The sequence below is a fragment of the Xenopus tropicalis genome, chromosome 8, assembly GCF_000004195.4.
Source record: "Xenopus tropicalis strain Nigerian chromosome 8, UCB_Xtro_10.0, whole genome shotgun sequence".
NCBI lineage: Eukaryota > Metazoa > Chordata > Amphibia > Anura > Pipidae > Xenopus > Xenopus tropicalis.
This window is the reverse complement of record NC_030684.2, coordinates 3857776-4142299: the sequence shown is the minus strand read 5'-3', so window position 1 is coordinate 4142299 and position 284524 is coordinate 3857776. Positions and strand designations below refer to the sequence as shown.

The 284524-nt window shown below is 39.8% G+C and overlaps 22 protein-coding genes and 1 pseudogene across 37 annotated transcripts; 19 read left to right on the top strand and 4 right to left on the bottom strand.

Moving 5' to 3' along the window:
- Positions 1–1065: 1065 nt before the first annotated feature.
- nelfb (negative elongation factor complex member B) lies at positions 1066–18525 on the bottom strand. The gene is given in 13 exon segments (NM_001011448.1): positions 1066–1630; positions 2964–3072; positions 3821–3962; positions 6058–6164; positions 6274–6416; positions 7085–7180; positions 7979–8081; positions 8165–8277; positions 9288–9473; positions 9565–9795; positions 10111–10210; positions 11353–11516; positions 18382–18525. Coding segments are annotated over 13 exon segments (1731 nt in total). The 5' UTR covers positions 18484–18525; the 3' UTR covers positions 1066–1495.
- A 3072-nt stretch (positions 18526–21597) lies between these two features.
- fcn2l (ficolin 2-like) lies at positions 21598–29118 on the bottom strand. 2 transcript variants are annotated; one of them, XM_004917549.4, is made up of 8 exons: positions 28946–29118; positions 27888–28001; positions 27715–27759; positions 27084–27122; positions 26056–26183; positions 24564–24693; positions 23063–23197; positions 21598–22073 (listed from the first exon to the last, which is right to left on the bottom strand). In XM_004917549.4, the coding sequence occupies exons 1-8, from the start codon at positions 29010–29012 to the stop codon at positions 21826–21828; spliced, it is 906 nt and encodes a 301-aa protein (XP_004917606.2). In that variant the 5' UTR covers positions 29013–29118; the 3' UTR covers positions 21598–21825. The 2 variants fall into 2 exon arrangements, with proteins under 2 accessions (XP_004917606.2, XP_004917605.2); XM_004917548.4 differs by having other exon boundaries at positions 27724–27759.
- Positions 29119–42764: 13646 nt separating this feature from the next.
- On the top strand, positions 42765–50818 carry LOC101735031 (nicotinamide N-methyltransferase). Its single transcript, XM_012969786.3, has 4 exons — positions 42765–42862; positions 45609–45796; positions 48250–48457; positions 49510–50818. Exons 2-4 carry the CDS (start codon positions 45658–45660, stop codon positions 49937–49939), a joined length of 777 nt encoding a protein of 258 aa, XP_012825240.1. The 5' UTR covers positions 42765–42862; positions 45609–45657; the 3' UTR covers positions 49940–50818.
- Positions 50819–55118: 4300 nt separating this feature from the next.
- Positions 55119–62613, top strand: LOC101731924 (nicotinamide N-methyltransferase). 2 transcript variants are annotated; one of them, XM_031892073.1, is made up of 4 exons: positions 55119–55139; positions 61107–61304; positions 61545–61752; positions 61925–62613. In XM_031892073.1, exons 2-4 carry the CDS (start codon positions 61157–61159, stop codon positions 62370–62372), a joined length of 804 nt encoding a protein of 267 aa, XP_031747933.1. In that variant the 5' UTR covers positions 55119–55139; positions 61107–61156; the 3' UTR covers positions 62373–62613. The 2 variants fall into 2 exon arrangements, with proteins under 2 accessions (XP_031747933.1, XP_004917618.1); XM_004917561.2 differs by lacking the exon at positions 55119–55139 and adding an exon at positions 60877–60965.
- Positions 55380–56980, top strand: LOC100497944 (nicotinamide N-methyltransferase-like). Its single transcript, XM_031891025.1, has 3 exons — positions 55380–55527; positions 55743–55941; positions 56249–56980. Exons 1-3 carry the CDS (start codon positions 55380–55382, stop codon positions 56676–56678), a joined length of 777 nt encoding a protein of 258 aa, XP_031746885.1. The 3' UTR covers positions 56679–56980.
- A 6268-nt stretch (positions 62614–68881) lies between the features above and the next one.
- Positions 68882–90818, top strand: mett (methyltransferase). 2 transcript variants are annotated; one of them, XR_004219891.1, is made up of 5 exons: positions 68882–68948; positions 69139–69327; positions 69550–69757; positions 70055–70589; positions 90647–90818. XR_004219891.1 is itself a non-coding variant. In XM_012969785.3 (4 exons), exons 2-4 carry the CDS (start codon positions 69180–69182, stop codon positions 70482–70484), a joined length of 786 nt encoding a protein of 261 aa, XP_012825239.2. In that variant the 5' UTR covers positions 68882–68948; positions 69139–69179; the 3' UTR covers positions 70485–70776. The 2 variants fall into 2 exon arrangements, 1 of the variants encoding a protein (XP_012825239.2); XM_012969785.3 differs by lacking the exon at positions 90647–90818 and having other exon boundaries at positions 70055–70776.
- LOC100491548 (indolethylamine N-methyltransferase) lies at positions 77997–79935 on the top strand. Its single transcript, XM_002935060.5, has 4 exons — positions 77997–78100; positions 78302–78494; positions 78728–78935; positions 79237–79935. The coding sequence occupies exons 2-4, from the start codon at positions 78347–78349 to the stop codon at positions 79664–79666; spliced, it is 786 nt and encodes a 261-aa protein (XP_002935106.1). The 5' UTR covers positions 77997–78100; positions 78302–78346; the 3' UTR covers positions 79667–79935.
- LOC100491384 (nicotinamide N-methyltransferase) lies at positions 83990–90640 on the top strand. Of its 3 annotated transcripts, none has more exons than XM_031892074.1 (4): positions 83990–84072; positions 84227–84430; positions 84672–84879; positions 90140–90637. In XM_031892074.1, the coding sequence occupies exons 2-4, from the start codon at positions 84283–84285 to the stop codon at positions 90567–90569; spliced, it is 786 nt and encodes a 261-aa protein (XP_031747934.1). In that variant the 5' UTR covers positions 83990–84072; positions 84227–84282; the 3' UTR covers positions 90570–90637. The 3 variants fall into 3 exon arrangements, with proteins under 3 accessions (XP_031747934.1, XP_012825233.1, XP_004917603.1); XM_012969779.3 differs by lacking the exon at positions 90140–90637 and adding an exon at positions 85181–85907; XM_004917546.4 differs by lacking the exons at positions 83990–84072; positions 84227–84430; positions 84672–84879 and adding exons at positions 89151–89393; positions 89633–89840 and having other exon boundaries at positions 90140–90640.
- A 4389-nt stretch (positions 90819–95207) lies between the features above and the next one.
- Positions 95208–96964, top strand: LOC100493051 (nicotinamide N-methyltransferase). Its single transcript, XM_002935068.5, has 4 exons — positions 95208–95289; positions 95444–95647; positions 95887–96094; positions 96265–96964. The coding sequence occupies exons 2-4, from the start codon at positions 95500–95502 to the stop codon at positions 96692–96694; spliced, it is 786 nt and encodes a 261-aa protein (XP_002935114.1). The 5' UTR covers positions 95208–95289; positions 95444–95499; the 3' UTR covers positions 96695–96964.
- A 4978-nt stretch (positions 96965–101942) lies between these two features.
- Positions 101943–103751, top strand: LOC100492889 (nicotinamide N-methyltransferase). Its single transcript, XM_002935067.5, has 4 exons — positions 101943–102067; positions 102250–102453; positions 102693–102900; positions 103202–103751. The coding sequence occupies exons 2-4, from the start codon at positions 102306–102308 to the stop codon at positions 103629–103631; spliced, it is 786 nt and encodes a 261-aa protein (XP_002935113.1). The 5' UTR covers positions 101943–102067; positions 102250–102305; the 3' UTR covers positions 103632–103751.
- A 3708-nt stretch (positions 103752–107459) lies between these two features.
- On the bottom strand, positions 107460–140061 carry LOC100497639 (nicotinamide N-methyltransferase). Of its 3 annotated transcripts, XM_031890743.1 has the most exons (5): positions 139973–140061; positions 136484–136609; positions 116333–116492; positions 111450–111657; positions 107464–110004 (listed from the first exon to the last, which is right to left on the bottom strand). In XM_031890743.1, the coding sequence occupies exons 2-5, from the start codon at positions 136598–136600 to the stop codon at positions 109575–109577; spliced, it is 915 nt and encodes a 304-aa protein (XP_031746603.1). In that variant the 5' UTR covers positions 136601–136609; positions 139973–140061; the 3' UTR covers positions 107464–109574. The 3 variants fall into 3 exon arrangements, with proteins under 3 accessions (XP_031746604.1, XP_012825238.1, XP_031746603.1); XM_031890744.1 differs by lacking the exons at positions 136484–136609; positions 139973–140061 and adding an exon at positions 116780–116899 and having other exon boundaries at positions 107460–110004; XM_012969784.3 differs by lacking the exons at positions 116333–116492; positions 136484–136609; positions 139973–140061 and adding exons at positions 114240–114416; positions 114538–114703 and having other exon boundaries at positions 107460–110004.
- LOC100492724 (nicotinamide N-methyltransferase) lies at positions 125973–129656 on the bottom strand. The gene is made up of 4 exons (XM_012969778.3): positions 129555–129656; positions 129257–129433; positions 128088–128295; positions 125973–126834 (listed from the first exon to the last, which is right to left on the bottom strand). Exons 2-4 carry the CDS (start codon positions 129402–129404, stop codon positions 126411–126413), a joined length of 780 nt encoding a protein of 259 aa, XP_012825232.1. The 5' UTR covers positions 129405–129433; positions 129555–129656; the 3' UTR covers positions 125973–126410.
- Positions 140062–149335: 9274 nt separating the features above from the next.
- MGC88898 (protein) lies at positions 149336–155175 on the top strand. Of its 2 annotated transcripts, none has more exons than XM_031890386.1 (4): positions 149336–149412; positions 150507–150688; positions 150772–150979; positions 153313–153986. In XM_031890386.1, exons 2-4 carry the CDS (start codon positions 150541–150543, stop codon positions 153740–153742), a joined length of 786 nt encoding a protein of 261 aa, XP_031746246.1. In that variant the 5' UTR covers positions 149336–149412; positions 150507–150540; the 3' UTR covers positions 153743–153986.
- Positions 155176–162461: 7286 nt separating this feature from the next.
- LOC100492062 (nicotinamide N-methyltransferase) lies at positions 162462–197072 on the top strand. 5 transcript variants are annotated; one of them, XM_031890749.1, is made up of 5 exons: positions 191459–191524; positions 193279–193343; positions 193451–193624; positions 194498–194705; positions 196238–197072. In XM_031890749.1, the coding sequence occupies exons 3-5, from the start codon at positions 193480–193482 to the stop codon at positions 196665–196667; spliced, it is 783 nt and encodes a 260-aa protein (XP_031746609.1). In that variant the 5' UTR covers positions 191459–191524; positions 193279–193343; positions 193451–193479; the 3' UTR covers positions 196668–197072. The 5 variants fall into 5 exon arrangements, with proteins under 5 accessions (XP_031746611.1, XP_031746609.1, XP_031746610.1 ...); XM_031890750.1 differs by having other exon boundaries at positions 193279–193347; XM_004917545.4 differs by having other exon boundaries at positions 191475–191554.
- On the top strand, positions 179050–185243 carry LOC100492223 (nicotinamide N-methyltransferase). 2 transcript variants are annotated; one of them, XM_031890747.1, is made up of 4 exons: positions 179050–179146; positions 180787–180971; positions 181063–181270; positions 184043–185243. In XM_031890747.1, the coding sequence occupies exons 2-4, from the start codon at positions 180824–180826 to the stop codon at positions 184470–184472; spliced, it is 786 nt and encodes a 261-aa protein (XP_031746607.1). In that variant the 5' UTR covers positions 179050–179146; positions 180787–180823; the 3' UTR covers positions 184473–185243. The 2 variants fall into 2 exon arrangements, with proteins under 2 accessions (XP_031746607.1, XP_012825241.1); XM_012969787.2 differs by having other exon boundaries at positions 179072–179146; positions 180790–180971.
- A 6839-nt stretch (positions 197073–203911) lies between the features above and the next one.
- LOC100127826 (uncharacterized loc100127826) lies at positions 203912–212985 on the top strand. 2 transcript variants are annotated; one of them, XM_031906876.1, is made up of 5 exons: positions 203912–203992; positions 207717–207906; positions 208028–208204; positions 210270–210477; positions 211940–212985. In XM_031906876.1, exons 3-5 carry the CDS (start codon positions 208057–208059, stop codon positions 212367–212369), a joined length of 786 nt encoding a protein of 261 aa, XP_031762736.1. In that variant the 5' UTR covers positions 203912–203992; positions 207717–207906; positions 208028–208056; the 3' UTR covers positions 212370–212985.
- Positions 212986–227359: 14374 nt separating this feature from the next.
- Positions 227360–230647, top strand: LOC100491890 (nicotinamide N-methyltransferase). Its single transcript, XM_002935061.3, has 3 exons — positions 227360–227581; positions 227690–227897; positions 229896–230647. The coding sequence occupies exons 1-3, from the start codon at positions 227434–227436 to the stop codon at positions 230323–230325; spliced, it is 786 nt and encodes a 261-aa protein (XP_002935107.3). The 5' UTR covers positions 227360–227433; the 3' UTR covers positions 230326–230647.
- A 9382-nt stretch (positions 230648–240029) lies between these two features.
- Positions 240030–241728, top strand: LOC100491721 (annotated as a pseudogene).
- A 5435-nt stretch (positions 241729–247163) lies between these two features.
- Positions 247164–250669, top strand: LOC100497323 (nicotinamide N-methyltransferase). Its single transcript, XM_002935091.3, has 4 exons — positions 247164–247216; positions 247507–247666; positions 248277–248484; positions 249271–250669. Exons 2-4 carry the CDS (start codon positions 247519–247521, stop codon positions 249698–249700), a joined length of 786 nt encoding a protein of 261 aa, XP_002935137.2. The 5' UTR covers positions 247164–247216; positions 247507–247518; the 3' UTR covers positions 249701–250669.
- Positions 250670–251576: 907 nt separating this feature from the next.
- On the top strand, positions 251577–256100 carry LOC100497161 (nicotinamide N-methyltransferase). 2 transcript variants are annotated; one of them, XM_031890742.1, is made up of 4 exons: positions 251577–251708; positions 252004–252163; positions 254148–254271; positions 255483–256100. In XM_031890742.1, exons 1-4 carry the CDS (start codon positions 251592–251594, stop codon positions 255910–255912), a joined length of 831 nt encoding a protein of 276 aa, XP_031746602.1. In that variant the 5' UTR covers positions 251577–251591; the 3' UTR covers positions 255913–256100. The 2 variants fall into 2 exon arrangements, with proteins under 2 accessions (XP_031746602.1, XP_012825231.2); XM_012969777.3 differs by having other exon boundaries at positions 254064–254271.
- A 1985-nt stretch (positions 256101–258085) lies between these two features.
- LOC100491215 (indolethylamine N-methyltransferase) lies at positions 258086–261479 on the top strand. The gene is given in 4 exon segments (XM_031890745.1): positions 258086–258678; positions 258968–259127; positions 259752–259959; positions 260860–261479. Coding segments are annotated over 4 exon segments (915 nt in total). The 5' UTR covers positions 258086–258561; the 3' UTR covers positions 261290–261479.
- Positions 261480–263829: 2350 nt separating this feature from the next.
- Positions 263830–267477, top strand: LOC100491049 (nicotinamide N-methyltransferase). Its single transcript, XM_031890752.1, is given in 5 exon segments — positions 263830–264010; positions 264132–264308; positions 265222–265429; positions 266740–266874; positions 266876–267477. Coding segments are annotated over 4 exon segments (774 nt in total). The 5' UTR covers positions 263830–264010; positions 264132–264160; the 3' UTR covers positions 267159–267477.
- An 8829-nt stretch (positions 267478–276306) lies between these two features.
- LOC101733847 (nicotinamide N-methyltransferase) lies at positions 276307–280656 on the top strand. Its single transcript, XM_012969789.2, has 3 exons — positions 276307–276531; positions 279169–279376; positions 280162–280656. Exons 1-3 carry the CDS (start codon positions 276384–276386, stop codon positions 280589–280591), a joined length of 786 nt encoding a protein of 261 aa, XP_012825243.1. The 5' UTR covers positions 276307–276383; the 3' UTR covers positions 280592–280656.
- The last annotated feature ends 3868 nt before the right edge of the window (positions 280657–284524 follow it).

The window sequence follows — 284524 nt, the reverse complement described above, 5'->3', positions numbered from 1 at the left end:
CTATTTATTGGGCTGGGGGGGCTGTTTGTGCCTCTGGGTACTGGGAATGCCAGGGGGGCTGTAAGGTGCCACAGACAGTCACTATTTATTGGGCTGGGGGGGGCTGTTTGTGCCTCTGGGTACTGGGAATGCCAGGGGGGCTGTAAGGTGCCACAGACAGTCACTATTTATTGGGCTGGGGGGGCTGTTTGTGCCTCTGGGTACTGGGAATGCCAGGGGGGCTGTAAGGTGCCACAGACAGTCACTATTTATTGGGCTGGGGGGGGGGGGCTGTTTGTGCCTCTGGGTACTGGGAATGCCAGGGGGGCTGTAAGGTGCCACAGACAGTCACTATTTATTGGGCTGGGGGGGGCTGTTTGTGCCTCTGGGTACTGGGAATGCCAGGGGGGCTGTAAGGTGCCACAGACAGTCACTATTTATTGGGCTGGGGGGGCTGTTTGTGCCTCTGGGTACTGGGAATGCCAGGGGGCTGTAAGGTGCCACAGACAGTCACTATTTATTGGGCTGGGGGGGGGCTGTTTGTGCCTCTGGGTACTGGGAATGCCAGGGGGGCTGTAAGGTGCCACAGACAGTCACTATTTATTGGGCTGGGGGGGCTGTTTGTGCCTCTGGGTACTGGGAATGCCAGGGGGGCTGTAAGGTGCCACAGACAGTCACTATTTATTGGGCTGGGGGGGCTGTTTGTGCCTCTGGGTACTGGGAATGCCAGGGGGGCTGTAAGGTGCCACAGACAGTCACTATTTATTGGGCTGGGGGGGGGGGCTGTTTGTGCCTCTGGGTACTGGGAATGCCAGGGGGGCTGTAAGGTGCCACAGACAGTCACTATTTATTGGGCTGGGGGGGGCTGTTTGTGCCTCTGGGTACTGGGAATGCCAGGGGGGCTGTAAGGTGCCACAGACAGTCACTATTTATTGGGCTGGGGGGGGGCTGTTTGTGCCTCTGGGCCCCCATAGTTACACTGCATTATATCTATAGGCCTACACTGGCAGCTATCCGGGCCCATAAGGCAGAGATCTACTTCCGGGGGGAAAAATAAAATACAAAAAAAAAATAAAAACCCCAACGACCCGTTAGAACTTTATTTAAAAAACGAATTATCAAAAGAACAGACAACAGACAATATCAGTACGAGCCCCGCAGACTCGGCTCAGCGTCACCGTCCCTTTAAAGTGCCGGAATCAGACAAATGGGCCGAAACAGCAAAACAACAATGAACGTCGGACCCCGCACTCACCTTAGGGACCTTCTAGCCCCCGCCGGGGTCTCTCTATGGGGAAAGGCCAGTGGGGGATGCTGGGAATTGCAGTGTAACAGAAGGGGGGGTATTCGGAGGCTCCCTGATAGGTGCAACTATAAACAGCAGAACTGGTTTGGGTCAAAGCGGATGGGAGTTACCGTGGATACCCCCCCCCCCAATCTGAAACACAAGGGGGATACCCCCCCACCCCAACAGGCCTCTATAATGGAACTAACTCTCCGCCTGGGTTTCCAGCCCCTACACAGGGGTAGTTGGGACCGCGTGGAGTGGGAGGTCCATAGCTGGCGGTTCCGGTTCTGGCGCCGGCGGGCTCTTTCGCTGCTGGATTTTGTCGCTCAGTGTGTTGTGCAGTTCCTTCAGTGCATCCCCGCTCTGGGGAAGAGATACAAACTGTCAGCTTTCTGTTACTGTCGGTGGCGGAAGGGCCTTACGGCTCTACTGTAGCCCCCACTGTTATTTTAAAGGGGCGGTACACCTTTAAGTTAACTTCTAGTATGTTATAAAATGGCCAATTCGAAGCAACTTTGCAATTGGTCTTCATTATTTATTTATTATAGTTTTTGAATTATTTGCCTTCTTCTTCTTCTTCTTCTAACTCTGCAGCTTTAAAATGGGGGTCACTGACCCCGGCAGCCAAAACCTATTGCTCTGTGAGGCTCCAGTTTTATTATTATTGTTACTTTTTATTCCTTATCTTTCTGTTCAGCCCCTCCCCTATTCATATACCAGCCTCTCAATCAAACCACTCCCTGGTTGCTAAGGTCATTGGAGCCCTAGCAACAGGATAACTGACCCCGGCAGCCAAACCCTATTGCTCTGTGAGGCTCCAGTTTTATTGTTATTGTTACTTTTTATTCCTTATCTTTCTATTCAGCCCCTCCCCTATTCATATACCCGCCTCTCATTCAAACCACTCCGTGGTTGCTAAGGTAATTTGAGCCCTAGCAACAGGATAACTGACCCCGGCAGCCAAAACCTATTGCTCTGTGAGGCTCCAGTTTTATTGTTATTGTTACTTTTTATTCCTTATCTTTCTATTCAGCCCCTCCCTTATTCATATATCAGCCTCTGAATTAAACCACTCCCTGGTTGCTAAGGTAATTTGGACCCTAGCAACCAGCTAGCAGCTAAAACTCCAAGTTGGAGAGCTGCCGAACAAAAACTACAATCATTAAAAAACTACACATAGTAAAAAATAAAGACCAATTGCAATTATTTTTTACATTTTTTTCAGTTACTTAGCTTTCCCTTCAGCAGCTCTCCAGTTTGGAATTTCAGCAGCTATCTGGTTGCCAGGGTATTGTTTACCTTAGCAACCGGCAGCGAAATATAAATAGAAAGATAAGGAATAGCCCCTCCCCTATTCATATACCTGTCTCTCATCCAAACCACTCCCTGGTTGCTAAGGTACTTGGACCCTAGCAACCAGATAAGAGATGAAACTCCATACTGGAGAGCTGCAGACCAAAAACTGAAATAATTAAAAAACTACAAATAAAAAACGAAGACCAACTGGAAACTGTCTCAGAATATCACTCTTTACATCATACTAAAGGTTAAGTCAAAGGTGAACGACCCCTTTAATGTCACTCATTTGCGACTGGCGCGCGGGGGGGGGGGTCCAGACTTCTTAGTTACGCCGCTGGTTGCTAGGTCACACTACGGGGCACAGAACGTAGATAGATAGATCACAAGTGCCACTTACTGTTTTGGGCGGTTCCAGGGCTTTCTGCAGGGCTTCCAGTTTGGCCGGCGCCACCTTGTGGTGAAGGTGGAGCAGTAACCGGAGCACGTGCCTGTGTACATTCTCTTTCCTGCAAAACATCATCATCGTCACATATATACACATATCTTCGGTAACAGGGGTTAACGAATCAAAACAGAATTAGCCCTTCATTTAAAAGCTGCAATGAAATGGGCAACTTCCCCTTTAAATCTTAAAATATGCCACAATCTCTAATCCTCCAATCAGGTTCTGACAGGCGCCTGTGTTACCCTGGCTAACAAAACAGCAATTGTTCCTTGGGCAGAATTAAACCCCCCCCCCCCGCCCCCGTCCGTAATCGGCCTGCGTATATCGTTTGTTCTGTAATGGCGGCCAAGGACGCGGGGATAATGCACAATGGGCTGGCACCGCTCCCTGCCGTACAGACGCCATGTACAAAACTGACAGATTGAGGTCACGGTAGTGGCTGAAGGAGAAAGGTGACACGGCCGCTCTGATTGGTCTGAGAGTACTTAGATTAAAGGTATACGATCTGACCAATGACAGCCCTAAAGCAAATGTGAATGACCTTTATAGCTCTGCAGGTCACGAGCCATTCCGGATACCAGGTCCTATACCTGTGGCAAGAAGTGTCTGCGGATGTTTCCCTGTTCAGTTTTCTCTCCTGTCACAATGATGCGTAGAACTGAGCAGGGCAGAGCCCAGAGATGCTTCCGGCTTCAGTAAATGAACATTTTAACAGCAGGGGGCACTCTGGTTTACATGGGGATGATACTAGCAGCATAAAACTGCGGCAGGGTATAGGGAGTCCATCGCACACGGGGGCCGAGACTTACTTTGGGCAAGACGTAAGGAAGAAGCCATCGAAGACGCTAGAGCAGAAGTCCTCCGAGCCGAACTCGTCGCCCAGCAGGGTCAGGTTACTGGTGAACAGATGCAGGAAGATGTCTGTGAAGGCGGTGTCCCCGGTCATCTCTTCTGTAAGGGCAAAACCAACACAGGTGGGTGGGGGGAGCAGGGTTACTGTACCTTTAAGGGCACATGGGGGGGAGCAGGGATACTGTACCTTTATGGGTACATGGGAGGGCAGGGTTACTGTCCCTATATGGGTACATGGGGGGGGGGAGCAGGGATACTGTACCTTTATGGGTACATGGGAGGGCAGGGTTACTGTACCTTTATGGGTACATGGGGGGGGGGAGCAGGGATACTGTACCATTATGGGTACATGGGGGAGCAGGGTTACTGTACCTTTATGGGTACATGGGGGGGAGCAGGGTTACTGTACCTTTATGGGTACATGGGGGGAGCAGGGTTACTGTACCTTTATGGGTACATGGGGGGAGCAGGGTTACTGTACCTTTATGGGTACATGGGGGGGAGCAGGGTTACTGTACCTTTATGGGTACATGGGGGGGGGGAGCAGGGTTACTGTACCTCTATGGGTACATGGGGGGGGAAGCAGGGTTACTGTACCTCTATGGGTACATGGGGGGGGAAGCAGGGTTACTGTACCTTTATGGGTACATGGGGGGGGGGGGGAGCAGGGTTACTGTGCCTCTATGGGTACATGGGGAGGGGGAGCAGGGTTACTGTAGCATTATGGGTACATGGGGGGGGTTACTGTACCATTATGGGTACATGGGGGGGTTACTGTACCATTATGGGTACATGGGGGGTTACTGTACCATTATGGGTACATGGGGGGTTACTGTACCATTATGGGTACATGGGGGGGTTACTGTACCATTATGGGTACATGGGGGGGTACTGTACCATTATGGGTACATGGGGGGGTTACTGTACCATTATGGGTACATGGGGGGGTTACTGTACCATTATGGGTACATGGGGGGGTTACTGTACCATTATGGGTACATGGGGGGGTTACTGTACCATTATGGGTACATGGGGGGTTACTGTACCTTTATGGGTACATGGGGGGGGGGGAGCAGGGTTACTGTACCTCTATGGGTACATGGGGGGGGGAAGCAGGGTTACTGTACCTCTATGGGTACATGGGGAGGGGGAGGCAGGGTTACTGTACCATTATGGGTACATGGGGGGTTACTGTACCATTATGGGTACATGGGGGGGTTACTGTACCATTATGGGTACATGGGGGGGGTTACTGTACCATTATGGGTACATGGGGGGTTACTGTACCATTATGGGTACATGGGGGGTTACTGTACCATTATGGGTACATGGGGGGGTTACTGTACCATTATGGGTACATGGGGGGGTTACTGTACCATTATGGGTACATGGGGGGGGTTACTGTACCATTATGGGTACATGGGGGGGTTACTTGTACCATTACATGGGTGTACATTGGGGGGGGTTACTGTACCATTATGGGTACATGGGGGGGTTACTGTACCATTATAGGTACATGGGGGGGTTACTGTACCATTATTGGTACATGGGGGGATTACTGTACCATTATGGGTACATGGGGGGTTACTGTACCATTATGGGTACATGGGGGGTTACTGTACCATTATGGGTACATGGGGGGTTACTGTACCATTATGGGTACATGGGGGGGGTTACTGTACCATTATGGGTACATGGGGGGGTTACTGTACCATTATGGGTACATGGGGGGGGTTACTGTACCATTATGGTACATGGGGGGGTTACTGTACCATTAGGGTACATGGGGGGTGTTACTGTACCATTATGGGTACATGGGGGGGTTACTGTACCATTATGGGTACATGGGGGGGGGTTACTGTACCATTATGGGTACATGGGGGGTTACTGTACCATTATGGGTACATGGGGGGGTTACTGTACCATTATGGTACATGGGGGGTTACTGTACCATTATGGGTACATGGGGGGGGTTACTGTACCATTATGGGTACATGGGGGGGGGTTACTGTACCATTATGGGTACATGGGGGGGGGGTTACTGTACCATTATGGGTTACATGGGGGGGTTACTGTACCATTGGTACTGGGGGCTGTACCATTATGGGTACATGGGGGGGGTTACTGTACCATTATGGGTACATGGGGGGGTTACTGTACCATTATGGGTACATGGGGGGGGGGGTGCACTTACTGAGCGCAGGGAGCAGACGGAGCAGGAAGTTCTTGTTCCTTTGCTTGGTGATGTGCAACGTGTAATACAGCCCCACCTCACACGCGATTCTGTTCTCCTGCAGAAACCTGACTTAGGGATACAAAGCAATATTACACTGGGATACCCCCCACCCCATATATGGTATAGAGCCCTCCACCCTTACAGCTCCCCATCTTCTCCCCCTCACCCACGCACTTTGTAAAGACATCGGGCAGGGTGTTGGGGTACGTGACCGGCACCTTCTCTTCGGTGGGCAACTTGCTCTCCACGTTGTACGTGTAATCGTCCACCACTAGGCCAATCAGCAGGGGCAGGAACTTGGTGATCAGCTCCGTATCCTGCACAGAGGGAGGAGCCAAAGGTTAAAGGGAAACTACCATTTTACCCAATCGCATGGCTGAAATCCAGCTGCAAAACAGTTCTTCTCTTTCTGCATCATTTGAAATCCTGGCAGGGGAGGAGGGACTAAAACACTGATGTTACAAAGTGTAACAACTTCCCCACAGCTTACAGACAGCCTGCAGGAACTACATAACCCACAATGCATTGCACTGGGATGTTCCTGTCCTTATTGACATCACAAGTGCTGCAGGGAATTGTGGGATTGGGAGGAGGCAGACTGAAGGCAGGCTGGGGGGAGGTGACTACTGTTACATTTTATTTGAGTCTCAAAGTAGTCAGCCCAATCAGCAGGGGAACAGGGGGCGGGGCTTAGGGAACTGTCCCAAACCATGTGACACACATAGGCTGAAAACCACGCTGAGGCAGACAGGTAGTGGCCAGGGGGCGTAGTTTGAGGGCTCTCTATAGTCCAGCCCCACCAACAGTCTGAGAGACCGTGAACTGGCACCCTGTTTAAAAAGTTTGAGGACCCCTGCAGTAACCCATAGCAACCAATCAGCTGGTAGAATTTACTGGTCACCTGTTTAAAAGCAAACATGTTATTGGTTGCTATGGGTTACAGCTCCTGGGCAAATTACATGGGGGGGGGTGGTAACCCACTTACCAGTTTGGGCTCTTTAAACACTTGGCTGTCGATCATATCCCACGCCCCGTGCCCGAGCGAGAGCATCCGCAGCAGCAGGAGCAGCTCCTGGTTGTCCTGTAGAACGCACGGAACGTTACAGTAGCCCGGAAATTGTGTGTATTGGGTGGGGGTGAGAGTTATAGTTCAACATCTAAAGCCCTCCCCTTTTTACTAGCACTGGTAGTGATGCCAGTACCTTAGTTAAAGAGGTTGGTTCACCTTAGAGTTCACTTTTACTATGTTATAGAATGGCCAATTCAAAGCATCTTTTCAGTTGGTCTTCGTTTATTTTATAAAGGAAAAACAAAGACCAATTGAAAAGTTGCTTAGAATGAGCCATTCTATGACGTACCCAGTTCTTAGTGACTTTTAAATTGGTCTTCATTTTTTACTTTATTTCGTTTTTGAATTATTTCTTTTCCTCTTCTGACTCTTTGCAGATTTCAAATGGGGGTCGCTGACCCCGGCAACCAGAAAACTATTGCTCTGTGAGGCTCCAGTTTTATTATATAACTTATTTTTCTACTCAAATCCCTCTCCTATTCATATATCAGTCTCTCATTCAATCCCCTCCCTGGTTGCTAAGGTAATTTGGGCCCTAGCAACCAGATAGCTGCTCAAAATCCAAACTGAAAAGCTGCTGAACAAAAAGTGAAAAAAAAAAAAAACTACAAAATAATAAAAAATGAAGACCAACTGCAAATATCTCTCTCTACATCATACTAAAAGTTAACTCAAAGGTGAACAACCCCTTTAGCATAAAGTGTAAGTTTCCCAGGTCTCCCGAGCAACCAATCAGCCTTTAGCGCTCTGCATGAGAGCAGGCAAGTGATTGGCGACATCATTCTCCGCCCCTTTTCAAACCACACCCACCCTGGGCAGGGACTCCTGGCTGATCAGCTCTTGCAGATTGCGGATGGTGCTTACGGCCAGGGTGTTGATGGCAAAGGGGTCGCACAGAATCATGGACAGGTCCCTGTGTCAAACCAAATACAGAGTTAGTGTAACGCAAGGAGGGGCCACAGCGTGTCCGTAATACTGCGCCCCTATTGGTCTCACCCAAGGACCTGCTCCTGCCCCTTCTTCACCCCATCCAGAAAGCCCTGCAGCTCCCGCGCTCGCTTGGCATCCACAAACTTCTCACGGATACAGGCGTCCAGGCACCAGGTGAACTGCAATAGCGAAACAAGTATTTACTATACAGAGAGGGAATGTTCTGGGCACACAATAAGCTGTACCCCCATACTGTACTGTCTAAGGGAAACACTATGGCACCCCCTACCCATATGTATAAATACAAATATACAGAGAGGGAATGTTCTGGGCACACAATAAGCTGTACCCCCATACTGTACTGTCTAAGGGAAACACTATGGCACCCCCTACCCATATGTATAAATACAAATATACAGAGAGGGAATGTTCTGGGCACACAATAAGCTGTACCCCCATACTGTACTGTCTAAGGGAAACACTATGGCACCCCCTACCCATATGTATAAATACAAATATACAGAGAAGGAATGTTCTGGGCACACAATAAGCTGTACCCCCATACTGTACTGTCTAAGGGAAACACTATGGCACCCCCTACCCATATGTATAAATACAAATATACAGAGAGGGAATGTTCTGGGCACACAATAAGCTGTACCCCCATACTGTACTGTCTAAGGGAAACACTATGGCACCCCCTACCCATATGTATAAATACAAATATACAGAGAAGGAATGTTCTGGGCACACAATAAGCTGTACCCCCATACTGTACTGTCTAAGGGAAACACTATGGCACCCCCTACCCATATGTATAAATACAAATATACAGAGAGGGAATGTTCTGGGCACACAATAAGCTGTACCCCCATACTGTACTGTCTAAGGGAAACACTATGGCACCCCCTACCCATATGTATAAATACAAATATACAGAGAGGGAATGTTCTGGGCACACAATAAGCTGTACCCCCATACTGTACTGTCTAAGGGAAACACTATGGCACCCCCTACCCATATGTATAAATACAAATATACAGAGAGGGAATGTTCTGGGCACACAATAAGCTGTACCCCCATACTGTACTGTCTAAGGGAAACACTATGGCACCTCCTACCCATATGTATAAATACAAATATACAGAGAAGGAATGTTCAACCATTCCAGCTGGAAAGGACTTGTTACCTTATGACAAGGATCCACGGTACAGATCTCGCTGATATCCAAGTCATGGAGAGACATGAGAAGCTCCGCCCTCAGGGTACAGTAATGCACATTGCGAGTCCGCAAGAACAGAGTCCGCAGGAACTGCAGAACCATGTCATAGAGCTTCACGTTCTTCCCGATCATCTGGGTCAGTTTCTGCACCACCTGACACGGCACATGAATGGCAGGACAATAGGCACTGGGATATCAAATCCGCACTCATCCCCCACAATGCCCTGCAGGACCCGGCCCTTACCTCGCCCTGCCTTCTGGTCTTGGGGGACTGGCTGAAGAAGTTGTGCAGGACAGAGAGGTCGCTGCTGAGCAACACATTCTCCTTCTCCAGGATGTACTGCTTGAGCAGGGGGGACACCTCGTCCCCAAACAGCGCCTGATTGTCCTGCCAGATCTGCCTCTTCACCTCCACCGCACAGGCTTTGTATAGATCTTTGTCGGCCATCACCAGCTTCAGCTTCTTCTCGGGCACCTGTGGGTCACAGATCCGCTTAGCAGTGATAAAATATATATAGAAATGTGCCCTAATAATCACCCAATATCTGCACGATTCTGCATTCAGAAATACAAGAAAGCGTCCTTCCGTAATGTGGCCACTAGAGGCCACTGTTAGATCGAATGAGAAGTAACCGGTTGCTATAGTGAGTTCTGAAGATACTCCCCCCAACCTGTATTTCTTTCCATTATAGACAATGATTGCCCCCCTCCAGCAGTGCCTATTCCCCTATTGTGTGTGAATCAGAACCATAAAAAGGGTGTTAACGATCCGTTTGGGACCAGGCGGTACCTTGGGGAGGTGCTTCATGACACACATGACCACCGGCTGGATGGACGGCATCTTCACCAGCGCAAAGCACTTCTCCAGCAGCTCCTCCAGCTTGCCGTACCTGAAATGGAACCGCAACAATGCTTATTGACTGGGGGGGGTATCCTCCAGATTGCCGTACCTGAAAGGAAACCATATAATGCTTATCGATTGGGGTTTTCCTCTAGCTTGCCCTACCTGAAAGGAAACCACACAATGTTTATCGTTTGTGGATTTCCTCCAGCCTGCCCTACCTGAAAGGAAACCACACAATGCTTATTGATTGGGGGTTTCCCTCCAGCTTGCCGTACTTAAAGGGGAACCCACACAATGCTTATTGATTAGGGTTTTTTCTCCAGCTTGCCCTACCTGAAAGGGAACTGCACAATGTTTATCGTTTGTGGATTTCCTCCAGCCTGCCCTACCTGAAAGGAAACCATATAATGCTTATCGATTGGGGTTTTCCTCTAGCTTGCCCTACCTGAAAGGAAACCACACAATGTTTATCGTTTGTGGATTTCCTCCAGCTTGCCCTACCTGAAAGGAAACCATATAATGCTTATCGATTGGGGTTTTCCTCTAGGTTCCCGTACCTGAAAGGAAACTATACAATGCTCATCATTTGGGGTTTCCCTCCAGATTTCCCTACCTGAAAGGAAACCATTTAATGCTAATTGATTGGAGGTTTCCCTCCAGCTTGCCCTACCTGAAAGGAAACCATTTAATGCTTATTGATTGGGGGTTTCCCTCCAGCTTGCCCTACCTAAAAGGAAACCATTTAATGCTAATTGATTGGGGGTTTCCCTCCAGCTTGCCCTACCTGAAAGGAAACCATTTAATGCTTATTGATTGGGGGTTTCCCTCCAAGCTTGCTGTACCTGAAAGGAAACCATTTAATGCTTATTGATTGGGGGTTTCCCTCCAGCTTGCCCTACCTGAAAGGAAACCATTTAATGCTTATTGATTGGGGGTTTCCCTCCAGCTTGCCCTACCTGAAAGGAAACCATTTAATGCTTATTGATTGGGGGTTTCCCTCCAGCTTGCCCTACCTGAAAGGAAACCATTTAATGCTTATTGATTGGGGTTTCCCTCCAGCTTGCCATACCTGAAAGGAAACCGCACAATATTTATCGATTGGGGGTTTCCCTCCAGCTTGCCGTACCTGAAAGGAAACCGCCCAATGCTTATGAGCAGCGCTAATGCCCCCGCCGGCCCCTCACCCACCTGCCCCCATCCTTCCCCTCGGCGGCGATGGCGGTGACCCTCTCCAGCAGCTTCTCCCTCAGCTCCTCTAGCACCGTCTGGTGGAACTCGAGGCGCGGGATGCTGTGCAGGTCCAGGAAGGGCAGGGCCGACTGCAGGGAGGGCAGCAGCACCCCATTCTCAATCTACAGAGGGGGACAAACACAAGCGTCACTTAGCCCCGCCCACTCACTTCTGGCGGCCACCTGCAGAGGGCCCCAGCCCAGAATTCCCCTCACCCATACACCAACCATGTGACAGTGTTTGGGGTGCTGGGAGTTGCAGGGCCATTCTCAATCTATAGAGGGGCGGGGCACAAACACAACTGTCACTTAGCCCCGCCCACTCACTTCTGGCTGTCACTGAGCTTCTGGGGGCCACAGGCAGAGGGCCCCATCCCAGAATTCCCCTCACCCATACACCAACCATGTGGCCCTGCAACTCCCAGCACCCTGAAGGCTCCTAAACTCAAAGGCTCCTCCCTATGTCTGGGGTAAACTACAACTCCCAGCACCCCTTGCAGCCTGAAGCTCCTAAACTCAAAGGCTCCCCCCTATGTCTGGGGCAAACTACAACTCCCAGCACCCCTTGCAGCCTGAAAGCTCCTAAACTCAAAGGCTCCCCCCTATGTCTGGGGTAAACTACAACTCCCAGCACCCCTTGCAGCCTGAAGGCTCCTAAACTCAAAGGCTCCTCCCTATGTCTGGGGTAAACTACAACTCCCAGCACCCCTTGCAGCCTGAAGGCTCCTAAACTCAAAGGCTCCTCCCTATGTCTGGGGTAAACTACAACTCCCAGCACCCCTTGCAGCCTGAAGGCTCCTAAACTCAAAGGCTCCCCCCTGTGTCTGGGGCAAACTACAACTCCCAGCACCCCTTGCAGCCTGAAGCTCCTAAACTCAAAGGCTCCTCCCTATGTCTGGGGTAAACTACAACTCCCAGCACCCCTTGCAGCCTGAAGCTCCTAAACTCAAAGGCTCCTCCCTATGTCTGGGGTAAACTACAACTCCCAGCACCCCTTGCAGCCTGAAGCTCCTAAACTCAAAGGCTCCTCCCTATGTCTGGGGTAAACTACAACACCCAGCACCCCTTGCAGCCTGAAGCTCCTAAACTCAAAGGCTCCCCCCTATGTCTGGGGTAAACTACAACTCCCAGCACCCCTTGCAGCCTGAAGGCTCCTAAACTCAAAGGCTCCCCCCTATGTCTGGGGCAAACTACAACTCCCAGCATCCCTTGCAGCCTGAAGGCTCCTAAACTCAAAGGCTCCCCCCTATGTCTGGGGCAAACTACAACTCTCAGCACCCCTTGCAGCCTGGAAGCTCCTAAACTCAAAGGCTCCTCCCTATGTCTGGGGCAAACTACAACTCCCAGCACCCCTTGCAGCCTGGAAGCGCCTAAACTCAAAGGCTCCTCCCTATGTCTGGGGTAAACTACAACTCCCAGCACCCCTTGCAGCCTGAAGACTCCTAAACTCAAAGGCTCCTCCCTATGTCTGGGGTAAACTACAACTCCCAGCACCCCTTGCAGCCTGAAGCGCCTAAACTCAAAGGCTCCTCCCTATGTCTGGGGTAAACTACAACTCCCAGCACCCCTTGCAGCCTGAAGCTCCTAAACTCAAAGGCTCCTCCCTATGTCTGGGGTAAACTACAACTCCCAGCACCCCTTGCAGCCTGAAGCGCCTAAACTCAAAGGCTCCTCCCTATGTCTGGGGTAAACTACAACTCCCAGCACCCCTTGCAGCCTGAAGCTCCTAAACTCAAAGGCTCCCCCCTATGTCTGGGGCAAACTACAACTCCCAGCACCCCTTGCAGCCTGAAAGCTCCTAAACTCAAAGGCTCCCCCCTATGTCTGGGGTAAACTACAACTCCCAGCACCCCTTGCAGCCTGAAGGCTCCTAAACTCAAAGGCTCCTCCCTATGTCTGGGGTAAACTACAACTCCCAGCACCCCTTGCAGCCTGAAGGCTCCTAAACTCAAAGGCTCCTCCCTATGTCTGGGGTAAACTACAACTCCCAGCACCCCTTGCAGCCTGAAGCGCCTAAACTCAAAGGCTCCTCCCTATGTCTGGGGTAAACTACAACTCCCAGCACCCCTTGCAGCCTGAAGCTCCTAAACTCAAAGGCTCCTCCCTATGTCTGGGGTAAACTACAACTCCCAGCACCCCTTGCAGCCTGAAGGCTCCTAAACTCAAAGGCTCCTCCCTATGTCTGGGGTAAACTACAACTCCCAGCACCCCTTGCAGCCTGAAGCTCCTAAACTCAAAGGCTCCTCCCTATGTCTGGGGTAAACTACAACTCCCAGCACCCCTTGCAGCCTGGAAGCTCCTAAACTCAAAGGCTCCTCCCTATGTCTGGGGTAACCTACAACTCCCAGCACCCCTTGCAGCCTGAAGGCTCCTAAACTCAAAGGCTCCTCCCTATGTCTGGGGTAAACTACAACTCCCAGCACCCCTTGCAGCCTGAAGGCTCCTAAACTCAAAGGCTCCTCCCTATGTCTGGGGTAAACTACAACTCCCAGCACCCCTTGCAGCCTGAAGGCTCCTAAACTCAAAGGCTCCCCCCTATGTCTGGGGTAAACTACAACTCCCAGCACCCCTTGCAGCCTGAAGGCTCCTAAACTCAAAGGCTCCTCCCTATGTCTGGGGTAAACTACAACTCCCAGCACCCCTTGCAGCCTGAAGGCTCCGAAACTCAAAGGCTCCTCCCTATGTCTGGGGCAAACTACAACTCCCAGCACCCCTTGCAGCCTGAAGGCTCCTAAACTCAAAGGCTCCTCCCTATGTCTGGGGTAAACTACAACTCCCAGCACCCCTTGCAGCCTGAAGCGCCTAAACTCAAAGGCTCCTCCCTATGTCTGGGGTAAACTACAACTCCCAGCACCCCTTGCAGCCTGAAGCTCCTAAACTCAAAGGCTCCTCCCTATGTCTGGGGTAAACTACAACTCCCAGCACCCCTTGCAGCCTGAAGGCTCCTAAACTCAAAGGCTCCTCCCTATGTCTGGGGTAAACTACAACTCCCAGCACCCCTTGCAGCCTGAAGCTCCTAAACTCAAAGGCTCCTCCCTATGTCTGGGGTAAACTACAACTCCCAGCACCCCTTGCAGCCTGGAAGCTCCTAAACTCAAAGGCTCCTCCCTATGTCTGGGGTAACCTACAACTCCCAGCACCCCTTGCAGCCTGAAGGCTCCTAAACTCAAAGGCTCCTCCCTATGTCTGGGGTAAACTACAACTCCCAGCACCCCTTGCAGCCTGAAGGCTCCTAAACTCAAAGGCTCCTCCCTATGTCTGGGGTAAACTACAACTCCCAGCACCCCTTGCAGCCTGAAGGCTCCTAAACTCAAAGGCTCCCCCCTATGTCTGGGGTAAACTACAACTCCCAGCACCCCTTGCAGCCTGAAGGCTCCTAAACTCAAAGGCTCCTCCCTATGTCTGGGGTAAACTACAACTCCCAGCACCCCTTGCAGCCTGAAGGCTCCGAAACTCAAAGGCTCCTCCCTATGTCTGGGGCAAACTACAACTCCCAGCACCCCTTGCAGCCTGAAGGCTCCTAAACTCAAAGGCTCCTCCCTATGTCTGGGGCAAACTACAACTCCCAGCACCCCTTGCAGCCTGAAGGCTCCTAAACTCAAAGGCTCCTCCCTATGTCTGGGGCAAACTACAACTCCCAGCACCCCTTGCAGCCTGAAGGCTCCTAAACTCAAAGGCTCCTCCCTATGTCTGGGGTAAACTACAACTCCCAGCACCCCTTGCAGCCTGAAGGCTCCGAAACTCAAAGGCTCCTCCCTATGTCTGGGGCAAACTACAACTCCCAGCACCCCTTGCAGCCTGAAGCTCCTAAACTCAAAGGCTCCTCTCTATGTCTGGGGTAAACTACAACTCCCAGCACCCCTTGCAGCCTGAAGGCTCCGAAACTCAAAGGCTCCTCCCTATGTCTGGGGCAAACTACAACTCCCAGCACCCCTTGCAGCCTGAAGGCTCCTAAACTCAAAGGCTCCTCCCTATGTCTGGGGCAAACTACAACTCCCAGCACCCCTTGCAGCCTGAAGCTCCTAAACTCAAAGGCTCCTCCCTATGTCTGGGGTAAACTACAACTCCCAGCACCCCTTGCAGCCTGAAGGCTCCTAAACTCAAAGGCTCCTCCCTATGTCTGGGGCAAACTACAACTCCCAGCACCCCTTGCAGCCTGAAGCTCCTAAACTCAAAGGCTCCTCCCTATGTCTGGGGTAAACTACAACTCCCAGCACCCCTTGCAGCCTGAAGGCTCCGAAACTCAAAGGCTCCTCCCTATGTCTGGGGCAAACTACAACTCCCAGCACCCCTTGCAGCCTGAAGGCTCCTAAACTCAAAGGCTCCTCCCTATGTCTGGGGTAAACTACAACTCCCAGCACCCCTTGCAGCCTGAAGGCTCCTAAACTCAAAGGCTCCTCCCTATGTCTGGGGTAAACTACAACTCCCAGCACCCCTTGCAGCCTGAAGCTCCTAAACTCAAAGGCTCCTCCCTATGTCTGGGGTAAACTACAACTCCCAGCACCCCTTGCAGCCTGAAGGCTCCTAAACTCAAAGGCTCCTCCCTATGTCTGGGGTAAACTACAACTCCCAACATCCCTTGAGCCTGAAGGCTCCTAAACTCAAAGGCTCCTCCCTATGTCTGGGGTAAACTACAACTCCCAGCACCCCTTGCAGCCTGAAGGCTCCTAAACTCAAAGGCTCCTCCCTATGTCTGGGGTAAACTACAACTCCCAGCACCCCTTGCAGCCTGAAGGCTCCTAAACTCAAAGGCTCCTCCCTATATCTGGGGTAAACTACAACTCCCAGCACCCCTTGCAGCCTGAAGCTCCTAAACTCAAAGGCTCCTCCCTATGTCTGGGGTAAACTACAACTCCCAGCACCCCTTGCAGCCTGAAGCTCCTAAACTCAAAGGCTCCTCCCTATGTCTGGGGTAAACTACAACTCCCACCACCCCTTGCAGCCTGAAGGCTCCTAAACTCAAAGGCTCCTCCCTATGTCTGGGGCAAACTACAACTCCCAGCACCCCTTGCAGCCTGAAGGCTCCTAAACTCAAAGGCTCCTCCCTATGTCTGGGGCAAACTACAACTCCCAGCACCCCTTGCAGCCTGAAGGCTCCTAAACTCAAAGGCTCCTCCCTATGTCTGGGGTAAACTACAACTCCCAGCACCCCTTGCAGCCTGAAGGCTCCTAAACTCAAAGGCTCCTCCCTATGTCTGGGGTAAACTACAACTCCCAGCACCCCTTGCAGCCTGAAGGCTCCGAAACTCAAAGGCTCCTCCCTATGTCTGGGGCAAACTACAACTCCCAGCACCCCTTGCAGCCTGAAGCTCCTAAACTCAAAGGCTCCTCTCTATGTCTGGGGTAAACTACAACTCCCAGCACCCCTTGCAGCCTGAAGGCTCCTAAACTCAAAGGCTCCTCCCTATGTCTGGGGCAAACTACAACTCCCAGCACCCCTTGCAGCCTGAAGGCTCCTAAACTCAAAGGCTCCTCCCTATGTCTGGGGCAAACTACAACTCCCAGCACCCCTTGCAGCCTGAAGCTCCTAAACTCAAAGGCTCCTCCCTATGTCTGGGGTAAACTACAACTCCCAGCACCCCTTGCAGCCTGAAGCTCCTAAACTCAAAGGCTCCTCCCTATGTCTGGGGTAAACTACAACTCCCAGCACCCCTTGCAGCCTGAAGGCTCCGAAACTCAAAGGCTCCTCCCTATGTCTGGGGCAAACTACAACTCCCAGCACCCCTTGCAGCCTGAAGGCTCCTAAACTCAAAGGCTCCTCCCTATGTCTGGGGTAAACTACAACTCCCAGCACCCCTTGCAGCCTGAAGGCTCCTAAACTCAAAGGCTCCTCCCTATGTCTGGGGTAAACTACAACTCCCAGCACCCCTTGCAGCCTGAAGCTCCTAAACTCAAAGGCTCCTCCCTATGTCTGGGGTAAACTACAACTCCCAGCACCCCTTGCAGCCTGAAGGCTCCTAAACTCAAAGGCTCCTCCCTATGTCTGGGGTAAACTACAACTCCCAACATCCCTTGAGCCTGAAGGCTCCTAAACTCAAAGGCTCCTCCCTATGTCTGGGGTAAACTACAACTCCCAGCACCCCTTGCAGCCTGAAGGCTCCTAAACTCAAAGGCTCCTCCCTATGTCTGGGGTAAACTACAACTCCCAGCACCCCTTGCAGCCTGAAGGCTCCTAAACTCAAAGGCTCCTCCCTATGTCTGGGGTAAACTACAACTCCCAGCACCCCTTGCAGCCTGAAGGCTCCTAAACTCAAAGGCTCCTCCCTATATCTGGGGCAAACTACAACTCCCAGCACCCCTTGCAGCCTGAAGCTCCTAAACTCAAAGGCTCCTCCCTATGTCTGGGGTAAACTACAACTCCCAGCACCCCTTGCAGCCTGAAGCTCCTAAACTCAAAGGCTCCTCCCTATGTCTGGGGCAAACTACAACTCCCAGCACCCCTTGCAGCCTGAAGGCTCCGAAACTCAAAGGCTCCTCCCTATGTCTGGGGCAAACTACAACTCCCAGCACCCCTTGCAGCCTGAAGCTCCTAAACTCAAAGGCTCCTCCCTATGTCTGGGGTAAACTACAACTCCCAGCACCCCTTGCAGCCTGAAGCTCCTAAACTCAAAGGCTCCTCCCTATGTCTGGGGTAAACTACAACTCCCACCACCCCTTGCAGCCTGAAGGCTCCTAAACTCAAAGGCTCCTCCCTATGTCTGGGGTAAACTACAACTCCCAGCACCCCTTGCAGCCTGAAGGCTCCTAAACTCAAAGGCTCCTCCCTATGTCTGGGGCAAACTACAACTCCCAGCACCCCTTGCAGCCTGAAGGCTCCTAAACTCAAAGGCTCCTCCCTATGTCTGGGGCAAACTACAACTCCCAGCACCCCTTGCAGCCTGAAGGCTCCTCCCTATGTCTGGGGTAAACTACAATTCCCAGCATGCCCTGTAGGCATCATTAGCACCAAGGGCCCCTCCTACTACCCCACTGCGGGGCAGTTTCGCACCTGAAACTGCTCAATAGCCTTCAGGGGCTCAGTACAATTGGTCAGGGTCTCCTTCAGCTCCTCCCCATTGGCGACCCCCAGTTCGGACAGGCCGGCGAACATTGTCCCACAAACAGGCGGCTGTTTCCTGTCAGTACCGGAACCGTCGGAGCCCAGAGGCATCGCCCCGCCCCCTGAGCGCTATTTAAAACTCCCGCAGTGCCGCTACTGTGTCGGTCCCGGCCGGACAGCCAATCCAAGTCTCTTCTCGCGAGATTTCGGCGTTACGTAGCACGTATGAGGGCACGTAGGCAGCGCGTAGCCGACGGGGGGCGGGTCCGTACGGAGTAGGATTACGTCATACGCATAGCGGTTGCTAGTAAAGCGCGGGAATGTGCCATACCAGCTTGGCGCTTTTTTCCGCCAAATTGGGCTACTAATTTAAACCCCGGGCGGGTTTCCCAAGTACAAACCCGCCAAGGTACAGATTTGGGCTATTTTTTGTTTGTAGTTTGGAAACTAGCCACTAGTAAACCTGACATGCCTGACCATTGCATGCTGGGTAATGTAGTTTTTATTAAACATTTAGACTACAGCTGGGATTGATTTAAAACTACAATACCCAGCATGCCATCGGACAGTATAGACAGAGGCTCCCATTTCTGTTCTATTCAGGCTCAAGCTGTCTGCATGGATGTGCTATAACTTTCTAATGGGATGTGGTTGGGGGGTGGCTGCCATTTGTTACTTTCTGCAGTTGATCCCTAAGCTATAAATTTCAGGATTGGGGCTGCTGGGAGTTGTAGTTCAACGCACTCATATGTATATCATGTCTGGGGTTAATGCAGCATCCTGATTTCTGTAGTTACTTCCCGGCTGGACTGGGCCCAGAGGGAATTACCAGCCATCCCAGTAACTGGGCACAGAGGGAATTATCAGCCATCCCAGTAACTGGGCCCAGAGGGAATTATCAGCCATCCCAGTAACTGGGCCCAGAGGGAATTACCAGCCATCCCAGTAACTGGGCACAGAGGGAATTACCAGCCATCCCAGTAACTGGGCCCAGAGGGAATTATCAGCCATCCCAGTAACTGGGCCCAGAGGGAATTATCAGCCATCCCAGTAACTGGGCACAGAGGGAATTACCAGCCATCCCAGTAACTGGGCACAGAGGGAATTATCAGCCATCCCAGTAACTGGGCCCAGAGGGAATTATCAGCCATCCCAGTAACTGGGCACAGAGGGAATTACCAGCCATCCCAGTAACTGGGCACAGAGGGAATTATCAGCCATCCCAGTAACTGGGCACAGAGGGAATTATCAGCCATCCCAGTAACTGGGCACAGAGGGAATTACCAGCCATCCCAGTAACTGGGCCCAGAGGGAATTACCGGCCATCCCAGTAACTGGGCACAGAGGGAATTACCAGCCATCCCAGTAACTGGGCACAGAGGGAATTACCAGCCATCCCAGTAACTGGGCCCAGAGGGAATTATCAGCCATCCCAGTAACTGGGCCCAGAGGGAATTATCAGCCATCCCAGTAACTGGGCACAGAGGGAATTACCAGCCATCCCAGTAACTGGGCACAGAGGGAATTATCAGCCATCCCAGTAACTGGGCACAGAGGGAATTATCAGCCATCCCAGTAACTGGGCCCAGAGGGAATTATCAGCCATCCCAGTAACTGGGCACAGAGGGAATTATCAGCCATCCCAGTAACTGGGCACAGAGGGAATTATCAGCCATCCCAGTAACTGGGCACAGAGGGACTTATCAGCCATCCCAGTAACTGGGCACAGAGGGAATTATCAGCCATCCCAGTAACTGGGCCCAGAGGGAATTATCAGCCATCCCAGTAACTGGGCACAGAGGGAATTATCAGCCATCCCAGTAACTGGGCCCAGAGGGAATTATCAGCCATCCCAGTAACTGGGCCCAGAGGGAATTATCAGCCATCCCAGTAACTGGGCACAGAGGGAATTATCAGCCATCCCAGTAACTGGAGACGGGGAGCAGGGCTTGGGTAGGGATTATATGATTTAAAAAGGCAGGTTTTCCCATATATACTTTTAATTTTTTTAGAATTTTTGGTGGAACATACTGATATTAATGTTTTATGGGGGTATTTTTTGTCAGGGTCCCAGTGAGAGAGCAGGGGCTAATTCAGGAGAAGGTAATGTGTGAAAATGACCGAGTTATATGGGGATTTAGGTTCTTTTTATATTTCATTTTGAAATGTTACATGGGGCTAGTCATATTTTTTATTTCCCTGGGTACCACAGCCATGTGACCTGTGTTCTGATAAACTTCAAGCACACTTTACTGCTGCGCTGCAAGTTAGAGTGATATCCCCCCCCCCCTCACCCCCAGCAGCCGATCAGCAGAACAATGGGAAGGGAGCAAGATAGCAGCTCCCAGTAGGTATCAGAATAGCACTCAATAGTAAGAAATCCAAGTCCGGCTTGGGACTCCTCCAGTTACATGGGAGTAGGAGAAACAATAGGTTAGCTGAAAGCAGTTCTAATGTGTAGCACCGGCTCCTTCTGAAAGCCATGGGAAGGGAGCAAGATAGCAGCTCCCAGTAGGTCATTTAACCATTAAATAAACCCAATAGGGCTGTTCTGCCCCCAATAAGGGGTAATTATATCTTAGTTGGGATCAAGTACAGGTACTGTTTTATTATTACAGAGAAAAGGGAATCATTTAACCATTAAATAAACCCAATAGGGCTGTTCTGCCCCGATAAGGGGTAATTATATCTTAGTTGGGATCAAGTACAGGTACTGTTTTATTATTACAGAGAAAAGGGAATCATTTAACCATTAAATAAACCCAATAGGGCTGTTCTGCCCCAATAAGGGGTAATTATATCTTAGTTGGGATCAAGTACAGGTACTGTTTTATTATTACAGAGAAAAGGGAATCATTTAACCATGAAATAAACCCAATAGGGCTGTTCTGCCCCAATAAGGGGTAATTATATCTTAGTTGGGATCAAGTACAGGTACTGTTTTATTATTACAGAGAAAAGGAATCATTTTTAAAAATTAGAATTATTTCTTATAATGGAGTCTATGGGAGATGACCTTCCCATAATTCGGAACTTTCTTGATAACGGGTTTCCGGATAAGAGATCCGATACCTGTATTTGAATTTTTAAGTTTTTTTTTTATTTGAAGACACAGAAGTTTAAAAATATACTTATTTGAAAGACAAAAAACAAACAAACTTGCACTGAAGTCACATTCTAGCCTTTATTTTCAACAAGCCAAGTGTCCAAATGAATTTTGAAAATACAATTCTCATCGACTTCTACATGGATTGGCAGGGTTTTTAATAATCCCTAATTTCAGAAACTTGAATTTGTGATTTTTGCCGCAAAAACGTGAAAAACGTTACATGGTGATGAATCCGCCCCTTGATTTTAGGCCCCGTAGGGTTTTAAAATGTAATTACTGAGAGTTTACGAAGGCCTAATTTTCATTTCGGAACGTTTGTAGGAATAGTTGTGCCCTCTGCCTCCGTACCAGTTGATCCCCTCGGCCGTATTGCTGTGACTTCCTAACAAGTACAACCCATTCAGGTTTGAATGATGGCAGCCGTTGTACCACCATCCTCCCTTATATCTATCGGCACAGTGTTCCGGCAGTATGTCGTTGTCTTGGTCCTTGGTGGAAAATGGCATGGTGTTGTGAACCTTCATAGCATCCTCTGAAAATAAGAGAAACATGACGTTACACACAAGCTCGAACGTAATTCCTCTCCATCTGATTATTAATGATATTTTTGTAAAGGGGTGGGTTACCCTAAAGTTAACTTTTAGGGGCAGACTTATCAAAACACGAGTTCGAATCCCGAATGGGAAAAATTCGGATTGGAAACGAAAATTTCTGAAGATCGTAAATATCCCGAAAATGCTTACGAAAAAAATCGTATTAGTCACGATAATATCGTATTGGCGATCCGAAAATCACTAAATTTTCGTACCGAACGATTGTAAACAGCTGCAAAACCGATCCGATTTATTCGTGCTAAAAATACAGAAAAGTCGCGTATGCGTCGATATAGTCGCACAAGGTACGAAAAAGTCACGTAAAATACGATTGGACCGATCGAACAATTGGAGCGTTCATGGATAAGTAAATATGCCCCTTAGTATGTTATAGAATGGCCAATATTAGGGGGGGGGGCATTTATCAGTACGATTGCCTCCGAATACAAAAAATACGTTTTCGTACCTTGCTAATTTTCTCAACTTTTTCGTACTGTGTGGCAAAAATTTCGCAACAAAATTGGATTTTTTCCACAACGAGTACGAAAGTTTCGGATTGAGTCCAAATAAAATATGAATTTTTGTATCTAATTTATAGAACGGTGCGTATTTTCTGAGATTTTCAAGCTAATCTGCGCAGCTTTTCTGTACTGTGCGGAAAACATTACGTGACAAAATCGTATTGTAGCAACGAGTACGAAAGTTTCAGGTTGAGTCCGAATACAAAAAGTTTGTATTTTATCTAATTTATAGAACTGTGCGCATTTCCTGAGATTTTTTTGCGCTAATTTGCGCAGCTTTTTCGTACTGTGCGTCAAAAATTACGCGATAAAATCGGATTGCCGCAACGAGTACGAAAGTTTCGGATTGAGTCCGAATACAAAAAATTTGTATATTGCAACAAAGAGAATTAATACTGTTCACTTACCTATATTACCCCCCTTCATGGCTCCAATTAATAACTTAAATTTCTCTGACTCCCCCAGAATCCGGAAGGATTCGTATTTAGCGAAGTGCTTTGCGTTCTCAAAGTCTTGTAGATCAACCCTCAGTTCCCATGTACCTTTAAAGAAACAAAAAGAAGCAAAAAGTGACTTTGTTTCAATGGAATTAATAGAGAGAAAGTTTATTCAAAAACAAAAATTCTAAAACCTGTAACATATTTGAAAGTCACTTTGCAGTAACCGTTTCTTTGATTTCTGAACCAGGCATGAAAAAAATATAAGGTACGGAGGGGGCACCTGCAGGACCCCTGGGGTGGGAGCCTCGGTGGGCCCTGCACCCCCCCAGTCCGACCCTGGTGACCGGGACCGTTTCAATTGTTCTGGGTTTTGGGTTACTGATCGCGACACACGTAACTTTTGTTTACGTGAAAATTTTTTAAGCATGTGCTTCTATTTAACCCTTCCATAGCCCGATTTCTACAAGCAAATTAGGATTTGGATTTGGTCCGTTATTCGCCCGAATCTTTCACGAAGCGTTCCGGCTTTGGCCAAGTCCAAAAATAACAGATTTGGTGCATCCCTACAATGCTAGAAAAATAGATCTGAGTAATAGTTTTGAATAAATACACCGCTATATGGTATAGCGTGGTACCAAGTCACGTGTAAGATTCTTGGGGTGTTTGGCCAAATTTTGACAATGAAGGCAAACTACATGTAAAAACAACTGCGTGTCTGGAACCCAGAAATGACTACTGACACTAGCCTAACTCCTCATTGAGATGGGAGTAACCTTGCAAGGACTGGTCTTTAATGAAACCCTTAAGAACTCTAGAACTTTCTGCTGTGATGCCCACAGGGACCAATGTACTCTTTAGAGAAAAGGCAAAAACAAGGAGTAGCAAAAAGGTCAGGACATGTGGCAGACGATTGTGGTCACGGACAATCAAGAGTCAAATACCAGAAAGGTCAGCTAAAGCAGGGGTCCCCAACCGCCGGGCCGTGGACTGCTTGGCACTGGGCCGCCAATGTTCCCCCGGAGCACACAGAGAGGCGGACATGTCGTAAGCAAGAATGTGCGAACGAACGCGATGCGCGCATAAAGGTGCAAATAAACGTGAGACCGCTCCTGCCCACCCCGGTCCGTGGAAAATTTTTTCTCCTTGCAACTGGTCCTTGGAAAAATAAAGGTTGGGGACCCCTGAGCTAAAGTATTAACGCTTGAGCAGGATCTGAAAACAAGAAGCCAACTTGGGCAACGGGACAAACAAGAAAAGGTCCCAAATACATGTACTGTGTGTACCCCCAGATACACAGGAATGCACTGCTAAAAAGTAGAAAGAAGGGAGCGTTGGTGATGAGGAGCATCTGAACCCATGCAAAGTGGTCTTGGAGACACCTGCTCTTGGTGCACATCAACCAAGTTGTGATTTTGAAATGAAAAACCTGCATCTCCTTAATACGTATTTGAAATGAGATAGACATTACCTGATGAGGTTAATTTGTGAAGATTATCATTCCCCAGCCAAAACTCATTCAGCCTGCTGCCAAACCCTGACTTGTAGGACTTCCAGTCACGAAAGAAATCCACGGAGCCATCCCAACGTCTTTGGAAAACCTACAGTAACGCAAGATGAATCCAAGAAAAATGGTTTATTGAGTTGATACAATGGTTTTTATCAAGATAGCTAGTGTGTTTGTCTGGTAGGTAATTATTTACGTAAACATCCCCAAATCAAATACAATTTATCCTACTTCTAAAGGTGCCCATACACCTTCAGATCCACCAAGCGAGCGGATCTTCAGGCTAATTCAGGCTAATTCGATCTTTTGGACCTGGGGCCAAACGATCAAATTATAACGACGAGTATAGGCAAAGTCAGTCCGGGGACCGCATCAACGAGCCGATGCGGTCCCCGATCCGACCAGATTTTTTTAACCTGCCCAATCGATATCGATAATGGCCCGATTAGCTGCCAAATATTGGCAGCTAGAATCGCCCCGTGTATGGGGACCTTAACATTTAAAAAGGGACTGCATTGTGTGTGACTAACAACTGTGAGCAGATATCCGTGTATGTATAGATATGACATTAATAACAGCTAATATATTAAGGTGGCCATACATGGGCCGATTCTAGCTGCCGATATGGGTCTCTTAGACCGATTCGGCTGCTTATCGGCCCGTGTAGGGGCCTGCAATTGGCCAGATATCGATTGGGCAGGTTAAAAAATTTAGTCAGATTGGGGACTGCATTGGCTCGTTAATGTGGTCCCCGAACCGACTGTGCCCATTACTGGGGCCAAACGACCGAATTAGCCTATATTCCCCCGATATAGCCCACCCGTAGGTGGGGATATCGGGAGATCTGCTCGCTTGGTGACCTCACCCTCGCCATATGTATGGCCACCTTTAGACTACGTGTGGCTGCTGATCGGGGACCGGGGGACTGCATCGGCTCGTTGATGTGGTCCCCGAACCGACTGTGCCCATTACTGGGGCCAAATGACCGAATTAGCCTAAATTCCCCTGATATCACCCACCCGTAGGTGTGGATATCGGAAGAAGATCCGCATGCTGGTGACCTCGCCAAGCGAGCGGATCTTGATGTGTATGGCCACCTTTAGACTACATGTGGCTGCTGATCGGGGACTGGGGGACAGCATCGGCTCGTTGATGTGGTCCACGAACCGACCACACCAACTGTGCCCATTACTGGGGCCAAACGACCGACTTAGCCTAAATTCCCCCGATATCACCCACCCATAGGTGGGGATATCGGAAGAACATCTGCACGCTGGTGACCTCGCCAAGTGAGCGGATCTTGATGTGTATGGCCACCATTAGACTACATGTGGCTGTTGCTACAAGTATAAAACTGGCAGTAACATCCTGTTGAACCCAATAAGATGGAGCTAAGAGAACAAAAGCTAAAGCGCTGATGAACCTAGGGAAAAAGAAGAGTAGAGTGCTGACTTACTATCCAGCCTCCTCCGTCGGTATGCATATCACACAGCACCTTCATGGGTTGGACACCATCTGGGTATATTATGTACCAGTCGCTGAGGACTTCTCCTTGGTCTAGTAGTTCCTTGCAGTTTCTGGCAGCTGAAATGGATTTTACAGATATCAGAACAAACAATGTGGGTCCTGAGTTCAATTTCAGCCAGTGCACCATCTATGAAGAGCCTGTATGTTCTCTCTGGAACTTTCTGGACAATTTCAGCTAGGGCACTATCTATGAAGAGCCTGTATGTTCTCTCTGGAACTTTCTGGATAATTTCAGCTAGGGCACTATCTATGAAGAGCCTGTATGTTCTCTCTGGAACTTTCTGGACAATTTCAGCCAGGGCACTATCTATGAAGAGCCTGTATGTTCTCTCTGGAACTTTCTGGATAATTTCAGCTAGGGCACTATCTATGAAGAGCCTGTATGTTCTCTCTGGAACTTTCTGGACAATTTCAGCCAGGGCACTATCTATGAAGAGCCTTTATGTTCTCTCTGGAACTTTCTGGATAATTTCAGCCAGGGCACCATCTATGAAGAGCCTGTATGTTCTCTCTGGAACTTTCTGGACAATTTCAGCCAGGGCACTATCTATGAAGAGCCTGTATGTTCTCTCTGGAACTTTCTGGATAATTTCAGCCAGGGCACTATCTATGAAGAGCCTGTATGTTCTCTCTGGAACTTTGTGGATAATTTCAGCCAGGGTACCATCTATGGAGAGCCTGTATGTTCTCTCTGGAACTTTCTGGATAATTTCGGCCAGGGCACTGTCTATGAAGAGCCTGTATGTTCTCTCTGGCTCTGCATGGATTACCTCTGGGTACTCCAGTTTCCTCCCACACTTCAAAAGCGTACAGCCTGGTTAACTGGCTCCTGATAAAATTGGCCCTATTGGGGTAGGGACTTTAGATTGTAAGCTCTGGAGCCCTGGGGAAAAGTGTTGTTGCAATATAAATACCAGGAAATAAAATAATACTAGAAACACAAGCCAAATCACTCACCATAGAATGAGAGTGCGTCCTGATTGTCTCCCTTTTCACCTAGGTGTCAAATAGTACAACAGAGTCAGCGAGCACTTAGTATTATAGAGATCTTTTCTCAGCAGATAATACAAATATGAAACACGTGCATATATATATTTAGTGCTCTAAACAGAGACGAAAAGCTGAATAGATCTACTCATTTTTGAATATAGGTCTAGTGCAGACCTGTTGGGCAAGGCCTGTATCTAAAGGTGCCCATACATGTGAAGATCCACCCGCTTGGAGAGGTCGCCAAAAGAGCGGATCTTCTCCCGATATCCCCACCTATGGGTGGGCGATACCGGGGAACATGTAGGCTAATTCGATCATTTGGCCCTGGGGCCAAATGATCAAATTATAATGGCGGCAATGGGGCAGTTGGTTTGGGGACCGCATCAACGAGCCAATGAGGTCCCTGATCCAACTAAATCTTTTAACCTGCCCGATCGATATCTGGCCAATTTCAGGCCAGTCGTTGCTGCCCCTACACGGGCCGATAAGCTGCCAAATCGGTCCAAGGGACCAATATCGGAGGCCCGTGTATGGCCACCTTTATTCTCATTAACCAAATCAATCAAATTTACGTGTAGCTTGTAGGTTTATCGCCAACCTTTCTGACCTGGAGGTCCATGTTTCCCCGGGTCTCCGCGGGCTCCTTTTTATCAGAACGTAGCATGTTGGAGACATAATTAGAATATATATATTTATAGGTTATAGTTAATAGTCTTTCAGTTTAGTAAAAAATTAGAAATTAATTACAAGAATTTTTATATTATACTATACCTTTTTCTCCTTTTGACCCCAGTTCTCCTTTTGGAGCTGGAGATCCTGGTAATCCGGGACAGCCTCGGAGAATGGTCAGCTTGTCCGAATCACCAACACCCACAACTTTCACTTCTGTTGGCATAATGTAAAAAAAATATAAAGTTAAGTATGGGTGAAAATAACTTGAACATTTCAAAAGGTTATACAGGTATGGGATCCCTTATCCGAAAACCCGTTATCCAGAAAGCTCCGAATTACGGAAAGCCCATCTCCCATAGACTCCATTTTAATCAAATAATTTTGAATTTTGAAATGGATTTCCTTTTTCTCTGTAATAATAAAACAGTACCTGTACTTGATCCCAACTAAGATATAATTACCCCTTATTGGGGGCAGAACAGCCCTATTGGGTTTATTTAATGGTTAAATGATTCCCTTTTCTCTGTAATAATAAAACAGTACCTGTACTTGATCCCAACTAAGATATAATTACCCCTTATTGGGGCAGAACAGCCCTATTGGGTTTATTTCATGGTTAAATGATTCCCTTTTCTCTGTAATAATAAAACAGTACCTGTACTTGATCCCAACTAAGATATAATTACCCCTTATTGGGGGCAGAACAGCCCTATTGGGTTTATTTAATGGTTAAATGATTCCCTTTTCTCTGTAATAATAAAACAGTACCTGTACTTGATCCCAACTAAGATATAATTACCCCTTATTGGGGCAGAACAGTCCTATTGGGTTTATTTAATGGTTAAATGATTCCCTTTTCTCTGTAATAATAAAACAGTACCTGTACTTGATCCCAACTAAGATATAATTACCCCTTATTGGGGCAGAACAGCCCTATTGGGTTTATTTAATGGTTAAATGATTCCCTTTTCTCTGTAATAATAAAACAGTACCTGTACTTGATCCCAACTAAGATATAATTACCCCTTATTGGGGGCAGAACAGCCCTATACCCCATACCCCCATATTTTATCTGTATGTCTTTCATGCGTAGCAAGAGTTACTACTGTAAAATTGCCTGTGCAGTGGTCCAAGTTACCCCATATTTCATAAATTACCTGGACATGTATCATGGGCTTTATGGAAGGGAGCCAACAGGCAGAATGTGATAGCCATCGTCCACATGATAGATGCTGATACTAATATTCCTGGTTTCCCAGTAGTAATGCTATTTAAGCTGGAACAGTGTTTAGATCCAGTCCAAACGCCTCCGATATCCCTTGATGGCTGAACATGTCATAGTCCAAAGAAAGGGCAAAATAATTAACAGCTGGTAAATAAATCACCAAGTGGTTCCCACATTGCAAAATGAATGGGATAAAGGGCAGAAGAGATTCGTTGACCAGTTACTAAATTCTGTCGTTTATATAGAGGCGGTACAACCCGTAAAGCTTCAGAGGTCCAAAACAAAAGCATTAAGTTGCTTGAATGCTGAAGATACACTTTGGGGCACATTCATTAAAGTACGACAGGTCAACAACTTTTGCGTATTTTCTGTGACTTTTTCGTTAATTTGCACAACTTTTTTGTAGTTTGGAACAATTTGCGCGACAAAATCGTATTTGTCGCAACGAGTAGGAAAGTTTCGGATTCATTCAAGCTTCGTTATCGTGACGTTCCTTGGGCCGGGTTGGAGCTGCAGGGTGCCATTGAGCCCTATGGGAGACTTTCCTTGGGCCGGGTTGGAGCTGCAGAGTGCCATTGAGCCCTATGGGAGACTTTCCTTGGGCCGGGTTGGAGCTGCAGAGTGCCATTGAGCCCTATGGGAGACTTTCCTTGGGCCGGGTTGGAGCTGCAGAGTGCCATTGAGCCCTATGGGAGGCTTTCCTTGGGCCGGGTTGGAGCTGCAGAGTGCCATTGAGCCCTATGGGAGACTTTCCTTGGGCCAGGTTGGAGCTGCAGAGTGCCATTGAGCCCTATGGGAGACTTTCCTTGGGCCGGGTTGGAGCTGCAGAGTGCCATTGAGCCCTATGGGAGACTTTCCTTGGGCCGGGTTGGAGCTGCAGAGTGCCATTGAGCCCTATGGGAGACTTTCCTTGGGCCGGGTTGGAGCCTCAGAGTGCCATTGAGCCCTATGGGAGACTTTCCTTGGGCCGGGTTGGAGCCTCAGAGTGCCATTGAGCCCTATGGGAGACTTTCCTTGGGCCGGGTTGGAGCCGCAGAGTGCCATTGAGCCCTATGGGAGACTTTCCTTGGGCCGGGTTGGAGCTGCAGAGTGCCATTGAGCCCTATGGGAGACTTTCCTTGGGCCGGGTTGGAGCTGCAGAGTGCCATTGAGCCCTATGGGAGACTTTCCTTGGGCCGGAGCTGCAGAGTGCCATTGAGCCCTATGGGAGACTTTCCTTGGGCCGGGTTGGAGCTGCAGAGTGCCATTGAGCCCTATGGGAGGCTTTCCTTGGGCCAGGTTGGAGCTGCAGAGTGCCATTGAGCCCTATGGGAGACTTTCCTTGGGCCAGGTTGGAGCTGCAGAGTGCCATTGAGCCCTCTGGGAGACTTTCCTTGGGCCGGGTTGGAGCTGCAGAGTGCCATTGAGCCCTATGGGAGACTTTCCTTGGGCCGGGTTGGAGCTGCAGAGTGCCATTGAGCCCTATGGGAGACTTTCCTTGGGCCGGGTTGGAGCTGCAGAGTGCCATTGAGCCCTATGGGAGACTTTCCTTGGGCCAGGTTGGAGCTGCAGAGTGCCATTGAGCCCTCTGGGAGACTTTCCTTGGGTCGGGTTGGAGCTGCAGAGTGCCATTGAGCCCTATGGGAGACTTTCCTTGGGCCAGGTTGGAGCTGCAGAGTGCCATTGAGCCCTCTGGGAGACTTTCCTTGGGTCGGGTTGGAGCTGCAGAGTGCCATTGAGCCCTATGGGAGGCTTTCCTTGGGCCGGGTTGGAGCTGCAGAGTGCCATTGAGCCCTCTGGGAGACTTTCCTTGGGCCGGGTTGGAGCTGCAGAGTGCCATTGAGCCCTATGGGAGACTTTCCTTGGGCCGGGTTGGAGCTGCAGAGTGCCATTGAGCCCTATGGGAGACTTTCCTTGGGTCAGGTTGGAGCTGCAGAGTGTCATTGAGCCCTATGGGAGACTTTCCTTGGGCCGGGTTGGAGCTGCAGAGTGCCATTGAGCCCTATGGGAGGCTTCCAAAATCATGCACTGAAGGTTCAAAGTCGGAAAGGTTTTCCCGCTGTTTACGATCATTCTGTAAAGGGTTGCTGGGGTTTCATCCCAGGACCTCCTGGTTGTTGGCTGCTCTCCATAACCATTGAGCCAGGAGAGCAGCCGGTAAGAGGTGATTGCCTTGTGTTCCCTTTCACCTGTGTCCTGGGCTTGGTAACATCACCCCAGCAGACTTATTGGCTAGGTGGGGTCAGCCAATCAGGGCTGACTCTGTCCTATATAAGCCCAGCCCTCCTCACACTCATTGCCTGAACATTGGTTACCATTAAGCACTGTGGCCTGTCCCTAGTTTGTGTTTCCTGTTCTGGCTTCTTGTCTTGTTTCCTCGCTTCTTTTGCTCCTTTGTCTTGTTCCTGTTCTTGCTCCTCACTCCTGATCTTTGCCTTGCCCGCTCTATCCTGTCCTGTCTATGCCTGCTCCATCCTGTCTAGTCCCGTTTGGTCTACGCCCACTCCATCCTGTCTAGTCCCGCCTGGTCTACGCCCGCTCTGTCCTGTCTAGTCCCGCCTGGTCTACGCCCGCTCCGTCCTGTCTAGTCCCGCCTGGTCTACGCCCGCTCCGTCCTGTCTAGTCCCGCCTGGTCTACGCCTGCTCCGTCCAGTCTAGTCCCGCCTGGTCTACACCCACTCCGTCCTGTCCAGTCTAGTCCCGCCTGGTCTACGCCTGCTCTGTCCAGACTAGTCCCGCTTGGTCTACGCCCGGATCGTACTTACGATCCGTCCTGTCTAGTCCTGTTTGGTCTACGTCCCGCCTGGTCTATGCCAGCTCCGTCCTTTCCAGTCTAGTCCCGCCTGGTCTACGCTCGCTCCGTCCTGTCCATTCCAGTCCCGCCTGGTCTACACCCGCTCCGTCCTGTCCTGTCTGGTCTACGCCCGCGCCTTCCTGCCTGTCTAGTCCCACCTGGTCTACGCCCGCTCCATCCTGTCTAGTCCTGCCTGGTATACGCCCGCTCCATCCTGTCCAGTCTAGTCCCGCCTGGTCTACACGGATCCGTCCTGTCCTGTCTGGTCTACGCCCACTCCCTCTTGTCCTGTCTGGTCTACGCCCGCTCCGTTCTATCCTGTCTAGTCCCGTCTGGTCTACGCCCGCTCCGTCCTGTCTAGTCCTGTCTGGTCTAGTCCCGTCTAGTCTACGCCCGCTCCCTCTTGTCCTGTCTGGTCTACACCCGCTCCGTTCTATCTTGTCTAGTCCCGTCTGGTCTACACCCGCTCCGTCCTGTCCTGTCTAGTCCCGTCTGGTCTACGCCCGCTCTGTCCTGTCCTGTCTAGTCCCGTCTGGTTTACGCCCGCTCCGTCCTGTCCTGTCTAGTCCCGTCTGGTCTACGCCCGCTCCGTCCTGTCCTGTCTAGTCCTGTCCTGTCTAGTCCTGTCTGGTCTACGCCCGCTCCGTCCTGTCCTGTCTAGTCCTGTCTGGACTACGCCCGCTCCGTCCTGTCCTGTCTAGTCCCGTCAGGTCTACGCCCGCTCCGTCCTGACCTGTCTAGTCCCGTCTGGTCTACGCCCGCTCCCTCTTGTCCTGTCTGGTCTACGCCCGCTCTGTTCTATCCTGTCTAGTCCCGTCTGGTCTACGCCCGCTCCGTCCTGTCCTGTCTAGTCCCGTCTGGTCTACGCCCGCTCTGTCCTGTCCTGTCTAGTCCCGTCTGGTTTACACCCGCTCCGTCCTGTCCTGTATAGTCCCGTCTGGTCTACGCCCGCTCCGTCCTGTCCTGTCTAGTCCTGTCCTGTCTAGTCCTGTCTGGTCTACGACCGCTCCGTCCTGTCCTGTCTAGTCCTGTCTGGACTACGCCCGCTCCGTCCTGTCCTGTCTAGTCCCGTCAGGTCTACGCCCGCTCCGTCCTGACCTGTCTAGTCCCGTCTGGTCTACGCCCGCTCCCTCTTGTCCTGTCTGGTCTACGCCCGCTCTGTTCTATCCTGTCTAGTCCCGTCTGGTCTACGCCCGCTCCGTCCTGTCCTGTCTAGTCCCGTCTGGTCTACGCCCGCTCTGTCCTGTCCTGTCTAGTCCCATCTGGTTTACGCCCGCTCCGTCCTGTCCTGTATAGTCCCGTCTGGTCTACGCCCGCTCCGTCCTGTCCTGTCTAGTCCTGTCCTGTCTAGTCCTGTCTGGTCTACGCCCGCTCCGTCCTGACCTGTCTAGTCCCGTCTGGTCTACGCCCGCTCCCTCTTGTCCTGTCCGGTCTACGCCCGCTCCGTTCTATCCTGTCTAGTCCCGTCTGGTCTACGCCCGCTCCGTCCTGTCCTGTCTAGTCCCGTCTGGTCTACGCCCGCTCCGTCCTGTCCTGTCTAGTCCCGTCTGGTCTACGCCCGCTCCGTCCTGTCCTGTCTAGTCCCGTCTGGTCTACGCCCGCTCCGTCCTGTCCTGTCTAGTCCCGTCTGGTCTACGCCCGCTCCGTCCTGTCCTGTCTAGTCCTGTCTGGACTACGCCCGCTCCGTCCTGTCCTGTCTAGTCCCGTCAGGTCTACGCCCGCTCCGTCCTGACCTGTCTAGTCCCGTCTGGTCTACGCCCGCTCCCTCTTGTCCTGTCTGGTCTACGCCCGCTCCGTTCTATCCTGTCTAGTCCCGTCTGGTCTACGCCCGCTCCGTCCTGTCCTGTCTAGTCCCGTCTGGTCTATGCCCGCTCCGTCCTGTCCTGTCCTGTCTAGTCCCGTCTGGTCTACGCCCGCTCCGTCCTGTCCTGTCTAGTCCCGTCTGGTCTACGCCCGCTCCGTCCTGTCTATGCCCACTCCATCTTGTAACAGCCCCTGCCTGAAGGACTCACCTTCCCATCTATTACTCGTAACACGTTCGGATACAAAAATTTTGTGACTATTGGATCGCCATTCACAAACTATCGTTTCAATACGAAAATTTCTGAACTTTCAGATCGTAAGTACGAAATCTTCGTATTCAAACGAACAGAATTTTTGTGACTTGCAATCATCAGAAACTATCGGATTTTGTGATTTGGATTCATACTTTAATGAATCTGGCCCTTTCTATTGACTTCTATAGAATCTTGACAGGTTTTAAGTATGTTTGGTTCAAAAAAAACCTGAGATCTGGTAAATATTTACCAATTCATGGGAAGCACAAGAATTCATTTTTACCCAGATGAATTTTGCCAGATTCAGGCTGACAAAATTCTGTTATAAAGACCTTAGTGGCTACTTTTGCGTCTTATTTATAATAATATTTATAATATCCCTCACGCAAATATACCACATATATTATTGCCTCATTGCAACTGTATGGGAAAAATTTGCTAGAGAATTTGCATCAGCAACATTCCAGTTAAATACACACAACAGCTTTGTTCATTTTTCAATTCTCTATTTCTTTTATGCTGCTGTCAGGTTTGATATTTTTCTTAGAATTTTTTATACATAGTTGTTTTGGAAGAGTTAACGAAGAATAACATACATGAATACATACAGGAATAATATACAGGTATCAGACCCCTTATCTGGAAACCCATTATGCAGAAAGTTCCGAATTACGGAAAGGCCATCTCCCATAGACTCCATTGTAATCAAATAATCAACATTTTTAAAAATGGTTTCCTTTTTCTCTGTAATAATAAAACAGTACCTGTACTTGATCCCAACTAAGATATAATTACCCCTTATTGGGGCAGAACAGCCCTATTGGGTTTATTTCATGGTTAAATGATTCCCTTTTCTCTGTAATAATAAAACAGTACCTGTACTTGATCCCAACTAAGATATAATTACCCCTTATTGGGGCAGAACAGCCCTATTGGGTTTATTTAATGGTAAAATGATTCCCTTTTCTCTGTAATAATAAAACAGTACCTGTACTTGATCCCAACTAAGATATAATTACCCCTTATTGGGGCAGAACAGCCCTATTGGGTTTATTTAATGGTAAAATGATTCCCTTTTCTCTGTAATAATAAAACAGTACCTGTACTTGATCCCAACTAAGATATAATTACCCCTTATTGGGGGCAGAACAGCCCTATTGGGTTTATTTAATGGTAAAATGATTCCCTTTTCTCTGTAATAATAAAACAGTACCTGTATTTGATCCCAACTAAGATATAATTACCCCTTATTGGGGCAGAACAGCCCTATTGGGTTTATTTAATGGTTAAATGATTCCCTTTTCTCTGTAATAATAAAACAGTACCTGTACTTGATCCCAACTAAGATATAATTACCCCTTATTGGAGGCAGAACAGCCCTATTGGGTTTATTTCATGGTTAAATTATTCCCTTTTCTCTGTAATAATAAAACAGTACCTGTACTTGATCCCAACTAAGATATAATTACCCCTTATTGGGGGCAGAACAGCCCTATTGGGTTTATTTAATGGTTAAATGATTCCCTTTTCTCTGTAATAATAAAACAGTACCTGTACTTGATCCCAACTAAGATATAATTACCCCTTATTGGGGCAGAACAGCCCTATTGGGTTTATTTCATAGTTAAATGATTCCCTTTTCTCTGTAATAATAAAACAGTACCTGTACTTGATCCCAACTAAGATATAATTACCCCTTATTGGGGCAGAACAGCCCTATTGGGTTTATTTCATGGTTAAATGATTCCCTTTTCTCTGTAATAATAAAACAGTACCTGTACTTGATCCCAACTAAGATATAATTACCCCTTATTGGGGCAGAACAGCCCTATTGGGTTTATTTCATGGTTAAATGATTCCCTTTTCTCTGTAATAATAAAACAGTACCTGTACTTGATCCCAACTAAGATATAATTACCCCTTATTGGGGCAGAACAGCCCTATTGGGTTTATTTCATGGTTAAATGATTCCCTTTTCTCTGTAATAATAAAACAGTACCTGTACTTGATCCCAACTAAGATATAATTACCCCTTATTGGGGGCAGAACAGCCCTATTGGGTTTATTTCATGGTTAAATGATTCCCTTTTCTCTGTAATAATAAAACAGTACCTGTACTTGATCCCAACTAAGATATAATTAACACTTATTGGAGGCAAAACAATCCTATTGGGTTAATTACTGTTTCAATAATTATTTTAGTAGATTAAGGTAGGAGATTCGAATTACTGAAAGACCCCTTACCCAGGTCCCCAGCATTCTGGATAACAGGTCCCATACCTGTACTTCAATATTTCAAATCACAATCCTTTGTTACCGTTTTAGTAGAAATAACAAATATGAGTGATACACTAAATGGGAATGAGTTGGGGAATTCCTTAATAAGAAGGCTCTAGGGGGTTTTGTGGATAAAACAATGTGTAACGCTAGGCAGTGTCTTCAGTGGCTACTAAACCAAATAAAGTGCTGTTTTGGATTTAAAAAAACATAATTAATAGTGATAGACTTTGGTATGGGTTGACTTCTACTGCTCCGACTGTGGAAACCATACGGACAAAGATTGTTGTGCTCACAACAAGTTCTAATTTCTTAGTGTGTACACAAAGCTCAGCAGCTTAGAGATTACATTGGCAGCAAACAGTGGCAGTTTAGCTACTAATTCTCAAAACAGAAATCAGCTGAATGTCAGGGAGATCATGGGAAATATGTTCACAAACACTTCACATTCCCCCCGTCGGGTGTTTGCAGTCGCTCCCGTGTTTTCATTCCTTTACTTACATAAGCCGAAACCTATTTTTCAAATATAACGAGTAAATAGATTGTTTGTTGATTATTAAGTTCTTTTTTAATCATCTGACAGTCACATTTCAAGCAGAAATATTAAATTAAGGAATTGAATATATTTTTATGTGAAATCCAAAATTCGGTAATATTTTACAAATAGTTTCAAACTCAATTTTTTTTTAGTTTTACCAATAAAAAAAAAAATCATGAAAATTTGAAAAAGAAAATTCAACAACTGAAACCCAATATTCTTCTGTAGAAGTCAACGGGGGGAGGGGTGTGTTAGGCAGTAAAAAAAATAGTAAATTTTGTAGAAAGGTGTGAAAAGTAATTTTTGTGGCAATGTAGGTTTTTTCATGGGGGGAATGAACATGATTGAGTTTTTCTGATTTTATTTCTGATTTATTTGTAAATATCGGATCAGTTCAGAAAAGAATTTCAATATCGAAAAAATGTATTGACATTAATTAAAGATGTATTCACAATCAAGTTTAAGGGGCACATTTATCAAAGTACGAATCCGAAACACGAAATGGGAAAAATTCGGATTAAATACGATCATTTCTGATGATCGTTAATGTCACGAAAATGGGTACGAAAAGATCGTTTTAGCGTTAGGAAAGTCACGATAATATCGTAATGGCGGTCCGACAGTCACAATATTTTTCATACCGTAAACGTCGTATACGCCACGATAATATCGTACTACTCTGCACGAAAATCACGAAAAAGTCGTAGTATTGTAACGAAATGATTGTCGGAATTATGAATTTTTCACAAGGATAGAAAAAATACGATTTTTTTGTATTCGGACTCAACTGTACTTTGATAAATGTTCCCTTAAAAAGTAGCATTTGAATTAAAATTCTAGTACAGGTATCGGACCCCTTATCCGGAAACCCATTATCCAGAAAGCTCCAAATTACGGAAAGCCCGTCTCCCATAGACTCCATTATAATCAAATAATTCAGAATTGTAAAACTGATTTCCTTTTTCTTTGTAGAAATGAAACAGTACCTTGGAATTGATCCCAACTAAGATATAAATAATCCTTATTGGATGCAAAACAATCCTATTGGGTTTAATTAATGTTTTATTGATTTTTTAGTAGACTTAAGGTGTTGAGATCCAAATTACGGAAAGACCCCTATACCTGTATTTAGTAGTGATGGGCGAAATGTTTCGCCAGGCATGAATTTCTGCGTTTCACCATTGGTGGATTGTTTCGCAAAACGGATGAAAAAATTTGCCATGGAAAAATTCAACGCACGTCCAAAAATTGTCGCAGGCGTCAAAAAAGAATAGCCGCGCGACAAAATAATAGCCGTGCGATTAAATAATAGCCGTGGGCGACGAAACAATAGCCGCGGGCGACGAAACAATAGCCGCGCAACAAAATAATAGCCACGGGCGACGAAACAATATCCGTGTGACAAAATAATAGTTGCGGGCGACAAAACAATAGCCGTGTGACAAAATAATAGTTGCGGGCGACAAAACAATAGCCGTGTGACAAAATAATAGTTGCGGGCGACGAAACAATAGCCGTGTGACAAAATAATAGTTGCGGGCGACGAAACAATAGCCGTGTGACAAAATAATAGTTGCGGGCGACAAAACAATAGCCGTGTGACAAAATAATAGTTGCGGGCGACAAAACAATAGCCGTGTGACAAAATAATAGTTGCGGGCGACAAAACAATAGCCGTGTGACAAAATAATAGTTGCGGGCGACAAAACAATAGCCGTGTGACAAAATAATAGTTGCGGGCGACAAAACAATAGCCGTGTGACAAAATAATAGTTGCGGGCGACAAAACAATAGCCGTGTGACAAAATAATAGTTGCGGGCGACAAAACAATAGCCGTGTGACAAAATAATAGTTGCGGGCGACAAAACAATAGCCGTGTGACAAAATAATAGTTGCGGGCGACAAAACAATAGCCGTGGGCGACGAAACAACATTTTCGCCATTTCGCGAATTTTTCGCCATTTCGCAGAACAGATTCACTCATCACTAGTATTTAGGCCTCTCACATCGTGGTCTGTTTGACTTCTAAACTTGTACCATGTGATGCAGCATTTATAGGGCTGGGCTGCTGTTTTTGTGTAATTTTATACAAAAACTAATAAATATTCTATACAAATAAACTCATATAAACTCATAACTGGGCTTCTTATCACAAGCAAATATTTTTTTTTCAGAAGAAAGCATGGTTAGAATTATTTTCCTCAGTTGTTCTCGAGATGTCACAGTATATAAAAAAAAAATATAACAAAACTTGAAATAAATGTAATTAATTTCTGGCAAATGTGTTACAGATGGGGGCAGATTTATCAAAGTCCGAATTTCGGATAGTTATGACATTTTTGTATCCGAACGATTCTAAGCGGCGCAAAAACCTTTCTGACTTTGAACCTTCAGTTCAGTTGAGCGAATTCTGAAACTTCCGTAGTCGATGCAACAAATACGATTTTGTCACACAAATTGGCCCAAAGCACAAAAAAGTTGCGGAAATTAACGAAAATTTTGTGGAAAATATGCAAAGTTATAAATTAGAAAATATTAAAAAATTTCCAATTCGGACCCAGTCGTACATTGATGAGTGATGAGCAAAAAAAGTTACGAGACAAATGCGTTTTCCATTTCGGTAATATTCCTGCCATTTTGCAAATTTTTCGATGAAGCGAAACAGGACAGATTCGATCATCGCTAATTACAGGACTAATAACCAAAATGAATGCACACTATGGGGCAGATCCATCGTTCAAGTACGAGTTTGAATCCCGTAATGGGTAAAATTCGGATTAGATACGATAATTTCTGATGATCGGAAATGTTACGGAAAAATCGGATTAGTCACAATAATATCGTATTGGTGATCCGAAAGTCATGAAATGTTCGTATCCGAACGATCGTAAGCGGTGGGAAAACCTTTCCTGATCCTTCTGTGCATGATTTTGGAAGCCTCCCATAAGGCTCAATGGCACTCTGCAGCTCCAACCCGGCCCAAGGAAATCCTCCCATAGGGCTCAATGGCACTCTGCAGCTCCAACCCGGCCCAAGGAAATCCTCCCATAGGGCTCAATGGCACTCTGCAGCTCCAACCCGGCCCAAGGAAAGTCTCCCATAGGGCTCAATGGCACTCTGCAGCTCCAACCCGGCCCAAGGGAAGCCTCCCATAGGGCTCAATGGCACTCTGCAGCTCCAACCCGGCCCAAGGAAAGTCTCCCATAGGGCTCAATGGCACTCTGCAGCTCCAACCCGGCCCAAGGAAAGTCTCCCATAGGGCTCAATGGCACTCTGCAGCTCCAACCCGGCCCAAGGAAAGTCTCCCATAGGGCTCAATGGCACTCTGCAGCTCCAACCCGGCCCAAGGAAAGTCTCCCATAGGGCTCAATGGCACTCTGCAGCTCCAACCTGGCCCAAGGAAAGTCTCCCATAGGGCTCAATGGCACTCTGCAGCTCCAACCCGGCCCAAGGGAAGCCTCCCATAGGGCTCAATGGCACTCTGCAGCTCCAACCCGGCCCAAGGAAAGTCTCCCATAGGGCTCAATGGCACTCTGCAGCTCCAACCCGGCCCAAGGAAAGTCTCCCATAGGGCTCAATGGCACTCTGCAGCTCCAACCCGGCCCAAGGAAAGTCTCCCATAGGGCTCAATGGCACTCTGCAGCTCCAACCCGGCCCAAGGAAAGTCTCCCATAGGGCTCAATGGCACTCTGCAGCTCCAACCCGGCCCAAGGAAAGTCTCCCATAGGGCTCAATGGCACTCTGCAGCTCCAACCCGGCCCAAGGAAAGTCTCCCATAGGGCTCAATGGCACTCTGCAGCTCCAACCCGACCCAAGGAAAGTCTCCCATAGGGCTCAATGGCACTCTGCAGCTCCAACCCGGCCCAAGGAAAGTCTCCCATAGGGCTCAATGGCACTCTGCAGCTCCAACCCGGCCCAAGGAAAGTCTCCCATAGGGCTCAATGGCACTCTGCAGCTCCAACCTGGCCCAAGGAAAGTCTCCCATAGGGCTCAATGGCACTCTGCAGCTCCAACCCGGCCCAAGGAAAGCCTCCCATAGGGCTCAATGGCACTCTGCAGCTCCAACCCGGCCCAAGGAATGTCTCCCATAGGGCTCAATGGCACTCTGCAGCTCCAACCCGGCCCAAGGAAAGTCTCCCATAGGGCTCAATGGCACTCTGCAGCTCCAACCCGGCCCAAGGAAAGTCTCCCATAGGGCTCAATGGCACTCTGCAGCTCCAACCCGGCCCAAGGAAAGTCTCCCATAGGGCTCAATGGCACTCTGCAGCTCCAACCCGGCCCAAGGAAAGTCTCCCATAGGGCTCAATGGCACTCTGCAGCTCCAACCCGGCCCAAGGAAAGTCTCCCATAGGGCTCAATGGCACTCTGCAGCTCCAACCCGGCCCAAGGAAAGTCTCCCATAGGGCTCAATGGCACTCTGCAGCTCCAACCCGGTCCAAGGAAAGTCTCCCATAGGGCTCAATGGCACTCTGCAGCTCCAACCCGGCCCAAGGAAAGTCTCCCATAGGGCTCAATGGCACTCTGCAGCTCCAACCCGGCCCAAGGAAAGTCTCCCATAGGGCTCAATGGCACTCTGCAGCTCCAACCCGGCCCAAGGAAAGCCTCCCATAGGGCTCAATGGCACTCTGCAGCTCCAACCTGGCCCAAGGAAAGTCTCCCATAGGGCTCAATGGCACTCTGCAGCTCCAACCCGGCCCAAGGAAAGCCTCCCATAGGGCTCAATGGCACTCTGCAGCTCCAACCTGGCCCAAGGAAAGTCTCCCATAGGGCTCAATGGCACTCTGCAGCTCCAACCCGGCCCAAGGAAAGCCTCCCATAGGGCTCAATGGCACTCTGCAGCTCCAACCCGGCCCAAGGAAAGTCTCCCATAGGGCTCAATGGCACTCTGCAGCTCCAACCCGGCCCAAGGAAAGTCTCCCATAGGGCTCAATGGCACTCTGCAGCTCCAACCCGGCCCAAGGAAAGTCTCCCATAGGGCTCAATGGCACTCTGCAGCTCCAACCCGGCCCAAGGAAAGTCTCCCATAGGGCTCAATGGCACTCTGCAGCTCCAACCCGGCCCAAGGAAAGTCTCCCATAGGGCTCAATGGCACTCTGCAGCTCCAACCCGGCCCAAGAAAAGTCTCCCATAGGGCTCAATGGCACTCTGCAGCTCCAACCCGGCCCAAGGAAAGTCTCCCATAGGGCTCAATGGCACTCTGCAGCTCCAACCCGGCCCAAGGAAAGTCTCCCATAGGGCTCAATGGCACTCTGCAGCTCCAACCCGGCCCAAGGAAAGTCTCCCATAGGGCTCAATGGCACTCTGCAGCTCCAACCCGGCCCAAGGAAAGTCTCCCATAGGGCTCAATGGCACTCTGCAGCTCCAACCCGGCCCAAGGAAAGCCTCCCATAGGGCTCAATGGCACTCTGCAGCTCCAACCTGGCCCAAGGAAAGTCTCCCATAGGGCTCAATGGCACTCTGCAGCTCCAACCCGGCCCAAGGAAAGCCTCCCATAGGGCTCAATGGCACTCTGCAGCTCCAACCCGGCCCAAGGGAAGTCTCCCATAGGGCTCAATGGCACTCTGCAGCTCCAACCTGGCCCAAGGAAAGTCTCCCATAGGGCTCAATGGCACTCTGCAGCTCCAACCCGGCCCAAGGAAAGTCTCCCATAGGGCTCAATGGCACTCTGCAGCTCCAACCCGGCCCAAGGAAAGTCTCCCATAGGGCTCAATGGCACTCTGCAGCTCCAACCCGGCCCAAGGAAAGTCTCCCATAGGGCTCAATGGCATTCTGCAGCTCCAACCCGGCCCAAGGAAAATCACAATACCGAAGCTTGAGTGAATCCGGAACTTTCGGACTAATACGATTTTGTTGTCTAAATTTTGATGCACAGTAGTTATAAGTTGCGGAAGCAATCGTGCTTTGATAAATGTGCCCCTATTTCATTTCCTTGTAATATTACATCATAATAGGTCCTTCTGAATCTTTCCTCTTTTTCACCCTTTTGCCTTAAAGCTATATTCCATAAAAAAAGCATAATAAATGACTTTGTCAAGTGAAATGTTCTAAAGTAAATTTACACTCTTTTGCATTAAGGCTGATGTTTGCCGTCGGCTGTTCTCAGTCACAATAAAATAGCCGTCCCGTTAACAGATTCTAGGGAATCGAACCAAGGAACCTCATCTTAGCAAGCCTTCCCTGCTCTCGTCTACGCAAAAGAAACGGTAAGTTACCAATTTTTTAGCATGAGCGGGTTTTTTTGGGGAAAAAAAACAACCAAAAAGTTATCCATTGGAGAAAACACAAGTGGATTTAGTGATTTCTGCAATGGATTCTACCAAATATGCTGCTAAGTTGCATCAAATGAAAATAACTAGTACCGTATATACTCTAGTATAAGCCGTTCCGAATATAAGCCGAGGTATGTATAAGCCGAAAACTGGAAAAATGTATTGACTCGAGTATAAGCCTAGGGGGGGAAATGCTGCAGCTACTGCCAAGTGTCAATAATCAAAATAAATACCAATAAAATTACATTAATTGAGGCATCAGTGGGGTATATGTTTTTAGATATTTAGCAAAACAGTAAACTAGTGGAGAAGAAGGTCAGCAAAAACAATATGGTATCAACAATGATGCCTTAAGGGTACTACCCCCTTATCTCAATCAGCAACCAAGGTAAAACACAAATCCTTCAAAACTATATATAGTTTATATAGAATATAAAGTGCAATGTCTAGTGCATGATGGGACAGGTGAGGTTGGTGGATGAACCAACTGGAGGGGAAAAAGATGCAGGCAGAGTCTACAGAAGGATGGCTGTGGGTAGAGCATAGAGAGAAGGGGACAGTTCAGGCATAAAGATTCAAAAATAAAATGTGGGACAGCAAACTAAAGGGGCAAACAGACTTTTAAGGTTTAAAAATAAAATTAAATTAAAGAAGCTGCCTGGTAAAGAAGGGGTGGGTGTTAGCCATTATGGCACCAGACTCGAGTATAAAGGTGGCCATACATGGGCCAATTGTAGCTGCTGATAACGGTCCCTTAGACCGATTCGGCAGCTTATTGGCCTGTGTAGGGGCAGAAACAATGGCCATACCTGACCGATATCTGGCCAGATATCGATTGGGCAGGTTAAAAGATTCAGCCGGATCGGGGACCGCATTGGCTCGTTGATACAGTCCCCAAACCGACCGTGCCATTGCTGCCGTATGGAATTCGATCGTTTGGCCCCAGGACCAAACGATCAAATCCCTTAGACCGATTCGGCAGCTTATCGGCCCGTGTAGGGGCATAAACAATTGCCATACCCGACCGATATCTGGCTTGAAATTGGCCAGATATCGATTGGGCAGGTTAAAAGATTCAGTCGGATCAGGGACCACATTGGCTCGTTGATACAGTCCCCAAACCGATTGTGCCATTGCTGCCGTAAGGAATTTGATCGTTTGGGCCCAGGACCAAACGATCAAATCCCTTTGACCAATTTGGCAGCTTATCGGCCCGTGTAGGGGCATAAACGATGGCCATACCCGACCGATATCTGGCTTGAAATTGGCCAGATATCGATTGGGCAGGTTAAAAGATTCAGTCGGATCAGGGACCACATTGGCTCGTTGATACAGTCCCCAAACCGATTGTGCCATTGCTGCCATAAGGAATTTGATCGTTTGGGCCCAGGACCAAACGATCAAATCCCTTTGACCAATTTGGCAGCTTATCGGCCCGTGTAGGGGCATAAACGATGGCCATACCCGACCGATATCTGGCTTGAAATTGGCCAGATATTGATTGGGCAAGTTAAAAGATTCAGTCGGATCGGGGACCGCATTGGCTCAATGATACGGTCCCCCAACCGACTGTGCCATTGCTGCCGTATGGAATTTGATCATTTGGCCCCAGGACCAAAGGATCAAATCCCTTAGACCGATTCGGCAGCTTATCGGCACGTGTAGGGGCAGAAACAACGGCCATACCCGACCGATATCTGGTCTGAGATTGGCCAGATATCGATTGGGCAGGTTGGAAGATTCAGTCAGATCGGGGACCGCATTGGCTCGATGATACGGTCCCCCAACCGACTGCCCCATTGCCGCCGTATGGAATCCGATCGTTTGGCCCCAGGACCAAACGATCAAATTAGCCTACATTTCCCGATATCGCCCACCCATAGGTGGGGATATCAGGAGAAGATCCACTTGCTTGCGATCTTGCCAAGCAAACGGATCTTAACGTGTAAGCTTATCGGCCCGTGTAGAGGGAGAAACGACGGCCATACCCGACCGATATCTGGCCAGATATCGATTGGGCAGGTTAAAAGATTCAGCCGGATCGGGGACCACATCGGCTTGTTGATGCGGTCCCCGAACCAACTGTGCCATTGCTGCTGTATGGAATTCGATCATTTGGCCCCAGGACCAAACGATCAAATCCCTTAGACCGATTCGGCAGCTTGTCGGCCCATGTAGGGGCAGAAACGACGGCCATACCCGACCGATATCTTGCTTGTAATTGGCCAGATACTGATTGGGCAGGTTAAAAGATTCAGTTGGATCGGGGACTGCATTGGGTCGTTGATATGGTCCCCGAACCGACTGTGCCATTGCTGCCATATGGAATTCGATCGTTTGACCCCAGGACCAAACGATCAAATTAGCCTACATTTTCCCGATATCGCCCACCCGTAGGTGGGGATATCGGGAGAAGATCCGCTCACTTGGCGACCTCGCCAAGCGAGCGGATCTTAATGTGTATGGGCACCTTAAGCCGAGGGTGACTGTTTCAACACATTTTGGTGCTGAAAAACTAGGCTTATACTCGATTATATACAGTAAATAAGGGTGCCATTAGGACAGGACATTAAACGGGGACAAGGGAAATGCCAAACGGAGATCTGTAAGGTGTTTTTGATGTTCAGAACAAATTTCGTTTCCAATATGAATTCAATAAAATGCCTCTCCTTTTGCACAGGAAAGTGCCACGTTGATTTGCCAATTTAGGGTTCAATTACCTGCTTATAATGGCTTCTACACAGTGTAAGCACTACCACGATGAAGAGTTTGACCCCTGCATTTTATTTGAAACCTACCTAAAGGATCCTTCCAAGGAGCAGGTGATAGACTATCCTGTTAAAGTTTTCCGTGATATACTCTCTTCAGGTATGAATTAGTGAGGGCAAATCTCGCCCAGATACAGGATCCTAAAAGTTTCTAAAGCTTGACTTTTTAATTTTTTTAGCTGTGTACGATCTGCGGGGCAATTCTTATACATAGTAACATAGTAACATAGTAAGTTAGGTTAAAAAAAAGACGTACGTCCATCACGTTCAACCATAATGCCTATATATAACCTACCTAACCTATATAAACTGCTAGTTGATCCAGAGGAAGGCGAAAACCCCATCTGAAGCCTCTCTAATTTGCCCCAGAGGGGAAACAATTCCTTCCTGTCTCCAAGATGGCAATCAGACCAGTCCCTGGGGCAACTTGTACTGAGAGCTATCCCCCATACCCCTGTATTCCCTCACTTGTACTGAGAGCTATCTCCCATACCCCTGTATTCCCTTGCTAAATACCCACCCAACTTCTTCCGAATATTTGAATGGAACCTCCCTTCTTCTAAACGGAGTGGGTGCCCTCGTGTCCGTTGGAAGGACCTACTGGTAAATAAAGCGTTAGAAAGGTTATTATATGATCCCTTTATATATTTATACATAGTTATCATGTCACCTCTTAAGCGCCTCTTCTCCAGTGTAAACAAACCCAACTGGGCCAGCCTTTCCCCATAACTGAGACTTTCCATACCCTTTACCAGCTTAGTTGCCCTTCTCTGGACCCTCTCTAACTCAATAATGTCCCGTTTGAGCACTGGAGACCAGAACTGAACAGCATATTCTAGATGGGGCCTTACCAGCGCTCTGTAAAGGGGAAGAATAACCCCCCCTCCCGTGAATCTATACCTCTTTTAATACAGCTCAATACCTTGTTTGCCCTTGCAGCTGCTGCCTGGCATTGCTTGCTACAGCCAAGTTTATTATCTACAAGGACTCCAAGGTCCTTCTCCATTAGGGATTTGCCTAGTGCAGTCCCATTAAGGGTATACGGGGCTTGCATATTTTTACATCCCAGGTGCATGACCTTACATTTATCCACATTAAATCTCATCTGCCACTTAGCTGCCCAGATTGCCAGTTGGCCAAGATCCTGCTGCAAGGTGCCCCACCCTGGGTAGAACTGACTGGGCTGCAGAGTTTTGTGTCATCTGCAAACACTGATACATTACTTATAATCCCCCCCAAGTCATTTATGAACAAATTAAACAAAAGTGGACCCAGTACAGAACCCTGAGGGACCCCATTGAGAACTTTATTCCAAGTAGAGAATGTGCCATTAACAACCCCCCTCTGTACCCGATCCTGTAGCCAGTTTCCTACCTACGTGCCAACAACTTCACTAAGACCAATAGACCTTAGCTTAGAAAGCAGTCGTTTGTGGGGAACGGTATCAAATGCTTTGGCAAAATCCAAATAGATGATATCTACTGCCCCCCACTGTCCAGCTTCTTACTTACCTCATCATAAAAAGCAATTAAATTGGTCTGACATGACCTGTCCTTCATAAAGCCATGCTGATTCCTACCCATAATGCCATTCTCCAGTACATAATCATGTATGTGATCCCTTAACAAGCCTTCAAATAACTTGCCCACCACGGATGTCAGACTTACAGGCCTATAATTGCCAGGCTGAGATCTTACTCCCTTTTTAAATATAGGAATGACATTCGCCTTCCTCCAATCCCTAGGTACCATACCTGATGAAAGCGACTCTGAGAATATCAGAAACAAGGGCCACTGCAATTCTGCCCCTAGCTCTCTCAGTACCCGAGGGTGTATTCCATCTGGCCCAGGTGCCTTGTTTACATTTATCGTGTGTAACCCTTTAAGCACTATATCCTGTGCCAACCACTGTGTAGTTGGAGCTGAGGCAACAGTGCAGCTATTGGGTCGGACTTGGCCCTCTGGCTCCTCCTACTGTATACACAGAAGAAAAGAACTGGATAAGCACATCTGCCTTTTCTGTATCCGCTGTAACCATATTGTTACTATAACTCAATGGGGCCACACCCTCAACCTGCATCTTTTTACTATTAATATACTTTTTGGGGTTAGTCTTGGCCTCTGCCGCAATGCGCTCCTCATTTTCTATCTTTGCCTTCCGGATTGCTGCTTTACACACTTGTTACAGTGTTTATATTCATTAAACGCAGCTACTCCTTTCCTTTTTTTCCTTATTAACTCCTTTACCCCAGAGTTAAGCCACATAGGGGGATTCTTAACACTTCTACTTTTTCTTATTAATGGCATAAACTGAGAACGGTAATGATTTAATCCAGTGTAAACGACGACCATTTCTGTGGTTTTTATCAGAAAACATAATGCCCCAATCTATGCCCTGAAGCGCTGCCCTTATGGGGGCAAAATTTGCTTTTCTAAACTTCAGTGTCTTTGTTGCCCCCATGTAAATTTGTTTCCTGCCCCAAACATCAAATGAAATAACATTATATCTTATATTATATCTTATATCTGTGTTATTTCCGATTCTTTGATGTAGGAATAGTCAAAGGAGACACTCTGATAGAACTGAGTGTTACTTCGGCGGCCGTATTTAGTTTGGTGGCTGCCGATTACTTCGACAACATCGTTTTGATTCAGTCCTGTGAATCTAATGAACAAGAGGCACGGAAATGGTTAAACAAGGAACATGGAGCCATGGACCACTCCCACCTTACGGACTTTGTCTGTGGCCTTAAAGGGGAATGGTGAGTAAAAAAGAAAGGGGGTCATCTTGATTTTATGTTTAAAAGGAATCTGTGTATGGGCACTAACGACGGGCCTGCCCGACTGATATCTGACCTCAATCGGGCAGGTTAAAAAATCTAGTCGGATCGGGGACTGCAACGGCTCGTTGATGTGGTCCCCGAACCGACTTTGCCTATACCTGTCGTTATAATTCGATCATTTGGCCCCAGGGCCAAATGACTGAATTAGCCGATCATTTTATTAATTGTCGTGCAATTTTTTTTGTCGCCCATGTCTTTTTTGGTCCTGCATCTTTTTTTTGTCACATGCACTTTTTTGACGCGACCACGCCCAATTTGATGTGACCACACCCTTTTTACATGGCCACACCCAAATTGACGCGGCTGTACCCCTTGTACTCAGCCACGGCCAATTTGCCGTGACCACACCCTTTTTACGTGACCACGGACAAATTTGACGCGACTGTACCCCTTTTACTCAACAATGCACAATTAGATGTGGCCACACCCCTGTTTACGTGACCATGCCCAATTTGACACGGCAACACCTCTTTCACACGACCACACCCAAATAGACACAACCACACCCTCTTTACGTGACCACGCCCACTTTGGTGTGACCACACCCCTTTTACACTACCACGTCCAAATTGGCGCAACTGCACCCCATTCACTCGGCCACGCACAATTAGACGCGACCACACCCCTTTTTACGGGACCACGCCTAATTTGTCATGAACACACAAATTTTACATGACCACGCCCAATTCTATGCAACCACACCCCTTTTAGCGTGACCACACCCAAATTGATGCGACCACACCCCTTTTTACGCGACCATGCCCAAATTCGACTTGACCACACCCTTTTTGACGCGACCGTGCCCAATTTGACGCGTGACAAAAACATTTTACGTGCAACAAATTTTCACCGAAGTTCTGCGAAACAATTTGCCAACGGTGAAATACGGAAATTCGCTGCAAATCCATGCCTGCTGAAAAAATTTTCTCATCACTAATGATAAATTATCTGACGAATGTCTTGTTTTGTAGCACAGGGTATGAGCAACATGAAGAAAAGACCAGAAGAGCCATCAAACAGATTGTAAGATGGGATATTACCAAAGATAACCCACTGGGTGATGTTGTGTTGCCCCAAGCAGACTGTGTGCTCAGTGTGGGCTATTTGGATGCTGCTAGTAAAGATCATGAGATGTATCTGAAACTCCTAAAACAAATGTCCTCCCTTGTGAAGATAGGAGGTCACCTGATCCTGTTTTCAGGCTTCAATATGACTTTCTTCATGATTGGCCAACACAAGTTTTCCACCCTGACATACGATGAACCGTTTGTACGAAAAGCTCTGGCCAGCAATGGGTTTATTATAGAGAGATCTGGGAAAGTAAAGAGCCAACGTACTAATAAGGGGATGGATTATGAATATGTGGCATATTTTGTATCCCGGAAGGACAGAGAGGTCTAAATGCCTGAATCACCAAAGATCAAGTGCTAATAATGATCACATTGCGGTTAGTTATTTAGGTTCGGTGATTATAGTGAGTAATAGTTATAGAGACCTTGATCCCCTATATCTGTGTTGCCGTAGCAGACTACGCAGTGTAAAAATAGTTGATTAAGTTTTTCTTCATGTAGAATGAAGAGTTTTTAGAAGAAGGATCTGACGAGAGACCTGAATTAGTCTTGCACCATTAGGGAAATATTTTTTACTTGGGCGACAAGGTACATGGTGGAAAAACAGGAGCAAAGAACCATGTTTTGGCCCCATGGGTTTTACCAAATAATATTTTTCAGATGAACCAAGGGACCATTCGAATTGCTTAGTATAGAGACTCACACCAGAGGGCGACATTGGTCAACCAGGGGTTCTCAACCTTCCTAATGCCTTGACCCTTTAATACAGTTCCTCATGTTGTGGTGACCCCCAACCATAGAGGAGCGGTGTCTCGATTCCCAAGACCATCGGAAATATTTGTTTTCCGATGGTCTTAGGCAACCCCTGTGAAAGGGTTGTTGGACCCACAAAGGGGTCCCGACCCACAGGCTGAGGAAAAAAAGGAATGTCTCTTCCAGAATTTTCTATGAGACAACAGATAAACAGAATAGCGGGGGCTGTGTTCACACTGAAAAGTACAGTCGTTAGAATGTATTAGTAAGCAATTGTGAAAAGGGGTGGATCTAGGAGTTAGCCCTGTGTTCTACTAATAGTAGCTTAGCCACTTTTTTTATTTCAAAAGAATGAATTTTAATTTGTTTGCATTTGTTGTGTGTAAAATTGAAAATGTCTGGCTTGTGAAAAACCTGCTTTGAATAAAACACTGGCCCATACCTCTTTGGCATTAAACTTTGTCTCTTCCTTTGACAAAAGTATAGCAGCATCTACATTTAAGTGAATTCCCGCAACACATTTACACTTTATTGTCAGTGCTTCCAAAAATTTCAAGGGTTCATTAAGCCAGGACCTGAACTTAAGAAAAACTCTGTTTATAAAACATTGTTTAACCTAGATTTTAACCTAGTGAGATTGGCAGCAGGTTGAATTTCCCAATTGGAAGTCAATAGTTCTAATCTAATAGGCTGTTGGTGGCTCCACCCTAGGGCCACACAATCAAATTAAACTGACAGACATAGTCGCCATCAAACCAAGGACAGGATCAATAAGCTGATGCAATCCCCGATCCAACAGAAAATCCAAGTTAAGAATGGATATTACCAAAGATCACTCACTCGGTGATGTTGCGTTGGCCCAAGCAGACTGTGTGCTCAGTGGGGGGTATTTGGACTTTGTTAGTAAAGATCATGAGATGTATCTGAAACTCCTAAAACATATCTGCTCCCTTGTGAAGATAGGAGGCCACCTGATCCTGAATGGAGTCCCCAATGTTGGCCTACATGATAGGCCAACACAAGTTTTCCGCCCTGACATATGATAAAGAGTTTGTACGAAAGGCTCTGGCAAGCAATGGGTTTATTGCAGAGGGATCTGGGGGGAAAACAACCCAGACATAATTCTGATGTGGTAGATTATAAATATTTGGCATATTTTGTGTCCTTGAAGGAAGGAGAGGTCTAAATGCCTTAATCTCCAAAGATGAAACTGTGCTCATAATGATCACCAAACGATCAAATTAAACTGATGGACATAGGTGGCGTCGGACCAAGGTCCACATCAACAAGCCAATGCGGTCCCCGATTCAACGGATTACAGATTGTAAGATATAACCAAAGATAACCCACTGGGTGATGTTGTGTTGGCCCAAGCAGACTGTGTGCTCAGTGCGGGGTATTTGGACTTGGTTAGTAAAGATCTTGAGATGTATCTGAAACTCCTAAAACAAATCTGCTCCCTTGTGAAAATAGGAGGTCACCTGATCCTGATTGGATTACTCAATATGACTTATTTAGATGCTGTTAGTAAAGATCTTGCTTGTTAAGATTGAAGATCACCTGATCTTGGTAGGAGGCCTCCGTGTTGGCCAACATGATAGACCAGGAAGAAGAGGAAGGAAGGAAGAAGAGGTCTAAATGCCAGAATCTCCAAAGATGAAGGCTTTGCTCATAATGATCACATTGCTGTGAGTTATTTATGTTCAGTGATTATGGTTTTATAGTTATAGAGACCTTGATCCCCTACATCTGTGTTGCTGTCTCAGGAGAATATGGAGTGATACTTTGGCTCTTCTCCTATATAACTCATATTAAAATTCAATATACGGTGAAATATAGAGTTGCTATTAATTTGCTGACAAAGCCGGTCATAAACATTTCAACACTTGTGATGATATTGTGCTCATAAAAACACAACAGAACTAAAGCTGATGTACGGCGTTCTTTTATTTATGAATTTGTACTCTCTGGGGCACAGGTACTAGTTTGAATGTCAAAGGGGCACATTTACTAATCCTCGAATCCGAATCCCGAATGGGAAAAAAACGGATTGGAAACGAAAATTTTGCAATTCTTTTCGTCGCCGTCGCGATTGTTTCATATTTTGCGCGACTTTTTCGTTGCCGTCATGACCTTATCATATTTTGCGCCATTTTCCCGTCGCCGTCGCAATTTTTCCGTATTGAGCAATTGTAAACGGCGGGAAAACCAATCCGAATTTTTTCGTGACGGCGACGAAAAAGTCGCGGAAAATATACAATAAAGTCGTAACGGCGATGAAAAAGTCATGCAAAATACGAAACACTCGCAATGGCGACGGAAAAATCGCGCAAAATAACGATCATTCCGAAAAACCCACTTTCGGACGTTCGTGGATTAGTAAATGTGCCCCAAATAGTCCAGGATGTGAATTGGTCAAATAATAGCAGGCGTAAGAGGCCAATTTACTTATATTTGAATTGAAGGGTTTTTTATAAACGTGATTGTGAAAAATTCTTGAACAAACTTTATTGTTTTGACATTCTTGGCTGTATTTTCAAACAAATTTCTATCAGGAAAGCTCAATTGTGTTTATTCCCCAAATAAACCTACATCTCCACAAATAATCACATTATTTTATTCATTTTTACTAAGGGGCAGATGCATCAAAGTCCGAGTTCGGATCCCGAAATGGGTAAAATTTGGATTAGATACGATAATTTCTGATGATCGCAAATATCATGAAAATGCTCACAAAAATCGTATTAGTCACGATAATATCGTATTTAGGCTCCAGTCCTTAAGAAGGATATTAGTGAGCTGGAGAGAGTACAGAGACGTGCAACTAAACTGGTTAAGGGGATGGAAGATTTAAACTATGAGGTGAGACTGTCGAGGTTGGGGTTGTTTTCTCTGGAAAAGAGGCGCTTGCGAGGGGACATGATTACTCTGTACAAGTACATTAGAGGGGATTATAGGCAGATGGGGGGGTTCTTTTTTCCCATAAAAACAATCAACGCACCAGAGGTCACCCCTTTAGATTAGAGGAACGGAGCTTCCATTTGAAGCAGCGTAGGTGGTTTTTCACGGTGAGGGCAGTGAGGGGGTTGGGGAATGCCCTGCCGGGGGATGTTGGGTAGGGGGTTCCTCACGGTGAGGGCAGTGAGGTTGGGGAATGCCCTTCCTAGTGATGGGGTAATGGCAGATTCTGTTAATGCCTATAAGAGGGGCCTGGATGAGTTCTTGAACAATCAGAATATCCAAGGCTATTGTGATACTAATATCTACAGTTAGTACTAGTGGTTGTATATATAGTTTATGTATGTGAGTGTATAGATTGGTAGGTGTGGGTTGTGTGTGCTGGGTTTACTTGGATGGGTTGAACTTGATGGACACTGGTCTTTTTTCAACCCTATGTAACTATGTAACTATGTAACTATGTAACTATGTATTGGCGATCCGAAAGTCATAAAATTTTTGTATCCGAACGAACATAAACGGTGGGAAAACCTTTTCTGACTTTGATCCTTCTGTGCATGTGTTTAGAAGACTCAATGGCAGCTCCAACCTGGCCCAAGGAAAGTGATGATACCTAAGTTTGAATGAATCTTAAACTTTCGTACTCGGCGCGACAAATACGATTTTGTCACACAAACTGTTGCGCTTTTTGTGGCAAAGTACGAAAAAGTCTTGCAAATTAACGAAAAAAGTCACAGTACGAAAACTTAAAAGAAATATGATTTTTTTGTATTTGGAAGTGATCGGACTTTGATTAATGAGCCCCTAAATATACTCATTTGAAAAACAACACAAAATAGTTTGAATGACTTCTATAGAATCTTGCCTGGTTTTAGTTGTTTCATTCTCTTTATTGGAATTCTCAACAGTTTATTATTTGTGAAACTTGAAAAATCAAGTACGGAGAAAAAAAAAATAGAAAATATTCAATGTTTTCTCAGTGGGAATAGCTTGAATTTATTAAATATTAATATAATTTCCCCTGAAAATGGCACAGTACTCACGAAATATAGTAAATAATAGTGATGGGTGAAAAGTTTCGCCAGGCATGGATTCCCGGCGAATTTCCGCGTTTCCCCATTGGCGGATTGTTTCGCGAACCGGATGAAAAAATTCACCGCGGAAAAATTCGCCACACATCCAAAAATTGTCGCCGGTGTCAAAAAAGAATAGTCACGGGCGACGAAACAATAGGCGCGCAACGAAATAATAGCCGCGGGCGACGAAACAATAGGCGCGCAACCAAAGTAATAGCCACGGCCGACTAAATAATCGCTGCGCGACAAAATAATAGCCGTGGGCAACAATTTTTTTTTGTCGCACGACATTTTCGCTGTTTTGCGAATTTTTCCCTGTTTCGCGGATCTGTTGAAAGATTCGTGAATTTTTCGGCAAAGCAAAACAGAATAGATTCGCCCACCACTAGTAAATAATATTAACGGAATAACTTGATGAATTCCTAATTCCAGGGCTAATGATAAATGAATGTTCATGGAACTCTGTAGGTTTTTGTTATTTCTTTCTTGTACTATCACAGTATAATATAGAACTTGTGAATCTTTTGCCTTCATCGTCATCATATTTCATTAAATAAAAGCAAAATTTACGACTTTGTCAAGTGATATGTTCCAAAGTAAATTTACACGGTTCTGCATAAAGAGCGTTGTTTGCTGTTCTCCGTCACAATAAACAGCCGCCCCTTTAACAGTATCAAGGGGAATAAAGCGAGGAAGCAAATCTTGTGTAAAGCATTCTCTGCTCTTTCCTACCCCAAAGTAAAGGTAAGTTACCGATATCTACTCCAAGGGGCTTTTTATAACTTTTGAGTTCTAAAACAAGGGAGTTCCTTGCTTGTTGTTGTTTTCAGACAGGGTATTAAATGAGGGGATGAGGGAAAAGGTAGGTTTTTCCCACATTTACAATAAACTTCATTTTTAAATTCAACAAAATTTATATATTTTTTTCCACAGGTACAGAGCCGCTTTGATATTTTGCCCAATTACATTACACATTTGCTTATAATGGCTTCCTTACAATGTAAGCACTACCACGATGAAGAGTACGATCCTTGCCTTTATTTTGCAACCTACATTGGGGCTGATAAGGATCCTTCCAAGGAGCAGCTGATAGAATATCCTATTAAAGTTCTCCGTGATATATTCTCTTCAGGTATGAATATCCTTTCATATAAACTACTATTTACATTGATCCGATCATGAAGCTCAGCCAAAAAACCCAAGGGGAATAATTGTTTGTCCTAAAATGATATAGGACCATTCCAACTCTATGAGCTTCTGAAACTTGACTTTTTTTGCTGTGTACGATCCACAGGGTCATTCTTATAGTTGTGTTATTCTCTATTCTTTATTTGATTCAGGTTTAGTGAAAGGAGACACTGATTGAACTTACTGCTAGTTCAGCACATATACTTATTCTGGCGGCTGCTGATTACTTTGACAACATCACTTTGTTACAACCCTGTGAATCTGATGAACAAGAGGCACAGAAATGGTTAAACAAGGAAGCAGGAGCCATAGACCACTCCCACCTTACTACGTTTGTCTGTGGTCTAAAAGGGGAATGGTGAGTAACAAAAAACGGGGGATCAGCTTGATTTCATGTTTACAAACTCTTAATTGTAAAGTATTAAAAACATTGTACAAATGGCTAAAAAAAACAAAAAAAGCTCTCAGTTGGAAGTTACAAACATTCAGACCCCCAAGCAACCTATAGTATATGTATATACAATTGTATCAATGTACTGTTGTGATGGAAAGCAACTGAATGATGCGTTTATTACATACCCTAATCTTTCTGTCCATTCAAACTAATGTTTCTGTAACTGAATGGAAAATCTGACTGATTATCTGAAGATTATCTTGTTTTGTAGCACAGAATGGGAGGAACATGAAGAAAAGACCAGAAGAGCCATCAAACAGATTGTAAGATGGGATATTACCAAAGATAACCCACTGGGTGATGTTGTGTTGCCCCAAGCAGACTGTGTGCTCAGTGGGGGGTATTTGGATTTGGTTAGTAAAGATCATGAGATGTATCTGAAACTCCTAAAACAAATCTGCTCCCTTGTGAAGATAGGAGGTCACCTGATCCTGATTGAATTACTCAATATGACCTACTACACTATAGGCCAACACAAGTTTTCTGCCCTGCCATGTGATGAAGAGTTTGTACGAAAATCTCTGGCAAGCTGTGGGTTTATTATAGAGAGATCTGGGAAAGAAAAGAACAGATATAATTCTGATTTGTTTGATTATGAATATCTGGCATATTTTGTATCCCGGAAGGAAAGAGAGGTCTAAATGCCTGAATCCCCATAGACAAAGCTGTGTTAAGTTTAATGATCACATTATCGTTAGTTATTTAGGTTTGGTGATTATAGTTTCAGTTCACACTGAAAAGTACAGGTATTAGAATTAATTAGTGATCAGTTGTGAAAAGGGGTGGATCTAGGAGTTAGTTCTATGTTCTACTAATAGTAGCTTAGCCACTTTCAAAAACTCTGTTTGATTTGTTTGCATTTGTTGTGTGTAAAATTAAAAATGTCTGTCTTGTGAAATCCTGCTTTGAATAAAACACTGGCACATACCTCTTTGGCATTAAACTGTGTTTCACTGTCTCTTCCTTTGACAAAAGTATTGCAACACCTACATTTGAGTGAATTCCCACAACACTTTTACACTTTATTGTGCTTCTGTAAATCTTACTGTTTTGGAAACAGATAATGAGAATATCTGTGGGTATGTGAGTTTTTTATTTCAATTTAAGATCCACATTTTAGATTTCAGATGGAAAGAAACCTTTAAAAAAAAAAAAAAAAACATTGCTCAAAACATTTTGAGAGAAAAAATGTGAAAACCAGGACACAAGTGATCCTCCTCTTCCCGCAGGTCTTTCTACAGCACTGGGGGCAACAAAGGGTGGATCAGAGGGGTAAAACCCCATACAACCCCATCAAAAGTGCAAAGTTATGCACTTTGGTAGAAATAGTTTACATGTGAATTATACACTAAATGGTAGTGTGCTGGGGGTATCCTTAACTGGGGTTTTTTGTAGATAACAAGTTGTGTAATTCCAGGCAGTGTCATTCTGTGGCTACTAAAGCAAATAAAGTGCTGTCTTGTATAAAAAAGGGCATTGACTCAAGGGATGAAAACATAATTTTGCCTCTTTATAGGTCCCTGGTAAGGCCTCACCTTGGGTATGGGGGGCAGTTATTTGCTCCAGTCCTAAAGAAGGATATTAAGTAGCTGGAGAGAGTGCAGAGACTGCAACTAAACTGGTAGAAAGGGATGGAAGGGTTAAATAAATGGTTCTCTATAGAGTTGCTATTAGCCCTTTAAGTGTCACAGAATGTAGATTCTACGTCCTGCAGCTCTTCCGAGTTTGGGATCAGAGGAGCGGCTTTTAAGGCCACTCCTTCGCTCCCCACTCGGTTCCCAGCCCCTAGACAACAAGCAGAGGTGGGGAACGAGTGGCCCCTGGGGTGCGATTGCCCAGGGGCTCCATAGGAAAAGCCAGACACGTAGATTCAGAAATGTCATAAAAACCGTTCTATTTAGCATACAGTAGCTTTGTAGTTTGCAGTAGAAAGTTGTATTTACCCGTTTTTGTTTTGTCAGAATTTGTACTTTCGGAAAATATATGGTTTTCTAGGGTCCATGGACTGTAAGGGGGTCTTATGGCACATAATACACATACTGGGTGCAATAATTACACGAGCCGGAACGTGACATGTGAAAATTCATATGCACTATTTTTATTTGGGTGCCCCTGTACGCCATATAGTTTGGTAAATATATGCATATAGGGCATCAAACTGTTCAGTAGACCCCTGGTGTTCATAATTAGAATGTCTTATGTTGATTCGTTACAAAATGTGAGGGTAGATAATTAGGTAAAATGCAAGCTTTGTGACGATTTTCAGAAATGTCATAAAAACTGTTCTGTTTAGCATAGCTTTGTAGTTTGGTAGTTTGCAGTAGAAAGTTGTATTTACCCATTTTAGTTTTTTCAGAATGTGTACTTTCGGAAAACATATAGTTTTCTATGGTGTCCATACTATTAGGGGGTCTTACGGCACATAATACACATATGGAGTGCAAAAATTACATGAGCCGGAGCGTCATATGCGAAAAATAATATGCACTATTGTTATTTGGGTGCCCCTGTACACCACATAGTTTTGTCAATATATGCATATAGGGCATCAAACTATTCAGTAGACCCCTGGCGTTCATATTTATAATGTTTTATGTTGATACGTTACAAAATGTGTGGGTACATAATGAGTTAAAATGCAAGCTTTATGAAGATTTTCGGAAATCTCTTAAAAACCGCTCTGTTTAGCATACAGTAGCTTTGTAGTTTCCTAATTTGCAGTAGAAAGTTGTATTTACCCGTTTTTGTTTTGTCAGAATGTGCACTTTCGGAAAATATATGTTTTTATAGGGTCTTCGTACTGTTAGGTGGTCTTATGGCACATAATACACATAGCGGTTTCAAAATTTGCAGAAGCCGGAGCGTCATATGTGAAAATTCATATGCACTATTTTTATTTGGGTGCCCCTGTACGCCACATAGTTTGGTAAATATATGCATATAAGGCATAAAACTGTTCAGTACACCCCTGGCGTTCATAATTAGAATGTCTTATGTTGATACGTTACAAAATGTGAGGGTAGATAATGAGGTAAAATGCAAGCTTTGTGACAATTTTCAGAAATGTCATAAAAACTGTTCTGTTTAGCATAGCTTTGTAGTTTGGTAGTTTGCAGTAGAAAGTGGTATTTACCCATTTTTGTTTTGTCAGAATGTGTACTTTCGGAAAATAAATGTTTTTCTAGGGTCTATGGACTGTAAGGGGGTCTTATGGCACATAATACACATACTGGGAGCAATAATTGCATGAGCTGGAGCATCATATGTGAAAATTAATATGCACTATTTTTATTTGGGTGCCCCTGTACACCACATAGTTTGGTAAATATATGCATATCGGGCATCAAACTGTTCAGTAGACCCCTGGCGTTCATATTTAGAATGTTTAATGTTTATACATTACAATATTATGAAGATTTTCAGAAATGTCATAAAAACCATTTAAAAAAATATATGTTTTTCTAGGGTCTTCATACTATTAAGGGGTCTTATGGCACATAATACACATGCCGATTGGTTATATTGCAGCGTATACACTTTGTATGCACTAACTTCTTTTTGGGGTCTCTTAATGCCAAATACATTGGTGAACCTATGCACAATGGGTATCAAAATGTTCAGTGGACCATTGGCTTTCATATGTATGATGTGTTTTCTTGGTACCTAATGTAATATGGGAGATACGATGCTCGAAAATGGAAGCTTTGACGTGATTTTTTAGAATTTTCATAATTTTTTTATAGAAACTGCTAAATTGAGGAAAGCATTGCTGTTTAGTGCTTAGGAGTTGGAAGACATAGTTACCCATTTTGGATTAGTCAGAATGTGTACTTTTCAAAAATATATGGTTTCCTTGGGTAAACCTAATGTTCCAGGATTTTTGGTTTTGGAATCTAAAGTATGCCGTATTCTGCTGTAATGCTTTGAAAATTTGGTAATTTACTGCTGGGAGTTTTTGATCTATAGAGGTCAGAAATCTCCATAAAACTATACATATCAGGTATTGGCACATTCAGGAGACATGAGGCTTTCCAAATCAGTTGAATTTTTGTCCATTAAATAAAACATGTTTCTGTTATAAATCCCTATATCATGAAAAATAGCATTTTTATTTTTTTATTTATTTCAAGCTCTAAATCTTTTTCCAGAAGTGGAACACAAAAACTCAGATTTGGAAAGCTCAGGTTCTCCTGAAGAAAACAGTAAATGCCCCTAAAATGAGAGAGCACGAAATGTTTAGAAAACGTCTGACACTGAGGGGAACCGAAATGTGAAATTCTGCTGGCACTTAAAGGTTTAATTTGCTGAGGAATTTGGTCACCTATTGTATGTATTGTTTTCACATTTTTGACTGTATATACTAATTCCTATCAGGAAAGCTCCATTATGCTCAACTTAGATCTCAACAAATAATCATTATTTTATTCATTTTTACTAAATGTACTAATTTAAAAAACAGCACAAAATTGCTTAAATGTAAAAAGAAAACACCTCCAGTGACTTTTATGGAATCTTGCCTGGTTTTAGTTGTTTCATTTCTTTATTGAAATTCTCAACATTTTACTATTTAAATTTGAAAAATTAAGTACGGAGAAATGAAATGATAAAATATTCAGTGATTTCTCAACCCACGGCAATAGCTGGAATTTAATTGTTAATACAATTTGCCCTGAAGATGGCACAGTGCTCCTTGTGAATCTTTACCCGTTTTCCTTCATCGTTATCATATTTCATAAAATAAAAGCAAAATGTATGACTTTGTCAAGTGATATGTTCTAAAGTAAATTTACACTGTTCTGCATAAAGAGCGATGTTTGTTGTTCTCAGTCACAATAAACAGCCGCCCCTTTATCAGTATCAAGGGGAATAAAGCGAGGGAGCAAATCTTGTGTAAAGCATTGTCTGCTCTTTCCTACCCCAAAGTAAAGGTAAGTTACCAATATACCGACTTTTGAGTATAATCATTTCTTCCTTGCTCAGTGTAGTTTTCAGACAGGGTATTAAATGGGGATAAGGATGATTGATTGTTTCCCATTTTTAAATGTAATAAATGTCCTTTTTCCCCACAGGAACAGCACCACATTTTGTCCAATTACATTACAAACAAATATTGCTTATAATGGCTTCCTTACAATATAAGCACTACCACGATGAAGAGTACGATCCTTGCCTTGCATTTGCAACCTACATTGGGGCTGATAAGGATCCTTCCAAGGAGCAGGTGATAGAATATCCTATTAAAGTTCTCCGTGATATATTCTCTTCAGGTATGAATTAGTGAGAGCAAATCCCTCCCAGACACAGGATCCTTTCATATAAACTATTATTTACATTCATTCGATCAAGAAGCTCAGCCAAAAAAAGCCAAGGGGGAATAATTGTTTATCCTAAAATGATATAGAAACATTCCAATTGTATGAGCTTCTGAAACTTGACTTTTTTAGCTGTGTACGATCCGTGGGGTCATTCTTATAGTTGTGTTATTCTCTATTCTTTATTTGATTTAGGTTTAGTGAAAGGAGACACTCTGATTGAACTTACAGCTACTTCAGCACATATACTTATTCTGGTGGCTGCTGATTACTTTGACGACATAATTTTGTTACAACCCTGTGAATCTGATGAACAAGAGGCACAGAAATGGTTAAACAAGGAAGCAGGAGCCATAGACCACTCCCACCTTACTACGTTTGTCTGTGGTCTTAAAGAAGAATGGTAAGTAAAAAATGAGGGGGGGGGATCAGCTTGATTTCATGTTTACAAACTCTAAAAGCATTAAATACATGTACAAATGGATAAAAAAAAAACCTCATTTAAACTAATGTTTCTTTAACTTAAATAGAGGGGAAAATGTGACTGATTATCTGAAGATTATCTTATTTTGTAGCACAGAATGGGAGGAACATGAAGAAAAGACCAGAAGAGCCATCAAACAGATTGTAAGATGGGATATTACCAAAGATAACCCACTGGGGGATGTTGTGTTGCCCCAAGCAGACTGTGTGCTCAGTGCGGGGTATTTGGACTTGGTTAGTAAAGATCATGAGATGTATCTGAAACTCCTAAAACAAATCTGCTCCCTTGTGAAGATAGGAGGTCACCTGATCCTGATTGGATTACTCAATATGACTTACTACATGGTAGGCCAACACAAGTTTTCCGCCCTGACATATAATGAAGAGTTTGTACGAAAATCTCTGACAAGCAACGGGTTTATTATAGAGAGATCTGGGAAAGAAAAAAACAGGCATAATTGTGATCTAATGGATTATGAATATGTGGCATATTTTGTATCCCGGAAGGAAAGAGAGGTCTATATGCCTGAATCCCCATAGACAAAGCTGTGTAAAGTTTAATGATCACATTATTGTTAGTTATTTAGGTTTGGTGATTATAGTTTCAGTTATGAAAAGGGGAGGATCTAGGAGTTGGCTCTATGTTCTACTAATAGCTTAGCCACTTTCAAAAATAGTCTGTTTGATTTGTTTGCATTTGTTGTGTTTAAAACTGAAAATGTCTGGCTTGTGAAATCCTGCTTTGAATAAAACACTGGCACATACCTCTTTGGCATTAAAGGAGAAGGAAAGGCTTATAAAGAGTTAATCTCAAGTGCAGGCATACCTTCAGTTGTCTCAATAGTGCCCTTAAGTCTCCCCATACTTCACCCGTTCAGAAGATCAGAAGCCAAACAGGAAAAAAAAACGCTGAGCTGGGTAGAGAAGATTCCCATAATGCATCGCTCCTTCAAGACTTGGTGACTTGTTACTGCAGGCGGCGCATGCGCACACAGCAGGAGCGTCTAGTTGCCATGGCGACGCAGCGTCGGCGAACTCTGTGACAAGCAGGTGGGGGGAGCAGGGGGGCCAGGTGCAGCGAGCGGCAAAGGGTTTGTGGCAGGAGCGGTTTGTGGAGCTTGGGGGGGGTTTGTGGCAGGAGCGGGGAGCGGCGGAGGCTTTGTGGCAGGAGCAGGGAGTGGAGGGGGGGGGCTGGCTTGTGCTTTTCAGCCCATACAGACATGCTGGACAAGATGGTGGTGCCGTTCACTGAAACAAGTATGTAGGTTCTAGTAAGTGTATCTCTGTAAATCTTTCATTAGCCCACATTTTCATGTTGCCTTGAGCAGGTCATGGATGAAATACGGTCAGTGTCTGGGAATTTATAACGTTTCACATCAAAAGAAATGACCTCTGTAACAAGATATAGGCTTCTTAATATCTGAAAAAAATGAAAAAATAATATAAACACACCCCAGAAACAAAAATGATTTTATGCATGAAAATACAACTGTTTTGGAAAGTCCCATGTCTCCTGAACGTGCCAATACCAAATATATATAGTTTTATGGAGATTTCTCACTTGTATAGGTCAAAAACTCCCAGCAGGACACTACCAAATTCCCAAAGCACTGCTCCAGAAAGCTGCATACTTTAGATTTCAAGGCCAAAAATTCCACTAACAGAAGGTTTATCACAGAAAATAAAACATTTTTAGAAAGAACAGATTCTGGAGAATCCAGAATAGGCAGAACTGTCTGTCTGCTCCAAACTACCAAGTCGCAATGCTTTCCTAAAGTTGTTGGTTTTTATCAAAATTTGTGAATTTTTTTAAAAAAATCACTTTTGCTCCCAGTCTATAGTATCTTATATCCTACAGGTCATAAAGTAACTAGATACCCTAAACACCCTAAATATGAACACCAGGGGTCCACTGAACAGTTTGATGCCCAATATGTATAGGTTGCCCTAAGTAAGTGGCATGTAGGGGCCCCAATAGGAACATACCCCCATATGACCCCAGAGGTCTACTGAACAGTTTGATGCCCACTGTACATAGGTTTAGCAAAGCACATGGCACTTAGAGAACCCCCAAATTTACCTTGTGCACACTAATTTCATGGCTTACCTTTACCTAATTCATAAACACATGGCAGTTTTATGTGGGGTAGAAGCTGCAGAAATGTAGGGTGACCCCTAAAAACCATATATTTTTTAAAAGTACACATTCTGACAAATCCAACATGGGTTAAGAAGACTTTCTGCACCAAAGTACCAATCTGGAAAGCTTTCCTAAAGTTAATGGTTTTTATGACTTTACTGAAAAAGGCCTAAAATTGTTGCAAGTTGCCATGTTTATCTTACAACATTTCTTACATATAATGACACATCACCCTAAATATGAATGCCGGAGGTCTACTGAACAGTGTGATGCCCAATATGCAAAGATTTACCAAAGTCTGTGGTGTACAGAGGCACCCAAATGAAAATAGCGCATAGGACTTTTCTCAGCTGCCAACTCAATTTCTGCAAAAAAAGCCCAATGACCGCGCATTATGTGCCGTAGACCCCCTAACTGTACAGAAAAACCCAGAAACCATATATTTTTGGAAAGTACACATTCTGACAAATCCAACATGGGTAAAGAGACCTTTCTACATCAAAGTACCAATCTGAAAATCGCAAAAAAATGTTGCAGTTTGCCGCATTTATCTCACACAATTTCTTGCGTACAAAGGCAAATCACCCCAAATAGGAACACCTAAGGTCTCCTGAACAGTTTGATACCCAATATGCATAGATATACCAAAGTCTGCGGTATGTACCGCATATGGATTTCTCGCCTGCCAACCCTGCTTTTGCACACAGAGCCCCCTGTCAGCATATTATGTGCAGTAACACCCCCTAACTATACAGAGACCCCCCAAAACCATATATTTTTGGAAAGTACACATTCTAATGAATTCAAAATAGGTAAAGTATTTTTTCTACACCAAAGTTACACATGGCAAAGCTATGCTAAAAACAGATCAGGAACACTAATACAGGGATAAAAATGCAATAAAACCACAAAAATTGTGTAAATTAGTGAAATGACAAAAAAGGCACACAACAGTGTAATTAGTGGTCAGAATATCTAAGCCAATAGTCACGCTGTCAAAATAAACAGTTTTTCGGGAAAAGAAACTAAAAAAAAAGGGGGGGGGGGGGGAAAGTGTTTGTGTATACATGTTTGTACATGTGTAAAAGATGTGTGACAGCGTGTAAGTGTGTATATAAGTGTATATAGGTGTAGATAAGTGTGCAAAATGAAAACAAAAAAAACCCTGCAAAATTGTGTGTTGTATGTGTGTGTAAATGTATGTAAGTGTGTATAAGTGTGTATGAATGCAAAATAAAACAGCCTTACCTGTCCTGAAGCTTACCTGGTCCTGGCACTGCAGTCAGAGCAGGAAATCCCGAAGGCCGACGCTGGGGGGAAAGCAGGAAGTGGGCCAAGCAGCAGACGCGATGCAATCGCTTGGGGGTCAGCCCTGCGACGATCGCTTCACAGGGCCGACATCGCTAAAACTTTCATTGCTAAAAACTCTCTGCCGAAGTGACACTTGCCGCTTCGGCAGAGAGCAACCTTATCTGACAAACGACGTACTGTGTACAGCATTGGCAGATATAGCCTTTTACTGCAACGCCGTAAGCCGTACATCGTTGGCAGTGAAAGGGTTAAACTGTGTTTCACTGTCTCTTCCTTTGACAAAAGTATTGCAACATCTACATTTGAGTGCATTCCCACAACACCTTTACACTTTATTGTGCTTCTGTAAATCTTACTGTTTTGGAAACAGATAATGAGAATATCTGTGGGTATGTGAGTTTTTTAATTCAATTTAAGATCTACATTTTAGATTTCAGATGGAAAGGAACCTTTAAAATAAAACATTGCTCAAAATATTTTGAGAGACAAAATGTGAAAAACAGGACACAAGTGATCCTCCTCTTTGAACACTTCTTCCTGCAGGTATTTCTACAGCACTGGGGGCAAAAAAAGGTGGATCAGAGGGGTAAAACCCCATGCAACCCCATGAAAAGTGCAAAGTTATGAACTTTGGTAGAAATAGTTTAAATGTGGATGACACACTAAATGGTAGTGTGTTGGGGGGATCCTTATTTGAGAAGGATTGACTCAAGGGATGAAAACATAATTTTGCACCTTTCAAGGTCCCTGGTAAGGCCTCACCCTGAGTATGGGGGGCAGTATTTGGCTCCAGTACTAAAGAAAGATATTAATGAATTGCAGAGACTGCAACTAAACTGGTAGAAAGGGATGGAAGGGTTAAATAAATGGTGCTTTATAGAGTTGCTATTAACTCTTTAAGTGCCACAGAATATAGATTGTCCTGTAGCACTTTTGGGTTTGGGAGCAGAGGAGCTCATTCCCCAGCCCCTACAAGACAAGCAGGGGTGGAGAACGAGTGGCTCATGAAGCTCGATCACCCAGGGGCCCCATAGGAAAAGCTAGACACATAGATTCTACGTGCCTGGCTTTTCCTGCTCTCCCCCCTCCTTTCTTGTGCCGCCCACTTACCGGACCCGACGGAGAAGACTGCAACTGCTTTCCCTGCGTCCCTCCTGCAATCTCCAGATTCTTGTCCCCAGGTTCGTGCCACATACACACAAAAACACACACATTTTACACTAATAAACATTTACACACACAGACACATACATTTTGGGGGGGTTTCACACATTCACAGCACTTACAGCATTCACACTTACTTGCACACAAGACACATTTTGCCTAGTGTACAAGCACACTTTCACACTTAGGCCATTTTTTGTGTATTTTTTTATCGCATCGTTTTTTTTCTTCCCTGAAAAAAATGTTCTATTGCCATTGTGGATAGCGTATTCGCAAACCACACTGCGCAATACCTTTTGCATTTTTAGTCATTTTATTGCATTTTCAATTATGCATAGTTGTTGTTCGCTTGGCTTTGTCTGTAAAACTTATTTACCCAAGCCAAAATACTCAAACTGTTATTCTGACTGCAGATATTACTCCCCATTGATTTTAGTGATTTTTTTTGGATTTTAGCAATTTTATTGCATTTCACATTGTTCTTTGTTAATTATCTTTGCACATGGACATTTTGTCTGCTGAATTTCAATTTGGCTTCCTCTGTACACCACATAGTTTGGTAAATCTATGCATATTGGGCATCAAACTGTTCATTAGACCCCTGGCGTTCATATTTAGAATGTTTTATGTTGGTACATTACTAAATGTGGTGTGTATAATGGGGCAAAATGCAAGATTTGTGACAATTTTCAGAAATGTCACAAAAACCGTTAGCTTTGTAGTTTGGTAGTTTGCAGTAGAAAGTTGTTTTTACCCATTTTTATTTTGTCAGAATGTGTACTTTCGGAAAATATATGGTTTTCTAGGGTGTCCATACTGTTAGGGGGTCTTATGGCACATAATACACATACTGGTTGCAAAAATTGAGCTAGCCGGAGCATCATATGTGAGCACTATTTTTATTCGGGTGCCCCTTTACGCCACATAGCTTGGTAAATATATGCATATAGGGCATCAAACTGTTCAGTAGACCCCTGGCATTCATATTTATAATGTTTTATGTTGATACATTACAAAATGTGGGGTACATAATGAGGTAAAATGCAAGCTTTGTGAAAATTTTCAGAAATGTCTTAAAAAATCGTTCTGTTTGGCATAGTTTTTTAGTTTGTACCCATTTTCGTTTTGTCAGAATGTGTACTTTAGTAAAATGTATGGTTTTCTAGCGTCTACTGTTAGGGGGTCTTATAGCACATAATACACATGCCGGTAGGTTATATTGCGCATATGTACTTTGTATGCACTTCCTTTTGGGGGTCTCTAAATTCCAGATACATCGGTGATCCTATGCACAATGGGCATCAAACTGTTCAGTGGACCCTTGGCTTTCATATTTGATGTGATTTTCAGGTATTTCATCAAAACCGGCTATTTTGGGAAAGCATTGCGACTAGTTTGGAGTAGAAAGACATGCATACCAATTTTTAATTCACCCGGATGTGTACTTTCCAAAAATATATGGTTTTGGGGGGCTCAATGTATTTTTTTTTGTTTTTACCCCTCAGAAAATGCAGTAAACGAGTTGAATTTTCAGTAGCTAAAGAGATCTCTGTCGCAATTTGTATGTACTAACTTCTTTTTGGGGTCTCTAAATTCCAGATACTTTAGTAATTCTATGCACAATGGGCATCAAACTGTTCAGTGGACCCTTGGCTTTCATATTTAGAATGTATTTTCTTGGTTCCTAATGTTATGTGGGAGATATGATGCTTAAAAAAGGAAGCTTTGAGGCAATTTTTTAGAATTTTCGTAATTTTTTTATAGAAACTGATAAATTCAGGAAAGAATTGCCTTTTGGTACTTGGATTTGGAAGACATAATTACCCATTTTGGATTCGTCAGAATGTGTACTTTTCAAAAATATATGGTATCCTTGGGTAAACCTAATGTTCCAGGATTTTTGGCTTTGGAACCTAAAGTATGCCGTATTCTGCTGTAATGCTTTGAAAATTTAGTAATTTACTGCTGGGAGTTTTTGATCTATAGATGTCAGAAATCGGCGCGAAAACTTTTCTGATTTTTTCTGAACCTTCAGTGCATGATTTTGGAAGCCTCCCATAGGACTCAATGGCACTCTGCAGCTCCAACCTGGCCCAAGGAAAGTCACCCATAGGGCTCAATAGCACTCTGCAGCTCCAACCTGGCCCAAGGAAAGTCTCCCATAGGGCTCAATGGCACTCTGCAGCTCCAACCCGGCCCAAGGAAAGTCTCCCATAGGGCTCAATGGCACTCTGCAGCTCAAACCTGGCCCAAGGTTATCACAGTATAATATAGAACTTTTGCACTTCTTTTGCCTTTTGCCTTCATCATCATCATATTTCATTAAATAAAAGGAAAATTTACGACTTTGTCAAGTGATAGGTTCCAAAGTAAATGACAGTGTTCTGCATAAAGAGCGATGTTTGCTGTTCTCAGTCACAATAAACAGTATCAAGGGAAATAAAGCAAGGAAGCAAATCTTGTGTAAAGCATTCTCTGCTCTTTCATACCCCAAAGTAAAGGTAAGTTACTGATATCTACTCCAAGGGGCTTTTTATAACTTTTGAGTATAATCGTTTCTAAAAGACGAAAGTGAGTTCCTTGCTCACTGGTGTTTTCAGACAGGGTATAAAATAAGGGAAAAATTAGGTTTTTCCCCACATTTCCAACAACTTCATTTTTAAATTCAATGAAAATTTTTTTCCCCCACAGGTACAGATCCATTGCTCAATTACATTACAAACTTGCTTATAATGGATTCCTTACAATATAAGCACTACTACGATAAAGAGTATGATCCTTGCCTTTTTTTTGCAACCTACATTGGGGCTGATAAGGATCCTTCCAAGGAGCAGCTGATAGAATATCCTATTAAAGTTCTCCGTGATATATTCTCTTCAGGTATGAATTAGTGAGAGCAAATCCCACCTATATAAACTACTAGTTACACTGATCCGATCGTGAAGCTCAGCCCAAAAAGCCAAGGGGGAATAATTGTTTATCCTAAAATGATATAGAAACATTCCAATTGTATGAGCTCCTGAAACTTGACTTTTTTAGCTGTGTACGATCCGCAGGGTGATTCTTATAGTTGTGTTATTCTCTATTCTTTATTTGATTCAGGTTCAGTGAAAGGAGACACTCTGATTGAACTTACTGCTAGTTCAGCACATATACTTATTTTGGCGGCTGCTGATTATTTTGACAACATCACTTTGTTACAACTTTGTGAATCTGATGAACGAGAGGCACAGAAATGGTTAAACAAGGAAGCAGGAGCCATAGACCACTCCCACCTTACTACTTTTATCTGTGGCCTTAAGGGGAAATGGTGAGTATAAATGAAAGGGGGGAATCAGCTTGAATTCATATTTACAAACTCTAAATTGTAAAGTATTAAATACATGTACAAATGGATAAAAAAAACTCTCAGTTGGTAGTTTAGACCCAAAAACATTCAGACCCCAAAGCAACCTATAGTATATGTATATACCATTGCATCAATGTACTACATGAATGATGGATCTATTACATCCCCTCATCTTTCTGTCCATTCAAACTAATGTTTCTGTAAGTTAAATAGAATGGAAAACGTAACTTATTATCTTAAGATTATCTTGTTTTGTAGCACAGAATGGGAGGAACATGAAGAAAAGACCAGAAGAGCCATCAAACAGATTGTAAGATGGGATATTACCAAAGATAACCCACTGGGGAATGTTGCGTTGGCCCAAGCAGACTGTGTGCTAAGTGGGGGGTATTTGGACTTGGTTAGTAAAGATCATGAGATGTATCTGAAACTCCTAAAACAAATGTGCTCCCTTGTGAAAATAGGAGGTCACCTGATCCTCATTGTAGTCCTTAATATGACTTACTACATGATAGGCCAACACAAGTTTTCCACCCTGACATATGATGAAGAGTTAGTACAAAAATCTCTGGCAAGCAATGGGTTTATTATAGTGAGATCTGGGAAAGAAAAAAACAGGCATAATTGTGATCTAATGGATTATGAATATTTGGCATATTTTGTATCCCGGAAGGAAAGAGAGGTCTAAATGCTTGAATCCCCATAGACAAAGCTGTGTTAAGTTTAATGATCACATTATAGTTAGTTATTTAGGTTTAGTGATTATAGTTTTAGTTCACACTAAAAAGTACAGGTATTAGAATTAATTAGTGATCAGTTGTGAAAAGGGGTGGATCTAGGAGTTAGCTCTATGTTCTACTAATAGTAGCTTAGCCACTTTCAAAAACTCTGTTTGATTTGTTGTGTGTAAAATTAAAAATGTCTGGCTTGTGAAATCCTGCTTTGAATAAAACACTGGCACATACCTCTTTGGCATTAAACTGTGTTTCACTGTCTCTTCCTTTGACAAAAGTATTGCAACATCTACATGAGTGACTTCCCACAACACCTTTACACTTTATTGTGCTTCTGTAAATCTTACTGTTTTGGAAACAGATAATGAGAAAATCTGTGGGTATAAATCTGAGTAAACTTTATTTATCTTTGTTTGCCTGTTGTTTTTTAATTCAATTTAAGATCTACATTTTAGATTTCAGATGTAAAGAAACCTTTTAAATAAAAACATTGCTCAAAACATTTTGAGAGAAAAAATGTGAAAAACAGGACACAGGTGATCCTCCTCTTCCCACAGGTCTTTCTACAGCACTGGGTGCAACAAAGGGTGGATCAGAGGGGTAAAACCCCATGCAACCCCATCAAAAGTGCAAAGTTATGCACTTTGGTAGAAATAGTTTACATGTGAATTATACACTAAATGGTAGTGTGTTGGGGGGATCCTTAATTGAGAAGGATTGACTCAAGGGATGAAAACATAATTTTGCATCACTCAAGGCCTCACCTCAAGTATGGGGGGCAGTTGTTGGCTCCAGTCCTAAAGAAGGATATTAATGAGCTGGAGAGAGTGCAGAGACTGCAACTAAACTGGTAGAAAGGGATGGAAGGGTTAAATAAATGGTGCTCTATAGAGTTGCTCTTAACTCTATATAACAAAAAAACCCATTGATTTTAGTTATTTTTTTGGATTTTAGCAATTTTATTGCATTTCACATTGTTCTTTGTTACTTATCTTTGCACATGGACATTTTGTCTGCTGTATTTCAATTTGACTTCCTCTGTACCCCACATAGTTTGGTAAATCTATGCATATTGGGCATCAAACTGTTCAGTAGACCCCTGGCATTCATATTTAGAATGTTTTATGTTGGTACATTACTAAATGTGGTGTACATAATGGGGCAAAATGCAAGCTTTGTGACGATTTTTATTAATGTCAGAAAACTGTTCTGTTTAGCATAGATTTGTAGATTGGTAGTTTGCAGTAGAAAGATGTATTTGCCCATTTTTGTTTTGTCAGAATGTTTTCTTTCAGAAAATGTATTCTTTTCTAGAGTCTCCATACTGTTAGGGGGCCTGATGGCACATAATACACATGCCGGCAGGTTATATTGCAGCATATACACTTTGTATGCACTGACTTCCTTATGGGGTCTCTAAATGCCAGATGTATTTACCCATTTTAGTTTTGTCAGCATGTGTACTTTCAGAAAATATATGGTTTTCTAGGGTCTCCATACTGTTAGGGGGTCTTATGGTACATTATACACATACTGGGTGCAAAAATTGAACGAGCTGGAGCATCATATGTGAGCAATATTTTTATTCAGGTGCCCCTGTATGCCACATAGTTTGGTAAATCTATGCATATAGGGCATCAAACTGTTCAGTAGACACCTGGCGTTCATATTAAAATGTTTTATGTTGATACATTACAAAATGTGGGGGTACATAATGAGATAAAATGCAAGCTTTGTGACAATTTTCATAAAAAATGTCATAAAAAACGTTCTGTTTAGCATAGCTTTGTAGTTTGGTAGTTTGCAATAGAAAGATGTATTTTCCCATTTTTGTTTTGTCAGAATGTTTTCTTTCAGAAAATGTATACTTTTCTAGGGTCTCCATACTGTTAGGGGGCCTTATGGCACATAATACACATGCCGGTAGGTTATATTGCAGCATATACACTTTGTATGCACTAACTTCCTTATGGGGTCTCTAAATGCCAGATACATTGGTGATCCTATGGACAATGGGCAATGAGCTTTCATATTTAGGGTGTGTTTTCTTGGTACCTAATGTTATGTGAGAGATAAGGATCTTGAAAGTGGAAGATTTGATGGAATGATTTTCAGGTATTTCATCAAAACTGGCTATTTTGGGAAAGCATTGCCACTCTGTAGTTTGGAGTAGAAAGACATAGGTATCAATTTTGAATTCACCCGAATGTGTACTTTCCAAAATTATATGGTTTTGAGGCATCAGTGTATTTTTTTGTTTTTACCCCTCAGAAAATGCAGTAAACGGTTGAATTTTCAGTAGCTAAAGAGATCACCGCGGCAATTTGTATGTACTAACTTTCTTTTGGGGTCTCTAAATTCCAGATACTTTAGTAATCCTATGCAAAATGGGCATCAAACTGTTCAGTGGACCCTTGGCTTTCATATTTAGAATGTATTTTCTTGGTACCTAATGTTATGTGGGAGATATGATGCTTAAGGTATCACATTCAAAATTATGTAGTGGAGAATGGCATTATGAGCAGTAATCAGCATGGCTTTATGAAGGACAGGTCATGTCAGACCAATTTAATTGCTTTTTATGATGAGGTAAGTAAGAAGCTGGACAGTGGGGATTCAGTAGATATAATCTATTTGGATTTTGCCAAAGCATTTGATACCGTTCCCCACAAACGACTGCTTTCTAAGCTAAGGTCTATTGGTCTTAGTGAAGTCGTTTGCACATGGATAGAAAACTGGCTACAGGATCGGGTACAGAGGGTGGTTGTTAATGGCACATTCTCTACTTGGAGTAAGGTTCTCAGTGGGGTCCCTCAGGGTTCTGTACTGGGTCCACTTTTGTTTAATTTGTTCATAAATGACTTAGGGGAGGGTATTATGAGTAATGTATCAGTGTTTGCAGATGACACAAAACTCTGCAGACCAGTCAATTCTATCCAGGATGTGACATCCCTGCAGCAGGATCTTGACCAACTGGCAATCTGGGCAGCTAAGTGGCAGATGAGATTTAATGTGGATAAATGTAAGGTCATGCACCTGGGATGTAAAAATATGCAAGCCCCGTATACCCTTAATGGGACTGCACTAGGCAAATCCATAATGGAGAAGGACCTTGGAGTCCTTGTAGATAATAAACTTGGCTGTAGCAAGCAATGCCAGGCAGCAGCTGCAAGGGCAAACAGGGTATTGAGCTGTATTAAAAGGGGTATAGATTCACGGGAGGAGGGGGTTATTCTTCCCCTTTACAGAGCACTGGTAAGGCCCCATCTAGAATATGCTGTTCAGTTTTGGTCTCCAGTGCTCAAACGGGACATTATTGAGTTAGAGAGGGTCCAGAGAAGGGCAACTAAGCTGGTAAAGGGTATGGGAAGTCTCAGTTATGGGGAAAGACTGGCCAAGTTGGGTCTGTTTACACTGGAGAAGAGGCGCTTAAGAGGTGACATGATAACTATGTATAAATATATAAGGGGATCATATAATAACCTTTCTAATGTTTTATTTACCAGTAGGTCCTTCCAACGGGCACGAGGGCACCCACTCCGTTTAGAAGAAGGGAGGTTCCATTTAAATATTCGGAAAGGATTTTTTACAGTGAGAGCTGTGAAGTTGTGGAATTCCCTCCCCGAATCAGTCGTACTGGCTGATACATTATATAGCTTTAAGAAGGGGCTGGATGGATTCTTAGCAAGTGAGGGAATACACGGTTATGGGTGATAGCTCTTAGTACAAGTTGCCCCAGGGACTGGTCCGATTGCCATCTTGGAGTCAGGAAGGAATTTTTTCCCCTCTGAGGCAAATTAGAGAGGTTTCAGATGGGGTTTTTTGCCTTCCTCTGGATCAACTTGTAGTTAGGCAGGTTAGGTATAGGCATTATGGTTGAACTTGATGGACGTATGTCTTTTTTCAACCCAACTTACTATGTTACTATGTTACTATGTTAAAAGTGGAAGCTTTCAGGTGATTTTTTAGAATTTTCATAATTTTTTATAGAAACTGATAAATTCAGGAAAGCATTGCCGTTTGGTACTTGGGAGTTGGAAGACATATTTACCCATTTTGGATTCGCCAGAATGTGTACTTTTCAAAAATAGATGGTTTCCCTGGGTAAACCTAATGTTCCAGGATTTTTGGCTTTGGAATCTAAAGTATGCTGTATTCTGCTGTAATGCTTTGAAAATTTACTGCTGGGAGTTTTTGATCTATAGATGTCAGAAATCTCCATAAAACTATACATATCAGGTATTGGCACGTTCATGAGGCTTTCCAAATTAGTTTAATTTTTGTCCATAAAATAAATTATGTTTCTTTTATAAATCCCTATATCATGAAAAATAGCATTTTTCTTTTTTTTTTTTTTGTATTTCAAGCTCTAAATCTTGTTCCAGAAGTGGAACACAAAAACTCGGCCAGATTTTGAAAGCTCGGATTCTCCTGAAGAAAACAATATATATAGTTTTCCTACCTAAACTTAACCACCCCCCCCCCCAGTTAATGCCCCTAAAATGAGAGTGCACAAAATGTTTAGAAAACATCTGACACTGAGGGGAACTGAAATGTTAAATTCTACTGGTACTTAAAGGGTTAATTTGCTGAGGAATTCGGTCACCTATATAAACATTTCATCACTTGTGATTATTTTGTGCTCATAAAAACACAAAAGCTGATGTGCGGCGTTCTTTTAAAAATGAATTTGTACTCTATGGGGCACAGGTACTAGTTCAAATGTCAAATAGTCCAGGATGTGAATTGGTCAAATAATGGCAGGCGTAAGAGGCCAATTTACTAATATTTGAATTGAAGTGTTTTTTTTATAAACTTGATAATAAAAAATATTGAACAAACTTTATTGTTTTTACATTTTTTACTGTATATACTAATTCCTATCAGGAAAGCTCAATTATGTTCATTCCCCAAATAAACTTAGATCTCAACAAATAATCACATTATTTTATTCATTATTACTAAATGTACTAATTTAAAAAACAAATGTAGTGTATCGTGTTATAGACACGAAAAAGACAGGACTGGCACACCTCTTATCATTAAAATATAACTTTTACTTATTACTAGTTAAAATTGTTAAGTTAAAATAGATAGAAAAGAAAGTAAGGAAAAGTGTTAAAAATGTTCTGGATCACACCTTGAAACCGTTTCGATTCTAGCTCTTATCCTCCTGAATATTGTTACTTTACATAATATCTTTATCTATTGTGAATGGTTTCATTTGTATCAATACTATCTGCGTGTTACAATTTCCAAAAGAAGTCATAGTCCTTCCATTCAGATACGTATTAACGGTCTTTATACAGAAAGGTTGGAAGTAAACACACCATCCATTCAATAAACTTTAATTAACCCTTCGTGTGTTGTGTAATTTGTTAATTGATTAACCCCTATTTTTCAAGGGGTCAGGTGAGTATTGCACTATGTTTATTTAATCGTTGGATTACTATACAAATTATCAGGTAAGTTTGATTATTATACTCAGGTAAGTGTCATTCTGGTGCTCTGCACGAGATAGATCCCTTAGTTATAGACTTGCTCTATTTGATTCTAGTACCTCACCGAGTGTTAGGTCACGGTTTATTGGTATTCTATTTCCAGGATCCTCCATCATATGTGGCTAATCCTGGTGCAGCTTGAAAGCATGTGCATCTTTATAGTAATTGTTCACCGTCCGATTAACATGGAATTGCTACAGCACAGTATTTACAAGTTCCTTATTCTTATGCTATAGCAGACCAGTTATAAGATAAAGCTTGCTGTTAAGCCCAGCAGGGTAATGATCACTAATTAACCCTTCTGGTATGCTTTTAACCGCAAATTGGTAGTAGTCCCTATGATTTATATCTCTGTTGCGAAAGGGCAGCGTCACTAATTACAATAGCACTGTTAACCCGTTCATTTAACAATTGCTTATTTTATCACCACTACTCCTAAAAATGCACATAGGGGCCACGTTCATGTTTACTACCTCAGTATACTTATAATCACTGTTGGCTTATTAATACACACTTTTTTTACACGGGAACGCTTGAGACTTACTTGCAAGTATGCGATATACTACTTATGGGAGTCACATTCGCAATTGCTGCTTCGATTTTACATAACCACTCGATATAACCCTAAGCGTGTATCAACTTTGCTTAGTTATATAATCGGTATACGGTACGCTAATACTAGTCATTACCTTATGCGGTATATAAATTACATTCGGCTTTGATAATTCGCCATATTGCCCATTAGTGCCAAAAAGAGGAACTGCATTGGAATCCCAGCTTATGTTCTCCCTATTGTTTCGGCGCCTAAATGGTTAGATATAATAGCTGACGATATTCTACGTTATGATTATTTCTGGTCAGTACAGATCAAACCAGCCCTTCTTTCCCGAAGGGACAAAGTCCTGGTGCCTACACCTCTATTTATTACCTCGGCACCCGGGATTTTACGCAGCAACTAAACCGTACAGTATTTATAGCTCAGTTCCGTTTCTGAACTGAAGTCCTGGTGCCTACAATTATATTCGTTACCTCGGCAACCAGAATCAACCACACCACCAAGCAAAATATGGCGAAATTCCTATGATTATGTTCCGTGTTACACCCAAATCCTGGTGCCTACCACTCTATTGTTACCTCGGCAAACAGGATTATGAGACAAAGTCGACGGTTACAAATATTAACGCTTCACATTAGACTCAGTTAGATCAATAGCCAGTCTACATTACTGGCTGAACATCACCTGAAAATCAGATGGTGTTCCTGTGTTTGCAGTCCCAGTTAAACACTCGGCGCAAGAATTGCTAAATCAAATCTATGAGACACCAATTCTTAGACCTAAAGCCTGGCGCCCACACATCCGCTTATTACCTCGGCAGGCAGGATTTAAAGTGACCAATAGATACCAATATTCCCAATTCGCTTTTAAACTAAAATGTAAGTAGTCAGCCTACATTACTGGCTGCACAAAAAACAGGAGGTCGGAAAATATTCCTGTGCCTACAACCCCAGTTGTAACCTCGGCACAGGATTTGCTAGATCAAGGATGTGAAACGCCGACGCGCGTTTCGCATAGAGCTTTCTCAAGGCTCAAATTTAAAAAACAACACAAAATGCTTAAATGTAAAAAACACCCCCAGTGACTTCTATAGAATCTTGCCTGGTTTTAGTTGTTTAATTTTTTAATTGAAATTCTCAACATTTTTTCATTTCTAAAACTTGAAAAATCAAGTACAGGAAAATAAAATTAGAAAATATTCAGTGTTTTCTCAACCCACGGCAATAGCTTGAATGTAACTGTTAATACAATTTACCCTGGAGATGGCACAGTCCTCCTTGGGAATCTTTACCCTTTTTTCCTTCATCGTTATCATATTTCATAAAATAAAAGCAAAATGTATGACCTTGTCAAGTGATATGTTCTAAAGTAAATTTACACGGTTCTGCATAAAGATCGATGTTTGCTGTTCTCAGTCACAATAAACAGCGTCTCTAACTGTATCAAGGGGAATAAAGCGAAGAAGCAAATCTTGTGTAAAGCATTCTCTGCTCTTTCGTACCCCAAAGCAACGGTAAGTTACCGATATCTACTCCAAGGGGCTTTTTATAACTTTTGAGTATAATTGTTTATTAAAGACGAAAGTGAGTTCCTTGCTCACTGGTATTTTCAGACAGGGTATAAAATGAGGGGATGAGGGAAAAGGTCGTTTTTTTTCCCCACATTTACAACAACTTCATTTTTAAATCCAATGAAATCTTTTTTTTCCCCACAGGTACAGAGCCACTTTTCACTCAATTACATTACAAATTTGCTTATAATGGCTTCCTTACAATATAAGCACTACTACGATAAAGAGTACGATCCTTGCCTTCTATTTGCAACCTATATTAGGGCTGATAAGGATCCTTCCAAGGAGCAGTTGATAGAATATCCTATTAAAGTTCTCCGTCATATATTCTCTTCAGGTATGAATTAGTGAGAGCAAATCCCACCCAGATACAGGATCCTTTCATATGAACTACTATTTAATTTGATCCGATCTTGAAGCTCAGCCCAAAAAACCCAAGGGGGAATAATTGTTTATCCTAAAATGATGTAGAAACATTCCAATTGTATGAGCTTCTGAAACTATTTTTTAGCTGTGTACGATCCGCAGGGTCTTATAGTTGTGTTATTCTCTATTCTTTATTTGATTCAGGTTTAGTGAAAGGAGACACTCTGATTGATCTCACTGCTAGTTCAGCATGTCAACTTATTCTGGCGGCTGCTGAATATTTTGACAACATCATTTTGTTAAAACTTTGTGAATCTGATGAACGAGAAGCACAAAAATGGTTACACAAAGAACCAGGAGCCATAGACCACTCCCACCTTACTACTTTTATCTGTGGTCTTAAAGGGAAAAGGTGAGTAAAAATGAAAGGGAGGATCAGCTTGATTTCATGTTTACAAACTCTAAATTGTAAAGTATTAAATACATGTACAAATGGATAAAAAATACTCCCGGTTGGTAGTTCAGACCCTCAAGCAACCTATAGTATATGTATATATATACTACATCAATGTTCTGCTTATGCTGGAAAGCAACTGAATGAAGCATCTATTACATCCCCTCATCTTTCTGTCCATATAAACTAATGTTTCTGTAACTTGAATTGAAAATGTAAATGATTATCTGAAGATTATCTTGTTTATCTTGTCTTGTAGCACAGAATGGGAGGAACATGAAGAAAAGACCAGGAAAGCCATCAAACAGATTGTAAGATGGGATATTACCAAAGATAACCCACTGGGGGATGTTGTGTTGGCCCAAGCAGACTGTGTGCTCAGTGTGGGGTATTTGGACTTTGTTAGTAAAGATCATGAGATGTATCTGAAACTCCTAAAAAAAATGTGCTCCCTTGTGAAAATAGGAGGTCACCTGATCCTTATTGCAGTCCTCAATATAACTTACTACATGATTGGCCAACACAAGTTTTCTGCCCTGACATACGATAAAGAGTTTGTACAAAAATCTCTGGCAAGCAATGGGTTTATTATAGTGAGATCTGGGAAAGAAATAAATAGGCATAATTCTGATCTAATAGATTATAAATATTTGGCATATTTTGTATCCCGGAAGGAAAGAGAGGTCTAAATGCCTGAATCCCCCTAGAGGAAGCTGTGTTAAGTTTAATGATCACGTTATCGTTAGTTATTTAGGATTGGTGATTATAGATATAAAAGTACAGGTATTAGAATTAATTAGTGATCACTTGTGGAACGGGGTGGATCTAGTAGTTAGTTCTATGTTCTACTAATAGTAGCTTAGCCACTTTCAAAAAATGTCTGTTTGATTTGTTGTGTGTAAAATTAAAAATGTCTGGCTTTGAATAAAACACTGGCACATACCTCTTTGGCATTAAACTTTGTTATACTGTCTCTTCCTTTGACACAAGTATTGCAGCATCTACATTTGATTGCATTCCAACAACACCTTTACACTTTATTGTCAGTGCTTCAGTAAATGTTACTGTTTTGGAAACAATGAGAAAAGTAATCTGTGGGTATAAGTCTGAGTAAACTGAAGTGATCCTCCTCTTTTAACACTTCTTCGCAAAGGTTTTTCTACAGCACTGGGTGCAACAAAGGAGGAATCAGAGGGGTAAAACCCCATGCATTTGTACCATTGTGTTAAGAACAAAACGAGGGCAGAGTGTGCAAATAGATTTGTGTTCATTACCCAATTGTTTTTTTCTTCCTTTGTCGTAAATATGTTCTCCAACATTCTATTGGAGAAAACAGCAGGATGGGTAACTAATTTACAAGATTTAGCATGTAGCCTATGAGTGTCCCAGTATTTATTAATAATCTTCCTAATCTGATAAAAATTGGGTCTCTGGACTGTTAGAGGGTCTTATGGCATAATACTCATACCGGGTACAAAAATTGATTGAGCAGGAGCGTCATTTGTGAAAATTTATATGCACTATTTTTATTTGGGTGCCCCTGTACGCCACATAGTTTAGTAATTATATGCATATAGGGCATCAAATTATTCAGTAGACCCCTGGCGCTCATATTTAGAATGTTTTATGTTGATTTGTCACAAAATATGGGGGTACATAATGAGGTAAAATGCAAGCTTGATGACGATTTTTTAGAAATATCATAAAAACCATTCTGTTTAGTATAACTTTGTAGTTTGGTAATTTGCAGTAGAAAGTTGTATTTACATTTTTTTGTTTTGTCAGAATGTGTACTTTCGGAAAATATATGTTTTTCTAGGGTCTCCATACTGTTAGGGGGTCTTATGGCACATAATACACATACCGGGTGCAAAATTTGCACAAGCCGGAGCGTCATATGTGAAAATTCATATGCACTATTTTTATTTGGGTGCCCCTGTATGCCACATAGTTTTGTAAATCTATGCATATAGGGCATCAAACTGTTCAGTAGACCCCTGTCATTCATATTTAGAATGTTTTATGTTGATACGTCACAAAATTTCGGGGTAAATAATGGGGTAAAGTGCAAGCTTTGTGACGATTTTCAGAAATGTTACAAAAACTGTTCTGTTTAGCATAGCTTTGTAGTTTGGTAGCTTGCAGTAGAAAGGTGTATTTACCGATTTTTGTTGTGTCAGAATGTGCACTTTCGGAAAATATATGGTTTTCTAGGGTCTCCGTACTGTTAGAGGGTCTTGTGGCATAATACTCATACGGGGTGCAAGAATTGAACAAGCCAGAGCATCGTATGTGAAAATTCATATGCACTATTTTTATTTGGGTGCCCCTGTACGCCACACAGTTTCGTAATTATATGCATATAGGACATCAAATTATTCAGTAGACCCCTGGCGTTCATATTTAGAATGTTTTATGTTGATAGATTACAAAATGTGGGGGTACATAATGAGGTAAAATGCAAGCTTTGAGACGATTTTCAGAAAACCGTTCTGCTTAGCATAGCTTTGATGTTTGGTAGTTTACAGTAGAGGGATGTATTTACCAATCTTTGTTTTGTCAGAATGTGTACTTCTGGAAAATATGTGGTTTTCAAGGGTCTGTGTACTTTTAGGGGGGTCTTATGGCACATCATACACATACCGGTAGGTTATATTGCAGCATATACACTTTGAATGCACTAACTTCTTTTTGGTGTCTCTAAATGCCAGATACATTTGGGATCCTATGCACAATGGGTATAAAACTGTTCAGTGGACCCTTAGCTTTTATATTTAGGGTGTGTTTTCTTGGTACCTAGTGTTGTGTCAGAGATAAGGTGCTTGAAAGTGGAAGATTTTCAGGTATTTCATTAAAACTGTCAATTTTGGGAAAACATTGGAGTAGAAAGACATGGGTACCTATTTTGAATTCATCCGAATGTGTACTTTCAAAAAATATATGGTTTTGTGAGAGGTCAATGTATTTTTTCATGTTTTTACCCCACAAAAATGCAGTTATTTTGTTGAATTTTCAGTAGCTGAAAGAGATCTCTGTGGCAATTTTTATGCGCTGTTCAGTGGACCCTTGGCTTTCATATTTAGGATGTGTTTTTTTAGTACCTCACTTGGAAGATATGATGCTTGAAAGTGAAAGTTTTGAGGCAATTTTTTAGAATTTTAATAATCTTTTTATATCTAAATTCAGAAAAGCATTGCCGTTTGGTACTTAGGAGTTGAAAGATATAGTTACTGTAAGGTTTGATATAATATCCCATATTCTCATATTCATATAATCATATATTCATATATGCATGTATTTTGATACTTTGATACACTTTGATGCTTAGCATATCATACTCCATTTTAGAAATGGATCTCCATTTTGTAACAGCAACCAGCAAGGCTTGAACATCCCATAATAGTTGTTTTTCCCAAATAGTACCCTTGCACAGCTTGCACCTGACGAAATATAAGCCTTGAGAAACAACTTAACCTTATCTATGCAATAACGCCTTTTCTACTCCTTGTGTCCTCATTTAAATTCCTGTCCCGTATGAGCCATGTTTGAAGGCCATCCTTGAATATAATGAGGTTCTACTCCATCTTTATTTTATAATGATCCTTTTGTTTCTGCAAGTACACAAGGGGTATAAATTCTATGATCACGTAAGAATAAACTGGACAAGTTTGAACTTCCATTGGAGTTGTGTCGTTCTTGTCCCCGTATACGCCTTTGTCCTGGTAGGAGGGCTCCCATGGATTACTAAATCTAAGATCGGTGGTCAGGAACCTTACAGTTACCCAGTTTGGATTCATCAGAATGTGTACTTTTCAAAAATATATGGTTTTCTTGGATAAACCTTATGTTCCAGGATTTCTGGCTTTTTAATCTAAAGTATGCCGTATTCTGCTGTAATGCTTTGAAAATTTGGTAATTTAATGCTGAGATTTTTTGATCCATAGACGTCAGAATTCTCCATAAAATTATACATATCAGGTATTGGCATGTTCGGGAGACATGAGGCTTTCCAAATCGGTTGAATTTTAGTCCATAACATAAAATATATTTCTGGTTTAAATCCCTATATCATGAAAAATAGCATTTTTTTCTTTTTTTTTTTTTGAATTTCAAACTCTAAATCTTATTCTTAAAGTGGAAATACACAAAAACTCAGTTTTGGAAAACTCAGGTTCTCCTGGAAAAAAAACAATATATAGTTTGCCTGCCTAAACTTAACCCCCCTCCAGTTAATGCCCCTAAAATGAGAGAGCACATAATGTTTAGAAAACGTCTGGGGAACCGAAATGTGAAATTCTGCTGGCACTTACAGGGTTAATTTGCTGAGGAATTCGGTCACCTATTTAAACATTTCAACACTTGTGACATTCTTTTAGTAATGAATTTGTACTCTCTGGGGCACAGGTACTAGTTTAAATGTCAAACAGTCCAGGATTTGAATTGGTCAAATAATGGCAGGCGTAAGAGGCCAATTTACTAATATTTGAATTGAAGTGTTTTTTTTATAAACTTGATTATGAAAAAATATTGAACAAAGTTTATTGTTTTCACATTTTTGACTGTATATACTAATTTCTATCAGGAAAGCTCAATTATGTTCATTTTTAATAAATGTACTAATTTAAAAAACAACACAAAATTTTTGAATGTAAAAAACACCTCCAGTGACTTCAATAGAATCTTGCCTGGTTTTAGTTGTTTCATTTTTTTATTGAAATTCTCAACATTTTATTATTTATAAAACTTGAAAAATCAAGTGTGGAAAAATTAAATAAGAAAATATTCAATGTTTTCTCAAACCACGGCAATAGCTTGAATGTAACTGTTAATTTCCCCAGGAGATGGCACAGTGCTCCTTGGGAATCTTTGCCTTTTTGCCTTCATCATCATCATATTTCATAAAATAAAAGCAAAATGTATGACCTTGTCAAGTGATATGTTCTAAAGTAAATTTACACTGTTCTGCATAAAGAGCGTTGTTTGCTGTTCTCAGTCACAATAAACAGCCGCCCCTTTAACAGTATCAAGGGGAAATAAAGCGAGGGAGCAAATCTTGTGTAAAGCATTGTCTGCTCTTTCGTACCCAAAAGTAAAGGTAAGTTACCAAAATACCGTCTTTCGAGTATAATCATTTTTTAAAGATGAGTTCCTTGCTCGCTGATGTTTTGAGACGTAGAATTAAATGGGGATAAGGATTATTGATTGTTTCCCATTTTTAAATTTAATAAATTACCTTTTTTTCCCCACAGGAACAGCACCACTTTGACATTTTGTCCAATTACATTACAAACAAATATTGCTTATAATGGCTTCCTTACAGTGTAAGCACTACCACGATGAAGAGTACGATCCTTGCCTTTTTTTTGCAACCTACATGGGGGCTGATAAGGATCCTTCCAAGGAGCAGCTGATAGAATATCCTATTAAAGTTCTCCGTGATATATTCTCTTCAGGTATGAATTAGTGAGAGCAAATCCCTCCCAGATACAGGATCCTTTCATATAAACTACTATTTACATTGATCCGATCATGAAGCTCAGCCAAAAGAGCCAAGGGGGAATTATTGTTTATCCTAAAATGATATAGAAACATTCCAATTGTATGAGCTTGTGAAACTTGACTTTTGTTTAGTTTTGTACGATCTGCAGGGTCATTCTTATAGTTGTTTTATTCTCTATTCTTTATTTGATTCAGGTTTAGTGAAAGGAGACACTCTGATTGAACTTACTACTAGTTCAGCACATATACTTATTCTGGCGGCTGCTGATTACTTTGACAACATCATTTTGTTACAACCCTGTGAATCTGATGAACAAGAGGCACAGAAATGGTTAAACAAGGAAGCAGGAGCCATAGACCACTCCCACCTTACTACGTTTGTCTGTGGTCTTAAAGGGGAATGGTGAGTAACAAAAAAGGGGGGATCAGCTTGATTTCATGTTTACAAACTCTTAATTGTAAAGTATTAAAAACATTGTACAAATGGATAAAATAAACAAAAAAAGTTGGTAGTTACAAACATTCAGACCCCCAAGCAACCTATAGGATATGTATATACAATTGCATCAATGTACTACTAGTGATGGACAGCAACTGACTGATGCATCTATTACATCCCCTCATCTTTCTGTCCATTCAAATTAATGTTTCTGTAACTGAATGGAAAATGTAACTGATTATCTGAAGATTATCTTGTTTTGTAGCACAGAATGGGAGGAACATGAAGACAAGACCAGAAGAGCCATCAAACAGATTGTAAGATGGGATATAACCAAAGATAACCCACTGGGTGATGTTGTGTTGCCCCAAGCAGACTGTGTGCTCAGTGGGGGGTATTTGAATGCTGTTAGTAAAGATCATGAGATGTATCTGAAACTCCTAAAACAAATGTCCTCCCTTGTGAAGATAGGGGGTCACCTGATCCTGATTGGATTCATCAATATGACTTACTACACTATAGGACAACACAAGTTTTCTGCCCTGCCATGTGATGAAGAGTTTGTACGAAAATCTCTGGCAAGCTGTGGGTTTATTATAGAGAGATCTGGGAAAGAAAAGAACAGATACAATTCTGATTTGTTTGATTATGAATATCTGGCATATTTTGTATCCCGGAAGGAAAGAGAGGGATAAATGCCTGAATCCCTATAGACAAAGCTGTGTTTAATGATGACATTATTGTTAGTTATTTAGGTTTAGTGATTATAGTTTCAGTTCACACTGAAAAGTATAGGTATTAGAATTAATTAGTGATCAGTTGTGAAAAGGGGTAGATCTAGGAGTTGGCTCTATGTTCTACCAATAGTAGCTTAACCACTTTAAAAAACTCTGTTTGATTTGTTTGCATTTGTTGTTAGTAAAATTAAAAATGTCTGGCTTGTGAAATCCTGCTTTGAATAAAACACTGGCACATACCTCTTTGGCATTAAACTGTGTTTCACTGTCTCTTCATTTGACAAAAGTATTGCAGCATCTACATTTGAGTGAAATCTAACTGTTTTGGAAACAGATAATGAGAAAATCTGTGGGTATAAATCTGAGTAAATTGCATTTATCTTTGTTTGCCTGTAGTTTTTTTAAATTCAATTTAATATCTACATTTTAGATTTCAGATGGAAAGAAACCTTTAAAAAAAATAAACATTGCTCAAAACATTTTGAGAGAAAAAGTGTGAAAAACAGGACACAGGTGATCCTCCTCTTTTAACACTTCTTCCTGCAGGTAAAACCCCATGCAACCCCATGAAGAGTGCAAAGTTATGCACTTTGGTAGAAATAGTTTAAATGTGAGTTACACACTAAATGGTAGTATGTTGGGGGGATCCTTCATTGAGAAGGATCTGGGGGGTTTTGTGGATAACAAGTTGTCTAATTCCAGGCAGTGTCATTCTGTGGCTACTAAAGCAAATAAAGTGCTGTCTTGTATAAAAAAGGGCATTGACTCAAGAGTTGAAGACATAATTTTGCATCTTTCGAGGTCCCTGGTAAGGCCTCACCCTGAGTATGGGGGATAGTTGTTGGCTCCAGTCCTTAAGAAGGATATTAATGAGCTGGAGAGAGTGCAGAGACTGCAACTAAACTGGTAGAAAGGGATGGAAGGGTTAAATAAATGGTTCTCTATAGAGTTGCTATTAGCCCTTTAAGTGCCACAGAATGTAGATTCTACGTCCTGCAGCACTTCCGGATTTAGGATCGGAGGAGCAGCTTTTAAAGCCAGTCCTTCAATCCCCGCTCGGTTCCCAGCCCCTAGACAACAAGCAGAGGTAGAGACCGCGTGGCCCCTGGGGTGCAATTGCCCAGGGGCTCCATAGGAAAAGCCAGACACGTAGATTCAGAAATGTCATAAAAACCATTCTGTTTAGCATACAGTAGCTTTGTAGTTTGGTAATTTGCAGTAGAAAGTTGTATTTACCCATTTTTGTTTTGTCAGAATGTGTACTTTTGGAAAATATATGGTTTTTAAGGGTCTGTGTACTTTTAGGGGGGGTCTTATGGCACATAATACACATGCCGGTAGGATATATTGTAGCGTATACACTTTGTATGCACTAACTTCCTTTTGGGGTCTCTAAATGCCAGATACATTTGTGATCCTATGCACAATGCATATAAAACTGTTCATTGGACCCTTGGCTTTTATATTTAGGATGTGTTTTCTTGGTACCTAGTGTCGGAGATAAGGTGCTTGAAAGTGGAAGATTTGTGATTTTCAGGTATTTCATTAAAACTGGCAATTTTGGGAAAACATTGTGACTCTGTAGTTTGGAGTAGAAAGACATGGGTACCCATTTTGAATTCATCCGAATGTGTACTTTTCGAAAATATATGGTTTTGTGAGAGGTCAATGTATTTTTTCATGTTTTTACCCCACAAAAATACAGTTATTTTGTTGAATTTTCAGTAGCTAAAAGAGATCTCTGTGGCAATTTGTATGTACTAACTTTGTTTTGGGGTCTCTAAATTCCAGATACATCCGTGATCCTATGCAAAATGGGCATCAAGCTGTTCAGTGGACGCTTGGCTTTCATATTTAGGATGTCTTTTTTTAGTACCTCACTTGGAAGATATGATGCTTGAAAGTGAAAGCTTTGAGGCAAATTTTTAGAATTTTAATTATCTTAAATTCAGAAAAGCATTGCTGTTTGGTACTTAGGAGTTGAAAGATATAGTTACCCATTTTGGATTCTTCAGAATGGGTAGTTTTCAAAAATATATGGTTTCCTTGGGTAAACCTAATGTTCCAGGATTTTTGGCTTTGGAATCTAATGTATGCCGTATTCTGCTGTAATGCTTTGAAAATTTGGTAATTTAATGCTGGGATTTTTTGATCCATAGACGTCAGAATTCTCCATAAAATTATACATATCAGGTATTGGCATGTTTGGGAGACATGAGGCTTTCCAAATCAGTTGAATTTTTGTCCATAAAATAAATAATATTTTTGGTATAAATCCCTATATCATGAAAAATAGCATTTTTTTCTTTTTTTTAATTTCAAGCTCTAAATCTTATTCCAGAAGTGGAAATACACAAAAACTCATGCAGTTTTGGAAAGCTCAGGTTCTCCTGAAAAAAACAATATATAGTTTGCCTACCTAAACCCCCCCTAGTTAATGCCCCTAAAATGAGGGAGGGCAAATTGTTTAGAAAACGTCTGGCACTGAGGGGAACCGAAATGTGAAATTCTGCTGGCACTTAAAGGGTTAATTTGCTGAGGAATTCTGTCACCTATTTAAACATTTCAACACTTGGGATTATTTTGTGCTCATAAAAACACAAAAGCTGATGTTTGGCATTCTTTTATTAATTAATTTGTACTCTCTAGGGCACAGGTACTAGTTTATATGTCAAATAGTCCAGGATGTGAATTGGTCAAATAATGGCACGCCAATTTACTAATTATTTGAATTGAAGTGTTTTTTATGAACTTAATTATAAAAAAATATTGGACAAACTTTATTGTTTTCACATTTTTGACTGTATATACTAATTCCTATCAGGAAAGCTCAATTATGTTCATTTTTACTAAATGTACTAATTTAAAAAACAACACAAAATTGTTTGAATGTAAAAAACACCTCCCAGTGACTTCTATAGAATCTTGCCTGGTTTTAGTTGTTTCATTTTTTTATTGAAATTCTCAACATTTTATTATTTATAAAACTTGAAAAATCAAGTGTGGAAAAATTAAATTAGAAAATATTCAGTGTTTTCTCAAACCACGGAAATAGCATGAATTTAATTGTTAATACAAATCCCCCTGGGGATGACACAGTCCTCCTTGGGAATCTTTGCCCTTTTTTCCTTCATCGTTATCATATTTTATAAAATAAAAGCGAAATATACGACTTTCTCAAGTGAAAGGTTCTAAAGTAAATTTACACTGTTCTGCATAAAGAGCGATGTTTGCTGTTCTCAGTCACAATAAACAGCCGCCCCTTTAACAGTATCAAGGGAAATAAAGCCAGGAAGCAAATCTTGTGTAAAGCATTGTCTGCTCTTTCGTACACCAAAGTAAAGGTAAGTTACCGATATCTACTCCAAGGGGCTTCTTATAACTTTCGAGTATAATCGTTTCTAAAAGACGAAAGTGAGTTCCTTGCTCACTGGTGTTTTCAGACAGGGTATAAAATGAGGGGATGAGGGAAATGTAGGTTTTTCCCACATTTACAACAACTTCATTTTTAAATTCAATGAAATATATATTTTTCCCCACAGGTACACAGCCTCTTTGACATTTTGCTAAATTACATTACAAACTTGCTTATAATGGCTTCCTTACAATGTAAGCACTACCACGATGAAGAGTACGATCCTTGCCTTTTTTTTGCAACCTACATTGGGGCTGATAAGGATCCTTCCAAGGAGCAGCTGATAGAATATCCTATTAAAGTTCTCCGTGATATATTCTCTTCAGGTATGAATTAGTGAGAGCAAATCCCTCCCAGATACAGGATCCTTTCATATAAACTATTATTTACATTGATCCGATCATGAAGCTCAGTCCAAAAAGCCAAGAGGGAATAATTGTTTCTCCTAAAATGATATAGAAACATTCCAATTGTATGAGCTTCTGAAACTTGAGTTTTTTTGCTGTGTACGATCCGCAGGGTGTATCTTATAGTTGTGTTATTCTCTATTCTTTATTTGATTCAGGTTTAGTGAAAGGAGAAACTCTGATTGAACTTACTACTAGTTCAGCACATATACTTATTCTGGCAGCTGCTGATTACTTTGACAATATTGTTTTGTTACAATCCTGTGAATCTGATGAACAAGAGGCACAGAAATGGTTAAACAAGGAAACAGGAGCCATAGACCACTCCCACCTTACTACGTTTGTCTGTGATCTTAAAGGGCAATGGTGAGTAACATAAAAGTAGGGAATCAGCTTGATTTCATGTTTACAAACTCTAAATTGGAAAGTATTAAATACATTGTACAAATGGATAAAATAAACTCTCAGTTGGTAGTTACAAACATTCAGACCCCCAAGCAACCTATAGTATATGTATATACAATTGCATCAATGTACTGTTGTGATGGAAAGCAACTGAATCATACGTCTTTTACATCCCCTAATCTTTCTGTCCATTCAAACTAATGTTTCTGTAACTGAATGGAAAATGTAACTGATTATCTGAAGATTATCTTGTTTTTTAGCACAGAATGGGAGGAACATGAAGAAAAGACCAGAAGAGCCATCAAACAGATCGTAAGATGGGATATTACCAAAGATAACCCACTGGGGGATGTTGTGTTGGCCCAAGCAGACTGTGTGCTTAGTGGGGGGTATTTGGACTTGGTTAGTAAAGATCATGAGATGTATCTGAAACTCCTAAAACATATCTGCTCCCTTGTTAAGATAGGGGGTCACCTGATCCTCATTGCAGTCCTCAATATGACTTACTACATGATAGGCCAACACAAGTTTTCCGCCCTGACATATGATGAAAAGTTTGTACAAAAATCTCTGGCAAGCAATGGGTTTATTATAGTGAGATCTGGGAAAGAAAAAAACAGGCATAATTGTGATCTAATAGATTATGAATATGTGGCATATTTTGTTTCCCGGAAGGAAAGAGAGGTCTAAATGCCTGAATTCCCATAGAAAAAGCTGTGTTAAGTTTAATGATCAAATTATCGTTAGTTATTTAGGTTTAGTGACAGGTATTAGAATTAATTAGTGATCAGTTGTGAAAAGGGGTGGATCTAGGAGTTAGCTCTATGTTCTACTAATAGTAGCTTAGCCACGTTAAAAAACTCTGTTTGATTTGTCTATGAAGATTCTCATTCATCCAGGTCATAAAATACAGTATCTAGTAGAATTAAGTTTAAAACAACTGGACTTTTCTGAGTTTTTCTTGAAAACGTTTCACCACTCATCCGAGTGGCTTCTTCAGTTCAAATGACTGGTAGGGAATTCCCCGGTATTTAAACTCTTGATGGTAGTAGAGTCACAGACATCCAATCATAATGGTTCCATTGAACTTGTTCAGTTAGGTGTTAGCTGAAACTGACAGGTGTAAGAAGGTATGATCCAGTCACAATGGTACCATGATTCTCATTGATGAAGGTGTTAATCCTTCAAAGTACATGACTGGAAGTGTGAACTGTTGTGAAACTGCCGGGGTAAGGATGTCAATGCGCCATTGTATGTTGGTGACAAGCGGTGTCTCAGGCCCCCTCCTCTGTTCAGGGATGGTTTTTCCAGGCTGGCATAAATGGCCTCTTTCACACCTCTTTCGAACCATCTGTCCTCTCGGTCCAAGATATGCATGTTACTGTCCTCAAAAGAGTGACCTTTTTCTTTGAGGTGTAGGTAGACTGCTGAGTCTTGTCCTGAGGAGTTCGCCCGCCTATGTTGGGCCATTCTCTTACAGAGAGGTTGTTTTGTCTCCCCAATGTACAGTATAAGTCTGAGCACTCTTCACTACACTGGACAGCATAGACCACATTACTTTTCATGTGCTTGGGTGTAGGGTCTTTAGCTTTTGTCTCAGGGTGTTGCTGGGTTTGAAAAATACAGGAATGCGATGTTTGTTGAATATTCTCCTAAGTTTTTCTGATGTTCCAGCAACATATGGAATGACTTCAGAAAAGTCCAGTTGTTTTAGACTTAATTCTACTAGATTCTGTTTGATTTGTTTGCATTTGTTGTGTGTAAAATTAAAAATGTCTGGCTTGTGAAATCCTGCTTTGAATAAAACACTGGCACATACCTCTTTGGCATTAAACTGTGTTTCACTGTCTCTTCCTTTGACAAAAGTATTGCAGCATCTACATTTGAGTGAATTCCCACAACACCTTTACACTTTATTGTGCTTCTGCAAATCTTACTGTTTTGGAAACAGATAATGAGAAAATCTGTGGGTATAAATCTGAGTAAACTGCATTTATCTTTATTTACCTGTCATTTGTTCATTCAATTTAAGATCTACAATTTAGATTTCAGATGTAAAGAAGCCTTTAAAAAAAAATTAAAAAACATTGCTAAAAACATTTTGAGAGAAAAAATGTGAAAAACAGGACACAAGTGATCCTCCTCTTTTAACACTTCTTCCTGCAGGTCTTTCTACAGCACTGGGTGCAACAAAGGGTTGATCAGAGGGGTAAAACTCCATGCAACCCCATCAAAAGTGCAAAGTTATGCACTTTGGTAGAAATAGTTTACATGTGAATTACACACTAAATGGTAGTGTGTTGGGGGGATCCTTAACTGGGGGTTTTTGTAGATAAGAAGTTGTCTAATTCCAGGCAGTGTCATTTGGTGGTTACTAAAGCAAATAAAGTGCTGTCTTGTATAAAAAAGGGCATTGAAAGCATAAGGCCTCACCTTGAGTATGGGGGCAGTTGTTGGCTCCAGTCCTAAAGAAGGATATTAATGAGCTGGAGAGAGTGCAGAGACTGCAACTAAACTGGTAGAAAGGGATGGAAGGGTTAAATAAATGGTTCTCTATAGAGTTGCTATTAGCCCTTTAAGTGCCACAGAATGTAGATTCTACTTCCTGCAGCACTTCTGGGTTTGGGATTATGCTGCAGGACGTAGAGCTCCCTGCTCGGATCCCAGCCCCTAGACAACAAGCAGTGGTGAACGGGTTGGCCCTGGGGTGTGATTGTCCAGGGGCCCCATAGGAAAAGCCAGACACGTAGATTCAGAAATGTCATAAAAACCGTTTTGTTTAGCATACAGTAGCTTTGTAGTTTCCTAATTTGCAGTAGAAAGTTGTATTTACCCGTTTTTGTTTTGTTAGAATGTGTACTTTTGGAAAATATATGGTTTTCTAGGGACCATGGACTGTTAGGGGGTCTTATGGCACATAATACTCATACCGGGTGCAATAATTGCACGAGCCGGAACTCATATGCACTATTTTTATTTAGGTGCCCCTTTACACCACATAGTTTGGTAAATCTATTCATATAGGGCATCAAACTATTCAGTAGGCCCCTGGCGTTCATAATTAGAATGTCTTATGTTGATACGTTACAAAATGTGAGGGTAGATAATGAGGTAAAATGCAAGCTTTGTGACAATTTTCAGAAATGTCATAAAAACTGTTCTGTTTAGTATAGCTTTGTAGTTTGGTAGTTTGCAGTAGAAAGTTGTATTTACCGATTTTCGTTTGGTCAGAATGTGTACCTTCGGAAAATATATGGTTTTCTAGGGTGTCCGTACTGTTAGAGTGTCTTATGGCATAATACACATACTGGGCGCAAAAATTGAACGAGCCGGAGCGTCATATGTTAAAATTCATATGCACTATTTTGATTTGGGTGCCCCTTTACGCCACATAGTTTGGTAATTATATGCATATAGGGCATCAAACTGTTCAGTACACCCCTGGCATTCATATTTATAATGTTTTATGTTGATACGTTACAAAATGTGTGGGTATATAATGAGTTAAAATGCAAGCTTTATGAAGATTTTCAGAAATCTCATAAAAACCATTCTGTTTAGCATACAGTAGCTTTGTAGTTTCGTAATTTGCAGTAGAAAGTTGTATTTACCCGTTTTTGTTTTGTCAGAATGTGTACTTTCGGAAAATATATGTTTTTATACGGTCTTCATACTGTTAGGTGGTCTTATGGCACATAATACACATACCGGTTGCAAAATTTGCACAAGCCGGAGCGTCATATGTGAAAAGTGATATGCACTATTTTGATTTGGGTGCCCCTTTACACCACATAGTTTGGTAATTATATGCACAATGGGCATCAAACTATTCAGTAGACCCTTGGCTTTCATATTTAGAATGTATTTTCTTGGTGCCTAATGTTATGTAGAATATATGATGCTTAAAATTGGAAGCTTTGAGGCAATATTTTAGAATTTTCATTATTTTTTATAGAAACTACTAAATTCAGGAAAGCATTGCTGTTTGGTACTTAGGAGTTGGAAGACATAGTTACCCATTTTGGATTCATCAGAATGTATACTTTTTAAAAATAGATGGTTTTCTTAAGTAAACCTAATGTTCCAGGATTTTTGGCTTTGGAATCTAAAGTATGCCGTATTCTGCTGTAATGCTTTGAAAATTTGGTAATTTACTGCTGGGAGTTTTCTAACCATAGACATCAGAAATCTTCATAAAATTATACATATAACATATTGGCACGTTTGGGAGACATGAGGCTTTCCAAATCAGTTGAATTTTTGTCCATAAAATAAAATTTATTTCTGGTATAAATCCCTATATCATGAAAAATAGCATTTTTCTTTTTTTTTTTAAATGTCAAGCTTTAAATCTTATTCCAGACATGGAAATACACAAAAACTCATGCAGTTTTGGAAAGCTCTGGTTCTCCTGAAAAAAACAATATATAGTTTGCCTACCTAAAGTTAACCCCCCCTCCAGTTAATGCCCCTAAAATTAGAGAGCACAAAATGTTTAGAAAATGTCTGGCACTGAGGGGAACCAAAATGTGAAATTCTGCAGGCACGTGGTTAATTTGCTGAGGAATTCAGTCACCTATTTAAACATTTCAACACTTGGGATTATTTAATGCTCATAAAAACACAAAAGCTGATGTGTGGCATTCTTTTATTAATAAATTTGTTCTCTCTGGGGCACAGGTACTAGTTTAAATGTCCAGGATTTTAATTGGTCAAATAATGGCAGGCGTAAGAGGCCAATTTACTAATATTAGAATTGAAATGTTTTTTTATAAACTTGATTATGAAAAAATATTGAACAAACTTTATTGTTTTCACATTTTTGACTGTATATACTAATTCCTATCAGGAAAGCTCAATTATGTTCATTCCCCAAATAAACCTAGATCTTAACAAATAATCACATTATTTTATTCTTTTTTACTAAATGTACTAATTTAAAAAACAACACAAAATTGTTTGAATGTAAAAAACACCTCCCAGTGACTTCTATAGAATCTTGCCTGGTTTTAGTTGTTTCAGTTTTTTTATTGAAATTCTCAACATTTTATTATTTATAAAACTTGAAAAGTCAAGTGTGGAAAATGAAAATATTCAATGTTTTCTCAAACCAAGTCAATAGCTTAAATTTAACTGTTAATACAATTTTCCCAGGAGATGGCACAGTGCTCCTTGTGAATCTTTACCCTTTTTCCTTCATCGTTATCATATTTCATAAAATAAGAGCAAAATGTATGACCTTGTCAAGTGATATGTTCTAAAGTAAATTTACAGTGTTTTGCATAAAGAGCGATGTTTGCTGTTCTCAGTCACAATAAACAGCCGCCCCTTTATCAGTATCAAGGGGAATAAAGTGAGGAAGCAAATCTTTTGTAAAGCATTGTCTGCTCTTTTGTAGCCAAAAGTAACGGTAAGTTACCAATATACAGACTTTCGAGTATAATCATTTTTTAAAGGTGAGTTCCTTGCTCGCTGGTGTTTTCAGACAGGGTATTAAATGGGGATAAGGATTATTGATTGTTTCCCAATTTTTAAATTTAATAAATATCCTTTTTTTCCCACAGGAACAGCACCACTTTGACATTTTGTCCAATTACATTACAAACAAATATTGCTTATAATGGCTTCCTTACAATGTAAGCACTACCACGATGAAGAGTACGATCCTTGCCTATTTTTTGCAACCTACATGGCGGCTGATAAGGATCCTTCCAAGATGCAGGTGGTAGAATATCCTATTAAAGTTCTCCGTGATATATTCTCTTCAGGTATGAATTAGTGAGAGCAAATCCCACCCAGATACAGGATCCTTTCATATAAACTACTATTTACATTGATCCAATCATGAAGCTCAGCCAAAAAAAGCCAAAGGGGAATAATTGTTTATCCTAAAATGATATATAAACATTCCAATTGTATGAGCTGAAACATGACTTTTGCTTGGCTGTGTACGATCCGCAGGGTCATTCTTATAGTTGTGTTATTCTCTATTCTTTTTTTGATTCAGGTCTAGTGAAAGGAGACACTCTGATTGATCTCACTGTTAGTTCAGCATATATACTTATTCTGGCGGCTGCTGATTACTTTGACAACATCATTTTGTTACAACCCTGTGAATCTGATGAACAAGATGCACATAAATGGTTAAACAAGGAAGCAGGAGCCATAGACCACTCCCACCTTACTACGTTTGTCTGTGGTCTTAAAGGGGAATGGTGAGTAATAAAAAAAAGCTTGATACAAACTCTTGAAGTTTTAAATACTTGTCCAAATGGATAAAAAACAAAAGAAAATCCCTCATTCAAACTAATGTTTCTGTAACTTAAATTGAATGGAAAATTGTGACTGATAATCTGACGATTATCTTGTTTATCTTATTTTTAAGCTTGGAATGGAAGGAACATGAAGAAAAGACCAGAAGAGCCATCAAACAGATTGTAAGATGGGATATTACCAAAGATAACCCACTGGGGGATGTTGTGTTGCCCCAAGCAGACTGTGTGCTCAGTGGGGGGTATTTGGACTTTGTTAGTAAAGATCATGAAATGTATCTGAAACTCCTAAAACAAATCTGCTCCCTTGTCAAAATAGGAGGTCACCTGATCCTTATTGGATTACTCAATATGACTTACTACATGGTAGGCCAACACAAGTTTTCCGCCCTGACATATAATGAAGAGTTTGTACGAAAATCTCTGGCAAGCAATGGGTTTATTATAGTGAGATCTGGGAAAGAAAAAAACAGGTATAATTCTGATCTAATGGATTATGAATATGTGGCATATTTTGTAGCCCAGAAGGATAGAGAGGTGTAAATGCCTGAATCCCCATAGACAAAGCTGTGTTAAGTTTAATGATCACATTATTGTTAGTTATTTAGGTTTGGTGATTATAGTTTCAGTTTCACAGTTGAAAAAAGGGGTGGATCTAGGAGTTAGTTCTATGTTCTACTAATAGTAGCTTAGCCACTTTCAAAAAAAGTCTGTTTAATTTGTTTGCATTTGTTGTGTGTAAAATTAAAAATGTCTGGCTTGTGAAATCCTGCTTTGAATAAAACACTGGCACATACCTCTTTGGCCATTAAACTGTGTTTCACTGTCTCTTCCTTTGACAAAAGTATTGCAACATCTACATGAGTGACTTCGCACAACACATTTACACTTTATTGTGCTTCTGTAAATCTTACTGGTTTGGAATCAATGAGAAAAGTAATCTGTGGGTATAAATCTGAGTAAACGGAATTTATCTTTGTTTGTCTGTAGTTATTTTAATTCAATTTAAAATCTACATTTTAGAATTCAGATGTAAAGAAACCTTTAAAAAAAACATTGCTCAAAACATTTTGAGAAAAAAAATGTGAAAAACAGGACACAAGTGATCCTCCTCTTTTACCACTTCTTCCCGCAGGTCTTTCTACAGCACTGGGTGCAACAAAGGGTGGATAAGAGGGTTAAAACCCTATGCATTTGTTCCATTGTGTGAAGTACAAAATGAGGGCAGAGTGTGCAAATAGATCTGTGTTCATTACCCAATTGTTTTTTTCTTCCTTTGTCGTAAACATGTTCTCCAACATTTTATTGGAGAAAACAGCAGGATGGGTAACTAATTTACAAGATTTAGCATGTAACCTATGACTGCCCCAGTATTTATTAATATTCTTCCTAATCTGATAAAAATTTAATTCATCTGTAATGATGAATGTGCTTCAATGAGACATACTGGGAAATGGAAAATGAGGTTCAATGTTGTAAAGTGCTAAGTTATGCACTTTGGTAGAAATCATCTAAATGCGAGTTACACACTAAATGGTGGTGTGTTGGGGGATCCTTAATTGAGAAGGATTGACTCAAGGAATGAAAACATAATTTTTCCCTTTTGAGGTCCCTGGTAAGGCCTCACCCTGAGTAGGGGGGAGCAGTTTTTGGCTTCAGTCCTAAAGAAGGATATTAATGAGCTGGAGAGAGTACAGAGACTGCAACTAAACTGGTAATTTGTGTTTGGAAATATTTTATGGATTACTTTCTGAATGTGGTTCCAATAGCAATCAAGTTTTTTACATTTATACCATATATGTTGATATGATCCTCTTTCTGCCTTGCACCTCCAACAAATATCTGATACATTGTACATATTTTTTAGTTTTTCTGGGGTATAATACCACCTTGATAAAATTTTATAGTCAAGTTCCTGTAATTTCGTAGATGTAAATATTTTAATATTATTTTTCAGATTTTTTCACAAATTTTTGGTGTAAGCATTAAATTTAATTCAGTTTTCCATTTTCTAGCACAGAGTGGCTTAACATTATGTTTTGCTATTAATTTCTTGTAGGTGAATGTTAAAATTCTTGTTATTTGAGATCTTCTACCAATTATATCTTCCAACCAGGTAGGTTCCCAATTTAGATTTTCTAGATTAAGAGAGTGGATATATTTTGATATTTGTTTATAAATAGTTGAAAAATTGATGTCTTCACCAAATATGGTATTTACTTTTTCTAATGTTAAAACTGAATTGGTTTCTATGAAATCTTTTATTCTAACAGGTTTATTTCTGTTTTATGACCAAAATTTAAGCTACTTGTTTTTTATGCCTGGTTTAAATTCTAAATGGTTCAACAAGGGAATTAGTGGAGATGGATATTTAGATAGGTCATATTCTTTATTCATTTTAAACCACCATTTCATAGTCGGGTAAACTGTTGTTTCTATTTTTGTAGTTTGCATTTTTTTTAACCCATATTAAGGTAGACAGTGACTTAATATTGTCACATTTTTCTGCATTATTGCTTGGAGTTATATATATTCCGTTATGCCATGAGATTATCCTTGATAATTGTATTGCATTATAGTATATAAGAATAGGAGTCCAAGACCTCCAGTTTCTTTAATTCTAGTTAATGTCTCATATGCAATTCTTGGTTTTGAGTTTTTCCAAATAAATTGGGATATTTTAGTTTTTATTCTGATAAAGAAGATTTTTGGGAAATCTATCAGTATATTGTGGAAGATATATAGAATTTTGGGAAGGATTAACATTTTAATAATATTTATTCAGTCTAACCATGATATACAAATATTGGAACATTTTTGTGTATCTTTATCTATATTTTAAAAAATTGGTATGTAGTTTTTTTTTTATATGAAAGTTTTTCATTCTGGGTTAGATATATCCCTAAGGAGAAATATCTTTTTAAATTGTGGACCTTTTGTCGTGGTATCATAATATTTAAGATTTCAGACTTATTGTAATTAATTTTGAAGTTGGATAGCTGGCTGAAATTATTTATTAGTTTCTTCACATTTGGTAATATAATATGAGGTTGAGTTATGTAAAATAGTAAGTCACCTGCAAATGCAGAAACTTTATGATCAATATTTGAAATTTTAACTCCCTTAATGTCGGGAATTTGTCTAATGGAAATTAGTAGAGTTTCAACAGTTAAAACATAAAGTAATGGAGATAAGGGGCATCCTCGTCTAGTACAATTTTTTATCATAAATTTATCAGATAATGTGCCGATAACTCTAATTTTGGCACTAGGGCTTTGATATAAGGACATTATTTTGTCAATTAAAATTTTAACAAAACCCATAGCAAATAATACATTTTCCATATAATACCAATTCATTCTGTCAAACGCTTTTTCAGTATAATTAATGCCTCTTTCCTTCTATTTTTCATAACTTTCATTATGTTTTATTGTATTATTTTTGCCTTCTCTTCCAGGTATAAATCCAGACTGATCGGCATGAATTAAAGATGGTAAGTATATTTTTATTCTATTTTATAAGAGTTTGGCGAATATTTTTTTGATCAATGTTAATAAGGGAGATTGGTCAATAATTGGAACATTCATGTGGATCTTTCCCTGGTTTAGGAATTAGCGTTATATGTGCTTGTTGTGATTGTTCAGGTATAGGAATATTTCTGTTCTGTAAGTTAAACAATTTTAATAAGACTGGGTTAAGGGTATCTGCAAATGTTTTGTAGTAACAGGCTGTGAAGCCATCTGGGCCTGGAATTTTCCCTAAGGGTAATTCTTTAATTACTTACAAAAGTTCGTCCATAGTAAATGGCTTATCCAAATTATTTGAAATTATACTATCTATTTTTGGTATATTAAGCTGTGATAGAAAACCTTTTATTTTTTCCTTCATCTTTTCTTTAGCTCTATAATTGAGCTGTTGTTTATTCAGGTTATATAAATAAGAGTAATACATCTGAAAACAATTTGCTATTTCTGATGTTTTATTTACCAGTTGTTGTTTATGGTTTTTCATTTTTAGTATATACGATTTAGCAAATTGTGTTTTAAGCATATTTGTGAAATATTTACCACATTTATTGCTAAATTCATATATATATATTATGCTTTGTTCTCAGAAAAGCTTTATTTGATTCAGTATATAAAAGATTTTTTAAAGGTTTTCTAATATTGTTGGTAACTTAAATACCATTGTAAGTGGACAATGATCCGATTGAAATGAATTTTCTATACCTGTTTTTTTAATTAAATCCAAGCATTTATGCTCAATAAAAATATAGTAAATTCTAGCTAGTGATGATCGAATCTGTCCCGTTTCACTTTGCCATAAAATTCGCGAAACGGCAAGAAAATTCGCAGTATGCATTTGTCGCATGTTTTTTTTTTGTCACCTGCATTTTATTTGTAGCCCACGTCTATTTTTTGTTGCCCCTGCTTTTTTTTGTGGGTTCGGTAAGAGGTTTCAGTAATCTTCTTTTGTAACATATTCTCCATGATAAGTCCTGAACCGGTGTGATTTTGCTTTCTTCAAAAGTGATATTTTTTACTTCCCTTGATTTGAGTAGAATTTTTTCTTTTAAAGGACAAGGAAAGTCAAAACCTATTAAGCACACTATTAAATAAGACTACTATTGCTGTGTAAGAACGCTATATTTCTGGCTTGACTAATGAAAGATTTACAGAGATACACCTGCTATATTCTACATACTTGTTTCAGTGAACGGCGCCGCCATCTTTAATAAGGCATGCCCACTCCCTTTCCCTCACTGTCTCTACTGTGCATGCGCCCCCAACAGCCTCCCTGCACCCCCCCTGCCGCCCCCTCTTGTCACACACCACTGCTTTGGTCCGGTCGCTTCCTTTTGTCAGCAACCCACCCCCCCTGTTCACTCCCCCGGTCCGCTCCCCCCCCCCCACCAGCCCCCCCAAAACTCGGAACTCTCCCCTCTTGCCTCTACCCCCACCAGCAGCCCCTGCCGCTCCCCTGCCACTCGGAACTCTCCCCCCTTGCCTCTCCCCCCACCAGCAACCCACAACACCCCCCCCGCCGCCACCACCACCGCTCGGAACTCTTCCCCCTTGCCTCTCCCCCACCGGCTCAGAGGGTACTGAATGGAGACTCACTGATTATGACCCACTGATTATCCACCTTGTGCATGCGCCGCCTCTGTTCACAAGTCCTCAAGTCTGCGAAGGAGAGAGGAATCACGGGAGGTTTATTCACACAGCTCTGCGTTTTTTTGTCAGGTTTGGCTTCAGAACCTGTAAACCATCACTATATGGGGAGACTTAAGGGCACCTTTGAGACAATGGATGGTAAGCCTGCAGCTTGAGATTAACTCTTTTGTAGCCTTTCCTTCTCCTTTAAAGAATAGTCATGAAGTGCACATAAAACATCCCTTGGGAAATCAGGAGGTGCATTTCTAGTTTTAGCCACTCTATGGAATGTGTCCATCTTTATTTCAGTAGATAATTCACTGTTTGAAATGCTGTAATATTTGGAGTAATTTATTTGGTAATTGGTTTCATTTTTTTATTGGCATTTTTTATTGACATTTTATTATTTATAAAACTTGAAAAATCAAGTACGGAAAAAAGAGATTAGAAAATATTTAGTGTTTTCTCAACCCACGGCAATAGCTTGAAATTAATTGTTAATACAAATTTCCCTGAAGTTGGCACAGTCCTCCTTGTGAATCTTTTCCTTCACTGTTATCATATTTGATTAAATAAAAGCAAAATATAGGACTTTGTCAAGTGATATGTTCTAAAGTAAATTTACACTGTTCTGCATAAAGAGCGATGTTTGCTGTTCTCAGTCACAATAAACAGCCGCCCCTTTAACAGTATCAAGGGAAATAAAGCGAGGGAGCAAATCTTGTGTAAAGCATTCTCTGCTCTTTCCTACCCCAAAGTAAAGGTAAGTTACCGATATCTACTCCAAGGGGCATTTAATAAGTTTTGAGTTTATCATTTCTAAAAGTGGAAAGTGAGTTTCTTGCTCGCTGGTGTTTTCAGACAGGGCATTAAGTGGGGATGAAGGACAATGTAGATTGTTTCCCATTTTTAAATTCAACAAAATGTTTCTTTTTTTCCCCACAGAAACAGCACCACTTTGACATTTTGCCCAATTACATTACAAACAAATATTGCTTATAATGGCTTCCTTACAATGTAAGCACTACCACGATGAAGAGTATGATCCTTGCCTGATATTTTCAACCTATATTGGGGCTGATAAGGATCCTTCCAAGGAGCAGCTGATAGTATATCCTATTAAAGTTCTCCGTGATATATTCTCTTCAGGTATGAATTAGTGAGAGCAAATCCCTCCCAGATACAGGATCCTTTCATATAAACTTCTATTTACATTCATCTGATCATGAAGCTCAGCCAAAAAAGCCAAGGGGGAATAATTGTTTATCCTAAAATGATATAGAAACATTCCAATTGTATGAGCTTCTGGAACTTGACTTTTTTAGCTGTGTACGATCCGCAGGGTCATTCTTATAGTTGTGTTATTCTCTATTCTTTATTTGATTCAGGTTTAGTGAAAGGAGACACTCTGATTGACCTTACTGCTACTTCAACACAAATACTTATTCTGGTGGCTGCTGATTACTTTGACAACATAATTTTGTTACAATCCTGTGAATCTGATGAACAAGAGGCACAGAAATGGTTAAACAAGGAAGCAGGAGCCATAGACCACTCCCACCTTACTACATTTGTCTGTGATCTTAAAGGGGAATGGTGAGTAAAAAAAAAAGGGGGGAATCAGCTTGATTTCATGTTAACAAACTCTAAATTGGAAAGTAATAAATACATGTACAAATGGATAAAAAAAACTCTCAGTTGGTAGTTACAAACATTCAGACCCCCAAGCAACCTATAGTATATGTACATACAATTGCATCAATGTACTGTTGTGATGGAAAGCAACTGACTGATACACCTATTACATCCCCTCTTTCTGTCCATTCAAACTAATGTTTGTTTAACTTAAATTGAATGGAAAAATGTGACATTATCTGAAGATTATCTTGTTTTGTAGCACAGAATGGGAGGAACATGAAGAAAAGACCAGAAGAGCCATCAAACAGATCGTAAGATGGGATATTACCAAAGATAACCCACTGGGGGATGTTGTGTTGGCCCAAGCAGACTGTGTGCTCAGTGCGGGGTATTTGGACTTGGTTAGTAAAGATCATGAGATGTATCTGAAACTCCTAAAACAAATCTGCTCCCTTGTGAAGATAGGAGGTCACCTGATTCTGACTGGATTCATCAATATAACTTACTACATGGTAGGCCAACACAAGTTTTCTGCCCTGACATATAATGAAGAGTTTGTGCGAAAATCTCTGGCAAGCTGTGGGTTTATTATAGAGAGATCTGGGAAAGAAAAAAACAGATATAATTCTGATTTGTTTGATTATGAATATCTGGCATATTTTGTATCCCGGAAAGACAGAGAGGTCTAAATGCCTGAATCCCCATAGACAAAGCTGTGTTAAGTTTAATGATCACATTATTGTCAGTTATTTAGGTTTAGTGATTATAGTTTCAGTTGGCACGTAAAAGTACAGGTGTTAGAATTAATTAGTTACATAGTTACATAGTTACATAGGGTTGAAAAAAGACCAGTGTCCATCAAGTTCAACCCATCCAAGTAAACCCAGCACACCTAACCCACACCTACCAATCTATACACTCACATACATAAACTATAAATACAACCTCTAATACTAACTGTAGATATTAGTATCACAATAGCCTTGGATATTCTGATTGTTCAAGAACTCATCTAGGCCCTTCTTAAAGGCATTAACAGAATCTGCCATTACCACATCACTAGGAAGGGCATTCCATAACCTCACTGCCCTCACCGTGAGGAACCACCTACGCTGCTTCAAATGGAAGCTCCGTTCCTCTAATCCAAAGGGGTGACCTCTGGTGCGCTGATTGTTTTTATGGGAAAAAAGAACATCCCCAACTGCCTATAATCCCCTCTAATGTACTTGTACAGAGTAATCATGTCCCCTCGCAAGCGCCTCTTTTCCAGATCAGTTGTGGAAAGGGGTGGATCTAGGAGTTAGCTCTATGTTCTACTAATAGAAGCTTAGCCACTTTCAAAAAAAGTCTGATTTGTTGTCTGTAAAATTAAAAATGTCTGCCGTGTGAAATCCTGCTTTGAATAAAACACTGGCACATACCTCTTTGGCATTAAACTGTGTTTCACTGTCTCTTCCTTTGACAAAAGTATTGCAACATCTACATGAGTGACTTCCCACAACACCTGTACACTTTATTGTGCTTCTGTAAATCTTACTGTTTTGGAAACAATGAGAAAAGTAAACTGTGGGTATAAATGTATGTATGTATGTATAATTTTATTTATAAAGCGCTAATTATGTACAGTAGAATTAATTAATACAAACGGGGTTAATAAGATAAAAGATAAATACAAAGTATAACAATAAATACAAATAAATACAAGATACAGTTACAGTTGCAGTTGCAATAAGTTAAGAGTCAAAGACACAAGAGGATGGAGGTCCCTGCCCCGTAGAGCTTACAATCTATATAGAAGGGTAACTTACAGATACAAATAGGCAAATATAAGTGCTTTAGGTCACAGTGGGTGACACTACATTATAAGTGCTATTTCCCAGATCAGGTGCTGGGTGAGTGCTCCAAAAGGTAGTCTTTTAGTTTACTGGGGGAGGATTCTCTCCAGAGAAATCAGGGAGGGCATTCCAAATGTAAGGGGCAGCAGGGCAGAAAGGGTTAAGGCGGGAAACAGCAGTAGTAGTGGGGGGCACAACCAAACGATTGCTCTGCGAGGAACGAAGGAGTCGGCCAGGAACGTATGGAGACACAAGGGAAGAGATGTAGCGAGGAACGAAGGAGTCAGCCAGGAACGTACGGAGACACAAGGGAAGAGATGTAGTGAGGAGCAGAGGAATGGAGGGCTTTGAAGGTTAGGAGAAGAAGTTTGTAGGATATTCTTTGTTTAATAGGAAGCCACGATAAGGACTTTAGCAGGGGAAAGGCCTGAACTCTCCTGGATGAGAGGAGGAGAATTCTGGCAGAAGTATTTAATATAGACTGTAGGGGGGAAAGATGGGAGTTAGGGAGGCCGGTTAATAGCAGGTTGCAGTAGTCCAGTCGTGACAGAATGAGAGCATGCATGAGCAGCCTAGCTGTTGCAGTAGAGAGAAAGGGACGGATTTTGGCAATATTGCGTAAGAAAAAGTGACAGGTTTTGACAGTGGAGTTAATGTGGTTAGAAAAGGAGAGACTGGAGTCAAAAATCACCCCCAAACAATGTGCCGAATTGACAGGGCTGATGAGGGTGCCATCAATAGAGATAGAAAAGGGGGGGGGGAAGGACCAGGCTTAGGCGGAAAGATCATTAGTTCAGTTTTTGTTAGGTTCAGTTTAAGGTGGCGTTGGTTCATCCAATTAGAGATAGCCAGGAGGCAGTTAGAGATTTGAGTCTCAGTTTCAACTGTTAACGAAGGGGTCGACAAATAAATTTGGATATCATCAGCATACAGATGATATTTAAAGCCAAATGAACGGATAAGATCTCCCAAGGACAGCGTGTAAAGGGAACTGAAGTGATCCTCCTCTTTAAACACTTCTTCGCACAGGTCTTTCTACAGCACTGGGTGCAACAAAGGGTGGATCAGAGGGGTAAAACCCCATGCATTTGTTCCATTGTGTGAAGTGCAAAATGAGGGCAGAGTGTGCAAATAGATTTGTGTTCATTACCCACTTGTTTTTTTCTTCCTTTGTCCTAAACATGTTCTCCGACATCTTATGGGAGAAAACAGCAGGATGGGTAACTAATTTACAAGATTTAGCATGTAGCCTATGAGTGTCCCAGTATTTATTAATAATCTTCCTAGGGGCACATTTACTAACCCACGAACGGGCCGAATGCGTCCGATTGCGTTTTTTTCGTAATGATCGGTAATTTTGCGATGTTTTCGGCGTCTTTACGATTTTTGCGTAAAAACGCGAGTTTTTCGGCGTCTTTACGATTTTTGCATAAAAACGCGAGTTTTTCGGCGTCTTTACGATTTTTGCGTAAAAACGCGAGTTTTTCGTAGCCATTACGAAAGTTGCGCAAAGTCGCGATTTTTTCGTAGCGTTAAAACTTGCGCGAAACGTCGCGCCTTTTAAGTTTTAACGCTATGAAAAAGGCGCGACTTTGCGCGCAAGTGTTAACGCTACGAAAAAATTGCGACTTTGCGCAAAAATCGTAAAGACGCCGAAAAACTCGCGTTTTTACGCAAAAATCGTAAAGACGCCGAAAAACTCGTGTTTTTACGCAAAAATCGTAAAGACGCCGAAAAACTCGCGTTTTTACGCAAAAATCGTAAAGACGCCGGAAAAATAGAGTTTTTACGCAAAAATCGTAAAGATGCCGAAAAAATAGAGTTTTTACGCAAAAATCGTAAAGACGCCGAAAAAAATCGCAAAAAATACGAAAAAGTCGCAAAATGTTCGTTTCCAATCGGAATTTTTCCAATTCGGATTCGAAATCGTGTCTTAGTAAATCAGCCCCCTAATCTGATAAAAAATTGCATTCATCTGTAATGATGAATGGGCTTGGATGAGACGTACTGGGAAATAAGGTTCAGTGTTGAAAAGTGGAAAGTTATGCACTTTGGTAGAAATAGTTTAAATGCAAGATACACACTAAATGTTAGTGTGTTGGGGGGATCCTTAATTGAGAAGGGTTGACACAAGGAATGAAGATATCATTTTTCTTTTTTGAGGTCCCTGGTAAGGCCTCACCTTGAGTATGGGGGGCAGTTATGGGCTCCAGTTCTTAAGAAGGATATTAATGAGCTGGAGAGAGTGCAGAGACTGCAACTAAACTGGTAAAGGGGATGGAAGGGTTAAATATATGGTGCTCTATAGAGTTGCTATTGATTTGCTGAGGATTCGGTCACCTATATAAACATTTCAACACTTTTCTTTGTTCTTTTATTTATGAATTTGAACTCTCTGGGGCACAGGTACTAGTTTTAATGTCAAATAGTCCAGGATATAAATTGGCCAAATAATGGCAGGCGTAAGAGGCTTTTTACTAATATTTGAACTGAAGTGTTTTTTTATAAACGTGATTGTGAAAAATTCTTGAACAAACTTTATTGTTTTCACATTCTTGACTGTATTTACAAACAAATTCCTATCAGGAAAGCTCAATTGTATTCATTCCCCAAATAAACCTGAATCTCCACAAATAATCACTTTATTTACTAAATGTATTAATTTAAAAATGACACAAAATTGCTTGAATGTAAAAAACACCTCCCAGTGACTTCTATAGAATCTTGGCTGGTTTTAATTGTTTCATTTTTTTTTTATCGGAATTCTCAACATTTTATTATTTATAAAACTTGAAAAATTAAGTACGGAAAAATGAAATTAGAAAATATTCAGTGTTTTTTCAACCCACGGCAATAGCTTGAATTTAATTGTTAATATAATTTTCCCTGAAGATGGCACAGTGCTCCTTGGGAATCTTTGCACTTTTTCCTTCATCGTTATCATATTTCATAAAGTAAAAGCAAAATGTATGACCTTGTCAAGTGATATGTTCTAAAGTAAATTTACATGGTTCTGCATAAAGAGCGATGTTTGCTGTTCTCAGTCACAATAAACAGCCGCCCCTTTAACAGTATCAAGGGAAATAAAGCGAGGGAGCAAATCTTGTGTAAAGCATTCTCTGCTCTTTCGTTCCTCAAAGTAAAGGTAAGTTACCGATATACCGGCTTTCGAGTATAACTTTCGAGAGCAAATCCCACCCAGATACAGGATCCTTTCATATAAACTACTATTTACTGTAGGTGTCAAAGAGATGACAGGGACCAAACTCTTCATCATGGTAGTCCTTATGGTCAAGGAATAACTCAAAGCAAATCATATCAGCAGTTTTTTCCAGGAAGTAGAGCTATAGACTTAAATGAACCTTTCAGACAAAATTCTCATGTCTTATAAGACTATTGATGTGATCCTCTATGTGGAGGTAAAGTCTAAAGACAATGTAGAGAAGGTCAACCAATTGTGTTGGTGCAACTTCTGGACGTACAGCCATTTCCCAACTTGGTAGCCAAAAAGCAAAGTAGAAGTTAAGTCCTCACCAAAGTGCCATAATGGTGTCTTTATTCATGGTGTAGAAAAGCATTTAGAAATTTGGACACCTCCCAGCATTTCGATATTTTGAACACCTCATAATGAGGTGGTTGCATAATGATCTTGCTCCTAATCTAAAAATATAACTATTCTCAAGTTTTGGGGAGAATATTAGAAGGAACTCCTCAGAGAGGCCAGGTTCCGAAGACCCCTCACTGCCAGTCCATGTTGGGTTATGGACTTTACTGGGGGAATTAAACAGGACCGAGCAATGGCACTAAGGTGGGTGTGTTCAAAAAGTCTATGTGATCAGAGTTCACATGGATAAGCCTCTTTCTGAGTCTGAGTCTCATTTTAAAGTCAATTTTTGCAATCCTTATCTGCAGAACTATTAGTATTTGAAACCAAGGCAATACTTATTGGCCCAGCACCATCCACTTAATATCTCCTACCCTGCCTTACTGTCCTTGACTCAACTGGTGGCTCCCAAACCCCTGTTGGATGCTCACCCTCTGGCCACTCTCTTTCCTCAACTTGCAGCTGCCTCTCCTACTTAGATCTGGCCCTGCCCTAGTCTGTTATTCTGTTATAATATCAATTTATTTATTTGGAATCAACTTAAAATGCACTTAATCATTCTCTCATACACTCAGAACCCCTGGAATGGAGGTACATAGATCTGTCACATCAACGGTACAGAGTATGAGCCTTCTCTCTAATATTGCTTTTTCATATGGAGTGTTAAGAAAATGCCTTAGGGATGTATCAAACCAGTAAATCGATATCACTATATATATATATAGCACTAAAGGCTCTAATAAAGATTACACAGCAGAAACAATAAGCCTTCTGATTGGTTTATTTTTGTTCAATAAATGATATCTGTCAATCTGATCAATCACACCACACATCAGAAGAAGCTACTTATGAGCAGGAATCCTTGCCATAGAACAAAAAGGAAGTGTTGCATTTTTTCAGACAGGAAGTAGAGAAACTTCCTTGTGTAACAGGAAGTAAACGTCCCTATAGAAGCACAATTTCAACCATTACTTTTTTTCTTTTCAAAGCGACACAAATTCATAGAATATTGCCCACTGTTTTCAAGCACAATGATTTTTTTCTATTTTGATGATGGTATCACCATTGAGACCATGAGATTGGGAAATATTTTATATATAAGCAGCACTAATCTAAGAGTAGATGTAATCATTCAAATTTAATGCAATATTGATGTTAGAATTATTTTTGAAATTAAGGGTGAATCTGACCTGTTAAACCACTCGGTCTTTACGGCACACAAAGTAGGCAACTGATTCATAATCGATCAAAGGGGATTTAAATTTCCCTCTGTGAGTTTCAGTGCTCACAACGGTGCAACCGGCTTCGGTCACAGCCTTTTGCATTAACTCTTCATTGTGGTTTAGTGCAGCAAACTTGTATTGGCCGACCATGTAATAAGACATGTTGATCCCTGCCATCATGACCAGGTGACCTCCAATCTTCAGATGGGATAACAATTTCTTTAGAACGTTAATATACATATCGTTATCTTTGCAAATGGCCTCCAAGTGATAAACAATGACTATACAATCTGCTTGGGGTAACACAACTGCACCCAGTGGGTTCTCCTTGGTGATGTCCCATTTTACCACTTGTTTGATTGCCCTTCTGGCCTTTTCCTCTTGCTCCTTATACCCAGTACTGAAAAACAACACATTTGCTGTGTTTAACAATATGTATATTATCATATATTATTGTTATTATTCACCCTATTTATTGGAATAGCTAAAGCTCTATGACACCCTCTTGCAAGTTACAGTTTTTGATCTTAAAAAAGACACACAGCTATCAAGTTAAACCCTGGCTTTTAACTGAACAAAAGGGAGGTAAAAAATATGTCTAGTTTTCCCAAGAAAAACATTTCTCCTCACAGCTCATTGCAGTTTTGTTGCACTGGAAAAAGCATTTATACAATCTATAAGGTCTCCTCTGGTGGGACCTACAGCTGATGAGGTATCCAGAGAGTTTGGACAGCTAATGGCAACTTTGTTATCATGGAGAAAATAAAATTCTACAAATGAAGATCTATAAAGTCTACTCTGGTGGGATCTACTGCTGATGAGGCATCCAGCACGTTTGGATCATATGGACCATTAAGAACTTCTGTTGAGATAAAGTCAACCCCAACCAGGTTGTTTTCTAACCTGAAATACACTGTTATGCTTGAAGGGGTTTAGAGAATTCTTTCTGCTGTTTTCATGGTTGTGACATCATCCAGGCCAGTTACAGGCTGGAGAGAAATATGATTTGCTGTAAGCCCCAGTGCACTTCTGGTAAAAGGGGAGGATCCAGGAAGTGCCTTGCTTTGGAGCCAAAATCGGGGGGTGGGCCAGCAGAGGTTATAAGGGAGCCCTACTGCAGCAACCAGCCAGATCTGGAGAACAGAAAGAGAGAGTAAAAGCTGAGTGTGCTCTACTGTAGTACCGAGCTCCAGCCATATAAAGGGAGAGATCTGCTTAGCTGCTGTTGGGTGCCTCTATCTCTGTGTGAATCCTCAGTGAGAGATCCATGTGAGGAAGGCTATTGGAAGGCCCCATTGTGTGGTCTCCTGTGTGAGGACAGGTGTTGATCAAGTGCCCCAAATTACCTCTCCAAAGGTAGAGGTACTTTGGGGCAGGTAGCGCTACCTGAGGAACCTAAAGAGCTCTTGGGGAAGGGATTTTGCCTGAGACTGAACTGGGTAAGGTCATTTCCACGAGGAGTGGAGTGTGGGACTGCATCTTGGGAAAGACTGTGCTGGGAGTTGGCTAAACCACACGGGTTTCTCAAAGCAGGGTTTATACAGTTCTGTTTGCATTTAATAGTTATTGCCATTTCTAAACTAAGATTTTAGGTGCTGCAAAACTGTGTGTGATTTATTTCCTAGTGGAATTCTACTGAGATGTGCTCCTCACTGCCCAAAAGATGGAGGCACTTTAGTGACCCTGAGGAGCAAAATGTTAATGAACGAGTTTGCTTTGAAAATACCACCATGATATTGCTTGACTACAAGCATAATATAGCTCTTTGAATGTTTGGCCACCTTCTTCTTTAAACTAGATCTTAACAACAGAAAATAACAGCACCGTGGTCTTTTCCCACCTCACCTTTGCCCTATAAGTGAGCAAACAAACTCTGCGGCGTGGGATTGATCCTCAGCTCCGGGCTCGTTTCGGATCCAGCTCTCTATGGCTTTCATACAGCAGTCTGAAGATTCCAGCAATATGATATTTTTGAAGAAATCGGCGGCGACAAAGTTTTTAGACACGTCGGCGCCAATGGAAATATTTATCAGTGTTTCTCCCTTCACAGAACCTAAAGGCAAAAGCAACAACGGTCATTTCTGAAATATTGATAATGACACCCTCGATTTCGTTTTCATATATTTCAACACTTTTCACAATCTATAGATTTCCATAGAATTCAGCAAAACAGAAGAAGAACCCATATGTGGTGTGACCTGAAAGCAAAGAAAGTTCACCCAGCACACCCTTATCTCCTCCATCAGTTCTTACTCGGTGCACAGCCCAGAGAGTCGGCACTCCCAGCACAGTCCAGCAAAAAATAGTGCAATGCACGCAGGGCTTAGCTCCTGCATGTTTATTCAAAAAAATAGCAGAATTTTTTGCTATTTTTTGAATAAACGCACAGGGGCTAAGCCCCGCTTGCATTACACTCGTTGTGCCTGTCAACTTTTTTTGTGTGACCTGAAAGCACATTTGAAGGTGAGACTGATTATTCAATGTTGCAGATAGTTCTCAGTAGTGATGAGCGAATCTGTCTTGTTTCGCGAAACAGCGAAAATGGTGTGTGTCAAAAAAAATTTGTTTTCACCCAAGGCTATTCTTTTGTTGCGAGGCTATTCTTTTTTGTCCAAGGCTATTCTTTTTCACTGCAGCTATTCTTTAGTCATGCAGCTATTCTTTTGTCGCCCGCAGCTATTCTTTTTTTGTGTTTCTATTCTTTTTCGCCCGCGGCTATTCTTTTGTTCCGAGGCTATTCTTTTTTGCTCAAGGCTATTCTTTTTTGTTGCCCAAGGCTATTCTTTTTTGCTGCGGCTATTCTTTTTTGCTGCGGCTATTCTTTTGTCATGCAGCTATTCTTTTGTCGCCCGTGGCTATTAATTTTTTGTTACGCAACTATTCTTTTGTCGCCCGCGGCTATTCTTTTGTTGCACGTCTATTCTTTTGTTGTCCGTGACTATTCTTTTGTCATGCAGCTATTCTTTTGTCGCCCACGGCTATTCTTTTGTTGCACGTCTATTCTTTTGTCGCCCGTGGCTATTCTTTTGTCATGCAGCTATTCTTTTGTCGCCCATGGCTATTCTTTTGTTGCACGTCTATTCTTTTGTCGCCCGCAGCTATTCTTTTTTTGTGTTTCTATTCTTTTTCGCCCGCGGCTATTCTTTTGTTCCGAGGCTATTCTTTTTTGCTCAAGGCTATTCTTTTTTGTTGCCCAAGGCTATTCTTTTTTGCTGCGGCTATTCTTTTTTGCTGCGGCTATTCTTTTGTCATGCAGCTATTCTTTTGTCGCCCGTGGCTATTAATTTTTTGTTACGCAACTATTCTTTTGTCGCCCGCGGCTATTCTTTTGTTGCACGTCTATTCTTTTGTTGTCCGTGACTATTCTTTTGTCATGCAGCTATTCTTTTGTCGCCCACGGCTATTCTTTTGTTGCACGTCTATTCTTTTGTCGCCCGTGGCTATTCTTTTGTCATGCAGCTATTCTTTTGTCGCCCATGGCTATTCTTTTGTTGCACGTCTATTCTTTTGTCACCCGCAACTATTCTTTTGTCATGCAGCTATTCTTTTGTTGCTCGCAAATTACATACCAACAGAGCATTATCTTTAAAGGTATATGATGCCCATACATGTTGGTGTTACTGGCTCTGTAACTGGAGAGCCTGTCTTAAAGGGGAACTCTGTCTTCTGAACCAAAATTTCTTAACGAGCCCCCCACAACACAGAAACCCCTAATATCCCTGTCACTGTAATTTGTTCCTTTAACTATGAATAAATACCATTTTTATTTGCTGAAATCCAGCTGCAAAACTGTTTTTCTCTTTCTGCATCATTTGAAATCCTGGCAAGGGAGGAGGGACTAAAACATTGCAAATTGTGACAACATCTCCAGAGCGTACAGACAGCATGCAGGAACTATATAACCCACAATGCATTGCCTGGGTTGTTTCTTTCCTTATTGACATCACATACTGTATGCAGGAAATTGTGGGATTTGGAGGGCGAAGGCTAAAGGCAGGCTGAGGACAGTTGACTACTGTTACATTTTATTTGAGTCTCAAAGTAGTCAGCCAGATCAGCAGGGAAACAGGGGGCGGGGCTTAGGGGACTGTTCCAAACCATATGATTACATTAAATGATAATGTAATAAAAATGAAAAGGCTGCATATTTTTTTAATTGCCGTATATTGCAAAGTTGCTTGAAATTATGTTGACTTTTTGCCATGGAAACATGGAAGTTGAAAATTTTTCGCCACACACATGATGACATTTACATAGTTACATAGGTTTGAAAAAAGTCCATCAAGTTCAACCCATCCAAGTAAACCCATTTAAAATTTAACCCTTCCAAAACCTAATTAGCATATGCCAATTCAGATTTGGTTCGGTATTCGGCCGAATCTTTTATGAAGGATTTGGGGGTTCACCAGAATCCAAAAATGTGGATTTGGTGCAACCCTACTTGGGATAAACAAAAAATAAATCATCTTGAATGAATTCATTTAGTTGAATAGAGTACAATAAAGTTCTCTTAATTTTGATTTGTTGATACTGATTTTGTTTTCTAATGCTTAACAAAATATGAAGCAGAACAATTTAAAGTAAAAGTTTAGTTGGCTTTCAATATTCTCAATATTTATAATGGAGCTCACATACCCGATGAGAATAGTTTATAGAGAAAGCTCAGGGGATCTTCCAACAGCTCCTTCTTAGCAATGGTCTTATCAGCCCCAAAGTACATGTTAAAGTGAAGACAAGCATCCAGCTCTTCATCAAGGTAGTACTTCTGCTCTGTGCCGCTCATAGTGAGGGTTCCCCAACAGTCCCGTTACACTGAAAACAAAGGTCATTTAATATCAATCAACTGAAATTAAAATACTTGTATCAAGACTTTTTATCCATGAGCTAATGAATTTTATCAGTAAAGATACCAAACACAACATTCAGTACTCACGGTTGGATTCCCGAGGCTGACTCTCGCTCAGTGATGGATAAACTGTGTAGTTGAGGCGCTTGGGTTTATGGATGAAAATCATGAACAAACAACATGTTAATTACAATACAAAGTTTAATACTCGTGGTTGGATTCATGAGGCTGGCGCTCACTCAGCGATGGATAAACTGTGTAGTTGAGGCACATGGTTCTGTGGATGAAAATCATAAACAAACAACATGTTATTTACAAATGAACCAATAAAAAAAAGACAAATATTTTTTGTCTGAGATAAATGTAAACTCAGTTGTTTGTAAAATCTTTCTTACATTCTTACTGGGCAAAAGGGAGGGTATATCTTTCATGCACACAAATGATTAACCCCAGGTACCTGCTTACAAACAACAATGGCAGAAGAGTAAAATACGGAACAAAATGAAAAAAAAAATATTTGTAAAATAAAAGTGTCATTATTAATAATCAACAATTTGAACGATTGAAAAAATATAATTCACTCAAATGGTATTTCAATTACTTTATTACATTCGCATGCAGTAGTAGTAATTCAAGATTTGGGTTTGTCAAGTTATAGTGGGAGTAAAATTAATCAAATGTATTGTAATATTGTATTGTAATATTTTAAAACTAGAAATGAAATTATATTATTCTGTAGATTTCTATTCATTATTATTGATCAGAAAATCGGGAGAGGCGGGAGAAGGAAGGAGGAAGAAGAGGGGAAAGAGAAGGAAGCTACACAGGTTCATGCTGTGCTTTGGAGGTTTGAACTAAAAGAAGGAAGTCTGACACAGAAGCCCTTGTGTACTTAATAGAAGAAAGGGAATGCAGTGTTTCTTTTCACAAAGGACTCAGAGCGGCAGTACTGTGAGTGTTTATGGCTGTATTTAGATAATTCTGATTAAGCTTACTTAGTTTTAGCCTTTCATTTTCTTTTAAGGACACTACATGGTTCTTGAAACTTATAATGAACTACAGTTTCCCCTCCTCCTCAGCAAACTCTGAAACATGGAATATTCTTCAGCTCACGGTTGATTGCTGACCCAGTTCTCTCAGGCTTTTATACAGAAGTCTCAAGATTCCAGCAATATAATATGTTTGAAGAAATTGGCAGTTTTCAGACACGGAAGAGGCAAGTCAAATAACAATGAATGTTTCTCCTTCATGTTTTCCATCACTTATACAGGTATAGGACCCATTATCCAGAATGATCGGGAACAAGGGTATTCTGGAAAGGGGTCTTTCTGTAATTTGGATCTCCATACCTTAAGTCTACTAAAAAATCAATAAAACATTAATTAAACCCAATAGGATTGTTTTGCATCCAATAAGGATTATTTATATCTTAGTTGGGATCAAGTACAGGTACTGTTTTATTATTACAGAGAAAAGGGAATCCTTTAACCATTAAATAAACCCAATAGGGCTGTTCTGCCCCCAATAAGGGGTAATTATATCTTAGTTGGGATCAAGTACAGGTACTGTTTTATTATTACAGAGAAAAGGGAATCATTTAGCCATTAAATAAACCCAATAGGGCTGTTCTGCCCCAATAAGGGGTAATTATATCTTAGTTGGGATCAAGTACAGGTACTGTTTTATTATTACAGAGAAAAGGGAATCATTTAACCATTAAATAAACCCAATAGGGCTGTTCTGCCCCAATAAGGGGTAATTATATCTTAGTTGGGATCAAGTACAGGTACTGTTTTATTCTTACAGAGAAAAGGGAATCATTTAACCATTAAATAAACCCAATAGGGCTGTTCTGCCCCCAATAAGGGGTAATTACACACACCTGAGGAGAATAATTTATAGAGAAATCTCAGGGGACCTTCCAACAGCTCCTTCTTAGAAATGGTCTTATCATCCCCGACGTACGTGTCAAAGAGACAACAGGGATCAAACTCTTCATTGTGGTAGTCCTTATGGTCTGCGCAGCTCATAGTGAGGTTTTCCTAAAAAAATATTATTAGCAAAGGTCACTTAATATCTTTTAACCGGAATTCAAATGTATGCACTGGTACTAAATAATGAGAAGGAACAAATGTGTAATGCTCAGAAATCATTGGGTTTTAGGGTTTTTCATACCATGAACCATGAATTTCAGCAAGGAACAACAACGCATACTGTTATAGAATATAAAATTAATATAAACATATAATATAAACTATATGCCAGCTAGATCGCAATACAATGCTTCTCAGTGTCACATCTCATGTAGTTCAGATGAAACATCAAATACCTTTGAATTTGCTGCAATCGACACTCTCGCCTGGAATCCTGGGTGATATTCTGGAAGGAGACAGTTGGCACAAGATGCTGGATACATACAGGAGATACACTCCTTGGGTCTGTGCATTTATTGTTGCTGAAAATCATGAATAATCAATGTATTATTTACAAAGGATGACAGCAGAGACCATGTGTTGTTTGCTACAATTAGAAAATAGATTAGATTTTTTCTCAGACTGTATTTAAACAATAAATTTCATTTTATGTAAGTAAAGAAACAAAAACATGAGAGTGACTGTAAATACCTAAAGGATATGGGGAGTGTTTCTCAGGGAAATTTCCCATGACTCGGTACAAGATTTTCTCCATCTGACATTCAGCTGATTTTTCTTTGTTAAATTAGTAAATATAACTGCCACGTCTATCAAAATTTTACACAAAATATTTTTGTTCATAGAGTGTCTACAGAAAAATTATGAGATGGTGCTGCGTACCCCCATCAAAGGAACATAAACACAAAGGGGCAGATTTAACAAAATGTGAGATCAGAGCTCACCACAGAAAAATTCACCCACTCTATATTTATTGCTATGGGATTTTTAGAAGCATATTTATCAAATGGTTAACTCTAACTTTTAACCCTTGGTAAATACGCTTCTAAAAATCCCATAGGAATGAACAGAGAGTAGGTGAATTTTTCTGTGGTGAACTCTAATCTCACATTTTTATAAATCTGCCCCTTCGGATTTTGCTCATTTTCACAAATCTTATTTAGCACAAAATATCATGTTAAGGCGCAGATTTACTAAAATGAAAACTTTCGTGTTTACGTCTTACATTTAGTAAATCTTGGGTTTTAAAGTGAAAATGAGTTTTTCTGAGGTTTCAAAAACCACTAAAATCAGAATGTTGATAAATGGGCCTCCAACAGGCAAATTTATTCAAATTCTGATTTGTGTAATTTTAGAGGTTTTTCCAACCTCAACCTTTTTAAAAAGCACAAATGTTTCCTTATTTATTAAAAATAAGGAAAAAATGCGGTAAAAAATGAATACTTTGAATCATCAATTACGTTACTTTAATAGTTGATAAGCTCCCCAAGAAAATCAGAAAAAAATTGAATGCCTCAAAGTAATAGGATTGCAAAAATAATGGCTAGGGTATCTTCCATTGACTTCTACATGGCATATTTTTATGTTTGGATTTACTTGAATTTGACAAGTAATAAATAGAAAAAAACAAAAATCACTTTTTAAAAAAAATAATAATTTAAAAATCAGGTTTATTAGAGCAAAAGAAATATGAATCACAGAGAAAAATACAATTGTTAATAAATTTGCTCCTGAGTGTATGAAGTCATCCCCAACCTTTTTGACCCATTCAAATGTAAAAAGATTTGGAGAGCAACATTGGCATGAAAAAAGTTCCTGGGGGTGCCAAATTAGGGCTCTGATTGGCTATTTGGTAGCCCCTATGTTGACTGGCAGCCTACAGGAGGCTCTGTTTGTCAGTACACCTGGTTTTTATGCAGCCAAAACTTGCCTCCAAGCCAGAAATTCAAAAATAAGCACCTACTTGAGGCCACTGGGAGCAATATCCAAGGGACTGGTGAATAACAGAACAGATTTTTGAAGTGGCAGAGAAAATTGCCATTTTAAGAATTCAGGGCCACCCCCTTGGATCATAGGAGTCACAGGGCACACAAACAAGCCAAGGGCACACATACATGCTAGGCCCCATCAGCCAATGAATGGACAGAGTTCTGCCTTTTGCTCCCACACTACTTTCTGTTACAGTTAGAGCTGCATTTTTTCTGGTCATGTGGTCTTTAAGGGAGCCCACAGCTGCATTGACCACATGCTAAAAACAGAGGTTCCATTAGTAACGGACTGTTAAGAAAATATTTAAATTCACATTTTTTTCCAAATCATAGCAAAAAATGTGTAAGGCAACAGGGGGGGTTTCAAACCAGGATCCTCCTTGTTGCTGACTGCTCTGCCTTAACCTTTGGGCCAGGGGAGCAGCCAGCGGTTTCTTCAGGAAACTGATCTTTTTTAAAACTGGTTTTAGTCTTATTGGCCATATACGGTTAGCCAATCAGAGCTCTTGTATTAATGTTAAAGCTTGAGTACTGTGGCTTGCCCTAACTTTTGCTCCTCCTTGCATGCACTCTTTTCTGGTTTAACACTTTCTAGAGAATTGGAAATAATATGGGGAGGCCCATTTATTAACAATCTTATATTTGTGGTTTTAGAGGATTTCCTCACCACAACTGCCATCTAAGCCATCTTGGAGTCAGGAAGGAATATTTCCCCCTCTGCGGCAAATTAGAGGCTTCTGATGGGGGGTTGCCTTCCTCTAGATCAGTGCTGTCCAACTTCTGTGGTACCGAGGGCCGGAATTTTTCCAGCCTACATGGTCGAGGGCCAATAATTGAAGTCAGTTTTGACCACTCCCCTTTTTAAACCACACCCACGGCACACACAGGCAGTATAGGGCACAATCTCGTTGATGGAAGTGCAGGCTACTTACAGGGGCACATTTACTAATCCACGAATCCGAATCACGAATGGGAAAAAATCGTATTGGAAATGAAAATTTCGGAAGATCGCAAATATCACGAAAATGCTTACGAAAAAATCGTATTAGTCACGATAATATCGTATTGGCGATCCGAAAGTCACAAAATTTTCGTACCAAACAATTGTAAGCAGCGGTAAAACCTTTCCGATTATTTCGTGCAAACGTCCGAAAAAGTAGTGCGCTGTACGAAAAAGTTGTGCGCCATACGAAAAAGTCGTGCGCCATACGAAAAAGTCGTGCGGACGCCCGAAAAAATCGGCAAAATTACGCTCGGATCGTTCGCATGAATGCTCGAGCGTTTGTGCTTTTGTAAATGTGCCCCACAGTGTACAGCGATATAAAAGCAGAAAAAGAAACAGCTCAACGCATTTCACGTGTTGACGGCATGCTTCCTCAGGAGCCAATCAACAGAGCATACAGTGACACAATGCTGGCACTGCTCAGTCTGCACAATAACTATATATAAAAAAACTTTGTAATTGCAGTACCACCTCAGTATATGATCTTTTTATAGTGTGCAGGGTTTATTTGATTTAGTTAAAAAAGACACACGTCCATCAAATTCAACCTTAATGTCTACATATAACCTGCCCACAGAAACTCCACCCACTTACCCATCATTCCATGTATGTGTTTCTTTTTAGCAAGTAAGGTAATACAGGGTTATGGGAGATAGCTCTCAGTACAAGTGAGGGAATACAGGGGTATGGGAGATAGCTCTCAGTACAAGTGAGGGAATACAGGGGTAGGGGAGATAGCTCTCAGTACAAGTGAGGGAATACAGGGGTATGGGAGATAGCTCTCAGTACAAGTGAGGGAATACAGGGGTAGGGGAGATAGCTCTCAGTACAAGTGAGGGAATACAGGGGTAGGGGAGATAGCTCTCAGTACAAGTGAGGGAATACAGGGGTAGGGGGGATAGCTCTCAGTACAAGTGAGGGAATACAGGGGTAGGGGAGATAGCTCTCAGTACAAGTGAGGGAATACAGGGGTAGGGGAGATAGCTCTCAGTACAAGTGAGGGAATACAGGGGTATGGGAGATAGCTCTCAGTACAAGTGAGGGAATACAGGGGTAGGGGAGATAGCTCTCAGTACAAGTGAGGGAATACAGGGGTAGGGGGGATAGCTCTCAGTACAAGTGAGGGAATACAGGGGTAGGGGAGATAGCTCTCAGTACAAGTGAGGGAATACAGGGGTAGGGGAGATAGCTCTCAGTACAAGTGAGGGAATACAGGGGTAGGGGAGATAGCTCTCAGTACAAGTGAGGGAATACAGGGGTAGGGGAGATAGCTCTCAGTACAAGTGAGGGAATACAGGGGTAGGGGAGATAGCTCTCAGTACAAGTGAGGGAATACAGGGGTAGGGAGATAGCTCTCAGTACAAGTGAGGGAATACAGGGGTAGGGGGGATAGCTCTCAGTACAAGTGAGGGAATACAGGGGTAGGGGAGATAGCTCTCAGTACAAGTGAGGGAATACAGGGGTAGGGGAGATAGCTCTCAGTACAAGTGAGGGAATACAGGGGTAGGGGAGATAGCTCTCAGTACAAGTGAGGGAATACAGGGGTAGGGGAGATAGCTCTCAGTACAAGTGAGGGAATACAGGGGTAGGGGGGATAGCTCTCAGTACAAGTAAGGTAATACAGGGGTATGGGAGATAGCTCTCAGTACAAGTAAGGTAATACAGGGGTAGGGGGGATAGCTCTCAGTACAAGTGAGGGAATACAGGGGTAGGGGAGATAGCTCTCAGTACAAGTGAGGGAATACAGGGGTAGGGGGGATAGCTCTCAGTACAAGTGAGGGAATACAGGGGTAGGGGAGATAGCTCTCAGTACAAGTGAGGGAATACAGGGGTAGGGGAGATAGCTCTCAGTACAAGTGAGGGAATACAGGGGTAGGGGAGATAGCTCTCAGTACAAGTGAGGGAATACAGGGGTAGGGGGGATAGCTCTAAGTACAAGTGAGGGAATACAGGGGTAGGGGGGATAGCTCTCAGTACAAGTGAGGGAATACAGGGGTAGGGGGGATAGCTCTCAGTACAAGTGAGGGAATACAGGGGTAGGGGGGATAGCTCTCAGTACAAGTGAGGGAATACAGGGGTAGGGGAGATAGCTCTCAGTACAAGTGAGGGAATACAGGGGTAGGGGGGATAGCTCTCAGTACAAGTGAGGGAATACAGGGGTATGGGGGATAGCTCTTAGTACAAGTGAGGGAATACAGGGGTATGGGAGATAGCTCTTAGTACAAGTGAGGGAATACAGGGGTAGAGGAGATAGCTCTCAGTACAAGTGAGGGAATACAGGGGTAGGGGGGATAGCTCTTAGTACAAGTGAGGGAATACAGGGGTATGGGAGATAGCTCTTAGTACAAGTGAGGGAATACAGGGGTAGGGGAGATAGCTCTCAGTACAAGTGAGGGAATACAGGGGTAGGGGGGATAGCTCTCAGTACAAGTGAGGGAATACAGGGGTAGGGGGGATAGCTCTCAGTACAAGTGAGGGAATACAGGGGTATGGAAGATAACTCTCAGTACAAGTGAGGGAATACAGGGGTAGGGAGGATAGCTCTCAGTACAAGTGAGGGAATACAGGGGTAGGGGGATAGCTCTCAGTACAAGTGAGGGAATACAGGGGTATGGGGGATAGCTCTTAGTACAAGTTTACCTAGGGACTGGTCCGATTGCCATCTTGGAGTCAGGAAGGATTTTTTATTCCCTCTGCAGCAAATTAGAGAGGCTTCAGATGGGGTTTCCACCTTCCTCAAGATAAACTAGCAGTTATGCAGGTTATATATAGGCATTATGGTTGAACTTGATGAATGTGTGTCTTTTTTAACCTAACTTACTATGTTACTACATTACTCTGACTAAACTCTTTTCCACTGAAACCACGAATGTCTGGTCACGTCTGAAATGTTTTTCTGTTCTTTTTTGTTTTCTAAAAAAAATCTGTAAACTACTAAAACCACAAATTAAATAAAGATTGTTACAATTTGCCATAAAAAAGCTCCCACTGATTCTACATGACAGAAAGCATTTAGATGGCAAAGTTATAATAAATCACAAAAAAACAAAACAAAACAAAACATTTGTTGAACAAAATTACTAATGATCAGCAAATGAATTAAAAAATATATTAGACATTTACTTAGACTGTATTTGAACAATAAATTTAATTTTATGTAAGTAAAGAAGCAAAAACCTGAGAGCAATTGTAAATCCCTAAAGGATATGTGGAGTGTTTCTTGGGGAAATTTCCCATGACTCGGTACAGGATTTGCTCCATCTGACATTCAGCTGAGTTTTCTTTGTCAAATTAGTAAATATAACTGCCACGTCTATCAAAATTGCATACAAAATATTGTTGTTCATACAGTGTCTACAGAAAAATTATGAGATAGTGCTGCATACCCCCATCAAAGGAACATAAACACAAAGGGGCAGATTTAACAAAATGTGAGATCAGAGCTCATCACAGAAAAATTCACCCACTCTCATCTACATGAACTCAAAAAGTTTTTTAGATGGTGAATCTCAAAAAAGTCTTGACTTTTTTTCTATGCGACAAAAAATTGTTGCCTGTGTCAAAAATTTCTTACTCACACGTAGTTTTTTTTGAAGCATGAGTCTCTTTTTGATGTGTGCATGAAAAAAAAATTGCCCCACGCAACAATTTTTTTGGGATGCACAACATGTTTGCCATTTCACTAAACTTTTGCAAAATTCACAACATTTTTCGTCAAAGTAAAATGGAACAGATTCACTCATCACTAGTTAGTAAATGTGTCCAAAAGTGTTATAATGCATATTATCCTATGTAGTGCCAACATATTATAAAGATCTTCATGACATTAGTTCCAGCACCGGTGGAGCATTCAATATAAGAACCCTATCAAATTTACAAATTTTATCAGGGCCAATCAATGTGCCTCTATATTTTTAACATGTGGAAGTAAACTGGTGGAAAACCCATGTAGACATGGGGAAACATACACACTCCTTGCAGATACAGGTAGGTACAGTTAAAAAAAAAATTAAAGCATAGGGAACCAGCAGAAGATGTTACATGGCTGTCCCTCATTCCTGACTGTCTGCTATGTCCAGACATCCAGGCTCTCACCTTTTACCTGTGAAAATCATACCTCCAGAAAAGGTGGCTTTGATGTTTTACAGCCCCATTGTTGTTTACGCATAAACAAATAGCATACAACCCCTGACAATGTAAGTTGTAAGCTATTTACCAAACAATGACACAGCTGTTTGCACTGTTGTGTAGCATACCCCTTGTGTTAAATCTGCAAACAACCTTTCCTATATTATCAGATATAATTAAAGGTATGACCCCGCACACATCAAATCATCAAATCAAATAAGCTGCTTCCAGTCTCCCACTGTAAAAACAGGGCCTGCTTGCAATGGATGTCATAGTGTGAGACTGATAGCTGACACTACAAGTAGCTGCATATAGTCTCCCACTGTGAAAAGAGGGCCTGCTTGCAATGGCAGGTAGGCCCTTGTTTCACAGTGGGAGACAGAAAGCAAATATAGGAAACTTCTGATAGACATGACCCAAATACTTACCTAAAAGCCATCCATGAGGCATTTTTCCACTTTCAAAATCAGCATATAATCCGGGCTGCTTCAATATGTAAGAATCATGTGAGGAGCCTGGAAATCCTGACACAATACTCATGATATTCATTTTACTGTCACATATGACTTGGATATTCAGAGAATGGTAATTTTTGCGATTTCGGAAAATATGCTCTTTGTCTAGGGGGGATTAAATGCCACATGGGTGCAATTTGGGATGCCATTCACACAACAGAACTTTCTTTTTACAGTGTTCCAGTCATTTCTATTTGCTTTGGTATTTAGCCAGGATTTGGCCTTGTCTGGCAGGATTCTGATTTGGCTGAATCGACAGTCCTGGCCAAACTGGATCTGAAAAATCACTTGACTTTTTGTCATGTTAACACGGAAGTGCAGAATTTTTTGACGCATGTTTAACCCTTTCTAATCCTAATTGGCATATGCTAATTCTGCTGAATTCCTTACGGTGGATTTGGGGGTTTTGCCGAGCCCAAATAACTGGATTTGGTGCATCCCTAGTAAGTAATTAAAAGTTAGTAAATAGAAAGTAAGTAAAAACACAAGAGAACTACTGTAAATACCTATAGGATATGGGAGTGTTGGGAACATATTTTCCATGACTCAGTACAGGATTCTCTCCATCTCACGTTTATCTGATTTCTGTTTTGTTGAAAAGTAAATATAAAAGGGTTGAAGGATTCCCACCATTTAAAAAGGAAAATACTGCCCAGGATGGCATGGAGGTAAGTAATGAAGTGGGATGGTGGGCCAATGGTGTTAAATAGTAGGGTGGTGATGTAAATGAGCAGGTCATGGGGGGATTCTGGATGATCAAAAGCGGAGGTAGAGCTGAAACTTGGGCAGATTGGGGCTTAGGAAGGTGGGTCTGGGGTGGAATTAGAGCAATGACAGTGGCAGTCAATTTAAAATACCTGCCTAGGATGGTGTTTTATTGGCTAGGCTGTAAAAGAAAACCATATGAGTAGCAACCATTCCATCAGTAGGACCTGATGGGACTGTATGACTGTATATAGGAAGGCCCAGGGCACACAGCCTGGCTCTACAGTGCTACAGAAAGGGTAACCCAGCAGCAGAATGTCCATTCCATGCACCCCAAAAATTCCTAAATGTTTGGATAGTTTTGGAAATTACATTTTACTGTCAAGATGTCATGTATTGGGTTGGATCCCCCAGATATTTGTTTCTTTTTAATGTCTGTTACAAAAAAATATTGTGTTTCCGTTTTTTTGGTTGTTTTTTTTTAGCAAATTTATGAATATATTCTGTCAAAGAATAACTCAAAGCAAATTGTTTCAGCAGTTTTTCCATGAAGTGGAGCTATAGACCTAAAGTAACCTTTCAGACAAAATTCTTATGTCTTATAAGACTATTGATGTGATCCTCTATGTGGAGGTGAAGTCTAAAGACATTGTAGAGAGGGTCACCCTATTCTGGTGGTGCAACTTCTAATTCAAGCCAGGCTTTTCCATGGTCTAGAAAAGCACCTCCAAGCATTTCAATATTTCGACCACCAATGGCACAATGGGAGCAATGGCACTAAGGAGGGGCCCCTGGGTCTGCACATAAACTTCTCCCAATTTTCCCCACCTAAGTGGGTGTGTTCAAAAAGTCCATGTGATCAGAGTTCACATGGATGTCTCTTTCTGAGTCCATTTTAAAGTCAATTTCTGCAGTCCTTATATCAAAACTAGTAGTATTTAAAACCAAAACAATACTAATTGGCCCAGCACCATCCACTTAATATCTCCTACTCTTCCTCCCTTACTGGTCCTTGACTCAACTGGCAGCTCCCAAACCCCTGGATGGATGCTCACCCTCTGGCCCTTTCTTTATTTGGAATCAAATACAAATGCACATAATTATTCTCTCATTCTCTCTTTCGCATATAGAGTGTTAAGAAAATGCCTTAGGGATATATCAAAGCCAGCCACAACTTCTTAAGTAAATAGATATCAATATATATATATATATAGAGCTAAAGGTTGTAATAAAGATTACACAGTAGAAACAATAAGCCTTCTGATTGGTTTATTTTTGTTCAGTAAATGATATCTGTCAATCTGATCAATCACACCACACATCAGAAGATGTTACTTATGAGCAAGAATCCTTGCCATAGAACAAAAAGGAAGTGTTGCATTTTTTCAGACAGGAAGTAGAGAAACTTCCTTGTGTAACAGGAAGTAAACGCCCCCATAGAAGCACATTTTCAACCATTACTTTTTTTTTTCAAAGCAACACAAATTCATAGAATATTATGCACTGTTTTCAAGCACAATGATTTTTTTTCTATTTAAATGATGATATCACCATTGAGACCATGAGATTAGGAAATATTTTATATATAAGCGGCACTAATCTAAGAGTAGATATAATCATTCATATGTAATGCACTATTAATGATAGAATCATTATTGCAATTGAGGGTGAATCTGACCGGTTAAACCACTTAACCGTCTTTACGGCACACAAAGTAGGCAATTGATTCATAATCGGTCAAAAGGGATTTAAATTTCCTTCTGTGAGTTTCAGTGCTCACAACGGTGCAACCGGCTTCTGTCAGGGCCTTTTGCATAAACTCTTCATTGTGGGCTAGTGCAGCAAACTTGTGTTGGCCGACCATGTAATAAGAGGAGTTGGTCCCTGCTATCATGACCAGGTGACCTCCAATCTTCAGAAGCGATAACAATTTCTTTAGAAGGTTTATATATATATCGTTATCTTTACAAACGGCCTCCAAGTAATAAACAATGACTATACAATCTGCTTGGGGCAACACAACTGCACCCAGTGGGTTCTCCTTGGTGATGTCCCATTTTACCACTTGTTTGATTGCCCTTCTGACCTTTTCTTCTTGCTTCTTACACTCAGTACTGAAAAACAACACATTTGCTGTGTATAAGAATATGTATATTATCATATATTATTTTACACAATCTATAAGGTCTCTTGTGGTGGGACCTACAGCTGATGAGGCATCAAGAGAGTTTGGACAGCTAATGGCAACTTTGTTATCATGGAGAAAATAAAATTCTACAAATGAAGATCTATAAAGTCTACTCTGGTGGGATTTACTGCTGATGAGGCATCCAGAATGTTTGGATCATAAGGACCATTAAGAACCTCTGTTGAGATGAAGTCAACCCCAACCAGGTTATTTTCTAACCTGAGATACACCGTTATACTTGAAGGGGTTTAGAGAATTCTTTCTGCTGTTTTCATGTTTGTGACATCATCCAGCCCAGTTACAGGCTGGAGAGAAATATGATTTGCTGTAAGCCCCAGTGTACTTCTGGGAAAAGAGGAGGATCCAGGAAGTGCCTTGCTTTGGAGCCAAAATCAGGGGGTGGGCCAGCAGAGGTTATAAGGGAGCCCTACTGCAGCAACCAGCCAGATCCGGAGAACAGAAAGAGAGATTAAAAGGCTGAGTGTGCTCTACTGTAGTACCGAGCTCCAGCCATATAAAGGGAAAGGTCTGCTTAGCTGCTGTTGGGTGCCTCTATCTCTGTGTGAATCCTCAGTGAGTGATCCAGGTGAGGGAGGCTATTGGAAGGCCCCATTGTGTGGACCCTTGTGTGAGGACAGGTGTTGATCGAGTGCCCCAAAATACCTCTCCAAAGGTAGAGGTACTTTGGGGCAGGTAGTGTTAGCTGAGGAAACTAAAGAGCTCTTGGGGAAGGGACTTACCTGAGACTGAACTGGGTAAGGGTATTTCCTCCAGGAGTGGAGTGTGGGACTGCATCTTGGGAAAGACTGTGCTGGGAGTTGGCTAAACCACACGGGTTTCCCAGAGCAGGGTTTATACAGTTCTGTTTGCATTTAATAGTTATGTCCATTTCTAAATTTATATATATAGATTTTAACTGCTGCAAAACTGTGTGTGATTTATTTCCTAGTGGAATTCTACTGAGATGTGCTTCTCACTGCCCAACAGATGGAGGCACTTTAGTGTCCCTGAGGAGCAGGAGAAAAATGTTATTGAGCGAGTTTGCTTTGAAAATACCACCATGATATTGCTTGACTACAATTCCTAGCATAATATAGCCCTTCGAATGTTTGGCCACCTTGAATTCAACTAGATCTTAGCAACAGAAAATAACAGGACTGTGGTCTTTTCCCACCTCACCTTTGCCCTATAAGTGAGCAAGCAAACTCTGCGGCGTGGGATTGTCCCGCAGCTCCGGGCTCATTTCGGATCCAGCTCTCTATGGCTTTCATACAGCAGTCTGAAGATTCCAGCAATATGATATTTTTGAAGAAATCGGCGGCGACAAAGTTTTTAGACACGTCGGAGCCAGTGGAAATATTTATCAGTGTTTCTCCCTTCACAGAACCTAAAGGCAAAAACAACAATGAACTATTCTGAACTATTGTTAATGATGCCCTTTTTATATGAATGATTTAGTTTTGGGGCTCATCATATATTTCAACACTTTTCACAATATATAGATTTCCATAAAGTTCAGCAAAACAGAAGAAGAACCCGTATGTTGTGTGACCTGAAAGCAAAGAAAGTTCACCCAGCACACCCTTACCTCCTCCAACAGTTCTTACTCGGTGCACAGCCCAGAGAGTCGGCACTCCCAGCACAGTCCAGCAAAAAATAGTCGACCAGCACAATGAGTATAATGCAAGCGGGGCTTAGCCCCTGCGTGTTTATTCAAAAAATAGCAGCAACGTTTCAGCATGCCTGATGAAGGGGTACAAACCCGAAACGTTGCTGCTATTTTTTGAATAAACACGCAGGGGCCAAGCCCCGCTTGCATTACACTCGTTGTGCTGGTCGACTATTTTTTGTGTGCATATTATTTTAGTTGCCGTATATTGCAAAGTTGCTTGAAATTATGTTGACTTTTTGCTACGGAAACATGGAAGTTGAACATTTTTCGCCGCGCACGTGATGACATTTACATAGTTACATAGGTTTGATAAAAGACCAAGTTCAACCCATCCAAGTAAACCTATTTAAATTTTAACCCTTCCAAAAACAAATTAGCATATGCCAGATTGGGTTCGGTATTTGGCCGAATCTTTTATGAAGGATTCGGGGGTTCACCAGAATCCAAAAATGTGGATTTGGTGCATCCCTACTTGGGATAAACAAAAAATGACAGTCATAAATCATCTTAAATCAATTCATTTAGGAGAATAGAGTACAAAGAAAGTTCTCTTCATTTTGATTTGTTGATACTGATTTTGTTTTCTAATGCTTAACAAAATATGAAGCAGAACAATTTAAAGTAAAAGTTAAGTTGGCTTTCAGTATTCTCAATATTTATAATGGAGGTCACATACCCGATGAGAATAATTTATAGAGAAATCTCAGGGGCTCTTCCAGCAGCTCCTTCTTAGCAATGGTCTTATCAGCCCCGAAGTACGTGTCAAAGAAAAGACAAGCATCCAGCTCTTCATCATGGTAGTGCTTCTGCTCTGTGCAGCTCATAGTGAGGGTTCCCCAACAGTCCCGTTACACTAAAAACAATGGTAATTTAATATCAATCAACTGAAATGAAAATACTTGTATCAAGACTTTTTATCCATGAACTAATGAATTTTATAAGTAAAGATACCAAACACAACACTGAATACTCACAGTTGGATTCCGGAGGCTGACGCTAGCTCAGCGATGGATGAACTGTGTAGTCGAGGCGCTTGGTTCTGTGGATGAAAATCATGAACAAACAACATGTTATTTACAAATGATCATGTGACCCTGTGACAGCAATAAAAATAAGACAAATGTGTTTTGTATGAGATAAATGTAAACTCAGTTGTTTGTAAAATCTTTCTTACATTCATACTGGGCAAAATGGTGGGTACATCTTTCATGCACACAAATGATTAACCCCAGGTACCTGTTTACAAAACAATGGCCGAAGAGTAAAATACGGAAGAAATATTTCGCCAGGCATGGATTCGCGGCAAATTTCCGCGTTTCCCCATTGGCGGATTGTTTCGCAAAAAGGATGAAAAAATTTGCAGCGGAAAATTCGCCGCACATCCAAAAATTGTCACGACGTCAAAATAAATAGTCGCGCATCAAAAGCATAGTCACAGCGTCAAAGAATAGTTGCAGCGTCAAAATAAATAGTTGCAGTGTGAAAATAATAGTTGCACGTCAAAAAATTCGTTGTAGGCATCAAAAAAATTTTACATTTTCACCATTTCGCGAATTTTTCGCAATTTCGCGAATCTTTTGAAAGATTCACAAATTTTTTGGCAAAAGGGGACAGATTCACGCATCACTAATAATCAACAAACGATTGAAAAAAATATCATTCACTCAAACGGTATTTGAACGACTTTATTACATTCGCATGCAGTAGTAGTAATGCAAGATGTGGGTTTGTCAAGTTGTAGTGGGAGTAAAATTAATCAAATGTATTGTAAATTTTTAAAAATCTAAGTGAAATTGTATTATTCTGTCGATTTCTATTCATTACCAGTGATGGGTGAATCTGTCCCGTTTTGCTCCGCTGAAACTTTTTTGTAATCAAACATAAATTAACGGTAATGGTATTATATTGAAATGGAGATAAAGTCCATTAATTTTGGCGCTATTGGCTCTATAACTGGAGAACATCTTAAACAGAGTATTGAGATAAACAGTAAATAATAGTCCGTTATAAATAATCCAGAATACTGAATATATACGGAATAACTAAGAAATAATGATTTATACAAACACGTGTTCCTGTATTATCTCCACTTCCCCATTGTAGCCTCTACCCCCCCCCCCCAGGGACCTCCGCTGCCCCCCTCCCCTCTCCAGTGACTTATGTTTGACATGAGTGGGGAACTCAGTCAAGGATCAGGTCTGGGTCGGTGGGGCCCATTGGGTTTTTTTCCGGTGCCTCGCCAGCCCAGTCCAACCCTGGCTTTCCTTATATGAGAATGGACTTTGTTTGATTGATTTCCATTCCATTATCTTTATCTATGATAGACTTAAACATCCATTTATTTCTTGGAAATCAAATAAAAATGCATTTACTTATTCTCGCAGAACCTGGAATTGTGAGGAACAGACAAAGTAATGATAAATTAATAATACAGGGCAGGAACATTTTCTCTGGTATTTCTATCTTATCTGGAATATTAAGAAATGTCTGTCTCTAATGGATATATCAGGGCCAGTCACAATGTCTTAAGTAAATAGGAAGCTAAATATATGGCTAAAAATAATTCCACAAGAGAAACAATTGGCTGTTGGTTTGTCTAGTGATTTATCTTGGGCAGTGTAAATGAATATATGTCTGGATCAATCACACAACACATCAGAAGAAGCTTGGTGTGTATAGTAAGATCCCTGCCATAAAGCAAATAGGAAGTGTTGCATTTTTTTCTCAGAAAGGAAGTACAGGCATTTTCATGTGTAACAGGAAATTACCTCCCCCATGGAAGCACATTTTGATCCATTCATTATTTCCTGTCATTTTTTTTTCCAAATGATACAGAGTCACACAATATTACCTATTGTTTTCAAGACTAATCATTTTTATTTTTCACTATTGATGATGGTAGTCCTATAAAATCACATAAATTGGTAATATTTTATGCATTAGGGACACAATCTAAGATATAATAAAGCAAATCTAACTCAAGATTAATGAGAGAATATAACGGCAACTGGGTACGAATCTGACCAGTTAATGGGCAATTGATTCATAATCGGACAAAGGCCGACCATGTCATAAGAGATGTTGATCACTCCCACCATGGCCAGGTGACCTCCAATCTAGTTTTCCCAAGAAAAAAAATTCCCTATAAGGTCTACTCTGGTGGGTTCTACTGCTGATGAGACATCCAGAGAGTTTGGACAGCCAATGACAGATTTTTTGCTCTTGGAAAAAAAGCATTCTATAACTGAAGATCTAAACTCCACTGGTGGGCCTTACTGCTGATGGGGCATGCAGTTTTGCTCATAATGTAAATACCTAAAGGATATGCAGTAGTAGTAATTCAAGATGTGGGTTTGTCAAGTTATAGTGGGAGTAAAATTAATCAAATGTATTGTAAACGTTTAAAAATATAAGTGAAATTATATTATTCTGTCGATTAGTATTCATTATGACAAGAAAATTGGCAAAATGCGTTTGTCACGTGACTTTTTTGTCGCCCGCATGCCTCTGACCACACCCATTTTGCATGACAAATTTTCTCCGAAACAAATTTTTGCTGAAGTCTTGTGAAACAATTCACCAATGGAGAAATGCTGAAATTCTATTCAATACTATTCATTGTGATATATATTTTTTTGAGAGGGTACTGTGCTTTGGTACTGTGCAAAGGGTGGGTGCTACATGTACTGCTGGCACCCAGACAGCATATCAATCCTCCCAACAAGAAAGCAGCTGCCATTTTAGCGTGATCTGACATAGTTTTCCTGCCTGTATCTCTTGCTGCTGAGGGGAGGGGGGATAAGGGTGGAGGGAGAGGGGAGGAGGGGGGAGGCAGGAGGAGGGAGGGGGGGGAGGGGGGAGGAGGGGGGAGGGTGGAGGCAGGAGGAGGGAGAAGGGGGAAGGGGAAAAGCAACACACCCCCAGGGACTCCCAACAAATGCCCCCTTCATCTTCTGCATGAGGGGGGACATGCCAGCAGGAATTGGGGCCCTGGCTCCACAGCAGAAAAAAATGCCTGTTGGTTTATGCAGCAGAAAAAAGGGACCCAAGGGATTATTTTTCTTCAATAAATAATATATGTTTGGATCAATCAGTGTTGTATATATCGCAAGATCCTTGCCATAAAGCAAAAAGGAAGTGTTGCATTTTTCCCCAGAAGGGAAGTAGAGACCATTTCTAGTGATGAGTAAATCTGTCCAAAAAAATCTGCGAAACGTGTTTGTTGTGTGACTTTTTTGTTGCCCACGTCTTTTTTTGCTGCGACCATGATGGTTTTGCCATGACTGCGCCCAATTTGACGCAACTGTGACTTTTATTTGACGTGCAACACATTTTTTTGCTGCAAATTGTCCCAGAAGTTTCGTGAAACAATTCGCGGAAATCCGCTATGAATCTATGCCTGCCGAAAAAATTCACGCATCACTAACTATCCAATGATATGTGTAACAGGAAGTAAACACCCCATGAAAGCAGATTTGGAACAATAAATTGTTTTCTGTCAATTTTTTTTTGCAAAATGATACAAATTCACATAATATCAGTTTTCAAGACCAATGATTTTTATTTTTCAATTTTGATGAAAATTTGAAAAATTGGGAATGTTTTATGTATTAGCGACACAAATCTAAATGTAGAAGTGATAATAATCCAAATTTAATGCAAGATTAATGGGAGAAATATAATTGCAACTGGGTTACGCATCTGACCAGTTAAACCGCCCTGTCTTTACGGCACACAAAATGGGCAATTGATTCATAATCGATCATAGGGGATTTAAATTCCCTTTTGTGAGTTTCAGAGCTCAGAATACTGCACCCGGCTTCTGTCAGAGCCTTTTGTATGAACTCTTCATTGCACTTCAGTGCAGCAAACTTGTGTTGGCCGACCGTGTAATATGAGATGTTGATCAATGCCATCAAGATCAGGTGACCTCCAATCTTCAGAAGAGACAACAATTTCTTTAGAAGGTTTATATACATATCGGGATCTTTGCTAACAACCTCCAAGTAATAAGTAGTGACTATACAATCTGCTTGGGGCAACACAACTGCACCCAGTGGGGGATGTCCCATTTTACTACTCGTTTGATCGCCCTTCTGGTTTTTTCTTCTTGCTTCTTCCACTCTGTACTGGAAAACAATACATTATTTGCTGTGCGTTTCAACAATATGTAAATTAGCACTTTTTACCCTATTTATTGGAGGAGTTGATGTTAAAAAATGACACGTAACTAGTATATCAAGTAAAAGATGGAGGGAAAAATTAAGTTCAGTTTTCCCAAGAAAAAACTTTTTTTCCTATTAGGTCTACTCTGGTGGGTTCTACTGCTGATGAGGCATCCAGATAGTTTGGACAGCCAATGCCAGTTTTGTTGCCCTTGAAAAAATCATTCTATAACTGAAGATCTATAAGTTCTCCACTGGTGAGACCTACTATTGATGAGGCATCCAGAGAGTTTGGACAGCCAATGACAGTTTTGTTGCCATTGAAAAAAGCATTCTATAACTGAAGATCTATATGTTCTCCACTGGTAAGACCTACTGTTGATGAGGCATCTAGTTTTGGGACCTATGCTCCATTGAGAACCTCTGTTGAGATAAAATGACAAGGTAAACTTATTTTCAATTTATTGTTGCCCTTGAAAAAAGCATTCTATAACTGAACATCTAAACTCCACTGGGGGCCCTATTGCTGTTGGGGCATCTAGTTTTGGGACCTATGTTCTATTGAGAACCTCTGTTGAGATAAAATAACCCCCAACAAGGTAAACTTATCTTCAACTTATTGTTGCCCTTGAAAAAAGCATTCTATAACTGAACATCTATACTCCATTGGTGGGCCCTACTGCTGTTGGGGCATCTAGTTTTGGGACCTATGCTCCATTGAGAACCTCCATGACCCCCAACAAGGTAAACTTGTTTTCTGACCTGAAATTCCCTCAGGGTGCAAGATTCACACAAATGAGCATAGTGATTTGTTTATTAATATGGTAAAGTGCCCAACCATTTAGGCTTAGTCACATGGGATATTTTTGATGGGCTGAGCCATTAAGCAACATTTTGAGATGATCTCAGATAGAAACACTTTGGGTTGACATAGGGTCCTAAACAAAGACCCTAAAGAGACGTTGCTTTAAAACAACCACCCTGTTATTTCTGGACTATAATCCCCACCATACGTTAACCTTTAAAAATATTTTGCAATATGTTGGGGGTGTAACTTGTAGTCCAGCAAAATCCAAATACAATATGGTTAAGCAACAGTGGTTAGATCCCATTTAAGGCCACCACGGGTTCTTTAAACCAAAAATATAACACAACCATGGCCTTCAATCATCTCACCGTTGCCCTTTAAGTGAGCAAACAAACTCTGCGGCGTGGGATTGTTCTACAGCTCCAGGTTCATTTCTCAACCAGCTCTCCAAGGCTTTCATACAGAAGTCTGAAGATTCCAGCACAATAATATCTTTGAAGAAATCAACGGCAACAAAGTTTCCACACACTGAGGCGCCAAACAAAATATTCATCAACGTTTCTCCCTTCACAGAACCTACAGCCGAAAAGAAAAATAATTTAAATATTGTTTACTTTTGAACTTTGACGGTTTAGTTTGGGATTCATCATATTGTCTAGATTTGCCCAAGCCCACACAGAATTCCTATATGATGTGGCCTCAAAGCACTGGACAATTTGATTTAATTTATTTTCAAAAAAACTTTTTAAATTTTTCATGGGAAAAAACATTTTTGGTGATCTGTTAGGCCTACATACCATGAAAACCACTAATACAAAACTGTCAAATAGTGATGAGCAAATTTTTTCGCCAGGCATGGATTCCCAGCAAATTTCCGAATTTCGCCATTGGCGAATTGTTTGTGAAACTTCCTTAAAAAGTCGCTGCAGAAAAATTCGGCATGCAGAATTTTTTTTTTGTTGTGCGTCTAATTGGGCGCGGCCGTGTAAAAATTGGCCATGATCGCATCAAAATTGGGTGCAGTCGTGTCAAAATGGGCATGACCGCGTCATAATTGAGCGCGGTTGCAACGGAAAAAGCGAGAGCAACAAAAAAAATAGCCGTGGCGACAAAAAAATTGCCGCGGGTGACAAAATAGATGCGCATGACAAAAAATTTGCACAACAAATGTGTTTCTTGCCATTTCACGAATTTTCTAGCGAAACGGGACAGATTCGCTCATCACTACTGTCAAAGTGATGTAGAAGTCAATGGGAGCTGTCCTAGAAAAATGATCACTATTCATGCTTTTAGAGGTTTTTGGGGGTGGGGGGTTGTTTGCTTTTTCATGAATCTTCATAAAAGTCCACCGAAAAATGTAAAAACCACAAAAAAGTTCTGGTTTTCACAGTTTTACCACTTTTTTTTGTTTGTGCATTTTTTAAAAAGGCTCTTTCAATGAGAATGTTGATATATGGGCCTCTAATGTTTGTTATTTATTGGAATTTGTATTAAATGTATCTAAATATTATGTGATGTATGAATATTACAATTCTATCACCCTTTGGTTGGCTTTCAGTATTCTCAGTATTGGTAATGGAGCTCACATACCTGAGGAGAATAATTTATAGAGAAATCTCAGGGGATCTTCCAGCACCTCCTTCTTAGAAATGGTCTTATCAGCCCCGATGTACGTGTCAAAGAGACAACAGGGATCAAACTCTTCATTGTGGTAGTCCTTATGGTCTGCGCAGCTCATAGTGATGTTTTCCTAAAAGCGCCGTTAGGGTCTTTCATAACATAAACCATGAATTTCAGCAAAAAACAACAACAAGGCATACTGTTATAGAATATAACATTAATATAAACATATAAACTATATGCCAGCTAGATCTCAATACAATGCTTCTCAGTGTCACATCTCATGTAGTTTAGGTGAAACATCAAATACCTTGGAATTTGCTGTAATCGACACTCTCGCCTGGAATCCTGGGTGATATTCTGGAAGGAGACAGTTGGCAAAAGATGCTGGATACATACAGGAGATACGCTCCTTGGGTCTGTGCATTTATTGTGGCTGAAAATCATGAATAATCAATGTATTATTGACAAAGGAAGTCAGCAGAGACCATGTGACAGTGAGTAAAGAGACCATGTCTTGTTTGCTACAATTAGAAAATATATTAGATTTTTACTCAGACTGGTACAGGATTTGCTCCATCTGACATTCAGCTGATTTTTCTTTGTTAAATTAGTAAATATAACTGTCACATCTATCAAAATTGCACATGAAATAGTTTTGTTCACACAGTGTCTACAGAAAAAATATGAGAGGGTGCTGCATACCACCATCAAAGGAACATAAACACAAAGGGGCAGATTTAACAAAATGTGAGATTAGAGCTCACCACAGAAAAATTAACCCACTCTCTATTTATTCCCATGGGATTTTTAGAAGCATATTTATCAAATGGTTAACTCAAACTTTTAACCATTGGTAAATACACTTCTAAAAATCCCATGGGAATAAATAGAGAGTGGGTTAATTTTTCTGTGGTGAGCTCTAATCTCACATTTTGATAAATCTGCCCCTTCGGATTTTGCTCATTTTCACAAATCTTATTTAGCACAAAAAATCCTGCTAAGGGGCAGATTTACTAAAATGAAAACTTTCGTGTTTACCTCTTACATTTAGTAAATCTTGGGTTTTAAAGTGAAAATGAGTTTTTCCGAGGTTTCAAAAACGACTAAAATCAGAATGTTGATAAATGGGCCTCCAACAGGCAAATTTATTCAAATTCTGATTTGTGTAATTTTAGAGGTTTTTCCAACCTCAACATTTTTAAAAAGCACAAATGTTTCCTTATTTATAAAAATAAGGAAAAATGCGGTAAAAAAGGAATACTTTGAATCATCAACTTTACATTACTTTAATAGTTGATAAGAAAATCAGAAAAAAATTGAATGCCTCAAAGTAATAGTACTGCAAAAATAATGGCTAGGGCATCTACCATTGTCTTCTACACAACCTCCCAAGCTTTCAGAGGGCGTATTACTACATTTGGATTTATTACTTATTTATGACAAGTAATAAATAGCAAAAAAAAATAATAACTTTTTTAAAAAAAAAAATTAAAAAATCAGGTTTATTAGAGCAAAAGAAATATGCATCACAGAGAAAAATACAATTGTTAATAAATCTGCCCCTGAGTGCATAAAGTCATCCCCAACCTGTTTGACCCATTCAAATGTAAAAAGATTTGGGGAGCAACATTGGCATGAAAAAAGTTCCTGGGGGTGCCCAATGAGGGCTCTGATTGGCTATTTGGTAGCCCTATGTTGACTGGCAGCCTACAGGAGGCTCTGTTTGTCAGTACACCTGGTTTTTATGCAACCAAAACTTGCCTCCAAGCCAGAAATTCAAAAATAACCACCTACTTGAGGCCACTGGGAGCAACATCCAAGGGACTGGTGAGTAACAGAACAGATTTTTGAGGTGGCAGAGAAAATTGCCATTTTAAGAACTCAGGGCTTCCCCCTTGGATCATAGGATTCATAGAGCATACATGCTAGGCCCCATCGGCCAATGAATGGACAGAGTTCTGCCTTTTGCTCCCACACTACTTCCTGTTACAGTTAGAGCTTCATTATTTCTGGTCATGTGGTCTTTAAGGGAGCCCACAGCTGCATTGACCACATGCTAAAAACAGAGGTTCCATTAGTAATGGACCGTTAGTAAAATATTTAAATTCACCTTTTTTTTTAAATCATAGCAAAAAATGTGTAAGGCAAAAGGGGGGGTTTCAAACCCGGGTCCTCCTTGTTGCTAACTGTCTGCCTTAACCTTTGGGCCAGGGAAGCAGCCAGCAGGTTCTTCAGGAAACTGATCTTTTTTAAAACTGGTTTTAGTCTTATTGGCCATGTAGGGTTAGCCAATCAGAGCTTGTATTAATGTTATAGCTTGAGTACCTAGCTTTTGCTCCTTCTTGCTTGCACTCTTTTATGGTTTAATACTTCCTAGAGAATTGGAAATAATATGGAGAGGCCCATTTATTAACAATCTCATATTTGTGGTTTTAGAGGATTTCCTAACCACAACTGCCATCTAATCCATCTTGGAGTCAGGAAGGAATATTTTCCCCTCTGTGGCAAATTAGAGAGGCTTCAGATGGGGTTTTCGCTTTCCTCTGGATCAACTAGCAGTTAGGCAGGTTATATATAGGCATTATGGTTGAACTTGATGAATGTGTGTCTTTTTTAACCTAACTTACTATGTTACTCTGACTAAACTCATTTCAACTAAAACCACGAATGTCTGGTCATTTATTAAAAGATCCGAATTAAAAAAGCACAAATGAATTAAAATGCGGAATGAAAAGGAACATTTTTCCTGTTTTTTTTTGTTAGTTTGTTTTTCTAAAAAAATTTGTAAACCACTAGAACCACAAATTAAATAAAGATTGTTACAATTTGCCATAAAAAAAGCTCTAATAAGTTATAAAGTTATAATAAATCAGGTTTTTGAATTTTGAGTTTTGGTGCAAAAATACGACTTGTGACAAAAAATCATAAACAATAGTAAATGCTCCCCTAAAATGCAGTTACTGTTACTTATTCATAAACAAATGAATTAAAAAATATATTAGATTTTTACTCAGACTGTATTTGAACAATAAATTTCATTTTATGTAAGTAAAGAAACATGAGAGCGACTGTAAATACCTAAAGGATATGTGTAATGTTTCTCAGGGAAATTTCCCATGACTCGGTACAGGATTTGCTCCATCTGACATTCAGCTGATTTTTCTGTTAAATTAGTAAATATAACTGCCACGTCTATCAAAATTGCACAGAAAATATTTTTCTTCATACAGTGTCTACAGAAAAAATATGAGAGGGTGCTGCATACCCCCATCAAAGGAACATAAACAAAAAGGGGCAGATTTAACAAAATGTGAGATTAGAGCTCACCCCAGAAAAATTCACCCACTCTCATCTACATGAACTCAAAACATTTTTTAGATGGTGAATTGACAGATTTTTAACCTCTTAGACGCAAATTTCAAAAAAATCTTGACTTTTTTCTGTGCAACAAAAAAAATCGTTGCCCGTGTCAAAAAAATTGTCGCACACGTATTTTTTTGATGCGTGAGTTTCTTTTTTATTACGTGCGTGAAAAAAATTGCCCCGCGCGTTTTTTGGGACGCACAACACGTTTGCCATTTCGCTAAACTTTTACAAGATTCACAAAAAACATTTGAGGAAAAGAAAAAAGAACAATGTTAAAAAATCTGTCCCTTAGCAAATAATATTGAGAATGATTGCGACTAGGGAAATATGCTTCCAGAATGCCCACTCATTCTGGATGAATACGTCCCTGAGTCTCACAAAACTCCAAGATGTTAAAGTAAGTTCTCTCTTCTAGAAGTCAGTAACTTACCGTTTATTTTGGGAGCAGCCAATGCTTCACACACGATGCGGTTCCTTGCGTTGATTCCCCAGATACTGTTACGGCTGGGACGGTTCTTAATGTGACTGGGAACAGCAAACATTGGTCTTTATGTGGAAGAGTGTAAATTTACTTTGGAACATTTCACTTGATACCGTTGGTTATTTTGCCTTTATTTTATTAAGTATGATAATGATAAAAGCAAAAAGGTAAAAAAGTGCAAAGATTCATAAGGATCAGGGGATTTATATTATGATATAATATTACAAGGAAGTAACGACTAAAACATACGGCTTTTTATGTGCATTCATTTCCCAAAATTTTAATGACACAAGCTCAAACATATGCCTATACCAGGGGTGGGCAAACTTTTTGGCTCACGGGCCACATTTACTCACCCCCGGGCCGGACCGGGCCAGGGCGGGCAGGGCCAGGCCAGCATTACGGCCCCCTTCGTCTCTTTAATTCCGGCACGCCAATGACACCAAGTCTCGCGTGATGAGACTTGGCGTCGGCGGCGGGCCGGATTAAAAAGGCCAAGGGTTCGGATGTGGCCCGCGGGCCGTAGTTTGCCCACCCCTGGCCTATACTATACTTGGGGGCACATTTACTAATCAATTCTGAGATAAGCTCAGATTTTTTCTTCTATATAATTTGGAGATTTAGAGTTTTTTCAAAATAACTTTTTAAAAATTTTGCCGAAATTTTTTTTTTGCCAGATTTGATCTGTCGAGTAGTGATGAGCAAATTTGTCCCGTTTTGTAGAAAAACTTGCGAAACTACCAAAAAATTTGTGAAACGCAGGTGTCGGATGACCATTCTGTCATGTGCAACTATTTTGACGCAACCGTGACTTTTTTAATGTGCAACAAATTTTCCCACTGCAAATTTTTGTGGAAGTTTTTGTAAAACAATTTGCCAATGACAAAATGCAAATCCATGCCTGCCCCTATTTCACCTATAGACTTCATATGTTTAAATTTAAACTGCTGCCATACTTTAAATAATAATAGTAAGGTCCCCAAACTTTGCAGAACTAGTCACTGGCTGACTACATATTCAGGGTTGGAACAAGTGGGCAGAGCGACCAACAACCAATCCATATCTACCCATTAAATTTCATTGGTTTATATTTAAACTGATGCCATTATTTAAGTATTAATTCCAAGGTTGTTAAACCAGAGTTAGTCACTGGGTATTTGCAGTTCAAAGTTAGGAAAAAGTGGGTGGAGCCACCAACTGCCAATCACATTTCACCTATTTACTTTCAATGGTCAAGTGTAAAATGCTGTCAGTCTCACAATTGTATGCCTGAGTCCCCAAACTTTACAAAGTTAGTCACTGGGGGGCCGCAGTTCAAAAATAGGAAAAGTGGGTTGGGCCACTAACAGCCAATCAGATTTCATCCATTGCATTTTATTGGTTTAAATTTAAAATGCTGCCATTCTCACACTATTTATGCCACACCCACCAACCACCAATCACAATCCATCTATTGACTTTTATTGGTTTAAATTTAAACTGCCATTCTTTAACTATTAATCCTAGGGTCCCTAAACTTTGCAGAGTTAGTCACTGGGTAACTGCAGTTCCAGGTAAGAAAAAAGGGGTGGGGCCACCAACTGCCAATCAGATGTTACTTGTTGACTTTCAGCGGGGAAATTAAAATTAAATTGCTGCCATTCAGACACTATTAAAACCAGGATCCCCAAACTTTGCACATTGGTTTTTACTATATAACTATGGGTCTAAGGTTAGAAAAAGTGGGCGGAGCCAACAACAGATCAGATTTCATTCAGCGACTTCATGTTTTTCAACCCAACATGAAGTTTGTTCTCAAACTTCCCTTTCTAGTTTCATTTGTACATTTAGGGGCACATTTACTAAGACACGAATCCGAACCGAATTGGAAAAATTCCGATTTGAAAATGAACATTTTGCGATTTTTTCGTATTTTTTGCGATTTTTTTCGGCGCCTTTACGACTTTTCGGAAATTGTCGCGACTTTTTTGTTACCAATACGATTTGCGCGAAAAAACTCGAGTTTTTTGTAGCCATTCCGAAAGTTGCGCAAAATCTGGCGATTTTTTCGTAGCGTTAAAACTTGCGTGAAAAGTTGCGCCTTTTTCGTAGCGTTAAAACTTAAAAGGCGCGACGTTTCGCGCAAGTTTTCGGAATGGCTACGAAAAACTCGCGTTTTTTCGCGCAAATCGTATTGGTAACGAAAAAGTCGCGACAATTTTCCGAAAAAATCGCAAAATACCGATCATTACGAAAAAAAAGCAATCGGACGCATTCGGCCCGTTCGTGGGTAAGTAAATGTGCCCCTTAGTGGCAAATTTATTAAAATTGTATTCAAGTTGTAGAGGATTTGGGAATAGCCCCACTTGACTCCTTAAAGCACAAAACAGTTATTGTAGCTTGTCACAAACACCACTACAGACGCTCTAATGCTCTAAAAACAAAATATCCCACCGCTGCCACCAATTGACACGAACGCCACCACAGACGTACGTGACCAGGTGGGTGGCTGTAAGGGTTAACACATCAACTATACAGTTTCTCAACAACCTGTGCAGTCACACCCAAACAGGCCCAACCTGCCAAAACTTAAAAACTGCCACCACTGCATTTAAAGGGCTGCAATCACCCAAGTCTAGATGTCCTATTGCACACTGACGCTTCACAGAGACAAATCACCATAGACTTTATAGCTAAGCACTCTAGAAGATGCTCCAGCAGACAATGCAAGTTAGTCTACAGACAACACAACTAACACACAAGCAAACAGAGGGTTAAGCAGACACACTTTCCTTCTAACTAGCAAGAGGTTAAAACACATTTAACATACACACTCCGCTTAAGGCATAAAGGTTCATTTAGAGCAGCAAAGACAAACTTATTAAATTTTATATTTAATAATCCAAAGTGGACAGTGAGTATATTATATAAAAACAGTTAATGTTACAAAATGACATACAGGTTGCAATTGTTATAAAATAAAAATTTTTATAAAATAAGAAAGGATAAAAATGCAGAAACCTACATACATCACCAGTAGAATGGTCCTATGTGATTCCTGTTCCGGGGGGATAGAAGGAATAGCGACATATACCTCCCAAAGCAGCTCCGTCCCCAAAGGCAAATATTTTCTCAGTTGTCTGGGCCATTGATATACAGATTACAGGGTAGGTCACGCCCCCATCCAATGAGAAAGGTGAGGGCAGGTCACTATTTGGTAACTGGCTGTTCTGGTGACATTTTTATTGTCCAACTTGCCTCAAATACTTATGGGTATTCACCAGAATTATGTCAGGAACTGTGGGGAATCGAGCCCTGGACTTTGTGCCGAGCTGCAGGTGCACTTGCTTTCTGAGCCACAGGAGGCTCTTTGAGCTACATGGGATCAGTTGCCCTTATGTGCCTTCTGCATTTCTACCAGTTTCCCTTCAGTCGCAACCTATATTGTTCATCACATGTGCAGCTGCTTTAAAAATCACCAGCCTATAGAAACCCTCTCTGGGCAACACCCAGTTTCTCGATCATCGTTGCTACTGAGCCTGGTCTTGCCACTTCCGATTCCATGATTGTGTGAAGAAGATGGGAGTGTGAACTCTGGATTGGCGGTTCTAGGTGAGGCTGATCTCTCTAACAGCCGGGAGACCAGTTTCACTAGTAGTGGTGGGGAGGAGAGCAGAGCTAGGCCTAAACAGATGGTGGTTATAGGGGATTCGATCATTAGGAAAGTGGACAGGGTAATCTGTCAAGCGGATCGCTTCAACCGGACAGTTTGCTGTCTTCCTGGTGCCAGGGTTCGGCATGTGGTTGATCGGGTTGACACATTATTGGGAGGGGCTGGGCAAGACCCGGCTGTCTTGGTACATATCGGTACTAACGACAAAATGAACGGTAGGTGGGGGACTTTAAAGAGTGAGTTCAGGGATCTAGGCTCTAAGATTAGGCAAAGGTCCTCCAATGTCATTTTTTCGGAAATTTTGCCGGTGCCGCGTGCAAGTTTAGGGAGACAGCGGGAGCTTAGGGAGCTAAATGCGTGGCTAAAGTCTTGGTGTAGGAAGGAAGGGTTTGGGTTCCTAGAGCACTGGGCTGACTTTTCCTTGGGGTACAATCTATACAGCCCTGACGGATTGCACCTCAATGGAAGGGGGTCTGCTGTGCTAGGGGAGAGAATGGTTAAGAGGTTGGAGGAGTGTTTAAACTAGACAAGGGGGGGGTGGGTGAGCTAGAATTCCATGGGAAAATTAGTGTAGACGGGGTAGGGGGACTAGCAAAGGGTTGTGGGGGAGGAGTGAGGGGGGCATATAGTTTATCAGATAAGGAGCTTCCGTTACAAGGAAAGCAGTCTCATAATTGCCTTAGCTCTAATTCTCCCTTAGCTAATGTAAACATCAGAGGGAGAAGTAATAATCTCCGCTGCATGCTGGCTAATGCGCGTAGCTTGTCGGGTAAATTAGGGGAGCTGCAAGCTATTGCATGTATTGAAAATTATGATTTAATAGGTATCACTGAGACCTGGTGGGATGATAAATGCGACTGGGCTGTGAATTTAAATGGGTATACACTTTTTAGGAGGGACAGAGAGATTAAAAAGGGTGGAGGGGTTTGTCTTTACGTAAAGTCAGACTTAAAGCCATGTAATAAAGACATTACCAATGAAAACGTCGAATCTCTTTGGGTAGAAATTTCAGTAGGGCTGAAGGTCACAAAGAAAATGATCATTGGTGTATGTTATAAACCACCCCGTATAGATGAGGGGGATGAGGCCCAGCTATTGTTGCAAATGGAGGAGGCTTCAAAACTGGGTCAAGTTGTTGTTATGGGGGACTTTAATTATCCGGACATTGACTGGAGTAATGGGGTGGCTAAGTCAGAAAAAGCTAGTAGGTTTGTAAATATGCTAAATGACAACTTTTTATTTCAGGCAGTTCAAGAACCCACTAGGAATGACGCTATTTTGGACCTGGTGATTTCTAATAATAATGAACTTATCTCTAACATTTGTGTGGGTGAGCATTTGGGGAACAGTGATCACAACATGGTCTCCTTTGAGATAATGCTGCAGAGACAGCGCTATAAGGGAGTAACTAAAACACTCAATTTTAGACGTGCAGACTTTGCCAGTATAAGGGCATCTCTGCAATGTGTCAACTGGGAAAGGCTTTTCATGGGGTTAGACACAGAAGGAAAATGGAACATCTTTATAACATTGCTTTGTAGGTATACGCAACAGTATATCCCCCTAGTAAGCAAGGAGAGGCATCGCAAAGCAAAACCTTTATGGCTGAATAAAAGTGTTATTGTCGAGGTGGGTAAGAAAAAACGTGCTTTTAGGGCATTCAAGTTAGCTGGGACAGCAGAAACTTTCATCAGGTACAAGGAAGCAAATAAAGCATGCAAAAAAGCTATCAGGCAAGCTAAAATAGAGATGGAAAGGGATATTGCTGCTAGGAGTAAAAAGAATCCAAAATTATTTTTTAATTATGTGAATAGTAAAAAAATGAAGCAAGAAGGGGTGGGAACTTTATTATCACGGGGGGGTACGTTGGTTGATGAAAACGGGGAAAAAGCTGAAATTTTGAACTCTTATTTTTCATCTGTCTATACATCTGAGGAGCCAGATAATGAAGGCTTCCCTTGTAATATGCCCAGTTCTAGTAATTTAGCTACTGACGCATGGGTCACTCGGGAGGAAATTCAAAAGAGACTTGAACATGTAAAGGTAAACAAAGGTCCAGGGCCGGATGGGATTCATCCCAGGGTATTAAATGAGCTGAGCGCTGTGATTGCCAAACCTCTTCACTTAATTTTTCAGGATTCATTGAGGTCTGGCATGGTGCCAAGAGACTGGCGGATTGCTAATGTGGTGCCGTTATTTAAAAAGGGATCCCGTTCTCAGCCTGAAAACTATAGGCCTGTTAGTCTGACATCAGTAGTAGGAAAACTTTTGGAAGGGGTAATAAGGGATAGGGTACTTGAATACATTGCAGTTCACAATACTATTAGTTTGTGCCAGCATGGTTTTATGCGTAACAGATCTTGCCAGACTAATTTAGTTGCCTTTTATGAGGAGGTGAGTAGGAACCTTGATGCTGGAATGGCAGTTGATGTCATCTACTTGGACTTTGCTAAAGCGTTTGATACAGTACCTCACAGAAGGTTAATGATCAAATTAAGGAATATTGGCCTAGAACATAATATTTGTAATTGGATAGAGAACTGGCTGAAGGATAGAGTACAAAGAGTGGTTGTAAATGGAACATTTTCTAATTGGACCAGTGTGGTTAGTGGAGTACCGCAGGGGTCAGTCCTTGGGCCTTTGCTGTTTAACTTGTTTATTAATGACCTGGAGGTGGGCATAGACAGTATTGTTTCTATTTTTGCTGATGACACTAAATTGTGCAAAACTATAAGTTCCATGCAGGATGCTGCCGCTTTGCAGAGCGATTTGACAAAATTAGATAACTGGGCAGCAAACTGGAAAATGAGGTTCAATGTTGATAAGTGCAAAGTTATGCACTTTGGTAGAAATAATATAAACGCAAACTATCTACTGAATGGTAGTGTGTTGGGGGTTTCCTTAATGGAGAAGGATCTAGGGGTTTTTGTTGATAACAAGTTGTCTAATTCCAGGCAGTGTCATTCTGTGGCTACTAAAGCAAATAAAGTGCTGTCTTGTATAAAAAAGGGCATTGACTCAAGGGATGAGAACATAATTTTGCCCCTTTATAGGTCCCTGGTAAGGCCTCACCTTGAGTATGCAGTGCAGTTTTGGGCTCCAGTCCTTAAGAAGGATATTAATGAGCTGGAGAGAGTGCAGAGACGTGCAACTAAACTGGTTAAGGGGATGGAAGATTTAAACTATGAGGTTAGACTGTCGAGGTTGGGGTTGTTTTCTCTGGAAAAGAGGCGCTTGCGAGGGGACATGATTACTCTGTACAAGTACATTAGAGGGGATTATAGGCAGTTGGGGGATGTTCTTTTTTCCCATAAAAACAATCAACGCACCAGAGGTCACCCCTTTAGATTAGAGGAACGGAGCTTCCATTTGAAGCAGCGTAGGTGGTTTTTCACGGTGAGGGCAGTGAGGTTATGGAATGCCCTTCCTAGTGATGTGGTAATGGCAGATTCTGTTAATGCCTTTAAGAGGGGCCTGGATGAGTTCTTGATCAATCAGAATATCCAAGGCTATTGTGATACTAATATCTACAGTTAGTACTAGTGGTTGTATTTATAGTTTATGTATGTGAGTATAGATTGGTAGGTGTGGGTTAGGTGTGCTGGGTTTACTTGGATGGGTTGAACTTGATGGACACAGGTCTTTTTTCAACCCTATGTAACTATGTAACTATGTAACTATGTAACTATGATCCCTGTGTTCCCTGTCTGTTCCCTGCCTGGTCCCTGTTTGGTTTCCTTGATTTGACTTCTGCTTGACTTCTGGATCTGCTTGAACTCTGCCTGGACTGACCCCTGCCTGATTAACAGATCTGCTTGAACTCTGCCCGGACTGACCCCTGCCTGCTTTACGGATTTGCCTGTTGCCGGACTCTGTATTTTACCTCATCACAGGCTTGTACTTTACTCTTATTTTTGTTTTGTTTTGTTTTCATTAAACTTCCTTGTTTCATCACACTTGGCTGTCTGGCCCTTAAAGGGAGTTCTGGGGGTTATTTGCACATAGGCTCCTACCTGCCAGCCACCCACCTGTGGCTGCACCTGACACATGAGCATTATGTGGGAGATGGAATAATCTTTTCATAGACACCAAACACACCAGGCCTAACACATATTATTCTGGTTTTATCAGAATATTAGATAATCCTGAGATGGATCATCATAACATGGGAGTTTTTGGAGTCTGTGGGGAGCCCTAGCTTCAGTGCGTCTTCAGTGTCGTTTAGGGGGTATTCGTGACTTACCCCTACTGTGAGGGGTTTCCCCTCAAATATGGATTCCAAAGATACTTTCTAAATTGAAAGCCTAACCCTTTCTATGCTGGACCTTACTGCTCCAGCATGACATATCTAATAATAGTAAGGAAAAATCAGGAATAGGACAGGGCAGAGTGAGTGGAAAAGCTGGACAGACTGGAATGGGACAGAGCAGGTGGAAAAGCAAGATAGATCGGGGGGGGGGGGCAGAAAAGCAGGACAAACTTCAGGGGACAGGGGGGGATTGTTTAACCCTACGTGATCAATGAGGCTGCTGCAATATAGTGGAAAAGCCAGTTTAAAAGATCAGATTCATCAAAAACCTGCTGCCTTCTCTCTTGGACAATAAGACTAGGCAACTAGGATGTTCCTGGTAGGAAATCCCTCAGTGCATTACATTGCCCCTTTTAATATGGGGTACATTTCAGGTGCTGGTGAGGTTGGGGTATGCCCTGTCAGGGGATGTTGAGATGGCAGATTCTATTAATGCCTATAAGAGTGGCTTGGGTGACGAGGCAATAGGGATTTACAGTTAGTTTACAATAGGTATTGGGATAGATAGATCGATAGATAGATCAATAGATAGATCGATAGATAGATAGATATAGATATAGTTTTTACATGAGTGTATAGATAGGAATGTATATATAGATATATAAATGCAATGAGTATCTTTTAGGAGGATTGAATTTGATGGACCTTTGTCTTTTAGCAACCCAAATTATCTATGTAATTATGTCTATATTTGGGCACACTCGTGTCATTTAAATGTTGGGAGGGGAGTATATAGTGCAAGCTAGAATTCTATATAAATTCTGCAGAAAGGTTTACCATACCTGAGTAAAGAGCCCTAGAAGCTCCCTCTGTTTGTTTAAGATATTTTAGCTTTGTCTCAGTAGTTTCCTGCTGCAGCTCTAGCTGCTGGTAGCTCAGATTACACAGAGTTGGGAGGGCGAGCGAATTCTGATGGTAGGGAGAGCTCTCTTCCTTTCTGAGAGAGGAAGTCTGACACAGACAAACATGTGTACGCAAAAGAAGAAAAGATATCCTCTGTTTCTTTTGATAGAGGACTAGATAGAGTGCAGTGTGTCTGTGAGTGCTCATGGCTGTATTTACATAGACCTTTCTGATAAAGCTTACTGAGTTTTTACCTTTCCTTCTCCTTTAGAAAATAAATGAAATACATATCTCCAAAATGTATTACATAACTAATAACACACACAACTGTAGGTTTTTGTTGTTTCTTCTGTGTAATATAGATCTCATCTTATGACTCTCGCACTTTTCTCCTCATCATCAGATTTAATTAAATCAATGGGTTTGTCAGCTGAAATGTTCTAAAGTAAATTTACACAGTTTTGCATAAGGACTGGTGACTGCTGTTCCCAGTAACGATAAATAGCCGTCCCATTATAAGTATCAAGGGAATCGAACCAAGGAGCCACATCTCGAGCGAAGAGCTGCCTGCCTCAAAAAGAAAGGGTAAGTAACCAGCTTCTAGATGAGACAACTAAGTATATAGGTAACATCTTTTGGAATTTTAAATATTTTAGTCAGTTGAGTGGGCTTTACATTAAACACATGGAAATTCCGGAAGTATATTTATCTAAAGGCAAATCAGTCTAATGTTATTTCCTTATTCTTAATGTTTAGAATCTTAGTTGGGATCAAGTACAGGTACTGTTTTATTATTACAGAGAAAAGGGAATCATTTAACCATGAAATAAACCCAATAGGGCTGTTCTGCCCCAATAAGGGGTAATTATATCTTAGTTGGGATCAAGTACAGGCACTGTTTTATTATTACAGAGAAAAGGGAATCATTTAACCATGAAATAAACCCAATAGGGCTGTTCTGCCCCCAAAAAGGGGTAATTATTTCTTAGTTGGGATCAAGTACAGGTACTGTTTTATTATTACAGAGAAAAGGGAATCATTTAACCATTAAATAAACCCAATAGGGCTGTTCTGCCCCAATAAGGGGTTATTATATCTTAGTTGGGATCAAGTACAGGTAGTGTTTTATTATTACAGAGAAAAGGGAATCATTTAACCATTAAATAAACCCAATAGGGCTGTTCTGCCCCAATAAGGGGTAATTATATCTTAGTTGGGATCAAGTACAGGTACTGTTTTATTATTACAGAGAAAAGGGAATCATTTAACCATTAAATTAACCCAATAGGGCTGTTCTGCCCCCAATAAGGGGTAATTATATCTTAGTTGGGATCAAGTACAGGTACTGTTTTATTATTACAGAGGAAAGGGAATCATTTAACCATGAAATAAACACAATAGGACTGTTCTGCCCCCAAAAAAGGGTAATTTCATTTTCCCTGTTTCGTGGTTTTTTTGGCGTTTTGTGAATCTTTCCAAAGATTCGCAAATTTTCCAGCGAAGCAAAAACGGGACAGATTCGCTCGTCATTATTGATAATGACAATTGATCTCTGTGGCTTTGCTGCTATAATGTTTTCTGTTGGTAATTATAAATCAATAAAAAGTAGTAAAACCTGAAATATTAATTGAATAATATATTTCTTTGTTTTTTTACATTTTGCTTATGTTTAAAAGTAGATTTTGGGCACAAATCGCTCCCACATTGCTTATAATGGCTTCTACAGAGTGTAAGCACTACCATGATGAAGAGTACGATCCTTGCCTTTTATTTGAAACCTACATTGGGGCTGATAAGGATCCTTCCAAGGATCAGATGATAGAATATCCCATTAAAGTTCTCCATGATATACTCTCTTCAGGTATGACTTTTTTGCTGACTTTAGGGATGTACGATCTGTAGGGTCGTTCTTATATTTATATTTTTACTTTTTATTTGATACAGGATCAGTGAAAGGAGAAACTTTAATCGAACTTAGTGTTAGTTCATCATTTATACATATTCTGGTGGCTGCTGATTACTTTGACAACATCATTTCGCTCCAACCCTCCGAATCTGATTATCAAGAGGCACAGAAATGGTTAAACAAGGAACCAGGAGCCATAGACCACTCCCACCTTACAGAGTTTTTTTGTGGTCTTAAAGATGAATGGTGAGTAAAAAAAACAAAAGTCTACATTCGCAGAGAGACAAAAAATAAGAAACGCTCAGTTGGTTCTACCAAATACAGCGAATTTCAAAATGGTGGTTGAAAACACCAAATATTCAGACGTATCCAAAGCATCCTTTAGTATATGCGTGTACAATTGTATGGTAACTATTAACCATTGAAATGAAACCCCAATAACATAATTTGTTGAATTTGTTCGTATTGATATAAAGGGGTATACTGAGCAAAAAGTTAGAGCTCACCACAGTCCAGTAGAGTAAAAGTCTGCCACTCTCCATTTATTTCTAGGGGACTTTTAAAAGAGTATTTATTAACTAGAAAGGGAAGTTTGAGAACAAACTTCATGCTGGGTTGAAAAACGTGAAGTCAATGAATGAAATCTGATCGTTTGTTGGCTCCAACCACTTTTTCTAACCTTGGACCACAGTTATATAGTAAAAACCACTGTGCAACGTTTGGGGACCCTGGTTTTAATAGTGAATGGCAGCAATTTAAATTTCCCCACTGATACCAACTAAGTCACTCAACGAGTGACATCTGATTGGCGGTTGGTGGCTCTGCCAACTCTTTCTAACCTGAAACTGCGGTTACCCAGTGACTAACTCTGCAAAGTTTAGGGACCCTAGGATTAATAGTTAAAGAATGGCAGCAGTTTAAATTTAAACCAATAAAAGTCAGTAGGTAAATTTTGATTGGTGGTTGGTGGGTGTGCCCACTTTTTCTAACGTTGAAGTCACCCAGTGACACACAGTGGGCACCCTGGCATAAACAGTGTGAGAATGACAGCATTTTAAATTTAAACCAATAAAATTCAATAGATGAAATTTGATTGGCTGTTAGTGGTCTATTTTTGAACTGCAGTCCCCCAGTGACCAACTTTTGGGGATTCAGGCATAAAAATTATGAGACTGACAGCATTTTAAACTTCACCATTGAAAGTAAATAGGTGAAATGTGATTGGCAGTTGGTGGCTCCGCCCACTTTTTCTAACCCTGAATACGTAGTCAGCCAGTGACTGACTGTGCAAAGTTTGGGAACCCTGACATAAATAGTGTGAGAAAAGCAGCATTTTAAATTTAAACCTCAAAAAAATCAACAGGTGAAGTCTGATTGGCTGTTGGTAGCTCCACCCATTTTTTAAAACCTAAAAATGCAGTCCCCTACTGACCTTGGTTTTAATACTGTGAGAATGGCAGCAGGCTGACTTTCCCAATTGAAAATTAATAGTTAAAATCTGACTGGCTGTTGGTGGCTCCACCTACTTTTTCTAACTCTGAACTGCAGTTACTGGGTGATTAGCTCTGCAAAGTCTGGGGACCTTAGTATTAATATTTAAAGAATGGCAGCAGTTTAAATTTAAACATATGAAGTCTATAGGTGAAATCTGATTGGCTGTTGTCCCCGCCCACTTTTCTAAACTTGGAACATAGTTACCCAGTGACAAATTGTGCAAAGTTTGGGGACCCTGTCATTATAACATGTGAGAATGGCAGCAGTTAAAATTTCCTCACTGAAAACAATGAAAGAAATGTGATTGGCTTTTGGAAGCCCCGCCCACTTATTCTAACCTTGAGTATGTAGTCACCCAGTGACTGACTGTTCAAAGTTTGGGAACCCTTGCATCAAACCAATAAAATTCATTAGGTTAAATCTGATTGGCTGTTGGTGGCTCCACCCACTTTTCAAAATGAAAATTGCAGTCCTCTATTGACCAACTATGAAAAGTTTGGGGACCCTGGTGTTAATACTGCGAGAATGGCAGCAGGTTGAATTTCCCCATTGAAAGTCAATAGGTAAAACCTGATTGGCTGTTGGTGGCTCCACCCAGGTAAAAAATCCACCAATGGTGAAATGTAGAGACATGCCTGACAAAAAATGACACCCATCACTAATGGAGAGTGGTGGAATGTCACTCAAGCACACTGTGGCAAGCACTAACTTTACTTTTTCATAAATATACCACTAGGGATGCACCAAACCCAATTTTTAGGGTTTGGCCGAACCCCCTGAATCCATGTTAAGGGATTCAGTCAAATACCGAACCGAATCAGCATATGCTATTTAGGATTTGGGAGGGTTAAATGTCAAAGCATGTGACAAAAATGTTACACTTCTGTGTTTATGCGGCGACATTAACCCTTCCAAATCGTAATTAGCATATGCCGAATACGGAACCGAATCCTGGATTCGATGCATCCCTACTCTGAACTGCATTAAATGCTGAATGCTAATCAGCCTGTCCATTTATAATATTTCTGTGACTTATTTTGAATGGGAGACAGGACTAATTATCTAAAGATTCTCTTGTTTTCTAGCTCAGACTGTAAAGAACATGAAGAAAAGACCAGAAGAGCCATCAAACAGATTTTAAGATGGGATATTACCAAAGATAACCCACTGGGTGATGTTGTGTTGCCCCAAGCAGACTGTGTGTACAGTTGCGCCTACTTGGAACCTGTTAGTAAAGATCATGAGATGTATCTGAAGCTCCTAAAACAAATCTGCTCCCTTGTGAAGGTTGGAGGTCACCTGATCCTCATTTCAGTATTCAATATCTCTTACTTTATGTTAGGCCAACACAAGTTTTCCGCCCTGACATGTGATGAAGAGTTTGTGCGAAAGGCTGTGTCGAGCAACGGGTTAATTATAGAGAAATTTGAGAAAGAAAAAAACAAATACAATTCTGATTTGTTTGATTATGAATTTTTGGCATATTTTGTATGCCGGAAGGATAGAGAGGTCTAAATGCCTGAATCCCTAAAGACGAAGTTCATCTTAACATTGCTATTAGTTTTTTAGGCTTGGTGATTATGGTTTCATAGTTATGGAGACCTTGCTCCTCACAACACAACATGGTATAAATTCGAATTAAACTTGATCATTGCTGTTTTTATAAAATGTCACAATAATGCTTGAATTGTGCGTACGAATACCGAATTTTTCGAGTTGAAAGTATTGTTAAGACTCAAAAAATTGGAGTTTAAATGGATGTTCGTTTCCATAAATTCTCTTTATTTTTCCTAAACAGGAAGTGCTCCAGCAGCCATTTTAGGACCATTGGCACTCATTCTTGGAAAACAATAATGTGTTTAATTTTCACTTGAAACTGGGTGAAATAGAAAACAATAATGAGATGAACTTCCCCATGAAACTGGGTGAAATAGAAAACAAAGACGGGATTAACTTCTCCATGAAACTGGGTGAAACAGAAAACAATGATGAGATTAACTTCCCCATGAAACTGGGTGAAATAGAAAGCAATGAGGGGATTAACTTCTCCATGAAACTGGGTGAAATAGAAAACAATGAGGGGATTAACTTCCCCATGAAACTGGGTGAAATAGAAAACAATGAGGGGATTAACTTCTCCATGAAACTGGGTGAAACAGAAAACAATGAGGGGATTAATTTCCCCATGAAACTGGGTGAAATAGAAAACAATGAGGGGATTAACTTCTCCATGAAACTGGGTGAAATAGAAAGCAATGAGGTGATTAACTTCTCCATGAAAATGGGTGAAACAGAAAACAATGAGGGGATTAATTTGTCATTCAGAATGTGTCAAGCACAGGCTGTCACTGACTATTCTATTCCTTTACTAGTCTAACCCTCCATAAGACTCAATGGTACTGGACAGATCGAACCTTTCTATTTCCAAAAAAAGTTAAATAAACATTAATAAATCACAAATGATTGGAGTTATTTTTTAAAAACTAGAATTTTTCAGGGAACAATAATAAAAAAATGAGTTCTGGTGAAAACCCATTCATAAATCTCGAAATTATCTAGAAGTAAGAAAAAAAATCCAACTTTATCTCAAAATTGCTTAGTAAATGTGCCCCCCAATTCCAGCCAGGGCAACTTAAGGATATAGTTGGTAAGTTTCCCACTTTCTGCCTGGTGTTTCTTCTAGATTTCTCCCATGTTCCAAGACTGAGCCTAGTGTGAATTCCATAGGGTGCTTTAATCATAAGTTCCATGGTGCAGAAACTGATGTGAATGGTATATAACAATATATTTAATAACACAATTTAAAGTAGCTTTTCATTGGTAATGAGAAATCTCCTGCTAAATTAATAAAATATTATAATGACATTTGGAAGTGGTTGGATTCATTTTGGCTGCTGAACCATTGTTATCATCAATTAAATAAAGATAAGTTTATACTTTATCTGCAACACTTTTGAAATTTTTGTGTGAATTTTTTTCGCCAGGCATGGATTCACAGTAAATCTCTGCATTTTGTCATTGGCAAATTGTTTTGCAAAACTTTCGCAAAAATTTGCAGTGGGAACATCAAAAAAGTCACGGTTACGTCAAAATAGGAACGATCGCATCAAAATAGTCGCACATGACAAAATGGTCATGCGACGCCTGCGTTCCACAAATTTTTTGGTAGTTTTGCAAATTTTTCTACAAAAAGGGACAGATTTGCTCATCACTACTCGATAGATCAAATCTGGCGATTTTTTTTTCGACAAAATTTTAAAAAAGTTATTTTTAAAAAAACTCAAAATCTCTAGAAGAAAAAAATCAGAGTTTATCTCAAAATTTAATAGTAAATGTGCCCTCAAGTATAATATAGGCATATGTTTGAGCTTGTGTCATTAAAATTTTGGAAAATGAATGCACATAAAAAGCCATATGTTTTTGTCGTTACTTCCTTGTAATATTATATCATAATATAGACCCCTTTTGCTTTCATCATATGTAATAAAATAAAAGCAAAATAACCAACGGTATCAGGTGAAATGTTCCATAGTAAATTTACATTCTTCCACATAAAGACCAATGTTTGCTGTTCCCAGTCACATTAAGAACCGTCTCAGCCATAACAGTATCTGGGGAATCAACGCAAGGAACCACATCATGTGTGAAACATTGGCTGCTCCCAATAGAAATGGTAAGTTACAGACTTCTAGAAGAGAGAACTTACTTTAACATCTTTTTGAGTTTTGTGAGACTCAGGGACGTATTCATCAAATATTTTACTGAGGCGAGTGGGCATTCTGGAAACATATTTCTTTAGTCGCAATTCTCAATATTATTTGTTAAGGGACAGATTTTTTTAACATTGTTCTTTTTTTCTTTTCCTTGAATCAAGCTTTTCAGCACAAATTTGTGTATTTAAATTATTACTCTAAAACCACAAATTGGTTAGGTAAGATCATGAGATGTATCTGAAACTCCAAAAAAAAATCTGCTCCCTTTTGAAGATAGGAGGTCACCTGGTCCTCATTGCAGTCCTCAATATAACTTACTACATGATAGACCAGCACAAGTTTTCCACCCTGCCCTGTGATGAAGAGTTTATACGAAAGGCTCTGGCAAATGAGGGGTTAATTATTGAGAGATCTGGGGGAAAAAAACAGAGGTCTAAATTACCAAATCTCCATAGACAAAGTTGAGTTCACTAATTACATTATTGATGTAATTTGTTTTCATTATTGTTATTTTTGTTCAGTGATTGCGGTTTAATTGGTATGGAGACGTTGCTTCTTGATCCTCCATATCTGTGTTGCTGGATGAAAAGAATGTGTATTGAGACTTTGCCATTTTCCTTCTGCTCCCCAATAATTTTCAATTTAAATTGTAAAAATATAGAGGCAGATTTATTGGCCCTGATAAAATTTGTAAATTTCACGATATTTTTGAGATTCATCATCTAAAAAACTTTCTGAGTTCATGTAGATGAGAGTGGGTGAATTTTTCTGTGGTGAGCTCTGATCTCACATTTTGTTAAATCTGCCCCTTTGTGTTTATGTTCCTTTGATTGCATTATGCAGCACCCTCTCATATTTTTTCTGTAGACACTGTATGAAGAAACAGGTGGTTTTTTTTACAATTCGTTTTTTTGCACTAAAACTTAAATTTTTCATTTAAAAAACAGTTTTTTTGTGATTTATTATAACTTTGCAATCTAAATGCTTTCTGTCAAGTAGAATCAGTGGGATATGTCCAAGGCAAATTGTAATAATCTTTATTTAATTTGTGGTTTTAGTGGTTTACAGATTTTTTTAGAAAAAAAAAAAAAAAACAGAAAAACTTTTCGTTTTCATTCCACATTTTAATTCATTTGTGCTTTTTTAATTTGGATTTTTTAATAAATGACCAGACATTCGGGGTTTTAATTTAAATGAATTTATTTAGAGTAACGTAGTAATATAGTAAGTTAGGTTAAAAAAGACACACATTCATCAAGTTCAACCTTAATGCCTATACAGTATATAGCCTGCCTAACTTCTAGTTGATCCTGAGGAAGGCGGAAACCTCATCTGAAGCCTCTCTAATTTGCCACAGAGGGGGTAAAAAATTCCTTCCTGACTCTAAGATGGCAGCTGGGGCTTGGAAATCCTCTAAAGCCACAGATATGAGATTGTTAATAAATGGGCCATATTATTTCCAATTCTTTAGGAAGTGTTAAACCAGAAAAAGAGTGCAAGCAAAAAGGAGCAAAATCTAGGGCAAGCCACAGTACTCAAGCTTTAACATTAATACAAAAGCTCTGATTGGCTAACCCTACATGACCAATAAGACTAAAACCAGTTTTAAAAAAGATCAGTTTCCTGAAGAACCTGCTGGCTGCTCCCCTGGTCCAAAGGTTAAGGCAGAGCAGTCAGCAACAAGGAGGATCCTGGTTTGAAACCCCCCTGTTGCCTTACATATTTTTTGCAATGATTTAAAAAAAAATGTGTATTTAAATATTTTCTTAACAGTCCATTACTAATGGAACCTCTGTTTTTAGCATGTGGTCAATGCAGCTGTGTGCTCCCTTAAAGACCACATGACCAGAAATAATGCAGCTCTAACTGTAACAGGAAGTAGTGTGAAAGCAAAAGGTAGAACTCTGTCCATTAATTTGCTGATGGAGCCTAGCATGTATGTGTGCCCTTGGCTTGTTTGTGTGCACTGTGAATCCTATGATCCAAGGGGGCGGCCCTGAATTCTTAAAATGGCAATTTTCTCTGCCACTTCAAAAATCTGTTCTGTTACTCCCAGGTCCCTTGGATGTTGCTCCCTGTGGCCTCAAGTAGGTGCTTATTTTTGAATTTCTAGCTTGGAGGCAAGTTTTGGTTGCATAAAAACCAGGTGTACTGACAAACCAAGCTGCCTGTAGGCTGCCAGTCCACATAGAGCTATTAAATAGCCAATCAGAGTCCTCATTTGGCACCCCAAGCAACTTTTTTCATGCCAATGTTGCTCCCCAAATCTTTTTACATTTGAATGGGTCAAACAAGTTGGGGATAACTTCATACACTCAGGGGCAGATTTATTAACAATCGTATTTTTCTCTGTGATTCATATTTCTTTTGCTCTAATAATCCTGATTTTTTTTCAAGTGATTTTTTGCGTTGTGTAGAAGTCAATGGAAGATACCCTAGCCATTATTTTTGCAGTCCTATTACTTTGAGGTATTCAATTTTTTTTCTGATTTTCTTGGGGAGCTTATCAACTATTAAAGTAATTTTTACTGCATTTTTTCCGAAACATTTGTGCTTTTTTAAAATGTTGAAGCTTGGAAAAACCTCTGAAATTACACAAATCAGAATTTTAATAAATTTGCCTCTTGGAGGCCCATTTATCAACATTCTGATTTTTGAAACCTCGGAAAAACTAATTTTCACTTTACTAAATGTAAACCGTAAACACGAAAGTTTCCATTTTATTCCTATGGGAATTTTAGAAGCGTATTTACCAATGGTTAAAAGTTAGTGTTAACCATTTGATAAATATGCTTCTAAAGATCCCATGGGAATAAATAGAGAGTGGGTGAATTTTTCTGTGGTGAGCTCTGATCTCACATTTTGTTAAATCTGCCCCTTTGTGTTTATGTTCCTTTGATGGGGTTACGCAGCACCATCTCATAATTTTTCTGTAGACACTGTATGAACAAAAATATTTTGTGTAAAATTTTGATAGACGTGGCAGTTATATTTACTAATTTAACAAAGAAAAATCAGCTGAATGTCAGATGGAGCAAATCTTGTACCGAGTCATGGGAAATTTCCATGAGAAACACTCCACATATCCCTAAGGTATTTACAGTTGTTCTCATGTTTTTGCTTCTTTACTTACATAAAATGAAATTTATTGTTCAAATACAGTCTGAGTAAAAATCTAATATATTTTTTAATTTATTTGTTTATCGTTAGTAAGTGCATTTTAGGGGAGCATTTACTACTGTTCATGATTTTTTTCCTCGCAATTCATGTTTTTGCGCTAAAACTCAAATTTTTCATTCAAAAAACTGATTTTTTTGTGTTTTATTATAACTTTGCCATCTAAATGCTTTCTGTCAAGTAGAATCAGTGGGAGCTTTTTTTATGGCAAATTGTAACAATCTTTATTTAACTTATGGTTCTTGTGGTTTACAGATTTTTTTAGAAAAACAAACAAACAAACATAAAAACAAAAAAATTTGTGCTTTTTTAATTCAGATCTTTTTAATAAATGACCAGACATTTGTGGTTTTAGTTGAAATGAGTTTAGTCAGAGTAACGTAGTAAGTTAGGTTTAAAAAAGACACACATTAATCAAGTTGAACCATAATGCCTATATATAACCTGCCTAACTGCTAGTTGATCCAGAGGAAGGTGAAAACCCCATCTGAAGCCTCTCTAATTTGCCCCAGAGGGGAAACAATTCCTTCCTGACTCCAAGATGGCTTAGATGGCAGTTGTGGTTTCGAAATCCTCTAAAACCACAAATATGATATTGTTAATAAATGGGCCTCTCCGTATTATTTCCAATTCTTCTAAGTGTTAAACCAGAAAAGAGTGCGAGCAAGGAGGAGCAAAAGCTAGGGCAAGCCACAGTACTCAAGATATAACATTAATATGAGCTCTACATGGCCAATAAGACTTTTAGGATTTGATTCTAAAACTAGTTTTAAAAAAGATCAGAACCTGCTGGCTGCTCCCCTGGCCCAAAGGTTAAGGCAGAGCAGTTAGCAACAAGGATGATCCTGGTTTGACCCCCCCCCCTGTTGCCTTACACAATTTTTGCTATGATTTGAAAAAAAAAATATGAATTTAAATATTTTCTTAATTGATTTTTAAATTGTACAGAATCTTAGAAATTTCAATCATTTTTTTTATTCAACATATTTTTTAAATTCAAATTTATAACTGGCAGGCTTTCATAGAAGCACAGAGACCGGCCTCTTTAGTTTTGAAGATAAAGTGAAATATAGAAAATGAGTGAAAATGAGCTGCCCATGTTTACTTTTTTGCTGTGTATTTTGCCCAGGAAAACTTTAGCTTTCACAATAATTAGCCAAGGGGACTAGCTAGAGGGCCAACATATTTAAAACAGGGAGGGATAGGTAAAGGAGAGCACATGTTGTAGCACACAAGACATGGTCTCTTTACTCACTGTCACATGGTCTCTGCTTTCATCCTTTGTAAATAATACATTGATTATTCATTATTTTCAGCAACAATAAATGCCCAGACCCAAGGAGCGTATCTCCTGTATGTATCCAGCATCTTGTGCCAACAGTGTCCTTCCAGAATATCACCCAGGATTCCAGGCGAGAGTGTCGATTACAGCAAATCCCAAGGTATTTGATGTTTCATCTGAACTACATGAGATGTGACACTGAGAAGCATTGTATTGAGATCTAGCTGACATATAGTTTATATTATATGTGTATATTCATTTTATATTCTATAACAGTATGCGTTGTTGTTCTTTGCTGATATCCTATTGGTTCATGGTATGAAAGACCCTAAAACCTAATGATTTCTGAGCATTACACATTTTTTCATTCTCGTTATTCAGTGCTAATGCATATATTTGAATTCCGGTTAAAAGATATTAAGTGACCTTTGCTAATAATATAATATAATCACTATGAACTGCGCAGACCATAAGGACTACCACGATGAGGAGTTTGATCCCTGTTGTCTCTTTGACACGTACGTCGGGGTTGATAAGATCATTTCTAAGAAGGAGCTGTTGGAAGATCCCCTGAGATTTCTCTATAAATTATCAATACTGAGAATACTGAAAGCCAACCAAAGGGTGATAGAATTGTAATATCCATACATCACATAATATTTAGATACATTTAATACAAATTCCAATAAATAACAAACATTAGAGACCCATTTATCAACATTCTCATTGAAAGAGCCTTTTAAGAAAAACACAAACAAAAAAAAGTGGTAAAACGTTGAAAAAAGAACTTTTTTGTTGTTTTTACATTTTTCCTTGAATGCTTGTGGACTTTTATGAAGATTCATGGAAAACCGAACAACCCCCCCACCCCCTAAAAACTTCTAAAAGCATGAATAGTGTTATCATTTGTCTAGGGCAGGTCCCATTGACTTCTACATCACTTCGACAGCTTTTAGATGAAGACGTTTTGTATTAGTGGTTTTCAGGGTTTCTATTTATTTACACTGTAGTTCATTATAAGTTTAAAGAACCATGTAGTATCCTTAAAGGAGAATGAAAGGTTAAAACTAAGCTTAATCAGAATGGTCTCTGTAAATACAGCCATAAACACTCACAGTACTGCCGCTCCGAGTCCTCTGTGAAAAGAAACACTACATTCCCTTTCTTCTATTCAGCACACATGGGCTTCTGTGTCAGACTTCCTTCTTTCAGCTCAAAACTCCTGTATAGCCATGAGTCTGTGTAGCTTCCTTCTCTTTCCCCTTCCCCCCTGCTCTCTCCTCCTGTCACGCAAAATAGGTGCGGTCACAGACGCGGACGACAAAAAAGTCATGTGACCAACGTGTTTCATGAATTTTCTTGCCGTTTCGTAAATTTTACGACGAAGCAAAACGGGACAGATTCACTTATCACTAGTAATGAATAGAAATCGACAGAATAATATAATTTCACTCGCATTTTTAAAAGTTTACAATACATTTGATTAATTTTACTCCCACTATAACTTGACAAACCCACATCTTGAATTACTACTACTGCATGCGAATGTAATAAAGTCGTTCAAATACCATTTGAGTGAATGATATTTTTTCAGTGTTTTGTTGATTATTAATAATGACACTTTTATTTTACAAATATTATTTTTTCACATTCTTTTTTTACATTTTGTTCCGTATTTTATTCTTCTGCCATTGTTTGTAGACAGGTACATGTGGTTAAAAATTTGTGTGCATGAAAGATGTACCCTCCATTTTGCCCAGTAAGAATGTAAGAAAGATTTTACAAACAACTGAGATGATATTTATCTCAGACAAAAACTATTTGTCTTTTTTTATTGTTTTGTTTGTAAACCACATGTTGTTTGTTCATGATTTTCATCCACAGAACCAAGTGCCTCGACTACGCAGTTTATCCATCGCTGAGCGAGAGTCAGCCTCTGGGATTCAACCGTGAGTACTGAATGTTGTATTTGGAATCTTTACTGATAAAATTAATTAGTTCATGGATAAAAAGTCTTGATACAAGTTGATTGATATTAAATGACCTTTGTTTTCAGGGTAACGGGACTGTTGGGGAACCCTCACTATGAGCGGCACAGAGCAGAAGCACTACCTTGATGATCTGGATGCTTGTCTTCTCTTTGACACGTACTTCGGGGCTGATAAGACCATTGCTAAGAAGGAGCTGCTGGAAGATCCCATGAGCTTTCTCTATAAATTATTCTCATCGGGTATGTGAGCTCCATTATAAATATTGAGAATACTGAAAGCCAACTAAACTTTTACTTTAAATTGTTCTGCTTCATAATTTTTTAAGCATTAGAAAACAAAATCAGTATCAACAAATCAAAATGAAGAGAACTTTTTTGTACTCTATTCTCCTAAATGAATTAATTCAAGATGATTTATGACCGTAATTTTTTGTTTATCCCAAGTAGGGATGCACCAAATCCACATTTTTTGATTCTGGCGAACCCCCGGATCCTTCATTAGAGATGTAGCGAACTGTTCGCCGGCGAACTAATTCGCGCGAACATCGGGTGTTCGCGAACTTTCGGCGTATGTTCGCAATTTGGGTTCGCCTTAGCTGGCGCCAAATTTTTACCTCTCACCCCAGAGTCAGCAGATACATGGCAGCCAATCAGGCAGCTCTGCCTCCTGGACCACCCCCCCAACCCTGGACCACTCCCTTCCATATATAAACCGAAGCCTAGCAGCCATTTTACATTCTGCCTGTGTGTGTTTGAAGAGATAGTGTAGAGAGAGAAGCTGTGCAGGGATTTGAGGGAGAGTTTAGGTAGCTTTGCTGGGTCTGACTAGTGAATGTGATCTGCTTTCTACTGCTCTGTATTAGCAGCACATAGGGAGAGATTTGTGCAGGGATTTGAGGGAGAGTTTAGGTAGCTTTGCTGAGTCTGACTAGTGAATGTGATCTGCTTTCTACTGCTCTGTATTAGCAGCACATAGGGAGAGATTTGTGCAGGGATTTGAGGGAGAGTTTAGGTAGCTTTGCTGGGTCTGACTAGTGAATGTGATCTGCTTTCTACTGCTCTGTATTAGCAGCACATAGGGAGAGAGCTGTGTCCAAGTGTGCAGGGATTTGAGGGAGAGTTTAGGTAGCTATTAGTCTAGCTGTGTTGGGGACTGGTGTGCTGCTCCTAGTAGTTCACCACCAGCACCAACCAGAGATCACTTTTGTTTTATTATTATTTTTTTTTCATTTATCTTATTAGATATTAGATATATTAGATATAGATATTTAGATATTTATTTAGACATTCTGTCTAAAAATAACAATAGTAATTCCGTGTCCAGAAACATCACCTGAGTGACGTTTTTCCACCAGCAATACTATATCCACTACTGCATACTTTGCCATTGCAGGCCTTGTTGTTGCCACTGTCTTTTTCAACCAAGTGCCACCTAGCTGTGTGAGCTTTTGCACATTCTGTCTAAAAATAACAATAATAATTCTGTGTCCAGAAACATCACCTGAGTGACGTTTTTCCACCAGCAATACTACATCCACTACTGTATACTTTGCCATTGCAGGCCTTGTTGTTGCCACTGTCTTTTTCAACCAAGTGCCACCTAGCTGTGTGAGCTTTTGCACATTCTGTCTAAAAATAGCAATAGTAATTCCGTGTCCAGAAATATCACGCGAGTGACGTTTTTCCACCGGCAATACTACATCCACTACTGTATACTTTGCCATTGCAGGCCTTGTTGTTGCCACTGTCTTTTTCAACCAAGTGCCACCTAGCTGTGTGAGCTTTTGCACATTCTGTCTAAAAATAACAATAATAGTTCCGTGTCCAGAAACATCACCCAAGTTGTTGTTGTTTTGTAAAAATAAAAAAAATGCCAGGCAAAGGCAGGCTGCCACGCAGAGGCACTAGGGGCCGTGCTGCTATGATATCCTGTGGCCCTAGGAAATTGCCCAGTTTTCCGAAGGCACTTACCCTGAACTCCCAAAATGCTGAAGAGGTAGTTGACTGGCTTACACAGCACACCCCATCCTCTACCGTTTCTAACTTTGCCACAACATCCTCATCCTCCTCTGCTATGGGCACCCCACGTACCACTTCCTCCACCACCGCCGCCCCTTCTTCACTGGAGTCAGAGGAGTTATTTACTCATGAGTTTGTTGAACTGAGTGATGCGCAACCATTATTGCCAGAAGAAGATGAAGGAGATGAGGACGTTACACCAGATATCATAATTCAGGCAGGCAACACAACAGAGATGGACATAAGGTGTGATGAGGTCCCCGCTGCTGCTGTCTTCTGTGAGCTGTCAGAAGAAATTGATGCATCGGAGGAGAATGATGATGAGGAGATTGATATTTTGTGGGTGCCCACAAGAAGAGAGCAAGAGGAGGATAGTTCAGATGGAGAGATGGAGAGTCAGAGAGGCAGGAGGAGAATAAGACTTAGAAGAAGCAGGGACAGCTCCCAGGGAACAGTAGGGCAACAACATGAATTGGCACCTGTGGTCAGCCAGCCAACGCACCCGCCAACTTCTACTGTTACTGCTAGAAAGCCCACATCAAAAGGGTCAGCAGTGTGGCATTTTGTTAATGTGTGTGCCTCTGACAAAAGCGCTGTAATTTGCAATGAGTGCAGTCAGAAACTGAGTCTTGGGAAGCCCAACACCCACTTAGGTACAACTGCTATGCGAAGGCACATGAACGCCAAACACAAAGCACTATGAGAGCAACACCTCTAAGGCAGCAGCCAAACTCTAAGCCACCCTCCTTCTGCTCCAGCATCTTACTGCTCTACCTCTGCTGTCCTTGACCCGTCTCAACCACCCTCCACTCTGCCTTCCACCTTGACCACCAGTTCCTGCTCATCTGCCCCCAGCCAAGTTTCTGTGAGGGCCATGTTTGAGCGTAAGAAACCAATGCCTCTGAGTCATCCCCTTGCCCGGTGTCTGACAGCTGGATTGTCTGCACTCTTAGCCCACCAGCTTTTACCATACCAGCTGGTGGACTCTGAGGCTTTCCACCAATTTGTAGCAATTGGGACACCGCAGTGAAAGGTACCCAGCCGCAATTTTTTTTCACAGAAGGGAATACCACACCTGTACCAGCATGTGCAGAGCCTAGTCACCGCATCTCTGTCATTTAGTGTTGGGGCAAAGGTCCATATGACTACTGACACATGGTCCTCCACTGGACCTACACTGCCCACTGGGTGAACCTGGTGATGGCTGGGAAGCAGGGAATGTGTGGTTCAACAACAGTGGAGTTGGTGTCACCACCACGGGTTGCATGCGGGTCTGCCACCACCTCTACTCCTCCTTTGCTCTCTAACTCGTCTTCTAAGTCATCTTCTAAGTCGTCTTCTAACTTGGCTTCTTCCTCGGCTTCTTCCTCCTCTGCTGCTGTGTCCTCCTCCACACCTGTGCACCCCCAGCTCCACATAGGCTATTCAACGTGCCAGGTACGCCGTTGTCATGCTGTCTTGGGCATGACGTGCCTGGAAAGCAGAAACCATACCGGATCTGCACTCCTGTCATCTCTGCACTCACAGGCCGATCGGTGGCTGACCCCACACCAACTGAAAATCGGAAAAGTGGTGTGTGACAACGGAAGCAATCTGTTGGCAGCACTGAGACTGGGCAATTTAACACATGTGCCCTGCATGGCACATGTTTTAAATTTGATAGTCCAACGGTTTGTCTCGAAGTACCCAGGATTGCAAGACATTCTCAGGCAGTCCAGGAAGGTGTCTGGCCATTTCAGACGTTCCTACACAGCCATGGCACGCCTTGCTGACATTCAGCGGTGGCACAAGTTGCCAGTCAGGCGTTTAATTTGTGACAGCCAGACTCGCTGGAATTCCACGCTAACGATGTTTGAACGTCTGCTGCAACAACAAAGAGCCGTCAATGAATACCTATTTGAACTGGGTGGTAGGACTGGATCTGCAGAGCTGGGGATTATTTCCCCCCGTTACTGGGTGCTTATGCGCGACGCCTGCAGGCTGATGCGCCCTTTTGACGAGGTCACAAATATGGTTAGTCGCACCGAAGGCACCATCAGCGACCTAATACCCTTTGCTTTTTTCTGGAGCGTGCCGTGCGACGAGTGACAGATGACGCTGTAGACCAGCGTGACCAAGAGCATGATTTCTGGCCGGAATCACCAGAACGTTCCCAGGCACCTGCTGCAACGCAGGGAGAGGTGCCAGAAGTGGAGTCAGAGGAGGAAGGTGGCTTTGTGGAGGCGGAAGACAGGAGCAGGCTTCCCGGGGGGCTTGTGGTCACCTTTTGGGGAGCCCTGGTCTTGTACGTGGCTGGGGGTGGAGACGGTGGTGGATGAGGACGTAGTCTTTGATAACGAGGAAGGGGAGATGGATACCTCTGCATCCAACCTTGTGAGAATGGGGTCTTTCATGCTGTCATGCCTGTTGAAGGACCCCCGTATCAAGAGGCTTAAGGAGAAGGACCTGTACTGGGTGGCAATGCTACTAGACCCTCGTTACAAGCATAAAGTGGCAGAAATGTTACCAACGTACCACAAGTCCGAAAGGATACTGCATTTCCAAACCAGCCTGCAAAACATGTTGTACAATGCTTTTAAGGGTGATGTCACTCCACATTCCAGGGGCAGAGGTGCCAGTAATCCTCCCACAAGCACACCTGCAAGGACAATGCACTTTGGCCACTCTGTAACGTCAGACATGCAAAGTTTTTTCAGTCCAAGGCAGCGCCAGAACCCTTCTGGATCCACCCTCCGAGAACGCCTCGACCGGCAGGTAGTGGACTACCTGGCATTAACTGCAGATATTGACACTCTGAGGAGCGATGAACCCCTGGGCTACTGGGTGCGCAGGCTTGATCTGTGGCCAGAGCTGTCACAATTTGCCATAAATCTCTTGTCTTGCCCTGCCTCAAGTGTCCTCTCAGAAAGGACCTTCAGTGCAGCAGGAGGGATTGTAACTGAGAAGAGAACTTGCCTAGGTCACAAAAGTGTTGATTACCTGACCTTTATTAAAATGAATGAGGCATGGATCTAGGAGGGTTACTGCACGCCGGAAGACTTGTTCTGACTGCCCATGCAGCTGTCCTTCTCTGCACGCCGCTTGACACCACACACAGCTGTCCTTTAGCGTCCTCCTCCACAACCGTACAAACTAGGGTGCAAATCCTACTGGCTTAATTTTAAGCCAAACTTTTTGGACAGGTAAATCCTGAATTTTCTGTCTTCTGTGCTTGGCACACTATCTTCATTTTTTTAAAGGGTTTGCCTGGGGCATGGTTGTGATACCATTTATCTAACATATTTTTTCTGTCTTCTGCGCTTGGCACCCTATCTTAGTTCTTTTAAAGGGTTTGCCTGGGGATTGGTTATGATACCATCTATCTAAGATGTTTTTTCTGTCTTCTGTGCTTGGCACCCTATCTTAGCTCTTTGAAAGGGTTTGCCTGGGGATTGGTTATGATACCATCTATCTAAGATGTTTTTTCTGTCTTCTGTGCTTGGCACCCTATCTTAGTTCTTTGAAAGGGTTTGCCTGGGGATTGGTTATGATACCATCTATCTAAGATGTTTTTTCTGTCTTCTGTGCTTGGCACCCTATCTTAGTTCTTTGAAAGGGTTTGCCTGGGGATTGGTTATGATACCATCTATCTAAGATGTTTTTTCTGTCTTCTGTGCTTGGCACCCTATCTTAGTTCTTTGAAAGGGTTTGCCTGGGGATTGGTTATGATACCATCTATCTAAGATGTTTTTTCTGTCTTCTGTGCTTGGCACCCTATCTTAGTTCTTTGAAAGGGTTTGCCTGGGGATTGGTTATGATACCATCTATCTAAGATGTTTTTTCTGTCTTCTGTGCTTGGCACCCTATCTTAGTTCTTTGAAAGGGTTTGCCTGGGGATTGGTTATGATACCATCTATCTAAGATATTTTTTCTGTCTTCTGTGCTTGGTACGCTATCTTCGATTTTTTAAAGGTTCTGCCTCAGGATTGGTTATGATACCATCTATCTAACATATTTTTTCTGTCCTCTGTGCTTCAGTGGCTGCGACAACAAAAAAACAAACTTTTCCAACATTTATCTAACATATTTTTTCTGTCCTCTGTGCTTCAGTGGCTGCAACAAAAAAACCATAATTTGTACATTCCTGATTTTTCAGGGTTCTGCAACAGCGGCAAAATCGTATCTTTTATGGTCACCACAGGTGATCAAAAAGGTAGGACAAAACTGGGCCCACACTGCAGAATCAGTGTTTTTTGGTTCACTTCACTGTACATTGAATTACCTCTGCCTGACCGTGCATGTGCGCACAAGCACGGTGACTGCTAAAGACACCACTACAGAAATATTCCCACCAACAGGACGAACGTCCTGGAGGTGACAAGCAACTAGTAAAAACTATTATTCGCTCACTTGACGGTATCATTAAAGCTTTTTGCGTTCTTTTTCGTTGCAGTAAACGCGGCGTTTTGTCTTTGCGTGTGAACTGGCCGTAACCTTTACACGACTTGATTGGCATGTAGATGCCGGACTTTTTAAAGCAGTTTATTACATAAGTTTAGGAATGTAGTGTGATTTCTGCCCTTTACAGCACAAAATGCAACGCTGTGTCAACAACGTATTTTTCAGAGAAATTTTTGCCCTTGATCCCCCTCCTGCATGCCACTGTCCAGGTCGTGGCACCCTTTAAACAACTTTAAAATCAGTTTTCTGGCCAGAAATGGCTTTTCTAGGTTTTAAAGTTCGCCTTCCCGTTGAAGTCTATGGGGTTCGCAAAGTTCGCGAACGTTCGCGAACTTTTTTGGCAAGGTTCGCTACATCTCTAATAGGGCCCTGAACAAAGACCCTAAAGAGACGTTGCTTTAAAACTACCACCCTGTTATTTCTGGACTATAATCCCCACCATACTTTAACCTTTGAAAATATTTTGCAATATGTTGGGGGTGTAACTTGTAGTCCAGCAAAATCCAAATACAATATGGTTAAGCAACAGTGGTTAGATCTCATTTAAGGCCACCACCGGCTCTTTAAACCAAAAATATAACACAACCATGGCCTTCAATCATCTCACCTTTGCCCTTTAAGTGAGCAAACAAACTCTGCGGCGTGGGATTGTTCCGCAGCTCCGGGCTCATTTCTCAACCAGCTCTCCAAGGCTTTCATACAGCAGTCTGAAGATTCCAGCACAATAATATCTTTGAAGAAATCAGTGGCAACAAAGTTTCCACACACTGAGGCGCCAAACAAAATATTCATCAAGGTTTCTCCCTTCACAGAACCTACAGCCGAAAAGAAAAATAACTGAAATATTGTTTACTTTTGAACGTTGACGGTTTAGTTTGGGATTCATCATATTTTCTAGATTTGCCCAAGCCCACACAGAACCCCTATATGATGTGGCCTCAAAGCACTGGACAATTCAATTCAATGGGATCTCTTAGGCCTACATACCATGAAAACCACTAATACAAAACTGTCAAATAGTGATGAGCGAATTTTTTCGCCAGGCATGGATTCGCAGCGAATTTCCGAATTTTGCCTTTGGCGAATTGTTTGCGAAACTTCTGTAAAAAGTCACCGCAGAAAAATTCAGCACGCAGAATTTTTTTTGTTGCACGTCTAATTGGGCGCGGCTGCGTCAAAATTGGCCATGATCGCGTCAAAATTGGGCGCGGTGGCAACGGAAAAAGCGAGAGCAACAAAAAAATAGCCGTGGCAACGAAAAAATTGCCGCGGGCGACAAAAAAGACGCGGATGACTAAAAATTTCCGCGACAAATGTGTTTGACGAATTTTTTGCCGTTTGCTGAATTTTCTTGCCATTTCGCGAATTTTCTAGCGAAACGAGACAGATTTGCTCATCACTACTGTCAAAATGATGTAGAAGTCAATGGGAGCTGTCCTAGAAAAATGATAACACTATTCATGCTTTTAGAGGTTTTTGGGGGTGGGGGGTTGTTCGCTTTTTCATGAATCTTCATAAAAATGTAAAACCCACAAAAAAGTTCTGGTTTTCACAGTTTTACCATTTTTTTTTGTTTGTGCATTTTTTTAAAAAGGCTCTTTCAATGAGAATGTTGATATATGGGCCTCTAATGTTTGTTATTTATTGGAATTTGTATTAAATTTATCTAAATATTATGTGATGTATGGATATTACAATTCTATCACCCTTTGGTTGGCTTTCTGTTTTCTCAGTATTGATAATGGAGCTCACATACCTGATGAGAATAATTTATAGAGAAATCTCAGGGGATCTTCCAGCAGCTCCTTCTTAGAAATGGTCTTATCATCCCCGATGTACGTGTCAAAGAGACAACAGGGATCAAACTCCTCATCGTGGTAGTCCTTATGGTCTGCGCAGCTCATAGTGAGGTTCTTCTAAAAGAGACATTATATTATTAGCAAAGGTCACTTAATATCTTTTAACCGGAATTCAAATGTATGCATTAGCACTAAATAACGAGAAGGAACAAATGTGTAATGCTCAGAAATCATTAGGTTTTAGGGTTTTTCATACCATGAACCAATAGGATTTCAGCAAGGAACAACAATGCATACTGTTATAGAATATACAATTAATATAAACATATAATATAAACTATATGTCAGCTAGATCTCAATACAATGCTTCTCAGTGTCACATCTCATGAGTTCAGATGAAACATCAAATACCTTGGAATTGCCTGTAATCAACACTCTCGCCTGGAATCCTGGGTGATATTCTGGAAGGAGACAGTTGGCACAAGATGCTGGATACATACAGGAGATAACTCAAAAAAATCCTAAGTGGAAAAGACACACAACCGTTCTACTGGCACACCTGTGTTTCACCATAACCATAACTTTACCTTTATTTTAACCATTTAAAATTCTTATGTTAAAACCTCATAGAAAGAAAGGAAGAAAGAAAATTAAAATTGCATCTCACTTGAATGGGCTGATTGTGGAAGTTGTTGCTACTATAACAACTTTAAGTTTACAAGGTACAATAACGCTACAGTTGCAATCTCAATTACGTCTCACTTGAATGGGCTGATCGTAAAAGTTGTTACTGCTGTAACAACTTTTAAATTAACAAGGCACAATAACATTACAGTTGCAGTCCCTCCAGGAGACTGGAAGTGTCCGTTACAATGTTGCTAAAAAATGTTTCATTGCAGTTTTAACCAAACCTTCTATGGCTGATTCGTGTGTAATAGGGTTCCTAAGGTTAGTATTCCGTTTCTATATGCGATGTGCTGATGTAATAAAGGTTGATTCCGAACCTTGTGTCGCTTTGTTATTACTATACTCTAAACCACTGTATTTCTTAAGGTAAGTTTATATGTATATAGTTTTGTGTGTAAGGTTTATAGTTTGCTGCTGGAATTGATTTCTGAATATACAGGTCTAATTGCCTCCCCGATTATCAGTTATACCGGAGCGGAATTGCAGGTAAGTTAACCCTTAAGTAGAAAAACCAAAAACATCCGCAGGTGGAAATTAACCATAATTGTATTCCATTCCCAAATTGTCATAAAAACCAGGACATCGTGTATATCCTCAAGATTCCTAAACACACCAATAATACTATTTAGCAACAACTTTCGTTCCTTGGGGGCCCACAATTAGGGGCACATTTACTAAGCCACGAACTGGCCGAATGCGTCCGATTGCGTTTTTTTCGTAATGATCGGTATTTTGCGATTTTTTCGGAAAATTATCGCGACTTTTTCGTTACCAATACGATTTTTGCGAAAAAACACGAGTTTTTCGTAGCCATTCCGAAAGTTGCGAGTTTTTCGTAGCGTTAAAACTTGCGCAAAAAGTTGCGATTTTTTCGTAGTGTTAAAACTTGCGCGAAACGTTGCGCCTTTTAAGTTTTAACTTTTCGCGCAAGTTTTAACGCTACGAAAAAATCGCAACTTTCGGAATGGCTACGAAAAACTCGCGTTTTTTCGCGCAAATCGTATTGGTAATGAAAAAGTCGCGATAATTTCCAAAAAGTCGTAAAGGCGCCGAAAAAAACGCAAAAAATACGAAAAAGTCGCAAAATGTTCGTTTTCCAATCGGAATTCTTCCAATTCGGTTGGAATTCGTGTCTTAGTAAATCAGCCCCTTAGTGTCTGGGTTTCCTCTTCCTAGTACGGCTATTAGTACCAAACAATCTCCTTCACACGCACTAAAATTAAGCCACTCGTTCGTCAGCCACAGTCTCCGAGCGATTGCCTCGTAAGTACTAGAGTAGGTACGGGGGGAATTACAGGGAAAGTCGGCCACGCTTAGCTCGACTGTTGTAATAGCTAATCACAGCACCGTTAATCCTGTGCAGACATAATTTTCACAACGCGTAACAAAATGTGAGGAAGGGTATTATTATTTGTTCCTCAATTTTCACAGTGGCTGCACCAGTTGCACAGTTAAAACTTAACCAGCCATGCTTCACAGAATATCAATGCTACCTCACCATGGGGATCCGATGTCATTAATTCAGTTCCACAGCCGATTCCCTCATATATCGTCGCTAACTTTCTAGCTAGCTGTGCCAGCTGCACAGTCTAAGTTAGTTAGCTATTCTTTCTGAGCCTCGCGCCCCCCCTCTTCCCCACTCCCTGTATCAAACAAGTCAGTATAGTACTTAATTTCCTTTAGTAGCGTATATCAGTAGAATCAGAATTAACACCTATTGCCCTATCCTCAGTGCCTACCAACCAGTATTATACCTCGGCACTGAGGTCTGCTCAAAGAGATGGTACGCCGACGCGCGTTTCGCTAAAATGCTTTTTCAAGGCGATGTTTCCGTTTTGTTGGGAGTTGCTTTTAAATTCTTCCCAACCAATCACAGAGGACTTGCCGGTTTGCACTGAATTTAACCATTAAGTTGCCGACTATCAAAGCCTTAATACAGTGTCCGTACATCCATTTGGTATCAGTATTTCCAAATGTAAAATTGAACCATTATTAATGCAATATCTTTCATTGTGCATCCTTGTCTTGCCGAAGTAAATTCCTGTTAAATAGAAATGTTAAATAAACATAGTTTGGGGGCGTGATTTATTAGTGAAAAAGTGGGACAATGAATATTCTAGGCATGACTTATCATGTTTCTACGGAATTGTAAATTTATAAAATCTATAAGTTTCCAGTACCAGAGGTCAGTAGTTAGTTTTAATTAAGTGACAACCAATATCATACTATCTCTCTTATGTTAAATGTGAGGTGACATTATATACCTGGAAAATTAGTGATGAGTGAAGAGTGTGTGCTGAGCTTATGATAAACCAATGTATAGGAAATGGTTATAGTTTGTTAACCGTCATTAATTCCTGTGAATTACAAATACACTATTAGGTGATCTGGTGTCGAAAAGCTAACCCCTAAGGGTATAAGTATATAGGTGATGAGTGAAAGTTGCCTAAATGAATAGACTAAAACTATCAAAAATAGTGCTCAAGACTATATTGAAAGTGCTGATCAAGTAGCCGTAATTATTGAATAGTGACTTGGTGATTATAATTTGATACTGGTTTCTTTCATGATCCTTCTATGTGCAGTAATTCGCCATGTCCGATAAATTGAAACATTGACCCTAGATTTGATCTAATCTCACAAAAATACCCCATAATCTATTTTCTCATTTAATCCACTAGGGCATAATGTGTTTAGTAGGAAAGTCCACCGACTCTCTCTTTTCAAGAGGTATTCGGTGACGTTTCCTCCCCTTATGCCTAAATTGGCATGTTCTACACCCCAAAATCTCAGACCAGCGGGATTGGCCTTATGTAGACTGAAAAAGTGATTCTCCACAGAACTTATTGTTTTGTTTGATTTTAGATCCTCCTTTGCATTATTGATTGTGCTTATATGCTTTTGTATCCTCTTGTTAAGAGGCTGGGTTGTCATGCCTATGTATTTTTTATCACAAGGGCATTCAATACAATATATCACATTCGTGGACTTACAGTTAATGTAATCGTTCACCTTATGTTTTGTGCCAAATCTATCCGTGAATTCTGTCTGGATTTTCATACTTTTACACGAGATACAATTCCCACATTTGAATGATCCATTTATCAGAGCTTTCTTCTGAACACATACACTCCTTCGGTCTGTGCATTTATTGTGGCTGAAAATCATGAATAATCAATGTATTATTTACAAAGGATGTCAGCAGAGACCATGTGACAGTGAGTAAAGAGACCATGTGTTGTTTGCTACAGTTAGAAAATATATTAGATTTACAGACTGTATTTGAACAATAAATTTCAGTTTATGTAAGTAAAGGAACAAAAACATGAGAGCGACTGTAAATACCTAAAGGAAGTGTGGAGTGTTTCTTGGGGAAATTTCCCATGACTCGGTACAGGATTTGCTCCATCTGACATTCAGCTGATTTTTCTTTGTTAAATTAGTAAATAAAACTGCCACGTCTATCAAAATTGCACATGAAATAATTTTGTTCATACAGTGTCTACAGAAAAAATATGAGAGGGTGCTGCATACCCCCATCAAAGGAACATAAACACAAAGGGGCAGATTTAACAAAATGTGAAATCAGAGCTCACCCCAGAAAAATTCACCCACTCTCCATTTATTCCTATGGGATCTTTAGAAGCATATTTATCAAATGGTTAACACTAACTTTTAACCATTGGTAAATACGCTTCTTAAATTCCCATAGGAATAAAGAGAGTTGTTTCTGTGGTGAACGATAATATTAAATTTTAAGATTGGCCCCTTCGTATTTGGCTCAATTTTACAAATCTTTTCTAGTGCAAAAAATCATGCTAAGGGGCAGATTTACAGTATTAAAATTCCATAATTTCTAATTTTTTTTTTTTAAATTCTGCTAAACTTCTTTTCCCGAATGTTTATTATTTACTAAAAAAATGGCACAAGGAAAAGTTGCTGCGAGAAAAGTTGTAAAAAAACCTTTCGGGGGATCTCAGCTCAGAGATCTCAGCTGATCTCCGAGGGAGCACACAGCCCATCACAAAATGGCGGCTCAAGGGAAAGGATGTAAAAGGGCAATATTTGCTTTTATATATATATATATATATATATATTCCAGTTTGGCGAGATTCTCCTCCAGTTCCAGACCTAAACAAAATATATGAATACTTTTATTGTGTTGGCTAGAATAAGCAATCCCATAACAAGATTGTCACTTTTTGTTACTCATTATTGGCAAAAGGATTCCCTTTCTTTAAACTGTAACATGTAGAATACTAAGGCACGCTCTGACACTAACGCTACTAACTACTGCAACTTGCTACTAACTGGCCTCACTAGTTCCCATCCTCCTCCCTTAAATTCTGTATTAAACAGATGCTTCCAGAATGATCCTGAGTAAAGGGCATTAACTATTTTTTAGAATTTTATTGTACTGACCCCCCTATTTACTGTATTCATTTTTATTTTTTTTAATAACATAAAAGTAAAGAAAGCATTAAAGAAGAAGAAATAGAAAGCAAAACGTAAAAGCAGATTGATGAGAAAAGCAGATCAGCAAGTGTTAAATAGAAATATCTCTGTATGATGTGTACCTATTGTAGGGGATCAGAGAACTCTTTCCCCTGTTTCTCAGTCTGTGACATCATCCAGCCTAGCTACTGACTGGGGAGGAACCCGATTGGCTGGATGCCCCAGTGCACATCTGGGAAGAGATGTGCTTAAGTTTGGAGCCAAAAATCAAGGGGCGGGCCCAGCAGTTGATAAAGGGAGCCCCTGTTGTTCCAGTTGTTGGGAGAGAGATACAGAGTGAGCAGCCAGTACCAAGTGTTGTGAGTTCAGACTGAAAGGATAAGAATCTGCTTGGTTGCCTGGATTACAAAGTCCTCTGTGGAAACTCCATTTGTGTCCCCTGGTGAGAACAGGTATTGCTCGTTTGCCTGCTACGTGGGAGCAGCCACCTTTTCAAAGGGGAAGGTACTCTGGGGCAGGTAGCGCTACCTGGGGGGACTTAAGAGCTCTTGGGGAAGGGAATGAGCTGATTTAAGGGTTGGTGTCTATCCGGATCCAAGTTGGGACTGGGCACCTACAGAGACTGTGCCAGGAGTGGATAGACTGCATAAGTTCCTCAGGACAGGAAATTCAGTTATCCCTAAAGCTGTTTTACATTCTATTTCAACAGTTACATAAAGTTATTTATATTTATATGATATTGCTGCAAAACTGTGTGTGATTATTCCTAGTGGAAAGTCCCTTGAGGTGTGTTCCTCGGTGTCCACTAGGTGGAGGCTCTGCGCTAAAATCCCAGTTCCCAGTATTTTATAATTCAAAGAGAACAAAGATCTCCTGTACTAAAGCCTATATACAGCCCAAATTAAGTGAGTGTGCCAAATATATTTGGATTCATCAGAAACTTTTTTCTTGAGGGCCCATTTAATATTTTGGTATCTTTTCTTGCAATGCTGCACGCTTCCTGGACAGACACCAACACTGTTGACATGGGCAGCTATGTCCTTCCAGTATTACTATAGAGGGCAGTTGCTGTTACTTGGCGTGCTTCCACCCAGGGCAGGTATAGGTAGAACGATAACTCCCCTCCCTGGGAAACTCTGTAATGTCCTCCTTGGACAGGGACTCCCTTCAACTCCCTTACCCCTCCCTTGGGGTAGCTTCTTACCAGGCAGTCGAGGATCCTCTTTGTAGGAAGACACAAGACACTGGCTGATGTTGAACCAGATGAACTTGCTTTATTGATGACAGGAAGGACTTCCAGGATATACTGTATTACACAAACAGATCAAGTCACACTTCTTCTTTGCTTCTCTCTTGGAGAACCTCTCTCAAAGGGCTACTCACGGTACTCCCGCCAAGTGATCCTATCTAGGAGCTCCCCCCGGTACTCTCGCCAGAAGACCCTCTCTTAGGGCTCTCCCCAGTACTCAGCCCCCGCTAGGCGGGTCCTCCACAAGGACTCACCCCAGTACTCACACCCAAGTACCCTTGATTAGGAATCTCCCGCTATGGTCACCTAACTAACCACTACATGCCCTGAACTCCAGCCATGAGTGCTGGGGGATCTTAATCCCTCTTGCTCCTGGTCAGGCTACTTATGCCCATCTAAATACTCTGCCTGTCACTCCTAGAGTGACCTATTACAATACTCTACTATCTAGAACACTAGCCTGTTGTACACCTCCTTACAGAGGCAGTCCCAGGACTAAGACCTGCTGAACATGGGAGTCATCCCATGGCACAGCGTCATCTAGTGGTTGCTATTAATTTGCAGGGAAGCTCCCTTTTAGGGCCAGCTTTAGTTGTCCATAACCCATAAGGCCACCCTCTGGTGCCTGTCTAAACTGGAACCCACCTAAGGGGCTCAAATCTGTGGATCCCTACACAAGTAATAATTTTTTTCATGTGATTCCTTTTTTCCCCTTGAGATTCTGTTCTCTCCTATCTACAAACACCTGAGCTCTCACTGCTCTCATTAAGGTTAATAGGTTTTTCATTTTTTCCTTCACATTCAGTAATGCTTCCATATTTGGTGGTTTGGGCCAAATCTCTGATATAAAAGTTCTCTCTTCTTTCCTTTTTAGCATTGTGTTTTCTTTAGTGTTCTGAGAACACTCATGCCTTCATCTACTGTCCCCTCTATCATGCCCAATCATGCCATGCCTACCTTGGTCATATGTCCTTCTAAAAATATAACAAGTGATACCATTTTTAAAGCATGCTGAAAATAACACCCGTTTTTTCGGCCTTTTGTGAATCGGCCCCTATGTCTTTTGGTGATAGCAGGAGCTTGACTCCTTCAAGCACAAAACAGTTATTGTAGCTAATAAAGCGTAAGGCTAGAAAAATCAGGAATAGGACAGGGTGGAGTGGGTGGAAGAGCAAGACAGACCGGAGGGGACAGAAAAGCAGGGCGATGATATTGTATTGGCGATCCGAAAGTCACAAAATGTTTGTATCAAATGATCGTAAACGGCATAGATATATAAATGCAATGAGTATCTTTTAGGAGGATTAAATTTGATGGACCTTTGTCTTTTAGCAACCCAAATTATCTATGTAACGATCTATATTTGGGCACACTCATGTCATTTAAATGTTGGGAGGGGAGTATATAGTGCAAGATAGAACTCTATATAAATTCTGCAGAAAGCTTTACCATACCTGAGTAAACAGCCCTAGAAGCTCCCTCTGTTTGTTTAAAATATTTTAGCTTGGTCTCAGTAGTTTCTAGCTGCTGGTAGCTCAGATTACACAGAGTTGGGAGGGGAGCTAATTCTGATGGGAGGGGGAGCAGAGTGACTCTCTTCCTTTCTGAGAGAGGAAGTCTGACACAGAAGAACATGTGTACGCATAAGAAGAAAAGAAATCCTCTGTTTCTTTTGATAGAGGGCTAGATAGAGTGCAGCGTGTCTCTGAGTGCTCATGGCTGTATTTACATAGACCTTTCTGATAAAGCTTACTGAGTTTTTACCTTTCCTTCTCCTTTAGGAAATAAATGAAATCCATATCTCCAAAATGTATTACAGAACTAATAACACACACACACACACATACATACACAACTGTAGGTTTTTGTTGTTTCTTCTGTGTAATATAGATCTCATCTTATGACTCTCTGCACTGTATAACCCTTTTCTCCTCATCATCAGATTTAATTAAATCAATGGGTTTGTCAGCTGAAATGTTCTAAAGTAAATTTACACAGTTTTGCATAAGGACTGGTGACGATAAATAGCCGTCCCATTATAAGTATCAAGGGAATCGAACCAAGGAGCCACATCTCAAGTGAAGCGCTGCCTGCCTCAAAAAGAAAGGGTAAGTAACCAGCTTCTAGATGAGACAACTAAGTATATAGGTAACATCTTTTGGAATTTTAAATATTTTAGTCAGTTGAGTGGGCTTTACATTAAACACATGGAAATTCTGGAAGTATATTTATCTAAAGGCAAATCAGTCTAATGTTATTTCCTTATTCTTAATGTTTAGAATCTTAGTTGGGATCAAGTACAGGTACTGTTTTATTATTACAGAGAAAAGGGAATCATTTAACCATTAAATAAACCCAATAGGGCTGTTCTGCCCCCAATAAGGGGTAATTATATCTTAGTTGGGATCAAGTACAGGTACTGTTTTATTATTACAGAGAAAAGGGAATCATTTAACCATTAAATAAACCCAATAGGGCTGTTCTGCCCCCAATAAGGGGTAATTATATCTTAGTTGGGATCAAGTACAGGTACTGTTTTATTATTACAGAGAAAAGGGAATCATTTAACCATTAAATAAACCCAATAGGGCTGTTCTGCCCCAATAAGGGGTAATTATATCTTAGTTGGGATCAAGTACAGGTACTGTTTTATTATTGCAGAGAAAAGGGAATCATTTAACCATTAAATAAACCCAATAGGGCTGTTCTGCCCCCAATAAGGGGTAATTATATCTTAGTTGGGATCAAGTACAGGTACTGTTTTATTATTACAGAGAAAAGGGAATCATTTAACCATGAAATAAACCCAATAGGGCTGTTCTGCCCCAATAAGGGGTTATTATATCTTAGTTGGGATCAAGTACAGGTACTGCTTTATTATTACAGAGAAAAGGGAATCATTTAACCATTAAATAAACCCAATAGGGTTGTTCTGCCCCAATAAGGGGTAATTATATCTTAGTTGGGATCAAGTACAGGTACTGTTTTATTATTACAGAGAAAAGGGAATCATTTAACCATTAAATAAACCCAATAGGGCTGTTTTGCCCCCAATAAGGGGTAATTATATCTTAGTTGGGATCAAGTACAGGTACTGTTTTATTATTACAGAGAAAAGGGAATCATTTAACCATGAAATAAACCCAATAGGGCTGTTCTGCCCCAATAAGGGGTAATTATATCTTAGTTGGGATCAAGTACAGGTACTGTTTTATTATTACAGAGAAAAGGGAATCATTTAACCATGAAATAAACCCAATAGGGCTGTTCTGCCCCAATAAGGGGTAATTATATCTTAGTTGGGATCAAGTACAGGTACTGTTTCATTATTACAGAGAAAAGGGAATCATTTAACCATGAAATAAACCAAATAGGGCTGTTCTGCCCCCAATAAGGGGTAATTATATCTTAGTTGGGATAAAGTACAGGTACTGTTTTATTATTACAGAGGAAAGGGAATCATTTAACCATGAAATAAACCCAATAGGACTGTTCTGCCCCCAATAAGGGGTAATTTCATTTTCACTGTTTCGTGGATTTTTTGGCATTTTGTGAATCTTTTCAAAGCGGTGAAGCAAAAATGGGACAGATTCGCTCGTCATTATTGATAATGACAATTGATCTCTGTGGCTTTGCTGCTATAATGTTTTCTGTTGGTAATTATAAATCAATAAAAAGTAGTAAAACCTAAAATATTAATTGAATAATATATTTCTTTGTTTTTTTACATTTTGCTTATGTTTAAAAGTAGATTTTGGGCACAAATTGCTCCCACATTGCTTATAATGGCTTCTACAGAGTGTAAGCACTACCACGATGAAGAGTACGATCCTTGCCTTTTATTTGAAACCTACATTGGGGCTGATAAGGATCCTTCCAAGGATCAGATGATAGAATATCCCATTAAAGTTCTCCATGATATATTCTCTTCAGGTATGAATTAGTGACTTTTTTGCTGACTTTAGGGATGTACGATCTGTAGGGTCGTTCTTATATTTATATTATTACTTTTTATTTGATACAGGATCAGTGAAAGGAGAAACTTTAATCGAACTTAGTGTTAGTTCATCATTTATACATATTCTGGTGGCTGCTGATTACTTTGACAACATCATTTCGCTCCAACCCTCCGAATCTGATTATCAAGAGGCACAGAAATGGTTAAACAAGGAACCAGGAGCCATAGACCACTCCCACCTTACAGAGTTTTTTTGTGGTCTTAAAGATGAATGGTGAGTAAAAAAAACAAAAGTCTACATTCGCAGAGAGACAAAAAATAAGAAACGCTCAGTTGGTTCTACCAAATACAGCGAATTTCAAAATGGTGGTTGAAAACACCAAATATTCAGACGTATCCAAAGCATCCTTTAGTATATCCGTGTACAATTGTATGGTAACTATTAACCATTGAAATGAAACCCCAATAACATAATTTGTTGAATTTGTTCGTATTGATATAAAGGGGTATACTGAGCAAAAAGTTAGAGCTCACCACAGTCCAGTAGAGTAAAAGTCTGCCACTCTCCATTTATTTCTAGGGGACTTTTAAAAGAGTATTTATTAACTAGAAAGGGAAGTTTGAGAACAAATTTCATGCTGGGTTGAAAAACGTTAAGTCAATGAATGAAATCTGATCATTTGTTGGTTCCAACCACTTTTTCTAACCTTGGACCACAGTTATATAGTAAAAACCACTGTGCAACGTTTTGGGACCCTGGTTTTAATAGTGAATGGCAGCAATTTAAATTTCCCCACTGATACCAACTAAGTCACTCAACGAGTTACATCTTATTGGCGGTTGGTGGCTCCGCCAACTCTTTCTAACCTGGAACTGCGGTTACCCAGTAAATACAAAAAAATTTAGTGCTCGCTTAATGTAAAAATTTAATACTAATATTATTATGAATCAGATATCCATCTAACTTGAACAGTAAAAGTTACGAATCCTTACCAAATGTGAAGTAAAGACCTGGGTGTTCATACCCCGGGTCTATCGCTCGAGAGACAGAAAAGTCTGGAAAGCGATATAAAGGAGCTCACCGTAGTCCTGTAGTGGTCCGGGTGCTCGGGGCCCCGAACCCGTAGCCAAGGCAAAATATCGAAGATTATGAAGGGTAAATCCAAGCGCACCGGACGACAGGATGTTCTCTTAAAACTTAATCTTTATTCATCCATTAAAAACATGCCACGCCTGACGCGTTTCATGCACAAATTTTTAAGAGAACTTCCTGTCGTCCAGTGCGCTTGGATTTACCCTTCATAATCTTCTATATTTTGCGGTTACCCAGTGACTAACTCTGCAAAGTTTAGGGACCCTAGGATCAATAGTTAAAGAATGGTAGCAGTTTAAATTTAAACCAATATAAGTCAGTAGGTAAATTTTGATTTGGTGGTTGGTTGGTGTGCCCACTTTTTCTAACGTTGAAGTCACCAAGTGACACACAGTGGGCACCCTGGCATAAATAGTGTGAGAATGACAGCATTTTAAATTTAAACCAATAAAATTCAATAGATGAAATTTGATTGGCTGTTAGTGGTCTATTTTTAACTGCAGTCCCCCAGTGACCAACTTTTGGGGATTCAGGCATAAAAATTGTGAGACTGACAGCATTTTAAACTTCACCATTGAAAGTTAATAGGTGAAATGTGATTGGCAGTTGGTGGCTCCGCCCACTTTTTCTAACCCTGAATACGTAGTTAGCCAGTGACTGACTGTGCAAAGTTTGGGAACCCTGACATAAATAGTGTGAGAAAAGCAGCATTTTAAATTTAAACCCCAAAAAAATCAACAGGTGAAGTCTGATTGTTGGTAGCTCCACCCATTTTTTAAAACCTAAAAATGCAGTCCCCTACTGACCTTGGTTTTAATACTGTGAGAATGGCAGCAGGTTGACATTCCCCATTGAAAATCAATAGTTAAAATTTGATTGGCTGTTGGTGGCTCCACCCACTTTTTCTAGCTCTGAACCGCAGTTACCGGGTGATTAGCTCTGCAAAGTCTGGGGACCTTAGTATTAATATTTAAAGAATGGCAGCAGTTTAAATGTAAACATATGAAGTCTATAGGTGAAATCTGATTGGCTGTTGTCCCCGCCCACTTTTCTAAACTTGGAACATAGTTACCCAGTGACAAATTGTGCAAAGTTTGGGGACCCTGTCATTATAACATGTGAGAATGGCAGCAGTTAAAATTTCCCCACTGAAAACAATGAAAGAAATGTGATTGGCTTTTGGCAGCCCCACCCACTTTTTCTAACCTTGAGTATGTAGTCACCCAGTGACTGACTGTTCAAAGTTTGGGAACCCTGGCATCAAACCAATAAAATTCATTAGGTAAAATCTGATTGGCTTTTGGTGGCTCCACCCACTTTTCAAAATGAAAATTGCAGTCCTCTATTGACCAACTATGAAAAGTTTGGGGACCCTGGTGTTAATACTGCGAGAATGGCAGCAGGTTGAATTTCCCCATTGAAAGTCAATAGGTAAAATCTGATTGGCTTTTGATGGCTCCACCCAGGTAAAAAATCCACCAATGGTGAAATGTAGAGACATGCCTGACAAAAAATGACACCCATCACTACTGGAGAGTGGTGGAATGTCACTCAAGCAGACTGTGGAGAGCGCTAACTTTACTTTTTTATAAATACACCACTAGGGATGCACCAAACCCAGTTTTTTGGGTTCAGCCGAACCCCCTGAATCCATGTTAAGGGATTCAGTCGAATACCAAACCGAATCAGCATATGCTATTTAGGATTTGGGAGGGTTAAATGTCAAAGCATGTGACAAAAATGTTACACTTCTGTGTTTATGCGGCGATATTAACCCTTCCAAATCCAAATTAGAATATGCTGAATACGGAACCGAATCCTGGATTCGGTGCATCCCTACTCTGAACTGCATTAAATGCTGAATGCTAATCAGCCTGTCCATTTATAATATTTCTGTGACTTATATTGAATGGGAGACAGGACTAAATATCTAAAGAATCTCTTGTTTTCTAGCTCAGACTGTAAAGAACATGAAGACAAGACCAGAAGAGCCATCAAACAGATCGTAAGATGGGACATTACCAAAGATAACCCACTTGGTGATGTTGTGTTGCCCCAAGCAGACTGTGTGTACAGTTGCTCCTACTTGGAACCTGTTAGTAAAGATCATGAGATGTATCTGAAGCTCCTAAAACAAATCTGCTCCCTTGTGAAGATAGGAGGTCACCTGATCCTCATTTCAGTATTCAATATCTCTTACTTTATGTTAGGCCAACACAAGTTTTCCACCCTGACGTGTGATGAAGAGTTTGTGCGAAAGGCTCTGACAAGCAACGGGTTAATTATAGAGAGATCTGGGAAAGAAAAGAACAGATACAATTCTGATTTGTTTGATTATGAATTTTTGGCATATTTTGTATGCCGGAAAGATAGAGAGGTCTAAATGCCTGAATCCCTAAAGACGAAGTTCATCTTAACATTGCTATTAGTTTTTTAGGCTTGGTGATTATGGTTTCATAGTTATGGAGCCCTTGCTCCTCTCTATCTGTGTTGCTGTCTAAACAGAACGACTTTGGCTCTTCTCCTTTATAACTGCTTTTTCTAGCCATATTTATTATACAGTGCAATGTAGAGTTGTTTTAAAGCTCAGTGCTTTCTAGTATTCACCATTTACCATGTCTCAAAATTTTGAAACTGAGATATAGCAGGATACTAGATTCTAGGGATGCACCGAATCCTGGATTCGGGCCGAATGCAGCCTTTTTTTGATGGATTTGGCCGAAACCGAATCCTAATCCTGATTAGCGTAAATTAGCATATGCTAATTAGGATTCATAAAGGGTTAAATTTTATTTAATTAGGATTCGGATTTGGTTTGCGATTCAGCAGGATGAACCCAATAAAGTGGGTTCGGTGTATCCCTACTAGATTCAGGGGCACAGTTACTAAAATTTGTTTTCCTCTGGCCTTCAAAGTTGTATAAACGCAACATGGTATAAATTCAAATTAAACTCGATCAATGCTGTTTTTATAAAATATCACAATAATGCTTGAATTGTGCGTACGAATACCGAATTTTTCGAGTTGAAAGTATTGTTAAGACTCAAAAAATTGGAGTTTAAATGGATGTTCGTTTCCATAAATTCTTTTTATTTTTCCTAAACAGGAAGTGCTCCAGCAGCCATTTTAGGAGCATTGGCGCTCATTCTTGGAAAACAAAAATGTGTTTAAGTTTCACATGAAACTGGGTGAAATAGAAAACGATGATGGGGTTAACTTCTCCATGAAACTGGGTGAAACAAAAAACTATGAGGGGATTAACTACTCTTTGAAACTGGGTGAAACTGAAAACAATGAGGGGGGATTTATTCTCCTTGAAACTGGGTGAAACTGAAAACAATGAGGGGATTAACTTCTCCATGAAACTGGGTGCAACAGAAAACAATGAGGGGATTAACTTCTCCTTGAAACTGGGTAAACCTGAAAACAATAATTAAATTATTAAATGTGTAAAATAGAAACAATGAGGGATTAACTTTTCCTTCAGAATGTGCAAAGGAGAGGCGGTCACTGACTATTCTATTACTAGTCTAACCCTCCATAGGACTCAATGGTACTCGACAGATCAAACCTTTTTTCCCCCAAAAAATGTTTAATAAACATTAATAAATCACAAATTATTGGAGTTATTTTTAAAAAACTAGAATTTTTCGGGGAACAATAATAAAAAAAATGAGTTCTGGTGAAAACCTGTTAATAAATCAGAAAAAATCCAACTTTATCTCAAAATTGCTTAGTAAATGTGCCCCCCAATTCCAGCCAGGGCAACTTAAGGATATAGTTGGTAAGTTTCCCACTTTCTGCATGGTGTTTCTTCTAGATTTCTCCCATGTTCCAAGACTCAGCCTAGTGTGAATTCCATAGGGTGCTTTAATCACAAGTTCCATGGTGCAGAAACTGATGTGAATGGTAGATAATCTGATAAAATACTGCATAATATGATGTCGCTATATTGGATAACAATATATTTAATAACACAATTTAAAGTAGCTTTTCATTGGTTGGTAATGAGGAATCTCCCGCTAAATTAATAAAATATTATAATGACGTTTGGAATTGTTTGGATTCATTTTGGCTGCTGAACCATTGTTATCATCAATTAAATAAAGATAAGTTTATATTTTATTTGCAACACTTTTGAAATTTTTGTGTGACTCGACAGTAGGGATGAGTGAATTTTTTTTGCCAGGCCTGGATTCACAGTGAATCTCTGCATTTTGTCATTGGCAAATTGTTTTGCGAAACTTTCGCAAAAATTTGCAGTGGGAACATCAAAAAAGTCACGGTTACGTCAAAATAGGCACAATCGCATTAAAATAGTCCACGTGACAAAAGGGTCATGCGACGCCTGCGCTCCACAAACTTTTTGGTAGTTTCACAATTTTTTCTACGAAACGGGATAGATTTGCTCATCACTACTCGACAGATCAAATCTAGCAATTTTTTTTCGACAAAATTTAAAAAAAGTTATTTTTAAAAAAACTCAAAATCTCTAGAAGATTTTGGAAAATGAATGCACATAAAAAGCCATATGTTTTTGTCGTTACTTCCTTGTAATATTATATCATAATATAGACCCCTTTTGCTTTCATCATATGTAATAAAATAAAAGCAAAAAAACCGACAGTATCAGGTGAAATGTTCCATAGTAAATTTACACTCTTCCACATAAAGACCAATGTTTGCTGTTCCCAGTCACATTAAGAACCGTCTCAGCCATAACAGTATCTGGGGAATCAACGCAAGGAACCACATCATGTGTGAAACATTGGCTGCTCCCAATAGAAATGGTAAGTTACAGACTTCTAGAAGAGAGAACTTACTTTAACATCTTTTTGAGTTTTGTGAGACTCAGGGACGTATTCATCAAATATTTTACTGAGGTGAGTGGGCATTCTGGAAACATATTTCTTTAGTCGCAATTCTCAATATTATTTGTTAAGGGACAGATTTTTTTAACATTGTTCTTTTTTTCTTTTCCTTGAATCAAGCTTTTCAGCACAAATTTGTGTATTTAAATTATTACTCTAAAACCACAAATTGGTTAGGTAAGATCATGAGATGTATCTGAAACTCCAAAAAGAAATCTGCTCCCTTTTGAAGATAGGAGGTCACCTGGTCCTCATTGCAGTCCTCAATATAACTTACTACATGATAGACCAGCACAAGTTTTCCACCCTGCCCTGTGATGAAGAGTTTATACGAAAGGCTCTGGCAAACGAGGGGTTAATTATTGAGAGATCTGGGGGGAAAAAACAGAGGTCTAAATTACCAAATCTCCATAGACAAAGTTGAGTTCACTAATTACATTATTGATGTAATTTGTTTTCATTATTGTTATTTTTGTTCAGTGATTGCGGTTTAATTGGTATGGAGACGTTGCTTCTTGATCCTCCATATCTGTGTTGCTGGATGAAAAGAATGTGTATTGAGACTTTGCCATTTTCCTTCTGCTCCCCAATAATTTTCAATTTAAATTGTAAAAATATAGAGGCAGATTTATTGGCCCTGATAAAATTTGTAAATTTCACGATATTTTTGAGATTCATCATCTAAAAAACTTTCTGAGTTCATGTAGATGAGAGTGGGTGAATTTTTCTGTGGTGAGCTCTGATCTCACATTTTGTTAAATCTGCCCCTTTGTGTTTATGTTCCTTTGATTGCGTTATGCAGCACCCTCTCATATTTTTTCTGTAGACACTGTATGAAGAAACAGGTGTTTTTTTTACAATTCGTTTTTTTGCACTAAAACTTACATTTTTCATTTAAAAAACTGTTTTTTTGTGATTTATTATAACTTTGCAATCTAAATGCTTTCTGTCAAGTAGAATCAGTGGGATATGTCCAAGGCAAATTGTAATAATCTTTATTTAATTTGTGGTTTTAGTGGTTTACAGATTTTTTTAGAAAAACAAAAAAAAAACAGAAAAACTTTTCATTTTCATTCCACATTTTAATTCATTTGTGCTTTTTTAATTTGGATTTTTTAATAAATGACCAGACATTCGGGGTTTTAATTTAAATGAATTTATTTAGAGTAACGTAGTTAGGTTAAAAAAGACACACATTCATCAAGTTCAACCTTAATGCCTATACAGTATATAGCCTGCCTAACTTCTAGTTGATCCTGAGGAAGGCGGAAACCTCATCTGAAGCCTCTCTAATTTGCCACAGAGTGGGTAAAAAATTCCTTCCTGACTCCAAGATGGCAGCTGGGGCTTGGAAATCCTCTAAAGCCACAGATATGAGATTGTTAATAAATGGGCCATATTATTTCCAATTCTTTAGGAAGTGTTAAACCAGAAAAAGAGTGCAAGCAAAAAGGAGCAAAATCTAGGGCAAGCCACAGTACTCAAGCTTTAACATTAATACAAAAGCTCTGATTGGCTAACCCTATATGACCAATAAGACTAAAACCAGTTTTAAAAAAGATCAGTTTCCTGAAGAACCTGCTGGCTGCTCCCCTGGTCCAAAGGTTAAGGCAGAGCAGTCAGCAACAAGGAGGATCCTGGTTTGAAACCCCCCTGTTGCCTTACATATTTTTTGCAATGATTTTAAAAAAATGTGTATTTAAATATTTTCTTAACAGTCCGTTACTAATGGAACCTCTGTTTTTAGCATGTGGTCAATGCAGCTGTGTGCTCCCTCAAAGACCACATGACCAGAAATAATGCAGCTCTAACTGTAACAGGAAGTAGTGTGAAAGCAAAAGGTAGAACTCTGTCCATTAATTTGCTGATGGAGCCTAGCATGTATGTGTGCCCTTGGCTTGTTTGTGTGCACTGTGAATCCTATGATCCAAGGGGGCGGCCCTGAATTCTTAAAATGGCAATTTTCTCTGCCACTTCAAAAATCTGTTCTGTTACTCCCAAGTCCCTTGGATGTTGCTCCCTGTGGCCTCAAGTAGGTGCTTATTTTTGAATTTCTAGCTTGGAGGCAAGTTTTGGTTGCATAAAAACCAGGTGTACTGACAAACCAAGCTGCCTGTAGGCTGCCAGTCCACATAGAGCTATTAAATAGCCAATCAGAGTCCTCATTTGGCACCCCCAGCAACTTTTTTCATGCCAATGTTGCTCCCCGAATCTTTTTACATTTGAATGGGTCAAACAAGTTGGGGATAACTTCATACACTCAGGGGCAGATTTATTAACAATCATATTTTTCTCTGTGATTCATATTTCTTTTGCTCTAATAATCCTGATTTTTTTTTCAAGTGATTTTTTGCGTTGTGTAGAAGTCAATGGAAGATACCCTAGCCATTATTTTTGCAGTCCTATTACTTTGAGGTATTCAATTTTTTTTCTGATTTTCTTGGGGAGCTTATCAACTATTAAAGTAATTTTTACTGCATTTTTTCTGAAACATTTGTGCTTTTTTAAAATGTTGAAGCTTGGAAAAACCTCTGAAATTACACAAATCAGAATTTTAATCAATTTGCCTCTTGGAGGCCCATTTATCAACATTCTGATTTTTGAAACCTCGGAAAAACTAATTTTCACTTTACTAAATGTAAACCGTAAACACGAAAGTTTCCATTTTATTCCTATGGGAATTTTAGAAGCGTATTTACCAATGGTTAAAAGTTAGTGTTAACCATTTGATAAATATGCTTCTAAAGATCCCTTGGGAATAAATAGAGAGTGGGTGAATTTTTCTGTGGTGAGCTCTGATCTCACATTTTGTTAAATCTGCCCCTTTGTGTTTATGTTCCTTTGATGGGGTTACGCAGCACCATCTCATAATTTTTCTGTAGACACTGTATGAACAAAAATATTTTGTGTAAAATTTTGATAGACGTGGCAGTTATATTTACTAATTTAACAAAGAAAAATCAGCTGAATGTCAGATGGAGCAAATCTTGTACCGAGTCATGGGAAATTTCCATGAGAAACACTCCACATATCCCTAAGGTATTTACAGTTGTTCTCATGTTTTTGCTTCTTTACTTACATAAAATGAAATTTATTGTTCAAATACAGTCTGAGTAAAAATCTAATATATTTTTTAATTTATTTGTTTATCGTTAGTAAGTGCATTTTAGGGGAGCATTTACTACTGTTCATGATTTTTTCCTCACAATTCATGATTTTGCGCTAAAACTCAAATTTTTCATTCAAAAAACTGTTTTTTTTTGTGTTTTATTATAACTTTGCCATCTAAATGCTTTCTGTCAAGTAGAATCAGTGGGAGCTTTTTTTTATGGCAAATTGTAACAATCTTTATTTAACTTGTGGTTCTTGTGGTTTACAGATTTTTTTAGAAAAACAAACAAACATAGAAACAAAAAAAATTAGTTTTCATTCCACATTTTAATTAATTTGTGCTTTTTTAATTCAGATCTTTTTAATAAATGACCAGACATTTGTGGTTTTAGTTTAAATGAGTTTAGTCAGAGTAACGTAGTAAGTTAGGTTTAAAAAAGACAAATATTAATCAAGTTGAACCATAATGCCTATATATAACCTGCCTAACTGCTAGTTGATCCAGAGGAAGGTGAAAACCCCATCTGAAGCCTCTCTAATTTGCCCCAGAGGGGAAACAATTCCTTCCTGACCCCAAGATGGCTTAGATGGCAGTTGTGGTTTCGAAATTCTCTAAAACCACAAATATGAACACAAATAATAAATGGGCCTCTCCATATTATTTCCAATTCTCTAGAAAGTGTTAAACCAGAAAAGAGTGCGAGCAAGGAGGAGCAAAAGCTAGGGCAAGCCACAGTACTCAAGATATAACATTAATATGAGCTCTATAAGGCCAATAAGACTTTTAGGATTTGATTCTAAAACTAGATTTAAAAAAGATCAGAACCTGCTGGCTGCTCCCCTGGCCCAAAGGTTAAGGCAGAGCAGTTAGCAACAAGGATGATCCTGGTTTGACCCCCCCCCCTGTTGCCTTACACATTTTTTGCTATGATTTGGAAAAAAAAATATGAATTTAAATATTTTCTTAATTGATTTTTAAATTGTACAGAATCTTAGAAATTTCAATCATTTTTTTTTATTCAACATATTTTTTAAATTCAAATTTATAACTGGCAGGCTTTCATAGAAGCACAGAGACCGGCCTCTTTAGTTTTGAAGATAAAGTGAAATATAGAAAATGAGTGAAAATGAGCTGCCCATGTTTACTTTTTTGCTGTGTATTTTGCCCAGGAAAACTTTAGCTTTCACAATAATTAGCCAAGGGGACTAGCTAGAGGGCCAACATATTTAAAACAGGGAGGGATAGGTAAAGGAGAGCACATGTTGTAGCACACAAGACATGGTCTCTTTACTCACTGTCACATGGTCTCTGCTTTCATCCTTTGTAAATAATACATTGATTATTCATTATTTTCAGCAACAATAAATGCCCAGACCCAAGGAGCGTATCTCCTGTATGTATCCAGCATCTTGTGCCAACAGTGTCCTTCCAGAATATCACCCAGGATTCCAGGTGAGAGTGTCGATTACAGCAAATCCCAAGGTATTTGATGTTTCATCTGAACTACATGAGATGTGACACTGAGAAGCATTGTATTGAGATCTAGCTGACATATAGTTTATATTATATGTGTATATTCATTTTATATTCTATAACAGTATGCGTTGTTGTTCTTTGCTGAAATCCTATTGGTTCATGGTATGAAAGACCCTAAAACCTAATGATTTCTGAGCATTACACATTTTTTCATTCTCGTTATTCAGTGCTAATGCATATATTTGAATTCCGGTTAAAAGATATTAAGTGACCTTTGCTAATAATATAATATAATCACTATGAACTGCGCAGACCATAAGGACTACCACGATGAGGAGTTTGATCCCTGTTGTCTCTTTGACACGTACGTCGGGGTTGATAAGATCATTTCTAAGAAGGAGCTGTTGGAAGATCCCCTGAGATTTCTCTATAAATTATCAATACTGAGAAAACAGAAAGCCAACCAAAGGGTGATAGAATTGTAATATCCATACATCACATAATATTTAGATACATTTAATACAAATTCCAATAAATAACAAACATTAGAGACCCATTTATCAACATTCTCATTGAAAGAGCCTTTTAAGAAAAACACAAACAAAAAAAAGTGGTAAAACGTTGAAAAAAGAACTTTTTTGTTGTTTTTACATTTTTCCTTGAATGCTTGTGGACTTTTATGAAGATTCATGGAAAACCGAACAACCCCCCCACCCCCTAAAAACTTCTAAAAGCATGAATAGTGTTATCATTTGTCTAGGGCAGGTCCCATTGACTTCTACATCACTTCGACAGCTTTTAGATGAAGACGTTTTGTATTAGTGGTTTTCAGGGTTTCTATTTATTTACACTGTAGTTCATTATAAGTTTAAAGAACCATGTAGTATCCTTAAAGGAGAATGAAAGGTTAAAACTAAGCTTAATCAGAATGGTCTCTATGAATACAGCCATAAACACTCACAGTACTGCCGCTCCGAGTCCTCTGTGAAAAGAAACACTACATTCCCTTTCTTCTATTCAGCACACATGGGCTTCTGTGTCAGACTTCCTTCTTTCAGCTCAAAACTCCTGTATAGCCATGAGTCTGTGTAGCTTCCTTCTCTTTCCCCTTCCCCCCTGCTCTCTCCTCCTGTCACGCAAAATAGGTGCGGTCACAGACGCGGACGACAAAAAAGTCATGTGACCAACGTGTTTCATGAATTTTCTTGCCGTTTCGTAAATTTTACGACGAAGCAAAATGGGACAGATTCACTTATCACTAGTAATGAATAGAAATCGACAGAATAATATAATTTCACTCGCATTTTTAAAAGTTTACAATACATTTGATTAATTTTACTCCCACTATAACTTGACAAACCCACATCTTGAATTACTACTACTGCATGCGAATGTAATAAAGTCGTTCAAATACCATTTGAGTGAATGATATTTTTTCAGTGTTTTGTTGACTATTAATAATGACACTTTTATTTTACAAATATTATTTTTTCACATTCTTTTTTTACATTTTGTTCCGTATTTTATTCTTCTGCCATTGTTTGTAGACAGGTACATGTGGTTAAAAATTTGTGTGCATGAAAGATGTACCCTCCATTTTGCCCAGTAAGAATGTAAGAAAGATTTTACAAACAACTGAGATGATATTTATCTCAGACAAAAACTATTTGTCTTTTTTTATTGTTTCGTTTGTAAACCACATGTTGTTTGTTCATGATTTTCATCCACAGAACCAAGCGCCTCGACTACACAGTTTATCCATCGCTGAGCAAGAGTCAGCCTCGGGAATCCAACCGTGGGTACTGAATGTTGTGTTTGGTATCTTTACTGATAAAATTCATTAGTTCATTGATAAAAAGTCTTGATACAAGTTGATTGATATTAAATGACCTTTGTTTTCAGGGTAACGGGACTGTTGGGGAACCCTCACTATGAGCGGCACAGAGCAGAAGCACTACCATGATGATCTGGATGCTTGTCTTCTCTTTGACACGTACTTCGGGGCTGATAAGACCATTGCTAAGAAGGAGCTGCTGGAAGATCCCATGAGATTTCTCTATAAATTATTCTCATCGGGTATGTGAGCTCCATTATAAATATTGAGAATACTGAAAGCCAACTAAACTTTTACTTTAAATTGTTCTGCTTCATAATTTTTTAAGCATTAGAAAACAAAATCAGTATCAACAAATCAAAATGACGAGAACTTTTTTTGTACTCTATTCTCCTAAATGAATTAATTCAAGATGATTTATGACCGTAATTTTTTGTTTATCCAAAGTAGGGTTGCACCAAATCTGGATTCTGGCGAATCCCTGAAATCCTTTATAAAAGATTCAGCCAAATACCAAACTGAATCTGAATTGGCATATGCTAATTAGGTTTTGATGGTCTTTTTTCAACCCTATGTAACTATGTAAATGTCATTACATACGCGGTGAAAAATTTTTAGGTTCCATGTTTCCGTGGCAAAAAGTCAACTTAATTTCAAGCAACTTTGCAATATACGGCAATAAAAAAAAATGCAGCCTTTTCATTTTTATTACATTATCATTTAATGTAATCACATGGTTTGGAACAGTCCCCTAAGCCTGTTTCCCTGCTGATCTGGCTGACTACTTTGAGACTAAAATAAAATGTAACAGTAGTCAACTGTCATATATTCCTTAAATTCAGTCAAAAGCCAAATCCCATCTGAATACTCAACTAAAACAGACTTCTAATTTACATATTGAAACCTGAGAACTATTGGCAAAATTGAATAATCTTCAAATGTGCTTTCAGGTCACACCACATACGGGTTCTTCTTCTCTTTTGCTGAATTCTATGGAAATCTATAGATTGTGAAAAGTGTTGAAATATATGATGAGCCCCCAAACGAAATCATTCAAATAAAGAGGGTGTCGTTATCAATAGTTCAGAAATTACCGTTGTTGTTTTTGCCTTTAGGTTCTGTGAAGGGAGAAACACTGATAAATCTTTCCGTTGGCTCCGACATGTCTAAAATCTTTGTCGCCGCCGATTTCTTCAAAAATATCATATTGCTGGAATCTTCAGACTGCTGTATGAAAGCCATAGAGAGCTGGATCCGAAATGAGCCCGGAGCTGCGGAACAATCCCACGCCGCAGAGTTTGTTTGCTCACTTATAGGGCAAAGGTGAGGTGGGAAAAGACCACGGTACTGTAATTTTCTGTTGTTAAGATCTAGTTCAATTCAAGGTGGCCAAACATTTGAAGGGCTATATTATGCTAGGGATTGTAGTCAAGCAATATCATGGTGGTATTTTCAAAGCAAACTCACTCAATAACAGTTTGCTCCTCAGGGACACTAAAGTGCCTCCATCTGTTGGGCAGTGAGGAGCACATCTCAGTAGAATTCCACTAGGAAATAAATCACACACAGTTTTGCAGCACCTAAAATCTTTATATAAAAGTTTAGAAATGGCAATAACTATTAAATGCAAACAGAACAGTATAAACCATCCGGGGAAACCTGTGTGGTTTAGCCAACTCCCAGCACAGTCTTTCCCAAGATGCAGTCCCACACTCCACTCCTGGAGGAAATACCCTTACCCAGTTCAGTCTTAGGCAAAGTCCCTCCCCCAAGAACTCTTTAGTTTCCTCAGGTAGCGCTACCTGCCCCAAAGTACCACTCCCTCTGCAGCAGGGCTCCCTTATAGCCTCTTCTGGCCCATCCCCCGATTTTGGTCCAAAGCAAGGCACTTCCTGGATCCTCCTCTTTTCCCAGAAGTGCACTGGGGCTTACAGCAAATCATATTTCTCTCCAGCCTGGAACTGGGCTGGATGATGTAACTGGGCTGGATGAACGGTGTATCTCAGGTTAGAAAATTACCTGGCTGGGGTTGACTTTATAGATCTTCATTAGTGATGAGCGAATCTATCCTGTTTTGCTTTGCCATAAAATTCGCTAAACGGCAAGAAAATATGCGAAAAGCATTTGTTTTTTTTATAATTTTTTTGTCGTCCGCATCTTTTTTGTCGCCTGTGTCTAATTTTTATAGCCCACAATTTTTTGCTGCGACTGACACAACCGCGCCCTGTTTTTTCTGCGACTGTTCCCTGTTTTTTTCCGTGACCGCGTCCAATTTGACGCGACCACAAGTTTTGTTACAAATTTTTTTCATGCAACCGAGTCCAATTTGACGCACGACAAAAAATATTTATGCGCGATGAATTTTTCTGCTGCAAATTTTCACAGAACTTTCGCCAAACAATTCCCCAATGGTGAAATGTAGAAATTCACTGCAAATTCATGCCTGGTGAAAAAATTCACTCATTGCTAATCTCCATTTGTTGAATTTTTTTTCTCCATGATAACAAAGTTGCCATTAGCTGTCCAAACTCTCTGGGTGCCTCATCAGCTGTAGGTCCCACCAGAGTAGACCTTATAGATTGTATAAATGCTTTTTCCAGTGCAACAAAACTGCAATGAGCTGTGAGGAGAAATGTTTTTCTTGGGAAAACTAGACATATTTTTTACCTCCCTTTTGTTCAGTTAAACGCCAGGGTATAACTTGATAGCTGTGTGTCTTTTTTAAGATCAAAAACTGTAACTTACAAAAGGGTGTCATAGAGCTTTAGCCCTTCCAATAAATAGGGTGAATAATAATAATAATAATATATGATAATATACATATTCTTAAACACAGCAAATGTGTTGTTTTCCAGTGCTGGGTATAAGGAGCAAGAAGAAAAGGCCAGAAGGGCAATCAAACAAGTGGTAAAATGGGACATCACCAAGGAGAACCCACTGGGTGCAGTTGTGTTGCCCCAAGCAGATTGTATAGTCATTGTTTATTACTTGGAGCTAGTTTGCAAAGATAACGATATGTATATAAACCTTCTAAAGAAATTGTTATCCCATCTGAAGATTGGAGGTCACCTGGTCATGATGGCAGCGACCAACGCCTCTTATTACATGGTCGGCCAACACAAGTTTGGTGCACTAAACCACAATGAAGAGTTTATACAAAAGGCTGTGACAGAAGCCGGTTGCACCATTGTGAGCACTGAAACTCACAGAAGCAAATTTAAATCCCCTTTGACCGAATATGAATCAATTGCCTACTTTGTGTGCCGTAAAGACCGAGTGGTTTAACCGGTCAGATTCACCCTCAATCGCAATAATGATTCTATCATTAATATTACATTAAATTTGAATGATTATATCTAATCTTAGATTAGCGCTGCTTATATATAAAATATTTCCTAATCTCATGGTCTCAATGGTGAAATCATTGTGCTTGAAAACAGTGCGCAATATATTCTATATCTGTGTCGCTTTGAAAAGAAAAAAGTAATGGTTCAAAATGTGCTTCTATGAGGACATTTACTTCCTGTTACACAAGGAAGTTTCTCTATTTCCTGTCTGAAAAATGTAACATTTCCTTTTTGTTCTATGGCAAGGATTCTTACTCATAAGTAGCATCTTCTGATGTGTGGTGTGATTGATCAGATTGACAGATATCATTTATTGAACAAATTAAACCAATCAGAAGACTTATTGTTTCTGCTGTGTAATCTTTATAACAGCCTTTAGCTCTATATATATTGATATCTATTTACTTAAGAAGTTGTGGCTGGCTTTGATACATCCCTAAGGCATTTTCTTAACACTCTATATGAAAAAGCAATATTAGAGATAAGGCTCATACTCTGTACCATTGATGTGAAAGATCTATATACCTCCATTCCAGGGGTTCTGAGTGTATGAGAGAATAATTAAGTTCATTCCAAATTAATAAATTGATATTTAAGACTAGGACTCAAGTCTTGCCTTAAGTAGGGCCAGATCTGAGTAGGAGAGGCAGCTGCCTAGGGTGCAAGAGTTGAGAAAAGAGAGTTAACAAAGGGCCAGAGGGTGAGCATCCAACAGGAGTTTGGGAGCCGCCAGTTGAGTCAAGGACCAGTAAGGGAGGAAGAGTAGGAGATATTAAGTGGATGGTGCTGGGCCAATTAGTATTGCTTTGGTTTCAAATACTAATAGTTCTGCATATAAGGACTGCAAAAATTGACTTGATCACATGGACTTTTTAAACACACCCACTTAGCTGTGGAAAATTGGGAGAGGTTTATATGCGGACCCAGGGGTCCCACCTTAGTGCCATTGCTCCCTCCTGTTTAATTCCCCCAGTAAAGTCCATAACCCAACATGGACTGGCAGTGAGGGGTCTTCGGAACCTGGCCTCTCTCAGGAGTTCCTTCTAATATACTAAGACCACAAGACTTGAGAATACTTATATTTTTTATGGTTAGGAGCAAGATCATTATGCAACCACCTCATTATGAGGTGGTCAAAATACCGAAATGCTGGGAGGTGTCCAAATTTCAAAATGCTTTTCTACACCGCAGAAAAACCTGGCTTGAATAAAGACATCATTATGGCACTTTGGTGAGGACTTAACATCTACTTTGCTTTTTGGCTACCAAGTTGGGAAATGGCTGTATGTCCAGAAGCTGCACCAACACAAAAGGGTGACCCTCTCTACATTGTCTTTAGACTTCACCTCCACATAGAGGATCACATCAATAGTCTTATAAGACATATGAATTTTGTCTGAAAGGTTCATTTAGGTCTATAGCTCCACTTTCTGGAACACTGATTCGATTTGCTTTGTTTTATTCCTTGACCATAAGTACTACCATGATGAAGAGATCGATCCCTGTCATCTCTTTAACACCTACGTCGGGGATCATAAGATGGTTTCCAAAAAAGAGCTGGTGGAAGATCCCCCGAAATTTCTCTATAAATTATTCTCATCAGGTATGTGAGCAACATCATGAATACTGAGAATACTGGAATCCAACCACAAGGTGCTTAGATTGCAATATTTGTACATTGATACATTACCTAAATTGAATTTGATCATCTAGGGGCTAACCATAGAATTTTTTCCCCCCACAATTTTTTTCGAGATTTGCTATGCATCTAAAAGGCCATAAATTCGAACCCCACAAATTGCCATCTAAAACTTCCTGAGTTCATGTAGAAGTCAATGGCAGAGGTCCCTTCGCTTTCCTGGAAGATCCTTCTTTTGTCTCGGAACGTTAGATTTTTTTGGATTTAGACGTTCAAAGAAATGAGTTTAGTTGAATTTGAAAATGAAAGTTTTAGGGGCTGATTCACAAAAGGTCGTTATCACTTAACGCATATTTATGCGTTAAAAATGATGTTTAATTAAGTAACGATTCAAGCCATTAAGCATGCGTTAATAGTCGTATCGCATATGCAAAAAATCTCAATTATCGCAAAATTTTTGTCCATCGCATTGCGATAATTAGCAAATAGAAATCGTCCTAACGTGTAATTCACAGACATATTTTAAACATTAAAAACATGAAATATTGGGATAATTATTGCGAATATTAACACCTCCTAGGAACATTGCGGTTGGTCAGCGTTTGTGAAGACAACATGGAGTTTGCAGTTGGATTTTTGTTGGATTGGGAAGAAGAGAATCAAGTATGTGATCGCCCTAGAGTGATGCATTCTGGAGTTTTCAGGGAAAGATCAACTCTATTGGGATTATCAGAGGAGGAAATAGTGAGGCGCTATAGGGTAAATAGAGCAGCAATCTATAGCCTGTATTAGGTACTGGGGCCCTACCTGCAGCCACTAACACACAGAAGCCATGCTGTTCCTGGCATAGTGAAACTTCTGTGCTCCCTTAATTTTTTTGGAAATGGAAGTTTTCAGAAAGTTGGGGGGATATATGGGGGAGTGTCACATCCCACATATTCACAGTGCCTTGGGCAGGTCCTGAATGAATTACGTTCAGTGTTTTTATATAAAGTTTCCCATCAAGAGAAACGACTGGGAACACAAAGGGACCGATTCACTAAAGTGCGTTTTTACTTATAGCGTAAAAATTTCATCGCGCCTTAATTTTCGCGACTTTTCGCATGATTCACTATTAGTACACTTGCGCTAATTTACGCGCGGTATTTCATGCGATATTTTTGTCGCGATAAATAACGTGCGCGATATTTTTCACATGCGCGCTATTTATCGCAAGCGCTAATTGTCGCGACATTACGAACGCGACAATCGGCAGCATAAAACTGCCGACATTTTGCCCTGGGAGAGCACAGAGTGCTAGAGAGGAGCTGTATAAATGTTTATTTGCAAAAAAAACCCCCCAAAAACCAAAAATATAAGTAAGAAAAAAAGTGCTAGAGATAATAAAATGGGGGGGGGGGGGGCATTTAAGAATATTTAGCCAAATACTTAGGGGTCCGTTTGCTAAAGTGGCTTAAATTAAGTGGGAGATTTTAGACACAGAATAAATGGCAAATATGTTATGGGCACTTAATTAAACGGGGACAAATATAATATTGCAATTATTCTGGCAACAAAACATTGGATTGGCAGTTATCCCACTCGCCAGAAAATACGCTACGTACTAATTAGCGCAAGTTTTACTATTCAGCAAAATGGGCTAAAGGCAAAATTGTTGGCAGAATATTTGGAAAAATGTAAGAGTTTAGGGGAAACTACATGAAAAGTATAGAATGCCATATCAAGGAAGGATGAATACTTAGACATTACTCAGTTCAAAAGTAGAAAAATAAAAACTTTTAATTTAACAATTAAAGGGGAAAAAATAGGGAAAATAAAACTTAGGGCTTGCTGCCCTTGAGTTCTCTTATGTCTCTCCGAAGCTCGGCCACTTCTCCCCGGAGCTGGGCCAGCTCGGCCTTGAGGTTGGCCAGGTCCTCCTGCACTGATGGTCCCTCGTGCGCAGGAGAACCTGGTGCCCAGCGCTTGGCCTGGGGGGAGTCTGGGGCCTGGGAGGAGAACTCAAGGGCTTGGGGGGAAACTGGGGAAGGAATGAAGGGGGGAGTGTCCGGGGCCTCGGGGGCCTCTGGGGCCGGTGCTGCTTGGGCCTCTGGGGCCGCTGGAGGTCGGGCCTCTGGGGCCACTGGAGGTCGGGCCTCTAGGGCCACTGGAGGTTGGGCCTCTGGGGTCGCTGTAGGTTGGGCCTCTGGGGTCGCTGGAGGTTGGGCCTCTGGGGCCTGGGCGGATGCTGCTGCCTGGCCGGGTGGTGGGGCCTTGGGGGCCGCTTGAGCCTGGTGGGCCTTGGGGCCACAGGAGCCTGATTTGCCTGGGGTTGTGCCTGGGGATGAGGCACCAGCTGAAGTTCTGTGAGATAATGTTGCAAGATGTTATTTTGTGTAATATATTATACATATATATATATATATATATATATATATATATACATTCATACACCATCATAAATAACGGGGCCCCTCGCAACAACATTTTTTGGGCCCCCCTCCTCCCACGCCCCCACTGGCCCCTCCCCCTGTGAACCCTCACATCAATACAAAGGACATACAGACATTGTTAGCCAGGGCCCCCTAAAACATTCGTGGCCCTTCCCCAAATGACTCACACTATGGGCCGCTCCCTGCTGCTTCCCCTACTTTAATCTCATTTAAGCATATGTATTTGAAAATAGATGTGTATATATATATATATATATATATATATATATACAATAGGAAGTGCTGGGAAGCTGCACACCATAAGGAACAATAATACCCGGGTGCCTGTGGCAAAACAAAATCTAGACAGGCATGGGGTGACGGCACACACAGGATTTTCACAAGGAGTCACGAAGATGGGAAATAATATTCAGAGGTTTATTGTGACCAACGATTCAGTTCCTCACTGGCATTATGGTTGAACGTGATGGACGTATGTCTTTTTTCAACCCAACTTACTATGTTACTATGTTACTTTCGTCAGCCCTGACATTTCTTACATTTGTACCTTTAGTTCTAATTACTTGCTAAATCTTTTACTGAACGTATACTGTAAAAGCATAATAAAGTACAATAATTACCTTCCGCAATTTCAGCCACCAGGTCTGATTTAGTAGCGATATTTAGCGCACCCAAGTGTTTGTGAATCATGCGATCATATTCTTTTAAGTGCAAAAATGAATGCATGCGTTAAAATTAGCGCGAAAAATACCGCATGCGAAAATGGCGACTTAACGCATGCAAAAATGGCGACTTAACGCATGCGATAATACTATGGTGAATCGCGCGCTAATTATCGTGACTAATTTAATGCAAAAAAGCATTGTGTCAGAATTTCCAGAATTTCCAGCCATGGATGGCTTTTAGGTAAGTATTTGGGTCATGTCTATCAAAAGTTTCCTATATTTGCTTTCTGACTCCCACTGTGAAACAAGGGCCTACCTGCCATTGCAAGCATGCCCTCTTTTCACAGTGGAAGACTATACACAGCTGCTTGTAGTGTCAGCTATCAGTCTCACACTGTGACATCCATTGCAAGCAGGCTCTGTTTTCACAGTGGGAGACTGGAAGCAGCTAATTTGATTTGATGATTTAATGTGTGGGGGGGTCATACCTTTATATTATAACTGATAATATAGGTAAGGTTGTTTGCAAATTTAACACAAGGAGTACGCTACACAACAGTGCAAACAGTTGTGTCATTGTTTGGTAAATAGCTTACAACTTACATTGTCAGGGGGTTTCATGCTATTTGTTTATGCGTAAACAACAATGGGCCTGTAAAGCATCAAAGTCACCTTTTGTGGAGGTATGATTTTCACAGGAAAAAGGTTGATAAGAGAGGCTGGATGTCTGGACTTAGCAGACAGTCAGGAATGAGGGACAGCCATGTAACATCTTCTGCTGGTTCCCTATGCTTGTATTTTTATTTAACTGTACCTACCTGTATCTGCAAGGAGTGTGTATGTTTTCCCATGTCTACATGGGTTTTCTACCAGTTTCCTTCCACATGCTAAAAATATAGAGGCAGATTGATTGGCCCTGATAAAATTTGTAAATTTTATAGGGTTCTTATATTGAATGCTCCACCGGTGCAGGAACTAATGGCATGAAGAGCTTTATAATATGTTGGCACTACATAGGATAATATGCATTATAACACTTTTGGGCACATTAACTAACTAGTGATGAGTGAATCTGTTCCATTTTGCATTGAGAAAAAAATTTGTGAATCTTGCAAAAGTTTAGTGAAATAGCAAACATGGTGTGTGTCCCAAAAAAATTGTTGCGTGGGGCAATTTTTTAACTGCATGCATTAAAAAGAGACTCATGCATCAAAAAAAACTACATATGTCTGACAATTTTTTTGACACGGGCAACAATTTTTTGTTGCGTAGAAAAAGGTCAAGATTTTTTTGAGATTTATCAACTAAAAAACTTTTTGAGTTCATGTAGATGAAAGTGGGTGAATTTTTCTGCTTTGAGCTCTGATCTCATATTTTGTTAAATCTGCCCCTTTGTGTTTATGTTCCTTTGATGGGGGTATGCAGCACCCTCTCATATTTTTTCTGTAGACACTGTATGAAGAAAAATATTTTCTGTGCAATTTTGATAGACGTGGTAGTTATATTTACTAATTTAACAAAAAAAATCAGCTGAATGTCAGATGGAGCAAATCCTGTACCGAGTCATGGGAAATTTCCCTGAGAAACACTCCCCATATCCTTTAGGTATTTACAGTCGCTCTCATGTTTTTGTTTCTTTACTTACATTAACTAAAATTTATTGTTCAAATAAAAATCCAATATATTTTTTAATTTATTTGTTTATCATTAGTAAGTGCATTTTAGGGGGGAGCATTTACTAATGCTCATTACTTTTTTCCCACAATTCGTGTTTTTTGCACTAAAACTCAAATTTTTTCAGTGAAAATTTTTTTTTGGGTGAGTTATTATAACTTAGCAATATTAATGCTTTCTGTCATGTAGAATCAGTGGGAGCTTTTTTTATGTCAAATTGTAACAATCTTTATTTAATTTGTGTTTCTAACAAAAATTTTTTATTTAACATATTTTTTAAATTCAAATTTATAACTGACAGGCTTTTATAGAAGTCAATTGTTTTTTGTAACATTACAGCACTTTTAGATTTTGAGTTTTTCCCAATCCTCATGGGGACCAGGGCAGGGGTCACCTGGTGGGGTGGGAGTGCCAGTGGGCTGTGCACCCCCCAGTCCGACCCTGCATCTCAGGCTAAATGACTGGATATGTTAGCACAGAGACCGGCCTCTTTAGTATTGAAGATAAAGTGAAATGAGCTTCCCATGTTGATTTTTGCTGTGTATTTTGCCAAGGGAGAACTTTATCTTTCACAATAATTAGCCAAGGGAACTAGCTAGAGGGCTAACACAGGGAGGGATAGGTAAAGGAGAGCACATGTTGTAGCAGACAGGACATGGTCTCTTTACTGGCTGTCACATGGTCTCTGCTGACATCCTTCGTAAATAATACATTGATTATTCATGATTTTCAGCAACAATAAATGTACAGGGAGTGTATCTCCTCTATGCATCCAGCATCTTCTGCCAACTGTCTCCTTCCCGAATATCACCCAGGATTCCAGGCGAGAGTGTCGATTACAGCAAATCCCAAGGTATTTGATGTTTCATCTGAACTACATGAGATGTGACACTGAGAAGCATTGTATTGAGACTAGCTGACATATAGTTTATATTATATGAATATAATATAATATAATCACTATGAGCTGCGCAAACCATAAGGACTACCACGATGAGGAGTTTGATCCCTGTTGTCTCTTTGACACGTACGTTGAGGATGATAAGTCCATTTCTAAGAAGGACCTGCTGGAAGGTCCCCTGAGATTTCTATATAAATTATCAGTACTGAGAATACTGAAAGCAAACCAAAGGGCGATAGAATTGTAATATGCATACATCACATAATATTTAGATAAATTTAATACAAATTCCAATAAATAATTAACATTGGAGGCCCATATATCAACATTCTCATTGAAAGAGCCTTTTTTAAAAAAAAGCACAAACAAAAAAGAAAGTGGTAAATCTGTGAAAAATTGAACTTTTTTGTGGTTTTTACATTTTTCCTTGAATGGTTGTGGATTTTTATGAAGATTCATGGAAAACGGAACAACCCCCCCACCCCCAAAAACCTATGTGGGCTTTGGCAAATAAGTTTACCTTGTTGGGGTTCATTTAATCTTAACAGAGGTTCTTAATGGAGCATAGGTACCAAAAGATCTAGTTTAAAGTTGTGGTGGCCTTAAATGGGATCTAACCACAGTTGCTTAACCATAATGTATTTGGATTTTGCTGGACTACAAGTTACTCCCCCCAAGAGCCTAGAGCCTATGACTAAGTACCCTCTGGTACGAAACACATAAGGCTCCCTGTTTGTACCTATGGATTGAATAAAATGTATACGCTTTTATATTAACTTCCTTTTTGGCTGCTCTTTTCTATACTTTTGGATAGCTGGAGTGCCTGCCTACTATTTTTTCGTTGTCTCCATGATGGCTCCCTAAGCTGAAAGGTCTGGGGCTTGAGCACCCGGACCTACCCTTACTATGGGTAAGAATTATTGTACACACTAAAGTGTTGTGATCACCTCTTTGATTGTTTTCGGATTACCCCCCCCCCCAAGATTGCCAAGAAATTTATGAAAACACACATGAATGAAAAAAAAACAGCGAAAAGAATCCAAATAAGAATAAGGAAACCTCTAAATCCTTTTTTTCTTAAAAAATTTTCGTATAAATGAAAGCATCGGAAAAACCCCCAAACCTCTAAAACCACAAAGCAAAGAAAAAGTTTCCAACTAAAAAAGAACGGCTGCCATTGACTTCTACATAACCTCAACTGGTCTTAGACGCCAACGTTTTGTATTAACGTTCTGTAAACTTAATATTATGAATTTTTGTGGTTTACAATAATTAGAGACTCATTTACTAACCACTGATTTTGTATTTTAAACTCAATTCTGATTTTTTTTTTTTTAAAAAGTGGCAAAGGAAAAATGCTGTGACTTTTCTGAGATGTGGCTGAATACCGAATCCGAATCCTAATTAGCATGTACTTATTAGGTTACGGAAAGGTTACAGTTTCAACTTCTGTGTTTAACGTGACAAAAAGTCATGTGATTTTTAGGATTCAGATTTGGTTCAGCCAGGAGCAGGGATTCGTCTGAATCTGAATCCTGGTGAAAAAGGCCGAATCTTGGCCAAATTTTGAACCGAAGTTTTTTTTTTTTACGACTTCTCCTTGTGACTTTTTTTTTTAGGAAATAATAGGCATTTGGGAAGCCAAGTTAAGTTGAATTTGAAAATAAAAATAAAAATTAAAAATTAAGTTGAATTTGAAAATAAAAATAAAAATTAAAAATTATGGAATTTTAAAATTAGAAATTATGGAATTTTAGTACATTTGTCCCTTATCATGATTTTTTTGTGCTAGGAAAGATTTGTGAAAATGAGCCAAATACGAAGGGGTAGATTTTTGAAAATGTGAGATTAGAGCTCACCACAGAAAAATTCACCCACTCTCTATTTATTTCTATAGTATTTTTAGAAGCATATTTACCAATGGTTAAAAGTTAGCGTTAACCATTTGATAAATATGCTTCTAAAAATCCCATAGAAATAAATAGAGAGTGGGTGAATTTTTCTGTGGTGAGCTCTAACCTCACATTTTGTTAAATCTTTGTTAAACCATGTAGTGTCCTTAAATGAGAATGAAAGGTTAAAACTAAGCTCAGTCAGAATGGTCTCTGTAAATACAGCCATAAGCACTCACAGTACTGCTGCTTTGAGTCCTTTGTGAAAAGAAACACTGCATTCCCTTTCTTCTATTCAGTACACATGGGCTTCTGTGTCAGACTTTCTTTTTTCAGCTCAATCCTCCTGTGTAGCCATGAGCCTGTGTAGCTTCCTACTCTTTCCCCTTCCCCCCTTCTCCCTCCTCCCTTCTCCTGCATCCCTCCTCCTCCCCTCTCCCTCCACCCTTATCCCCTCTCCCCTCAGCAGCAAGAGATACAGGCAGGAAAATTATGTCAAATCAATCTAAAATGGCAGCTGCTTTGTTGAACACAGAGAGTTTCTAGGGCTGTTGCTTTCTGCAGAATAAATATAGCGTTCTAGCTTGAACTGCGAATCTATTGGGAATAAACTGCCTCAGTAGCTTTCCTTCTCCTTTATGGGCTCTAAACACTGCTGCTCAACTACCCTTTGCACAGTACCATCTCAAAAAATAATAATTATTTAATATGAATTGTTTCCCCGAAACTTCTGTGAAAATTCTCTTCGGAAAAACTTGTCATGCAAAATGGGTGTGGTCACAGGCGCGGGTGACAAAAAAAGACGTGGGTGACAAAAAAGTCACGTGACAAACGCGGTTTTACGATTTTTTTTTGTCTTTTCGTGAATTTTACGCCAAAGCAAATCGGGACAGATTCACTCGTCACTTGTAATGAATAGAAATCTACAGAATAATATAATTTCAATTATAGTTTTAAAATATTACAATACATTTGATGAATTTTACTCCCACTATAACATGACAAACCCACATCTTGAATTACTGCTACTGCATGCAAATGTAATAAAGTCGTTCAAAAACCGTTTGAGTGAATGATATTTTTTCAATCGTTTGTTGATTATTAATAATGACTAGTGATGAGTGAATCTGTCCAGTTTCACTTAGCCATAAAATTCGTGAAACGGCAAGAAAATTCAGGAAATGGCGAAAAATCCGCAAAGCGCATTTGTCTCGCGTTTTCTTGTTATTTTCTTTTGTTTCTTTTTTGACGCCCGCATCTATTTTTTGCCACCCGCGCTTTTTTTACATGACTGCGCCCAACTTTTACATGACCACGCCCAACCTGATGCAACCACTCCCTTTTTTGACGCAACTGCTGCCTTTTTTCCGCGACCGTGCCAAATTTGACAAAAAAAATCAGCGCAACTAATTTTCCCGCTGAAAATTTTCGCAGAAGTTTCACAAAACAATTCGTCAATGGAGAAATGCGGAAATTCGCCGCAAATCCATGCCTGGCAAAAAAAATTTGCTCATGACTAATAAAGACACTTTTATTTTACAAATATTTTTTATTTTACTTTTTTTTTTTACATTTTGTTCCGTATTTTACTCTTCTGCCATTGTTTGTAGACAGGTACCTGTGGTTAATCATTTGTGTGCATGAAAGTTATACCCTCCATTGTGCCCAGTAAGAATGTAAGAAATATTTTACAAACAACATTTATCTCAGACAAAAAATATTTGTCTTTTTTTATTGCTTCATTTGTAAATAACATGTTGTTTGTTTATGATTTTCATCCACAGAACCATGTGCCTCAACTACACAGTTTATCGATCGCTGAGCGAGAGTCAGCCTCGGGAATCCAACCACGAGTATTAAACTTTGTATTGTAATTAACATGTTGTTTGTTCATGATTTTTATCCATAAACCCAAGCGCCTCGACTACACAGTTTATCCATCACTGAGCGAGAGTCAGCCTCGGGAATCCAACCGTGAGTACTGAATGTTGTGTTTGGTATCTTTACTGATAAAATTCATTAGTTCATGGATAAAAAGTCTTGATACAAGTATTCTAATTTCAGTTGATTGATATTAAATGATCTTTGTTTTCAGGGTAACGGGACTGTTGGGGAACCCTCACTATGAGCGACACAGAGCAGAAGTACTACCTTGACAAAGAGCTGGATCCTTGTCTTCACTTTGACACGTACTTAGGGTCTGAAATTACCAGTGCTAAGAAGGAGATGCTGGAAGATCCCCTGAGCTTTCTCTATAAATTATTCTCATCGGGTATGTGAGCTCCATTATAAATATTGAGAATACTGAAAGCCAACTAAACTTTATTGTACTCTATTCAACTAAATGAATGAATTCAAGATGATTTATGACTGTAATTTTTTTGTTTATGCCAAGTAGGGTTGCACCAAATCCACATTTTTGGATTCTGGTGAACCCCCGAATCCTTCATAAAGGATTCGGCCGAATACAGAACAGAATCTGAATTGGCATATGCTAATTAGGTTTTGGAAGGGTTAGATGTTAAATGGGTTTCCTTGGATGGGTTGAACTTGATGGACTCTAACTATGTAAATGTCATCATGTGCGCGGCGAAAAATTTTCAACTTCCATGTTTCCGTGGCAAAAAGTCAACATAATTTCAAGCAACTTTGCAATATATGGCAATTAAAAAAATATGCAGCCTTTTCATTTTTATTACATTATCATTTAATGGAATCATATGGTTTGGAACAGTTTCCTAAGCCCCGCCCCCTGTTCCCCTGCTGATCTGGCTGACTAAAATATAACAGTAGTCAACTGTCCTCAGCCTGCCTTCAGCTTTCACCCACCAAATCCCACAATTCCCTGCATACGTGATGTCAATAAGGAAAGAAACAACCCAGGCAATGCATTGTGGGTTATATAGTTCCTGCATGCTGTCTGTAAGCTCTGGAGACGTTGTCACAATTTGCAATGTTTTAGTCCCTCCTCCCTTGCCAGGATTTCAAATGATCCAGAGAGAGAAAAACAGTTTTGCAGCTGGATTTCAGCCTATAAAAATGGTATTTATTCATAGTTAAAGGAACAAATTACAGTGATAGGGATATTAGGGGGTTTCTGTGTTGTGGGGGGCTCTATAAGAAATTTTGGTTCAGAAGACAGAGTTCCCCTTTAAGACAGGCTCTCCAGTTACAGAGCCAGTAACACCAACCTGTATGGGCATCATATACCTGTAAAGATAATGCTCTGTTGGTATGTAATTTGTGTTTGATTTAAAAGCTCTAATTTATATAAATAAATGCCAAGGTGGCAATGGAGGCTACCATATTGGATCCTAATGGAATTTTTTTAGCCCATCCCTATGGGAAATAACAGATAAGACATTTCAAATGCCGTTAATTATGTAGCTGATTTTGGTCATAAAAAAATAATGGATTGCTGGCAGATTAACCAACGCATGCCCCATATTGCTTAAGATCAGTTTCAATTCTGTCAAATGCCAAATCCCGTCGGAATACTCAACTAAAACAGACTTCTAATTTACATATCGAAATCTGAGAACTATCGGCGAAATTGAATAATCAGTCTCACCGGCACAACGAGTTTAATGCAAGCGGGGTTTGGCCTCTGCATGCTTATTCAGAAACGTTTGGGGGGTCCTCATAAGAGAGGAGCGGGCGGAAGTGATGTTTGCGTTTCCAAATGATGTCACAGGAACACAAAAGTCACTTCCTGTGACATCATTTGGAATGCAAACATCACTTCCGTTGATGGCACTTCTGCCCATTTGCACTGGGGAGTGTTCCAGCTTTTTGGCGCCTTTTACAGCGGCATGAAGGGTATTTTAATCGGTTTTGTAATTATATGCATTTGCCTGCTTTTTATATGTGCTCCTGACGAGGACCCCCCCTTAATTTTGAATGGGGGTCAAAACGCGTTGGGTTTTGTGATATGTAAAATAAAGATGTAACTTTTTACAATTTGGATGTGCCCTGCTCCTCTCTTATGTTTTGGATTTTTTGGGGGATCTTACAGGGGACCCCTGCAGTGAGCACCCACCTTATTCTGTAGGTGTGCAGCATTGCATACTTGAACTATTTTTTGCTGGACTGTGCTGGGAGTGCCGACTCTCTGGGCTGTGCAGCAATAAGAACTGTTGGAGGAGGTAAGGGTGTGCTGGGTGAACTTTCTTTGCTTTCAGGTCACACCACATACGGGTTCTTCTTCTCTTTTGCTGAACTTTATGGAAATCTATATATTGTGAAAAGTGTTGAAATATATGAAAACTAAATCATTCAAATAAAGAGGGCGTCGTTATCAATAGTTCAGAAATGACCATTGTTGTTTTTGCCTTTAGGTTCTGTGAAGGGAGAAACACTGATAAATATTTCCATTAGCGCCGACGTGTCTAAAACCTTTGTCGCCGCCGATTTCTTCAAACATATCGTATTATTGGAATCTTCAGACTCCTCTATGAAAGCCATAGAGAGCTGGATCCGAAACGAGCCCGGAGCTGAGGATCAATCCTACGCCGCAGAGTTTGTTTGCTCACTTAAAGGGCAAAGGTGAGGTGGGAAAAGACCACGGTGCTGTTATTTTCTGTTGTTAAGTTGAAAGAATTCAAGGTGGCCAAACATTCGAAGGGCTATATTATGCTAGGAATTGTAGTCAAGCAATATCATGGTGGTATTTTCAAAGCAAACTCGCTCAATAACATTTTGCTCCTCAGGGTCACTAAAGTGCCTCCATCTGTTGGGCAGTGAGGAGCACATCTCAGTAGAATTCCACTAGGAAATAAATCACAGACAGTTTTGCAGCAGCTAAAATCTTTATATAAAAGTTTAGAAATGGCAATAACTATTAAATGCAAACAGAACTGTATAAACCCTGCTCTGGGAAACCCGTGTGGTTTAGCCAACTCCCAGCACAGTCTTTCCCAAGATGCAGTCCCACACTCCACTCCTGGTGGAAATACCCTTACCCAGTTCAGTCTCAGGCAAAATCCCTTCTTAAGAGCTCTTTAGTTTCCTCAGGTAGCGCTACCTGCCCCAAAGTACCTCTACCTTTGGAGAGGTATTTTGGGGCACTCGATCAACACCTGTCCTCACACAGGGGACCACACACTGGGGCCTTCCAATAGCCTCCCTCACATGGATCTCTCACTGAGGATTCACACAGAGATAGAGGCACCCAACAGCAGCTAAGCAGATGTCTCCCTTTATATGGCTGGAGCTCGGTACTACAGTAGAGCACACTCAGCCTTTTACTCTCTCTTTCTGTTATCCGGATCTGGCTGGTTGCTGCAGTAAGGCTCCCTTATAACCTCTGCTGGCCCACCCCCTGATTTTGGCTCCAAAGCAAGGCACTTCCTGGATCCTCCTCTTCTCCCAGAAGTGCACTGGGGCTTACAGCAAATCATATTTCTCTCCAGCCTGTAACTGGCCTGGATGATGTCACAAACAGGAAAACAGCAGAAAGAATTCTCTAAACCCCTACAAGTATAACGGTGGATCTCAGGTTAGAAAATAACCTGGTTGGGGTTGACTTCATCTCAACAGAGGTTCTTAATGGTCCACATGATCCAAACATTCTGGATGCCTCATCAGCAGTAAATCCCACCAGAGTAGACTTTATAGATCTTCATTTGTAGATTTTTTTTTCTCCATGATAACAAAGTTGCCATTAGCTGTCCCAACTCTCTGGATGCCTCATCAGCTGTAGGTCCCACCAGAGGAGACCTTATAGATTGTATAAATGCTTTTTCCAGTGCAACAAAACTGCAATGAGCTGTGAGGAGAAATGTTTTTCGGAGGAAAACTAGACATATTTTTTACCTCCCTTTTGTTCAGTTAACAGCCAGGGTTTAACTTGATAGCTTGATAGATTGTCTTTTTTAACTTCAAAAACTGTTACTTGCAAGAGGGTGTCATAGAGCTTTAGCTCTTCCAATAAATAGGGTGAATAATAATAATAATAATATATGATAATATACATATTCTTAAACACAGCAAATGTGTTGTTTTTCAGTACTGGGAGTAAGGAGCAAGAAGAAAAGGCCAGAAGGGCAATCAAACATGTGGTAAAATGGGACCTCACCGAGGAGAACCCACTGGGCGCAGTTGAGTTGCCCCAAGCAGATTGTATAGTCACTGTTTATCACATGGAGGCCATTTGCAAAGATAACGATATGTATATTAACGTTCTAAAGAAATTGTTATCCCACCTGAAGATTGGAGGTCACCTGGTCATGATGGCAGGGATCAACATGACTTATTACATGGTCGGCCAATACAAGTTTGCTGCACTAAACCACAATGAAGAGTTTATGCAAAAGGCTGTGACCGAAGCCGGTTGCACCGTTGTGAGCGCTGAAACTCACATAAGGAAATTTGAATCCCCTTTGATCGATTATGAATCAATTGCCTACTTAGTGTGCCGTAAAGACCGAGTGGTTTAACCGGTCACATTCACCCTCAATTGCAATAATGATTCTATCATTAATATTGCATTAAATTTGAATGATTATATCTACTCTTAGATTAGTGCTGCTTATATATATAATATTTCCGAATCTCATCGTCTCAATGGTGATACCATCATCAAAATAGAAAAAAATCACTTTATTGATTACTTCCTGTTACACAAGGAAGTTTCTCTACTTCCTGTCTGAAAAATGCAACACTTCCTTTTTGTTCTACGGCAAGGATTCTTGCTCATAAGTAGCATCTTCTAATGTGTGGTGTGATTGATCAGATTGACAGATATCATTTATTGAACAAATTAAACCAATCAGAAGGCTTATTGTTTCTGCTGTTTAATCTTTATTACAGCCTTTAGCTCTATATATATTGATATCTATTTACTTAAGAAGTTGTGGCTGGCTTTGATACATCCCTAAGGCATTTTCTTAACACTCTATATGAAAAAGCAATATTAGAGAAAAGGCTCATACTCTGTACCATTGATGTGAAAGATCTATATAGCTCCATTCCAGGGGTTCTGAGTGTATGAGAGAATAATTAAGTGCATTTTAATTTGATTCCAAATAAATAAATTGATATTTATGCCCTGAGTGAAGGCTTCATTTTGCTTTCTTTCACAGAATAACAGACTAGGACTCAAGTCTTGCCTTAAGCAGGGCCAGATCTAAGCAGGAGAGGCAGCTGCCTAGGGTGCAAGAGTTGAGAAAAGAGAGTGAATAAAGGGCCAGAGGGTGAGCATCCAACAGGGGTTTGGGAGCCACCAGTTGAGTCAAGGACCAGTAAGGGAGGAAGAGCAGGAGATATTAAGTGGATGGTGCTGGGCCAATTAGTATTGCCTTGGTTTCAAATACTACTAGTTTTGCATATAAGGATTGCAAAAATTGACTTTAATTGGACTCAGAAAGAGACATCCATGTGAACTCTGATCACTTGGACTTTTTGAACACACCCCCTTAGGTGGGGAAAATTGGGAGAAGTTTATGTGCGGACCCAGGGGCCCCTCCTTAGTGCCATTGCTCCCTCCTGTTTAATTCCCCCAGTAAAGTCCATAACCCAACATGGGCTGGCAGTGAGGGGTCTTCGGAACCTGGCCTCTCTCAGGATTTCCAGGCTCCTCACATGATTCTGAAAGTGGAAAAATGCCTCATGGACGGCTTTTAGGTAAGTATGTGGGTCATGTCTATCAGAAGTTTCCTATATTTGCTTTTGCAATTGCAAGCAGGCCCTCTTTTCACAGTCTGAGACTGGAAGCAGCTACTTGTAGTGTCAGCTATCAATCTCACACTGTGACATCCATTGCAAGCAGGCCCTGTTTTCACAGTGGGAGACTGGAACCAGCTTATTTGATTTGATGATTTGATGTGTGGGGGGGTCATACCTTTATATTATATCTGATAATAAAGGTAAGGTTGTATGTAAATTTAACACAAGGGGGCTGATTTACTAACCCACGAATCCAAATCCGAATTGGAAAAATTCCGATTGGAAAAGGAACATTTTGTGATGTTTTCGTATTTTTTGCGATTTTTTCGTCGCCGTTACAACTTTTCGGAAATTGTCGCGACTTTTTCGTAACCATTACGATTTGTGCGAAAAGTCGCGACTTTTTCGTAGCCATTACGATTTGCTTGAATCTTGTCGTGACTTTTTTGTATTGAGCGCTCTTTCAGACTTTCATGATTTTGGAAGCCTCCCATAGGACTCAATGGCACTCTGCAGCTCCAACCTGGCCCAAGGAAAGTCTCCCATAGGGCTCAATGGCACTCTGCAGCTCCAACCCGGCCCAAGGAAAGTCTCCCATAGGGCTCAATGGCACTCTGCAGCTCCAACCCGGCCCAAGGAAAGCCTCCCATAGGGCTCAATGGCACTCTGCAGCTCCAACCCGGCCCAAGGGAAGTCTCCCATAGGGCTCAATGGCACTCTGCAGCTCCAACCCGACCCAAGGAAAGTCTCCCATAGGGCTCAATGGCACTCTGCAGCTCCAACCTGGCCCAAGAAAAGTCACCATACTGAAGCTTGAATGAATCCGAAACTTTCGTACTCGGTGCGAAAGCTGCCCCAAGGAGTATGCTACACAACTGTGCAAACAATTGTGTCATTGTATGGTAAATAATGTGTCAAAATATATCCGCGCTATGGTAAACAAATTCTGAACAATTCTATTTAAATGTTAAAAGTCACTCAGTGATCACTGTGCAGCCATCCTCCAACTAATCCCCAGTGTTGCAGAACCATAAATCACCACAGAGTTGGCGCTCATAAAACACTCATATGTATTAAATAAATCTATCAGTTTTTATTAAAAATGTACAATAAATCAGTGTATCAAAAATCAGAAAAGTGCATAAAAAAAAAAAAAAAAAACATTAGTTCATCTCTATATAAATTTACACATTAGTTAAAAATGGGATTGTAAACATTGAAATAAATTAACAATATCTACAGAAATTCACTAATCAATCCATTTGTATAGAAATTCATTAATCAATGTAAATCTATCTAGACAATTGAATTCATACGTAAATGAGAGCTACTAAGAAAACCTATATTTTTAAGCTGCAGGCACATATAATTAGAACTAATAAAAGTTAAAAAACGATTTGTATAGCATGATTACTAGTTAAAAAATATAATTAAACCAACCGATGTGCTAATATAGGTCTCCCTCAATCCAAATTATATTGCACAATCAGCCGTTAGAGTGGAGAGCCACAGCTAGATAAAGAAAAAAACGTGGGATGCCAAACCTCCAGTCGGTACTATAATACCGGCGATTCCCCGCACTGCAGATAAGCAAAATATACAGAGAGAGCCCCACAGGGAGTAAGCTAATAGCAAACTATATGCAGTTGTCCCGGCCGGGAACTTACTTTAGGCACAGAGGGAGATGCGCACCGAACGTTTTACTTGCCGCTTCGGGCCAATTCGGCCGTGACGTCACCGAAGCTCAGTTCCTTCAGTACGGATCCTCTCCTGTGCCAAAAAGGTCGACGCGTTTCGCGCTCTTGCGCTTTCTCAAAGACCGCTCAGTCTCCTGGGGTTCTCCCTCTCTCCTTTATACTCCCCCCTCCTCTGCAGATTTCTTTTGGTGCATTAACCCTTTCCTAGGTAGGGCTCTAATATAGAATTAAGGGAATTCGAATTAAAGGGTACCTTAACCATTTCCTAAGCATGATAAAAGCCATAAAGGACAAAAATACCATTCCTTCATTATTTGAAAGAACGGTACCTTTGATAATTATTGATAAATACAATTAATAATAAAATATAAGGTCGTTAATACATATATGCTACATATCTACTTCTCCTTTCCTTGGCTGTATGTCCATTTTAATATTCCCCATACTAATTTCAATATGATATAGTATAATATCCACACAAAGATATGGATAGAATATCAATAATCTATATATTCACTTCTCCTTCTCCTAACTAACCATACGTTATAATGCTATATTCCCACGCTCAATAAGGATGTAGCATAATATTAGTCTCCACGCACGGCTACTTTTAGACAAATATCTGTCCATTTCCACACTTAGTGGTTCAAAAAGGCTTTGATATTCCAGTTCTCATTAAACCCCATTGGAATAAATGTGTTCAAAGAGAACATCCAGAAGGACTCCCTTCTATCAAGTGCTGCTAATCTGTCACCTCCCCTATAGTCTATCTCTACTTGTTCTATAGCCCATGCTTTCAAATGTCTTATATCTGATGCATGTGTATCCCTAAAATGTTTGTACAATGGTATTTCAGTGGATCCTATTCTAATTTTTCTAATGTGTTCATATAACCTTTTTCGGAAAGGTCTAATAGTTCTTCCCACATATTTCATATTACAACTACATTCAATCACATATATAACATACTGTGACCAACAAGAGATGTGATTCTTAATAGTATACTTATTACCAGTGCCATAACATTCTAAGCTAGAAACCTTCTTAGGACAGAAGTTACACTGAGAGCAATTCCCACATATATGCCAACCTCTAGTTCTCCCATGATTATCTTTTTTATCTTTTTTATCATTAGAGAAATAATTTAGAATAGATTCCCTGTTCTCATAAAGATTATTTCTATGTTGCTTTAAAATAGTGGGTGCTAGAATATCTTTCAGAGTTTTTTTTATATATTACGGGTAGATTTTTTGGTAAGTTATTTTTCAAAGCAGGATCGTTTAATAATATTGGCCAATACTTCTCCAATATAGTCAATACTTCTCTTATTTTGCAGTGATACCGTACCACTAGAGCCAATTCGCCATACTCTCTGGACGGCTCATTGGCAATGGATTGGGCCACTGCTATTTCATCTACTTGGTTAATAAAGTATTTCTTCCGTTTAGTTTTTAGACATAGTCTATCTTTTTCCTTATCTGCATCTTCATTTATTCTTTTTCCTACTCGTGAATCTCCCTTTCTGCCATAAGTTACACCCAAATTATCCGTTATACCTTTCTTTTTCTCATGCAGATATCTAGAGGTTGGCATATTATTCACATCCTTGATCGAATGGAGTTCATTTTCCAAAAAAAGATCGAGATTATCTTTTATCTCCACATTCCCTACTTCAACTGCGGGAATTAAGCCAATTTGATCAGCTCTATAGCTAACTCCTAATCTTGGAAGGAAAACAGAGAAATTAGTTCCAGCTACCTTGACAAATTCTCGTGTTAAATGTTCCTTATCATACCTTTTTTCCACAAATCGCCTATAAATAAAAATACTTTGTTCCATAAAATCACAATCACTATTACAATTTCTACGTATTCTCAGAAATTGACTTCGAGGTATATTCTTAAGCCAAATCTCTCTATGATGACTACTCTTCAATATATAGGTATTCCTATCCACATCCTTAAAGTATGTTTTAGTACAGATTCTACCCTCATCAATAAAAATCTCTAAATCTAAAAATTCTATGCTTATATTACTATATTTATACGAGAATTTTAGACTATCTTCTAGTGGTACGGTATCACTGCAAAATAAGAGAAGTATTGACTATATTGGAGAAGTATTGGCCAATATTATTAAACGATCCTGCTTTGAAAAATAACTTACCAAAAAATCTACCCGTAATATATAAAAAAAACAAAACTCTGAAAGATATTCTAGCACCCACTATTTTAAAGCAACATAGAAATAATCTTTATGAGAACAGGGAATCTATTCTAAATTATTTCTCTAATGATAAAAAAGATAAAAAAGATAATCATGGGAGAACTAGAGGTTGGCATATATGTGGGAATTGCTCTCAGTGTAACTTCTGTCCTAAGAAGGTTTCTAGCTTAGAATGTTATGGCACTGGTAATAAGTATACTATTAAGAATCACATCTCTTGTTGGTCACAGTATGTTATATATGTGATTGAATGTAGTTGTAATATGAAATATGTGGGAAGAACTATTAGACCTTTCCGAAAAAGGTTATATGAACACATTAGAAAAATTAGAATAGGATCCACTGAAATACCATTGTACAAACATTTTAGGGATACACATGCATCAGATATAAGACATTTGAAAGCATGGGCTATAGAACAAGTAGAGATAGACTATAGGGGAGGTGACAGATTAGCAGCACTTGATAGAAGGGAGTCCTTCTGTATGTTCTCTTTGAACACATTTATTCCAATGGGGTTTAATGAGAACTGGAATATCAAAGCCTTTTTGAACCACTAAGTGTGGAAATGGACAGATATTTGTCTAAAAGTAGCCGTGCGTGGAGACTAATATTATGCTACATCCTTATTGAGCGTGGGAATATAGCATTATAACGTATGGTTAGTTAGGAGAAGGAGAAGTGAATATATAGATTATTGATATTCTATCCATATCTTTGTGTGGATATTATACTATATCATATTGAAATTAGTATGGGGAATATTAAAATGGACATACAGCCAAGGAAAGGAGAAGTAGATATGTAGCATATATGTATTAACGACCTTATATTTTATTATTAATTGTATTTATCAATAATTATCAAAGGTACCGTTCTTTCAAATAATGAAGGAATGGTATTTTTGTCCTTTATGGCTTTTATCATGCTTAGGAAATGGTTAAGGTACCCTTTAATTCGAATTCCCTTAATTCTATATTAGAGCCCTACCTAGGAAAGGGTTAATGCACCAAAAGAAATCTGCAGAGGAGGGGGGAGTATAAAGGAGAGAGGGAGAACCCCAGGAGACTGAGCGGTCTTTGAGAAAGCGCAAGAGCGCGAAACGCGTCGACCTTTTTGGCACAGGAGAGGATCCGTACTGAAGGAACTGAGCTTCGGTGACGTCACGGCCGAATTGGCCCGAAGCGGCAAGTAAAACGTTCGGTGCGCATCTCCCTCTGTGCCTAAAGTAAGTTCCCGGCCGGGACAACTGCATATAGTTTGCTATTAGCTTACTCCCTGTGGGGCTCTCTCTGTATATTTTGCTTATCTGCAGTGCGGGGAATCGCCGGTATTATAGTACCGACTGGAGGTTTGGCATCCCACGTTTTTTTCTTTATCTAGCTGTGGCTCTCCACTCTAACGGCTGATTGTGCAATATAATTTGGATTGAGGGAGACCTATATTAGCACATCGGTTGGTTTAATTATATTTTTTAACTAGTAATCATGCTATACAAATCGTTTTTTAACTTTTATTAGTTCTAATTATATGTGCCTGCAGCTTAAAAATATAGGTTTTCTTAGTAGCTCTCATTTACGTATGAATTCAATTGTCTAGATAGATTTACATTGATTAATGAATTTCTATACAAATGGATTGATTAGTGAATTTCTGTAGATATTGTTAATTTATTTCAATGTTTACAATCCCATTTTTAACTAATGTGTAAATTTATATAGAGATGAACTAATGTTTTTTTTTTTTTTTTTTTATGCACTTTTCTGATTTTTGATACACTGATTTATTGTACATTTTTAATAAAAACTGATAGATTTATTTAATACATATGAGTGTTTTATGAGCGCCAACTCTGTGGTGATTTATTGTATGGTAAATAGCTTACAACTTACATTGTCAGGGGGTTGCATGCTATTTGTTTATGCGTAAACAACAGTGGGGCTGTAAATCTTCAAAGCCACCTTTGGTGTCGGTATGATATTCACAGGAAAAAGGTGGATAAGAGAGCCTGGATGTCTGGACTTAGCAGACAGTCATGAATGAGGGACAGCCTTATAGCATCTTATGCTGGTTCCCTATGCTTTTAACTGGACCTATGCTGCATCTTGTTCATTTAACAAGCAATACATATACCTATTTTTATATAAATACTACGAGCCTAAAGATTATCGTTATACCCCTAGACACACAACTGAATGAGCGCTTGTATTAGTAGTTATATACTGCTAAATTGGTAAGCAGTAGCGTTAACCACTTCCAACACTGGCTACCCATGTTATCGGTGGCTAATGACCCCAATACCCAGGCCACATACAAGGGCTGAATCTGCTTTTAATGAAGCACATGTCAAAGAGCGGTCTGTAATCGAGAGAACTTTTGGAGTTCTGAAAAGCTGCTTCAGGTGTCTGGATAAGTCAGGAGGAAGCCTAATGTACAGCCCCAGTGAAGTGGCCCAAATTGTACTAGCATGTTCTGTACTTTTGGGGGTTGCCTAAGACCATCGGAAAACACATATTTCCAATGGTCTTGGGAATAATTTTATGGTTGGGGGTCACCACAACATGAGGAATGAGGTTGAGAACCACTAGATGATCCAGTTCATCCAACACATCATGTACAAAGTCCAGATAACAGAGGCAATTGATCATGGGGAGAAATTGTAAATAATAACTTTGCGTGAAAGTACCTACAATCTTTACTATAATAAAGAAGAAACACCAAACAACACCTGAAACAATACTCTTTTTATTTGCAGTGCAAATAGTTGCATGAAAAATTTCATGTATTTTATTGAGCTCAGCAGTACTGACTGGCAATATGCAACATTTCTGCATTCACAGTAACTATGATTCATTAACTGCTTATCGGTGCTAATTAGTGATGGGCGAAATGTTTCGCCAGGCATGGATTTGCGACGAATTTCCGCATTTCGTCATTGGCGGATTGTTTATGAGAAACAGATGAAAAAATTTGACGCGGAAAAATTTGCTGCACGACCAAAAATTAGTCGCGCGTCTAAAAATTTCTCAAGAATAGTCTCAGGCATCAAAAGAATAGTCGCACATCCAAAATTGTCCCAAGAATAGTTGCGGGCTTCAAAAGAATATTCGCGAGGCCAAAATTGTCGCAAGAATAGTCTCAGGCATCAAAAGAATAGTAGCACATCCAAAATTGTCGCAAGAATAGTTGCGGGCTTCAAAAGAATATTCGCGAGGCCAAAATTGTCGCAAGAATAGTCTCAGGCATCAAAAGAATAGTAGCACATCCAAAATTGTCGCAAGAATAGTTGCGGGCTTCAAAAGAATAGTCGCGAGGCCAAAATTGTCACAAGAATAGTCTCAGGCATCAAAAGAATAGTAGCACATCTAAAATTGTCGCAAGAATAGTCTCAGGCGTCAAAAGAATAGTCGCACGTTCAAAATTGTCGCAAGAATAGTTTTGGCCGTCAAAAGAATAGTTGCACGTCCAAAATTGTCACAAGAATAGTCGCGCGGCCAAAATTGTCGCAAGAATAGCCTCAGACATCAAACGAATAGTCACACATCCAAAATTGTCACAAGAATAAAAAATTTGCCACGGAAAAATTTGCTGCACGTCCAAAAATTGTTGCAAGAATAGTCGCGCATCTAAAAATTTCTCAAGAATAGTCTTAAGCATAAAAAGAATAGTCGCACATCCAAAATTGTCACAAGAATAGTTGCGGGCTTCAAAAGAATAGTCGCGCGGCTAAAATTGTCGCAAGAATAGTCTCAGGCATCAAAAGAATAGTCGCACGTTCAAAATTGTCGCAAGAATAGTCTCAGGCGTCAAAAGAATAGTCGCACGTTCAAAATTGTCGCAAGAATAGTTTTGGCCGTCAAAAGAATAGTCGCACGTCCAAAATTGTCACAAGAATAGTCGCGCGGCCAAAATTGTCGCAAGAATAGCCTCAGACATCAAACGAATAGTCACACATCCAAAATTGTCACAAGAATAAAAAATTTGCCACGGAAAAATTTGCTGCACGTCCAAAAATTGTTGCAAGAATAGTCGCGCATCTAAAAATTTCTCAAGAATAGTCTCAAGCATAAAAAGAATAGTCGCACATCCAAAATTGTCACAAGAATAGCCTCAGGCATCAAAAGAATAGTCGCGCGTCCAAAATTGTTGCAAGAATAGTCTCAGGCATCAAAAGAATAGTCACGCTGCCAAAATTGTCACAAGAATAGTCTCAGGCATCAAAAGAATAGTCACACGTCCAAATTTAGCAATCTGAAATAGCAATTGGTCAGATTATTCCAGTCAGACATTAACGTCTCCAAATCCCGTCTCTATCACTAGAGGGTGTTCAAAGGTTGGATTGGCAATGGCTATCATGTTGCCAAGGGAAGTTATGTGTGGTCTCAAGGGGTTGGTCTGAGTGACTACTTGTGGAGGAGAGGGCAACCATTCGCTAGAGTTGGACATGTCATGGACAGTTGGAACCTACCCAAAGGATGGTCAGAACCGCCCCTACTCCAAAGGCCCATAAGATATGTACCAGTATCATTGGGGTTGGGGTTCTCAATTGTCAAAGTGTGAGCCTCGTGACCCTACCTGCTTCCCCCCAGGAAGTAGAGCTTACCATTGTACACCCCCAGTAGTCATCAATAATGCAAATGTATATATCTTTTGACTTCGGGACATCCCTTGTACCAATTACATTGCCATGCTAATGGGAAATGAGCACAACTGACAATATCACAGTAATCAAATGTAAAGATAGCTACATGTGTAGCAGATGTGTTGTACCAGAACTGTGTTTAATGGCTACCTCTTGGGCTAGCGAGGTGCTTGTACACACCCAGAAAAGCATATAAGTTGTCATTGGATGGATGCAGGTGCCCCTTCCGGGGCTGGGGTCTTCTTGCAGTGGGAGGTGTGGATCCAGCTGGGCTTTCCCGCCAATTTGACTGAGGTGGCGATGCTCAGCAGGACCTGATGTGAAAATCAAATCTGGGATCAAGGGTGTTTTTCCGAACAAATTTGTTTAGCATCACCCAGTCCCCGGGCTGCAAGGAGTGAGTTCCCTCAGTGGAGGTGGGATCTGGAATAGAAGAGAACACCTGACCATGCACTTTAGTTAGTTCACAAGTCAATTAAGATACAAAATGAACACTGAACAGAGCTACAGGCAGACTGTCAGGCCATTGCATCTCTGAGGGCTTTTTTGACATATTACTTCCCCTCTCTGGCTGCCATCAGCTCACATGCTGGGATCCTTCCCTCCACCTTTCTATTGGTTTGACCCATGGAACCCAGCAGAGAGACATATCCAGGTTCTTAAATTTTTGACTCGGTTTTGCTCGTCTTGTTCACACTCTAACACCCCTTCCTTAGGGTGGCAACTACACTCCAAATCTGTATAATACTTTTCCCTAGACTTTCTTGTCCCACAGGGAAATGGACGTTAATCCTGTAGCACAGGATGTTTGGGACACTGGACAATACACGTTGCCTACCAAGGTTGCTGCGGGGTACTCCCCTTCTCTGATCTTAGCTAGTCTAGTCGCCACCCCCCTTCTGTAATACCAAACAGGAGTACACACACACAATTAGGACATGACATAGCCTCCCCAAGCACTGTACTGGGATAACCGAGGATCCCTCCAAGGACAGGAATGTATTGGCATCCATGTCCCAACAACGTTAAGATACCCCACACACCAGGTTGGAGGAGGTTGGGGGGGTTCCTCACGGTGAGGGCAGTGAGGTTGGGGAATGCCCTGCCGGGGGATGTTGGGTAGGGGGTTCCTCACGGTGAGGGCAGTGAGGAGGTTGGAGAATGCCCTGCCGGGGGATGTTGGGTAGGAGGTTCCTCAGGGTAAGGGCAGTGAGGAGGTTGGAGGTTGAGAATTTTGGCTGCACTTTTAATCCCTTTGATTTCAGGGTCTTCTCTTACTTTTTTTGTAGACACCGTACGAACAAAAATATTTTTTCTGCGGTTACCCTAGAATTGGCAGTTATAATTACTCACGTAAAAGAACAGAATCAGTTGATTATCAAGCGCTGTACCAAGTCATGGGAAATATCTTGACAAACACTCCGCATGTCCTGTAGGTATTTACAGCTCTCATGTTTTTTATATCTTTACTCCATATTGTTCCAATACAGTTTCAGTAACTATAGTTGGTTATTAATACATAGAAATACATATAGCACTTGTATAATATTAGGCGGACATTAAATGTGAATATGACACTGCATTTATATATTGCTATTAGTGATAAGCATAATTATCCATTAAGCATGGATTCGCGGGCAATTGTTGGGCGCATCAAAACATAATATTTTGAAATTTTTGTTTTTGACGCGCAACAGTTTCATCGGTTTTTGAATCTTTTCAAAGAATCTTGACAGCGAATCGCTCATCACTAATTGCTATGTGTATTTGGGTATTAAACATCAGTGATGGGTGAAAATATTCACCAGGCATGGATTCACGGCGAATATCCGGGCTTCACCATTGTTGGATTTTTTCCCAATATGGGCGACAAAATTGCAGCACGTCAAAAAGAATTGTCTCGCTCGTCAAAAGAATTGTTGCGCATCAAAATTCTTATTTTTTATTATTGCAGAACTGAAATCCAATACAAACAACAACAAATCATTATGCTGTATATATAGAGACCAGGTATAAAAATGCTTCTACATATAGGTATCTTGGTGCAATAACAAACTGACAGAATTTAATTAATTAATTTAATTAATTAATTTCCCAGAACTGAGTAAGAAACACCTAGGCACATGAGGAGATAACATCCAAAATGTGGCAACACTGAAACTTCCTGTGAGATAGGTCACTTCCTGTTTGCATACGTAATGCATGGTTTTCATAACTGCTTTCATAAAAGTGGCCACTAGGTGGCAATACATCCATGAACCATTTTAGTCTGCCAGAATGGCTATGAGGGCAGCACACCTACTGTACATTGTCTTCTATTATTTAACTTGTACACTTAGGGGCTGATTTACTAACCCACGAATCCGACCCGAATTGGAAAAGTTCCGACTTGAAAACGAACATTTTGCGACTTTTTCGTATGTTTTGCGATTTTTTCGGATTCTTTACGAATTTTTCGTTACCAATACGATTTTTGCGTAAAAACGCGAGTTTTTCGTATCCATTACGAAAGTTGCGTAAAAAGTTGTGCATTTTTCGTAGCGTTAAAACTTACGCGAAAAGTTGCGCATTTTTCGCGTAAGTTTTAACGCTACGAAAAATGCACAACTTTTTACGCAACTTTCGTAATGGATACGAAAACTCGCGTTTTTACGCAAAAATCGTATTGGTAACGAAAAATTCGTAAAGAATCCGAAAAAATCGCAAAACATACGAAAAAATCGCAAAATACCGATCATTACGAAAAAAACGCAATCGGACTCCATTCGACCCGTTCGTGGGTAAGTAAATCAGCCCCTTAGTGGCAAATATATTAAAATGGTATTCAACCCAAATTATCTATGTAATTATGTATATATTGGGGCACACTCGTGTCATTTAAATGTTGAGAGAGGAGTATATAGTGCAAACTAGAACTCTATATTTATTCTGCAGAAAGTTTTACCATACCTGAGTAATAGCCCTAGAAGCACCCTCTGTTTGTATAAGATAGCAGCTGCCATTTTAGCTTGGTCTCAGTAGTTTCCTGCTGCAGCTTTAGCTTCTGGTAGCTCAAATTACACAGAGTTGGGACGGGGAGTGAATTCTGATGGGAGAGGAGCAGGAGAACAAAAAGGGAGAGAAGATGAGGCTGTGCAGACTCATGCCCATGCTCTGAAGGATTCTACCTCTGAGAGAGGTAGTCTGGCACAGAGGAACATGTTTCCAAAAAAGGAGACAAGAAATCCTGTTTCTTTTGATAGAGAGCTCTCACTTCTGTGAGTGCTTATGGTTGTGTTTACATAGACCTTTCTGATAAAGCTTACTGAGTTTTTACCTTTCCTTCCCCTTTAGGAAATAAATGAAATATATGTCACCAAAATGTATCACAGAACTAATAACACAAGCACAACTGTAGGTTTTGGTTGTTTTTTCCGTGTAATATTGCATTATAATATAGATTTCATCTTTATGAATCTCTGTTACCCTTTTGTCCTTATCATCATATTTGATTAAATCAATGGGTTTGTTAGATCAAATGTTCTAAAGTAAATTTACACTGTTTTGCATAAGGACTGGTGATTGCTGTTCCCAGTAATGATAAACAGCCGTCCCATTATAAGTATCAAGGGAATCAAACCAAGGAGCCACAGCTTGTTTGAAGCGTTGCCTGCTCCAAAAAGAAAGGGTAAGTAACCGGCTTTTAGACGAGAGAACTAAGTATATAGTGAACTTCTTTTGGAATTTTAACTGGTATTCATGGCTAAATAATAACTAATATTATAGGAAAAATCCAAATCTGAAATAAGAGATATTAACAAATCATTTAGCCAAAGTTAATGCTTCTTTTCCGAGAGAAATAAAGGTTAGAAATAAATTAATATGCATAAAAAAACATTTCTTTACCTGAAAATGTGCATAACTAACCCTTTTGAATGCACTGGAGAATATATATTGTAATTTATCATTGTTATATTGTCATTTAAAAATAATTTTCACAATAATGTAGGGAGGAGCATTTTTTTTTCTTTTCTTGAAGAATTATATTCTGCTTTGCTACCGGATAGTGATGAGCGAATCTGTTCCGTTTCGCTTCACTGGAAAATTTGCGAAATGTCAAAAAATTTGCAAAATGATGAATATATTGTGCACAAAAACAAAAATTGACCATTTTTTTGCCTGCGGGCAACAATTTTTTGACATGTGGCAAATTTTGACATGTAAAAATTCACTATGCGTCAAAAAATTGTCAAAAAGTGTGCATAAAAAAAAGACATGCATCAATATATTTTTGACTTGCAACATTTTCCTATTTCTCAAACTTTTTGCCGTTTTTTACATTTTTCAGTCGATGCTAATTGGGACAGATTTGCTCATCACTAATTATAAATCAATAAAAAGTATTAATACCTAAAATAATAACATATTAATTGACTGAAATAAATATAGATCTTGCTTTTCATTTCTAAGGGTGGTATATTTAAAAAATTAACATGGAGGCAACTTATATTTTCAGAATTTAACATTTAAATTTAGGAGATTGATAATAAGCGATGGGCAAAATAATTTGCCAGGCATGCATTTGCAATAAATTTTCACGCTCTCACTTTGGTGGATTATTTCGCGAAATGGGCACCAAAATTTGCAGTGTAAACATTTCCCACGCTGCAAAAAATTGTCGCCCATGTCAAAAAAAAATGTTGCGTATGTCAAAAATAATGTGCAGCAATCAAAATTGTTGCATGCTCAGTATTTTTGATGCGCATATCAAAAACATAACAATTTTATTTTGACGCGCAACATTTTCGCTGTTTCCTGGATTTTCCCCTATTTTGTAAATCTTTTCAAAGATTTACAAATTGTCCGGTGAAGCAAAAATGGCACAGATTCGCTCATCATTATTTATAATGACAACTAATCTCTGTTGCTTTAGGCTAATGCCACACGAGTCATAGGGCGGATATTTTCGGCAAGCTGAAAAGCGCTTGCCGAAAATTCCGCCCTACGCCTCCTACATCTGCCTGCACTGGAATGAATAGGATACACTTGGGTGCAGGCACATGTAGCGTAAATACGCATAAAAACGCGCTTTTCCGCTTGTCGAAAATATCCGCCCTACGTCTCGTGTGGCATTAGCCTTACTGCTATAATGTTTTCTGTTGGTAATTATAAATCAATAAAAAGTCGTAAAACCTGAAATATTCATTGACTAATATATTTCACTTTGTTTTTTAACATTTTGCTTACGTTTAAAAGTAGATTTTGGCACAAATTGCTCCCACGTTGCTTATAATGGCTTCTACACAATGTAAGCACTACCACGATGAAGAGTACGATCTTTGCCTTTTATTTGAAACCTACTTGGGGGCTGATAAGGATCCTTCCAAGGAGCAGGTGATAGACTATCCTATTAAAGTTCTCCGTGATATATTCTCTTCAGGTATGAATTAGTGAGAGCCAAACTTGACTTTTTTGCTGACTTTAGCTGTGTACAATCTGTAGGGTGATTCTTGTAGTTGTGTTATTACTTTTTCTTTTCTTGATGCAGGTTTAGTGAAAGGAAAAACTCTGATTGAACTGAGTGCTAATACCGTATTCATGTTTATTCTTTTGGCTGCTGATTACTTTGATAACATCATTTTACTACAACCCTGCGAATCTGATTATCAAGAGGCACAGAAATGGTTAAACAAGGAACCAGGAGCCATAGACCACTCCCACCTTACAGAGTTTGTTTGTGGTCTTAAAGAGGAATGGTGAGTAAAAAAAAACCAAAAGTCTATGTTGTATCTACATTCACAGAGAGACAAAGAGTAAGAAATGCTCAGCTGGTTCTACCAAATACAGCGAATTTCAAAATGGTGGTTGAAAACACAAACATTCAGGCGTATCCCAAGCATCCTTTAGTATATGTGTGTATAATTTTTGGGTAACTATTAACCACTGAAATAAAATCCCAATAATATCATTTTGTTTATATTAATATAAAGGGGTATATTTATCAAAAGTGAAGTTAGAGCACAGTCCACTAGAGGAATCTCCATTTATTTCTATGGGTCTTTTAAAAGAGTATTTGATGATGAGTGTTTGACACATGCAACAATTTTTTTTACATGGACAACAATGGTTGTGTCGTGCGGTGAATTTTGATGGCCATTTCGCAAAAAAAGCCACCGATGGCGAAACATGGAAATTCACTGCGAATCCATGCCTGGCGAAAAATTACGCCCATCACTAATGGAGAGACAGAATGTGGTGAGCGCTAACTTCACTTTTTGATAAATATACCGCAAAGAGTCTCTGAACTAGGGATCAGTTTTTTGGGTTCGGCCGAACCCCAGAATCCATGTTAAGAGATTGAGCCAAATCCTGAAGCGAATTAGCATATGCTAATTAGGATTTGGGTGGTTGAAATGTCAAAGTGCGTGGTGAAACATTTTACACTTCCGTGTTTATGCGGCTACATTAACCCTTCAGAAACCTAATTAGCATATGCTAATTCGGATTGAGTTTGGCCAGGACCGGGGATTTGGCTGAATCCAAACCCTGCCAAAAAAGACCTAATCCTGGCCGAATACTGAACCGAATACAGGATTCAGTTACATAGTTACATAGTTACATAGTTACACAGGGTTGAAAAAAGACCATTGTCCATCAAGTTCAACCCATCTGAGTAAACCCAGCACACAACCTATACTAACCAATCTATACACTCACATATATAAACTATATATATACAACCAGTAATACTAACTGTAGATATTAGTATCACAATAGCCTTGGATATTCTGCTTGTTAAAAAACTCATCCAGGCCCCTCTTAAAGGCATTAACAGAGTCTGCCATTACCCCATCACTAGGAAGGGCATTCCACAGCCTCACTGCCCTCACCGTGAAAAACCACCTACGCTGCTTCAAATGGAAGCTCCGTTCCTCTAATCTATAGGGGTGACCTCTGGTGCGCTGATTGTTTTTATGGGAAAAAAGAACATCCCCCAACTGCCTATAATCCCCTCTAATGTACTTGTACAGAGTAATCATGTCCCCTCGCAAGCGCCTCTTTTCCAGAGAAAACAACCCCAACCTCGACAGTCTAACCTCATAACCTCTTCCATCCCCTTTACCAGTTTAGTTGCACGTCTCTGCACTCTCTCCAGCTCATTAATATCCTTCTTAAGGACTGGAGCCCAAAACTGCACTGCATACTCAAGGTGAGGCCTTACCAGGGACCTATAAAGAGGCACAATTATGTTCTCATCCCTTGAGTCAATGCCCTTTTTTATACAAGACAGCACTTTATTTGCTTTAGTAGCCACAGAATAACACTGCCTGGAATTAGACAACTTGTGATCTACAAAAACCCCTAGATCCTTCTCCATTAAGGATCCCCCCAACACACTACCATTCAGTAGATAGTTTGCGTTTATATTATTTCTACCAAAATGCATAACTTTGCACTTATCAACATTGAACCTCATTTTCCAGTTTGCTGCCCAGTTTTCCAATTTTGTCAAATCGCTCTGCAAAGCGGCACATCCTGCATGGAACTTATAGTTTTGCACAATTTAGTGTCGTCAGCAAAAATAGAAACAGTACTCTCTATGCCCACCTCCAGGTCATTAATAAACAAGTGCATCCCTACTCTGGACTGTATTAAATGCTGAATGCTAATCAGCCTGTCCATTTAGAATATTTCTGTGACTTATATTGAATGGGAGACAGGACTAATTATCTAAAGAATCTCTTGTTTTCTAGCTCAGACTGTAACAAACATGAAGAAAAGACAAGAAGAGCCACCAAACAGATTGTAAGATGGGATATTACCAAAGATAACCCCCTGGGTGATGTTGTGTTGCCCCAAGCAGACTGTGTGCTCACTTCCGCCTATTTGGAAGTTGTTAGTAAAGATCATGCGATGTATCTGAAGCTCCTAAAACAAATCTGCTCCCTTGTGAAGGTTGGAGGTCACCTGATCCTCATTTCAGTATTGAATTTATCTTACTACATGATAGGCCAACACAAGTTTTCCGCCCTGACATGTGATGAAGAGTTTGTGCGAAAGGCTCTGACAAGCAACGGGTTAATTGTAGAGAGATCTGGGAAAGAAAAAAACAGATACAATTCTGATTTTTTTGATTATGAATTTTTGGCATATTTTGTATGCCGGAAGGATAGAGAGGTCTAAATGCCTGAATCCCTAAAGACAAAGCTTAACGATTACATTGCTATTAGCTTTTTAGGCTTGGTGATTATGGTTTCATAGTTATGGAGACCTTGCTCCTCTCTATCTGTGTTGCTGTCTAAACAGAACGACTTCTCCTTTATAACTGCTTTTTCTAGCCATTTTTATTATACAGGGCAACGTAGAGTTGTTTTAAAGCTCAGTGCTTTCTAGTATTCTCCATTTACCATGTCTCAAAATTTTGAAACTAGGATACTAGATTCTAGGGATGCACCGAATGCTTTTTTTGATGGATTCTGCAGAAACCGGAAAGGGTTAAATTTTATTTAATTAGGATTCGGATTTGGTTCGCGATTCAGCAGGATGAACCCAAAAAAGTGGGTTCGGTCAGGGGCACAGTTACTAAAATTTGTTTTCCTCTGGCCTTCAAAGTTGTATAAACGCAACATGGTATAGGTTCGAAATAAACTCGATCATTGCTGTATTTATAAAATGTCACGATAATGCTTGAATCATTCGTATGAATACAGAATTTTTTTGAGTTGAAAGTATTGTTTAGACTCGAAAAATTGGATTTAAATGGATGTTCGTTTCATGAATCCTCTTTATTTTTCCCAAACAGGAAGTGCTCCAGCAGCCATTTTAGGAGCATTAGCGCTCATTCTTGGAAAACAATAATGTGTTTAAGTTCCACTTGAAACTGTGTAAAATAGAAAACGATGATGAGATTAACTTCCCCACGAAACTGGGTGAAATAGAAAACAATGGTGAGATTAACTTCTCCACGAAACTGGGTGAAACAGAAAACAATGGTGAGATTAACTTCTCCATGAAAACTGGGTGAAACAGAAAACAATGATGAGATTAACTTCTCCATGAAACTGGGTGAAATAGAAAACAATGAGGGGATTAACTTCTCCATGAAACTGGGTGAAATTGAAAACAATGATGAGATTAACTTCTCCATGAAACTGGGTGAAATAGAAAACAATGATGAGATTAACTTCTCCATGAAACTGGGTGAAACAGAAAACAATGGTGAGATTATCTTCTCCATGAAAACTGGGTGAAACAGAAAACAATGATGAGATTAACTTTTCCATGAAACTGGGTGAAATAGAAAACAATGATGAGATTAACTTCTTCATGAAACTGGGTGAAATAGAAAACAATGATGAAATTAACTTATCCATGAAACTGGGTGAAATACAAAACAATGATGAGATTAATTTCTCCAGGAAACTGGGTGAAACAGAAAACAATGAGGGGATTAACTTCTCCATGAAACTCGGTGAAATAGAAAACAATGATGAGATTAACTTCTCCATGAAACTGGGTGAAATACAAAACAATGATGAGATTAACTTCTCCATGAAACTGGGTGAAATAGAAAACAATGATGAGATTAACTTCTCCATGAAACTGGGTGAAATAAAAAACAATGATGAGATTAACTTCTCCATGAAACTGGGTGAAATACAAAACAATGATGAGATTAACTTCTCCAGGAAATTTTGAAACTAGGATACTAGATTCTAGGGATGCACCGAATGCTTTTTTTGATGGATTCTGCAGAAACCGGAAAGGGTTAAATTTTATTTAATTAGGATTTGGATTTGGTTCGCGATTCAGCAGGATGAACCCAAAAAAGTGGGTTCGGTCAGGGGCACAGTTACTAAAATTTGTTTTCCTCTGGCCTTCAAAGTTGTATAAACGCAACATGGTATAGGTTCGAAATAAACTCGATCATTGCTGTATTTATAAAATGTCACGATAATGCTTGAATCATTCGTATGAATACAGAATTTTTTTGAGTTGAAAGTATTGTTTAGACTCGAAAAATTGGATTTAAATGGATGTTCGTTTCATGAATCCTCTTTATTTTTCCCAAACAGGAAGTGCTCCAGCAGCCATTTTAGGAGCATTAGCGCTCATTCTTGGAAAACAATAATGTGTTTAAGTTCCACTTGAAACTGTGTAAAATAGAAAACGATGATGAGATTAACTTCCCCACGAAACTGGGTGAAATAGAAAACAATGGTGAGATTAACTTCTCCACGAAACTGGGTGAAACAGAAAACAATGGTGAGATTAACTTCTCCATGAAAACTGGGTGAAACAGAAAACAATGATGAGATTAACTTCTCCATGAAACTGGGTGATAGAAAACAATGATGAGATTAACTTCTCCATGAAAACAATGATGAGATTAACTTCTCCATGAAACTGGGTGAAATAGAAAACAATGAGGGGATTAACTTCTCCATGAAACTGGGTGAAACAGAAAACAATGATGAGATTAACTTTTCCATGAAAACTGGGTGAAACAGAAAACAATGATGAGATTAACTTTTCCATGAAACTGGGTGAAATAGAAAACAATGATGAGATTAATTTATCCATGAAACTGGGTGAAATACAAAACAATGATGAGATTAATTTCTCCAGGAAACTGGGTGAAACAGAAAACAATGAGGGGATTAACTTCTCCATGAAACTCGGTGAAATAGAAAACAATGATGAGATTAACTTCTCCATGAAACTGGGTGAAATACAAAACAATGATGAGATTAACTTCTCCATGAAACTGGGTGAAATAGAAAACAATGATGAGATTAACTTCTCCATGAAACTGGGTGAAATAGAAAACAATGATGAGGTTAACTTCTCCATGAAACTGGGTGAAATACAAAACAATGATGAGATTAACTTCTCCAGGAAACTGGGTGAAACAGAAAACAATGAGTGGATTAACTTCTCTTTGAAACTGAGTAAAACAGAAAACAATGATGGAATTAATTTCCACTTGAAAATGTGTGAAATAGAAACAATGAGGGATTAACTTTCCTTGAAGCTAGGTAAAACTGAAACCAATGAGGGGATTAATTTATCCTTCAGAATGTGTCAAGGACAGGCTGTCACTGACTATTCTATTCCTTTACTAGTTTGACCCTCCATAGGACTCAATGGTACTTGACAGATGAAACCTTTTTTTTAAAAAAAAAAAAGTTAATTAAACATTAATAAATCACAAATATTTTTTTTAAAAAAACTAGAATTTTTCGGGGAACAATAATAAACCTCGAGTTCTGGCGAAAACACGTTCATAAATCTTGAAATTATCTACACGTAGGAAAAAATCCAACTTTATCTCAAAATTGCTTAGTAAATGTGCCCCCCAATTCCAGCCAGGGCAACTTAAGGATATAGTTGGTAAGTTTCCCACTTTCTGCATGGTGTTTCCTCTAGATTTCTCCCATGTTCCAAGAATAGTAAGAAGGTGAATTGACCCTGATAGAACTGAGCCTAGTGTGAATTCCATAGGGTGCTTTAATTATAAGCTCCGTGGTGCAGAAACTGATCTGAATGGTAGATAATCTGATAAAATGCTGCATAATATGATGTCGCTATATTGGATAATAACATATTTAATAACACAATTGAAAGTAGCTTTTCATTGGTTGGTATGGGGAATCTCCCGCTAATCTAATAAAATATTATAATGACATTTGGAATTGTTTGGATTCATTTTGGCTGCTGAACCATTGTTATCATCAGTTCAATAAAGATAATTTTATACTTTATTTGCAACACTTTTGAATTTTTTGTGACCCAATGTCTAAAATGAACGAAACCTCTGTTTTTAGCAAGTAGTTGTTACAAAGGAAGAAGAAATGACAAGTGTGCTTTTTAGCCTTTATCAGATCAAACCATAAAGCAATGCCTATAGGTAGGTATTTAGGTAGCCCCTTTACTAATCACAATTTGCCTACAATATATGTATTTTTCAACACCCATCAGTTAATAGAGCTTCTCCAGCAGAATCCTGCATTGTAATCTGTTTTTCCCATGGGGCTAGCCATATTCTTCATTTCTCAGGGTGCCACAGCCATGTGACCTGTGCTCTGATAAACTTCAGTCACACTTTACTGCTGTGCTGCAAGTTGGAGTGATAACCCTCCCTCCCAGCAGAACAATAGGAAGGGAGCAAGATAGCAGCTCCCAGTAGGTATCAGAATAGCACTCAATAGTAAGAAATCCAAGTCCGGCTTGGGACTCCTCCAGTTACATGGGAGTAGGAGAAACAATAAGTTAGCTGAAAGCAGTTCTAATGTATAGCGCTGGCTCCTTCTGAAAGCTCAGACTCAGGCACAATGCATTTTGTTGGTTCTAGAATAAATTGTTAAATGGCAGAGGGAATTATTTGCTCTGTAACAGTGTCATTTAGAAATATAAAGGACCCCCCAAAAATCATGACAGAATCCCTTTGAATGCATTGTAGTAATATATAAGAATATAGGCCTTATGTACTAATCCCACTAACACAAGTGCTGAGCTGTGAGGGATAACAAATTGTAACATACCAAGTTCTGCTGGTTGCTAGGTTTTAGTAAATAAGTGTTTATCTCTTACTTGGGAGACAGGGTACAAATGATAAAAACCGGAGCAAAGAACCATGATTTGGTCACAGTGCTCCCCCCCTCCACAAGTTTTACCAAAATCTCTCAAATAGGCAGAGGAAACAAGGCAACATCAAGTTTTATGTTTTAATTAATGTCATCTCAGTTCTGAAATAACTTCTGAATTGGTTAGTTTTTGGGCTCTCCCCTCAGTACAGTGGGTAACATTGGTCAAATGTTGCAATGAATTCTGTGCATGTAGTTGGCCAACATCACCTTTAGTAAATGGGCCTCTTAGATTGGTGAAACCCTAAAGCTATTTTATTTGCTAAGGAATCTGGTCATATTAATGAGCTGGAGAGAGTGCAGAGTCTGCAAGTAAACTGGTAAAGGGGATGGAAGGGTTAAACTAAAAGGTAAGATTGTCACGTTTGAGGAGGTTTTCTTTGGAGAAATGGCGCTTACGAGGGGACATTATTATTTTTTTAAAGGTACATTAGAGGCCATTATAGACTGTGGGAGATATTTTTCCCCACCTTTATACTTGATGAACTACATTTTATTTGAAGAAGGATGGGTGGTTCTTCATGGTGCGGGCAGTGAGGTTGTGTAAAGCCCCATTGGATGGTGTGGACATGGCAGATTCTGTTAATGCCTTTAAGAGTGGCTTGGGTGACTTTTTGAGTAACCATAATATCCAAGGCTATAGGGATATTAGAATATATAGGTAGGGGCACATTTACTAAAATTAATTTTTTTGGCCTTGAAAGTCGTATAAACTCGACATGGTATATGTTCAAATTAAACTCGTCCATTACTGTGTTTATAAAATGTCACGATAATGCTTGCATAGTTTGTACGAATCCCAAATTTTTTGAGTTGAAAGTATTGTTAAAACTCAGAAAATTTGAGTTTCAACGGACGTTTGTTTCCATAAATCCTCTTTATTTTTCCCAAACAGGTAGTGCTCCAATAGCCTTTTTTAGGAACATTCTCGTTCTTGGAAAACAATAATGAAAAATAAAGTTCCACTTGAAACTGTGTAAAATAGAAAACAATGATGGGATTAACTTCTCCTTGAAAATGTGTGAAATAGAAAACAATAAGGGGATTAACTTCTCCTTGAAAATCTGTGAAATAGAAACAATGATGGGATTAACTTCTCCTTGAAAATGTGTGAAATAGAAAACAGCGAGGGGATTAACTTCTCCTTGAAAATGTGTGAAATAGAAAACAATGAGGAGATTAACTTCTCCTTGAAAATGTGTGAAATAGAAAACAATGATGGGATAAACTACTCCTTGAAAATGTGTGAAATAGAAAACAACGAGGGGATTAACTTCTCCTTGAAAATGTGTAAAATAGAAAACAATGATGGGATTAACTTCTCCTTGAAAATGTGTGAAATAGAAAACAATGATGGGATTAACTTCTCCTTGAAAATGTGTGAAATAGAAAACAATAAGGGGATTAACTTCTCCTTGAAAATGTGTGAAATAGAAAACAATGAGGGGATAAACTTCTCCTTGAAAATGTGTGAAATAGAAAACAACGAGGGGATTAACTTCTCCTTGAAAATGTGTGAAATAGAAAACAATGAGGAGATTAACTTCTCCATGAAAATGTGTGAAATAGAAAACAATGAAGGGATTAACTTGTCCTTGAAAATGTGTGAAATAGAAAATAATGATGGGGTTAACTTGTCCTTGAAAATGTGTGAAATAGAAAATAATTATGGGATTAACTTCTCCTTGAAAATGTGTGAAATAGAAAATAATGATGGGATTAACTTCTCCTTGAAAATGTGTGAAATAGAAAATAATGATGGGATTAACTTCTCCTTGAAAATGTGTGAAATAGAAAATAATGATGGGATTAACTTCTCCTTGAAAATGTGTGAAATAGAAAACAATGAGGGGATTAACTCATTGAAAGCTCAAGGACAGGCTGTCACTGACTATTCTAAGCCCCCATAAGACTTAATGGTACTCGACAGTAGTGATAAGTGAATTTTTTCGCCAGGCATGGATTTGCAGTGAATTTCCGCATTAAGTCATTGGCAAATTGTTTTCCTAAACTTCAGCAAAAATTTGGGTAAAAGTCGTGGTCGCATCAAAATAGTCTCACGCGACAAAATAGTCCCGCCTTTTTTACACATTTTTCAGTAGTTTTGCTAATTTTTCTATGGACAGATTCGCTCATCACTACTCAAATTTTTTTTTTACAAAGTTAAAAAAAGCTATTTTTGAAAAACTTGAAATCTCGAAATTATTTAGAAGTAAGAAAAAATCTGACTTTATCTCAAATTTGATTAGTAAATGTGCCCCCAAGTATAGTATAGGCATATGTTTGAGCTTGTCACATTAAAATTTTGGGAGGGGGTATAAGTTGGTGACATTTTGAAACACATTTCTGCTAAATGTATTGCAGAACTAATAACAGAAACAAATGCACATAAAAAGCCGAATGTTTTTGTCATTTCTTCCTTGAAATATTACATCATAATATAGATCCCCCTGATCTTTATGAATCTTTGCACTTATTTACCCTTCTGCCTTCATCATTATCATATGTAATAAAATAAAAGCAAAATAACCAAGTAAAATATTTGGTAAGCGGTTTCATTTTTTTTATTGGCATTCTCAACATGTTATTATTTATAAAACTTGAAAAATCAAGTGTGGAAAAATGAAATTAGAAAATATTCAATGTTTTCTCAAACCACGGCAATAGCTTGAATTTAATTGTTAATACAATTTCCCCTCGAGATTGCACAGTGCTCCTTGGGAATCTTTGCCCTTCTGCCTTCATCATTATCATATGTAATAAAATAAAAGCGAAATAACCGAGGGTATCAAGTGAAATGTTCTAAAGTAAATTTACACTCTTCTGCATAAAGACCAATGTTTGCTGTGTTCTCAGTCACATTAATAGCCGTCCCGTTAACAGTATCTATGGAATCAACGCAAGGAACCCCATTGTGTGTGAAGCGTTGGTTGCTCCCAAAAGAAACGGTAAGTTACTAGAAGACTTCTAGAAGAGAGAACTTACTTTAACATCTTTTGGAGCTTTGTGAATAATTTTCATCAACATTTATTGAGGTGAGTGGGCTTTACATTAATCTAGAGTTCTGGAAGCATATATTTCTCAAGTCACAATCATTATCATGTTAATTGCTAATGGGTAGATTTATTAACATTGTTTTTTTTCTCTTTTTCTCGAATCAAGCTTTTTAGCACAAAAAAATTAAATAATTACTCTAAAACCACAAATTTTCAGAATTCAGTAAGTATAAAAGCACTTAATTAGTGATGGGCAAAATAATTCAGCATGTATGGATTCTTAGGGGCACATTTACTAATCCACGAACGTCCGAAAAGTGTCCGAATGCTTTTTTTCCGTAATGATCAGTATTTTTGCAACTTTTTTGTGAATTGTCGCAAATTTTTTATCGCCGTCACGCCGTTTTCGTGAATTGTCGTGAATTTTGCGGCGCCATCGCGAAAAACCGGATTGGTTTTTCCACTGTTTACAATTGCTCAATACGAAAAAAAAAGTCGTGACAATTCACGAAAAAGTCGTGACGGCGCCGAAAAAATCTCAAAATTTTCATTTCCAATCCGATTTTTTCCCATTCGGGATTCAGATTCATGGATTAGTAAATGTGCCCCTTAGCGAATTTCCTCGTTTTCGGCATTGGCGGATTATTTTGCGGAACAGACGACAAAATTTGCGGCATAAAAATTCGCTGCATGACAAAAGATAGTTGTCCGCAGTGAATTTATATGTGCCCAATTTTGTTGCCGTTTTGCAAAATATTCCACCAATGCGCAAAAAAATGCTGTGCAGGATTTTTTCATGTGCGTCTCCAAAAATCGTTGTGAGTGTCTTTTTTTGATAAGCGCACATCAAAATATTTTTTTTTGATGTGCAACATTTTCTCTGTTTCGTGGATTTTTTTTCTCCATTTTGTGAATATTTTGAAGGTTTCACAAATTTTTCAACAAAACGGGACAGATTTACTCATCACTACTTTTAATACAAAACTACACCCTCTAAAAGCTGGCAAGGTCATGGAGATGCCATTGGGAGCTGTTCTTTTTCAATTGGAATTGAATTTGATTGGAATGAATTTGAGAATTAAATGAATTTGAGTTTTTGAGGTATTTTTTGCTTTTAATCACGCAAAAATTTACAAGTGAATGAATATTTTGAGGTATTTATTTTGCTTTTGTATTTATTCCACGATTTTTTTCATCCGTGCTTTTTATCTTATTTTTTTTTAAATGTGGAGACATTTGTACTTTTTTTTAAATTTGAATTTGAATTTGGTAGAAAAAACATAAAAATAACACAATTATGAATTTTAGTAAGTCTGCCCTAATAACTAATATTATAGAAAAAGACATCAGCGATTATAAGTAGTGATGAGCGAATCTGTCCAGTTTTGTTTCACCGCAAAATTCATAAAACGGCGAAAATGGCGCGTGTCAAAAAAAATTGTCACGCACATCAAAAACAACAACATGCACAACTATTTTTTTATGCATGTCATTTTTTGGACATGGGCGGCAATTTTTTTACACACAATAAACCACCAATGGCAAAACATGGAAATTCGTTGCAAATCCTCGTCTGGAATTATGTCTGGAATGTCTGGAATTATTTCACCCATCACTAATTATAAGACCAACCAAAAAAAGCAAAAAAATCTAATTAAAAAAAGCAAAGGTTGAAGCTGCTTATCTGAGAGCAATAAAGGGTTAAAATCCATTAATACAGTTAAAAAAGTTTTGTTTTATTTTTTTTACCCTTTAAAATAGACTCTGTAAATAGTTTACAAAATGAAAACTATATATTATAATTTGAAAATAATTTTCACAATGATAAAAAAAATATAATAATAATGTAGTGAGGACCTTTTTTCTTTTCTTGTTTTACTCTTTGGTAATTACGTACCAAAAAATGAATTCTTTATCATTCTATATGATAAAATTAGGATAATGTTAGTAACGAAATTGATCTAATATTTTTTCTAGCGAGAATTATAAATTTAAAAAAGTTCCAGACTCAAACTGGCATACCAATCAAACTTAGATTTTAGGTAATTAACATTTCAATTGTATTAATGTATTAATGTTATACATGTTGAAATTAGGATCTTGATTATCAGTTGATCTCTGTGGACTCAATTAATGATAATACAAAATCAATAAAAACATTTGAATATAAAATATTCATTGGCTAAAATGTTTCTTTTTTTCCAAAAATAGTTCTTGAACACAAAATCCTTCCACGGTGCTTATAATGGCTTCTCCACAATGTAAGCACTACCATGATGAAGAGTACGATCCCTGCCTACTATTTGAAACCTACGCTGGGGCAGATAAGGATGCTTCCCAGGAGCAGGTGATACAATATCCTATGAAAGTTCTCCATGATGTATTCTCTTCAGGTATGAATTAGAGAGAGCAAAACTCTGGGGGGCTTATTAATTCATTTTCAAATTTGCGAATTTGAGACTCGAATATTGTGGATTTTTCAAGTTTATGAGCTTGAAAAACTCTGGCTTTACTTTGCCTATGACAACTTCCACTGGCTTCTATAGAAACTCGCAAGCTTTTAGATGGCAAATTTTTACATTTGAGTTTTAGGGTTTTTTGCACCAGACATTCGAGTTTTCAAACCATAACCCGAATTCGAGTTTTTTAAGCACAAAAAAACTTGAATCGAGAAAAAAATGTAACTTGACCATTGATAAATCACTAGTGATGAGCTGTCCCGTTTTGCAGAAAAATGTTTGAATCTTAAACAGCGAAAAATTCACAAATTCATGAAAATGTTGTGCATGTCACAATGATGGGCGTGATAATTTTTTTGACGTGCGTCATTTTTTTTACACTCACGACAATATTTTTTGACGTGGGTGACAATTTTTTGTCGCGTGCCGAATTTTAATGCTGTGAATTTTGGTGAAACGTGAAAATTCAGCATAAATCTATGCCTGGTAAATTATTTCGCCCATCACTATGAATCACCCCATGAAACTTGACTTTTTTGCTGACTTTAGCTATGTACAATCTGTAGGGTCATTCTTATATTGATGTTATTACTTTTTATTTGATACAGGATCAGTGAAAGGAGAAACTTTAATCGAACTTAGTTTTAGTTAATCATTTCTACATATTTTGGTGGCTGCTGATTACTTTGGCAACATCGTTTTGTTACAATCCTATGAATCTGATTATCAAGAGGCACAGAAATGGTTAAACAAGGAACCTGGAGCCATAGACCACTCCCACCGTACAACATTTTTCTGTGGACTTAAAGAGGAATGGTGAGTATAATACCGGTGCAACTAAATACAGTGAATTTTACACAAGAACAACCTATTAAAAATTACATTTTGACACCAGTTCCCAACCTTCGGGTGTACCCCAACCATTCGCCAATATATGCAAATATAATTTTAGGGTAAGGGTAACTACTGATTGGATTGCTAATCAATCTGTCCATTTAAACGGATGTTTCTGTAACTTAAATTGAAAACATGAGTAATAATGTCTTGTTTTGTAGCACGGAATGGGAGGAACATGAAGAAAAGACCAGAAGAGCCATCAAACAGATTGTAAGATGGGATATTACCCAAGAAAACCCACTGGGGGATGTTGTGTTGCCCCAAGCAGACTGTGTGCTCAGTGTGGGGTATTTGGACTTGGTTAGTAAAGATCATGAGATGTATCTGAAACTCCTAAAACAAATCTGCTCCCTTTTGAAGATAGGAGGTCGCCTGATCCTGATTGCAGTCCTCAATATAACTTACTACATGATAGGCCAACACAAGTTTTCTGCACTGCCATGTGATGAAGAGTTTGTACGAAAGGCTCTGACAAGCATTGGGTTAATTATAGAGAGATCTGGGAAAGAGAAAAACAGACATGGTTCTGATATGATAGATTATGAATATATGGCATATTTTGTATGCCGGAAGGAAAGAGAGGTCTAAATTACCGATTCTTCATAGGTAAAGCTCATAGGCAGAGTTCATTGAAATGATTACATTACTAATAGTTACTGATGGGTGAATCTGCCCCATTTCGCTTCTCTGAAAAATGAGTGAATCATTTGAAAAAAAAAATCAGGAAATGGCTAAAATGTTGCGTGTCAAAAAATTTGTGGATTTCCCATTCATTTATAAACTTAGATATAGGGTTCTAGACTGTATTCCAGCCAGGGCACTATCTGCAAGGAGTGTCTATTCTTTCCAGTGTCTACATGGGTTTTCCTCCAGTTTCCTTCCACATTCTAAAAATATAGAGGCAGATTAATTGGCCCTGATAAAATTTACTTTCGTGTGTATGTAAATTTGATAGGGTTCTTAGATTGTAAGCTCCACTGGTGCAGGAACTCATGTGTAGTGATGAGCGAATCTGTCCCAATTCGCAAAACAGCGAAAAATTCACGAAAAGCATTTGCCACGCGATTTTTTTTGTCGCCTGTGCTTTTTTTGTCACCCGCAGCTATTTTTGTCACCCACGTCTATTTTTTTCTTGTCGCCCACACTTTTCTGACACGATTTTGACCTGACCGTGCCCTTTTTATATGTGCCCGCACCCTTTTTTGCCGCAACTGCACCCGATTTGACACAACCACACCCTTTTTTGATGCGACCACGCCCAATTTGACGAGCAAAAAAAAATATTTAGCCGCAAATTTTCACAGAAGTTTGCTAACCAATTAACCAATGCCGAAATGCGGAAATTCGCTGCAAACCCATACCTGATGAAAAAATTCACACTTTGGGGCACATTTAATAACCATTTGAAAAAAGTGAAAAAAGTCACAATTTTTTCAAAATTTACTATGTGTCTAAAATGGCTATAAATCTAAATCCAACAATTTGCCGTCTAAAACTTGCCGAGTTCATATAGAAGTCAATGGCAGATATCCCCACTTTCCAGGAAGTTCTTTTTTTTTGTTCCAGATGTTTGACGCTGGTTTTTGTGCAACAATTCGAAAAAAATTGCAGTTTCAGAGAGGCGACTCAAAAAAATTCACATTTTTGGCAACTTTTTCTATCTTATTTTCTTAGTAAATGCTAGACATATGAGTAAATGAGTTTAGACAAGTTTGAAGATGTAAAAAAATGAGAAATTATAGAGTTTTATTAAATGCTCTGCTTTAAATAGCTTTTGATTTGTTGGTTTAGGGCAGTGCTGTCCAACTGGCGGCCCGCGACCCCCCTCTGTGTGGCCCCCCACCTGTCTGGCTGCTTTGATGGCTTACCTTTGTGTAAGCTTTAAATAGTATCAGTACTGAGATTAACTGGCCCCCTGCATGGTTCTCACCTCAGATTCAGGCTGTAATCCCCCTGTATTGTTTAAACATGTAATCCCCACATTGTTCAACTGTTCACACCTCAGACATTGTATGTAGTGCCTGGACTATGCTGCCTGTGTATATGGCACACACAGACAGCATAGGGGAGGCAAAGTATGGCACATAGGCAGTATAGGGCAGGGAAGGTATGGAACACACAGTCAGCATAGGGTAGGCAGAGTATGGCACACACAGGCAGCATAGGGCAGGTAGAGTATGGCACACACAGGCACAGCATAGGGGAGGCAAAGTATGGCACATAGGCAGTATAGGGAAGGTATGGAACACACAGTCAGCATAGGGTAGGCAGAGTATGGCACACACAGGCAGCATAGGGCAGGTAGAGTATGGCACACACAGGCAGCATAGGGGAGGCAAAGTATGGCACATAGGCAGTATAGGGTAGGGAAGGTATGGAACACACAGTCAGCATAGGGTAGGCAGAGTATGGCACACACAGGCAGCAAAGGGCAGGTAGAGTATGGCACACATAGGCAGCATAAGGGAAGCAGAGTGCTGCCTGTGTGTTGGCCTGCCCTATGCTGCCTGTGAGAGGTGAACCTGGCAGGGGTGTGTTCTGGGAGTTTATTAGTAGTTAGAAACAGCCATTAAATGGTCCCTAAGGTCCCTAAGGTGTGTAGTTATGTATAATTCTTTCATATATGAATAACTGTTGATATCCCCGCAGTGAGGACCAAGCATTTGGGTTTTTGCTGCACTACCACCATTGTGATAAAATGGGTGTGGTTTGAAGTGGGTGTGGTTCAAAAAGGGGGAGTGGCCAAAACTGGCTTCCATTAGCGGCCCTCCACCATGTATGCTAGAGAAATTCCGGCCCTCGGCACCGCAGAAGTTGGACAGCACTGGTTTAGGGCATCACCTCTGATCTGTGGGTATAATTAGTGCAATATTATAATGATATTTGGAATGTCAAATGTGTGGTTGCTGAACCATTGTAATCATCATTGTAATAAAGATATATTTACACTTTATTCATTGACCCGCAGTCCGTTACTAATGCTGTTTTTAGCATGTGGTCATGGAAAAGGGCAAACCAAAAAAAATAAAAAATAAAGGACAAGTATACTAGCTTTTATAATGTCAAATGCCTTAAAGGAAAACTATACCCACAGAATGAATACATAACCAACAGTTTATATTATATTAAGTGACCTTTTAAAGAATCTCCCCAAACTGGAATATATATAACAGTAAATATTGCCCTTTTACATCCTTTCCCTTTAGCCACCATTTTGTGATTTGTGAGATCACCTGACAGGAAATAATGCAGCTGTGTGCTCCCTCAGAGATCCCCCGACAGGAAATAATGCAGCTGTGGGCTTCCTCAGAGATCACCTGACAGGAAATAATGCAGCTGTGGGCTTCCTCAGAGATCACCTGACAGGAAATAATGCAGCTATGTGCTCCCTCAGAGACCACATGACCAGAAATAATGCAGCTCTAACTGTAATAGGAAGTAATGTGGAAGCAAAAGGCAGAACTCAGATCCCAGGGGGTGGCCCTTAATTCTTAAAATGGCAATTTTCTCTGCTACTTCAAAAATCTGTTCCGTTACTCACCACCCCCTTGGATGGTGAGGAGAGCCTCCTGTAGGCTGCCATTCAACATAGGGGCTACCAAATAGCCAATCAGAGCCCTCATTTGGCACCCCCAGAAACATTTTTCATGTCTATGTTGCTCTCCAAATATTTTAACATTTGAATGGGTCAAAAGGGTTGGGGATCTTCATGCTCTCAGGAGCAGATTTATCAACAATCATATTTTTCTCTGTGATTCATATTTTTTTGCTTTAATAAAAGTTATTTTTTTTGCTATTTATTATGTGTCAAATTCATGTAAATGCAAATATAAAAATACACCCTCTGAAAGCTTGGGAGGTCATGCAGAAGTCAATGGAAGATGCCCTAGCCATTATTTTGCAGTCTTATTACTTCGAGGTATTCGATTTTTTTTCTTGTGGAGCGTAAGGGTTACAGAAGGGTTAAATCTTAATTAGCATATGCTAATTAGGTTACATTTTCAACTTCCGTGTTTAAGTGACAAACAGTCAAGATTTTTAGGATTAGGATTTGGTTCAGCAAGGAGCATGGATTCGTCCGAATCTGAATCCTTAACTGAATCCTACAATTCACCAGGTTAAACTTGTCCACTTCATGCAGAAGTCAATGCAAAGGTCCCTTTCCTTTTCTTGAAGTTCTTTCTTTTGTCTCAAGAACTTTAGAGATTTTTCTGGGTTTTGTCCGAAAACTTGACTTTTTTAAAGTGTCGCATTGACAGTTCGATAAAGTGGGGATTTTTGCAGCAACAATTCAAAAAAGTTTTTTAAAAAAGCAACTTTTCCTTGTGCCGTAACAGACATTCGGGAAAACAAGTTTAGTTGAATTTGAAAATTAAAAAAAATTAGAAATTGTGGAATTTTAGTAAATCATGAGAAAAGTTGTAAAAATAAACTTTTTCGAATTGTCACAGCAACAGTTCGATAAAGTTGGGATTTTGACAGCAACAATTCGAAAAAGTTTTTTTTACAACTGTTCTCGCAGCAACTTTTCCTTGTGCCTTTTTTTTTAGTAAATAACAGACATTCGGGAAAACAAGTTTAGTTGAATTTGAAAATTAAAAAAAATTAGAAATTGTGGAATTTTAGTAAATCGTGAGAAAAGTTGTAAAAAAAAACTTTTTCGATTTGTCACAGCAACAGTTCAATAAATTTGGGATTTTCACAGCAACAATTCGAAAAAGTTTTTTTTACAACTTTTTTCTCAGCTACTTTTCCTTGTGCCATTTTTTTAGTAAGTAATAGACATTCGGGAAAACAAGTTTAATTGAATTAAAAAAAAAATATTAGAAATTATGGAATTTTAATAAATCTGCCCCACAGCATGATTTTTTGTGCAAGAAAAGATTTGTAAAATTGAGCCAAATACAAGGGGGACGATTTATCAAAATGTAAGATTATCGCTCACCACAGAAAAATTCACCCACTCTCTATTTATTCCTATGGGATTTGGGGATTTTAAGAAGTGTATTTACCAATAGTTAAAAGTTAGAGTTAACCATTTGATAAATATGCTTCTAAAAATCCCATAGCAATAAATAGAGAGTGGTTGAATTTTTCTGTGGTGAGCTCTGATCTCAAATTTTGTTAAATCTGCCCCTTTGTGTTTATGTTCCTTTGATGGGGGTATGCAGCACCCTCTTATATTTTTTCTGTAGACACTGTATAAACAAAAATATTTTGTGTGCAATTTTGATAGACTGTTATATTTACTAATTTAACTAAGAAAAATCAGCTGAATGTCAGATGGACCAAATTCTGTACTGAGTCATGGGAAATTTCCCTGAGAAACACTCCACATATCCTTTAGGTATTTACAGTCGCTCTCATGTTTTTGTTTCTTTATTTACAAAGTACATAAAATAAAATTTATTGTTCAAATAAAAATCTAATATATTTTTTAATTCAATTGTTTATCGTTAGTAAGTGCAGTTTAGGGATTGAGATATGAGATTCACCATCTAAAAAACTTTTCGAGTTCATGTAGATGAGAGTGGGTGAATTTTTCTGTGGTGAGCTCTGATCTCACATTTTGTTAAATCTGCCCCTTTGTGTTTATGTTCCTTTGATGGTGGTATGCAGCACCCTCTTATATTTTTTCTGTAGACACTGTATGAACAAAAATATGTTTGTGCAATTTTGATAGACGTGGCAGTTATATTTACTAATTTTACAAAGAAAAATCAGCTAAATGTCAGATGGAGCAAATCCTGTACCGAGTCTTGGGAAATTTCCCTGAGAAACACTCCACATATCCTTTAGGTTACAGCCGCTCTCATGTTTTTGTTTCATTACTTAAATAAACTGAAATTTATTGTTCAAATACAGTCTGAGTAAAAATCTAATATATTTTCTAATTGTAGCAAACAACACATGGTCTCTTTACTTGCTGACATTCTTTGTAAATGATACATTGATTATTCATGATTTTCAGCAACAATAAATGCACAGACCCAAGGTATGTATCCAGCATCTTGTGCCAACTGTCTCCTTCCATCCAGGATTCCAGGCAAGAGTTTTGTTTACAGCAAATTCCAAGGTATTTGATGTTTCATTTCAACTACATGAGATGTGACATTGAGAAGCATTGTATTGAGATATAGCTGACATATAGTTTATATTATATGTTTATATTAATTTTATATTCTATAACAGTATGGTTGTTGTTCCTTGCTGAAATTCATGCTTCATGGTATGAAAAACCCTAAAACCCAATGATTTCTGAGCATTACACATTTGTTCCTTCTCGTTATTTAGTACTAATGCATACATTTGAATTCCGGTTAAAAGATATTTTGACCATTGCTAATAATATAATGGCATTTTTAGAAGAACCTCACTATGAGCTGCGCAGACCATAAGGACTACCACGATGAGGAGCTTGATCCCTGTTGTCTCTTTGACACGTACGGTGGGGATGATAAGACCATTTCTAAGAAGGAGCTGCTGGAAGATCCTCTGAGATTTCTCTATAAATTATTCTCCTCAGGTATGTGACCCCCATTATCAATATTGAGAATACTGAAAGCCAACCAAAGGGTGATAGAATTATAATATCCATACTTCACATAATATTTAGATAAATTCAATACAAATTCCAATAAATAACAAACATTAGAGCCCCATATATCAACATTTTCATTGAAAGAGAATTTTTTTTTTTTAAAAAGCACAAACAAAAAAAAAAGTGGTAAAACTGTTAAAACCAGAACTTTTTTTGTGGTTTTTACATTTTTCCATGAATGGTTGTGGACTTTCATGAAGATTTATGGAAAACCAAACAAACCCCACCCCCGAAAACCTCTAAAAGCATGAATAGTGTTACAATTTTTCTAGGACAGCTCCTATTGACTTCTACATCATGTTGACAGTTTTGTATAAGTGGTTTCATGGTTTCTACCCATAACAGATGAACCAAAAATAGAAAAAAGTTTTCTTTAAAATAATTGAATTGTCCAGTGCTTTGAGGCCACATCATATAGGGGTTCTGTGTGGGCTTGGGCAAATCTATACCTTGTAGAAAATATGATGAATCCCAAACTAAACCGTCAACGTTCAAAAGTAAATAATATTTCAGTTATTTTTCTTTTCGGCTGTAGGTTCTGTGAAGGGAGAAATGTTGATTAATATTTCAATTGGCGCCTCATTGTCCGTAAACTTTGTTGCCGCTGATTTCTTCAAAGATATTATTATGCTGGAATCTTCAGACTGCTGTATAAAAGCTATAGAGAGCTGCTTGAGAAATGAACCTGGAGCTGTAGAACAATCCCACGTCGTAGAGTTTGTTTGCTCACTTAAAGGGCAAAGGTAAGATGATTGAAGGCCATGGTTGTGTTATTGTTTTTTTGGTAAGATCTAGTTTAAATTGGATCTAACCACTGTTGCTTAACCATAATGTATTTGGATTTAGCTGGACTACAAGATACACCCCCAACATATTGCAAAATATTTTCAAACGTTAAAGTATGGTGGGGATTATAGTCCAGAAATAACAGGGTGGTAGTTTTAAAGCAACGTCTCTTTAGGATCTTTGTTCAGGGCCCTATGTCAACCCAAAGTGTTTCTATCTGAGATCATCCCAAAATGTTCCCAAATGTCATCCCAACTCATTGCTCATTTATGTTAATCTTGCTCCTGCATAGGTGCCCTAATATAATGCTGGGAGTAGTTTGATTCTTTATATTCTCATACAGACAAAACTACTTTGTTGTACTATATGAAAAACATGGTATAGGCACCCTGAAGGAATTTCAGGTCAGGAAATAAGTTTACCTGGTTTACCTCTGTTTTATCTCAACAGAGGTTTTCAATGGAGCATAGATCCCAAAACTAGATGCCCCATGAACTATATGCTCAGTTATAGAATGCCTTTTTCAAGGGCAACTAAACTGTCATTAGCTATCCAACCAGAGTAGACCTAATAGGAAAAAGGTTTTTTCTTGGGAAAACTAGACTTATGGTTTCCCTCCCTCTTTTACTTGATAGTTATGTATCAGTTTTCAACATCTAGCTCTAGCTCCTTCAATAAATAGGGTAAAAAGTGCTAATTTATGTATTCTTCAAACGCACAGCAAATAATGTATTGTTTTCCAGTACGGAGTGCAAGAAGCAAGAAGAAAAAACCAGAAGGGTGATCAAACAAGTAGTAAAATGGGACATCACCAATGAGAACCCATTGGGTAAAGTTGTGTTGCCCCAAGCAGATTGTATAGTCATTACTTATTACTTGGAGCTAGTTAGCAAAGATCACAATATGTATATAAACCTTCTAAAGAAATTGTTATCCCTTCTGAAGATTGAAGGTCACCTGGCCATGGTGGCATTGATCAACATCTCTTATTACATGGCCGGCCAACACAAGTTTGGTGCACTGAAGTGTAACGAAGATTTTATACAAAAGGCTCTGACGGAAGCCGGGTGTAGTATCCTGAGCTCTGATACTCACAAGAGTAAATTTGAATCAGCTTTGTCCGATTATGAATCAATTGCCCATTTTGTGTGCCGTAAAGACAGGGTGGTTTAACTGTTCAGATTCGTACCCAGTTGTCATTATATTCTCTCATTAATCTTGAATTAGATTAGCTTTATTATATCTGCTCTTAGATTTGTGTCCCTAATGCATAAAATATTCCCAATTTATGTGATTTTATAAGGCTGACATCATCGTCATCATCAATAGTGAAAAATAAAAATGATTGGTCTTGAAAACAATGGGTAATATTGTGTGAATCTGTATTATTTTGAGAAAAAATTGACAGGAAATAGTGAATGGATCAAAATGTGCTTCCATGGGAGAGGTCACTTCCTGTTACACATGGAAAAGTTTGTACTTCCTTTGTGAGAAAAAAATGCAACACTTACTATTTGCTTTATGGCAGGGATCTTACTATAAACAACAAGCTTCTTCTGATGTGTTGCGTGATTGACCCAGATATATTCTGTATAATTTATTGAACAAAAATAACCCACGGGTCCCTTTTTCCCACCAACAATTGTTTCTCTTGTGGAATAATTATTCTAACCTTTAGTCATATATTTGTCATATATAGGTTGTGTGTGCTGGGTTTACTTGGATGGGTTGAACTTGATGGACTCTGGTCTTTTTTCAACCCTATGTAACTATGTAAATTTAGCTTCCTATTTACTTAAGACATTGTGGCTGGTCCAATTATATCCATTAGAGACAGACATGAAATAATGCAGCTGTGTGTTCCCTCATAGATCCCCTGACAGGAAATAATGCAGCTGTGTGTTCCCTCATAGATCCCCTGACTATGCAGCTATGTGCTCCCTCAGAGACGACATGACCAGAAATAATGCAGCTCTAACTGTAACAGGAAGTAGTATGGAAGCAAAAGGCAGAACTCAGATCCCAGGGGGCGGCCCTTAATTCTTAAAATGGCAATTTTCTCTGCCACTTCAAAAATCTGTTCTGTTACTCACCAGCCCCTTGGATGTTGAAGTAAAGTAGGTGCTTATTTTTGAATTTCTGGCTTGGAGGTAAGTTTTGGTTGAATAATAACCAGGTGTACTGACAAACAGAGCCTCCTGTAGGCTGCCACTCAACATAGGGGCTACCAAATAGCCAATCAGAGCCCTCATTTGGCACCCCCAGAAACTTTTTCATGCCTATGTTGCTCCCCAAATCTTTTTACATGTGAATGGGTCAAAAAGGTTGGGGATACGGCTCTACAATTTTGGCTATCTTCATGCTCTTAGGAGCAGATTTATCAACAATCATATTTTTCTCTGTGATTTTATGTGCAAGAAAAGAATTGTAAAATTGATCTAAATACAAGGGGGCCAATTTATCAAAATGTAAGATTATCACTCACCACAGAAAAATTCACCCACTCTCTATTTATTCCTATGGGATTTGGAGATTTTAAGAAGCATATTTACCAATGGTTAAATGTTAGAGTTAACCATTTGATAAATATGCTTCTAAAAATCCCATAGGAATAAATATAGAGTGGGTGAATTTTTCTGGGGTGAGCTCTAATCTCACATTTTGTTAAATCTGCCCCTTTGTGTTTATGTTCCTTTGATGGGGGTATGCAGCACCCTCTCATATTTTTTCTGTAGACACTGTATGAACAAAAATATTTTCGTGCAATTTTGATAGACGTGGCAGTTATATTTACTAATTTAACAAACAAAAATCAGCTGAATGTCGGATGGAGCAAATCCTGTACCGAGTCATGGGAAATTTCCCTGAAAAACACTCCCCATATCCTTTAGGTATTTACTTACATAAACTAAAATTTATTGTTCAAATAAAGTCTGAGTAAAAATCTAATCTATTTTCTAATTGTAGCAGACAAATCATGGTCTCTTTACTCACTGTCACATGGTCTCTGCTGACATGCTTTGTAAAAAATACATTGATTATTCATTATTTTCAGCCACAATAAATGCCCAGACCCAAGGAGTGTATCTCCTGTATGTATCCAGCATCTTGTGCCAACTGTCTCCTTCCAGAATATCACCCAGGATTCCAGGCGAGAGTGTCGATTACGGCAAATTCCAAGGTATTTGATGTTTCATCTGAACTACATGAGATGTGACACTGAGAAGCATTGTATTGAGATCTAGCTGACATATAGTTTATATTATATGTGTATATTAATTTTATATTCTATAACAGTATGCGTTGTTGTTCCTTGCTGAAATCCTATTGGTTCATGGTATGAAAAACCCTAAAACCTAATGATTTCTGAGCATTACATATTTGTTCCTTCTCGTTATTTAGTATTAATTCATACATTTGATTTCCAGTTAAAAGATATTAAGTGACCTTTGCTAATAATATTATGGCTCTTTTAGGAAAACCTCACTATGAGCTGCGCAGACCATAAGGACTACCACGATGAGGAGCTTGATCCCTGTTGTCTCTTTGACACGTACGTCGGGGCTGATAAGTCCATTTCTAAGAAGGAGCTGTTGGAAGATCCCCTGAGATTTCTCTATAAATTATTCTCATCAGGTGTGTGAGCTACATTATCAATACTGGGAATACAGAAAGCCAACCAGAATTGTAATATCCATACATCACATAATATTAAAATACATTTAAAACAAATTTCAATAAATAACAAACATTAGAGGCCCATATATCAACATTCTCATTGAAAGAGCCTTTAAAAAAGAAAAAAAGCACAAACAAAAAAAAAGTGGTAAAACTGTGAAAACCAGAACTTTTTTTTGTGGTTTTTACATTTTTCCATGAATGGTTGTGGCTGTTTATGGAAAACCGAACAACCCCCCCACCCCTGAAAACCTCTAAAAGCATAAATAGTGTTATAATTTTTCTAGGACAGCTCCCATTGACTTCTACATCATTTTGATAGTTTTGTATTAGTGGTTTCATGGTTTCTACACATAACAGATGAACCAAAAATGTTTTTTTCCCATGAAAAATACAAGTTTTCTTGAAAATAATTGAATTGTCCAGTGCTTTGAGGCCACATCATATAGGGATCTATACCTTATAGAAAATATGATGAATCCCAAACTAAATCGTCAATGTTCAAAAGTAAACAATATTGCAGTTATGTTAATGAAGATTTTCATTCATCCAGGTCATGGTATATCTAGTATAAATAAATTTAAAGCAACTGGACTTGTTTGGTAATCATTGAAGACGTTTCACTACTCATCCGAGCAGCTTCTTCAGTTCAACTGACTGGTATGGGAAGTCCTCAGCATTTATACTCTTCCACTAATCCAATCACAATGGCACTTTGTAACTCTTCAGAAAGGTGACATCTGAAACTCACAGAGGTGTGAATGCTGTGGAGTTACTTTGAAAGGATTACCAAAGTATCATTCAACTCTTCAAACAGGTGTTACTTGTTAGAGTTGCATGAATGGATGTGTAAAGAGTTCTGAAACTGCCGGGGTACAGATGTTAGAACAGCATTGTATGTAGCAGACAGATGGTGTTGAAGTCCCCCGCCTCTGTTTAGGGATGGTTTCTCCACTTTGACATGAATGGCCTCTTTTACACCTCTTTCAAAATACAAAATTTGGACGTTGCTATTTTCAAAGGAGTGTCCCTTGTCTTTTAGGTGTAGAAATACAGCAGAGTCATGGCCTGTAGTGTTCACCCTCCTATGCTGAGCCATTCGCTTGGAGAGCAGTTGCTTTGTCTCCCCAGTGTAAATGTCTGTGCACTCCTCCCTACACTGGACTGCGTATACAACATTGCTTTGTTTTTCCTTTGGTGTTGGATCCTTTGGGTGTACAAGTTTTTGTCTCAGTGTGTTGCTAGGTTTGAAAAACACAGGGATGTGGTGTTTGTTGAAAATTCTCCTGAGTTTCTCCGATACTCCTGCTACATATGGGGGTGACTATATTGCGCCTTCTCTCTGCCTCAGGATGGTTATTCCTTTTTGGGGTTCCTGTTGGGCTTAGTTGCTCTTGTTTTGACAAAGGCCCAGTCTGGGTAGCCACAAGCTTTCAGTGCTCCTCTGAGATGTTTACATTCCTTGTCCTTGGACTCTGTATCAGTTGTCACACTTTCCACCCTGTGGTGTAGAGTTCTAATGACCCCCAGTTTGTGTTCACACATCCATTCATGCAACTCTAACAAGTAACACCTGTTTGAAGAGTTGCATGATACTTGGGTAATCCTTTCAAAGTAACTCCACAGCATTCACACCTCTGTGAGTTTCAGATGCCACCTTTCTGAAGAGTTACGAAGTGCCATTGTGATTGGATTAGTGGAAGAGTATATATGCTGAGGACTTCCCATACCAGTCAGTTGAACTGAAGAAGCTGCTCGGATGAGTAGTGAAACGTCTTCAATGATTACCAAACAAGTCCAGTTGCTTTAGATTTATTTATACTAGAAATATTGCAGTTATTTTTCTTTTTGGCTGTAGGTTCTGTCAAAGGAGAAACGTTGATTAATATTTCAATTGGCGCCTCATTGTTCGAAAACTTTGTTGCCATTGATTTCTTCAAAGATATTATTGTGCTGGAATCTTCAGACTGCTGTATGAAAGCCTTGGAGAGCTGGTTGAGAAACGAGCCCGGAGCTGTAGAACAATCCCACGTCGTAGAGTTTGTTTGCTCACTTAAAGGGCAAAGGTGAGATGATTGAAGGCCATGGTTGTGTTATTTTTTTGGTTTAAAGAACCTGTGGTGGCCTTAAATGGGATCACGGTTGCTTAACCATAATGTATTTGAAATTTGCTGAACTACAAGTTACACCCCCAACATATTGCAAAATATTTTCAAAGGTTTAAGTATGGTGGGGATTATAGTTCAGAAATAACAGGGTAGTAGTTTTAAAGCAACAGCTCTTTTGGGACTTTGTTTAGGGCCCTATGTCAACCCAAAGTGTTTCTATCTGAGATCAGCCCAAAATGTTGCTTAATGGCTCAGCCCAACCAAAATATCCCATGTGACTAAGCCTAAATGGTTGGGCACTTTACCATATTAATAAACAAATCACTATGCTCATTTGTGTGAATCTTGCTCCTGCATAGGTGCCCTAATATAAGGTTGGGAGTTGTAAGATTCTTTATATTTTAATATGGACAAAACTACTTTGTTGTACTATATGAAAAAAATGGTATAGGCACCCTGAGGGAATTTCAGGTCAGAAAATAAGTTTACCTTGTTGGGGGTCATTTTATCTCAACAGAGGTTCTCAATGGAGCATAGGTCCCAAAACTAGATGCCCCATGAGCAGTAGGGCCCACCAATGGAGTATAGATGTTCAGATATAGAATGCTTTTTTCAATGGCAACAAAACTTTGTTTCATTGGCTGTCCAAACTCTCTGGATACCTCATCAACAGTAGGTCTCACCAGTGGAGAACTTATAGATCTTCAGTTTTAGCAGCGGTTCTCAACCTGTCGGTCGTGACCACTTTGGGGGTCGAATCCCTTTCACAGGGGTCGCCTAAGACCATTGGAAAACACATATTTCCGATGGTCTTAGGAATAATTTTATGGCTGGGGGTCACCACAACATGAGGAACTGTGTTAAATGGTTGCGGCATTAGGAAGGTTGAGAACCACTGAGTTATAGAATGCCTTTTTGAAGGGCAACTAAACAGTCATTAGCTATCCATACTCTCTGGATAGCTCATCAGCAGTAGAACCCACAAGAGTAGACCTTATAGGAAAAAGGTTTTTTCTTGGGAAAACTGGACTTATGGTTTCCCTCCCTCTTTTACTTGATAGTTATGTGTCAGTTTTCAACATCTAGCTCTAGCTCCTCCAATAAATAGGGTAAAAAGTGCTAATTTACGTATTCTTTAAACGCACAGCAAATAATGTATTGTTTTCCAGTACGGAGTGCAAGAAGCAAGAAGAAAAAACCAGAAGGGCGATCAAACGAGTAGTAAAATGGGACATCACCAATGAGAACCCATTGGGTGAAGTTGTGTTGCCCCAAGCAGATTGTATAGTCACTACTTATTACTTGGAGCTAGTTAGCAAAGATCACGATATGTATATAAACCTTCTAAAAAAATTGTTATCCCTTGTCAAGATTGGAGGTCACCTGGTCATGGTGGCATTGATCAACATCTCTTATTACATGGTCGGCCAACACAAGTTTGCTGCACTGAAGTACAACGAAGATTTTATACAAAAGGCTCTGATGGAAGCCGGGTGCAGTATCCTGAGCTCTGATACTCACAAGAGTAAATTTGAATCACCTTTGTGCGATTATGAATCAATTGCCCATTTTGTGTGCCGTAAAGACAGGGCGGTTTAACTGGTCAGATTCGTACCCAGTTGCCATTATATTCTCTCATTAATCTTGAATTAGATTAGCTTTATTATATCTGCTCTTAGATTTGTGTCCCTAATGCATAAAATATTCCCAATTTATGTGATTTTATAAGGCTGCCATCATCGTCATCATCAATAGTGAAAAATAAAAATGATTGGTCTTGAAAACAATGGGTAATATTGTGTGAATCTGTATTATTTTGAGAAAAAATTGACAGGAAATAGTGAATGGATCAAAATGTGCTTCCATGGGAGAGGTCACTTCCTGTTACACATGGAAAAGTTTGTACTTCCTTTGTGAGAAAAAAATGCAACACTTACTATTTGCTTTATGGCAGGGATCTTACTATAAACAACAAGCTTCTTCTGATGTGTTGCGTGATTGACCCAGATATATTCTGTATAATTTATTGAACAAAAATAACCCACGGGTCCCTTTTTCCCACCAACAATTGTTTCTCTTGTGGAATAATTATTCTAACCTTTAGTCATATATTTGTCATATATAGGTTGTGTGTGCTGGGTTTACTTGGATGGGTTGAACTTGATGGACTCTGGTCTTTTTTCAACCATATGTAACTATGTAAATGTAGCTTCCTATTTACTTAAGACATTGTGGCTGGTCCAATTATATCCATTAGAGACAGACATGAAATAATGCAGCTGTGTGTTCCCTCATAGATCCCCTGACAGAAAATAATGCAGCTGTGTGTTCCCTCATAGATCCCCTGACAGGAAATAATGCAGCTATGTGCTCCCTCAGAGATCCCCTGACAGAAAATAATGCAACTATGTGCTCCCTCAGAGACCACATGACCAGAAATAATGCAGCTCTAACTGTAACAGGAAGTAGTATAGAAGCAAAAGGCAGAACTCAGATCCCAGGGGGCGGCCCTTAATTCTTAAAATGGCAATTTTCTCTGCCACTTCAAAAATCGGTTCTGTTACTCACCAGCCCCTTGGATGTTGAAGTAAAGTAGGTGCTTATTTTTGAATTTCTGGCTTGGAGGTAAGTTTTGGTTGAATAATAGCCAGGTGTACTGACATACAGAGCCTCCTGTAGGCTGCCACTCAACATAGGGGCTACCAAATAGCCAATCAGAGCCCTCATTTGGCACCCCAGGAACTTTTATGTTGCTCCCCAAATCTTTTTACATTTGAATGGGTCAAAAAGGTTAGGGATACGGCTCTACAATTTTGGCTATCTTCATGCTCTCAGGAGCATATTTATCAACAATCATATTTTTCTCCGTGATTCATATTTTTTTTGCTTTAATAAAAGTGATTTTTGTTTTTGCTATTTATTACGTGTCAAATTCATGTAAATACACCCTCTGAAAGCTTGGAAGGTCATGTAGAAGTCAATGGAAGATGCCCTAGCCATTATTTTGCAGTCCTATTACTTTGAGGTATTCGATTTTTTTTCTTATTTTCTCAGATAAAGCAAGGGTAAGGAAGGGTTAAATCTTCATTACCATATGCTAATTAGGTTACGGAAAGTTAAAATTTTCAACTTCCATGTTTACGTGACAAAAAGTCGTGATTTTTAGGATTCATATTTGGTTCAGCCAGGAGCATGGATTCGCCCGAATCCAAATCCTGCCAAAAAAGACCAAATTTTGGCCAGATCCTTAACCAAATCCTGGATTTGAGATTTTCGCAGCAACAATTCGAAAAAGTTTTTTCCGACTTTTCTCACAGTGACTTTTCCTTGTGACTTTTTTTTAGTAAATAATAGGCATTCAGGAAAACAAGTTTAGTCAAATTTGAAAATTGAAAAAAAAATGAGAAATTATGGAATTTTAGTAAATCGCGAGAAAAGTTGTAAAAAACTTTTTTGAAATGTCGCAGCAACAGTTGGGATTTTAACAGCAACAATTCGAAAAAGTTTTATTTTACAACTTTTCTTGCAGTCGTTTTTTTTTTAGTAAATAATAAAAAAACAAGTTTAGCAGAATTTAAAAAAAATTAGAAATTGTGGAATTTTAATAAATCTGCCCCTTAGCATGATTTTTTTTCACTCACCACAGAAACATTCACCCACTCTCTATTTATTCCTATGGGATTTTGGGATTTTAAGAAGCATATTTACCAATGGTTAAAAGTTAGAGTTAACCATTTGATAAATATGCTTCTAAAAATCCCATAGGAATAAACAGAGAATAGGTGAATTTTTCTGGGGTGAGCTCTAATTTCACATTTTGTTAAATCTTCCCCTTTGTGTTTATGTTCCTTTGATTGTGGTATGCAGCACCCCGTTACATTTTTTCTGTAGACATTGTATGAACAAAAATATTTTGTGTGCAATTTTGATAGACGTGGCAGTTATATTTACTAATTTAACAAAGAAAAATCAGCTGAATGTCAGATGGAGCAAATCCTGTACCGAGTCATGGGAAATTTCCCCAAGAAACACTCCACATATCCTTTAGGTATTTACAGTCGCTCTTATGTTTTTGTTTCATTACTTACATAAACTGAAATTTATTGTTCAAATACAGTCTGAATAAAAATCTAATATATTTTCTAATTTAGCAGACAAGACATGGTCTCTTTACTTGCTGTCACATGGTCTCTGCTGACTTCCTTTGTAAATAATACATTGATTATTCATGATTTTCAGCAACAATAAATGCACAGACTGAAGGAGTGTATCTCCTGTATGTATCCAGCATCTTGTGCCAACTGTCTCCTTCCAGAATATCACCCAGGATTCCAGGTGAGAGTGTCGATTACAACAAATTCCAAGGTATTTGATGTTTCATCTGAACTCATGAGATGTGACATTGAGAAGTATTGTATTAAGATCTATCTGACATATAGTTTGTATATATGTTTATATTAATTTTATATTCTATAACAGCATGTGCTGTTGTTCCTTGCTGAAATTCATGTTTTATGGTATGAAAAACCCTAAAACCTAATGATTTCTGAGCATTACACCTTTGTTCCTTCTCGTTATTTAGTACTAATTCATACATTTGAACTTCGTTTAAAAGATATTGTGACCTTTGCTTATAATATAATGTCTCTTTTAGAAAAACCTCACTATGAGCTGCGCAGACCATAAGGACTACCACGATGAAGAGTTTGATCCCTGTTGTCTCTTTAACACGTACGTCGGGGATGATAAGACCATTTCTAAGAAGGAGCTGTTGGAAGATCCCCTGAGATTTCTTTATAAATTATTCTCATCAGGTGTGTGAGCTCCATTATCAATACTGAGAATACAGAAAGCCAACCAAATGGTGATAGAATTGTAATATCCATAATCACATAATATTTAGATACATTTAATACAAATTTCAATAAATAACAAATATTAGAGGCTGATAAATCAATATTCTCATTGAAAGAGCCTTTTAAAAAATTCACAAACAAAAAAAAAGCGATAAAACTGTGAAAACCAGAACTTTTTTGCGGTTTTTACATTTTTTCCTTGAATGGTTGTGGACTTTTATGAAGATACATGGAAAACCAAACAACCCTCCACCCCTGAAAACTTCTAAAAGCATGAATAGTGTTATAATTTGTCTAGGACAGCTCCCATTGATTTCTACATCACTTTGACAGTTTTGTATTAGTGGTTTCATGGTTTCTACACCTAAAAGATCACCAAAAATGTTTTTGTTCCCATGAAAAATTCAAGTTTTCTTGAAAATAATTGAATTGAATCGTCCAGTGCTTTAAGGCCACATCATAAAGGGATTCTGTGTGGGCTTGGGCAAATCTATACCTTGTAGAAAATATGATGAATCCCAAACTAAACCGTCAATGTTAAAAAGTAAACAATATTTCAATTATTTTTCTTTTCGGCTGTAGGTTCTGTGAAGGGAGAAACGTTGATTAATATTTCAATTGGCGGTAACATGTCTGACAACTTTGTTGCCGCTGATTTCTTCAAAGATATTATTGTGCTGGAATCTTCAGACTGCTGTATGAAAGCCTTGGAGAGCTGGTTGAGAAATGAACCTTGAGCTGTAGAACAATCCCACGCCGCAGAGTTTGTTTGCTCACTTAAAGGACAAAGGTGAGATGATTGAAGGCCATGGTTGTGTTATTTTTTGGTAAGATCTAGTTTAAAGAACTGTGGTGGCCTTAAATGGGATCTGACCACTGTTGCTTAACAATAATGTATTCCGATTTTGCTGGACTACAAGTTACCCCCCAAACATATTGCAAAATATTTTCAAAGGTTAAAGTATAGTGGGGATTATGGTCCAGAAATAAAAAGGCGGTAGTTTTAAAGCAATGTCTCTTCAGGGTCACTGTGGTCTTCGCTTGATAAAGTACAAAGGATATGCCAAAAACTTTGTTTAGGACCTTAGTTCAAGTGTTTCTATCTGAGATCAGCCCAAAATGTTGCTTGATGGCTCATCCCAACCAAAATATTGCAAATGACTAAGCCTAAATAGTTGGGCACTTTACCATATTAATACACAAATCATTATGCTCATTTATGTGAATCTTGCTCCTGCATAGGTGCCCTGATATAAGGTTGGGAGTAGATTCTTTATATTCTTATATGGATAAAACTACTTTGTTGTACTATATGAAACAATAATATAGGCATTCTGAGGGAATCTTAGTTTAGAAAATAAGTTTACCGTGTTGGGGTTCATTTTATCTCCACAGAGGTTCTCAATGGAGCATAGGTCACAAAACTAGATGCCCCAACAGCAGTAGGACCCACCAGTGAAGTTTAGATGTTCGGTTAGAGAATGCCTTTTTCAAGGGCAACAAAACTATCATTGGCTGTCAAAACCAAGTTTTTTCTTGGGAAAACTAGACTTATGTTTTCCCTCCCTCTTTTACTTGATAGTTATGTGTCATTTTTCAACATCTAGCTCTAGCTTCTCCAATAAATAGGGTAAAAAGGGCTAATTTATGTATTCTTCAAACGCACAGCAAATAATGTATTGTTTTACAGTACGGAGTGGAAGAAGCAAGAAGAAAAAACCAGAAGGACGATCAAACAAATAGTAAAATGGGACATCACCAATGAGAACCCACTGGGTGAAGTTGTGTTGCCTCAAGCAGATTGTATAGTCACGACTTATTACTTGGAGGTAGTTAGCAAAGATCACGACATGTATATAAACCTTCTAAAGAAATTGCTATCCCATCTGAAGATTGGAGGTCACCTGGCCATGGTGGCAGTCATCAACATCTCTTATTACATGGTCGGCCAACACAAGTTTGCTGCACTGAAGTACAATGAAGATTTTATACAAAAGGCTCTGATGGAAGCCGGGTGTAGTATCCTGAGCTCTGATACTCACAAGAGTAAATTTGAATCACCTTTGTGCGATTATGAATCAATTGCCCATTTTGTGTGCCGTAAAGATAGGGTGGTTTAACTGTTCAGATTCGTACCCAGTTGCCATTATATTCTCTGATTAATCTTGAATTAGATTAGCTTTATTATATCTGCTCTTAGATTTGTGTCCCTAATGCATAAAATATTCCCAATTTTTGTGATTTTGTAAGGCTACCATCATCATCATCAATAGTGAAAAATAAAAATGATTGGTCTTAAAAACAATGGGTAATATTGTGTGAATATGTATCATTTTGAAAAAACAAAATTCACAGGAAATAATGAATGGATCAAAATGTGCTTCCATGGGAGAGGTTACTTCCTGTTACACATGGAAATGTTTGTACTTCCTTTGTGAGAAAAAAATACAACACTTCCTATTTGCTTTATGGCAAGGATCTTACTATACACACCAAGCTTCTTCTGATGTGTTCCTTAATTGATCCAGACATATATCATTTATTGAAGAAAAATAACCCACGCGTCCCTTTTTTTCCACTGCCTAAGATAAATCAACAGCCAATTGTTTCTCTTGTGGAATCATTATTCCAACCTTTAGCCATATATTTAGCTTCCTATTTACTTAAGACATTGTGGCTGCTTCTCACAATTCCAGGTTCTACGAGAATAAGTAAATGCATTTTTATTTGATTCCCAAGAAATAAATGGATGTTTAAGTCTATGATCGATAAAGATAATGGCATGGAAATCAATCAAATGATGTCCTGTCTCATATAAGGAAAGCCAGGGTTGGACTGGGCTGGCGAGGCACCGGAAAAAACCCAATGGGCCCCACCGACCCAGACCCGATCCTTGACAGAGTTCCCCACTCATGCCAAAGATAAGGCACTGGAGAGGGGCGGCGAAGGTCCCTGGGGGAGTGGAGGCCACAATTGGGAAGTGGAGATAATATAGGAACACGTGTTTGTATAAATCATTATTTATTAGTTATTCCGTATATATACTGTATAAGATATTCTGAATTATTTATAAAGGACTTTTTTGTTTATCTCAATACTCTGTTGAAGACGTTCTCCAGTTATAGAGCCAATAGCACCAAAATTAATGGACTTTATCTACATTGAAATACAATGACCTGTTATCATCAAATTTATATTTGATTACAAAGATTCAAAGAGAAGTCCAGCAGAATGTTATCCAGTTTCCATGGCAGATAGAATGTTGTTTAGAATGCAACTTCAATGATGTTAAACAGCCATGATAAAAATAATCTTTAAATATTTATATAATGCATGATAACTTCTATTGGCCAAATACATACCCAGTACATACCCAATCCTGTCTAAATACTGAACCAAAGTAAAAATGATCGGTGTCACCTTTGGTATCCAGAGATTTTCAGGTTCTGATTTTTTTTTTACTAAGCTCGAAGGATTTCAACTTTGTGTATAAAGTGTTGGGAAACATGAAGGAGAAACATTGATTGTTATTTGACTTGGCTCTTCTGTGTCTGAAAACTTTGTTGCTGCCGATTTCTTCAAACATATTATATTGCAGGAATCTTATGACTTCTGTATAAAAGCCTAAGAAAACTGGGTCAGCAATGAACCGTGAGCTGAAGAATATTTCATGTTTCAGAGTTTGCTGAGGAGGAGAGGAAACTGTAATTCATTATAAGTTTCAAGAACCATATAGTGGCCTTAAAAGAAAATGAAAGGTTAAAACTAAGTTTAATCAGAATGGTATCTGTAAATACAGCTATAAATACTCACAGTACTGCCGCTCCGAGTCCTTTGTGAAAAGAAACACTGCATTCCCTTTCTTCTATTCAGTACACATGGGCTTCTATGTCAGACTTCCTTCTTTCAGCTCAAACCTCCAAAGCACAGCATGAGTCTGTGGAGCTTCCTAATCTTTCCCCTTCCCCCCTTCTCCCTCCTCTCTTCTCCCGCCTCTCCCGATTTTCTGATCAATAGTAATGAATAGAAATCTACAGAATAGCATAATTTCATTTACAGTTTTAAAATATTACAATACAATATTACTATACATTTGATTAATTTTACTCTCACTACAAACAATGACAAACCCACATCTTGAATAACTACTACTGCATGTCAATGTAATAAAGTCATTCAAATACCATTTGAGTGAATGATATTTTTTCAATCGTTTGTTCATTATTAATAATGACACTTTTATTTTACATATATTTTTTTTTCATTTTGTTCCGTATTTTACTCTTCTGCCAAGCAGGTACCTGGGGTTAATCATTTGTGTGCATGAAAGATATACCCTCCATTTTGCCCAGTAAGAATGTAAGAAAGATTTTACAAACAACTGAGTTTACATTTATCTCAAACAAGCGCCTCGACTACGCAGTTTATCCATTGCTGAGCGAGAGTCAGCCTCCGGAATCCAACCGTGAGTATTAAACTTTGTATTGTAATTAACATGTTGTTTGTTCATGATTGTCATCCACAAACCCAAGCGCCTCGACTACACAGTTTATCCATCGCTGAGCGAGTGTCAGCCTCGGGAATCCAACCACGAGTATTAAACTTTGTGTTGTAAATAACATGTTGTTTGTTCATGATTTTCATCCACAAACCCAAGCGCCTCGACTACAAAGTTTATCCATCGCTGAGCGAGTGTCAGCCTCGGGAATCCAACCACGAGTATTAAACTTTGTATTGTAAATAACATGTTGTTTGTTCATGATTTTCATCCACAAACCCAAGCGCCTCAACTACGCAGTGTATCCATCACTGAGTGAGAGTCAGCCTTCGGGAATCTAACCGTGAGTACAGAATGTTGTGTTTGGTATCTTTACTGATAAAATTCATTAGTTCATGGATAAAAAGTCTTGATACAAGTATTTTAATTTCAGTTGATTGATATTAAATGACCTTTGTTTTCAGGGTAACGGGACTGTTGGGGAACCCTCACTATGAGCAGCACAGAGCAGAAGCACTACCTTGATGAACATCTGGATGCTTGTCTTCTCTTTGACACGTACTTCGGGGCTGATAAGACCATTGCTAAGAAGGAGATGTTGGAAGATCCCATGAGCTTTCTCTATAAATTATTCTCATCGGGTATGTGAGCTCCATTATAAATATTGAGAATACTGAAAGTCAACTTAACTTTTACTTTTAATTGTTCTGCTTCATATTTTGTAAAAGAATGTTAAGCATTAGAAAAAAAAATCAGTATTAACAAATCAAAATGAACAGAACTGTTTTGTACTCCTAAATGAATCAATTCAAGATGACTGTAATTGATTCAATTATGACTGTAATTTTTTGTTTATCCCAAGTAGGGATGCACCGAATTCCCTCTGATTTGGTATAGTGGTCACTCCTCTCCTGGCCCTGAGTCTACTTGTGCCCTACTGAAGCCAACTTATATACAGGAGAGATGGGTGGATTCTAGAACTTTCTAGAAGTCTCTCCTGATTTGAATGATGCTAGCACATACCAGTCAGTTACAGGAAGTTACCTGTCCTCCATTTTGGATATTCCAATTGTCATGTTTGCATCTCCACAAAGTCTGTCCTGAGTAACTGATTATGCATATCACCAGTGTCCTTCACCCTTTGATAATGCTAATTAGAGTTTAGGTGTGACCGAACCTTTCCCAGACAAGTACCTTTGTTTTCCAAATTATTGTTTGGACCAGACAACCAGGTGCTAAGCTAAAAAGACAGTTTCCTCTACTAGAAGAAAAGGTTTCATTACTGATTAATAAAATATTGGAACCCACAATATATCTATATTTTACAAGAATCTTACAGAACTGTTGGAGGAGGTAAGGGTGTGCTGGGTGAACTTTCTTTGCTTTCAGGTCACACCACATATGGGTTCGTCTTCTGTTTTGCTGAATTCTATGGAAATCTATAGATTGTGAAAAGAGTTAAAATATATGATGAGCCCCAAAACTAAATCATTCATATAAAGAGGGCATCGCTAACAATAGTTCAGAAATGACCATTGTTGTTTTTGCCTTTAGGTTCTGTGAAGGGAGAAACACTGATAAATCTTTCCGTTGGCTCCGACGTGTCTAAAACCTTTGTCGCTGCCGATTTCTTCAAAAATATCATATTGCTGGAATCTTCAGACTGCTGTATTAGAGCCATAGAGAGCTGGATCCGAAATGAGCCCGGAGCTGCGGAACAATCCCACGCTGCAGAGTTTGCTTGCTCACTTACAGGGCAAAGGTGAGGTGGGAAAAGACCACGGTGCTGTTATTTTCTGTTGTTAAGATCTAGTTGAAAGAATTCAAGGTGGCCAAACATTCGAAGGGCTATATTATGCAAGAAATTGTAATCAAGCAATATCATGGTGGTATTTTCAAAGCAAACTCGCTCAATAGCATTTTTCTCCTGCTCTTTAGGGTCACTAAATTGCCTCCATCTGTTGGGCAGTGAGGAGCACATCTCAGTAGAATTCCACTAGGAAATAAATCACAGACAGTTTTGCAGCAGCTAAAACAGTTTAGAAATGGCAATAACTATTAAATGCAAACAGAACTGTATAAACCCTGCTCTGGGAAACCCATGTGGTTTAGCCAACTCCCAGCACAGTCTTTCCCAAGATGCAGTCCCACACTCCACTCCTGGTGGAAATACCCTTACCCAGTTCAGTCTCAGGCAAAATCCCTTTCCCAAGAGCTCTTTAGTTTCCTCAGGTAGTGCTACCTGCCCCAAAGTACCTCTACCTTTGGAGAGGTACTTTGGGGCACTCGATCAACACCTGTCCTCACACAGGGGACCACACACTGGGGCCTTCCAATAGCCTCCCTCACATGGATCACTCACTGAGGATTCACACAGAGATAGAGGCACCCAACAGCAGCTAAGCAGATGTCTCCCTTTATATGGCTGGAGCTCGGTACTACAGCAGAGCACACTCAGTCCTTTACTCTCTCTTTCTGTTCTCCGGATCTGGCTGGTTGCTGCAGTAGGGCTCCCTTATAACCTCTGCTGGCCCACCCCCCAATTTTGGCTCCAAAGCAAGGCACTTCCTGGATCCTCCTCTTTTCCCAGAAGTGCACTGGGGCTTACTGCAAATCATATTTCTCTTCAGCCTGTAACTGGGCTGGATGATGTCACAAACAGGAAAACAGCAGAAAGAATTCTCTAAACCCCTACAAGTATAACGGTGTATCTCAGGTTAGAAAATAACCTGGTTGGGGTTGACTTCATCTCAACAGAGTTTCTTAATGGTCCATATGAACCAAACATTCTGGATGCCTCATCAGCAGTAAATCCCACAAGAGTAGACTTTATAGATCTTCATTTGTAGATTTTTTTTATCTCCATGATAACAAAGTTGCCATTAGCTGTACAAACTCTCTGGATGCCTCATCAGCTGTAGGTCCCACCAGAGGAGACCTTATAGATTGTATAAAAATTTGCATGAGGGTGTCATAGAGCTTTAGCCCTTCCAATAAATAGGGTAAATAATAATAATAATAATATATGATAATATACATATTTTTAAACACAGCAAATGTGTTGTTTTTCAGTAATGGGTGTAAGAAGCAAGAAGAAAAGGCCAGAGGGGCAATCAAACAAGTGTTAAAATGGGACATCACCAAGGAGAACCCACTGGGTGCAGTTGTGTTGCCCCAAGCAGATTGTATGGTCATTGTTTATCACTTGCAAAGATAACGATATGTATATAAACTTTCTAAATAAATTGTTATCCCACCTGAAGATTGGAGGTCACCTGGTCATGGTGGCAGGGACCAACATCTCTTATTACATGGTCGGCCAACACAAGTTTGGTGCACTAGCCCACAATGAAGAGTTTATGCAAAAGGCTGTAACAGAAGCCGGTTGCACCGTTGTGAGCACTGAAACTCACAGTAGGAAATTTAAATCCCCTTTGACCGATTATGAATCAGTTGTCTACTTTGTGTGCCGTAAAGACCGAGTGGTTTAACTGGTCAGATTCACCCAGATTCTGCTGTGTAATCTTTATTACAGCCTTTAATTCTCTCTCTCTCTCTCTCTCTCTCTCTCTCTCTCTCTCTCTCTCTCTCTCTCTCTATCTCTCTCTATATATATATATATATATATATATATATTGATATCTATTTACTGTGGCTGGCTTTGACAGTATTAGAGAGAAGGCTCATACTCTGTACCATTGATGTGAAAGATCTATATACCTCCATTCCAGGGGTTCTGAGTGTATGAGAGAATAATTAAGTGCATTTTAATTTGATTCCAAATAAATAAATTGATATTTATGCCCTGAGTGTAGGTTTTTTTTGCTTTCTTTGACAGAATAACTGACTAGGACTCAAGTCTTGCCTTAAGCATGGCCAGATCTAAGTAGGAGAGGCAGCTGCCTAGGGTGCAAGAGTTGAGGAAATAGAGTGAATAAAGGGCCAGAGGGTGAGCATCCAACAGGGGTTTGGGAGCTGCCAGTTGAGTCAAGGACCAGTAAGGGAGGAAGAGTAGGAGATTTTAAGTAGATAGTGCTGGGCCAATTAGTATTGCTTTGGTTTCAAATACTATTAGGTCTGCATATAAGGATTGCAAAAATTGACTTTAAAATAAGACTCAGAAAGAGACTTATCCATGTGAACTCTGATCACTTGGACTTTTTGAACACACCCCCTTAGGTGGGGAAAATTGGGAGAAGTTTATGTGCGGACCCAGGGGCCCCTCCTTAGTGCCATTGCTCCCTCCTGTTTAATTCCCCCAATAAAGTCCCTAACCCAACATGGACTGGCAGTGAGGGATCTTTGGAACTTGGCCTCTCTCAGGAGTTCCTTCTAATGTTCTCCCCAAAACTTGAGAATACTTATATTTTTAAGGTTAGGAGGAAGCATCATTATGCAACCACCTCATTTCTACACCGTGGAAAAACCTGGCTTTAATAAAGACACCATTATGGCACTGTGGTGAGGACTTAACTTCTACTTTGGTTTTTGGCTACCAAATTGGGAAATGGCTGTACATCCAGAAGTTGCACCAACACAAAAGGGTGACCCTCTCTACATTGTCTTTAGACTTCTCCTCCACATAGAGGATCACATCAATAGTCTGAAAGGTTTATTTAGGCCTATAGCTCCACTTCCTGGAAAAAACTGCTGATACGATTTGCTTTGAGTTATTCCTTGACAATAAGGACTACCATGATGAAGAGTTTGATCCCTGTCATCTCTTTCACACGTACGTCAGGGCTGATAAGATGGTTCCCAAGAGCTGGTTGAAGATCCCCTGAAATCTCTCTATAAATTATTCTCATCAGGTATGTAAGCTACATCATGAATACTGAGAATACTGGAAGCCAACCACAAGGTGCTAAGTGTGCAATATTTGTACATTTCTACATTACCAAAATTGAATTGGATCCTCTAGGTGCCCATTTACTAACAATAGAATTTTTTCCCCCCCCACAATTTTTTTTACTATGTGTCTAAATGGCCAAAAAATCCGATTCCGACAATTTTCCATCTAAAACTTGCTGAGTTTATGTAGAAGTCAATGGCAGAGGTCCCGTTGCTTTCTGGGAAGATCCTTCTTTTGTCTCGGAACATTCATTTTTTTGGATTTAGACATTCATGAGTTTAGTTGAATTTGAAAATGAAAGTTTTATGGGCTGATTCACAAAAGGTTGTTATCACTTAACACATATTTATGCATTAAAAATGATGTTTAATTAAGTAACAATTCATTAAAGTCATTAAGCATGTCTTAATTGTCACATCGTATTCACAAAAATCTCAATTATCGCAGAGCGCTATGTCCATCCAATTGCGATAATTTTCAAATAGAAATAGTCCTAAGGCATAATTCACAGACATATTTTAAGCGTTAAAAGCATGAAATATTGTGATAATTATTGCCAATATTAACACTTCCTAGGAGTGGGCATCACTAAACAACATTGCGGTTGGTGAGGGTTTGTGAAGACAACATGGACTTTGCAGTCAGATTTTTGTTGGATTCTGAAGAAGATAATCAAGTATATGATCGTCCTAGAGTGATGCATCTTCGAGTTTTCAGGGAAAGATCAACTCTAGAGGGATTATCAGAGGAGGAAATAGTTAAACTTCTGTGCTCCCTTCATTTTTTTGGAAATGGAAGTTTTCAGAAAGTTGGAGGGATATATGGTGGAAAGTCACAGTCCACATTTTTACATTGCCTTGGCAGGTCCTGAATGCAATATGTTCAGTGTCTGGGAATATATAAAGTTTCCCATCAATAGAAATGACTGGAACACTGTAAAAAAAGAGTTCTATTGAGTGAGTGGAATCCCAAATGTGTTAGGTGCCATAGATTGCACCCATGTGGCATTTAATCCCCACCTAGACAAAAAGCATATTTTCTGGAATCGCAAAAATGACCATTCTCTGAATATCCAAGTCGTTTGTGATAGTAACATGAATATCATGAGTATTGTTTCAGGATTTCCAGGCTCCTCACATGATTCTTACATCTTTAAGCAGTCCGTATTATATGCTGATTTTGAAAGTGGAAAAATGCCTCATGGATGGCTTTTAGGTAAGTATTTGGGTCATGTCTATCAGAAGTTTCCTATATTTGCTTTCTGACTCCCACTGTGAAACCAGGGCCTGCCTGCCATAAACATGGTTTGCCATTGCAAGCAGGCCCTCTTTTCACAATAGGAGACTATACGCAGCTACTTGTAGTGTCAGCTATCAGTCTCACACTGTGACAATCATTGCAAGCAAATTGGATAGGGTTCTCATATTGAATGCTCCACCAGTGCAGGAACTAATGTCATGAAGAGCTTTATAATATGTTGGCACTGCATAGGATAATATGCATTATAACACTTTTGAGCACATAAACTAACTAGTGATGAGTGAATCTGTTCCATTATGCTTTGAAGAAAAATTTTGTGAATCTTGCAAAAGTTAAGTGAAATAGCAAACATGCTGTGAGTCCCCAAAAAATTGTTGTGTGGTGCAATTTTTTCATGCACGCATCAAAAAGAGACATATGTGTGACAATTTTTTTGACATGGGCAACAATTTTTTGTCGCGTAGAAAAATGTCAAGATTTTTTTGATATTTATCAACTAAAAAACTTTTTGAGTTCATGTAGATGAGAGTGGGGGAATTTTTCTGCAGTGAGCTCTAATCTCACATTTTGTTAAATCTGCCCCTTTGTGTTTATGTTCCTTTGATTGTGGTATGAATTTTTCTGTAGACACTGTATGAAAAAAAATATTTTGTGTGCAAGTTTGATAGATGTGGCAGTTATATTTACTAATTTAACAAAGAAAAATCAGCTGAATGTCAGATGGAGCAAATCCTGTACTGAGTCTTGGGAAATTTCTCACAATTTTTTCTCACAATTCGTGTTTTTTACACTAAAACTCAATTTTTTTATTCAAAAAACTGTTTCTTTGGTGATTAATTATAACTTTTCCAACTAAATGCTTTCTGTCATGTGGAATCAGTGGGAGCTTTTTTATATGGCAAATTGTAATAATCTTTATTTCATTTTTTGTTCTAGTGGTTTACAGATTTTTTTAGAAAAACAAACAAAAATTTTAATAATTTATTTAACATATTTTTTAAATTCAAATTTATAACTGACAGGCTTTTATAGAAGTCAATTGATTTTTGTAACTTTTATGCACTTTTAGCTATTGAGTTTTTTTCCAATTCCCGTGGGGACCAGGGCAGGGGTCACCTGGTGGGCTGTGAGTCCCCTGGGGTGAGAGCAACAGTGGGCCTTGCACCCCCCAGTCTGAACCCTGCATCTCAGGCTTAATGACTGGATACATTAGCACAGATACCGGCTTCTTTAGTTATGAAAATAAAGTGAAATGAGCTGCCCATGTTGATTTTTGCTGTGTATTTTGCCCAGGGAGAACTTTATCTTTCACAATAATTAGCCAAGAGAACTAGCTAGAGGGCTAACACAGGGAGGGATAGGAAAAGGAGAGCACATGTTGTATCAGACAGGACATGGTCTCTTTACTCACTGTCACATGGTCTCTGCTGACTTCCTGTGTAAATAATACATTGATTACTCTTGATTTTTAGCAACAATAAATGCACAGACCCAAGGAGTGTATCTGCTGTATGTATCCAGCATCTTGTGCCAACTGTCTCCTTCCAGAATATCACCCAGGATTCCAGGCGAGAGTGTTGATTACAGGCAATTCCAAGGTATATGATGTTTCATCTAAACTCATGAGATGTGACACTGAGAAGCACTGTATTGAGATCTAGCTGGCATATAGTTTATATTATATGTTTATATTATTTTTATATTCTATAACAGTATTTGTTGTTGCTCCTTGCTGAATTCCTATTGGTTCATGGTATGAAAAACCCTAAAACCTAATGATTTCTGAGCATTACACATTTGTTCCTGCTCGTGATTTAGTACTAATGCATACATTTGAATTCTGTTTAAAAGATATTAAGTGACCTTTACTAATAATATAATATAATCACTATGAGCTGCATAGACCATAAGGACTACCATGATGAGGAGTTTGATCCCTGTTGTCTCTTTTTACGTCAGGGTTGATAAGACCATTTCTAAGAAGAAGCTGTTGGAATTTCTCTATAAATTATCAGTACTGAGAATACTGAAAGCCAACCAAAGGGTGATAGAATTGTAATATCCATACATCACATAATATTTAGATAAATTTAATACAAATTGCAATAAATAACAAACAGAAGAGGCCCATATATCAATATTCTCATTGAAAGAGCCTTTTTAAAAAAAAAAAGAACAAACAAAAAAGAAAGAAAAAAATAACTTTTTTGTGGTTTTTACATTTTTCCTTGAATGGTTGTGGACTTTTATGAAGATTCATGGAAAACTGAACAACCCTCCACCTCAGAAACCCTCTAAAAGCATAAATAGTGTTATAATATGGCTAGGACAACTCCCATTGACTTCTACATCACTTTGACAGCTTTTAGATGAAGAAGTTTTGTATTTGTGTTTTTTTTCATGGTTTCTACACCCAAGAGATCACTAAAAATATTTTTTTCCCATGAAAAATTCAATTTTTCTTGAAGAAAAATGAAATTGTCCAGTGCTTTGAGGCCACATGACATAGGGATTCTGTGTGGGCTTGGGCAAATAAGTTTACCTTGTTGGGGTTCATTTTTTATGTCAACAGTGGTTCTTAATGGAGCATAGGTCCCAAAAGATCTAGTTTAAAGTTGTGGTGGCCTTAAATGGGAACTAACAACTGTTGCTTAACCTTAAAATGGACCTGTCACCCAGACATAAAAAGCTGTATAATAAAATGACTTTTCAAATTAAACATGAAGCTCAAAATAATTTTTTATTACCACATCCATACCCATTATAAAAGCATTTTAAAATCCCAGCTGTCAATCATTTAATGCCTGCCCCGCCTCTATGCCTTAGGCATAGAGGTGGGGCAGACAGTTACTTTCACTTCCAATTCAGAACTTCTTAGATGTTGCTGCCCTCCTCACATTCCCCCTCCCTCCTCACCATGTAACTGTGTAACCAGTGCATAAGCATGAGCATCAGGTCCCCCCATACTGGCACAGAAACAAGATATTGGCAGGATGCAATGCCTGCTTTGATAACAGTGTCCACAAAATGGCCCCTGCCTGCTTGCTGCAATTGTGAATTCCAAGGCTGAAGAAAATAAGATTAAAATAATTTATACAGTGTAAGTAAAGTTTATTTTGCTTACCAAACACAATAGAAAACAATTTGAAATTATTTCTTAAGGTGACAGGTCCGCTTTAATGTATTTGGATTTTCCTGGACTGCAAGTTACCCCCCTTATTTTTAATACATAAGGAAACATTTTAGCTTTTTAAAAATGTTGAAGGGTGAAAAGAACTCTGAAATTACACAAATCAGAATTCGAATTTATTGGTTTTTGAAACCTTGGAAAAACTAATTTTTACTTTACAACCCAAGACTGCCAAGTAATTTATAAAAACACACATGAATCTAAAAAAACAGCGAAAAGAATCCAAATAAGAAAATGAAAAACTCTAAATCCTTTTTTTCTTAAGAATTTTCGTTTAAATGAAAGCATCAGAATAGCCCCAAAACCTCTAAAACCACGAAGCAAAGAAAAGTTTCCAATTAAAAAAGAACAGCTGCCATTGACTTCTACATAACCTCACCTGCTTTTTGACGCCAACGTTTTGTATTAATGTTTTAATAAAATTATGAATTTTTGTGGTTTACAATAATTAGGAACTTATTTAGTAAACATCGATTTTGTATTTTAAACTCAATTCAGATTTTTTTTTTTAAAAAAAAGTTGCAAAGGAAAAACGCTGTGACTTTTCTGAGATTTAGTATGCGGCTGAATACTGATGATGAATCCTAATTAGCATGTGCTAATTATGTTACAGAAAAGTTACAGTTTCAACTTCTGTGTTTCCATGACAAAAAACCATGTGATTTTTAGAGTTTAAATTTGCTTCGGCCAGGAGCATGGATTTGTCTGAATCTGAATCCTGCCAAAAAAAGGCAGAATCTTGGCCAAATTCCAAACCAAAGGTTTTTTTTTACAACTTCTCCTTGTGACATTTGGGAAGCCACTCTCTATTTATTCCTATAGTATTTTTAGAAGCATATTTACCAATGGTTAAAAGTTAGAGTTAACCATTTGATAAATATGCTTCTAAAAATCCCATAGCAATAAATAGAGAGTGGGTAAATTTTTCTGTGGTGAGCTCTGATCTCACATTTTGTTAAATCTGCCCCTTAGTGTTTATGCTCCTTTCATTGTGTTATGTAGCACCCTCTCATATTTTTTCTGTAAACACTGTATGAACAAAAATATTTTGTGTGCAATTTTGATAGACGTGGCAGTTATATTTACTAATTTAACAAAGAAAAATCAGCTTAATATTAGATGAAGCTAATTCTGTGCCAAGTCATGGGAAACACAATTTTCTTTAAGTACCGCCTACCCCAAGTAGGTGTTAATATTTGCACAGACTAATGCGATATTTAGTGCATTTAACGCTTCATATGTGTTTGTGAATCATGCGTTAGTATTATTTCTATTGGCTAATTAATGCAGTGCATTTTTCTGCGCATGCGATATACATCTCTATGCATGTGAAATGACTTTAATGAATCAGGAATTAATTATCGCATGCTTTTTAATGCAAAAAAAGCATGCGATAAGCGTTATCGACCTTTAGTGAAACAGCCCCATTGATTGTTATTTGGCTTGGCTCTTCCATGTCTGAAAACTTTGTTGCTGCCAATTTCTTAAAAAAATATTATATTGCTATAACTTTGAGACTTCTGTGTAAAAGCCTGAGAGAACTGGGTCAGCAATGAACCATGAGCTGAAGAATATTCCATGTTTCAGAGTTTGCTGAGGAGGAGGGGAAACTGTAGTTCATTAAAGTACCATGTATTGTCGTTAAAGGAGAATAAAAGGTTAAAAGTAAGCTTAATCAGAATGGTCTCTGTAAATACAGCCATAAACACTCACAGTACTGCTGCTCTGAGTCCTTTGGGAAAAGAAACACTACATTCCTTTTCTTCTATTCAGTACACATGGGCTGCTGTGTCAGACTTCCTTCTTTCAGCTCAAACCTCCTGTGTAGCCATGAGCCTGTGTTGCTTCCTTTAAATGGCAGCTGCTTTGTTGATCAAACACAGAGAGTTTCTAGGGTTGTTGCTCAGGTCTGGTAAAGCTTTCTGCAGAAAAAATATAGCGTTCTAGCTTGAACTGTTGTGGCGAATCTATTGGGAATAAACTGCCTCAGTAGCTTTCCTTCTCCTTTAAGGGCTCTAAATACTGATGCTCAACCAGCCTTTGCACAGTACCATCTCAAAAAATATTATATATTGTAATGAATAGTGATAAGCTAATTTTTTGGCCAGCCACAGATTCGCAACAAATTTCCGCATTTTGCCATTGGTGAATTGTTTCCCGAAACTTCTGTGAAAATTCTCTTTGGAAAAACTTGTCACGCAAAATGGGTGTGGTCAACAAAAAAAGACATGGGCGACAAAAAAGTCATGTGACAAACATGTTTTCGCGAATTTACTTGTCTTTTTTGTGAATTTTACAGCAAAGCAAATCGGGACAGATTCACTCACATTTTTAAAAGTTTACAATACATTTGATAAATTTTACTCCCACTATAACGTGACAAACCCATATCTTGAATTACTACTACTGCATGCGAATATAATAGTCGTTCAAATACCGTTTGAGTGAATGATAGTATTTAAATCGTTTGTTGATTATTAATAATGACTAGTGATAAGCGAATCTGTCCTGTTTCGCTTCGTAATAAAATTCGTGAAACGACAAGTAAATTCACGAAACGGCGAAAAATTCACGAAACACATTTGTTGCGCGTTTTCTTTTGTCGTCCGCTTCCTTTTTGTCACCCGCATCTATTTTTTGTTGCCTGCCCTTTTTTACGCGACCGCGCCCAACGTGACATGACCACTCCCTATTTTTATGCAACTGCGCCCTTTTCCATGCGACCGCATTCAATTTGACGTGTGACAAAAAAAATTCTGCGCAATGAATTTTTCCGCTGCAAATTTTCCTGGAAGTTTCGCAAAACAATTCATCAGTCGCCCATGTCTATTTTTTGTCGCCCGTGCTTTTTTACGCAATGGCGTCCAATTTGTCAATGGCGAAATGTGGACATTTGCTGCAAATCAATGCCTGGCAAACAAATTAGCTCATCACTAATAAAGACACTTTTATTTTACAAATATCTTTTTTTTTTACATTTTGTTCTGTATTTTACTCTTCTGCCATTGTCTGTAGACAGGCACCTGTGGTTAAAAATGTGTGTGCATGAAAGATATACCCTCCATTTTGCCCAGTAAGAATGTAAGAAAGATTTTACAAACAACTGAGTTTACATTTATCTCAGACATAAAATATTTGTCTTTTTTTTATTGGTTCATTTGTAAATAACATGCTGTTTGTTCATGATTTTCATCCATAGAACTAATCGCCTCGACTACACAGTTTATCCATCGCTGAGCGAGTGTCAGCCTCCGGAATCCAACTGTGAGTATTAAATGTTGTGTTTGGTATCTTTACTGATAAAATTCATTAGTTCGTGGATAAAAAGTCTTGTTACACTTATTTTATTTTCAGTTGATTGATATTAAATGACCTTTGTTTTCAATGTAACGGGACTGTTGGGGAACCCTCACTATGAGCAGCACAGAGCAGAAGCACTACCTTGATAAAGAGCTGGATCCTTGTCTTCACTTTGACACGTACATCGGGGCTGATAAGACCATTTCTAAGAAGGAGCTGCTGGAAGAGCCCCAGAGATTTCTCTATAAATTATTCTCATCGGGTATGTGAGCTCCATTATAAATATTGAGAATACTGAAAGCCAACTAAACTTTTACTTTAAATTGTTCTGCTTCATATTTTGTAAAAGAATGTTAAGCATTAGAAAACAAAATCAGTATTAACAAAATGAAAAGAACGTTTTTGCACACTTTTCTCCTAAATGAATTAATTCAAGATGATTTATGACTGTAATTTTTTGTTTACCCCAAGGAGGGATGCACCAATTCCACATTTTTGGATTCTGGTGAACCCCTGAATCCTTCATAAAGGATCTGGCCGAATACAGAACCGAATCTGAATTGGCATATGTCTATGAAGATTCTCATTCATCCAGGTCATGATATACAGTATCTAGTAGAATTAAGTCTAAAACAACTGGACTTTTCTGAGTTTTTCTTGAAAACGTTTCACCACTCATCCAAGTGGCTTCTTCAGTTCAAATGACTGGTAGGGAATTCCCCAGTATTTAAACTCTTGATGGTAGTAGAGTCACAGACATCCAATCACAATGGTTCCATTGAACTTGTTCAGTTAGGTGTTAGCTGAAACTGACAGGTGTAAGAAGGTATGATCCAATCACAATGGTACCAAGATTCTCATTGATGAAGGTGTTAATCCTTCAAAGTACATGACTGGAAGTGTGAACTGTTGTGAAACAGGCGGGCAAACTCCTCAGGACAAGACTCAGCGGTCTATCTACACCTCAAAGAAAAAGGTCACTCTTTTGAGGACAGTAACGTGCATATTTTGGACCGAGAGGACAGATGGTTTGAAAGAGGTGTGAAAGAGGCCATTTATGCCAGCCTGGAAAAACCATCCCTGAACAGAGGAGGGGGCCTGAGACACCGCTTGTCACCAACATACAATGGCACGTTGACATCCTTACCCCGGCAGTTTCACAACAGTTCACACTTCCAGTCATGTACTTTGAAGGATTAACACCTTCATCAATGAGAATCTTGGTACCATTGTGATTGGATCATACCTTCTTACACCTGTCAGTTTCAGCTAACACCTAACTGAACAAGTTCAATGGAACCATTGTGATTGGATGTCTGTGACTCTACTACCGTCAAGAGTTTAAATACCGGGGAATTCCCTACCAGTCATTTGAACTGAAGAAGCCACTTGGATGAGTGGTGAAACGTTTTCAAGAAAAACTCAGAAAAGTCCAGTTGTTTTAGACTGAATTGGCATATGCTAATTCGGTTTGGGAAGGGTTAAATGTTGCCACACGCATGGCGAAAAATTTTCAATTGCTATGTTTCCATGGCAAAAAGTCAGTGATTTTTCGTTTTGGCCAGCAGCGTAGATTTGGAGGAATACAAATCCTGACGAGAAAGGCTGAATCTTGGCTGAATACCAAACTGATTCCTAGATTCTGTGCATCCCTAATTTCAAGACCTACTTAAAGGGCAACACAAGCTTTTTGAAAAGGTTAACATAATTTCAAGCAACTTTCAATACACAGCAATGAAAAAATGTAGCCTGTTCATTTTTATTACATTATAATTTTATATAATCATATGGTTTGGAACCGTCCCCTAAGCCTGTTGCCCTGTTGATCTGATCCAATTCCCACAATTCCCTGCATACGTGACATCAATAAGGAAAGGAACAACCCAGGCAATGCATTGTGGGTTATATAGTTCCTGCATGCTGTCTGTACACTCTGGAGATGTTGTCACAATTTGCAATGTTTTAGTCCCTCCTCCCTAGCCAAGATTTCAAATGATGCAGAAAGAGAAAAACAGTTTTGCAGCTGGATTTCAGCACATAAAAATGGTATTTATTCATAGTTAAAGGAACAAATTACAGTGATAGGGATATTAGGGGGTTTTTGTGTTGTGGGGGGCTCGTTAAGAAATTTTGGTTCAGAAGTGGCAATGGAGGCTACCATATTGGATCCTAATGGAATTTTTTTTAGCCCATTCCTATGGCAGATAACAGATAAGACATTTTGAATGCCATTAATTATGTTGCTGATGTTGGTCATAAAAAAAAATAATGGATTGCTGACAGATTAACCAATGCACACCCCATATTCCTTTGCAAATGGCCTCAAATGCCAAATCCTGTCTGAATACTCAACTAAAACAGACTTCTAATATACATATTGAAATCTGAGAACTATCGGCAAAATTGAATAATCAGTCTCACATTCAAATGTGCTTTCAGGTCACAGAAAAAATAGTTGACCGGCACAACGAGTGTAATGCAGGCAGGGCTTGGCCCCTGCGTGTTTATTCAAAAAATAGCAGCAACATTTCAGGTTTGTACCTCTTCATCAGGCTTGCTGAAACATTGCTGCTATTTTTTGAATAAACACGCAGGGGCTAAGCCCCGCTTGCATTACACTCGTTGTGCCGGTCAACTATTTTTTGCCGGACTGTGCTGGGAGTGCCGACTCTCTGGGCTGTGCACCGAGTAAGAACTTTTGGAGGAGGTAAGGGTGTGCTGGGTGAACTTTTTTTGCTTTCAGGTCACACCACATACGGGTTCTTCTTCTGTTTTGCTGAACTCTATGGAAATCTATAGATTGTGAAAAGTGTTGAAATATATGAAAACGAAATCATTCAAATAAAGAGGGCGTCGTTATCAATAGTTCAGAAATGACCGTTGTTGCTTTTGCCTTTAGGTTCTGTGAAGGGTGAAACACTGATAATTATTTCCATTAGCTCCAACATGTCTGAAAACTTTGTTGCCGCCGATTTCTTCAAAAATATCATATTGCTGGAATCTTCAGACTCCTCTATTAAAGCCATAGAGAGCTGGATCCGAAACGAGCCCGGAGCTGTGGAACAATCCCACGCCGCAGAGTTTGCTTGCTCACTTAAAGGGCAAAGGTGAGGTGGGAAAAGATCACAGTCCTGTTATTTTCTGTTGTTAAGATCTAGTTGAAAGAAATGAAGGTGGCCAAACATTCGAATGGCTATATTATGCTTGGAATTGCAGTCAATTGATTTTGGCTCTGAAGCAAGGCACTTCCTGGATCCTCCTCTTTTCCCAGAAGTGCACTGGGGCTTACAGCAAATCATATTTCTCTCCAGCCTGTAACTGGCCTGGATGATGTCACAAACAGGAAAATAAGCAGATAGAATTCTCTAAACCCCTACAAGTATAACGGTGTATCTCAGGTTAGAAAATAACCTGGTTGGGGTTGACTTTATCTCAACAGAGGTTCTTAATGGTCCATATGATCTAAACATGCTGGATACCTCATCAGCAGTAAATCCCACCAGATATTGATCTTCATTTATAGAATTTTTTTCTCTCCATGATAACAAAGTTGCCATTAGCTGTCCAAACTCTCTGGATGCCTCATCAGCTGTAGGTCCCACCAGAGTAGACCTTATAGATTGTATAAATGTTTTTTCCAGTGCAACAAAACTGTAATGAGCTGTGAGGAGAAATGTTTTTTCTTGGGAAAACTAGACATATTTTTTTACCTCCCTTTTGTTCAGTTAAAATCAAGGGTTTAACTTGATAGCTGTGTGTCTTTTTTAACATCAAAAACTGTAACTTGTAAGAGGGTGTCATAGAGCTTTAGCCCTTCCAATAAATAGGGTAAATAATAATAATATATGATAATATACATATTCTTAAACACAGCAAATGTGTTGTTTTTCAGTACTGGGCATAAGAAGCAAGAAGAAAAGGTCAGAAAGGCAATAAAACAAGTGGTAAAATGGGACATCACCAAGGAGAACCCACTGGGTGCAGTTGTGTTGCCCCAAGCAGATTGTATAGTCATTGTTTATCACTTGGAGGCCATTTGCAAAGATAACGATATGTATATAAACCTTCTAAAGAAATTGTTATCCCATCTGAAGATTGGAGGTCACCTGGTCATGATAGCAGGGATCAACATGTCTTATTACATGGTCGGCCAATACAAGTTTGGTGCACTAGCCCACAATGAAGAGTTTATGCAAAAGGCTGTGACCGAAGCCGGTTGCACCGTTGTGAGCACTGAAACTCACAGAAGCAAATTTAAATCCCCTTTGATCGATTATGAATCAATTGCCTACTTTGTGTGCCGTAAAGACCGAGTGGTTTAACTGGTCAGATTCACCCTCAATTTCAATAATGATTCTATCATTAATATTGCATTAAATTTGAATGATTATATCTACTCTTAGATTATTGCTGCTTATATATAAAATATTTCCTAATCTCACATTGTGCTTGGAAACAGTGTGCAATATTCTATGAATCTGTGTCGCTTTGAAAAGAAAAAAGTAATGGTTTAAAATGTGCTTCTATGGGGGCGTTTACTTCCTGTTACACAAGCAAGATTCTCTACTTCCTGTCGGAAAAAATGCAACACTTCCTTTTTGTTCTATGGCAAGGATTCCTGCTCATAAGTAGCATCTTCTGATGTGTGGTGTGTTTGATCAGATTGACAGATATCATTTATTGAACAAAAATAAACCAATCAGAAGGCTTATTGATTCTGCTGTGTAATCTTTATTACACCTTTAGCTATATATATATATATATATATATATATTGATATTGATATTGTTATTGATATCTATTTACTGAAGAAGTTGTGGATGGCTTTGATACATGCCTAAGGCATTTTTTTAACACACTATATGAAAAAGCAATATTAGAGAGAAGGCTCATACTCTGTACCATTGATGTGAAAGATCTATATACATCCATTCCAGGGGTTCTGAGTATATAAGAGAATAATTAAGTGCATTTTAATTTGATTCCAAATAAGTAAATTGATATTTATGCCCTGAGTGAAGGCTTTATTTTGCTTTCTTTGACAGAATAACAGACTAGGACTCAAGTCTTGCCTTAAGCAGGGCCAGATCTAAGTAGGAGAGGCAGCTGCCTAGGGTGCAAGAGTTGAGGAAAGAGAGTGAACAAAGGGCCGGAGGGTGACCATCCATTTGAGGGTTGGGAGCCACCAGTTGAGTCAAGAACCAGTAAGGGAGGAATAGTAGAAGATATTAAGTGGATGGTGCTGGGCCAATTAGTATTGCTTTGGCTTCAAATACTACTAGTTCTGCAGATAAGGATTGCAAAAATTGACTTTAAAATGAGACTCAGACTCAGAAAGAGACTTATCAATGTGAACTCTGATCAAATGGACTTTTTGAACACACCCACTTAGCTGGGGAAAATTGGGAGAAGTTTAGATGAGGACCCAGGGGTCCCACCTTAGTGCCATTGCTCCCTCCTGTTTAATTCCCCCAGTAAAGTTCATAACCCAACATGGACTGGCAGTGAGGGGTCTTCGGAACCTGGCCTCTCTGAGGAGTTCCTTCTAATATTCTCCCCAAAACTTGAGAATACTTATATTTTTAGATTAGGAGCAAGATCATTATGCAACCACCTCATTATGAGGTGGTCAAAATATCGAAATGCTGGGAGGTGTCCAAATTTCTAAATGCTTTTCTACACTGCGGAAAAACCTGCCTTGAATAAAGACACCATTATGGCACTTTGGTGAGGACTTAACTTCTACTTTGGTTTTTGGCTACCAAGTTGGGAAATGGCTGAACATCCAGAAGCTGCACCAACACAAAAGGGTGACCCTCTCTACTTTGTCTTTAGACTTCACCTCCACATAGAGGATCACATCAATAGTCTTATAAGACATTAGAGTTTTGTCTGAAAGGTTCATTTAGGTCTATAGCTCCACTTCCTGGAATACTGATTCGATTTGCTTTGTTTTATTCCTTGACCATAAGTACTACCATGATGAAGAGATCGATCCCTGTCATCTCTTTAACACCTACGTCAGGGATGATAAGATGGTTTCCAAAAAAGAGCTGGTGGAAGATCCCCTGAAATTTCTCTATAAATTATTATCATCAGGTATGTGAGCAACATCATGAATACTGAGAATACTGGAATCCAACCACAAGGTGCTAAGATTTCAATATTTGTACATTTATACATTACCAAAATTGAATTTGATCATCTAGGGGCTAACCATAGAATTTCCCCCCCCCCACAATTTTTTTCGAGATTTACTATTCGTCTAACTGGCCAAAAATCTGAATCCCACAAATTGCCATCTGAAACATGCTGAGTTCATGTAGAAGTCAATGGCAGAGGTCCCGTCGCTTTCCTGGAAGATCCTTCTTTTGTCTCGGAACATTATTCTTTTTGGATTTAGACGTTCAAGAAAATGAGTTTAGTTGAATTTGAAAATGAAAGTTTTAGGGGCTGATTCAGAAAATATTCAAACATATTTATGCGTTAAAAATGATTTTTAATTAAGTAAAGATTCATCAAAGTCATTAAGCATGCCTTAATAGTCATATCGTATACGCAAAAATCTCAATTATCGCAGAGTGCTATGTCCATCACATTGCAAAAATTATCAAATAGAAATCGTCCTAACACATAATTCACAGACATATTTTAAGAGTTAAAAGCATGAAATATCGGAATAATTATTGCAAATATTAACACCTCCTAGGAGTGGGTGTCACTAAACAACGGTTGGTTGGTGAGCATTTGTGAAGACAATATGGAGTTTGCAGTTGGATTTTGTTGGATTGGGAAGAAGAGAATCAAGTATGTGATCGCCCTAGAGCAGGGGTAGGGAACCTTGGCTCTCCAGCTGTTATGGAACTACCAGTCCCACAATGCATTGCAGGAGTCTGACAGCCACAGTCATGGTTAATTAAGGAAAATGCTTGCTGGGATTTGTAGTTTTATCACAGCTGCAGAGCCAAGGTTCCCTACCCCTGCCCTAGAGTGATGCATCCTGGAGTTTTCAGGGAAAGATCAACTCTAGAGGGATTATCAGAGGAGGAATTAGTGAAGAGCTATAGGGTAAATAGAGCAGCAATCTATAGCCTGTATGAGGTACTAGAGCCTTACCTGCAGTCACTAACACACAGAAGCCATGCTGTCCCTCTCATATTGAAACTTCTGTTCTCCCTTCATTTTTTTGAAAATGGAAGTTTTCAGTGATATATGGTGGAAAGTTGCAGTCCACATTTTTACGGTGCTTTGGGCAGGTCCTGAATGCAATATGTTCAGTTCTATTGTGTGAGTGGAATCCCAAACATATTAGGTGCCATAGATGTGGCATTTAATCCCCCCTAGACAAAGAGCATATTTTCCGAAATCGCAAAAATGACTATTCTCTGAATATCCAAGTCGTTTGTGACAGTAACATGAATGTTCATAAGTATTGTGTCAGGATTTCCAGGCTCCTCACATGATTCTTACATCTTGAAGCTGTCCGGATTATATGCTGATTTTGAAAGTGGAAAAATGCCTCATGGATAGCTTTTAGGTAAGTATTTGGGTCATGTCTATCAGAGGTTTCCTATATTTGCTTTCTGTCTCCCACTGTGAAACCAGGGCCTGCCTGCCATAAGCATGGTTTGCCATTGCAAGTAGGCCCTCTTTTCACAGTAGGAGACTATATGCAGCTACTTGTAGTGTCAGCTATCAGTCTCACACTGTGTTATCCATTGCAAGCAGGCCCTGTATTCACAGTGGGAGACTTGAAGCAGCTTATTTGATTTGATGATTTGATGTGTGGGGGTCATAACTTTTTTTTATATCTGATAATATAGGTAAGGTTGTTTGCAAATTTAACACAAAGAGTATGCTATACAACAGTGCAAACAGTTGTGTCATTGTTTGGTAAATAGCTTACAACTTACATTGTCAGGGAGTCGCATGCTATTTGTTTATGCGTAAACAACAATGGGCCGGTAAAACATCAAAGCCACCTGTTTTGGAGGTATGATTTTTACAGGAAAAGGGCAGATAAGAAAGCCTGTATGTCTGGACAGGACAGGAATGTCAGACAGGAATGAGCGAGAGCCATTGAACATCTTCTGCTGGTTCCCTATGCTTGTATTTTTTTAACTGTACCTACCTGTATCTGCAAGGAGTGTGTATGTTTCCCCATGTCTACATGGGTTTTTTATCAGTTTCCTTCCACATGCTAAAAATATAGAGGCAGATTTATTGGTCCAGATAAAATTTGTTCATTTGATAGG

What these genes read in the sequence shown, in the direction of transcription:
- fcn2l (XM_004917549.4), bottom strand. Translation starts at nt 29,012, where the DNA reads ATGTGGACGATGGCTATCACATTCTGCCTGTTGGCTCCCTTCCATAAA. An exon ending in CCGACGGAGGAGGCTGGATA is followed by an intron (nt 24,694 to 26,055) that starts GTAAGTCAGCAC and finishes GCGTTACTGTAG; the next exon opens with GTTTTCCAAAGACGTTGGGA. An exon ending in CATGAAGGGGGGTAATATAG is followed by an intron (nt 22,074 to 23,062) that starts GTAAGTGAACAG and finishes TCTTATTTTCAG; the next exon opens with AGGATGCTATGAAGGTTCAC.
- LOC101735031 (XM_012969786.3), top strand. Translation starts at nt 45,658, where the DNA reads ATGGCTTCTACACAGTGTAAGCACTACCACGATGAAGAGTTTGACCCC. An exon ending in CCGTGATATACTCTCTTCAG is followed by an intron (nt 45,797 to 48,249) that starts GTATGAATTAGT and finishes TCTTTGATGTAG; the next exon opens with GAATAGTCAAAGGAGACACT. An exon ending in TGTGGCCTTAAAGGGGAATG is followed by an intron (nt 48,458 to 49,509) that starts GTGAGTAAAAAA and finishes CTTGTTTTGTAG; the next exon opens with CACAGGGTATGAGCAACATG.
- LOC100497944 (XM_031891025.1), top strand. Translation starts at nt 55,380, where the DNA reads ATGGCTTCCTTACAATGTAAGCACTACCACGATGAAGAGTACGATCCT. An exon ending in CCGTGATATATTCTCTTCAG is followed by an intron (nt 55,528 to 55,742) that starts GTATGAATATCC and finishes TTCAGGTTTAGT; the next exon opens with GAAAGGAGACACTGATTGAA. An exon ending in TGTGGTCTAAAAGGGGAATG is followed by an intron (nt 55,942 to 56,248) that starts GTGAGTAACAAA and finishes CTTGTTTTGTAG; the next exon opens with CACAGAATGGGAGGAACATG.
- LOC101731924 (XM_031892073.1), top strand. Translation starts at nt 61,157, where the DNA reads ATGGCTTCCTTACAATATAAGCACTACCACGATGAAGAGTACGATCCT. An exon ending in CCGTGATATATTCTCTTCAG is followed by an intron (nt 61,305 to 61,544) that starts GTATGAATTAGT and finishes TATTTGATTTAG; the next exon opens with GTTTAGTGAAAGGAGACACT. An exon ending in TGTGGTCTTAAAGAAGAATG is followed by an intron (nt 61,753 to 61,924) that starts GTAAGTAAAAAA and finishes CTTATTTTGTAG; the next exon opens with CACAGAATGGGAGGAACATG.
- mett (XM_012969785.3), top strand. Translation starts at nt 69,180, where the DNA reads ATGGATTCCTTACAATATAAGCACTACTACGATAAAGAGTATGATCCT. An exon ending in CCGTGATATATTCTCTTCAG is followed by an intron (nt 69,328 to 69,549) that starts GTATGAATTAGT and finishes TATTTGATTCAG; the next exon opens with GTTCAGTGAAAGGAGACACT. An exon ending in TGTGGCCTTAAGGGGAAATG is followed by an intron (nt 69,758 to 70,054) that starts GTGAGTATAAAT and finishes CTTGTTTTGTAG; the next exon opens with CACAGAATGGGAGGAACATG.
- LOC100491548 (XM_002935060.5), top strand. Translation starts at nt 78,347, where the DNA reads ATGGCTTCCTTACAATATAAGCACTACTACGATAAAGAGTACGATCCT. An exon ending in CCGTCATATATTCTCTTCAG is followed by an intron (nt 78,495 to 78,727) that starts GTATGAATTAGT and finishes TATTTGATTCAG; the next exon opens with GTTTAGTGAAAGGAGACACT. An exon ending in TGTGGTCTTAAAGGGAAAAG is followed by an intron (nt 78,936 to 79,236) that starts GTGAGTAAAAAT and finishes CTTGTCTTGTAG; the next exon opens with CACAGAATGGGAGGAACATG.
- LOC100491384 (XM_004917546.4), top strand. Translation starts at nt 89,246, where the DNA reads ATGGCTTCCTTACAATGTAAGCACTACCACGATGAAGAGTACGATCCT. An exon ending in CCGTGATATATTCTCTTCAG is followed by an intron (nt 89,394 to 89,632) that starts GTATGAATTAGT and finishes TATTTGATTCAG; the next exon opens with GTTTAGTGAAAGGAGAAACT. An exon ending in TGTGATCTTAAAGGGCAATG is followed by an intron (nt 89,841 to 90,139) that starts GTGAGTAACATA and finishes CTTGTTTTTTAG; the next exon opens with CACAGAATGGGAGGAACATG.
- LOC100493051 (XM_002935068.5), top strand. Translation starts at nt 95,500, where the DNA reads ATGGCTTCCTTACAATGTAAGCACTACCACGATGAAGAGTACGATCCT. An exon ending in CCGTGATATATTCTCTTCAG is followed by an intron (nt 95,648 to 95,886) that starts GTATGAATTAGT and finishes TTTTTGATTCAG; the next exon opens with GTCTAGTGAAAGGAGACACT. An exon ending in TGTGGTCTTAAAGGGGAATG is followed by an intron (nt 96,095 to 96,264) that starts GTGAGTAATAAA and finishes CTTATTTTTAAG; the next exon opens with CTTGGAATGGAAGGAACATG.
- LOC100492889 (XM_002935067.5), top strand. Translation starts at nt 102,306, where the DNA reads ATGGCTTCCTTACAATGTAAGCACTACCACGATGAAGAGTATGATCCT. An exon ending in CCGTGATATATTCTCTTCAG is followed by an intron (nt 102,454 to 102,692) that starts GTATGAATTAGT and finishes TATTTGATTCAG; the next exon opens with GTTTAGTGAAAGGAGACACT. An exon ending in TGTGATCTTAAAGGGGAATG is followed by an intron (nt 102,901 to 103,201) that starts GTGAGTAAAAAA and finishes CTTGTTTTGTAG; the next exon opens with CACAGAATGGGAGGAACATG.
- LOC100492724 (XM_012969778.3), bottom strand. Translation starts at nt 129,404, where the DNA reads ATGAGCTGCACAGAGCAGAAGCACTACCATGATGAAGAGCTGGATGCT. An exon ending in CTATAAATTATTCTCATCGG is followed by an intron (nt 128,296 to 129,256) that starts GTATGTGACCTC and finishes TTTTGCCTTTAG; the next exon opens with GTTCTGTGAAGGGAGAAACA. An exon ending in TGCTCACTTATAGGGCAAAG is followed by an intron (nt 126,835 to 128,087) that starts GTGAGGTGGGAA and finishes GTTGTTTTTCAG; the next exon opens with TACTGAGTGTAAGAAGCAAG.
- LOC100497639 (XM_031890743.1), bottom strand. Translation starts at nt 136,600, where the DNA reads ATGCACAGACCCAAGGAGCGTATCTCCTGTATGTATCCAGCATCTTTT. An exon ending in CTATAAATTATTCTCCTCAG is followed by an intron (nt 111,658 to 116,332) that starts GTGTGTGTAATT and finishes TTTTGCCTTTAG; the next exon opens with GTTCTGTGAAGGGAGAAACA. An exon ending in TGCTCACTTATAGGGCAAAG is followed by an intron (nt 110,005 to 111,449) that starts GTGAGGTGGGAA and finishes GTTGTTTTTCAG; the next exon opens with TACTGGGTATAAGGAGCAAG.
- MGC88898 (XM_031890386.1), top strand. Translation starts at nt 150,541, where the DNA reads ATGGCTTCTACAGAGTGTAAGCACTACCATGATGAAGAGTACGATCCT. An exon ending in CCATGATATACTCTCTTCAG is followed by an intron (nt 150,689 to 150,771) that starts GTATGACTTTTT and finishes TATTTGATACAG; the next exon opens with GATCAGTGAAAGGAGAAACT. An exon ending in TGTGGTCTTAAAGATGAATG is followed by an intron (nt 150,980 to 153,312) that starts GTGAGTAAAAAA and finishes CTTGTTTTCTAG; the next exon opens with CTCAGACTGTAAAGAACATG.
- LOC100492062 (XM_031890751.1), top strand. Translation starts at nt 162,485, where the DNA reads ATGAGCGGCACAGAGCAGAAGCACTACCTTGATGATCTGGATGCTTGT. An exon ending in CTATAAATTATTCTCATCGG is followed by an intron (nt 162,630 to 194,497) that starts GTATGTGAGCTC and finishes TTTTGCCTTTAG; the next exon opens with GTTCTGTGAAGGGAGAAACA. An exon ending in TGCTCACTTATAGGGCAAAG is followed by an intron (nt 194,706 to 196,237) that starts GTGAGGTGGGAA and finishes GTTGTTTTCCAG; the next exon opens with TGCTGGGTATAAGGAGCAAG.
- LOC100492223 (XM_031890747.1), top strand. Translation starts at nt 180,824, where the DNA reads ATGGCTTCTACAGAGTGTAAGCACTACCACGATGAAGAGTACGATCCT. An exon ending in CCATGATATATTCTCTTCAG is followed by an intron (nt 180,972 to 181,062) that starts GTATGAATTAGT and finishes TATTTGATACAG; the next exon opens with GATCAGTGAAAGGAGAAACT. An exon ending in TGTGGTCTTAAAGATGAATG is followed by an intron (nt 181,271 to 184,042) that starts GTGAGTAAAAAA and finishes CTTGTTTTCTAG; the next exon opens with CTCAGACTGTAAAGAACATG.
- LOC100127826 (XM_031906876.1), top strand. Translation starts at nt 208,057, where the DNA reads ATGAGCGACACAGAGCAGAAGTACTACCTTGACAAAGAGCTGGATCCT. An exon ending in CTATAAATTATTCTCATCGG is followed by an intron (nt 208,205 to 210,269) that starts GTATGTGAGCTC and finishes TTTTGCCTTTAG; the next exon opens with GTTCTGTGAAGGGAGAAACA. An exon ending in TGCTCACTTAAAGGGCAAAG is followed by an intron (nt 210,478 to 211,939) that starts GTGAGGTGGGAA and finishes GTTGTTTTTCAG; the next exon opens with TACTGGGAGTAAGGAGCAAG.
- LOC100491890 (XM_002935061.3), top strand. Translation starts at nt 227,434, where the DNA reads ATGGCTTCTACACAATGTAAGCACTACCACGATGAAGAGTACGATCTT. An exon ending in CCGTGATATATTCTCTTCAG is followed by an intron (nt 227,582 to 227,689) that starts GTATGAATTAGT and finishes TTCTTGATGCAG; the next exon opens with GTTTAGTGAAAGGAAAAACT. An exon ending in TGTGGTCTTAAAGAGGAATG is followed by an intron (nt 227,898 to 229,895) that starts GTGAGTAAAAAA and finishes CTTGTTTTCTAG; the next exon opens with CTCAGACTGTAACAAACATG.
- LOC100497323 (XM_002935091.3), top strand. Translation starts at nt 247,519, where the DNA reads ATGAGCTGCGCAGACCATAAGGACTACCACGATGAGGAGCTTGATCCC. An exon ending in CTATAAATTATTCTCCTCAG is followed by an intron (nt 247,667 to 248,276) that starts GTATGTGACCCC and finishes TTTCGGCTGTAG; the next exon opens with GTTCTGTGAAGGGAGAAATG. An exon ending in TGCTCACTTAAAGGGCAAAG is followed by an intron (nt 248,485 to 249,270) that starts GTAAGATGATTG and finishes ATTGTTTTCCAG; the next exon opens with TACGGAGTGCAAGAAGCAAG.
- LOC100497161 (XM_012969777.3), top strand. Translation starts at nt 251,592, where the DNA reads ATGCCCAGACCCAAGGAGTGTATCTCCTGTATGTATCCAGCATCTTGT. An exon ending in CGATTACGGCAAATTCCAAG is followed by an intron (nt 251,709 to 252,003) that starts GTATTTGATGTT and finishes TGGCTCTTTTAG; the next exon opens with GAAAACCTCACTATGAGCTG. An exon ending in CTATAAATTATTCTCATCAG is followed by an intron (nt 252,164 to 254,063) that starts GTGTGTGAGCTA and finishes TTTTGGCTGTAG; the next exon opens with GTTCTGTCAAAGGAGAAACG.
- LOC101733847 (XM_012969789.2), top strand. Translation starts at nt 276,384, where the DNA reads ATGAGCAGCACAGAGCAGAAGCACTACCTTGATAAAGAGCTGGATCCT. An exon ending in CTATAAATTATTCTCATCGG is followed by an intron (nt 276,532 to 279,168) that starts GTATGTGAGCTC and finishes TTTTGCCTTTAG; the next exon opens with GTTCTGTGAAGGGTGAAACA. An exon ending in TGCTCACTTAAAGGGCAAAG is followed by an intron (nt 279,377 to 280,161) that starts GTGAGGTGGGAA and finishes GTTGTTTTTCAG; the next exon opens with TACTGGGCATAAGAAGCAAG.